Source organism: Oxyura jamaicensis, chromosome 9, assembly GCF_011077185.1.
Source record: "Oxyura jamaicensis isolate SHBP4307 breed ruddy duck chromosome 9, BPBGC_Ojam_1.0, whole genome shotgun sequence".
In the NCBI taxonomy this organism is placed as follows: Eukaryota; Metazoa; Chordata; class Aves; order Anseriformes; family Anatidae; genus Oxyura; species Oxyura jamaicensis.
Window position 1 is genome coordinate 16,358,613 of NC_048901.1, and position 245,474 is coordinate 16,604,086.

The 245,474-nt window shown below is 44.0% G+C and overlaps 13 protein-coding genes across 29 annotated transcripts in view; 5 read left to right on the forward strand and 8 right to left on the reverse strand.

Moving 5' to 3' along the window:
* The window catches only part of PRSS56 (serine protease 56), a 6,161-nt gene extending 2,164 nt beyond the window's left edge, over nucleotides 1-3,997 (forward strand). Inside the window, exons 5-18 of the mRNA XM_035334916.1 lie at nucleotides 154-343; nucleotides 445-553; nucleotides 641-800; nucleotides 981-1,123; nucleotides 1,248-1,407; nucleotides 1,522-1,710; nucleotides 1,821-1,982; nucleotides 2,097-2,160; nucleotides 2,381-2,543; nucleotides 2,648-2,795; nucleotides 2,887-2,988; nucleotides 3,151-3,257; nucleotides 3,357-3,533; nucleotides 3,580-3,997. Coding sequence (XP_035190807.1) covers nucleotides 154-343; nucleotides 445-553; nucleotides 641-800; nucleotides 981-1,123; nucleotides 1,248-1,407; nucleotides 1,522-1,710; nucleotides 1,821-1,982; nucleotides 2,097-2,160; nucleotides 2,381-2,543; nucleotides 2,648-2,795; nucleotides 2,887-2,988; nucleotides 3,151-3,257; nucleotides 3,357-3,530 — 1,871 coding nt within the window. The 3' untranslated portion in view covers nucleotides 3,531-3,533; nucleotides 3,580-3,997. The remainder of the gene's footprint in view (nucleotides 1-153; nucleotides 344-444; nucleotides 554-640; nucleotides 801-980; nucleotides 1,124-1,247; nucleotides 1,408-1,521; nucleotides 1,711-1,820; nucleotides 1,983-2,096; nucleotides 2,161-2,380; nucleotides 2,544-2,647; nucleotides 2,796-2,886; nucleotides 2,989-3,150; nucleotides 3,258-3,356; nucleotides 3,534-3,579) is intronic.
* Nucleotides 3,998-4,213: 216 nt separating this feature from the next.
* On the forward strand, nucleotides 4,214-8,012 carry CHRND (cholinergic receptor nicotinic delta subunit). Its single transcript, XM_035334917.1, is given in 13 exon segments — nucleotides 4,214-4,398; nucleotides 5,016-5,161; nucleotides 5,289-5,333; nucleotides 5,530-5,639; nucleotides 5,761-5,916; nucleotides 6,069-6,184; nucleotides 6,302-6,360; nucleotides 6,362-6,503; nucleotides 6,793-6,904; nucleotides 7,021-7,135; nucleotides 7,251-7,452; nucleotides 7,563-7,675; nucleotides 7,761-8,012. Coding segments are annotated over 13 exon segments (1,551 nt in total). The 5' UTR covers nucleotides 4,214-4,346; the 3' UTR covers nucleotides 7,944-8,012.
* Nucleotides 8,013-8,353: 341 nt separating this feature from the next.
* On the forward strand, nucleotides 8,354-13,132 carry CHRNG (cholinergic receptor nicotinic gamma subunit). The gene is made up of 12 exons (XM_035334716.1): nucleotides 8,354-8,868; nucleotides 9,164-9,303; nucleotides 9,472-9,516; nucleotides 9,696-9,805; nucleotides 9,910-10,065; nucleotides 10,327-10,424; nucleotides 11,155-11,358; nucleotides 11,574-11,688; nucleotides 11,983-12,097; nucleotides 12,385-12,589; nucleotides 12,678-12,811; nucleotides 12,895-13,132. Exons 1-12 carry the CDS (start codon nucleotides 8,733-8,735, stop codon nucleotides 13,060-13,062), a joined length of 1,626 nt encoding a protein of 541 aa, XP_035190607.1. The 5' UTR covers nucleotides 8,354-8,732; the 3' UTR covers nucleotides 13,063-13,132.
* A 3,366-nt stretch (nucleotides 13,133-16,498) lies between these two features.
* On the reverse strand, nucleotides 16,499-35,124 carry EIF4E2 (eukaryotic translation initiation factor 4E family member 2). Of its 2 annotated transcripts, XM_035334717.1 has the most exons (8): nucleotides 34,974-35,124; nucleotides 34,387-34,501; nucleotides 32,971-33,105; nucleotides 30,512-30,616; nucleotides 27,914-28,066; nucleotides 27,689-27,825; nucleotides 19,557-19,635; nucleotides 16,499-16,984 (listed from the first exon to the last, which is right to left on the reverse strand). In XM_035334717.1, the coding sequence occupies exons 1-7, from the start codon at nucleotides 34,991-34,993 to the stop codon at nucleotides 19,590-19,592; spliced, it is 711 nt and encodes a 236-aa protein (XP_035190608.1). In that variant the 5' UTR covers nucleotides 34,994-35,124; the 3' UTR covers nucleotides 16,499-16,984; nucleotides 19,557-19,589. The 2 variants fall into 2 exon arrangements, with proteins under 2 accessions (XP_035190608.1, XP_035190609.1); XM_035334718.1 differs by lacking the exon at nucleotides 19,557-19,635.
* A 15,907-nt stretch (nucleotides 35,125-51,031) lies between these two features.
* LOC118171730 (cytochrome P450 2J6-like) lies at nucleotides 51,032-70,617 on the reverse strand. 7 transcript variants are annotated; one of them, XM_035335093.1, is made up of 11 exons: nucleotides 70,602-70,617; nucleotides 66,962-67,146; nucleotides 65,073-65,199; nucleotides 58,873-59,035; nucleotides 57,953-58,102; nucleotides 57,167-57,327; nucleotides 55,762-55,938; nucleotides 55,190-55,331; nucleotides 54,073-54,260; nucleotides 52,951-53,092; nucleotides 51,032-51,821 (listed from the first exon to the last, which is right to left on the reverse strand). In XM_035335093.1, exons 3-11 carry the CDS (start codon nucleotides 65,103-65,105, stop codon nucleotides 51,643-51,645), a joined length of 1,335 nt encoding a protein of 444 aa, XP_035190984.1. In that variant the 5' UTR covers nucleotides 65,106-65,199; nucleotides 66,962-67,146; nucleotides 70,602-70,617; the 3' UTR covers nucleotides 51,032-51,642. The 7 variants fall into 7 exon arrangements, with proteins under 7 accessions (XP_035190984.1, XP_035190983.1, XP_035190982.1 ...); XM_035335092.1 differs by lacking the exon at nucleotides 70,602-70,617 and adding an exon at nucleotides 67,699-67,960; XM_035335091.1 differs by lacking the exons at nucleotides 66,962-67,146; nucleotides 70,602-70,617 and adding exons at nucleotides 60,051-60,145; nucleotides 63,647-63,805 and having other exon boundaries at nucleotides 65,073-65,190.
* Nucleotides 70,618-73,626: 3,009 nt separating this feature from the next.
* Nucleotides 73,627-89,771, reverse strand: LOC118171732 (cytochrome P450 2J6-like). The gene is made up of 9 exons (XM_035335098.1): nucleotides 87,143-89,771; nucleotides 85,772-85,934; nucleotides 84,617-84,766; nucleotides 82,597-82,757; nucleotides 80,864-81,040; nucleotides 78,265-78,406; nucleotides 75,739-75,926; nucleotides 74,916-75,057; nucleotides 73,627-74,275 (listed from the first exon to the last, which is right to left on the reverse strand). Exons 1-9 carry the CDS (start codon nucleotides 87,311-87,313, stop codon nucleotides 74,097-74,099), a joined length of 1,473 nt encoding a protein of 490 aa, XP_035190989.1. The 5' UTR covers nucleotides 87,314-89,771; the 3' UTR covers nucleotides 73,627-74,096.
* A 513-nt stretch (nucleotides 89,772-90,284) lies between these two features.
* Nucleotides 90,285-102,664, reverse strand: LOC118171777 (cytochrome P450 2C25-like). Its single transcript, XM_035335179.1, has 9 exons — nucleotides 102,190-102,664; nucleotides 100,097-100,259; nucleotides 99,589-99,738; nucleotides 98,518-98,678; nucleotides 96,885-97,061; nucleotides 96,165-96,306; nucleotides 94,766-94,953; nucleotides 93,384-93,525; nucleotides 90,285-92,788 (listed from the first exon to the last, which is right to left on the reverse strand). Exons 1-9 carry the CDS (start codon nucleotides 102,358-102,360, stop codon nucleotides 92,610-92,612), a joined length of 1,473 nt encoding a protein of 490 aa, XP_035191070.1. The 5' UTR covers nucleotides 102,361-102,664; the 3' UTR covers nucleotides 90,285-92,609.
* Nucleotides 102,665-106,271: 3,607 nt separating this feature from the next.
* LOC118171778 (cytochrome P450 2J2-like) lies at nucleotides 106,272-115,877 on the reverse strand. The gene is made up of 9 exons (XM_035335180.1): nucleotides 115,701-115,877; nucleotides 114,488-114,650; nucleotides 112,867-113,016; nucleotides 112,222-112,382; nucleotides 111,344-111,520; nucleotides 110,409-110,550; nucleotides 109,047-109,234; nucleotides 107,716-107,857; nucleotides 106,272-106,682 (listed from the first exon to the last, which is right to left on the reverse strand). The coding sequence occupies exons 1-9, from the start codon at nucleotides 115,860-115,862 to the stop codon at nucleotides 106,504-106,506; spliced, it is 1,464 nt and encodes a 487-aa protein (XP_035191071.1). The 5' UTR covers nucleotides 115,863-115,877; the 3' UTR covers nucleotides 106,272-106,503.
* A 10,104-nt stretch (nucleotides 115,878-125,981) lies between these two features.
* Nucleotides 125,982-133,891, forward strand: LOC118171545 (cytochrome P450 2J2-like). The gene is made up of 9 exons (XM_035334751.1): nucleotides 125,982-126,212; nucleotides 127,236-127,398; nucleotides 127,911-128,060; nucleotides 129,606-129,766; nucleotides 130,023-130,196; nucleotides 130,424-130,565; nucleotides 131,213-131,400; nucleotides 132,248-132,389; nucleotides 133,703-133,891. Exons 1-9 carry the CDS (start codon nucleotides 126,042-126,044, stop codon nucleotides 133,879-133,881), a joined length of 1,470 nt encoding a protein of 489 aa, XP_035190642.1. The 5' UTR covers nucleotides 125,982-126,041; the 3' UTR covers nucleotides 133,882-133,891.
* Nucleotides 133,892-133,990: 99 nt separating this feature from the next.
* On the reverse strand, nucleotides 133,991-147,667 carry CAPN10 (calpain 10). 2 transcript variants are annotated; one of them, XM_035334750.1, is made up of 14 exons: nucleotides 147,515-147,667; nucleotides 147,229-147,433; nucleotides 145,776-145,907; nucleotides 145,347-145,543; nucleotides 143,904-144,121; nucleotides 143,235-143,376; nucleotides 141,359-141,525; nucleotides 140,515-140,798; nucleotides 139,826-140,028; nucleotides 137,780-137,832; nucleotides 137,577-137,662; nucleotides 137,037-137,236; nucleotides 136,694-136,739; nucleotides 133,991-135,874 (listed from the first exon to the last, which is right to left on the reverse strand). In XM_035334750.1, exons 2-14 carry the CDS (start codon nucleotides 147,370-147,372, stop codon nucleotides 135,845-135,847), a joined length of 1,902 nt encoding a protein of 633 aa, XP_035190641.1. In that variant the 5' UTR covers nucleotides 147,373-147,433; nucleotides 147,515-147,667; the 3' UTR covers nucleotides 133,991-135,844. The 2 variants fall into 2 exon arrangements, with proteins under 2 accessions (XP_035190641.1, XP_035190640.1); XM_035334749.1 differs by having other exon boundaries at nucleotides 137,577-137,832.
* Nucleotides 147,668-150,946: 3,279 nt separating this feature from the next.
* On the reverse strand, nucleotides 150,947-168,997 carry RNPEPL1 (arginyl aminopeptidase like 1). 2 transcript variants are annotated; one of them, XM_035334850.1, is made up of 11 exons: nucleotides 168,072-168,994; nucleotides 163,554-163,694; nucleotides 162,738-162,889; nucleotides 162,192-162,308; nucleotides 161,118-161,353; nucleotides 158,790-158,903; nucleotides 157,655-157,767; nucleotides 156,553-156,661; nucleotides 154,909-155,136; nucleotides 154,604-154,746; nucleotides 150,947-153,919 (listed from the first exon to the last, which is right to left on the reverse strand). In XM_035334850.1, exons 1-11 carry the CDS (start codon nucleotides 168,789-168,791, stop codon nucleotides 153,647-153,649), a joined length of 2,346 nt encoding a protein of 781 aa, XP_035190741.1. In that variant the 5' UTR covers nucleotides 168,792-168,994; the 3' UTR covers nucleotides 150,947-153,646. The 2 variants fall into 2 exon arrangements, 1 of the variants encoding a protein (XP_035190741.1); XR_004753279.1 differs by having other exon boundaries at nucleotides 153,784-153,919; nucleotides 154,492-154,746; nucleotides 168,072-168,997.
* Nucleotides 168,998-169,621: 624 nt separating this feature from the next.
* Nucleotides 169,622-214,714, reverse strand: ABCC5 (ATP binding cassette subfamily C member 5). Of its 8 annotated transcripts, none has more exons than XM_035334843.1 (31): nucleotides 214,604-214,714; nucleotides 213,711-213,885; nucleotides 201,437-201,594; nucleotides 201,041-201,196; nucleotides 200,155-200,302; nucleotides 195,297-195,530; nucleotides 195,011-195,184; nucleotides 193,707-193,854; nucleotides 193,063-193,211; nucleotides 192,323-192,430; nucleotides 190,220-190,570; nucleotides 188,522-188,593; nucleotides 188,282-188,406; nucleotides 187,630-187,702; nucleotides 186,923-187,126; nucleotides 186,123-186,266; nucleotides 184,374-184,476; nucleotides 183,485-183,669; nucleotides 182,272-182,418; nucleotides 181,785-181,914; nucleotides 181,086-181,239; nucleotides 180,812-180,940; nucleotides 179,297-179,483; nucleotides 178,591-178,680; nucleotides 178,163-178,352; nucleotides 177,391-177,550; nucleotides 176,845-176,923; nucleotides 175,834-175,947; nucleotides 174,851-175,015; nucleotides 174,033-174,116; nucleotides 169,622-171,502 (listed from the first exon to the last, which is right to left on the reverse strand). In XM_035334843.1, the coding sequence occupies exons 2-31, from the start codon at nucleotides 213,837-213,839 to the stop codon at nucleotides 171,443-171,445; spliced, it is 4,350 nt and encodes a 1,449-aa protein (XP_035190734.1). In that variant the 5' UTR covers nucleotides 213,840-213,885; nucleotides 214,604-214,714; the 3' UTR covers nucleotides 169,622-171,442. The 8 variants fall into 8 exon arrangements, with proteins under 8 accessions (XP_035190734.1, XP_035190732.1, XP_035190737.1 ...); XM_035334841.1 differs by having other exon boundaries at nucleotides 201,437-201,597; XM_035334845.1 differs by lacking the exon at nucleotides 169,622-171,502 and having other exon boundaries at nucleotides 172,544-174,116.
* Nucleotides 214,715-223,906: 9,192 nt separating this feature from the next.
* On the forward strand, nucleotides 223,907-242,561 carry EIF2B5 (eukaryotic translation initiation factor 2B subunit epsilon). The gene is made up of 16 exons (XM_035334666.1): nucleotides 223,907-224,114; nucleotides 225,340-225,464; nucleotides 226,135-226,320; nucleotides 226,412-226,589; nucleotides 227,626-227,706; nucleotides 228,420-228,497; nucleotides 228,577-228,889; nucleotides 229,534-229,679; nucleotides 229,990-230,128; nucleotides 230,598-230,699; nucleotides 231,362-231,469; nucleotides 232,023-232,113; nucleotides 232,844-232,967; nucleotides 238,212-238,337; nucleotides 239,855-239,965; nucleotides 240,792-242,561. The coding sequence occupies exons 1-16, from the start codon at nucleotides 223,962-223,964 to the stop codon at nucleotides 240,855-240,857; spliced, it is 2,127 nt and encodes a 708-aa protein (XP_035190557.1). The 5' UTR covers nucleotides 223,907-223,961; the 3' UTR covers nucleotides 240,858-242,561.
* Nucleotides 242,562-245,474: the final 2,913 nt, after the last annotated feature.

The window sequence follows — 245,474 nt, forward strand, 5'->3', positions numbered from 1 at the left end:
TCCGTGAGCACGATGAGGCTTGACAGCACGCCTGCTACGGCCTGACCCCCCCCGGGGGCCGCCCGCCGCCCCCTCCTCGGCCACTTCGGTGACCGTGGTGGGAAGGGGGACGTCGGCAGGACCCCCATCACTCACCCCAGCTTTGTCCGCCAGGGAGCTGCGGGCACCGTGCAGGACTCCCCATCAACGCCACGGCCCCCCGAGGACGGATCATGGGGGGCAGCGTGGCCCCCCCGGGGGCCTGGCCCTGGCTGGTGTCAGTGCGGCTGCATGGGGAGCTGATGTGCGGAGGGGTGCTGGTGGGGCACGCGTGGGTCCTCACTGCTGCCCACTGCTTCGCCGGGTACACGGGGGCACGGGGACGTGGTGTCCCTGCAGAAGGGGGCATGGGGTGGCACTGATGTCCCCCCGCTAAATCTCTCTCCCTTTCCCCTCCCTGGCCAGGACCCAGAATGAGCTGGCATGGACGGTGGTGGTTGGTGACCACGAGCTGGGCAAGCAGGACCCGGGTGAGCGTGCAGTGCCCATCAGGCGCATCGTGCCTCACCCCAAGGTCAGTGGAGGTGGAGGTGGGCACCCCCAGACCAGCCCTGCACACCCCAGGACTCCCACCCACGCTCCCAGCTTTTCTTCCTTCCAGTTCAACCCCAAGACCTTCCACGGGGACCTGGCACTGCTGGAGCTGGCGGTGCCGCTGGCCCCATCAGCCACCGTCAGCCCCGTGTGCCTGCCCAGCGGCCCCGCGGAGCCCAGCCCCGGCACCCCCTGCTACATCGCGGGCTGGGGGTCCCTCTATGAAGGTGGGTGCCACCCGGCACCCATGGGGTCAGCGGGGTGTCCCCCTTGGTGGAGAGGTGCCACCCCCTCCCCTGTGCCCGGTGCCGAGCCACCAAGCCAAGGGTGCTAAAGAGGGGAGCGTGTGGGCACCCCAAGAGGGGGCCGTGCAGAGGGGACCCCATAACGGGTGCCTTGCCCGGCAGAGGGGCCTTCAGCCGAGGTGGTGATGGAGGCACAGGTGCCCCTGCTCAGCCAGGAGACGTGCCGGGGTGCCCTGGGCAGGGAGCTGCTCACCAGCACCATGTTCTGTGCCGGGTACCTGTCCGGGGGCATCGACTCCTGCCAGGTAATTTCCCCCCCCCGAGCACGGCACCTCCCTGGGCACGGGGTGAGCACACGGCGCTGGCACGGCACGGCCAGGCTCCCAGCATGGTCAGCGCTCCCCTCTGATGCACGGGCATCCCCCGCAGGGCGACTCGGGGGGCCCGCTGGTGTGCCAGGACCCCTCCTCGCGCCACTTTGTCCTCTACGGCATCACCTCGTGGGGTGACGGGTGCGGAGAGAGGGGCAAACCCGGCGTCTACACCCGCGTCGCTGCCTTCGCGGACTGGCTCAGCCTCCAGATGGACCGTGAGTGCCCAAGGGGCACGGGATGGCCGTGGGAAGGGGTGCCACAGGGGTCCCCCCCAGGTGATTGGGGGGGGGGGGGCTCAGCAGCTTATGGCAACCCCGGTGTCCTCACAGCCGCCCCTGGCAGCCGGGAACCGAGCTGCTTCGAGCTGCTGGCCCTGTCGCAGCTGCCCCCCGAGCGGCAGCCCCCCGAGCGCACCCGCCTCTGCTCCTTCTACGCGGGGTCCTGCCGGGCACCCCTGGGCCAGGCCGCCTGCGCCCGCCTTGCTGAGGAGACCTGCCGTGCCCGGGCGAGGCGATGCGGTGAGACAACGCCAGGGCACGGGGGCTGCGCCTGGCTGGGGACGGGCGGGGGGGGGGGCATGCCGTGCCAGCACGGTACCAGGGACGTGGTTCTCTCGCTGCACCCCCAGAGCTGCACTCCTACGCCCAGACACTGGTGGGGCTCCTGCGCCGGGCCGGGGACTTCATCCGGAACCAGGTGGACTTCTCCTTCCTCACCCGCGCCCTGCCCCAGCTCCTGGGCAAGATCTACGGGCACCTCTTCCCCGCCCGCGTCCGCAGGGACGCCCCAGGTACCCACCTGGGCTGTGCCCACCCCAGGGCCCTGTGGGGACACGCCACCCTTGTGCCGGTGGCTCGGGCACCCCTACGCCTTGTCCCTCCTGTCCCCTTCTTGTTCCCCACAGACGTGGCTGTGGCAGGGGACCAGCCTAGCCCCACAGCAGAGGGACCCCAGAGACCCCCCACCAGGTCAGGGGGGGCCTCAGGGGCATGGCGGGCCTTGGGGGCTGTAGGTTTTGGGGAGGTGGGAATGATGCCCGTGGGCACTGGTACAGATTTCTGGGGACAGCTCAAGGCCGTGGGGTCCTGCTCGTCCCATAACCAGGTGCCACCAGGGGGGCACAGGGGGTGGCAGTGCCCAAGGGACGGGTGCCACCGGGTGCCTGAGCTGTCCCCGCTGTGCTTGCAGGTGGGGGGCCGGGCAGCCGCTCCCCTTTGCGGGGCTCTTTGGGGCCGTGGGGCCCCGGCTGCAGGACTGGGTGCAGGCGCTGAGGGCCATGGACGGGGGCAGCCCCCTGGCACCCACCCCAGATGGGCAGCAGCTCCCTGGGGAGACGTGGCTCTTCTTGCAGGTATTTGGAGAGGGATGGGATGGGGGACACCCCCACCCCTCTGGTGACAGGGCCAACAGGGACCGACCCCATCACCTGCCCTGTTCCCCTTCCCTTCCCCGCAGCAGGGCGAGGAGGAGGTGGAGGAGCTGGTGGGACAGGGCAGAGCCTTCCTCGCCCAACTCCGGGCAGAGCTGGACCTCGGCACCCCCCTGGAAGCCACACAGCAGAGGCAGGCACCTGGAGATCCACCGGGGACCCCCACATCAAACCGTGAGCCCTGGAGGGGCTGGGGCTGATTTCCACCCAGCTTTGTGCCCAGGCAGCGGCCACCAACGGCGTCCCCAACGGGGTTTTCACCCAGGGTTGGTGCCGAGAGAGAAACGTGAGCTGGTGCCCACACAGCCCGGGCTGGAGGAGGAGGAGGAAGAAGAGGAAGAGGAGGAGGAGGCAGTTGTGGGCAGAGGTAAGCACCCCACAACCGCCAGGTGCTGCGGGATGCCACAGGGATGCCGGCGATGGCCAACCCAGCCTCGGCTTCACACCCTGGGGCTGGGGGCAGCGCGGTGACCCCCCACGCTCCCTGACCCCATCTCCATCTCTCTCCTGTCCCCCCCGGGGCCCGCAGCCTGCCCTGGCCTCAACACCTCGGCGCTGCGGGTGGGCGCAGTGCAGGAGCTGTACGCGTGGGTGCTGCGGGTGCCGGAGCCGGACCTGGCCATGACCTTCCAGGAGGTGCGTGGGGCAGCCGCCCCCGGCACCTCAGTGTCCCCCGCTTGCCGGCAGCGTGTCCCCTCGCCCTGGGGCTGACGGTGTTTTCCTCTCCCCTGGCAGATCCTGGTGGACCTGGGCTCCAAAAACGCCAAGGGGCTGTACCGGGCGCAGGTGCGGGCCACGGTGGGCGGCCGCCCCACGGCTTTCGCCGGCCTCGTGGGGCTGGAGAGCGACTCGCTGGCCCGCAGCATGCCCGGCCTCGTCGCTTTGGCGCTCGAGGCTTTGAAAACCTAGGGGTGCTGGCAGGGGATGGGGTCTCTCACGTCTTTCAACTCCCCTCCCCAGGTCAGGCTCTCCCACTCCTTTGTCCCCCATTGTGCCTCAGTTTCCCTCCTCCCACCAACCTCCTGGGGCGATGGGGGGCACCTGGAGCATCCCAGCTGGGGTCCTCAGCCCTCCTCTCCCTGATACCCCCACCTTAGCAAGCCCCCCCCTCCCCCCGCACCATATTCCCCGCAGGCACCCGGACTGTTATTTATTTGTACAGAGAAAGGTTTATTTTTCAATAAAGAAGGGCTCTATTTTCTGGTAGAATTTTTTTTTCTATTTTTTCACCCTCCCCACCACCTCACTCCCCAAGCGATGCCCCCATCCTCAGGTCCTGCCCCCATTATCAGGCGGGGAGGACCCCAGCAGGGTCAGGCAGCCCCTGCCCGCCTCAGCACCCTTTTCCCCAGAGCGCAGCACCGGTGCCCACCCCAGCTGCCACCCAAGCCCCGTCCTGGTGGGTGCCAACACCTCCAGCTCATGGGACACCATCCCCGCTGCCCTCGAGCAGCATCCCTGGGGCAGTGGGGAAGGGTCTGCTCCTCCCAGCGCCGGGGCAACGAGGTGGCACCGTGGGGTGGCGAGGCCAGCTGTGCCTGCCCGTCTCCCTTCTCCAAACGAGGGGGTGCCGGAAACAAGGGGGCCGCGTTGGGTATCCGGTGCCGGCACCCTTCCCCCTCGGCACCTGGCACCGTCCATCCCGCTGGCCGGACATCCGCTGGGCCAGGCCAGGCGGGGAGGTGGCGAGAAGCTGGCACGGCGCGAAGGCACCGCGGGCACCGCATGGGGGACCTGCCGCTGTGGCTGGCCCTGCTCGGGGCGCTGGTGGTGCGGGGTGAGTGGGGCACCGGGGGCTGGGGCACGGGGGTGCTGGGGGTTCCCCCAGGGCTGCGTTTTGGGAACTGACTGGCAGGGACCTGTCACTGAGCATCCCCTGTGCGTCCTGCCCAGAGCTGTGTCCTCGCCACGTGTGTCTATCTGTCCATGTGCACCGTGTCACCGTGTCTGCGTGTGTGCAGGTGTCTGCGTGTGTGTGCACGCCGTTGCTGCCTCCGTGCGTGTCCCCGTGTGTGCACAGCAGCTCTGCATCCCTGACCACGTCCCTACGCATCCTGCTCCGTGTCCGTGTGTCCATGCCTGCATCCATCTCCGTGTGCCCAGTGCTGCTGTGGCTGCACCGGTGCCTTGTGCACGTGCTGGGTCTGTGTCTGGGTGTCTGTATGTCCCTGTGTCCGTGTGTCCCCACGTGTCCCCACGTGGGTACCATCCCTGCACGTCCTCTGCCCACGCACCACACCTGGGTGCCCCTCTGCACCCCCGCATGTCACCAACAAGCAGCGTCCTGGCCGTCTCCTGTCCCCTCCATCCTTGCCCTGCCCTTGCTGGGCATCCTTGCAGGGGGGCCCAGTACCCCCAGCCCCCTACGGCTCTGCCTGACCCCGTGCCCCCCAGGCGGGCTCTGCGTTAACCAGGAGGAGCGGCTCATCCACCACCTCTTCGAGGAGAGGGGCTACAACAAGGATCTGCGCCCCGTCGTCTCCACCGACCAGGTCGTGGACGTCTACCTGGCCCTCACCCTCTCCAACCTCATCTCACTGGTGAGCCCCAGCGGGCAGCACCCGCCGCCGTGCCGGGGGCCTGGCTGCACCCCAAAAAGGCTGGTTTGGGTTGGGGGGGTCCTGGGGAGAGGTGTGGCATCTCCTGGCCCCCCCACTGTCGTTGCAGAAAGAGGTGGACGAGACGCTCACCACCAACGTGTGGCTCGAACAGGTGAGTAGGGACAGGAGGGGAAGGGGGACGGGGACCCAGCACTGCCAACCACCTCTGTCATCCCAGCAGTGTCCCCACGCAGCGCTATGGCCACTGTCCCCGTGCTGTCACCCTGGGTGTCACGGCATCAGCTGTGTCCTGGGCCGTGGGGTGGCCTGGTGTGGTGAGGGGGTGACCCGGGGTTGTCCCCCGCCAGGGCTGGACCGATTACCGCCTACAATGGAACAAATCCGAGTTCGGGGACATCGAGGTGCTCCGCCTGCGGCCAGAAATGCTGTGGCTGCCTGAGATAGTCCTGGAGAACAAGTGAGCCGTGCCTCAGTTTCCCCTCCCCAACCTCCCCGGGCGAGCAGCCTCGGCCAGAGCCGTCCCCGGTGCCCGGGGCTCTCCCTTTCCCTTGCCTCCACCTCGCCTTTCCCCCACGCAGCAACGACGGGCTCTTCGAGGTCGCCTACTACTGCAACGTGCTGGTCTACAACACCGGCTACGTCTACTGGCTGCCGCCCGCCATCTTCCGCAGCGCCTGCCCCATCAACGTCGACTTCTTCCCCTTCGACTGGCAGAACTGCACCCTCAAGTTCAGGTGCCGGGGGCAGGAGGGTGGGCGAGGAGCCGGGTCCCCAGCCCCGTGGTGCCCACTGCTGTAAGGGCGCAGCATGGGGGGGGGAACTCAGGACCCCCTGGATGGAGGATGGAGCAGGTGGGTGCAGCCCCTCACCGCCTGTCCCCCCCCAGCTCGCTGGCGTACAACGCGCAGGAGATCAGCATGCACCTGAAGGAGGAGAGCGACCCGGAGACGGACAAGTATTACCGGGTGGAGTGGATCATCATCGACCCCGAAGGCTTCACAGGTAGCGCCGGTGCTCTCCGCCGTGTCCCGTGGCGGCTGGGGACACCCCGGACGGGGCTCGGGGGACCCTGGTAGCCGGGTGCCGCTGGGGGTGGTGATGGCCCACGTGTCCCAACAGAGAACGGCGAGTGGGAAATCATCCACCGCCCGGCCCGCAAGAACATCCACCCCAGCTACCCCCCCCGAGAGCAGCGAGCACCAGGACGTCACCTTCTACCTCATCATCAAGCGCAAGCCGCTCTTCTACGTCATCAACATCGTCACGCCCTGCGTCCTCATCGCCTTCATGGCCATCCTCGTCTTCTACCTGCCTGCTGACAGTGAGTGGCCCCGTGGCACCTGCACCGGGGGCGGGGGGACACCCCACGTCCCACTCCTGCCCTGGGACATGGGGACACCCCAGTGCCCAAGATGGGGACATCCTGGCACCAGGACACCCCGGTGCAGGACCCTGTCATCCCAACCAGGCACCCCTGAGCAGGGTGTAGGATAACCCAAGTGGGACCTTGTGATACTCCTGCAACAGAAAACCCCATATGGGGCTCTTTATGGTGGGACGCTGGGAGGGGGACCTGTGATAGGGTCACCCCGAGCTCTCCTGCTCTCCAGGTGGTGAGAAGATGACCCTGGTGATCTCGGTGCTCCTGGCCCAGTCCGTCTTCCTCCTGCTCGTCTCCCAGCGCCTGCCCGAGACCTCCCACGCCATCCCCCTCATCGGCAAGTGAGTCCTGGGCCCCGCTGGGCACAGCGAGGGCATCTCGGGGTCCCCAGGGTGACCCTGCACGTCCCCATCCCCTGTGGCAACGCCAGCCCCAGGCCTGTGCCCCCCAACCCCAGGTACCTGCTTTTCATCATGCTGCTGGTGACGGCCGTGGTGGTGATCTGCGTCGTGGTCCTCAACTTCCACTTCCGCACCCCCAGCACCCACATCATGTCCGACTGGGTCAGAGAGGTGAGGGGCGCGGGGGGCGCGGGGGTGGCTCCGTGCATCACGGCCCCGGGGTGCCCCATCTGGGCCACGTGCGCCCGGCTTGGGCACGGAAACTGGGGACACGTCCCGTGCCCAGGTGTTCCTGGAGAGCCTGCCCCGCTTGCTGCGCATGTCGCAGCCGTCGGGGAGCGCGGCGGGCGCCCCGTGCATCCGGCGCTGCAGCTCGGCCGGCTACATCGCCAAGGCGGAGGAGTACTACAGCGTCAAGTCCCGCAGCGAGCTCATGTTCGAGAAGCAGTCGGAGCGGCACGGGCTCGCCAGCCGCGTCACCCCTGCCCGTGAGCCTCAGCCCCTCTCCTTGGGGATGGGGTGGGACACGGGAGGGGGGGGGGCCGTTCCCTCTGGGGTAGCCCACCAGAGCCCGGCTCAGGGTTCTCATGGCCCCCAGGCTTGGCGCCGGCGGGCACGAACGAGGAGCAGCTCTACGAGCACCTGAAACCCGCCGTTGACGGTGCCAACTTCATCGTCAAGCACATGCGGGAGAAAAACAGCTACAACGAGGTGGGGGCCGCGGGCACGGCGGGGTGGAGGGGGGCTCCCCATGCCCACCGTGCCCCCGCTGCCCTGCTCCCGGCTCCTTCCCCAGGAGAAGGACAACTGGAACCGCGTGGCCCGGACCCTGGACCGCCTGTGCCTGTTCCTCATCACCCCGACGCTGGTGGTGGGCACGCTCTGGATCTTCCTCATGGGCATCTACAACCACCCACCGCCGCTGCCCTTCTCCGGAGACCCCTACGACTACCGGGAGGAGAACAAGCGCTACATCTAGGGTGGCCGGGAGGAGGGGGTCCTCTCTGTTCGGCCCGCTGTGGCTCGGGGAAATAAAGCTGGGTGCCTGCTCTCGGTGTCCCACCCTAAGCACCGAGCACTGGTGTGTGCCGGGGGGGGTGATGCCCACCCAGGGAATGGGTGCTGCTGGCTGTTCTGGTGCTGGGCTGTGGCTACAGGGGGCCAAGACCCTGAGCCAGACCCACAAAGTTCTCCCCATCCCGCAGCGCATGGCTGCGGCCCAGGGGGTGCCTCCTTCCCCGGCTCAGCAGCGGCAGGCCAGGGCTCCAGTTTCAGGGGGCACAGCTGACGTCCCCCCCGCTGCTGGTGGCTCGGGACAGCTGCCACATCCTCTCCGACGAGCCAGGAATGTGAGAGCATTCCCTGCCGACACGGGGCCGGGCAGGATTCAGACCCTTGGGGCGGGCTCTGCTCCCCAGGCTGAGCTGAGGGGACCTGCGTGCCCTGGGGGCCACGGTCACCGCTGGGGGGGACACAGGGCACCGCTGGAGGTGTTTGCAGGGGGACGCCCCCTTTCCATAACCCATGGCTGTGTAGGTTTCCACTATGGGGCAATACCTCCTTTTCTGGGGGACTTGGGGGAACTGAGCCCGGAGCTCACTTTGCCCCAACCCCGCTTCCACACCCCGCCAAGGGCACAAAACGCCACGGGAGCTGCCCAGCACCCCGCCATCACTCTGCTGGGGGTGGAGGGGGGTGGGCAGGATGGGACGCGGGCTGCCTCCCACCCCTCCCTGTCCCGCATTGCTGCTGGGAGCAGCTGACGGGGATGGGGACAGCTGTCCCTTTCCACCGGGCGCCAGGCCCAGAAGGTCGACGTGCAGGCGGCCGAGCGGAGCCCCAGCCCCTGCGCCCCCACGGCTCCGCCATGCGCGGCCTCCTCCTCGCCCTCTGCGCCCTGGCAGGTAAGGGGTGCCCACCCCGGGGCGGTGGGGGGCATGCTGGGGGGGGGGAACCGGTCCCCCCTTCCATTGTCTTTGTCCTTGGGGGCTTGTCACCCATGGGTGCACGGTGCTGTGCACTGTCCCCCTGGGTGTCCCCACGCCCTGTTTGCGCACCGCCGGGCACCCTCAGCGGTGTGTGCGTCCCCTCCCCATGCACGACGCCCCCAGCCATGCCAGCAGCCCCCGGGGGCAGCATCAGCCCCCCCATCCCCACCCCGGGGTGCCCCCACGGCGCTGCGTGCCCCCCCCCCCCCAGGTGTGAGCTGCAGGAACCAGGAGGAGAAGCTGCTCCAGGACCTGATGACCAACTACAACCGGCACCTGCGCCCGGCCCTGCGCGGGGACCAAGTCATCGATGTCACCCTCAAGCTCACCCTCACCAACCTCATCTCCCTGGTGAGACCCCCCCCCCCCCCCTCCCAGCCCCCAGCACCAGGTGGGAGCATGGACCTGGGGTGCTGGGGTGATGCTGCAGGGACTCAGGAGGCCCTGGTGGGATGGGATCTGTCCCCATGCAGGGGACAGATGGCTAGTGCCACCTCCGCCCCCTTCCTTGCTTGCCAGAATGAGCGGGAGGAGACCCTCACCACCAATGTCTGGATCGAGATGGTGAGAGCTCAGACAGGACCCCCCCGGTTCCCTGGGCACCTCGTGGTGGGCTGGCACCGTAACCCACACCCCCTTTATGTGGGTGCCCCCTGCTGTGCCCATTTTGGGGACAACACAGGACAGGGAGCCCTGGGGAGCACCGTGCCCCCCCCCCCCCCCCCCTTGCTCCCCTTGCCCAGCAATGGTCCGATTACCGCCTGCGGTGGGACCCTGAAGAATACGACAACATCCAGCTGCTGCGGGTGCCCTCCACCATGGTCTGGCTGCCCGACATCGTCCTGGAGAACAAGTGAGGCCGCTCCGGGGTGCACCAGTGCCACCTCCCCCCACACACAGGGTGACACCCACGGGGGCACCGCGTGGGGCTGAGCCCACCCTTTTCTCCCCCCTCAGCATTGACGGGACGTTCGAGATCACGCTCTACACCAACGTGCTGGTGTCCCCCGACGGCAGCATCTACTGGCTGCCCCCCGCCATCTACCGCAGCTCCTGCTCCATCCACGTCACCTACTTCCCCTTCGACTGGCAGAACTGCACCATGGTCTTCCAGTGAGCACCCTGCGGGGGGGTTGGGGGGGGCCCCAGGGGGACAGGTCCCCCGTTGTCCCCAAGGCAGGTGTCTTGCGATGAGCCCCAGGGCGGGCGAGTGCCACCAAGCTGTCCCCTGCCACCCTGTGACCACCAGGAGGTGAGGGGCTCCTGAGCCAAGCCAAGTGGCCGAAAAAGCAGGAGGTGGCCGGCGTTGCCTGGGGGCACTTTGTCACCCCCTTCCCCGGCTGGCCCTGCTGCACGCCACCTGTCCCTCCCCAGGTCCCAGACCTACAGCGCCAACGAAATCAACCTGCTGCTGACGGTGGAGGAAGGCCAGACCGTGGAGTGGATCTCCATCGACCCCGAGGCCTTCACAGGTAGCCCCACGGCCCCCCCAAAACACCAGCAGCCCGCTGCAACGCCGCTGGCTGCCAAAATCAGGGCGGTGGGGAGCCGGGGGGGGGGAGGCTATTAGCAGCCCTTGCCATTACACGGGTACTTAAGTTATTAGTGGAAGCGGGAGCGGGGGAGAGATTTGTTTTTCCAACCCCCCCGGCTCGCCGCTCTCGCCGCCTGGCAGTCCCTCCCGGAGAGCGCTGCTCCCGGCAGCTTGATTGATGTTGGGAACGTAGCTGTCACGGCCAAACGATGACGTTTTCCATCACATTTTAATTGCATAGTGAAGGAACAAAATGCTTTTCGGGCGGAGAGATTTATTTTTTCATTACCGGCCCGAGCTGCGATCTTGATTGGGAAAAATCTATCGCTCCCGCAGACGGCGGGGGAAAACAACGCGCCTCCATAAAGCGTCACGCCCGGCTTCCCCCACGGCTCCCCGGTGGCAGGGCGCTGGGGGGGGGACTCCCGGCCCTACACGTAACTCATCCTGGGAGCCCCCGTCCCCAAGGGACCCCCGGTGCCCCGTCGGTTCCCCCTCCTGTAGCTTGCAGGGGTGATGTGCTCATCGCCCTCCTCTGCCCCACATCGTGGCCCCAGCACCTCTCCCCACGCCGTGCCCAGCCCTCCTCTTCCTCCCACCCACGCTGGGTGCTGGCAGTGTCCCCAGCGGGACACGAGGACTCACGTGGTGGCATCCCTGCGTGGCAGAGAACGGCGAGTGGGCCATCAAGCACCGCCCCGCGCGGAAAATCATCAATTCGGGGCACTTCACCCCGGACGACACCCAGTACCAGCAGGTGGTCTTCTACCTCATCATCCAGCGCAAGCCCCTCTTCTACATCATCAACATCATCGTGCCCTGCGTCCTCATCTCCTCCATGGCCGTGCTCGTCTACTTTCTGCCCGCCAAAGGTAGGCTGGTGCTGTGCCCCTGGTGGGCACCGGGATTTTCATCCCCAGCTGCTCCACTTCTGAGATATTTGGGGCTTGGGATGAATTTTTGGGTACTCCCGGGTTAAGCTGCCAGGCAGGACTTGGTTGGTTATTGGGGCAGGCCCTTTGCTGAAGCAGTGCTGTGCCCATACCCCTGCCTCCTGCCAAGCCTCCCCTTTGCCCCTCCTCGGCAGCGGGCGGTCAGAAATGCACCGTCTCCATCAACGTGCTCCTGGCCCAGACCGTCTTCCTCTTCCTCATCGCCCAGAAGGTGCCTGAGACCTCCCAGGCGGTGCCGCTCATTGGGAAGTAAGTGACACAAGGGGATGGGGTCACACTGGGTCAGCAGGGGGTCTCCGGGTGCCCGTGGACAGGACCCAGGCATGGAAAATGTTCCCTGTCTGCTCATATCCCGGGCAAATTGCCACAGCAGGAAGGGGAGAGGGAGCCAAGGCTCCCAGGCAGGACATTCCAACCCTCCACGTGCAGGGTGACACGGGGCTAACACGTGTCCACATCCCGCTGCTGGTCCCCAGTTTCCACCCCAATCCCCACTGCCGTAGCTTGTGGCATGGTGGCTGAGGGCCTGTGCCCCCTTCGCAGGTACCTGACCTTCCTCATGGTGGTGACGGTGGTGATCGTGGTGAACGCCGTCATCGTCCTCAACGTCTCGCTGAGAACGCCCAACACTCACTCCATGTCCCAGAGGGTGCGCCAGGTACCCGCCTCCGGCCCCCTGCCCCTTACAGGGGGGGATTAGGGTGGGTGTCCGTGGTCTGCCCTACTCTGTAGGCATGCCTTAACCCAAGGCAGGGACCCCCAGATGTCCCCAAGGCACCACGCTGTGCCACCGACCCCTCTAAGCTGCTACTGAGCTCTGGGGAGCAGGGGGTGCCCGGTGGCACAAGGGTGCTCCAGGGATGATGCACTGGGACCCAACTGCACCCACTGGGTGCCCTGGGTGGTGTCAGGGGACCAGGACCCCGTGGGTGACGCTGTGCCCAGGTGTGCCTGCACCTCCTGCCCCGCTACCTGGGCATGCACATGCCGGAGGAGGCGCCGGGGCCGCCGCGAGCCTCCCGGCGACGCAGCTCCCTGGGGCTGATGGTGAAAGCCGACGAGTACATGCTCTGGAAAGCCCGGACCGAGCTGCTCTTCGAGAAGCAGAAGGAGAGGGACGGGCTGATGAAAACCGTGCTGGAGAAGATCGGTGAGTGCCCCAGGCGGGCTGGCGTTTCCCCTGGGTGATGAGCCAGGCTGCCGCGCGCTCACCGGTGCCTCGGGCCGTGTGCCCGCAGGCCGCGGGCTGGATAGCGGCTACGCTCAGGACTTCTGCCAGAGCCTGGAGGAGGCAGGCCCCGAGATCCGTGCTTGTGTCGATGCCTGCAACCACATCGCCAACACCACGCGGGAGCAGAACAACTTCAGCAGCGTGAGTCGGGGCCGGGGCAGCACGGGGAGGGACCGGGGGCGGCGAGGACAAGCCCTCAGCGCCCCATCGATGCTCGCCAACAGGAGAACGAGGAGTGGATCCTGGTGGGGCGGGTGATCGACCGCGTCTGCTTCTTCATCATGGCCTCCCTCTTCGTGTGCGGCACCGTCGGCATCTTCCTCATGGCTCACTTCAACCAGGCGCCCGCCCTGCCCTTCCCCGGGGACCCCAAGCCGTACCTGCCCCAGTGACACCCGGCAGTCCCCTGCCACTGGCTCCGAGGCCGATGCCAGGGGCTGGATGTGCCGCAGATCTACGTGCCTGGCTGCGGGCGCAGCAGCTCCTGGTGCCAAGCACAGCGCTGGAGGGGGACTGGGGTGGCAGGGCTCTGTCACCCCCCTGCTGCGGGGGTGATGGGGAGCACAGGGTGGCTGTGGTTGTGATGAACATGGAAGTAAACCTCATGGCAGTCTTGTGGGCTCCTGTGGCTTCTTCGTGCCCACCGCTGGGGTTACCCCTGTGGGACAACCTCCCTAAGGGCTGGCACCCAGCTGGGGACAGACACGGCACCGCCTGCCACCTGTGCACGCTGGCCACAGACCTCTAAGCCACGCAGCCCTGTGCCAGCGCCCCGTGAAGGTGCTGAGAGGTGGGACAAGGTGGAACCAGAGCCAAGGTGGCCGAGCAGTCGTGGTGGTGCAGAGGGGGACGTGGCGGGTGAGGGAACCCTGTGGAAGAGCGCCTGAGGGCTGGTGGGGATCCCAGCTCTGTGCCCCCCTTGCTGCTTACCTCATGGTGGGGGCCAGCTGCCTGCTTCTGCTCCTCTGTGCTCCAGCTCGTGCTGCCCACAGCCAGCTCCAGGACGTGCTGTGCCTCCACCAGCCCGGCACCAGCTGCCTCTGCTGCTGCTGGAGATGAGCTGGATACTGCCAGCAATCGGCTGCTGACACTGCCAGAGGTGAGGGCACGGACAGAGGGGAGAAGCAAACGCCCAGCAGCTGAGACGTGCTTCTTGGATGCTCACAGCCTGGTCACGGCCAGGAGCCATCCGTCCGGCTGTGCCAGCCTGCCCTGGGCTCTCTGCAAGGTGACTTTCCCTGCCCGGTCCCCAGAAGTGCGTGATGCCCATGGCACAGAGACCAGGGGGACCCAGAGCTCCAGGCTGGCACCTCAGAGCAGCAGGGATGGCGCCCACTGACCTGGGCATGGACCCAGCCCCCTGGCCACGATCTGGGTGAGGTGACCAGGTCCTGGGGCATGAAACTCCTCCAGGACACGGCCGTCTCGCTGGTGAGTGGCAGCACCACGCTCCTGTCCCCCCACAGCCACACGCAGTGATGTCCTGTCCCCAGTCCCACGGTGGCTGAAGGGACAGGGTGCCCTGACCTGGCGTCCCCAGCCCTGACAACTTCCCCACCATCATTCCCTGAACCAGTCAACCCCAGCCCAGCCGTCAGCTCCTGCTTGACCAGCTGTAGGCAGGGTTCACAAGCCTGCCACAGCCCAGCACCGCTGGGGAAAGCAAAGCCCAGGGGATGGGCTCCATGGCTTGGAGGGGTTCAAAGTGCTGCTGGTTTCCTCAAAGGAGGCTACAAAGGGATCTGGGCAAGTTTAAGGGTGGACACAGCCTTCGGAATGAAGAGAGCAGGGAAGGTCAAGACTCACCACAGATTCAAGGCTCCTGCTCAGGCTTGCTATCAGAAGAGGATCTGAAACCTCCTTCTAGAGCGTGACAGAGGCTGCTTCCCCTCCCAGACAACCCCGTGGCTATCTTTTCACCACTCTTACTAGCAGGAGACAGCAGATCACAACCCAAAAGCACTGCTCAGAAACCAGTCTGGCTCCTTCCCTCTCTAAGCCAGCGGAAGCACCAAATCCAGTGCTTCACATTGACCAAAGAACACCAGTTTTCTTCTGCCCTCAAGGATCCTCGCAGCATTTCAGAGGGCAAACTCCAGGTCCCAGCCAGCTCGCTCCCTGAGCAAGAGGAACTGGTGCCGAGTTCCTCCAAATCTCAACCACAGCGGCAGCGTGAGGCACAGCCCCAGGGGAAGGGCTCTTCTGCATCTCTCGCAATGAGTATTTAAGGGCGAGCACAGCAGGACTGCAGCATTTTCAGATTTAATAGCAAGCCTGCGCTCATCAGCACCAGCTTAGACGCAGGGCATGAGAAGCAAGAAGTGGGCGAGTACACGAAATAGCAGAGGTGGACGCGACGCGCAGCTGGGCACAACAACAGGACTAAAGCCCTAAGTGATGTCATCTGCAAGAAGCTAAATGCGCTGTGGATAAAAGGAGCCTGCAGCTAGTATTTCTGCCTTGCCTTGCTAGGCTATTTTTGCTTAGATTGCCAAAATGTAATTACAACTAAATCCCCCTAACAAATACCGGAGAGCAGCAGGGGAGAGTTGTATTTAAAAGGAATTTTAAGTAGCAGCCATAGTAGTACCTGATCACAGCAGGGAAAACAAACTGCGCCTGGGAAAGAGCATTTGGTTGAAAGCTGGTGGCAAACCAGTAGCAGGAACAGGAATGGGACCGTGGGGTCTCGAGAAACACTAAGAGTGATGCTACAGCCAGGGAAACCGCCTTGCCCTCCTGCCCAGCCAGATGCCAGCAGGCACAAGCGGTGTGGCCACGGGGAGCAGGCAGTCATCAGTCACGGTGCTACTGCCTCAGACCGGAACCCTCAGTGTGGAAAACAAAACCCCTCAGAATACTTTAGGCTGTTGTCTCTGCCAGTCTTGGCTGTGTTCAGTCTAGACTTCAACAGAAGGAATTTGCAGTTGGAGTCATAAGGCTGAAGGTCTCCTGGTCCCCAGGGCTGGTATTTCTCCCCCAGGGGCTACTGGTTCTGTAGTCGTTACCAAACTGGCCCCGGCAGCCCCTTCTCCCTGGGGCTGGGGAGCGCCCAGGACAGGAGCTGTGCCCCAGCGCTGCCCAGAGCCTCCCCCTCAGGCCCGACGCAAAGGCTCTATTCAAAGTGAAAGGCAATTGTGCTATTCCCCAAGGAAGAGGGGAAAGGCTAAAGCTGTTAATGAGTACAATTAGTGTTGTACTCAAGCAGAATCAGAGGAAATAATTAGCTCCTATTGTTTCTGTGGCATCTGAACTGCAGCCTTGCTGCCTTTCCAAGCAACAACCTATCAGTCCAGCCTCACCCCAGAGGACAGAAGACAAGAGGTCACCCTCAGTCCCTCTTCTGGTCACAGCTTCCACGCAGCTCTGAGCAGCAGCCCAAGCCATCATCCTCTTTTGCTACAGCCACTGGGGTCCGATTTCCCAGATGGCTGGAGAGTTGCAGACCTCAGCCACCCACAGAAGCACACAGAGCCCTGCACTCAGCTTTTCCTGATGGTTCTCCACTGAAACAGTTGGAATAAAGCAATTAAGTGACACCAGACACCTCTTTGTCCTAGTTTAAGGGCAGCTTGCAGCCCTCTCCCCAGCAAGGAAGGCTGGGTGAAAGGCACTGGTGACCAGGGAGTATGAAGAAGAGGCAAAGACAAAGTAACCTAATTTTTTTTAACAGTTATATCTGTAGCTTCAGGTCATGAAGGTGGGTAGCTCAGGGGAAGTTGCCTTACGGAACCCGCAGAAGCAGGCCTACAGTCTTACCCCAGACGAGGGAAATACCACCCCACCACTTTTAGACCAAAAAAAAAAAAAAAAAAAAAAAGAAAAGACTGAAAGAAACAAAGAGACCCAATAATTTATTGGCAGAGCTGAAAGTGGGCATCTGAAAACCATGGGGCTGACTCTCAACTGGGAAGCTCCTCCCAGCTGCAGAGAGATTTTTAATACTGGTATCCCTCAGCAAAAGGCTCCGACGTCAAGGCAGAATCCCAGAGATCCTGTATGCCGTATACAGAAAGAGAGGAAAGTGCTGCAAGATGTGGCCCCGAGGGCACGCTGCTAATTGAAAGGTTGGCCTCCCGCCCCACTGCTAAAAAAGTTTGTGTATGACAAAATCAGCCTCTATTATCATCGCTGCTGGAGGGCTTCAGATGGATCCTTCCTCCAAGGAGGAGTGCGAGAGTGGCCCATGAGTCCCTTCAGAGGTCGGAGGGCACTGGTGGAGACCTCTCAGTGCTTTCGACACGGAGAGAGGAGCTTAGTGCCAACTCTTGTTCTCACAATGTGATTTTTGTGTTTCGAAAGCTTGAATTATCCCTGGAAAACAGAGGGAAAAAAGAGGTTAAAGATACGCATTGTTCAGATCACAGCACCCCATGGTTCCACCCACCGTGGCTATCAGTGTTGCCATCCCAGCATGTCACCCAAAACAATGCTCGTTAAACCTCCTCAGCAGAACTTTCTCACTACAGACTTCCTGCTAAGCCAACCTGCTGCTCCAGAACACCTGGACACAAGATCTTGGTTCATCCCCATTCAGCGGGAAGAAAAAAAGTGCTATCTCCTGTGACCGAAGCACGACAGGCACTGCAAACTTCCCTGACAGATTCTGGGATTTAAACAATTTGCAAGATCCCTTCCTTCCCAAATGTTTGTCCTCAGGGATTCTGCTTGGAGCACACATACACTGGCAGTGAAGCTTTCTCCTGCCTCAGTACCTCATAACTAGTTCCTTTTGTGCCATTATCAACAAGTTTAGGCCTCTGGTCTCTCCTGGCTTTAAAGAATATTTAATCCAAAGAGGACATTTTCCCAATTTAAATAGCAGAGCTTCTTCAGCAGCTTTTACTCAGACAAGTACAGCCATGGGACTACTGACAAAGAAAGGGTTGCTGGTCCACAGCCTTCGTTTGTGTAGTCTTGCAGCACGTGGCAGCAACTGAGCATGGGGCACATTACAGAAACCTGTGTTAATGCTTACTGCTGGCCTGTGAGCAGCAGCAACAGGCAAACCACATTTACTCATTAATAAAAAGGTTGAGAGGGTTTTTTTATTATTTCTTATCTAAAGTCAATTAAACAAGATAATTACTTTGAGAGGACAGGTTTGGCGCCCCTTCCCCTAACAGGGCAGGACAGTAAGATGCCCAAACCAAACACCTAGAGATAACCCACCATACATCACAACAAATTGGCAGAGCCGTGCTGAAGAGTGAAGGCAGCTCACAGCTTCAGAAGCAAGGTGCTTTGCAGGACTGTAAAACCCTGTTTCAACCCTTGAGCTAGCTTTGTGTGCTGCTAAAAGCCACGTGGTAGCTGTAACATCACAGTACAGTGCATGCTGGAACAGCTCCAGGAGGCAAGCTGGAGAGCTGGAGGAGCAGAAGGAAGTCAAAAACACTCTTTAGGAGAGTTAAACAAGTTACTCTGCTATGACATGACAGCAAAAACCATGCTGGAGGCCATCTGTAGAAGACTGGGGTTCACCTTTGTACTTGCAAGCAAAGCAGGCTGTGCTGCCATCTGGGAACGTGATTCAGGATTCATTAACTGGATTCCAGTTAATTTGCAACAGCAATTAGACTTTCCGTCCCATTCAGTACTTTCACCCGTGTCATCTACCTCAGGAGGATGGCACAGCGGTTAGTTCTTTCTTGGGCAGGCTCCTACATCTCCTCTCCTCTCACCCCCATCGTGGTGCCCCGGCCCTCTGCTCACCACTGCTCTCCCTGGTAGGTAACTCACTACAGTCGAGAGCTAAATCAACTCTGTCACTGTTTTCCTACCCACTTGGCACATGTACTGCCTTCTGAGACTGGTGTTTCGTGAAGTGAGCTTGTTTTCTCTTCTGGAAGGTCACTTGAATGTCCTCTCAACAATAAAAACACTCCTATGTGCCTGTGTAATGTTTTGTAAACATCGATCCTCACAAAAAGCCGAATCAGTGAGGAAAGGTTGTTTCAGCCGTGACTTCAGAGCTAGCCGTGAGAGCACTGCTTGCCCAACGCTGCGGAAGGAGGGTTTGGGAGCAGTGGGATTCCCAGCGGGCCCTCAATGCTCACCTGCATTGGAGCAGCTACACAGCACCAGAGGGCAGGAATTAGGCTGGGGAACGTTCCTTCCAGCAGATTGCTCTACTCTGGCACTCGGCAGTGCAGCGATCCCACTTGGCTACAGCCAAACACAACCCTCCTCACCTGGCCTCGTGCTAGTCCTTTTTAAGGAAAGGGCCTGCTGTTGGGGAAGCAGGCGTTAGAGGGGAAAACCAGTCTGAGCTGCAAGGCTCACAACGGCACCGAGCTCACCTTGGCTGTTTTCTCTGCGCATGGTCGGTTGCCATTACCAGAAGTAGCAGGTGGTTTCATCTCATTAGCCACAGCATTATTATTTCTAAATACAGTAGCTACTGCGTGTCCTTCCTGAACAAGCTTTTATTGACAGACTAATTTATTCTGCCCCAGCCCACTGTCAGGAGCAGAGGCGTGTATGCCAAGCTCCGGGCGCCTCTCGCGGTGTCCATCACACGGATGTGCTCAGCGTTCGTTTACCACTCCGCATCTGCTAACGGTCAGCCACAGGCAGCAGACCCAAGCTGAAGACGTACCTCTCAGCCTCCTGGGACTAGGTCTGGGATACAACCGGCTCGCACAGAGGAAGGACACATTAGCAAAACAGCACGCAGCATTGTATCAGAGAATGCTGAGTGAATGCAGACCACTGTGAATGTTGGTGCCTTTGGTTGGGGGAAAAAAATATGTTTTGACCTTTAGGAGAGAGCCAGTAGTGGAACGAGCCCACGAGGCAAGAGGAAAACATGCCAGCCCACGGGAAGGGTTGGAAGCTGAGAGGTATGCCATGAAGTCACATAGGAAGAAAGATGAGGCCCTACCCTGCGTGTGACAGAGGGAGGGGGAGCGTTCGATCAGCGGCCACTGCTGTTCACCAGGCCATGAAACTCCTCCCAGGCCCTGGCAAGCCAGAGGGAAAAAAAAAAAATGAAACAAAAAAACAAAAAAACAGCACTTCAGATCAAAGGCTTCTTAACTTTTAACAAGAGCAGAAACATTCAATGGTGTTTGAAAGGCACTTGTCTTCAGAGAGCAAGGCAATATTCTCTGATAGCCCTAGTGGAAAGAAGCATCCTTAAAACCCAGCCAAACATCTGACAGCGCAAGGCAGCTTTTACGTTCTGCACAGCCATGAAGCATTCCCACTGGCTGCTGGCGATACAGCCACATTAATACCCAGAGACAGGTATGACCTTCCCAGTCGCAAATGGAATATCCATTTCCTATCACTGATAAAATAGCCGATGTTACGTGTTTCTGGAGGATTGTCTCACTTCTTGGCTGGTTAAACCCAGCCCGTTACTGGCCTCATGCTTCACCACATATCTGAGTATGCAGTAATCCCTCCAACAGGGTGTTCTTTTAAAGCCACATGGCTTAGTTATCAGGCCATTCTTCAATCAGGTGGCAGAATCCCATCGTTTTTAGAAAGTCTCACTTCCTATTCTAAACCTGCATTGTTAACGACAACCCAATAAAAACACCAGAGCTCTTTGAAACGAAAACGTTTTCAGACAAGGTAGAGGGACAGGCCTAACGCTGCATCCCCTGGTGGAGAATGCTACTGACGGACAAAGCTAGCAGACTGAAAAACTGCTGTCTGTTTTACGAAGGCAGAATACTGAAAGCCCTCCCAGGGAAAAGATGCTGAGGTTAACGTGAGCATGACTTATCTTCTGGGATCAGAGATATCAAAGAACCTCATCGTTCCCCAGACCCAGCAAACCAGTGCTGATGCCTACAGCACATGCCAAGCCATTTACCAACCCCGCAGTCCCAGGGACCTTAAAGATAACCCAGGTCAGTCATAAACCCGAGCTGTCCCGCAGACCTTGTTGCTGGTGCTTTGTTGCAGCCATCTCATACCTTGTTTTCTGCATTACCTCATCAAGTCATCAACATTACAGGGGAGTACAGAAACGGAAATTCTCTATTAGTCAGCATCCGTGCCTTAAACAGACCCACAGGCTCCTACCTGAACCTCACACAGTCAAGCTCCAAATCAGCATCTGAGCATCTGCAAAAGCAGCCCAGTTGTCACATGCTCTTTCCCAGCAAAGTCACAGCCCAAATTAACAGAGTATACCAGCAAGTGTGTGCCATGGGTACTCTCAAAGACTGCACACCACACACAGGCAATCCTGCTGGGAACACACAAGCAAGAAGCTTGTCACTGTGATGCCCAACTCGGATGTATGACACTACCTTCCCATAACACAGGACAACAAATCCTTCTTTTGAGGGGATCAAAACCATCTTCTGAGCACCCATGGGAGCACAAAATCTTTCTGATCTTGAGTAGGAAGGACAAGCAACAGTCATCCACGGAAGTCCCAAAGCTACTTGGAATCTCTCAGCTGATCCTCAGACACCAATCCTTGAGGCCAAAGAAATGTGAGGGAGAAAGCTGATAGCACAGGCTGCTGTAGATGCTGCAAGAGCACACCAGACATAGCTGTGGGGCACCAGTACACCAGCCCTCTCTCAATGATCTGCTGGGAAATAGCAGGGCACAATCAGGGGTGAGTGCAGAAAAAGGACTCACTGAGGCATCTCACAGATGCTCACTGAGGTCAGATCTGCAATGCAGCTTGAATGCTGCTTGGAGGACAGAGACAAAGCCACAGGTGGTTCATTCTAAGCAACACAGCACCAGAGTCACCTAAATGGGAGCATTCCCCCCAAGGCTTTCCCAGACACAGCCCAACCAACCACAGCATCCTACAAGGCCACAAGTTCAAGGAAAACTGCCAGCGTCACCCAGCACGGTACCAGACGCTGGGGGTACAACTGCCTCCCCCCTTGTTAGGCGAAAGACAAACTTTTGACCTGAATTCCTCCTCACTGCTGAATGCAGGTTGGAAAGCTAACTACATCTCTAGCCTCATCTCCACCTTCATGTCTTGCCTTTGGCCTCCCATGCCTGACGTTTCTACCACATTTCCACCACCCATCATCACATCTTCTCTCGCAGGTCTACCCAAACTCGTAACTTCTTTTCTCTACAAAAGGGACGCAAGGTTATTTGTCAACATAATTGATGATGTACTACCCCTTTCAAACCAAGGAGTCCCCTGTTCCAACATGACATAACATCACGCACACAGTCCTTCAGCTGCCAAGTCCTTCTCGCAGACAGAGAAAAAGATCTCCTAGCCAAGATTTTTTAAGTTTAGGCCCTCATACATATTATAGCACTAATTATTCCAACTATCTGCTGACTTGACTGAAAAAATCCACTAAGATGTGTCTGCCCTAATGTACCTAAACTATGCTAGCGGAGCAAACTGCTCTCCATTTCATACCGAACAAGGCTGCCAGTTAATTTCATCTGGCAGAATCTTTATGGCCTGTGATGTGCCAAAGGCACAGTGCCAGAGTCTAAGAGGTTATTTTTATGTATAGACATTTTTAGTACCTCAGTGCTACGCTGTCTGTGCAGCGATCAGCTACTCAGTGAATTGATCCCCAACACTTAGGTTATTCCCATTGAACAGATGGGAAATGGAAACATTAGCTGGCTAAATAAAGCCAGCCAGAGCTGGTCCTCCACACTCATTCCTGACCCACGACTGGTGAAACTTCCCACTTTCTCCCCCAGAACTCAGTCAGGATGCAAGCAGGGCTCCCTTTACCCTCAGCAAGTTGGAGGGAAAAAAAAATGCAAAAAGAAGCCACCATCAGAGCAAAAAGAGGAAGAGCAGCCACAGCAGCTTCAAGGGACTTTCCAAATCGCAATTGTGCAAGAAGCACCGGCAGTTCTCTCCACACCACCCTCACAGTCCTAGCAGTTCCCCTTGGTATTTTTCTGTGCAGCCCTGCCTCCCTTCCATCTGCTTCCGTAGCTAAAAACGGAGGTGGAGAGCTTATAGCACACACTACCTTCACAACACTCACCAGAGACCGTCCCTCTCCCTGTGTTCTTCAGAGTGCTTAAAGGGTTTGCCCAAGGCCACCAGAAACCTTGTGAGAAGCCTACAAACCAACAGCTTTTAAAAAAAATCTGATATTCTTGTAGCCTGAAATAATCCTTTCCTACATCTGGCCATATCAGCAGCAAAGGCCAAGAGGGAAGCCATCACGGCCTTGAAATGAACACATCTGAACTGACCTCCTTGAAAAGAAACGTGAAATAAATTATAGTGGCTTCTTTGGCAAGAGACAGGCCACCAAGGTATGGGAACCTCTTACAAAGTCAGAGACCTTTCTGAATAAAATATACAAAGGTGACAAAGAACAAGTCAGCGAACCCATCATTTCAAAGCCCAAGTCTAAGGAAGTGCTCTCAGGCTTACAGCACCTGGAAGCGTTACTGGAATTGGAGAAAGGAGCAATAAACAAATTAAGCCAGTATTGCAGAGCCTCGGAACATCACCACCCTCCTCTAGCTTTTATTCCTGTTTCCAGACTGGGTGGAATGAGGGTGAAGCAACACAGCTCTCTAGTGCCAGCAAGACCCAGGACAACCTGCCCTCCGACTGACAGGCATCAGTGTTCCAGGCCCCATGCAGAAGCCGTGTGACTTTAAACAAGGTTAACCCTGCACACACCAGCTGAACAGCCAAAGGCAAAGACGGCACAAACAGGACGGCAGCACTGAAGAGTATCAACTCCTCATGTCCTTGGAAATCAGCAAGCAAACGAAAACCAGCGCTACAAAAACATAACAGTTAACATAATAATTAGAGCACTGGCTGAACTCTGGTGCAACAGAGGAGACTTCTCCCCAGCCCGCCACCTCCAGCTTACCCTCTCAGGAGCACTGACCTTGCCAAACACTCACCACTTCCAGGAGGATTTCTCTTGTCGTATTTCCCTTGGATTCAATACCTCAGTCCCTGCCTCCCCTTTTTATTTTTGTCCCGAGAACATTGCCCCTGCCCTCTTCTTGCAGTGCATACCCTTTCTCCCTCCTTAGGATATCTGCTTGTCTCCTAGCCAAAATATAGTCCAAGGCCATTTCCTCCAACTGCCTGCAGTGAAACGAACCCAGTGCCAGCCCCATTAAGATCAACTATTCTTCTCATTTACTCGAGCCGTCCCATTAGTTATCAGTGGTGACTTTGAAAGGAAGGGAGAGTTTTATACGCTGCTCAGCTCTCACTGCAGCAGGCACTTACAAATAACTGAAGCTTTGTTTTCAGAAAAAGCAGCCTTGCTTTAGAGCTGACAGGACGATCCATAAAGTCACACAGCGACCAAAATACTTCCGACCCAGCCAGCTCGGTGGAAGCTAGCAGCACGGCCACACAGTGAAGCTCTGGTCTCTCCTGTCACACAAAGCAGCGCTGCCGAACTTGCCTGGGCCTCCTGGATGGTTCTGCAGGTGGGAGCTCTCAGCACAGGAGACCACCGACCCCACAGTTAGCAGCACAAAAAGAAAGGCTGATAACCCCAGGCAGAGCAAGGGTGTATGCAGGACAGCCAAGCCCTTTACGCTACACCCCTGGAAAAAAAAAATGGAATCAAACCTTACAGCGATCACGTCCCCACCACCACAGTCCCAACTGCAGTTCACTCACTACAGATACCTGAATAATTTCACTGAGACATGAGTAGGCTGTGGTCAGCAACACTGCTTTCAAAAAAACCAACAGTACAGCTTCTATGACAGCAAAACAGACTTCTTTCTTTTTTTTTTTTTCCTTAATTTCAAACCACAGAGAGTACTGCTGTCTGTAACATGCTGGACACCGCCAAGGTTAACAACACTGATGAGGAGAACCTATTAAGTGGCTCACTTCAGGTGAGTGCACCTCTTCACCCACCTCTGAGGGAACAAAGAGAAGTGTTTTCTCTCCAGCTACTGAAACAAGGTAGCCCAAAAAATGTCACATAGGTTCTTTTCAGGTGCTCAGCACTGGAACGCCTAAGGTACTATAAATCCCCTGGAATTAAGCACAGTCCAACAGATTGCTCTAGCTCTTCTAGCAAGATTGGAAATTAATACAGACTAGGCTGATCCTTCCACTTGCTGGGATTTAGGCAGTTTGTCAATATTGCAAGCAAGAGAAAGGACGAACATGGGAAAATTGCAATGAAAGATCTGCTTATCTAGCTAAATGCGCGAGCCCCACCGCTGAGAGCTGAAGGGACGGAATGCAGAACAGGTCCTTGGAATAGCTGTGAAGCAACAGATACTTTTCAAAAGCAGCTTGGCAGCACTACCGCCTTCTGGAACAAAGGGGGCCGCAGCCTCACTGACAACTCATGAAAAATGGTGTCTAAAAATGAGTTAATATGAAATGCAACATCACAAAAGGAATATATAAAACCTGAAACACAGTGCTCAGGTTCCACAGTGAGGGGCATGCTACCAATTTCCACAGAAGCATTCATTTACAGTGTGTCAAAAGCTAATCCAGGTCAATTCACTACCTAGAAGTCAAGGTTTTGAGAAACGCCTGTTCTTTTCTTGCTAAGCATGCTCCCTTCCCTGAAGCACAATCAATGCCAATCAAAGCCTGCACATGAGCAGAGCTCTAGTGGAGAGATGCAGCCCATACAAATGAAAAATGCCACGAGCCCCCCTAGAAAGGCAGCCCTGACAAAGCCTACAGCACAGCTCTTCCATTAGAGCCTTTCATAAAACACAGCCAGAGTGTGAATATAGAGTGCTGGCTAGAAAGCCCTCCTGAGTCATAAATCACATGGTACATGCACAGCATAAGTGGAGTTTATTCATGACGGACAGTATTTCAACAGGGCTTGATAGATGGGCGAGGAAAAGGAGCCAGACTTTATGGAGGATAGAACTAGTTACACAAGAGATTCTTCATTAGTGAGAAAACCTTAATGATGCGAGGCACAGCCAAGCAGAGGCAGGCTGAAAGCTGGGGCTGTCCTGCTCTTCTCTGGCAACAAAGCAGGCACCATCACCTCCCCGCTGCCACTGCAGCTGCCTGCCTGCAGCTCCTCCCTCCGTGCTAGAGCCGGTACCAGGCGAGAAAAGCACAGTAAGTCGGTCCATGCACCACTAAACAAACTCCACTGACAAGCAGCTCTGCTCTGAATTACACCAGTGCCATTAGGAGATGGGGGACAGCACTGAAATCACACTGCTGCAGCTCCAGCGAGGCCATGGAAAGAAGAGCTCTCGTGATACCCGACATGATGGGAGGTTAATTGCTCAGACCTGCTTTGCTAGGACACCACCAAACCAAACTTCTCCCTATCACTCCTGCCCACAGAAGAGTAAGTGGGAGACAAGGCAGCCTGCTATTTAACAACTGTTCCCGACTGTAATCTGAACTACTGAGCCTGGCTCCTCCGACACCTGTTGTTCTTGGACAAGCCTCTCTTGCACCATATATCGGAAGAGTAAAATGAAACTTTGGTGCTATGCAGCAAGAGAGGGCAGTAAATACGGTCTGTTACACTACTGCGGGAAATAAGACCATGAGGCTGGATGCACCACTCAAGGACTGGCACCTGCCAGAGCAAAACCAGTTACAAACATGGTGCAAGCAGCGTTCTGTGGCTTCATAGGACGTGCTGGTGGGGAGAGCTTATTAAGGAAAGGCCACACCACTTCCATTCTAAACTTGCTACACGAGCAAACATCACAGCTGGAACACAGCTTTCCTCACAGAGTCAGGGAGAACAGAAACATCTCCCCCCTTACCCCACAAAGCCACATTACCACAGGCTGCAGCTTGCTGCTGCTGAACAGAAGTAAAATATCCTGGAATGTGTCCACATGAGCACTTTGCTATCTCCTAACACAGACAGACAGCTGCTAGTGCCCTCTCCTGGCAATAAGCACATGAGAAATGTCACCAGCAAAATCACGAGTAGATTTCAACAGAAGTGGGAACTTTCAGAAACCAAAAAGCTGCCTGGGAAAGACTCAGTTAATAATAGTAATTTCCCCTTCCCTTCTCTTTCCCACGCGCACAGGCAGGAGGGCCGTGTGGAGCACTAGATGCCTAAAAGGCAGTTTAAACAGACCTGCGTGGTATTGCTAGTGACCCACACTCAAAACTGGATGCAACCAGACGCTAGCTTTCTGCTAAAACCAGGACTGAGCTCACCAAACTCTCCTCAGCGTGCTATCTAGAAAGGTGTTTATGTGGAAAGGACAAGCTAACATAATGAAAATGGGTCATGAAAGGTACTTGGACCTTGATTAAGGGCTGGATTAGAAAGCTTGCTGCTCTATCAACGTCTTATTGTTTCACTTCATTTTCTTGGTGCACTTTTTAAGTGTTAATTTAACCAATATGACCTAATTGGTGTATTGGTTCGTAATATACTTAGAAAAAAATACATTATTCACCTATAACTAATACCTATATATGCAATTCTTCGTCACATTGTGGGAATAAAAGTCATCCTGAATGGCCTGGCATGGTAAGCTGTAATAGGTTTATTTAAAAATACAGCTGTCCTCTCTGTGTACCACAATCTTCTAGTCTTGTTAAAGAGCCTCTGTCACCAGGGCCTGGAAGACTTAATATACGACGTTTATTATGATTAGAAATCATTTGTACAGCACTGTAAATTCACACAGCACTTTCCCAAGAACATTTATAAGTCTAATGGCACTATAAATCCCTTTAGCTTCCGCACTTCATTCCCCTGAATCTCTATTTATTCAAATGATCTCGTCCCCCCCACACTGCACTCGTCTCTGAACGCATCAAGCCACAGCCCCACACTGGGCTGCCCATCTCCCAAGTGACAGGCTGGGTGGATTGCTAACAAAACCCAGTACTACACACTTGAACAGATTAAGGTCCTACTATTAGAACCAACCGTCCCTCGAAACAACACAATAACAATACAGGTATTTGGCTTTCAAAGCGCACTGGCGACAACTGCTGCTGTTTGTCTTGCTGTCTGCAGCGAACGCAACGCACGTGAGCACTCCCCTCCATTCTTGCGCCCTGCATTAAACCGCTCAAGCACGCATGCAACCACCAGCAGGCCCTCCCCCTGCCACCACACGTACTTGATGCTGTCGGTGTGTGTTTTATATTCCATGATGGTGTTGGGAGGTAGGTTGAGCACTCTTCGTAACGTGTCACGTATCCGGGCTGTCGTGGCCTGGTCGCTGGCTGTCTTGTTCCATATCGAGATAATATCCTCCTACAGAACAGTACGTAAGGGGTAAACAGATGGTGCTTTTTGCAGCCCTGCCAAATGGAAGTATAGGCCGGTTCTCAGAGCAGCTTACCTGGAATCGGATAGAGACGACTGCCCCACAGATTTCTTCCCCCACCATAAACTGTTCTCCCAACATCGCCAGAATGAGATTCTCCCAGCATCGCGATGCTAAGCCCTTTCGCAGACGGATAATCCATTTACCACCATTTTTGTTGGCATCGTCCTAGGAAGAGGGGCAAGAAATCGATTTGTTTCCCTCCAGCAATTTTTCTCCTTCCCACAAGACAGCAGAGCCACTGACATATTGATTGGGTGGGGCACCAGGGGCTGGTATTTGGAGGTAGTTTCAAGCAAAGGCATTTCACTTCTCTCCCATACCAGCAGAGAAAGAGGCATGCCACTTACTTTGAATAAAAAGCATTTGAAACAATGACACTCAGCATTCCCGAGGAAGCTCTATACTCTGAAGACTTGAGCTCTAGTGTTTCAATCCCACTAGCAAAGGCTACACCAGCCTGTCAATCTGCACACAGAACCAGAAGCAAGAACCCTAAAACTATTCCTAAACCCTAGCCTAATTCCCACGTCGTCTAATCCTCTGTATATGTAGTTGTGCTTGTAAAAGACGAAACATCTTTCATCACAGAATACAGGAGGTAGGAAAACAGTTTGCAAAGTCACATTTAATAGCAAGTGAGAAGTTGAAAAGCACTTTCCTTCAGCATTTCCAGGAATGGGCTCATGGTTTGTGTTAACACCAAGACCAGTCCTTTCTCTAGGAGCCACTGATATTACCACACGTACAGCTGCAGTGATGATCCAGTCTGTGTTGACCCAAGGAAATACTCAAAAATCAGAGGAGAGAAGAAAGGAAATACTTATGCTAAGCACCCAGTCTGTCACCTCAATATTGAGATTCCATATGTTGAACTGAAAACTGCTACAGACTCCCCTGCTTCAGAGAACACACGCCTACATCCAACTGCAGTTCATCCTCTGCGCAGAATGCTCACTGTGGCATTCCCTTCCATGACGCCGTAGCTGGGAAATCTTGCAGGGTGAGAGAGGAACAAATTCCATCCAAAGCCAAAGAGAGAAGTAGGAACAAGTCTAAGAGGTGGTGGTTAGGAAGGGAAAGAGAAGAGGGGAATCCTAGGAATGTGGCATATTCCTGTGAAACACAAAATGCTTTTTGACTAAGCATCCTTGTTTTCCGTGTTGTAAACATTCCACTCAAAGAATTAAGTTGTCTACACCTCAGCCTTTATAAGCAGAGAGCTGAGTTTAGCTCCTCAGATGTTCCACACTGCTTAATGGGGATCAGAAAATAAAGTGGTATTGCTCAAAATACTTCAAATGTGGTTTAAGCAGGTTCAAGGCTAGAAAGAGAACAGTGATTGGGAGGCAGATGCTGTATTGTGTGTTTTATGGTTATCATTAGTTTTCTTTCAGGTTAAACAAGCTTCGGTTCAGTCAAGCATTTGATTTCCCTTTACCAGAATAATAATGATCTGCAGCCCAGAAAATCACAAGGGAACATTATGCTTACTGCTTCTGACTTTACCCAGAAAAGGCACAGATGGATCCTGAAAGAGATCGGAGCTACACACACATATATGTGCTTACGAAAATTGCAGCATGTAAGGATTAATTTGAAAGAGAAAGGAACACAAACAAAGCCCTGCAAAGCAAGCAGCAAAGAGAAGGGCAGCAGCAAGGATTCTCTTCTACAAATACAAGAAGGCATCATGGCCAGAAGTAAAAAAACAACCTCTCCACCCCCTACTTAAAATGGCTACAGCGAAATGCTTTATAGAAATTCTGTTAACTCGTGGTCTCTCTGGCTGACACATTATGAGAGCAGCTAGCTCGCTAGGAGTCCAAAGAGGGTTAAGCGTTTTATATAAATTGTATTTGCAGTAACTGGCCATAAAACACCTTGCTTAAAATAATTGCCAACTAGGGTCACATATAAATTTCTCAGGACCAAGCAGCATAATTAGGTACTGCAAAGCAACACATAAAATTCTCATACTGCGAACAGTATTGGTCAGTGCTGGAAGCCGGCTAGGAACTGGAAAAATGATTTGCTGGGCAAAAATGTATTTTTTCTTCTTTTTTTAAGAGATTCGGACAGGAATGAACACAAGCAAACCGAGTACCTTGGAAAGAAAAAAAGCAAATGAAGGGCTAAGTCTTCCCACCTCCAGCTTTGTACAGCTGCAGGCTTTTAACCACACGTGCTTCTTTCTTCCTTGTCTGACAAAGGAGGTTTGGTTTCCAGCTTTGTTGACTCTTCTTACAGAGGCTGAGCCCTTTTAGGGAAAAGCCCCACAGTGCTGTTGTTGGACAAAGCTGTAATAAAGGGCGAACGCCAACATGTAGGAGGCACAGGGCTTTGTTGGTGCCCCCTTCACTGGGCTCCAGGCAACGCTGTCCAGAGGTGCTCCAGACCCACAGCTAGCAACTCTGCATCTGCTCCCTCCTCTGCCAGAGGATCACGGGACTACCAGGTTACAAGGGAGAGGGTTCTGAGAACAACTTCACAGGAAACACAGAAGGAAGGGCTGCACCCAAGAGAAGCCCGGAGTGCCCTTTAGTGACAAGAGTCCACAGTAGACACTCTCTCTGGAAAAACACTGAGGCAGAAATGAGAGTTCCAACTCACCTCCCACATGGGTTTGATCCCCTCTTTGAAAAGATGGAAGTCACTGTGGCCTGTCAGGTCCCCAGGACGTACCATGTGACTGTAAAACCGCCAGAACTGCTCCACCTGCAATGACACAAACCACACAATGAGGCTGCCCAAACAGTTCAGAGCCAAGATTCCTACAGGAACAGGCTTCCCTTTCTGTACCAGCTAGCCAGAGCCACCTTCCCTCTTCTCTTCTACCTTCTTGGCACAAGGGTGGTGGTTAGGATACCCATACGGCAGCGGTAGGATCAGAGCTTGGTTGCCTGTCTCTGAGTGGCTCTAGCAGCAGATGACCACTTGAAATATTCAACAAGTACCTGCAAAAAATACTTGGTGTTTGTCCGAAGAAATCTAGGCTAAGATAACATCTGCTCTAGACAACAGTTGCCAGGCACCTCTTGCAAATCCTAACGCCCAAACTTTTAATTAGTGGATGTGTGTCAAGTACATCAAATAAAGCCAAGCCTCCCTACATAAGACCACATTATCCCTGCATCAACCACTGCTCGCAGCACAAGCCTCCAAACGAGACATATTTTGTATTTGATTTTACTGTGTTCAGGTTTTAAGGCAACAGAGGCATTCTGTAGCTGTTTTAAAATCTTAAAGGTACCACCCAGAGCTTTTATTTAAAATTTTATTTTCCTTTACAACCTGCTGTGGTACACTTTGACCACCTGAAAAATACCAGTTTCCATCATGGCAGCCCGTGTCTACTTCAGCCAGTCTGGATATAATATTTATCCTTTGAGATTCCCTGAAAGGATTTTAGAGAGGCTGGACCTTTAAAACAAAACAAGGCACTAGAAGAGGTTATACTCATTTCCACATTTGAGGAGAACTCTACTCAGTAAGGCGATACCTATTAAGCAGATCAGTAGCAAAGCAGGGGTTAGACACCATCCCAAGTACTTTATCAGACTGACCCTGACTTGGTCAGCACTTGGAATTCTGCTCCAACCTCCAATGTCTACCACCCAAGCAGGAATTTGCTTTTATAGCCAATATAATTATGAAACAAATCTAAGGTGGGGTCAGAAGCAATTTTGTTAGATACATCCAAATGCAGCGTGGAAATCAAATTCTTACACTACGTGCATATGCCCTCTAGTGGTTAGCATTTAAAAGCTTTTAGAGCTTTCTACTGAAAAGCAAAGAATAAACCCAAACCTAGATTTTGGCTCAGACAATTCTTCCTGCAGCTTGTGCTCTCTAACAGAATTTGGAAACAAACACATTGGCAGATCTTCTGGCCAACGCCCTTTCATCCTAGCTGAACTCTAGCATTTCCAGCCTACAACAGCAACCAGCAATTCTTTGCAAAAAAGAGTAGACAACGGAACGCGTGAAGTTCTTCCTCGAAGGAGCCATTAAGTCCACACTGATTTAATAGACTGCAAAGTTATTGCCAGATCACCACGCAGTAGCCAAAAGCACTTGATCACAGAGGGGAACAGGAACAGTAGCTCCCCGTGACCCACCATGCTCAGAGCAATTCCTCCCACCTTTACCCGGCGTGGCTGCAGTAACGCAACCATGCTGCCTAGACAGGCATATTTCTGCAGCCTCCAGAAGAGATGAAAGGGTATTTTTGTATTCTTTTATTTTACAAATTCCCACATCGCAGCAGATAGTTTTACTAGTGGGAAGAGCTCACATTTGCATGGGCCTTTGAAAAATCTGGGGAAACGACTAGATTAAAAACAAACAAACAAAGCAACCAGCATCCAGAATACTTCCCGGCCGTGAGAATGATTTTGTTTGTGGTGTCTAACACCGAGAACCTATTTTACTTGTGTACCTTGGCACCTTAATGATGCTTTTGCACTGCCAGTACCATGAAACAACCCAACGCTGCCCGCCCTTCCAGCACTTCCTTCATTCTAGGAATAAACAACCATAAACAGCGAAAGGGAAAAGGGAGAGCAGCTTATTTTTTTTTTAACTACTTCACTGCAGCATCAAACTGTGCCTCACTCATCACTTCCAGAAGGGCAACAGACACCAGGCCAACAGCTGCTTGCACATACAGCACACACGATGCCTGTTCGTCATTCTTTGTGATGGAAACACTTGGCACAGCATCGGGGGGACTGCATATGCTTCAGGGCTACATAGCATCCAGAAGAGCTGTTCCTTTCTTCTCTTGCTTACCCGTCAAGTTCAGCCGCAGCTAGCAGACTGAAGCTACGTGTGACTTCTTTTTGTTTCTATCATTATTATTCCAGCTGTCTAGCACAGGGCAGAGAACTGCTTAGTACACGCCCCCTGCTGTATGTGGTTCAAGAACTCACCTGTAAGTCACAGCACATCACACTCTCAGCTCTGTTTCTGACAGCAGGAACTCAGCGTCCATGTGCACACACTCAGCAAGCCAGCGACGATGGCCACATCACGCTCACGAGACACAAGCACAACAGGGATATACTCACTGAGGCAAAGGTGCCAATCTGTTTGATGTTCTGTTCGTAACTCTGCGAGCTGGTAGGCCTCCCAGGTGTTCGTCTGGAGTACCAGAATGTGTAATTATACTGCAAGGGGTGCTCAGCTGGCCCTGGGACAACTGCCTGCAGAACAGAAAACCTTGCTTATTCCTTATAAACTCCTCAAAAGCAGGAATGGAAATAATTATATTCACAGCATCAGAAGTCCACATGTTCCTGCCCTCACGGATTATAAAACAAACATCTGATCCTTATTTTCACAGAAAAAAATACCATCTCTGTTAGTTGTCTGACATGGACCATTAGGCTAGCAGCAGCCGACTATTCCAAAGAATATCAGAAATTTGCAGTGCAGGGATGGCTAAGGAAATAATAACACGCTCAGGGAAGTGTCACAAAACAGCAACCCTTATGAGAACTAAAAGGAAAATTTAGTGATGCTGTTTCTAATAGTAACTGTGATTGTCGCAAAAAAAAAAAAAAAGACCGACTAAAAATGGCAATACAAGAGTTTAACTCTTCTGAATTAAGAAGTCATTCATCTCCGGGAAGAGTAAAACTCATCTATGCTAAACCATGATTCAAAAGCAATTACAACTCTCTGGCGACAACAACTCCCTTAAGCAACCAACACCCCGCCACGCCGGGAGGATCAGTCTGTCTCAGAACTTGTTATGTCAGCTTCGGCAGAACCCATCGCTAGCAGTCAGCAGAGAGGTCTTTTCAATGTCCAAAACATCCATTTCCCATTTAAAAAGTCTTCTAATACACGTAACAGAGGTTAACAAGAACTCATTAGCTAAGAGTCAAAACTGACGGAAAAAAAGCCTCAAAGCCCTCATCTTGCGTCACAAGATATTGCTGCAGGAGTAACTAGGGCTTAAGTCTCTATTCCCTTCTGGACTACGGTAAGTTTATAATGATTGTATTACTTCAGACATGACTGTATTAAGTACAAGATTAAAAAACCAACGTGTATATCCACCTTCTTAACAAAGCTCCACAACACTCACAGAGATTCCATCTTGAATTATTTCAACAGTGGCACAAACACAGCTTGGTAAACCAACTGCAAGACTCTGTCAATCTGTCCTTCCCACATCCTTTTCCAAAAAAAAAAAAAAAAAAAAAAAAAGTTTTCTGGGAGGAAAACAAAGCTTTAAACTCATTTCTATTCAAAAGCTTGGCTGTGCCTAGCTGCAATCGTGAATGGAGCATTCACCCCTCAGATTGCATACCTTCAAAAACTGCATCGAATTATGCAAATGGTAGCACAGCCCCTCTCCTGTCATTAGCACAGTAACAGCACGTGGCCACAGATCTTTAAGACGTCTCCCTTATCCCAGAGGGCTCTCCAGCACTCCCACCTCACGCCCTGAGGCAACGCAGGTGCCAGCACCTTACCTTCCTCTTGGTAGTACTCTGTGGTTTCTCTCGGTCGTTCTTTTCCTTCTCACTGTCTTTCTGTGTGTTATTCTCCTCGTTCTGGTCATGGTCTCCGCTATCATCATCTTTCAATCTGAGCAGGAACACAGAAATCAGGCGTCACACCTCGCAGCCGAGAACTCCCATTCCAAACCCAGCAGCCTGCCCTCCCGAGCTGCCGCACGCTCCCAGGTGACAGACCTCCACCTGACAGCCCACGCGGCGAGCACCACACGCGGCATTCCCCATGCCCAGCGCCTGTGGCAGCCACCTCAGGCATCTGTGAGGGCCAGAAGCCAGCTCCCTGCCCCCCAGCACCTCACGGGCGCGGCCCCTTCCCCGCTGAGGGCCGCAGCAGCGGGGAGGGCCGCCCCGCCACAACCGGGGGCTGCAGCGGCCGGGCCCGGGGCCGCTCCCCGGGGCCAGGCGGGAGCCTCCGAGCCGGGCCGGGGTTTTGCTGGCCCGGTGACTCGTGGCCAGGCCCGGAGCGGCCCCGGGGGGCGGAGGGGGGCCGCGGGCAGGGTCCGGTCCCGTCAGGCCCGGGGCAGGCCGCGCCGCCGACTCACGCGTCGAATTTGTTGTTCATCGTCGCTCGCTGCCGCCACCTCCGTCCGCTCCGCCACTTCCGCCCCGCCGGGTCCGCCGCCCAAAGCCTTCCGCCGCTTCCGGCCGCGAGCCCCGAGCCGCCGCCGCCGCCGCTTCGCTGCCTTCCCCCCCCCCCCTTTCCTCGGCCCGGCACCGTGAGCGCGGCGAGAGTCGGAAGCGGAAAGGCGACGCACCCGGCCGCCATCTTGTGTGTGGCGGAGGGTGGCGGGGCCGCCGCCATGTTGGGTGTGGCTGCCAGGGCCAGCCCTGGGGGGCTCTGCCACGAGTGCTCAGGAAGGAGTTTTACGTGTAGGCTTTATGTAGAAACCCGAAATGCCCCAAACACATTACACTGCAGGATTAGGACAGCTGGCTCAGCGGCATTTTGCCTAGTACTGTGGCACAAGCAGGGGCAGTGACGTGTATACGTGCAGTCCATGCATTTCTCACCTCGTACTTGAGGTGCACCATGCACAGAGAGGCCAGCACAAAGTGTTAGTGGTGATGTCTGAGCCTGCAAAAAGAGATCTGTCATCACTTGTGTCATGGTGATCTCAGAATACAGAGCGTGGGTCATCCTTTGCCTGTAGATGTAAGGCAGACGACGGGCTTTAAGAATCTTTTAATAGCATTGCAAACTTCCAGCAAGAGGGCTTTTTGCATCACCAAACCCATACTAAGCTGATGAAGCTGGTAAGACAGCGGCCTTGTAGCTCTATTAAAAAATAATCTTACTGACTGAGGAAGACAGTGTACAATAAGGCTTGTTTCAGTCCAGGGTGGAACAACATTACTGCCTCTGTGGTGACTGCCAAGGAACGTCCTCAAGTACCTAGACAAAGTATTTTGCTTTTGAGGTTGAATTAAAAGAAACAAACAGGTCAACAGTCTCTCAGAAGTAAAAGGAGGAGGAGGTAGGAGGGCAGCTGGAAATATCTGAGCTACAAGCATTTTAAATATGTTGCAGCTGTACAGGGGACAAATACTTGTTGCCCTTAATTTTCTGAGCTAAGTATGCATCAGTGAGGTCCCATGGCTCTCCAGGCACCCAGCTCTTCTGGTGGTTCCTGATCTCATCCTTAATAGGTGTTTTTAGATCCTGCAAGTGTGTTAATGCCACCACTGGTCTCATTAACACAGGGTTTAAGTGCTTCAACAGTGATGGCAAAGTTTCTTAGAGCTGCACGTGGAAACACAAGCACAAGGAACACCCTGACAGTTTGGCTTTGTAGGACATTTAAAGTCTGAATGTGCACAGCTGAACCATGTCTAACCATGGCTATGATCCAGGTGTATTTCTGCACTGGCTGTAGGAAATAAATGACCACTTAATTTCTTTAAAGTTTATTTTGGAGACAAGATGTGTGAATGATGACCATTAGTATACTGTTACATTTCAGACTGACTGCTCTCCCCTACTAACTTTCAGATTTGTAGAATTTAAATACCCTTGAATACAGTTTTTCTTATGTTTTCTAAGTGAAGCCTTGCCCCAAATGACCTGTTTCCTCCTACACCTTAGGTCAACACTTGGCTGTAGTTCTCAAAGCCATGACCATGTTAGCTTGTCCTTTTTTTTTCTGGATGGTCATTGTAGACTTCTTTATTACACCTTTTACTGTAAAGGCTTCTCGAGATACGTTGGTAACATGCTCAGCAACTAAGAATTGTGCAGGCTAGGCTACTACATGAATGGGAAACTCATTAAGTTTGTGTGTTGAGTGTATATTTGGGACCCAGCATTTGAGAAGGACATGGAGCAGTGGTTCTACAGCATTCACCTTGCTGCCAAGAGCAGCTAATCTTGAAAAGAGGCATTAAAAGTAGATGCAGGCATTGTACCAAACTCTGTTCTCTGAACAGCTCAGTCTGCTAAAAATATTTCAGTATACACAACAGAAAGTCCCACAGGGACCTCCCTTGACATCCCTAAAAAAAAAGTACATGCCCAGTCAAGGCATTCTTCAGTGACTGGAATCCATTTAGCACAGTCACCAGAGCCTTTCCTGTCCGTGGTGTATATACGTTTCTGTAGAGCCCAGCCCCCTAGGACAATGAGACACATAAAGATACAAGACATTTACAAAGATGCTGTGCCTGCCTTCTGCATCTGAGCAGTACTCTTAGACCAGAGCTCAAAGACCATTTTTATTATGTAGGGCTGTTTTGTGGTCCTTGCCATTGCACGAGAAAGGAATGGGAGACATTTCATCCTGCTCTAAGGTAATAAAAGAGATTGGGATCGTGTTTCACTATTAAAATGTTAGAGGGCTTTCACTGTTATTAATACATAGCATTACTATTTATGACTGCTATTTTTCATGTATCTGCAGTTTATGTAGCCAACAAAGCAACTGTGTCATGTTACCCAGAAACATTTCAATGTTTTTTTTTTTTTTTTTTTTTTTTTTTTTTTTCCCATTTACTTTGCCCCACCAGAGGTGATTGATGGATACAGCAAAATCATAAACATTGCTTTTATTACCTTTCCATGTTCATTTGTTTTCCAGTCAGACAGTGTTTTCCGAGTACCAGTACTTAGACAAGGAACAGCCTTCATTGTTAAAACAGAAATTATAGTTGTAATTAACACCAGCAGCCATTAGATGGTAATGTTTGCTCACCGTTGCACTGAGCAGCGTGCTTGCCAGGTCTCACACAGGGAAGCAGCTGAGCCAAACTTTTCCAAGACTGCCACTGTTGTGGGTATCTCATTCAAGATGTGGTGGGAATCGTGAGTGGCCTGCGAATAACGAGTGGCCAGCCATCCAATCCTGCTGGTGGCTGCTGGAGCTTGGGGTCTCACTTGTTCCTCATATCAAGGCTCTGGCACCCATAAATCAGAGACCGGGTTTGAACTCTTCAACCCTGGGTAGTTGAGAAAGACTTAATTGCACAGAGGGAGAGAAGAAGAGGTGGTGTTATCTTGCTCAAAGCATTAGGAGTTCAGGTAACAACAACGTCAGCTAGAGCTTGTGACTGTATGGGATGGGAGGTAAGGATTTCCGAACATTTGTTTCAGGGATTTTAAAGTATGAAGCAGGGAGATGAATAAAGATCATGCCTGCACATGATTTTTGTTTTACATATACATGTATATGTAATACCAAACCATATGTAACTACATATACATGCACACATATGTAACTATATATATAAAATGTGTGACCCTTTTTTCTGAGCACTTGTAGCACTTCATATGACGGACACATGAAAGATGAAAAGGCATATCTCTGCCCTTCAGGGGTGAGGGAACTGGTGAAGACAGGCTGTTCATAAAGCTGTTAAGAGTTTTACTACGCACAGTTTCCACGTGTCCTGGCTTCTGCAAAGTGCTCTTAGGAATCCACTGGCAATGTTGTGTTGCTGATCTCAAATATGTTGCTCAGGAACATCTGTAGGCAGGACTGCGTCTCTCTGGAGGTGGGTGCAGGCCTCCTCCTTTGTGGGAAACAAAGATGTTGCCAGGGATTCTGAAATATGCTGACCATAGTGAAAACACATGCAGATATGATGAGGTGCCTAGCTGCTGCCACTTATTGTGAGCAAAGGCTGTTTTCTGTAGGGGAGAGTAATTTGCAGAATGGTTCTCACAGCAGTGGGAAGTTCAGTCTTTTAATTAATAGCTCAAGTAAGGTGGAGAGGAAAGAAAAAACAAGTGCTTGAATTCCTGAACTGGATTCCATCTAGTACCCAAAGGAACTGCAGAATCTGTGTTTTCTTTTGTGCACACAGGAAAGTAGGGAGCCTCAATGATGCATCATCCTGCACAGCTCCCAGATTTAATGATTCTCCTTGTTCCAAGACTGCTGCAGAGAGGAGAGCCAGAGATGGAGACATGGCATGAATCCTGAACATGAATCCTTCCTGGCTGTTCCTCCAGCAGCACAGGGAGAAAGGAAAGCGTTCTGTGGGTCTCGTTTGGCAGATGTAGTGTGTAGACCACATTAAGGTAATGTTACTAATGTATTCCTTCCAAGCCTGTGCACTGTCCAAGAAAATAAATAAATAAATAATAAATAAATAAATAAATAAATAAATAAATAAAAGAGGGCCAGAAAGCAATGTGTTGATATACTGCTATATCAGCTAGTACATAGAATGTAACCCACTTGCAGTTCTGTGCAGCTGCTTGCTCGCACAGTCAAACTCAAACATACTGAGATTCTAATCTATCCGCTTGGTTGTGTTGCAGTGCCTGTCAGCTCTGATAACAACTGACACTCACAACACTCTCCCAAAACAAGCTGAACTCTGTGCAGGAAAAACTATTGTCTCAGCCCGACCTTCAAAATCTTAAAATCACAGGTAACAAAGTTTTTCTTTGTCCTTTCCCCTAAAAGTAAGATTAATTCATTTCCATCCCCAACAGCAAGGACTGGCCTGGAGGAGCTGCATCTCCAGCACGCTACAGTCTCTCCCACTTTGCGGCTCCTGCAATGGCCAGGCCAGGCCCCTAAGGAAGCCTTCCAGGGCCTCGCTGTGCCAAGAAATAACCAGCCAATGGCAATATTACCAAAATAAGGGCTACAGAATTCAGTTGCTAAGCAAATAAGCTTTGCTGCCTCTTTTTAGTAAGTTTTGCTTATTCTTTGTGTTTCCTTTCCTCCTACCCGGTAGCTTGTGCTATACTAACAGTCCTCCCCAGGTACTATTTTTGACAGGGTGCCTCTTCAGTGATTTGCAGCATTTCCAACTGTTGCTACAGTCCCTTTCCATTTATTGCTAATCCTCTCTAAATTCCCACAGGGAGATGCGTGGCTTGTAGTTCTACTTAGAAAGCAGAGCTCAGACTGAAGCTGCGAAGGAGCAGAAAGATGCTTTTACCTTCTAGCCAAGGATACATGAGAAGTCTGCACCTGAACTATTCACAAAACTATAAAAAAAAAAACTTCAGTAACTTCAAGAGCATTTTATGGTGAGTTTGGAAGTTCAGTGTCCACAGATTGCCAATGAAGGGGAGAGTAGATCCTGGAGGAAGCTTCCCTTTGGCCCTCTAGATGTTCAGGAACATCAGAGAAATCTAGACAAAAAGAAAGAGAACACCCACAAAAATTCAACTTCCAGAAAACATTGCTCTCCTCATCATCTCTCTCTTCAACCAGCTAATGCCAGAGCCCTGTGCCCCCAAGTCCTCTCCCCTGCAGGCATCAGTCTTATTAGAGAACTTCGACAGCACAGGCAAATTCACCATGTCTAGTCCCAAACGAATGTAGCTGGGCTGCAGTGGAGTGTGTCCCTTGAACCATAAACAGATTGAGCAGGAAAAATGGAAGAGGTGAACCGAGGTGAGCCACTTTTCAGCTGTCACAGCAAGGACAGGACTAGTAGCCTGGTCTGGACATGAGCTTAGTCTTCAGAGACCTGGTTCCATTCCCTGCTGTGCTGTAGATCTCCTGTGTGACTCTGGGCAAGCTGCTTTGTGTAGTTTCATGTTATAACCTGTCTGTAATCTACCTAGAAGCAAGATGCCTTGAAAATGAATAGTCCCACATTTCCCTTTCACCAGTGACCACAGAGCCATAAAATGAGTAATCTGGCCGATCTAATGGAAAGCCTTTCATTTTTAGGTGCAGTGCTAGTTTCCTGCTAGCTCAGCAGTCTGAACACACTCAACTCCTGGCTGCTGTCTCACTGATGCAGCAGAAGCAGCAAGAACATGGCCAAGGACACAGGGGACAGGACCACCCCTTTTGGCAGACTCTCACTGAGGTTTTAGCTGCAGCATGAATCTTTATCTGAATTCCTTCTGCCTCACAGTCCCTCCTGCATGAACTCGTAGTGCTGTTGCTGTCCCAAATACATTCCCAGTCAACCACTCCGGTGACAGGAGACAGAGAACTACCCTTTATAGAAATTATATTAAGCTTTCTGGTGATTTCTTTTTTCTAATCCACTAAAACATTCTCAGCTAATCACCTAATAAGATTTTATAGGCAGTGAATGTATGGGATGGCTCAGTAATGGGGAGACATAATAACAGGAGGAATTTATGGAAGGCTGAAAACAAGTCTAAAAAATGTGTCCTTCTTCATAAACATTGTGAAAAACCATGAAGCATTATACAACACTTCAAGAAACCATGCAAAAGAGCCTAGCAATTGCCAGCACTGTTTCCCTCCCACAGACAAACCCTTCCCTGAGAGGTTCCGTTACTTTTGTCCGTCTTCAGCATCAGCACTTTGAATTCCCCTTCATAGATCTTCACAGCAATTAGAGGGGAAGGAAAATGACTCCCCTTATAGTCTTACCCCATTCTAAGTACTAACGTATGAAAGTCATTATTTTCTCCTTGTTTTCAACATGCCTGGCAAAGCTCAAATAATTGGTAACCCAGCTAATTAGTGGAGATAGCTTGTTATAAAGCCTTGCTCTCAGTTAACTGCTTTATTTAACCACTGACAAGTAACACCTCCTCATGATCAACAAGAAGTTTCCTCCTATGGGCTCTCCCTACACTGGCCCCCATATGGTGCATCTTAGCCACAGAAGGGAAAAAATCACTCTTCTTGTACAAGTGATGCATCTTTCTTCAATCATATTCAATAAAACAGACCACTGCCCGCCAGCAAATGAGCTAGAGACAGCTGTCAGAAACAGCATTAATGTCACGTTACCTGTGACTGTTTCTGAATGGAGGGTGGTTTTTTGTTTGTTTGTTTGTTTTATTGCCAGCTGGTATTTGAATGCAATTTTTTTGCTAATTCATACTGTAAAACTCAGGACACATCAATACAGGTGTCAAATGAGTGAGAAAATAGCACAAGACCAAACTGACTTATTCTATTCAGTATAAATTATAATATATAAATTAAAATATGTAAAAATAATTTAGAATTGAAAGTAGTTAACATACTGTGACTGATTACTGATGAAATGACCGTGGAGGATTTTAGAAACATGAAATTTCTGCCATTTTTAACAAACATGGGACTTTCAGGATGTCTTCTACTGCTCAGGGAGGCAGAAGAAGCTGCGCTGGGAGAGCACAGTGGTGGTCTTCACAGGAAAAATAGTTTTGATCCCATGTTGCTGCCAGATGTTAAGGATGGGAGTTTTGCCTCTCTTATTAAATGCCTATCTGGCAGCACTGCTGTCACTTCAGGACCACCCTAGGAGAGGCCAGGGCAGCTGGCTGTGCTCAGTAGCACTGTTACGGGGACATTGCTTTCAGAACGAAAGCTCCTTGCTTTCATTCTGACTCTCAAGGAATGGAAAAAAAAGAGTGCCAGGGCACAAGGGCAGCAAGGTGAAGCTAATGGGCCTAGATGCATCTGTGATTCTTAATAAATCAAAGATATGTTTGTCAGCTTACCAAGAGCGTCAAATGCCATTTGGATGCAGTCTTACAAGTTTTTACTTTTGCACTTCCATCCTAATGATATGTTTGTGCTGACCTCGGTGTGTTCTTTGGGAAAGCACAGTCCAAATGGTTTTACATGTGACTTCATTAGTCTCCCCTCTTGTCGTGGCTGAGTCTAAACATGGAGCAGTGCCCAGAGCAAAGTGCTTGCTGTAGTGTCTGTTCCCCACAAGAAGAGGTTGCGGAGAACCCAGACCAGGTTGTCTTAATCAAATCACAGAGCTGGGATTGCCTTTAATCTTCCGGCAGGAGAGGGGTGAGATTAGAGCACAGCAGATCTTCCAGCATTAACGTAACTCCAGGTGACTTCAGCAAACCAGGCTTTGCAGAATCTGTGATTTCCCAAAGCAAACAACCGTGAAAAGCAGTAACAAAGAGTAAAAGATCTCAAGTCTGTTTCTTCATGTTTGAACGAAGTATCCTGTCTTGTAGTCAGATTTAAGAAGTGCTTTGAATGATAGCAAAAGATCATTATTGGAAGTTTTTTCAATGGCAGATGTTTCTTTCAGAGATCTGATGCATTCAGAACGCTCCATGGGATTTCCTTATTTCAAGGTAAATTTTAGAACAAGTTTGTAGAGTCCCACTTCTCCACCAGTGTCCTCCTGTGCGCAGCATCCATGTACCGTATTCGCTGTGTATCAGTCAGGTACAAGGCAGTAAAACCCTGTGTTTCTCCTGCTTCCTTAGTCTCTCCGTAGGTCTTGATTTCCTGCTTTACCAAAGAATGTGCAAAACGTGAAATCTCTTGTCAAGCAAATACCTTATTGTGAAGATCTAGGAGATGGTTTGGGAGCCAGGGCAAAATATCATGAATCAGTAGGAAACAGAGCAGATTTGCCTTTATTCTTTCTACTTAAATTCCTAATAGTTCTCTCACCATATTAAAATAGCCAAGACAAATTTTGGCAGCAAGATCTCCTATTTAATTATACCAAGACATGTATTTTGGTACTGCGAGGGTGGTTCAGTTTCAGGACTCTAAGTAGGAATATCTAAGACATATGGTTAGAGCACTGATAGGAAACATCTGAAAGATCTAACCTGAATGACTACAGAGAAGGTAAAATCTTGAGAAATAGTTTCTTGCCATCTGACAGGCTCTCTGGGTACTTTCACCACAGTGTCATACTGTCAGCTGGGATCTGACTGCTGCTCTAGCTGGCTTGCAGCCTTTTTTGCTTTCCATGTTCTGTGCTGTGGCTCATACCCAGTTTCTTTGCATTGTTTAATTGCTTTGTATTGATCATATTCCGCTTGTGGTGTTCATATTATTTTTCTTCTTCTTGCAGGATTCCTCTATCTCAGCCTTTCTCCATCTGCAGGATATGCTCTTCAAGCAGTTTTTTAAATGGTTCTCCTGGAAACAGCTACATACAACCAAAGATACTTACAGGAGGCTGGGAGATGTTATCCAAATTAAAAACATTATTCACTGTTCTTCTGAATCCTGTTCACTACATGGTACTCATAGAGAAATAACTGCTGTGAGCCCAACAAGAAGTCTGAGTAATCAGTATTTTTCAGGCTATGCTATGCAAGGTTGTACCAATGTCTCTTCTGAGGTTACTAACAGGAAAAAAGCAACCCAAATCCAGTGAAGGTGTACAATAGAAGTGATAGTACTGATGGTAAGAAGATAGGTAATCCTCTGTAATACCATGTCCTGTCCAAGACACTAATCACAAAGAAATAGAATTGAAGCTTAATAAAGCAGAGAAGAAACTGTGTCCTTTAACCCCCTTCTTTATAATCTTGCCATATTATTGCAATCAATTTTGTCAAGAAATCTTACTTCCTTATTCTTATATCTTGTATAGTGATGTGATTGGCTCTGCATGCTCTGCTACACAGCAACATATCAGAAGAGATAACACACAACAAACATCTTCAGGAATTTTGAGTGCTGATATATGACAGTATGGGTTGTTCCCAGGTTCACAAACACTCACCTGTTCACACTGAACAGTACAGGAACTGAATCATCTTCTCAAGTCTTGCTGGCACTTAATGATAAAACCCTTGAAAACTCTTTGTAATGTAGTGCAGCGTAATGGATCCCCAGGCTTGGCCTACTGGCATCTCACAGTGCTTATATTTAATGTGGCAACCCCCAAACTTGGCCTGAGAAAATACTGCCTGTGTAACACATCTGATTAATTCTTAGTCAAGATGCTGGATTTTGTCCTTGAAGACAAAACACATACATTTTTGAATGGCAATTGCAAGTCGCTCTCCCTTCCTCTAGCAATGTGAGGACCCAGGTCAGCCCTTGACAACTTTAAGTCATCCGTCTCCTTTTGCCTGACTTTGGACAGAATTTTTTACTTGGAATTTCTTGTTTGTGAGGTCACATTGGAGAGCAATAAGTCTTAAGGGATAATGGGCTGGGGAAGAGTGAGTCCTTAACTGAAATACACAAGTGACCGTATTGGTTACCATTGAATATGGCAAAAAAATAAATAAATAAAATAAAAAAGGTAGGTAGGCTGGTGTGATTTAGGCTAGTATCTCTTAATAAATCCATACATACAGATTTCTTTGGAAGTTCAGTACCACTAATACCATATCACATTACCTCTGTAACTTTGTGTGAAAATGGAAATCTCTCCTTTAGGCTGCCTGTGTTTGCAACAATAAACTAAAGGTTTTCAAATTGACTTAATTGTTTCCCTGAGGGTGAAAATACTGCTTTATTCACTGGCTTTGGCTGAATCACAGGCACTCCATTTTCATTTCCTCTAAGGCTCAGAAGTCTCCCCTAAATCCATGTTTTTTCCATGGACTCTGGTAGTAACATCAGTTTTTGCAGGAGCAAACTACAGATACAACATTGCTCAATGTATAACACACCTTACTTACATGGCATCTTTTGATCATATTTATATATTTAAAATCAGCTAGCAAGTAACGTACAAGTTGTGTAACTCCTCCAGGAGAGGGCTGTGTCACCTACACACCACGTGTTTCGAGTGGTGGGTGTTTTGCTCTTTGGCCACCCCTAGGCCTTCTGCAGCCGTCACTTCAGCACTGCCCAGACTCTGCTTAGGCAGTCCTTTGTGCACACCAAGAACACAATGCATTGCAGAGCCCACTCAGAGCCACAGAGCGATGCACTTGTCTGTTTCAGCCACTGCTCACAATGACTGGTGCTCACAAACTTCTGCTCAGGTTGTGGTTGTCCTTTTTGAAAAACACCTACTCACATCTCCCTTCTCTGGGCAAACACAGCAGCCCTAACAAGTAAGCAATGTTAATATTGTCCAGTTAAATTTGAGCTGTTTTAACCCTGCAGGGCCGTGGAAGTGGATTAATGGATTGGATCAGAAAGTTAAGGCTTCCTTATTGAATGGATAAAAGAAAGATAAAAAATTGACAGTTTGTTAATAATTACTCTGATACCTGAGTTACACAAACCTTACCTCTTAGAAAGTTCACTCATCTGCTTCTGCTGGTGGCTATGGAAAGCAATTGAATCCTGGCATGCTGTCTTGTAATCAGTCCACAGTCACGCAGAGGCATTGTATAGCATGCAGTGAAGAGCATGAATGATGCTTTTGGGTACTGGCACTCCTGAATGAATCTGTACTTCGAATCCTGGCTAGCATCTATTGCCCTGAACAAGCTTTTGCAGCTGGCTAGTTGTGTACTGGCTCTGTGCTCCCAGAACAACTACAGAATCATAAAATCATCCCTTGCTATTCCTTTGTAAATCATGGCTGTGGACTGGATTGAACTCAAGCTGGAAAAAAGGCATGCAAAAAGTGTTGCCTTTGTAAGATTTGATCTCAGAGAGGGCACCTTGGTATAGCTGATTAGATGCATTTCACAGTGTGAGGTACACTGACCTCCTGTGCCGAGCTACCATTAAAAGGCAAAAAGGCACCGTTGTGCAATTTGCCTCAACAAATGAGAACAATTCCTAACAGTGTGATTTAAATCTAGAGAGACATCTCAAAGGGCTAGGGCGTAAGGATGGATGAAACTTACCTGTGCATGCGGGAAAAAGGTTAAAGAGCTGACATTTCTTTTCTTGGGTACAATTTTTATCTACAAATCTAATCTAACAAAATGACTCGCTGATTCAAATCATAGTACCTGTACCTCCAGCCATTTGATCTGCACACAAAGCTGCATTGGCCATAATGCTTCAAGATAGCAAAGCTGTTCTTCAGGCCCCACATTTGCCATCTCTTGTCCTCCATCACTGTATCATATGGCTTGTCTGATCTGCCTGGCCTATAGCATATGCTGTAACAGGCACACAGGAGTAAATCCAATATTCCTTACACAAGCATACTCACAAACAGATGCCTTTGTTTTATTCTGCCGTGCTTTTTCTGCATATGCAGCCATAGACATCCCTCCCTCTCTCTTCCACTGAATATATCAGCTCAGGGGGATTTTTGCAGGTATGTTAACTGTATTTTTCCATGTTGAAACTCAACTATTTTAATGTTTCATCCATCTCCATCTCCCCATAAATTAGTTCCTTCATGACACCGAAGCTTGTTGTTCCTTCCAATTTAAGTCAGCTGCAAATGTTATTAATGCGATATTTCACAATGGTAAAAAATACTGGGCATAACGAGGACAAAAAGGAGAGGTCGTAAGATAATGACATTTATAGCATCAGATTTTATGGGGAGGGATTTCCTCATCCCGGGTTACTCACAATTCCCAGTTCAGGCTGCTCTGACAGTGCGGGCTCGAATGCAGATCTCACGTCTGATGATATGTGGCTCCTTTACAATGCATTAAAGGAAATGTGTGCAACCCCCATTCAATTAGCATATTATCTCTTGTTTTGACCAGAAATTTCATTCTAGTACTGAATAAAATCTGATTTACTGTTCACAATGCATTTTTATCACCTGAAGACATCTAGAAAATGAATAAATTAAGCTCTGAAAAGAGCCAGCAGCCAGACTTTTAATCAAAGGAAAATGAATAACACTAAGTGCATTTTGGCTGATGCTCCAGGATTACAAGTTGCTTGGATGAACATCTCTTTCTAGTCTCAGTTGTCTCAGCAGGCACCTGGTCAGGGTCTAGTCTGGAAGTAAGAGCAAATTGTTCAAATGGAAAATATAAGATTACGACAATAAACGCTCAGAATGAAGCATGATATATCAAACCATTTTAATTCTGAGTAAATGGCATAACAGCCATGTTCTGTCAGATGAAAGTTCAGCTAATCTAATGTTCTTTGTTTCTGACAGCACATGGTAGCAGAGGCCTTATGAAAGGTTATAAGAACAGGACAAATGAGAGGCACTGTGTTGGTATTAAGCAACCCAAAAGGAATTTTCTTGCTGAAAATTTATCCAGCTGCTTTTTGAACAGAAGGAAATGTTTAATACAACATCCAGCAGCAAGGAGTTGCATGGCTTACCAACAAGGCATGTGCAGTACCTGCAGCACCATCTCTTCTGGTTCTTTTGAGCAGTCTCTGGTTTTGCTGCATTTGACACCTGCCAGCCCTTCCATTGGAGAGACAGTGAGTGTTTTCTGTTGGCTCCTGGCTGTTCAGGATTTTCCAGGTCTCCTCAAAACTATAGAAATAGTTTCCCCAGATGTGCTATGCTAGTGCAACAGACTATTTTAAAAATCTAGTACCATCAAGTTGGTTTCCCCACTACAAGTAGTTGATTCACTGTTTCACACACTGGAACATCAACAGGGACGATTAAGCTCGAGCCTTTGACACACACCAGTTTCCTAAACTTGTTTGAATAGAAGAGCAAACATTTGTTTTTAATCTTTAGATGGATGCAATATCTAACAAACATTCACACAAGGCTTTCTCTTTCTCTACTTCCTGCTTTCTCCTTCTGACAGGATAAATAGTTTCCCTGAAGTTTGGCACACAGCTTGCCATGTGGTTGTTGTGCTAGTATTGATGTCTAGGAGAACCCTACCATGAAACAGAAAAAAACATGAGAGAAGAAAAAAAAAATGAGTAGAGGATCTTGGTATCAGACAACCTGGCAATGTTTCCCTTAACTGTAACCTTAGCAGAGCTGGGCCCCGTATAATGTTAGGCAGCTTTTTCCTCTCATGTCCAGCAACATTAAGTGCTGTAAGCTTTCTGCATTCAGACTCCTGCCATCCTGCAGACAGTAAGCAGAGCAGCCAGCTCTGTGGTTCTGGCATGAACCGAGTTTTCCCCGAAGGAATTGCAATGCTTTAAAAAGTAATACATCCAGTTGGGGATCTTTCCCTCGAATGAACGCCTGCAAACGTTATTTAAACCCTTGTAAGCCATATTATTAAGGATGACAAGTCTACCAGAACTCAGAGACCTGAGGCTGTGGTTGACACTGTTTATAAAAAAATAAAATAGATGGAGTGGAGGGTTAGGCCCTTCACTTAAATGAAACGTTACGTCACACCAGTCATTAGCACCAGGGTGTGCACCTTTTCATCTGGCAGCTCTGGTGGTGTAACGCAGAGGTGCCTAGGGGCTGTAACCAGCAGGCAGCTCAGTGATGACAAGGTGAGGAGGACAGCAGCACTGAGAATGGAAAGGGCTGTGGGCAGGGGATGAGGGAAGCCAACCAGGTTTCCTTAGATTGGCTTTGGGCTCTTTTTGATAACGAGGTCAGCAAGGCACTAAGCATAGCAATTCTTTCCACAATCCCGCTACTCTCTGCTGTCCTCCCTCACCAGCATCTGGCCTGGGATTACTTCTGCTGTCCCCTCATAACCTGCAAATCTCCCAGCTGCCAGAGGGCAGCCAGTCTGGGAGCTGGGTGTCTGTAACCCCGTACAAGTGCTGGAAGAATGATCCCTGGAAGGGAAGCAGGGCTGTTCTCCATCCCAGTTGCACTTCCAGCAGGCACAGGACAATTTACCAGCTTCTTGATCAGATTTCCTGAGTTTCTGTTTGCCTTCTATATCATTCTTCTCAAGCCTGGCAAGACTGTTGTGCAAGCCTATCTGGAAACTGTCAGCTTCCTCCCTCCAGAAGGGACAGCTGGGGGGCTCCTGCCCCTCAGCCAAGCTTTTAGGAGATTATCCAAAAGTGAAATGTGCTTCTTTGTAGTGCCTGGTAGGGACCCGGTGGACCCAGTCCCTGAGGGGCTGAAACGAGCAGTAAATTAGCAAATCTCTCCATGCTGTGCCACTCCTAAAGCATGCCTAATCCCAGAGAAGCTGATCTATCAGCAGACTCCGAGGACAGCTGCAGTCTCAATGGACATAATGTTCCAGACCTCCAGCACAACCAGCTCGTAACATGTCTTCTCACTAAGCCTCTTCAGCGAGTGGCAAGATGACAAAAGGAGTGGGCAAAGGCCGCAAGAGATGCCATCTCCAGCAGGGTTCATGCAGAGGAGGAGGTGTGGGAGGATGGGGTGGGGGAGAAGCACAGATAAGGCTGAGCAGAAGTGTGTAGGCCCTGGAACAGTATTTGATATAGTCTGTGTAGTCAACAGGAGAGGTTATTCATGGCAATTATAGCTATTGTGAGCCCCCCCCCCCCCCCTCCCCCCCGTTCAGCTTTCCCTTCCAGCCCAGCAAGCCTGCAGATGCTGGGTTGTGGTAGAACAGACACTGTCAAGGCTACACTTTCTGAAAGTCAGCATGACTTTCAGTAGTTATCACTTCTTTTTAGTAATATGTGCCTCCATTTTAAATTAGGAAGTTCAGATGCACCACAATGATTTAATTACAAACAGATTATATGCCAGTGTAAAAACATTTTTGGTGCTCATACAAATTCAGTCCTAAGGTTGCAGCACTGCTCACAGCTTTACTGAACTCCAACATCTGAATCTTTTCCAAAAGTGTTTTGGACTCAAGAATACTAAAGCACTTTGCTTTATCGTAGTTACAGATGAACTTGGCTATCATCTCCAGCTGCGTGCTTAAACCATCTCTGTCTTGAGTTGAATCAGTGCCAGTAAGCAACTACATTAAGTAACAGATATTTTAGGATTCCTGCATCACGTCTTTATTTAACTTTTCTTACACTGAGCTACCTCCAGTGCATCCTCTGTAGTTAATGTGCTCTTTTTATGGTCTAGAACCTCGAAGGAGAAATAAATGAAATCTTCCAAGCTCCCTTCTGAAAACTCACTGATCAGTGTTTTCAGCTCAACATTTGTTGAATCCTCTGCTGAGTCAGAGAAGACAGAATCTTGCTATGATGAAAGGATGTAAGTGGTGGGAAACCAAAAGGGAAGGTGAATCCTGAAACAGAGTCTATATGGATAAGGAGTGGATGGGAGTAGGAACTGAGAAAGGGGAAGGAGAGATTGAATGGAGGGCAGGAAGTATGGTATGAGTTATGATGAGGTATGGTATGAGTTATAATGAAGAAAAGGGCTCAGAGAAGACAGGGAATATCTGAGCATTCAGAAAGTCTATAGATGCTGCATTCCAAAGTCTCTACATGCCTGTGCCTCAAGCAGGTAGCACTGAAATCCACTGGCAAAGTGAATATCTCACCCCACATTTATGTTTCCTCCAGGCAGAGTTGGTAATGGGTTCCTACTGCTACCAGTTACTATGTTCATCCGACAAACAGAAGGTCTGGTTACAGATCTAAAGGTCCCAGCCTCTTAGTGACCAATGCCAGCATGATTCTACATCACAGAAAATAAATTTTAATAATAATAATAAAACTGTCAATACATGATAACGATCACACTGCCAAGCAACATATTCACGTTGTTAGTAAATATGAAATTTAAGTTTATTCAACTTCAAATTGACTCTTCATCTTCCACATGGGAGATGCTTACCTCAAACTCAGACATTAACACACCCATATTCTGGTGTGTTTCCCTTTTCTTTTATTTATACCTGACAACAAATTAAAGTGCCTAAGTTCAGGACAGTAAAACCAAAGTAGGACTTTAAAGGTGCATTTTCCAGAGTCAAATGACTCGAGGCCACCAAACCACTCACAGAAATGACACCTACTTAGCTCTTACTGAGGTCCTCTGTTGAATTTTTACTGCGGTTTGCTCAGCAGCGATCACCATGATGTTCCTGCTTGGCCAGGACAGGGAGGCACAGCAGGATGTCTTCACAACTGGGAACCACAGCATCTTGCTCAGGTGCTCTCCAAGAGGGGAAAAAACAAAGTTAAGATCCTTGCAAGAATTTCTGTGACCAAATCAAAAGTTGCCTGGATCTTGGCTTGTGTTCACTTTCTGAATAGTCCTGGGATAGACTAATACCAATATACTGGCTGGCAGAAGAAGGTTTATACATTTGAGAGGAAGTTCACTGAGGTAAAGGTGGCTGCTTAATGCTGGTCTGTGGTGTGCTGCAGCCTAGCGTGGAATGGCACAAACCTTGTACGGGTGGGGCTGCAGCGTGCCCCCCAAAATGGGCTCTGTGTTGATCTTTGTCACCCCCTCGGGAAGCCGGAAGGTGAACGCCCGCAGCAGGTTGGCAAAGAAAATGAAGAGCTCGGTCCTTGCTAGGTGCTCCCCCAAACACACTCGGTGCCCTGCAGAAGGAAGAGGGAAAGGGCAGTGAGAATATAGGAGTTTTTTCGTTTTGTAATCACTTTGCTCGTTCTTGCCATAAGCAGAGGGGACTCTTGTTCAGAGCCAGGATCCTGAAAACCACAGAAATAACACTTCCTGAGTTCTTTCTGAGAAAGATCCCATCCCTCCAATGTCATAGGTTAGGAGACACCAAATGAAAAGCCCAGCACAAACCCCTGAGGTACTACCATCTTTCTTTCTTGACCTGGCAGAAAATGACTTTCCTTTTATAGGAGATCTTGAGCTTCAGGGTCAGACATGAAGAATCTGCCAGCTGTTTGCACATGCTTTCTTAGTGAGTTCAAGTCAGCAGATCAAAATTAGTCAGCAATGGCCTTTGCAACTGAGCAAAGACTTGGTCACTTTACAGGCAAACAAGAAGCCTACTGTTAATTTCCAAGTGCTCCTCACTGGAACCAATGGCATGAACAGCACAGAAACAACAAAAACTAAAGAAATGGGTTAATAATACATTCACATTTCCAGCTTAGCAGACAAATTAAGGGAAAGCAAAAGCCAGCTATTCCATTTATGCTAAGAAACCACTCCTGGATGGGCATCTAAGTGACTACCCTGCTACATCAGCAGGGATACTAAAACGGAGTGAAACTTTATTGCTGAATGTGGTCTCAGACTCTGTTTTGTTATCTTAATTCCCTTCTTTTGCATCTGGCTTTTCAGTTCTGTACCCAAGAACTTTGTATATCAGGATGCATTTCTTCTTTTCTTTCAACTCGTTCCTATAAGAGGGATTGCAAGCAACTCCAGCATACAAAAGGTACATTGCTCCTCAGGGGAAAAAAATACATATGAAGAATATTACAGGGAAAGAAAAATGTGGATGACTGCAATATTTAACAAGCCTAGGAGGTTCAGGAATTCAAGTGGGATTCCCACCACATTGTACTAAGAGCAGCTTGGGGCCAGAGAGCACAGAAGTGTCTCTCTCGGCAGATACAAGCCAGTACTATTATTTAAAAGAAGCAAACAATGGCAATATAAGGTGTTTTCTGAAGAAATATCACAGTCTCAAACTTCTGTATTCTTCATGTAATCTGTTGGGACCGTTCAAACTGCTGGTGCACTTACCTGCTGAGAATGGTAAGAAGGCTTCTCGATTTTTAAAGTTTCCTTCTTTATCCAGGAAATGGCCAGGGTTGAACTCCCGAGGTGTCTCCCAGTGCTCAGGATCATACAGAACAGATGCTATATTTGGCAAAACAATGGTGCCCTGCAAGGAAGAAACCAGTGATACAGTTCTATTGACTAGCCTCTCCCCTCTCAGTTTCTGCCTGTTGGATAAGACTTCTGTTTGTTGCCATTCCTTTCTAACGTGCAGATATCAAGTGGTCAGAGGAGTATCTTGCTAGAAAACAGGAGTTGTTGGTCATTTTCTTAGCTGGAAATTATCAGTTCCCAGCCTTGTGACCATGCCAGTGGGTGTTATTAGCACTAGTGATGCTGGTACAACTACATTGCGGTGACCACTTCTACTGATAGTTTTAATGACACTTGCAGTAGGTCTCTTTTGTTGATATTCAGCTCCCGGTCTTGGAAACCTTCTTTCAGGTTTGAGAGAAAGAGAAATGCATCCAGAAATCCCTGCAATACTCATCACTTCATTGACAGCAGGCTCTGAGCCCTTTTAGGGGTAGTTGTTCAAGCTTTGTCTTTACTGGTAAAGAGCACGTTGTTCCCAGCAGACCAGCTCGTGTGCCTTAGGATACCTGACTGTCAGATCCAGCCAGAACAGAGACCAAAGCCTTCACTACAAAGTGAGCTAGGTGGGGCCAAACACGGAAGCCAGTAATGGTACTGGCCTCTCCCATTTCTCTTGCAATAAAAGCAATCGATTCCTGTTTCTTGCTAGGGTTTTACAGTGAGAACTGGCACTCAGCATAGCTTATGTCACTTTACAAAATTATTTAGTGGCTGTGAACAACTGTCTCAGGCTTTATTTGGGAGCAAGTCCCTTGCTGTCAGCTATAGCTGACAGTCTCTCAGCTGTACAGATTCAGGCAGGTCACTGCACTTGTCTCAGCTCACAGAGCTATCACCATCCCCTTACAAGTCTTCCTCCATCCCAGCAGTGCTGGCAGTGCCAAGTTGGACAAGAATGTCTTAACCGGTGCTTTGACAACCATTTCTCCTCTCAGTCTATATCCCCAGCCAAGCACAGCTGGTCTCTGCTGTTGTGTCATTTATCTGTACCTTTTTGACGGGGAAACCTAGCAGTTCTGTATTCCTCACACACACTCTGGGCATGCCAACAAAGACGATATTGCTGAAGCGCTGGATTTCATGAACCACGGCATTTGTGTAGGGCAGTTTTCTCCGATCCTCGTAGCAGATTAACTGGGAAGGACCCAGAACAGCATCCAGCTCCTTCTGCACTTTCTCTGTGGACAAATATTCACCACTTCAGATTGGAAAAATGCATCAAATATTTCAACTGGTCTCTTTTCCTTAGAGCAATACGAAAAAGTAGCGTTTCAGCATAGTACATAAAATCTTTAATCTATGATTTAACGTCTGAATTTAACATATGAAACTAAAAGTCAAGAGCAAAACAAGCAAACAAACAAAAAAGCAGTGTGGTCCAGAATCATAAACAAGAACTAAACTGTACTTATTTCAGCTTTGACATTTATCTCACAGTATGCTTGGTGGGTGTAGGGTGAGTCACTCAGCTCCACATTTTGAAGGTATTTAGGGATTGCTTAGTTTACTTTATCTCAAAATCTAAATCTCATTTTCAAAATTGACGCAAATGCCTTGGATATTAACTCCCAGTGCAAAGGAGGAGTTGGTCCAAGTATGGCAACGCTGAACAAACAACACCAGAATCATCTTGACACTTTGAGTGTAAATATGCACACAATGACCCAGCCTTCTCGGCTTCCTGCTCAGATTGTGGGAATACAGTTATCTTCCTAGCTTTCAGTGCTTGAGCACAGCAGATGGAAGAAACTCTGACTCCAAAGCTATCCAAACCTTTCTTAAACCTTGGCCATATCCTTTCTCTTCCTGGTGTAGCTGTAAGACGGGGGAGATTCAGTCTGGATCTACAGAGGCATTCACGGCATTGACTTGTCAGTGCAAAGAACTAACTTTTCTCTCACCATGGCTTCCTTCAGCCATCTGGTGTGGTCAGGTGAGAGGACGGACCTTTGTTTTTTTTCCACTGCTGTAATTTTATCATGCTGTTAGTGTTTCCAGAGAGTGGGAGCCAGGCTCACCTAGTGGCTTTTGTGTCTGCCACTCATTGCATCCAACCCTCATTAACATCTGTAGTACCCATAGTATTTCACAGCAAGGATCCTCTCACCTTGGATGTCTGGATTCACCACCATGTAGAGCAGTCCCCAGCACAAGGTTGTGCTTGAAGTCTCTGAGCCACCAAGGAAAAGGTCATTTATAACATATACCAAATTGTCTTCGTCATACTTGGGCTTGTCCTCGTCTTTAGACTGTAGATGATGATAAAAAGTTGAAGTTAAATATTGAAGTTAGTTTATCCTGTATGCCTCCCAAGAGTCATTATTTCCACATGTGGAAATAATTTCCACATGTGGAAATAATGGCATGTGCACAAAGAATATTCCAATATACAGTTTTTGATGAGTACTAAGAGATCAACGAGATCAACAGTTTCCCAAAGGTACATGGTAAGGCTGTGTTGCTCTTTTTCATGAGGTGGATTATTCTTTCATTGAAGAACAACAACAAATAGGCAGTTTCATGCCTGATGACTTAATTCTGAAAAATTTCAAACGAACTGCAACTTTTACAGTTAGCCCAGCTTGTACTTCTAAACACGTGTCCCACAGTGTGTCACTCATTTGGCCTTGGTCTCTCAAGTAAGCTATCAAACTATGATCAGGCAGAATGAAAACTTACTTTCTCTATCTCAGCCAGGTAAAAGTCAATGAAATCCTGCGGTTCATCTGGCATCCCTCTCTCCACGTGTCTTCTGATCTCCTTCCTTGCAAAAGAACTGAGGATATCATAGCAAGACAATGCCTTCTTATGAGGACCAGGGAGACGGCACATCAGCCAGGGGAAGATTTCATACAGCTGCAGGAGTGACATACAAGAGGCAGCGTGAATTAGCTGTCAGTAACAAAGCTACTCTAGGAACACCAAAGGGCTGAATTGTCCTGTCTGGAAATGCTGATAGTGGAATAAACAGATTGTCATTGCTTTTAGTAGTTGTTGGTTTGTTTGTTTTTCATCATGTTGGGAAACATTAATATTAATTTTGACACACTCCTGAATCTCAGGGTCTAGTCAGTACTGACAACACTCTGATTGTGCCACTAACTCAGGCAACTGGTGGAGCTCACAGAAGGAAAGTGTAAACTGGGTAGCACTCTAAGAGAATTTCATTTCCCTTTTCAGAGTCTTTGTAACTGCTAGAGGAACCAGTAATGGTTAAAAATGTTAAATCTTTAGTCTGCTCAGAGTGTATCTATACACATACTTGTTAGCTCAAAGTACCGTCCTCTGTTTTAGATAGCTCTCTCTTTGCAGCATCTGCCATCCCACCCTGCCAAGCAAACAGCATTTCTGTCTCCTCATTGCCTTTGTTCCTTCAAACCAACCAAGCAACATTCTCAAATTTTGTTATGTGATCATTTGTTGGTCATCCCACTAATCCTTCTTTTACATTTGTTTCACTCCAAACTCACAACATAAAGTGCTAAGACCCTGGAAAAGGTCCCACAGATCATTACACACCAGAACCTACTTTAACACTTCTCTGGATCTAAAGGGCAAACAGTACTGGAAACATTCTAGGATCCTGTTTGCCTTTTTCATCCTGTTTTCTGCTAGTTTCCACCAGTCCCTTTCCTCTTAACCTTTGGACTGGACTGTTCTATGCTTGTAGCAGATAATTGTCTCATTAATTCCTGATAATTTAATTTTGTACTATTAGAATTTGTTCCATTCTTATAACTCCAATCCACATTATTTATGAGCTCTTTCAGCAGGATATCCTGAACCTCCACTGTATTGTTATGGTCTCCTTGCTTTGATCATCAGCAAATATCCCCTATTTTTTTAGCCAAGTTCTTCAGCAAAAATAATGAGTAACTACAGTCAGAGAGTCACTGAACTACTGCCAGAATAACTCCACCAATGATGTCTTTCACTTATTTATCTCTTTATTTGTCTCTTAGAAATTTTTACCCTCTTTATAAACCTTAAACCAGTTGCTCTGCATTTAGTGAGGACCCATTTTTGTATCCACACTTTCATTTTCTACCTATTTCAGAAAAAAAATAGCATGTGATTTACGCACCTGATAAATGAAGCTGCCTGCAAATCTGAATAAGTTCTCTATGGCACTGATCAGTTCATGGAAGGTTTTGTCCTCATCAGAGAAGTGATATCCAAAAACCAGAGCACAAATTACATTGGAAATAGAATGGAAGAGAGGGAAAGAAGGATCCACAGGTCTTCCTGCAAACACAGTAACTACCGTTCACTCTCAATGTTTTCTTCAGTTGTTCCTTATACAGATGAGATATTATTAGAAGTTACATAAAATAATATCTTTATCCATCTGGGGCATGAATGGGGACAGATGTGACATCAATATGTATTCATGAAAATAAAACAGTCTTAGAGCAAAGGATAGCGTTAAACTGTTTCCTCATTGCTCTAAAACAGTCTCATAGCCCTTCCTGTGAAATAGTACCACACAACCAAGATTAATTAGAAGATATAATATTAAGCCTGATGTCCTCTGTTGTATGGAAGAAGAAAACTTAGACAATGTGCAAGGCAAGAAATGTCACGGGAGATGAACTGAGAGAAAAGAGCAACAAACATGTTCAAAAATATAAAAAGCTACTTAAGATAAAAGACTGAAGAAGCTTGGGAAAGCTTAAGAGTAGGTTTAGAAACAACTTTTTAAGAAATAAATTCCCACTTGTAATACTAGGCTCTATCTGTTCCTCAGGCTTTGGTGATTTTGGATATATGACTGTACCCACGCCAATCCTAGAAAGAGGTAGGTAAGCCTGCATACTGAAGATATGGATCCAGAAACTGAAAAGCATCTAATTTTTTAGCAGAGAGATACCTTTCAGGCTCACAAAGAACTCCACCAGGTGAGAGGCCTCCTCTTGCACTCGATACTCCAGGCCTTTTTTCCCCATCCCCAGACTGCGTAGAGTCATTATACCAAAGCGTCTCTGCTGCTTCCATGAGCGGCCGCTTGCCAGTAAAATACCTGAGAGTATTCCCTAGCATATTAATATTTGTCATGGACATGAATAATTCATTTAAAAATAATTATTAAATACATGAGTAAATCAAGGAATATACTGTGGTACAAGTAACTTTAGGAGGTAAAATTATCATATCCAAATGTACCCAAACTGTAACTAAACCACATGTTCTTAATATTGATTGTAATTAATTTTTGAAAAGAGCAATCTAAGGATCTGCTGACTGCTCCATTTCTTGCTAAAAACTGCTAAAATACATTAAGGAGAAATGGATTTTAATGTGACAGAGTCACTCTCACAAAGGGTATTCAGGAAATGTTTAAGAGTGACTGCTAACACAGGTATGAGACTTCTGGAGGGAGGTGTTATAGGTCTCACTCAGGATGGAAGGTGTTTGGCAACCATACATAGTCTATATAGTTGCCAAACCTATAATGATGCTTTGCATTCATGTAACATACAGCAAAATTGTGTGCAGAAGAATGAATTATCCTATGAGGAAAGTAAGATTGCTGAGTTCTGAGCTAGGACTGCACACATCTTGAACACAGCAAAAAAGGTCACCTAGAAACAACCTGATTTGGAACGTTTCCCAGGCTTGGGAAAGCTCAGCACAAAAGGCATCATGACAAATAGCAAGCTATTCTCCTGAGCTAATAGGGTATTTGGACAGAGCATCCTGAATGGGAGGGCAGAGGGTTTAACAAGGCTGAGCAGGAGAAGTTTGCCAAGTGGACATTACCGTGAATTATTTATGGCAGGAAAATCTCACCTTTTCCTTTGGCCACTGCTCTGAAGAAAGGAGATACCATCCTTCCAGAAACATCATCAGGGTGTGTAGTCATGCCATCCTTCACTGCCTGAAATCCATTCAGTATGATCACTGGTGCCCACCCGAACCACAAGGTGTACATGTTGCCGTAAGTTTTTGCCAGCTGTGCATGGGAAGAGCGCCAGAAAAGAACAGATAAAACTCCGTACATCTTGAACAGATATTGCACTTGCTGTTCACTGGCCAAATAGTCAGGTTTGTGCTGAGAATATGACCCCCTATTAATGTAATTACAGTTAGAAGCAGAAAAAGACTTGTTTTTCTGAGAATAAACTTTTCTGCAGCTGACTTTAGTTACCCCAGTGAAGTGATTTACTTTTCAAAGCACAGGCTGCAGCAGCATTGCAGCAAAAGAAAGAAAACTTTGTATTATACGTTGCATCGTATCCAGTCCCAATATTTGTACTTAATTAATAGAACAGCCACACTGTGCACCTCTTTGGAGCCCAGTGGTCACTCCAGTCACTTGCTTCTGCTTATAATTCTTCAGATTTTGGATTTCCTTTTCCTGTTAGAGCATCATTGCCTGACTCAGTCTGCATTGCCCTCATCGATTTGTGTGTATTGTCTCCAGCGTAGATCTGAATTAGAGGTCATCTGTAAACCATTAGAAATACTGACAGATTACAGGGAAGGACTGAGATGGACTGGGGAGGAACAGCTGTCTGTAAAACAAGTGACAAACAAATAGCTTGAAGGAGGAGTAGGAAGATCATGAGTTTATGCCCTTTCAGTATTACAAGCATATGTACACGTGCAAGATATTACCCACTTTGTCATCAAATTAGACGATGCCAGTGCATCAGACTTTTTAAAATAAATAACACACTTGGTGTTATCAGCAATGTAAAGGTATATTTTTAATTTAGTATTCTCCTACTTCAGTAACAAGTCAAGAACCCTATCCCCAAGTTTATTTGATTCTTAAGGACAGAGAGTTGCTTGCGAAGCTGACATATTCCACATAACCTGAATACAGGAACCAAGTTGACGTTTATATGTCCGTACCTTGTCTGCAACTTTCCTAGGACTTAAAAACTTCATTTGGTTACTAATATATCAGCTTCGTTTAAACTCTGAGTAAAATTAACCGATTAGGACAATCTGAAAATAAATACCTCCATCAGAAGATCCCGATGTAACTGAAAGTTCATTTGCACCAAGTTTCCAAGCAATGGGAGAGGAGTTGGTCCAGGAGGGAATTGCTGGCATGCTTTTCGCAGTTTGAGAAATTGAATAATTAACAAAAAAATGACCAGAACTACAAAAGCTTGACTTATTGTCAGCATTTTGAAGCTGATTTTTCAGCTTCTCTCTATCAAAAATAATGTAGTGGAGCTTGGGAAAGGTGATCTTCCTTCTTGTTCCACCAGTTCTCTTTGCACACTGACTCCTGTAAAGTCTCAATTCCTTTCCCTCCTTCTGTCCCTCCCTCTTTATCACTGCCTACCCTTTTCCTGCACCCCAGTATTCTCCTTACTAAGATACATCAAACCTGACCCTGGGCGTACCTAGCTGTCTATAGGTAGCCACAGACTGGAAATGTGGAATCACATGTGCTGAAGGTATTTGCCTTGAGAACCTTAAAAATATGCATAGTTGTTCATCTCAGAATCACTGAATTGAGAGTACTGTTTACATCCTGGAATGTAACTCTCATAGGTTAGATTTAACAGGAGTTTTAGTCACAAATATTAAGTTATCTTTATATGTGATTGCAGATTAAGATTTGCCTCCCAGTACACAAATCCTTAGTTCACACAGACAAAAACATCAGAAACTAAGCATGCAATTAGAAGATGAAATCATTACACGTAATTTCTGAAAATATGGCCTTGAGCGTTCAAACTTGTTTTTTTTCCAGTAAGCGGGTAACAATAACATTTTCAACAAGTGCATATTAATGACATTAAGATAATAACTAAAAACTTACATTACAACTAAATAATGAGAAAAACAATGAACATATAAAAATATACCCTATTTAAAATGTAATTAAACTACAGTTGTCATTATTATTTATATTTTTGAGTATGTAACTTATATTAAGTACTTTATTTTCCTTGGTTTCTTTTCTACATTTGTAACCACAGTTTCAAAATCCTGGGTATTATGTCTATGACCAGTTGTCAATAGGTTTACAGAACACATCAAAAATCTGTCCTCTGATAATGAAGGGATTCACACCTAGTATGCAACACAGAAAGGGGAAAGCACTGGGTGTCAATCGTCATGGGATCCTATCTTGGCATTGCAAAGAGAATGTGTCTTTGCTAAAAAATGAAGTACAAGTCTGAACAAGAAATTGCCCTGCCTTCTGACACATACATGAATGCAGTATTTTGCAAACCTGGCAACATTAGGGAAGTATTATGACTCAGTGATGTCAATCTGTCTCCTCCATTTGGCCAAAATTCGCAGTTATCATAGGTACCTACATGCCTGCATTATACAATGAAGGCAGAATGGAAAAGTGTTTTTTTTGTTTGTTTGTTTGTTTTTTTATGACCTTATCTATGCAAAGTAACAAGTGGACATTATAGGCAGTATATGTGGGAAGAGGGCTGAGGTATTACAAGTTAGTTACAACTGCCAACTGTGAAGCAGGAAATACCTGTGATAGGACTCAGCAAAAATGCAACATCCCCACAAAAAAAAGCCAAAATAACAAATTTAAAATATTGAAAAAAAAAAAAGAACAAAATTGTTTTTGTGCAGCCAACAAAAATCAGGAGAAATGCTGACTTACATAAATTTCATTAGAAGACTAAATAAAATCATATTAATCTCTTTATCTGTTTGGTCAATATCACTTTTAGAAAGAAAACTTGGAGACAAAGAAAGGCAGAGAAGGTTGCTATGACAGTGAACAGATAAAATAATGAATAAAGACTGTAAGACTAAAAGATTGCAACACTAACGTAACCCGTGTACCACCTTTGTCTTTAAACAGTTCAAAGATGGACATCCAGGAGTTTACAATGTGTATACTCAAGATATAAGCACTGACCTATAACTTCAATTTACTTCATGCAACACTAACAATAAGGAATGATTACATTTCTCTAGTTCCCAATCCATTAAGTATCTCAGGGTGCTTTGCCATTATTAACCACATTTTTGATCTGTCAAGGCAAAAATGTCTATTCCTACATGCTAGTAAGAAATTACACAGCACTACAAGATTATTTAAATTTAACGAGTAACGGAGCAGACTTGCTAATCGGACAAGTATTAATGCTCCAATATTTACATAGTAGGAATGTAAATGATAGTCAGCTGCAAAACATGAAAGACAGAATCAGCCCAACTCAGTAATGTATTGTAATTACTGCACTCAACTTGTAGCGATGCATTATCCCAGATTAGTGTAAGTGGAGCTGTACCAGCTCCCATTACCTATCTCCACCTTACACTTTTTGTTGTAAATCCTTTGCAGTCAGATGTTTACAACTCCTCAAAGTCTTTAATCAGCTTGTGGCAAGCAGAAGTAAAGGAACAGGAGGTACAAACCACAGGCAGACTGAGATGGAAGTGAACATATGGGCATTATGGAGGGTCACAGGTTGCCTGGTAACTGTGAGAAGATAAAAACATCCTCTGACCTGTGAGCAGATAAAACATCCTCTGACCAAACCTGACATTGTGATGGTTCCCAGTCTTCAATTACACTGTCATTCCTGTTTCTCTCCTTGCAAATTTTGTCTCAAGCAGAGCTATTTTCCATGAAATTCCAGGTTTAACAGCCTGAATCAGGAATATAAATAAGCCTCCCAAATATCTGGAGAAAGATTTAGGTAAAATTTCTGTATTAAATTTGTCTATCTTAAGGGAAAAAAAAAAAATCATCGGGATAGCACAGAAGCTCAATAACCCTCCATCACATACACACCCCTAGATCTCCAGCATGGTGGCAGAGCCAGTGACCTTTTGAGGTATAGCACTAACTGCATTAAGCTGCTAACAGAAGAAATCTGCTTTGCTAAAGTAGCAACATGGCAATAAGCCATGTGCAAAGTGCTGTGGGCAGAAGGCTGACTCGTGCCTTTCTTCCCCGTTTGGGAAGTTTTCTTCCTTGCTACCAAGGACAGCTGGATGACGGGGACTAGCACCGTGAGGTGTTAATATGAAGAGAACAAGAGGGTTGCGGGTTACACACCATGTGTGGCAAGAAATTCCCTTCACAATTGATTTTACAGCCTGAACTGTGCCCCAACAAGCCCTGTTAATCTGCTCGCTCTCTCAGCATCTGCCTCCATGCTGGTTCTTTGTTGCTCTTCTGCCAGTCCCCTGGGGGAGGCAGAGACACATCTCATCAATGACTGCATTTATCCAAACCTCCCCTGGAAGAAAGCCCTCAGACGATGTCACTTGTGGCTTTGCCATTCAGCTGTCTGCCTTCAGGAAATAATTCCCAGCACCTATAGCAACTCCACTAGTGTGACTTTCAAGAAAGATGGTAAGCACACTCAGCAGCTTTCAGCATTTGCCAATTACTTACGGATCAGAGGTGAAGTTGGGTGGCAGCCACTGATGCTATATAGTAAATTAATATGCAAGAGATTAGTAGTCGATACTGGCAGAGAAATGCAGTCCTTTAGATGTAAGTTTCTCAATTGATTGCACATGAGTCAACTGCAGTACATGGACACATCCCCTCACTTCAGCAAACCAAATATATTTTTATATATTTGACCTAATTTTTATTTATTACCCCAATTATTATGTTATTGCTTGTGTATTCCAGTAACAATGTCCAGGATGGACCTTTTTCCAAAAAATATTTCACAGGTGTTGAGTAGAAGGATTGAAAAACTCTACTTGAGATCAAAACTGTTGCTTCTCCTATAGATATTAAGCTGCACTAGTACTGCTGAGAGAGGCATCAGAGTTTCTCTGATATATACATACTAGCAAGGCCATCTTCTACCACAAGAAAGAAGAGGAAGCCCATCACTTTTACATATAATGGGACAGCTGGAACAGCAGAGTGGGGACATCCAACATGCACTGGAGAGCACAAGGCTGAGGTCTGGACCCGGAGACACAGGAGGAGAAAAGAAATGCCCTCAAAGGCTGAAGAACTACTGTACAAATGGAGAAAAATAGGAGCAGAAGAAGCAACTCCTTCCAGGTTTATATGCTTCATGAAAGATTTTATTCACAATGTTTCATAAACTATTTCACCAACTGAAAAATCCACTCAGCTTGTAGAGATTCTCAGGACATGTACCAAAAAAATCAACTGCACCTCCTCAGCACATCACCTTTGAACCTACTGAGTGTTTCCCAGGTCTTCAAACACTTTTCCCTTAGATCTTGTCTTTTTCCTCAGGAATTTGCCCTCGCTTCCACTTTTCTTGCTTTTCACACCCCTCCTTCCTGCCAGAAGAGCCACCTGCACAAAGGGGCTCTCAGCTGCCCTAACAGGCCTAACACTCACGCAGCAGTGCTGGAAGCAGGAACCACCACATAAGAAGACATCGGAGTATTTCCAGGCAGTTTCCACAGCAAGGTGATCTCACCATTTGCTGTGGCTTCCCAGAAATAGGCAGAGCTCACAGAGGACTGGTAGCCAGGTGCCTCCCCTCTGCCAGTTGCTGAGACCTCTCCAAAGCGAAGCCATTTCACAGATTTATGGCCAGGTTTAGCTGGATCAGCACCCAGAAAACACAGGTTAGAAAAGGAATCCATGAATAAGTAGGAAGGACCAGGTTTTTTCACTGACTGATGAGCCTCACAGGTGTTGTTACTAGCAGATACATCCTTATCTCTCCTCTTAAGTATTTATAAAAACAGTACGATAATTTCTTCTGCCATTACACTTGGTATTTCCTGTCCACCTTCAGGAGGAGATCACAATGACTGCTTTGTTCCTTCAGAAGCCAGGAGGAAAAACAGAGTTTGTATGTGTATATTTGCGTATTATGACTCCAGAAACCATATAGTTTGCAGACACAAAAAGAGGCCAGAGAATGGTGTTTTGTCAGCATTTCATAGTTGGTTTTCTCCACTTTGTGGAAAAAAAAAAAAAAAAAAAAAAAAAAAAAGCCTGCAACAACATGAAGGCCAGAATTCCTTTTTTCCACTAGTCTTTCCTGCAGAGATTTAGCCCTGTTAAATTTGTGCACTGCACATACCTGCCTTTTACCACTCATCTTCTCCTCACCCATTTTGATAACATGTTCCAAGCTGAAGAGAAGATCATTAATTCTGTCACAAGCAAATTCTCCCAGCAGACATTAGTTCTCATACGTGCCATCTGACCTGTTTGAAGCCAAAATCTTCTAAACAATGTGGTCACAATTGTATAACAAATAACTGCTTTTAATGAGCACGTTTTACCCCCAGAGATCCTTGTGAAGCTCAGTTTATGGATGCAAAAGAGAATGGCATCACCAAATGAGAAACAGAACCATGAATGGATAATACAAACACTGGATTTTGGGGAGGAAAAAAAAAAAAAAAAAAAAAAAAAAAAAAAGGAAAATTTCACCTACAGTTGGAAATAATAACAAAACTACTGTTATAAACAGAATTAACTTCTAACTTTTCAAAACACTGGTATACAGAATTTTAAAAGAACCAAAATGTTTTTTTTTACCCTGGTTTATATACATATGTATATTTATATAAATATATATTTTAATCTCATGCTTTCAAAATCTCTGTACTTCAACCTAGGGTTAAGCAAGAACATAGAAATGGTAGATCACAAAGGTGAAACAGTAAGAATTAACACTTGCCAGCTGAGCACTGTAACAAAGCTTTACGTCCCCCTCACCATAGGTCCCAACATAACTGTACTAAAGCAGACTGCACACATAGGCAGGTAGCATCCTTGCACATTTAATTTCAAGCTAACTGAACTATCCCACGTTGTTCCTTTTTTTTTCCCCATCCAGGGGAAGGTAGATAGCAATATCCAAGAACAAAGATTGTTTTTCCCCTGCCAGAGCTCAGTTCAGATCCCAGTGTGCACAAAGCCTTTAATTATGTGACACATGCTATCCCCACCACTGTCAGTGCTCTGGCAGCCCCTGCTCTATGAACAAATTCAGATCACAGAAAGCTTTGTCTATTGTCTCAGGCCTCCATCCCTCCAATGCAGAATTCTGATGCTGTCATGAAGAGACCAGGAAGCGCAAGAAAATCTGGCCAAGCCCACAGAAAACCACTTTTGAGAGCTGGCTTCTCATCCTGAATGCCTGTGTAATTCTTGGCAAGTTGTAGTCCCCCCTTCAGATGTGGCCAATTGCTAATTATATGTTCACTTAATGGATGTCTGTCTTCAGACAACAAAGCTCAGGGCTGGAGAAGCACAATTTACCCACAACTTGTAGTAACTGCAGTAGTGATGTGAATACAAATATTTAATTTTATATTATTTTTGTATGTTCATACACAAATGCTGATAATGTGTGAACGCTGGTAAAAGACTCAGTCCCCAAGCTGACCCAATGAAGTACACAGGCTTTTGGACAGTGGTGGCACTGGGGATACAAGGCCTGTTTCCCCATTAGGAACGTCAGGGTGATGGAACCTGAAGCTGTTAATATTTACTTCTTATCTTTTACACAGCATTCAGACAATACAATGAGGATGCCACGGGAAATCTTATGGATGCATGCAATATTTGCCTTAGTACAAATTTTGAGGATGCAATAAGTAGGCTGATTACACCCACTGGATGATAAGGGCGTTGAAAAATTGAGGGTAACCTGTGCCATTAACCATGTCCATCCTGTCCCATGTGAATAACACAGCAAGTGATCAAATAGCAATGAAATTTTAGCATGCCTCATAATTCAAGTCTCCACAGAGACTAACTTAAGACGACAAGAGATACAGAATTTCCCAAAGTCTGAAAATTCCCCTGTGCACACATACCAAAGCAGGCATTCATCAATGTGCAATCAGAGAGCTGTCAATGGGCAGCAATGCAGGTTGCTACATCCAGGCACTCCTTGCGACTCGTCAATAACGTGGCAATCATCTTTTCAACATCTACGCTTACAGTGTAACCCACCTTTTAGAAAGGGAAGGCAGGTGGGAAAATAAGTCCTTTATCTTGGTTCTTTATGCTTGGGTTGAGCTGTGGAGACATTTTCTGTTGGGATTTATGGAGTGCAGGGCTTTCCTTTATCAAATGATGGCACTGTTCAAGGAGAATCATTTCGGCCAGCTCTGTGTTAATCTTCCAATCAAACACACCTGAAAGATCAGAGGAAAGTAACTTTCAGTCCTGATTCTCCTCTTTCAGAAACCCAGCTGAAAAACTGGATAAAAACCATCAATGAGCTAAAATTGATGAACAATAGCTAAAATTATTCTATTCAGCATTTTCTAGTTTATTTGTTTTGAATATAGCAGAGTTTTTTTCTCTTGGCAGTACTTAACAGCAAGGAAAGGAGAGAGGCTGGGTAAATGGAACCACCTTCTGCTTCTAAGCCTCATCGCTGCAATTCCCACATCTCAAATTGTGTAATTCTTGTTCCAACACCTGGGCTCACTATAGTGCCCTTATCACACCTAGAGAAAATTAAAGTTAATATGAGACATACCATAATTTATTTGGGAGCTTCCCCAGTGCATAGCATTCCCCTGTGTGGAAGAGACTATAGACACAGGGAAAATATGGACCTCTTATCTGGATCAAAGGAACGTGGTCACAGTGAATAATCCCCACGTACATAGTAAGCAAGTACCAATGTACTGCTAGAAAGCAAGAAAATTCAGTGTGTTTTACCAAAGTCTCCAAGAAACCTGGTGAAGGCATAGTACTGTAGCATTTGAGCCTGGCTGTTGGTGAGCAGCATCCCAGCCTCAGTCGGTCTCGTACTGATGGCAAATGAAGCTGCAATGAGCCACAGCGTGGCCTGGTGAAACTGGTTGCTTTAAAGCTAGCTCCTGCTGAGCTGGTTACAGCACTGCAGGCACAGCCCTGTCAGAGACCTTTGCTGCCCTCTGCCTGGCTCCTCGGAGGTTGCACTGCTGAAATATTAAAACTGGATATTTTTTTTTATTTTTATTTTTGCACACTTGATCTGTACCAAACTAACCCCCACTCTCTCTAGCTGCTGCTAATGTTCTTCCTGAGCAGGCCAAAGGCTGATCAGAGGCAGCTTCCATTACCTACATCATCAGATTGAGCACATGCATTTAGACATCTAGATTTAAGCAGTGATTTAAACTCCTGCAAAGATGTGTCCTTTTCTGCCATGACTCAGGCCTCAGTGATTCCTGACAGTGGTGAGCCTGAAATGCTGTGCATCTCTGTCTGCAGGCCCCATAACTCAGTAGAAGTCTTAAAACTTGTAACGTCATTTAAAAGTGGTCTGCATTTCTACGGGATATTGTTTTCTGTCCGTGAGTGCCAAAGCTACTGATACCCTCAGTAATTACGGAGGGTTGTGACTGTGATATTTGTCCCTGCTGAAAACTGCTCAAAAGCAGGTTAAAGGAAGCCACCTTCATTATAGGACATGCTACAGTCATCTATAGCTCGCAGGTGGCAATCCAAGATGAATTTACAAGGCAGGGGCTATACATATGCAATTGCATCATTGGATGAAACATCTTTAAAATCTCTTTGGAATACTATCAAAAACTCATAGAATACAAAATAGTCAACATTTTAGTTCAAAATATTTGCAGGCTATAGGAAATATTCACTTTTAATTGTATGACCTTCTCTTATAGCTTCTGGAATAACATCATTCATCAAGTCATTTTCTCTGCAATGCTCCTTAAAGTGCATTCCTTGTAGAATATCATCACATCACCAGCTGACCCCAGAACATCCTTGTATTTTTATCTCATCCCCTGCCTCACCTGCTGCATCTCAGAAACTATTGAGGGGAAGAGCTACAATTGTATTATTGTTATTTCTTTAATATTAGGATCTCAGTGTGCTGGGTAGCAAATAAATAGCTCCTGGGGTATTGGCTAAAAATAACATCGGCTGAGATTTGTTCACAGATATTGTTACAAGTTCATAAGCTTTTCAAATAAGAAAAAAAAAAAAAAAAAAAAAAAGTTCATCAGGAGCTGTTAGGTTGATGATCTGAATAGAAAAATTCTGAATGGAAAAATACAGTTACAAATAACACCTCAGAACACTTTTTTTTAAACAAACATGTTCTATTTTCCCCACTAAATCTTTTATTCAAGACAACTGAAAGAAGATATTTTAGCTCTGGACATCAAACTTGAATTGGAATATTCTGGCTTACAGAGGCATTATGAGTCACTGCAAAATTAAAATACTTTTTCCTGCTGTGATTTGCTGCTTTGTGAGAACCGTAATGCTCAATAAAAATTCCCAGAGCAACTCTCTGGGGAAAATTGGCCCTACTGGTAGAAAGGAAGGAGGGACGGACAAGAAGTTCTGGAATAGGGTCATCTCACCTCTCCAAATATCTGACCTTAGAACCAATAAGGAGAAATATCACTGTTATCACAGCCTTCATACATTCATAAACATAAAAGTGATAAATCCAAATAAAATGGTGTTTTAAAGTTAAGGCCCTAAAGTTTCTGTGACCAACAACAAGCTTGGGAATACATTTCTCACCTCACTCCAGGCAGCAATTTGGGATCTGATAGCTTCAAGAAATTAGGCCTAACCAGGCTTGGTGTTTAGGCTGATTATCAAGGCCCTTCATTAAATACTGAATAGAAATATATGTAGAACATAGTCCCATTCAGTGCCTCTTTCCAGTTCGACAGGGTAGCATCCATAAGCACTCCCAAAGTTTTCCATTAAGTTCTGCAAAGCTTCCCAAACCCCACGTTTCCCTAGTTTCTTTCTGAGATTGTGCCAAAGCCACAATAAGGAGCAGTAAATTACATTCATGGCATCTCTCCTAAAAAGAAAACTAAGTTAGTTTGACGTTGTTTGGTGACTACAGACTTTTTCTATTTGCCTCCCAATGCCTACAACTTGATTATTTTTGCCAGGATATTCTCAGAAGTGCAATCAGGCTGACTGATTTATAACTCTGCAACTTCTCCTACCTTTTGAAGATAAATAAACATTTGACCTTTTCCCATCCTCCACAGGTTCTCATAGATAATTGCTAATTGCTCTGAGGTTAATACCGGTCCCTAAGTGCCCTGGGACGAATCAGCCTAGCCAATTTGAAAACATCCCATTTATCCAGTTATTTTCTAACCTCTTTTACCTAATCTAGACACAAATCTTCCAAGAATGTCACTGATGTTAAATGTATTTTCCTCTGGATCACCATTACCGTTTCCACTGAAGCCAAGAAGGGCATTAAATTGTCCATCTGCCGGAGAGCCTTCTTGATGTACCATGGTTTTAAGAAACTAGCACTTTCCGTAGTTCTCATTTTACTACCAAAATACAGAATTATTATTCTTTATAACTTGTATTTACTTTGCATACAAAATTTAAAGAGGCATGGAGCAAATCTACCAGGGAACACATCCAGAAGTTCCAGATGTTGACATTTTCATTTCACTTTGATATTGACTGGTGAACTCTTAAAGGAATGAGAGAGTGCAGAAGCATTCATTTTGGTCCATGCTTCTGACACTCTGCAGATGCTCGAATATGTTTGTTAAGACTCAGGAAAACAAGGGCAAGAATTGTGTCCTTACTAATGTGGGAGTCTGTGTTAAATAACTCCACCCTACCTTACCTTTTGCTCTTGCCCTTCTCATTCTTTCACAGGAGCCACGTTTCTCTCCCTGATGAAGGGGAATACTTCGAAAGGTGGCAAAGGCCCACTTTTTCTTTTTTTCTTTTTTTTTCCTTTTTTTTTTCCTGCAGATGCATCACAGCACAGAGTAGAAACATCTAAGCTGGCTTTGCAAGAGTTAGCTTCAATGTCAGGAAGCAGCTTGCTGCAGAAAGGAAAATTCCTGTCTGGACTAATTGCTCCACTGCAAACCAGGGCAGGCAGTGGGCGAGCTCTGCAGGGCTGAGCTGGCTGGCTTCTGCTCCCCGAGCAAGGTCATTCACAGCCAGCTCAAGCACCTTGGCACTGAATGTATATCCTCATTTTCTAACACAGCTACACAGACAGCCTGCTCCTCAGACAGATATATGATATAAGTGCTTGAATATTTGTTCTGCAGTGACCTCTCTCCTCCCAAAGCATTTTATGTGCTCCTATTCTGTGGTCTCTTCCCAGAGATCATGGCGTTTGTTGTCACGTTTTGTAGCTGATATAGAAGGAAGCAAACACTGATCTGTTTTAAGTTTAGAAAGCAGACAACTAGAAAATAAATAATTGGAGCTACTAAAGATTTACTCCGTCCTCTCATCTCCTTGCTGCTTTATCTCTCTCCCAGCTGATATGGGAAAAAAAAACTTACTAACTCTAAGGCTCTCTTCCTAGACAGGCTTTGTTTTTCTTACCTTTCTCCTTTCCTTAGAATTCTTGGATTTTATTCTTACCAGATAAAAAAAAGACTGCTAGACAAGGTGTGTTTAAAAAGATCTCTGTACTTCTGTACTGTAATCCATTTTTCCTAACCTCTTACCTCTAAGAAAATATTTTCTCCTCTATTGAATACAGATCTGTGAATGTGAAAATATTTTACATGTTAATTTTGAGGTAATTCTATTTTAACAAAGTTAAAACTCTCATGGAAACCTTTAATTTCCACCTAATTTTGAAGAAAAAAAAAAAAAAAAAAAGTTGACCTAGATGTTTTGTTTCAACTGTAATTTATAAAATTATTATAGGTTTGTCTCCCCAATTGCCCCTACAGCAAAGGCTTTTTTTTTTTTTCTTATTTTTTTAATAGTTGGCATAAATTTGGTGTGCAAGGAGAAGAACAGAAGAACAAATCTCACACTTGCTGACATGAGCCACTCCAGAGACAAGAGCTGTGAGGCCACCCCCACCAAATGACTCCTCTGGCTTTACAGAATTCAGTGCAGAGAGAGGAGCACTGCAGTACTGTAAGGCTCTGTGCCTCTCCAAGAGCAAGCTGAGCCCAGCAACTTCAGCTTTGCCTCTCTGCCTTTTCTCCATTTTCCTTTATAGCACATCTTCTGTGTCTGGACTCCCTTTGCTCTCAGCTTTGTCGGCCTTCTGTGGCAACACCAGCTGGGCTTTCAATACCCTTTGTGCTCAGAAAGACCAGGGTATTTCAGAATATGTGTTCCAGTGAATCCCTTTAAAAACAGGTCAGGCAAGAACAGAGAAGACAAGGCTCTGAAAGACATCCCTCCTCTTCCTCACCCGCTGTGCCCTGGCAGATCCCAGCTTAGATCCCCATGTCCCCGCTGTGAGCCTCCTGCTGATGTTCTGCTGCCACACCCGATGGGCTGGGGTCTCCTCTCCAGGCAGCTGAGCACAAGGAATTAAAAATCCCCAGCAAGCATGGCCTGTCTCAGATAAATATGTGTAAACAACCTACCCATGTACGATCTATAATTTTCACATGAAGTGCCCTGAGCGTCTCCTCTTGAGCACTCAGACAAGTAGTAGTTATGTCCATTGTTTTGGGTTGTGTCATTCCCAGGGGTGCAGGCAGCTTGACCTGCTTTGGCTTCATGCATGCTTTCCCAGACAACTTTCCATCTCAAGCATATTTATGAGCTTCCCTTTTGAAAGTGTATCTGGGGAAGCATCTGGCCATCGGGAGTGACAGCATCACATAGCAATGGTGTTAACGCTTGTAACACTACCACTGTTTCCTGCTTCATTTTTAAGAAGAAATGACAGCCCCAACACCCCCAAATCACAGCATTTTCTATCCACATACATGCAGATCCACAGAGACTTTGACATCAGTTTTTAACAGGGCACTCAGTTTTCAGTCAAATAAAATGTCAGAATGTGATCTTCCATATTTTACTAGTGCTATTCTGCCATTTAATTTAATAACAGCTAAATATCAAGTGCCTTACTATTTTGATGCCATGTTCCATCAACTATTGAATTAGAAATAATGAGACAGATCTTAATTTGTAATGCATTGTAGTCTGCCTAAACTCATTTCAATGACACAGTGGCTGACATATAGTGATGACTGATTTAACAGATCATCATCTGTTTAGCTGTCCTATCCTCTCAAAATGAAATAGGAATATTAACGAAGGACAAGTTCACTTACATTTTACAAGTCTTTTTCAGACATCATAAATAAATTCATATTCACCACAGGAATCTTTTTTTTTCCTCCTTTTCTACTATCATAGGCTCTTTAATTGGATTTTACTAGTATTTTGTGTATGCAGGAAGCCTTTGTAGCTTCAGGTATATCATTGAACTTCTGAGGTGATTACAAAGCATCTCTGGTGTCTTCCATATATATTTTTCAATTTACCATCAGCTCTAATACCAGCAGGCTCTGTAATTCAAGTAGGTCCTTTGAGGAGCTCCTTGCATTTGCTCTAGCAACTACCCAGTGCTGATCCTGACAGGAATCAACCACAAAACAGGAGCAAATAATTGCTCTGCTACAAAGGACTTTCCAAAAATTAACATGGCAGCATTTAAAAACATTAAAACTATCTGCCCTAAAAGAAATCTCTCTGAATCTTCACTCTGTGACAGAGTTTAGCCTGCACCTTTTCTCTGCTGTACTCCCACCAAATAATCTCTGGCAGATTTAAAGACACCATTTATATATATATATATATATGTTGGCTCAAATCTCGAAATTCACAGTGAACTGTAAATAATTCATAAATAAAAACAGCTGCTATTTTTTTCCTTCTTATTCTTTATTAGTGACCATCAACAAAAAGTTGACCAACATGTTATGAATGATGATAGTAATATGAAGAGACAGCATTTTCCACATATGGTTTTCCAGACTACATTGGTTTTAACAACAGGATAACTCAGTGCTAACAATTTAATTTTCGAAGTCTGCAGTCAGTTTTATCATTTGCTCACCAGTGTACGTCTGTAAATCTGCCTATATGGACAGCAACACTTCATGATGTCTTCAAGGCTGAGAACAATGGTGTGCTCCAGAGCAAAAGAATAATTTCAATTAAAAAAGAGATCATCTTCAAGAACACGTAACAGGTCTGAAAAAAATCATCTGCTGTAGACAAAGGGGGCACTTCTGGAGCCAGAAAAAATTACATGTTATATGAGACCATGGTCTCATGTAACATATTCACAAAAGTAAGATTGCTTAGCAGGTTGTCTGTGGTGTGCTGCAGCCTAGCGTGGAATGGCACAGACCTTGTATGGGTGGGGCTGCAGCGTGCCCCCCAGAATGGGCTCTGTGTTGATCTTTGTCACCCCCTCGGGAAGCCGGAAGGTGAACGCCCGCAGCAGGTTGGCAAAGAAAATGAAGAGCTCGGTCCTTGCTAGGTGCTCCCCCAAACACACTCGGTGCCCTGCAGAAGGAAGAGGGAAAGGACATTCTCACACAAAGCAAACATATTTTTGCTGAGTCTGGAATTACTTTAGAACTTATTGCAATCAATGACACAAAATTTTCTTTCAGAGAATCCTATCTACAGCTGTAGATATCTGAGCACCCGTTCTGCTGTGAGGTTTGCTTCAATTACCTCAAAAACCTTACCTTTATCTGACTGACAGCCTAAAAGAAATTCATTTGGTCATGTAAATGAAGAATAAAGAAATGTTCTTCTGGGAGATATGCTCCAGTTTTTTATGCATAAAGCAGCAGCACAGCTGCTTACAAGTGCTTTTCAAATATATGCCTGGAGTTGAAATGTATGCTTCAGATGAATAACCATAATTACTAGCAGAGAGTTTCCTTCCAAAAACAGGGCAGGTTAGATGTATACATTTCTCATTATGTCTCTGGTTTTCCATATAATTAGTTGCTCAGTAGAATTTTTAGTAGATGTTTACAGTTGGATTGGGAAATGTTACTGAAAATAATCATCTTGATTTTATCACTGTTTTCACAAAGACACTTGTAAGAGATGACCGAAAGGTTTTTACTAGACATCTTAATTATACAGTCCCAACTCAAACCATTCAAATTCATGCTGTTGGTAAATTTACCTATTGAGAATGGTAAAAAGGCTTCTTGGCTCTCAAAGTTTCCATCCTTATCCAAGAAATGGCCAGGGTTGAACTGTCGAGGTGTTTCCCAGTGCTCAGGGTCATACAAAGAAGAAGCAATATTTGGAAGAACTATGCTGCCCTGAAAGTGGAAAAACACTAATTCATTTCTGGCTGTCAATCTTCCCCCAGCAGCCAGAAACTGACAGGTGGGACAATCATTAGTCATTGTTTATTTTCAGTGTTCAGTGTTGTAGGCTAGTAAGTTCATTTCCCCAGCAGGAAGCGAAGAACTGTGAGCAATGGAAAGAAGTTTACATTCAAAATATCAGTCCAAGCCTAAGAGTGGAAGTGGCCATGTCAATAGAATAACATTTTTACCATTTTCACTTCTAATATTAGAGGTTTCTGTGATTTAGTCTCTTTGATGAAAGCTAGTTGCAAACCTTTTTCCTTGATCCTCTATGGGCTTCTCACAGACAAAAATTCAGTCAAATCTTACCAATGCCTTATCAGCATAAAATCAATCACAGTATCCTTCAGGATCAATCTCTAAGGTTTCATCAGTTTGTAGAAACATTTCCTAAAAACCCCTCTTCCACCCATTGGCATCTTTCACACCAATAACCCTCTCCCAAGAGCAGTGTCACTCATCACAGCCTGGTAGGTAGGTGGTTTCTTGTCCTTCTCCCTGTTCAGAATCTCACCCAGAGGTTCCTAACCCCATTCCTGTTGAGGGAAACACCTTGGTACAAATAGATGTGAATCTGCACCTCGCTCTGCTTACACAGGGAAAGTCTGTAGCAACTGTGAGAAACTATACCTTTTTGAGGGGAAAACCCAGCAATGTTGTGTTCCTCACACAGACTCTGGGCATGCCAACCGAAATGATATTGCTGAAGCGCTGGATCTCATGAACCACGGCATTTGTGTAGGGCAGTTTTCTCCGATCCTCGTAGCAGATTAACTGGGAAGGACCCAGAACAGCATCCAGCTCCTTCTGCACTTTCTCTGTGGAGAAATAGTCACCATTTCAGGTGGAAAAATGTAAGAAGTATTTTCACTACTGCCATTTTCAATACATTTTCCATTTGGAACTACTGAGAGAGCAACAAAAATAATGTAAAAACATAAATAAAGCAAATAAGGTTAGTGAGGTGTTCCAACACCTGAAACATGAGAAGCTCTGCTTCTGGGTCTGATGTTATTTGATGGTATGTTAAGAAAAGACATTTGTTGCTCAGAATTTTAAAACTAAGTGTTGCCTCACTAATGCTTAAATGCAGTAGATAACTGATTTATCTTTGTGTTTTCCTTTGGCTAGGTGCCTCAGGCACTTACAGCCAGTAAGATCAGAGCTGTCTGGAATTCAAGTGAGGTGAACCTGGGCCTTAAGAGACTAATTCCTGTTAAAACAAAATGGGTCTTATGCAGGACGTGTTAAGTGAAGCAATGCCAACTAGAACAATGTCCAAATCCCTTCAAAAATATGAGATCTGCTTCTTGGCACATGTCAGTTTGTCAAGAATAATACAATTTAAATTACTTCTGTCACAGAAGTGTTGGGAGAATTAACAGAATTATAAATTTTGTTCTCTAAACTTCAAGAAAAGCAGCACACACATAAGAAAATGCCTTAGATTTATAAATCATCCAGTCTTTTTCCAGGGCCTTTAAAGCAGCACTAAAATGCACAGTAGCCCATTCTGCATTGCTCCTTTTGTGCTCATTCACATGAAGCCTGCTCAGTAACTGCCAGCAGCCTGTCACAAAACCAGGTTAGGCAGATCCTGACAACAGATAGGAACTTTGGGGAATTTAAAATACATACTCAGAAAGATTTTTAAAACAAAGTTAATTTTTTTCTACGAACAGCCATCTTACAAAATCAAGCACATGGCTACTTCAGGATTCAGAAGAGTTTGAAGAGATCAGTAACTGCAAACCTATAAGCATGCTTCTCTGTTCCTGTAGTTTAGAGAACAAGGAGAGCCCACTTCAATAATTAGGCAAAAAGACAAACATTTCTGTCTGGTACATCATGGATCTGTATTACATTGTCACCGGGTGTCAATGTAGGCAAAAGTATGAATGGGTTCAAAAAGAAGACAGCAATTAATGGAGAACAGATGTACTGGTGTCTGTTCATTACAAGAGTCTAGATGACATGTATGACTCAAGAAACCAGGGATGGATCATTCTGCACACACCCTGCTTTCCCAAGGATGTGCAGGGTGTTATATTTAGATAAGTGAAATTATTTAGGTAAGTCAGCACTTTCATAACCTTAATTACAGCAGGTGATAATAAACATGCAATAACATGAGATTAAGTAAACCTTCTTGTCTGACAGCTAGATGTTAAGCAATTTTTCTTATCTTCATCTCTTTTCTCCATTTAAAATCCTATTCTTCTCTGGGTATTTGTACATATTCTGCTATCTAACGATGGGTTTTCTGTTATCCAGCATAAGAAATGATTCTCTCTTTGGTTTTCATTTAGTGCTCTATGAAAGTGAGTGATATTTAAAAGACAAACTTAAAAATGAACTAAGATATACATAGATGTAACAGATAAGCCATCAAATTCCCCTCCCACCTGGAATCATTCTGTTGCAAGAAACTCAAATACATTACAGAGTTAATTTAATCGCCGATTAAATTGACACCCTGATACCTTGGGCTCAGAAATGGACTGATAAACAAAATAAAAAGCTGCCAGTTGAGCTTTAGCTGATTGTCTTTACTTCTTCTCTTGCCTACAGAGTACACAGAAGGGCAGGACTCACTGTAGCCCCCAGTTCTGCTACTTGGCCAACACAAAGCAGTACCAAAGTTCCCAAAGACACGTCAGTTTCTGGTTTGTTGTTTTCAGCCATCAGTCGTGTTTACTGCTGTATGAGACAGGACCCAACTCAGTTTCCTGAAATACCATCAGCAGCTCACCAGTGGGTGCAGCAGTGGCCACTGTTCCTTCCAGGAATGCGTGCAAGCCCTCTGGCTTCCCAAAGAGCAACTCCAGCCCTCCTCCTGCATTGAAAATCTTACCACAATCTTCATTCCTCCAAAGACCTCAACCCCTACATCTCAATTAGCCACAACCTCCTATACATATCCCTACTTCCTAAACTGTTAACTCTTTCTGGCAACTGCCTTATGGCTGCAGCTGCTGTAAGAGCTTGCATACAGAAACTCTGGATCTACCAATGCTGTCTAGCACAGATCTACCAGTATAAAAAGGTCCACATGCCACTATATATCAGTGCCTAGGAATAATCTCTGATCCTTTAAAACATTATAAATGCGCTGTTCTATTGCATCATGTGATATGCTTATCCACTTGCTCTTACCTTGGATGTCTGGATTTGCCACCATATAGATCAGACCCCAGTTCAAAGTAGTGCTTGTTGTCTCCGATCCACCCAAGAAAAGGTCATTTATAGAATAAACCATGTTTTCGTCATTGTAGGTAGACCTGGGTTCATCTTTGGACTGCAGACAATAAGAAAAAGTAGAGATTTACTCATAAAAGTTATGAAAATCAGAATAGGATTCAATGTGATGTTATCACCAGTTCCAAGCTGCATTGTGCTTTGCCTCTAGTACAACGGAGAGACTGATAAAAACATCAGACACCAAAGACGATTGTTACTACAAAAAGCTAACATTTCACAACTGGGCAAGGTGTGTTTACCCCACTCATGATCATGAAGCTAGATTATGTTTATTTACAGAAAAAAATATTGTTGGATTACTTGTGCAAATAGTAGTTCATTTGGAATGCTTCATAAATAGGTGTTCCTCTGAAGACGTGTACCAATATGTCATCAGGCTTCCTGTCATATTCCATCCCTTACCTTTTCTAACAAGAAATACCGTGACCAGGTAAAGAGCTCCAGGTTGTCAAAAGTAATGGTTCTTAACCTGTAGTCTTCAGGCTTCAGCCCCACTGGAGGGCCACAATGACTTGTGTACAGCTGCTCTGGGCTTTTACAGTTTGCAGTTAGAAGTGCAAGGACATGCATATGTATGATGAAATCAGGAAAGAACATTGTTATAATTTTCAAGAATTCATTGTCTACATTTAGAGAGGTTATGCTCAGGGATCTTGAACCTTTCTTTTTCCAGTGGAGCAAAACAGAAAGAGGGAAGGACATTTTTTCTGTTTTAATATCATCTAGTCTTTCTGTATTGCTCCTACATATCTACTACAGACAGCTCTTTATTTTTTATTTTTTTAATAAATAAACTTGGATGATTTTCACCCAGCAGAGTCCCAAAAGAGTTCACTAAAACAATTTCTGGTCCACTGAGGTTCAGGTTTCATAAATCTTGCAACATCATTGAAAGACTTTAGAAGCAGTTAAACGCCTCAGAAGACCAGATGTGTTAAAATTGTGCCAGTATTGAAAAAATGAAAGCAAGAGGATCCAAAGAACTAAAAGCCAGTTAGGCTGACGTCCACTCTAGAAAATATATATATATATATATATACCAGCTGATGTACGAATCAGTTAATAAAGAAATACCAGACAGAAATACAAATTAATACTATTTATCACTGTACAGAAAACCAGTCTTGGCAAGGGGATCTGATTTGTTTCTTTGATGGAATTACCAGCTTGGACAACAGTGACAATTCCACAGTAGCAATATACTTGGAGTTCCACACAATAGTTGCTTTTGTTCTCCACAATAAGAAATCAGGCATCATGAAGTATTCAGAAGACACATGTTAGAAGACCAAAGAGCTGGCCAAGAGAACCAGCTAACAAAGATTCTTCCCTGGATGCACATCTCTGCAGTGTGATGAGCACAGCAGCAGAGACATCTCAAGGGACTATACAAGGCAGGCAACAGCCCAGGGCAGCAGACCAGTTTCTGGTGTGCCAGGAGGAGATGATGGATGGGTGGGTGCTTACAGCCTGATAAGCCTGCATTGCCTTTACTGCTGCAACCAGCACACAATTGTGGTGCAAGGGGCACCAGCCATCCCTGCAGGGAAGTACTGCCACCCAGGAGCAGCCACTACTCCCACATGCAGGGGATGCAAGAATAGATACTCCCACCCTGGAGATCTCATTTGGATCTCTAGGCCATGCTTGCCGTGTCAGCCCCCCTGTCACACCTGTCTCATCTTGCCAACTCCTGTTTCTCCTTTTTCTTCATATCACTAAGCAGAACAGGAGGAAGAATATGGCCTGTTGTAGGGGGGATAAGGAGAACAAAAAAGTAAAGGCAGAAGGAGCTGCAGCTGGGAAGGGTAGCTGCTAGTCCAGGGATTAAGAAGGGGATCTGGTTCCCAAGAAAATCAAAGAAAAAAGTCACCATGGGAAAGTCAAGAAGAAGGAGAGATACCATTCACAGCTTATACAAGCCTTCTACAGCCTTTCAAAACCCTACTGATGCCCACATCCCTCCACTATGCCTACATACCCAAAATGCAATAACTTATCCTGGTTCTCTTTGCATGCTTGAAATTTCACTGACCTCTTGCACTCTCCCCTTCTCCAGGCTGATCTGAAACACTGCTGACTCCTAGATTCCCTACACAATGATCTCAAAATCCAATTGACCCCTTGTAGTAACCTGTCTTGGTAAACCCTTACCAGCCAAATATCCTACCCAGAACATCCCAACCCTTTCCCAGCTCTCCTGTGGTCTGCTTCCAAATTCAGTATTCTTCCATGTAGGCCACAAATAATTCTGTAAACTTGTGCCACTGAGAAAAAAATGTGGTATGTTAACCCACCCTTTAGTGAAAGAATTGTAAGGTGATGCAGCAAATCAATAACCAGAAAGGATTTAGCAAGTGTCAGGTTACTGGATTCACAATAGGATGTCCACGGCAGGTGATAGATTGTGATAAAAGGGCTCAGATGGGATGATTTAATGATCTACCTCAATTTATACCCTATGAATGTACAATCAAGCAGAACAAACACTTACTTTTTCAATGTGAGCTAGGTAAAAGTCAATGAAATCCTGCGGTTCATCTGGTATCTCACTCTCCTTGTGGTTTCTGATCTCTCTCCTTGTAAAAGTGCTCAGGACATCGTAGCAAGACAATGCCTTCTTATGAGGACCGGGGAGACGGCACATCAGCCAGGGGAAGATTTCATACAGCTGCAGGAGTGACATACAAGAGGTACCACAAAGACCCTGTCACTAGAAAATGCATTTTAGACCTACTAAAAAGAGAAGTTAATATTCATGTTAGCATGTGCTTTTGGCATCGTTAGTAAAATATTCTGAGAAAGAGTATACTTATGTTTTCAAGTTGGGAAACAGCATACTATATAATTTCTGGCTGTGTTAATAGTAAGATTCAGAGTTACAAAGGCTTTCAAGCTCAGCCAACAGCCAAATTAGAATGATTATAATTAGAACGAACTGTATCCATTTATTCAATTATTCAACTCGTGTATTAAATTGGAATAAACTACGTTCAGGCATTTTAAAAGTGAGGTCCTGCCCTCCAGTGGAGAATACCAGGAAATGAAGAAGCAAAGCCATTGCAAACTGCCCTTTCATCTCACCAGGACGTGCAAGGGCATCCCCAAAAGTGCTGGCTATACAAACTCGTTATTTCCCCAAAGCAGTCTCTACCAAAAGAGATCTTAAAGAGTCCTCAATAAAACTTGAAACATCTACTACCCATCTGAAACCTAGAAAAGTTGAGAAATAGATACATGAAATTTTGAGTGCTCTCTAAAGAAGACAGGGTTAACTGACACAACCAGATGAATTTTATCCTTCTTTTACTGTTTAGGAAAATCTGGCCTAACAATAGTTGTTTTCCAGCTACTCTTAAAGCTAGAAAGATCATTCTGATTTTCAGCATATGTTTATGCCTGGGTTATTTGTATACATAGTTCTTGCATCTTCAGTGTATTTTCTCTTGGTAATTATTTTCCTGCTCAGAATATCCTCCCCTAATTTGTTTATCAGCAGAAGTTTTTTCTCAGTCTTCATTTTGCTGAGCTTATCTTGTTTGTACTTTCCTAGATAGCACTTTTCTCCCAGAAAGGACTTTATTAGGTATTCACTGGAGGCTGGCTGAGTTAGAGAAACTATACTTTGTGTTTTTGAATAAGCAATTCTTACTGTCAGGCATTTATCAGTTAATCATTGCCTTATCACAGAAAGGTAGTAGAGTCTAGCCCTTAAATTTTCATTAAAAAAATCCTCTTTAGTCCCATCACTGTGGTGTTAGTTTTTGTTTGTTTGTTTGTTTGTTTGTTTTGTTTTGTTTTGTTTTCTTTGAAAGTCTGTTCAGAAACCTTACGTACAACTGTGGTCTGACTAGTCATATATGGCTGCCCAGATTGCATTCAGTATTTAAGAATCATGATGCCCAAGGCAGGCCTCTGTTGTGCACGAGGGTTGAGCAACTGAGCAACAAATATTACCCAGGAGTAGTACATCAGATTCTACCTTGCTGCAAAGATGTAGGAGCAAACTACCTTACCACAGTACTCAGACATGGGACAATGAACACAAATGACCAAGGCTGGTATGTAGTACATTACCATCACATCTGGAGACAGTGCAGGGCCCAGTAAAGCTGCATGGGACATCACTCACCCATTCTAAAACTGTTATGTCTAACAGCCACCTCCTGAATCTGCATTTCTTGCTTTCTACCATATTCAGACAAAGACAACAGATCATTTGCTTACATGATGAATAAAGCTGCCTCCAAATTTGAATAGATGCTCTGTGGCTCTAATCAGCTCACGGAAGGTTTCATCCTCTCTGGAGAAGCGATGTCCAAAAACGACAGCACAAATCACATTTGAGACGGAATGAACGAGAGGGAAAGAAGGATCCAGGGGATTTTCTGCAACCATAACAACAAATGTCACTTGAATGTCTCATATTCTGCTTTAGTGAAATGAGAGAACATTATAGGTTACCTAAAGAACTTTCAAGCAAGCATTGCATTTCACCTAGAAGCAGCAACCTTGTTACAAAACTGTAGTATCCTACTGATTTTTCACAGCTATGGCGCAATCCCAATATCCCAGGAATGTGTTCTGCACCCTAAAGAAATGCCAGACTGCTAAAATATTTTGCAATACAATTGAGCAAAACTAGAGGTGGGAAAAAATATCTATGCAGATTTTCTGTCTGGAAATTCAAAATAGGTCTCAAGCATGTGAGTGACTGAAAACACCGTGAGATCAAAGGGAATCTGAGAACTGTGAGAAAACAGAAAAACTTAGTCAGCAAAAACACAAATACATGCAAGGCTACTATATTTTGTCTGACCTTGCTAGAGATGTACAACCTTCAGTAAGATAAAATGACAGAAATTCTTTTCAACTGTGTCAATAACATAACAACTAATTTTAAAGAGATTACTTGAAGAACTAATCCTAATAAAATTTTATTACTTCAGAATAAATGACTGTAAACAGCTGTAGTTATGTCTGTACTGATGCAACTGTCCAACACCTAAGGCACAATTCTGATTAGCAACTTATTGTTCTGGACTTCAGGAGATTTATTTTTCCTGCACATGTGGTCATATCTCCATCTCTCCTAGTTCTTAAGCCGAGGGATTTAGTTGGATTTAATTTATTTTAATTGACACAATGCTAGCTACAGCACGTCCTGATTTACTTTGCATTTTGCATAATGATCAGTATTGGGAAATCTAACTCAAATACTCCTAACTGGGTTGATCAGGATAAAATGTCGTAATGCAGACAAGATTGTACTCACTGCTTTACAGAATGTATGTAAATGGTGTTACAAGACTTAACTCATCAGCATTGATAGTATTTCCATATCTTTATGAACCAGCACCATATAACAGCAAGCAGTGTGTCCTTGAGGCAAAGGCGGCCAACATCAAGCTGGGCTGCATTAGGAAAGGCCTTGCATGCAGGCTGAGGGAGGTGATCCATTCCCTCTGATCAGCGCTGGTGAGACCCATCGGGATGCTGGGTCCAGTTTTCAGCTCCCCAGTACAAGAAAGACATCAACATAGAGAAACAAGTCTAGTGAAGGGCTGCAACACCGATTAAGGGACTGGAGCATCTGATGGAAGAGAGACTGAGAGAGGTGGGTCTATTTAGAATTTATTGGCTTAGGGAAGTATCTTAAATGTGTATAAATACCTGATAGATGGAAATAAAGAACACAGATCCAGACTTCTCTCAGTGGCATCAGGTAAAGGACAAGAGGCAATCGGCAGAAATTGAAATATATGAAATTCTGCTTAAACATAAGATTTTTTTTTACTCTAAGGCTGACTGATCACTGAAACCATTGCCCAGACAGGTTGTGAAGTCTCCATCCTTGAAGATACTTTAATACCCAGCTTGACTCAGCCCACAACAACCTGCTGTGATTGACCCCTCTTTGAGAAGGGGTTGGACTAGACAATCTTCATAGATAACTTTACACCTTAACCATTCTATGATTCTATGAAATAAATAATAAATAAGTACTAGTTTTGCTTCCCTGTTTCTGTAGTTTTATAAATAAGTTTGAGCAAAAATAGTCTCCCACTGTGTTTGAAAAAAATGTAGGCCTGGGCTTTTCAGTTCATTCCACATAGACATTGAAAGACCTGGAACACACTCTTATGGAACAGAAGCTGCCCTTGATTTCAGAGCACGACAGAGTAGTTCATACACTAAAGACATCAGACAAATGACAGAAAAGAATCACTATATGTCACAATGATACCTTTCATACTTGCAAAGAATTCTACCAGGTAGCGGGCCTCTTCTTGAACTCGATGTTCCAGACCTCTTTTCCCCAGACCCAGGTTGCGTAGAGTCTTCAGTGCAAACCTTCTCTGCTGCTTCCAGGTGTGACCAGTTGCCAACATAATCCCTAAATCCATTCAAGGAAGAGCTCTTTATCATGCTAATATTTATTACAGACAAAGACTATGTTAAAAGATTTACTACACAACAGAATATAATTAAACTATCTTATTGCCTATAAACACAAAGGCACAAAGGAACATCTGTGGCAAATGCTGAAAGCAAATGGGCAGAGCCAAAATGGACAAAGTCAGCTGGACATTAAGAAGAATTGCAAGATTAAGCTTGATCCTAAGACAAACACATTTCAAAGCTCGAGAGCTGCTTCTCTAGGTGCTCTATGAAGTGCTTGCCTCCCTTCTACACTTGGAATTCACCTCATCCAGGTAATGACTTTCATGAAGAGAAAAGGTGAAAGAGTTCTGACTGTCCACAGCCAGGGAAAAAAATCCTGTCCATTGGGTAGAAAAGTACAGTGCTTGGGCTTTGTGACAAGTATCTTCAGAAGGAAAAATATTGTGCACTCACAGGATCTTTAATGTAGACATTCTGTACTAACAGAATCTTTAATGTAGCATAATGCATGAATGAATGACAGAAACAAAATTGAATTAGAAATATTTAAGGAATTAGATTTAAAAAAAAAAAAAAAAAAGCTGATATCCCAACTACAGTAACTACAATAAAGGTTGTTTCATAATGTTTCACCTTCATATGTTCTCATCTTACACTTCATAATTTTTTACCATCTCAATTTATTAAAAATATTCTCTTAATGTAGGTGTTTAATGTATTTTTCCCAGTTAAAAAGTAAACTATTTTATACTCAAGTGTAAAGCATCAATGGGTTGGGGTTTGATGGAGGCAGATTTCAGCACTACCAGCTATTACCTTAGGTCATGGTCCAGATGCATTGCACTGGCAGACAGAGTTATATAGACACAGACAAACCCCGCCACTATGGTACTGTTGGAAAGGGTTACCAGCTACAGAAGAGCTGCTCTGTGTCATGACAATGTTTCTGTACAGTATTTATGGTGGGGGGAAAAAAAAAAAAAAAAAAAAGTCACACCTTTTCCTTTGGCCATTGCTCTGAAGAAAGGAGATACTAGCCTCCCGGAAACATCTTCAGGGTGGGTGGTCATACCATCCTTAACTGCTTGAAATCCATTCAGTACGATCACTGGGGCCCATCCAAACCATAAGGTGAATACATTGCCGTGAATTTTTGCCATCTGTAGATGGGAGAGAAGCCAGCAAAGCACCAGTGAAATCCCCCACACTACAAACAAACAGAGGATGAACCTGTTTTTATGCTAATTACGGGACCAGCCCTAACCTGGAATCGTGTTCTCCATCTTTCCCATAAGACTACGACTATCTATGAGAAAGTATGAATGTATTTTCCAGCATTCACTTTCGGAAATAGACAAGTATGCCAGCTTTTCAGAGCCACAAATGTATGCCAACAAACTTCAGGTATCTTTCATTACAACACACAAGCCAAGGCTCGGTCACAACAGTCATCATCTTCTGCTTCCAGAACCCTCTCCAAGAGGATAATTTCTATGCATAACTTCTGTTCTGGAATTTATTTTAAGAGTTTTTCTATCATTTGTACAGTAACACAAAGGGGAGACAGAAACATCAGAAGAGTAACTAGCTTGTAGAGACTACCAACCCTCACTTTGCATATCTAGGTCCTGGAACTTGATTAAGATCATTCTGTCTCACAACGTTCTTACTTTCTGTCTGAACCTGCAGCTTGGTCACAACAACTGGCAGGCTTCATCCACATGGCAGCAACAGAAGAGAATACAGTTGTCTACTGAGAATTATGAAAGCACTGAGAGAGCCAACAATGAAATAGAGATGAGGAGTACTCCGCAAAAAAATAATAATAATAATAATAATGGAAGGTTTGTTTGTTTGTTTTTTAGATCCATCAGTACAACAAGCATATACACACACAGCGTATCTTAAGTATCTATTTCCTGATTAAGCTAGAGACTGCCAATGCACAAAAAGCTAAAAATCTATGCTGTGAAAGTCATTCCTTAAAACTCTATTTTTTCCCTACCTTAATTTCTGATATATTATCCCTAAAGATATTAAACCTTAAAGGATGTTAAGTTTCACATGAATTTGTCAAACTCAGGGTTAAAAGGTGATAGGTTTAAGCATCAGAATGATTTTCACCTATTCAGTACCTCCAATGCCAGTGTTCTTAGCCTGGCAAATTACTTCATGCTGCAATAATTTTTTCTTATTTTGTCAACCAAGTCAGCAGTTGCCAAATAAGCACAGTATTGCAGTGACCAGTAAACTACTGAAGTATGTTAACAGTGCTGTTTTGAGAGAAGATGTTTTCACAGAGCAAACACCTTAAGAAATTAAAAATTACAAAGACTTTTAAACAATTAGAGTAACCGAAAATAAATACCTTCATGAGGAGATCACAATTAAACTGAAAGTTCAGCTGTATCAAGGTCCCAAGAATTGGGAGAGGGATTGGTCCAGGAGGAAGTTGTCTCCGTACTCGTTGCAACTTAACAAATTGCATAATTAGAAGAAATAGAACCAAGGCTATAAAAACTTGACTTATTGTCAACATTTTAACTGCTGCTTTTACCAGCTTGTCTTTATTGAAAATAGTCTATGGAAGCTATTAAGGCTGGTTGCTCAACCAGTTTTTTTCGTAAGAGTCTAAATTTCATATAATAATTATTTTTTCCACGCCCTCTAACCCTCCCTCTTGGTTATCAACCACTCTTTTTCTGTCCCACCCATTACATTTTGAAGCTCAAGCATATTTAGTAGGTGTATATCCTCTCCTTCTTATTATTCAGATTACAGTTATCAAATATGGATCATAGGATTTGTAGGAATGGTATCTTAAACTATGGCCAAGATTTTCCATGCAATGTAAATACACATATCCACACACAAATTCTCCATCTAATTCTCTGAAACAATTGTGGATGTGTGTGCGCCTACAAATTCTTCATGAATGCTTTTAGAAAAGCAATAACCATACATACAAATCAAGCATGCAAATGTAAGTGGATATTAAATCTCAGACTTTTTGAAATGTTTTGTATATGTTCTATTTATACCTATATCCAGGAGAGCCACTGATAAAGGGTAATGGTAAGGCTGATAAATTTTTAATGCCCACATTTATTGTAAAATAGATATACTAGTATCTAATGGTCAATACACAAAGCAAATTTTGTTAAGCTTTCAAATTTAGTTTAAAACCTAACTATTTTAATGTATAACCTCACATTTTTTTCTAACCTATTTGCAATAGATAACATCACTAAGGATTTTTCTTGCCTCTGAATTTCCTTTTTCCATCTTGAAATAAGGGTGGATACTTCTACAGAGTATTTTGAGCAATTGTCAGAAAGCTTGCTAGAGAAATAAAGCATATATATATAGAAAGTACCTCTACTGTGAAACAAAAAGAAAAAAAATGGGGGAAAAACCTACTAGGAATTTTGAGCTACAACCAGAACTAAAGGTCTCTCTTTAAGAGTGAGAACCAGTCAGAACATGCATGTACCACAGTTGGCAAGTTGAGAATAAATGCAGAATGAAGCAAAGCTCTTTGCCAGGCCTTAGCACACGCAGGAAGTATAAATCTGTTATCAGGGGAGTTTTACATGCCTACAATCAGACCATGAAAAACCACATGAGAGGGGTTGTGGACAATACAGCAGTCATGGTTAGAGTCCTGTCTTATGGATCTTGATTGAAATGCTGTGGGTAAATACTTCTCTGTGAAAAAAGCACATTCCCTGAAAGCAAAACACTAATAAAAGAAATACATTTTCACTAATCTTCTGAAAACCTGCCAAGAAGGCTTGTGCTTCATCTTGCTTCTTTCAGCTGCTCTTTCTTTGGGGCAAAAATTGCTTCACAGGATTTGTGGCTCTGGGACACACAACACACTTATCCAGAAAGAATAGCCTGGAGTCTGCCAGCCCACAATTTCCAGACCTCCAAGTCTATTAGCTTCCAACCACCACACTTCATTACCATTAAAGTATAATTGAGGAATGCATATTAACCAAGAAATGGCTGTTTCTATGCTTCTACAAAAGCTTTATTTGTTTACAATAAGAAGCTTATTCTTCAAAGCACTTGTTTCTAATTTAAATCTCTCTTTCAACAGCAGGGTTTTTTTCCACTTTAAAAATTAATTCTGATGGGTTCGTTTACCTGCTCTTTACCCAGTGTGCTTTTGCAAAATCTACTTAAAATTCACTACTTTTTCAATTTTTTTCAAGTTGATACCAACGTAGATCCCTAGATTTTTAGATAGTCAAAGATTTTGCATCTAGATGTTTTGTTGTTTTGTTTGTTTGTTTTTTCTCAAGCCTGGGGTCCTGCTCTCAATCAAGTCTTTAGAGATCAAGGGTCTCATCTCCCAGCACAGCCAAGGTAACAGGAGAACAGACTGGCCCAGGACACTGCCCAAGCCAGGTGGCCGTAGCTCTGCACAGGACCTCCGCAGCCTCCAGGGCAGCAGCCTCACAGTAAAAACCTCTTTATTTCCTTCTGTAGCCTTGTGGCTTGGAGTTTTCACATTACCACTAATCCAGGTATCCAGCAAATACCACTGCTCCCTTCAACACCTTGACAGATTTACCAAGGCCCTGCCAGTGATCAGTCACATCCTCCATCCACATCTAAAACCAGGGCATGATGCAGGAGCAGGAGCAGCCAGGAGAAATAAAAGGGCAGGAAGCGGAGCTGAACAAAACCACGGATCAGCACTTGCAGTCACAGCCATGCTGGAGAAGTGAGAGTGTGTAACGAGGCACCCCAGACCCCAGCCCTTCTCGACCTCACACAGGGTGGCCGCTGTGGGCGAGCAGTCCCACAGATGAGTGACTCTCCCCTGTCAAGCCAGCAGCCCACCTTCTCCCACGTTGTCATCCATGCACTAAATTCAAGTGATTTTTCCCCAGATCTTTCTGCCACGTTTGCCCATGATGGCTCAGCCACCCTCTGCAGAGCTCAGTCAAGATGACAGCCGCAGCCTTCCCTCTGGGCTGGCCAGCTCCTAAAACGGCTTCCACCCACCCCTCCAGCCTCCTCCATGCTGGTCCCAGAGGATCAGCAGAGGATCTGAGGATTTCTCTCTGGACTCATCTGGACAGGCTCCTCACTGTCTTATCTTCTGTTTACTCGGCACTTCCCCACACACACACACTCTTTTTGAAGAACCACACTAAAATCCCATCTTTCCACACTCACACCAGCTTAGAATCCAGAATTTAAATAGAATCTTTGGTTTTATATTAAATTTCTACAGCAGGCAATAAAACATTCAGTTTAAATTCCGATATCCATCTCCAGTTTCTCCAGGACTACTTTTGTTTCCACATTTTCACATTTGCTATTATGAAACTCTGAAACTTTAGAAAACATTTGTCTCTAGGATGATCCAGCTCCTTAAGCCACATGTATCAAGCACAATAAAAATATCAGTGGGCATGAGTAAAGTGGTGCCCAATCAAACTTTTCCAAGCCTTTTGGAGGAATCCAGGCATTGAAGCCAAAACCCTCCCAACACAACTGGTCTCCTAAATCATGAAGCAATGGTTGTACAAATTCGTTCTAACACCAGGGACATGGAAGATCCTTGGAGTATGGATTCACATTCAGAAAACAAGAAACAAGGGTTGAGTAATTTGTGCTTTATGTGTAGGAATGGTGATACTCTGGTGCTGATTACATTCCCAGAACTAAATGTATTTTCACAATAAATAATATGGCTATGTTTGAAAGTAAACCATATGGATCTCAACAGGAGCCCTGCAGCTATTGCCTGTTTCCTGCCGGGCTTCTAGGAGGGGAGAACAAGCATAGGGAGAGAGAAAGGAAAACCTGGCATTTACTCATGCTGATATCTATATTATCAATCCATTATTTGTTTGTTTTCCTTAGGCTTTCTGACAACCACTCCTTTTTCAATATTATATCTTTTTGCTGCTCTAAGTAACAATAAAGCCTCAAGTTGCTTTCTCTGATGATGAAGTGAAGAGGCTGCAATTCATACTGTCATCTGCTTTTTATCTTAATGCATACAACGCAGTGCTGTTAGGGAAAGTAACTACAGCTACTCTGCAAGTAATTTAAGAAACAGTAAAGGATAAGGTAAGACAAACAACTGCATAACATAGAAGGGCAGTAAAAACAGAAAGACAAATGAGGCCAACAGGGAACAAAAATTGGAAGCAGGAAGGCAGACCAAGCAAGAGAACACCTGAAGTGAATTTTGAAGATAAGATAGAGGCAGAAAAATGAGAGTAGAGTGATACGTGGGAAATAGGATGGCCAGTACATTCTTATGTCTGCTCCACATCCATCATGCACCTTCCAAATTTTGCTTGGAAGGAACCCCAGACCTTCCCAGTCTAGGTAGGACAGGAGAGCTAGAAAGCTCTCGCAGTACTCACTGGCAAAGCTGAGCGTGTGGAGTAACCTTGAGATGTTAGGCACATAATTTAATCTGGCACATAATTTAATCTGGCACATTTTTTCCCTACAGAGTATGAGTAGGCACTTAGCATGGATTACTGCAGTATGAGAGTATCCAGATGTGTTTTTATGTCCTATTAGATGGCATTGGCATCACAGGTTACTGATTTCATAGATCTCTGCCTGTTAAACTTTGGTGCTTTAAACTACTAGATAGGCTGAGGTAACTAAAACAAACACAGCTGACAATGACTTTAGTCCTACAGCAGTTACGACCAGCTAATTGGTGTATAAAAATAACCCCTCATATGCTAGAATACAGTATCCATTTTGTACGTCATATAGGAAAAAGCACACTCAATCCTATCAAAAAAATCCTTTGTTAAATGTCAGTAACTGAGCTAGCAAAATATTGAATGTCCACATTTGCTTAGTACTTAAGCACAATGCTCATAAAGGGCTTCAAAAAGTCATCAGTAGTGCCAAATACTCTGTTGGTGGTGATATGCTAATTTATGGTGATAGATGTCATCAGCTATCTGTAATAAAGAATCCATTAAAGAACTGAGAAGTACAAATGAAGCTGAATAAATTATTGAAGGATCTGCACTAAACAATGCCAGATGACTACCTATCATGAAAAATATGTGTTCTTATGCTGCTGTCAACCACTGGGTTCATAAAAGGCAGAAGGAACTATTTATCAACACTTTGTGTTAGCTTGCTGCTGTCATTTGTCTTCCAGTCCTTGGTCCTTGCCTGGATTATGAAAAGTTCTCCACACCTACTTAATGAAGCCATTCCTCTACTTTCATCTCAAGGGCAGAATTACTACTTGTTTTAGTGGGCGAAACCCTCAACTTCTTGCCACGTGTCAACGACAGAGTTGCACAACAACAAACCTGTTCAGTCTCAGGAAAAGTACTTATCTCAGATCATATTAGCTCACTCTTTAGAAGGTTTCTCCCAAGAGCTTAACTCCTCCATCCACTGATATCCTGGGACAGATCAAATGACCTCTACACCTATCACCACAAACCGTGGTTTATGAGAAAGAATGTACAGATATTTTATCATGACACTTTTAATTTATAGACCTTGCTTCAAGTTCTTTCTCTCTTGATGCTGCTTCCAGTTAGCAATAAGTAAGTCCAAGCTCTAATTCTTCTCATTATATCTTTATTTAATAGTATGCACCAGGACAAATATACCAAGTGTTTGCAAACTGAAAACAAGAATAAAAGATTAACTCTTTGTAGGTAAAATTCTCAAGATGCAACTGTATGAAAAGCACCTTCCAGTATAGTGATTGGCCAAATGAAGAGGAAATCAAAAAATCTTAAGACATGTTAAGATGCATTAATTTGCAGAAACAATCATGCAAAGTCTTCCCTGTATCTGTACAGCAATATTTCCTACCGAGGAATAGCACAGAGCTGGTACGGGGGAGGCCTCATTGTACTTCCAAAAACAAACTTTGTGTTGACTTCTTTCACTCCATCAGGCAGGGTGAACCTGAATGCCCTCAACAGGGTGGAAAAGACAATAAAGAGCTCCAGCCTTGCCAAGAGCTCCCCCATACATACACGGCTCCCTGTGAAAAGACAGAAAAGGCTATCAGCCAAAGGATTTCTATCAAAATACCTTTCTAATTTGCTTGCAGTTTTAAGGAAAAAATGAAACAAACAAACAAACAACAACAACACAGCACCTATTCCCAAATAGGTACGGGTTTTTTTGTTTGCTTGCGTGTTTTCTGTGGACTTAGTCCTTTTCTCCTATGATTAGCCGATTGTCATTTAGTGGTTCAAAACTGAAAGTCTGCTTTGTATTTCCACTCTGAAAGCTTCCATCTGTATTCACAGCAGGCAGACAGAACATTATAGAAATGATCACCAGGGCTGCATAGCTTATAGTTACATGCTTAATAGCATTATGAATTTTACTGATACTACTTTGATAGCTGGATCTCTTCTCCAAGAGAAAACGGATCTCTTCCAAGAAAAAGGTTTCTGTTTGTCATTCCTTCTCTTCCAATCTTTTCCACATACAATTGCACTTTTCTCTTCCTGGAGATCTTTACAACAGTAGAATAGATTTATATACCTATTCCCAAGTCATGTTGAGGGATGAATGGATCCTAAGTTGTTGTCACATGGAATAAATAAATTGTTGTTCAGTGCAATTACCTATCGAGAATGGTAAGAATGCTTCTCTGTGTACAAAGTTTCCATCTTTATCCAGAAAGTGGCCTGGGTTGAACTGATCAGGTGTTTCCCATTTTTCAGGATCAGACAGAACGGAATCAATATTTACTAGAACTATAGTGTTCTGGAAAAAAAAAAAAAAAAAAAAAAAAAAAAAAAAAGCACATTTGTAAAAATGTGTTGGTTTTCTTTTTGCTATTGCCACTGCATTTTTAATACTTAGCTTTTCAGTAGTAGAATGAGTACCAATTTAATTTTTACCTTTGTTACTCTATGATTTCTGCCATGCTAGAGTTGCTTTGAGCAAATCCATTAAAAAAAAGAATGAAAATGAAACTAAAGAAAAGCAATGATAGGAGAATATATAGAAAAAACCCTAATGTTCCTTTCAGTTATAAAACTTTTACATATTTTAATTATAACATTTGTAAAATACTCCATTTAAAAGTTTGTAAGATGAAAATAATTTCAATTTTCCAAGGTTTTCAGTGGAACTATTTTTTTTTCTGGTTTTGGATGGCCTTTTTTCATCAGCTAATAGGCCCCTTTGACAAGAGACTTACTTGAGTCTGCTGGAAATTATTAAGGTTATTTCCAGTCTCCGTTCACATGGTTTCTATCATCAGAAGTCATGCTCTGAAAAGCTACTAGTAGGACAAAGTAGTTAGGACAATATACACAACTCTTTGCAACAGGCTTGCTTTAGAGATGGTCATATCTTAGGGACAGCGCCAGAACTGGCAGCACCCAAGCATAGAATCATAGAATCATAGAATATCCTGAGTTGGAAGGGACCCTTAAGGATCATCAAGTCCAACTCTTGACACCGCACAGGTCTACCCAAAAGTTCAGACCATGTGACTAAGTGCACAGTCCAATCTCTTCTTAAATTCAGACAGGCTCGGTGCAGTGACAACTTCCCTGGGGAGCCTGTTCCAGTGTGCAACCACCCTCTCTGTGAAGAACCCCCTCCTGATGTCAAGCCTAAATTTCCCCTGCCTCAGCTTAACCCCGTTCCCGTGGGTCCTGTCACTGGTGTTAATGGAGAAAAGGTCTCCTGTCTCTCGACACCCCCTTACGAGGAAGTTGTAGATTTGTTTGGGGACATACATGTCCCCAAACAGAAAAACCCTCAAAATCATTTCTAAATTAAACTCATATACCACTTTTCTGCTGATATTGGCAGTTCTCAATCACAGATGGTTTTCAACTAAATGAGCAATTAAAACAAAAGGACCTAAAACAAGATAGTGTTTTGGACAGCTGAAGTGGATGCAGTAATTTAAAAATTACACTAAAACTGTTTTAAAAACAACTACAATTGCACGGGACCTCAAACATTCAAACATGCAGCATGCCTGTACCTTTGGAATAGGATATCCCAGCAGTTCTGTGTCCTTCATAGTCTGTCTGGGAAGTGCAATTAAGACAATATTACTGTATCGCTGGATCTCATGAATTACAGCATTTGTATAGGGCAGCCTTTTCCTGTCCATGTAGCAAGGTAAATTGGAAGAACCCAGAACAGCATCCAGCTCCTTCTGGACTTTCTCTGTAGAGGAATATTGAGCTTTAAATATACAACAATCTATAAGCTCTATCATCATATTTTTCCTAATGCTTTGTACAGTTATAATACCACCCAGCAAGATGAAAAATATATTTTAAAAAATAAAAAAAAAAAAACCTTTAAATTCCCGTTTGGATGACCTAAATTAAATATTAATCATGTATTAAGAGATTGGTTTAGTAATTGAACAAGGACTGGTCTTCACTCAGAACTACAAGGATTTTGATTGCCATCTGTAAATGGCAAAATTACTATTCTGTAATTAGCTGTCTTGGGAAGCACTTACACAAAAGAATTTTTCCCTCAACGACACTTTTTCATTATTATTATTTACAACCTGAAGTGAAAGTAATTTTTGATTAATTTCTGCTCTGAAATGGTCTGATCATTGCAAGTAGATTGATCCTATGCATCAGGAAACTTAAGTTAACTTTAATATATCCTGAGAGGTTGAAAGACCATGCTGTGAAAATTCAGTATATGCTGTGCAGTCTCAAACTTTAGGTCTTTTGAAGAGCCATTAGGTAACAACAATGGGAAATCCCTTCTCCTTACCACTTCAGTCATTTTCCTGTTGCCAGCCTCCTTCTGCACCTGATACCCAGCTTAGACTGGAGGCTTTCAGAGCAATTAATAATACATTTTAATCCTTATTATTCTGCGCACTCTGATTATTTATTTCCATTGACAACCTGTATTTTTCTTCTGTGAAAACCATTATTAAAAGCATACAATTTCAAGCTACTCAGCCCAATCTTTATTTAATATCTGTTTATATGCAGATATCTATGTTCAAGATTCTAAGTATCATATCATAACCACACTAATTAACAGCCTACCACTGCATTGAATTGATTTCTGCTGCAAAGTACTTGGGAGCATACCAAGGAGCGGAAGCCATAGGTCAAAGAGGGTGATCCAAAGACTCTATATTGTGCTCACTGGAAGTCTACTCAATTGTAGGTGGAGGGGCAGGAGTGTGATATATCTCATCCCAGAGCAGACCCTTCCATCTGATCAGATGAATCACACCCTGCATTCTGAATCGTCTAGAAATGAAGCCTGAAATCACTAGCCTGTATGCTAGCAAGGACACAGGAAGAAACAGACACATGCAGTTCACCTGATTCATATGCCAATATTTGAACACCTATAATTTATAAAAAGGTGCAAAACTGTTTGTGTGTGCTTACCTTGAACATCAGGATAAACCACCATATAGAGCAATGCCCAACGTAAAGTGGTAGCTGTAGTTTCTGTACCAGCCAGAAAGAGGTCAAAAACAGCCTGGATCAAGTTTTCTTTGTCGTATGTAGCATCAGCATCTCCTTCAGTCTGCAAATATGAATTGCAAAGATCAAGTTAAGGCACACAAAAGAGAAGCAAAGCACTCTGCACCACAGGACTATTTACTGATACTATTCAAAATGAAAAATAAATAAATAAATAAATAAATAAAGGGCTAGAAAAGAAAACTTCTTTAATAATACGAAGTCATTTTCTAATATTCTCCAGTGCATTTGTAAATTTATCCTATCCACATGCACATTTGGTTCTTCAGCCATGACAAATTTATGTAATCACATATGCTTTCTAATCTTGATACAAATCCTATCGTAATTGTTATTCCTAGCTGTAACTTAATCATACGATGACCTGCTATTATTGTGGCTATAGATAATCTACCCACAAATCTACTCACATTATTACTTCATCCTCCTCCTGCCATCTCAGTTTCTGTTGTTGGTTGTTTTTGTTTGTTTGTTTGTTTGTTTTATAATTCATCCACCTATAAGCTTTTCTAGGGGGGATTTATATATTTCCCTAATTGATGCTAGACACCATTATAATGAAAGGAGCGCTTAAAAGCCCTAGTTGTTAGCGGAGCCTAAAAGGAGAACAGAGATACTCACTTTAGCTATCTGATCCAAATAATAACCAATAAAATTTTGATTTTCATCTGCTTTTCTTTTTTCTTTGTAGCGTTCAATTTCCTCTGCTAACAAAGTTCTCATAAAATGTACACCGGAAAAAGTCTTCTTACAAGGTGTTAAAAAACGGTCTGCAAACCAGGGAATCTGATCATGTACCTGTGAAAGAGAGATCTTAGATATGTAGTATTCAGCAAATTAAATTTGAATACGAATATAGGCTTGTGGGTAGTGGAAGCGAATGAAAGACTGATGACTGTATCTTCACCATTACACTGAAAATCTAATTCCTGTCCAGTGATCCATTAAAGACTTTCTTAGTACCATTTTTCTCTGGAGTAGAATTTCCCTTAGTTTTATGCTATAGATTTTCAATTGTGTTGTACGAAGAATAGATGAAGTTCCTTTGAACTTCAGTAGCAAAGACCTCATATAAAAAAGATCAAAAAAAAAAAAAAAAAAAAAAAAAAGCTATTTTCCTTGACACATCTGATAAACTGAAAATAGAAATATCCAAACCCAGTTGTTTAGTTGTTTTGGTATCTTACTGTAGGATACTGAATGCATGGAGATTTTACTCAGATACATTTTTTCCCAGAAAAGAAGTGCAGTTAGTCAAACACATCACATGTGTGATACTCAAAACAACTTTACGGAGCAGAAACCTACAGAGCTGCATGGATTCCCTGCTGTTCATTCACATTCTTTCACTTAAACCCTTATAAAACAACATCTCAGCAGAAGAGAGGCAAAACAACTTTTATATTAATTCCACTCTTCTACTTCATTTTCCTTTATTTTTTTCTCCTTTTACAGACTGCATCATGTCATTCCAGTTTACACAGCAGAATTACCCTTCTTAAGTTACGTGTTAAGTCATAAGTCTTGGGCTCACCTTTTTTAATGGCAGCTGCATTACAAACCTATGCCTTCCCACAAGCCTGCTCATATTCCTTGCTTTCATTTCTTCCTCAACCTACTGCACAATTTTGCTTAACACTACCTGTCTGCTTACTAGGAAAATCGATTAGTACAGGTGATTATTAAAGGATTGTACACCACTATGAAAGCACTGTGGAGAGCAGGACAGAATGCAATACTGGGCTAGAATGTTTTGGTTAGCTGTGGACACTTTTAAGAGCTTTAAGAACAGCTTATACAAATATCTCCTGAAAGCGGTTTGGGAATAGCTGATCCTGTATTTACCCTTCTTAGAAGATATCTTAGGAGTCACTTTGAAAGAAAGCCACTTTGTCAGAATTTAAGATAAGCTTATTTCAGAGCTTTTCAGGTATTTTTGCTTATATTTTGCTACTGTGTTTCAAACAGTGGAGCTGTACAGGTAGCACTTTTTTGAGAAAGACCTTCATACATCTCTCAGTCACGTAAAGAGCCTATGTGTTTCCATCCCAGTCCACCAGAACCGGGAAATTTTGATGCTATGATAAGGCATAAGCAACTGAAATCAGATTTAAACGTCATCTGGAAGTACTGTTCTGATGCATACTCCAGCGACTCCAGGTGCATTAGTATTCATTTTTGTTATAAGAGTAACCAGCAAGTTGCCTTTCATTGTCTAGCTGTATAAAATAACAACAAAAAAAAAAATCCTCACATAAAACCAGCGGCTGTTCATAAATGCTGATATATCATCAACAGCTTCAATCAAGCGGTGAAAATTTTCATCTTCTATAGAGAAGCGATGTCCCAAAATCAGAGCACAAATCACGTTTGAAACAGCATGAATAATGGGCATAGTGGGGTCCAGAGGTTTTCCTGTCAACACAGTGAACAGTATTCACCAATAACACTTATTGTTCCAGCTTTTTGCACTGAACAGAGAGATGATGAAATAACATTTTATCAAACTCTTCTGATGTTAGTTAGATTAGTGGATGAAAAATTGCAATTTATCAGCAAAAGACGTGAGTAAAAAGTAACTTCAGACACCCAAAGTTTTTTTGTTGATTATCAAAAAAAAGGCAAGACTGCTGGTGGGAACTGGATTTGTAGTGGTAATAATAAAAACACCCAGGTTTCAGAGGACCTTGGCATCAGCAGATATCACGTTTGTCAATAATTGGTACAAAAAAGGTCAGCCAAGACAGCATATGAATAAGCAGCTGAATCAAAAGGAGAACCATCCTTTATTCTCTGCTCACACCCTTTGTATGTGAATAACGGAATAATTGAACAAACCTACAGATGCTCCCCATTTTTCAGCAGCACAAATTAAACAAAATTCCTGTTACTGAGGAAGTTACCCCAAGCCATGTGAGGTGAGCTTGTTCCAATGCACTTGCCAGAGCTGAGCCATGGGGTTCTGCAGCCTTGGCCAAAGCTTTGAATACTTTATGCCTTGTTTTCTTTTCTGTAGAGGGATATAGGGTGCAGTGAAATCTGTTTTGTTACTGTTTGCTGTTACCCTGAGAAATACCAACACTTACAGACAGGAACCATGGAGTCTCAGTTCTAAATTCATCCTGTGGGGTGGTTTCACAGGTAGCACTTCAAGGAAATGCTTCCCACAGATCATAAGATTCAGACCTTTGAGACTCAGCTCCGCATGTAAAATTCTAATCCATATTTGTAACCAAATAAATAATTTCAAAAGCTACCAATGATCCATTCTTCAGCAAAATCACTACCGCACATACTGACCCGAATGCTGAGCACAGGCACGTACCATTTGTTCCCCGCAAGTATTCCACCAGGCGACAGGCTTCCTCTTGTATTTGACACTCCTGGTCTTTTTTCCCTACTCCCATTTTCCTCATTGTTACAAGTCCAAAACGCCTCTGTTGCTTCCAAAGATGACCGTTAGAGAACATAACACCTGGAATCATAATGAATTAATGTTGTTAATGCTGTATGAATTAATAAATGCATACAGTTAATGTTTCAAAGAAGTTTCTCTGTCAAGTTAATTTTTATCAGCAGTCCTGGAGTATGACTTTCTTTTCTCTTTTCCTCTTTTCTTCTAGTCTACAATCTACTACCTATACAGAAAATCTTATTATAGCTGTATTCTGCCATTATTGTTCCAACAGAACCCAAAAAGCAATGTTTCTTAAAACTTCAAGAAAATATTGACCTTTTTTTTTCCACCATAAATTAAGTGCTCTGAGACTCTGAATCAGTTTCCAAAACCAGGGTTAGAATACCTTATAAGAATCTGTGAAAATCATAGTTACCCTTTCCATGAGTCAACATGTTGAAGGCTAAGTTTTGTGGCCTTCCAGCAACCTCTTCAGCATGGGCAGTCATACCCTCCTTCACTGCCTGGTACCCTTGCAGGACAATCACAGGCGTGTTTGCAAGCCATAAGGTGAAGATATTACCATGAAGTTTTCTCATCTATAGAACAAAGCAGTATCAGAACAACATGGATGAGAACCATCACATTTAAATCAAACAAGGTGAAACAGTTCTTCACCCTTCACAGATTCCCCAAGGGCACTGGACCTTGAGAAGACAGCATCAAATTAATTCTTACATCTAATATAGCTTGCAGCCCGGTTTCTATGTAAACTTTCATTTACTAATAATCACAACATTCCTAAAATATCAGACAATATTGCAATAAATAACATCAGACATTGGCATGTCTTACAATTCAAACTCATTGCAGATGAATTCCTTCATGATTGTAAGATGACAACATTAGATAATGAGTTTTAGGAGAACCATCAAATGTTCCCCCTTGTGTATTAAGTGCAGCAAGAGCAGCTGAGGAGGTAGGGAAAGCAGGAATCCCCTCCTTTCTAGCTCAGCTGCAATAGCCCTGTGTCTCCAGCACAGTGCACACAGCCATCACTAACAGAGGTAGGCAGGAGAGCCCTTTCCCTGGCTGAAGAACTGGGGGCTGGAATAGTAAGAGAACACAAGGCTGCGGGAAAGGCAACAGCGATTAGGTCAAAGTAGGAAGTCTGTGGGGTAGAATAGGCTGGAAGGAGTGAGGAGCTGTCAAAATATTACAAGAAGTCTACTGCAGGACTAGAGGAGGGCAAAATTTTGCTGCCTGTGTGCAAACAAGAGGGAACAGCTATGCACATTGTGCAAAGATTTATATGCATGTGCTTGCAGATTTGGTATTTATCTAAGGTTGAATTTCATTGTTGGAGGAACACATCTTCAGCTTTTGAAACCTTGGTATAAGCAATACTACTCTTCTGGTTTGGGAGTTCAGAAATAGAAGAAAATACAACAGACATGTAGTGTCTATAATTTCACATTGAGGAGTCACACTACTTTGCCCTGAGATATGCAACTTAGGAGAACTAGCAAGAGAAATAGAGAAAAGGAAGCTTGAAAACAAACAATGAAATTGAGGTGCTATTACTCATATGTAAGTGTTAAATATAAGCATTAAATATTTAATATATATACTAGGAATATAAAACAGTAGGATAAAATTTCTTGAAGTGCTCTGCATTACAACTGGGCTTAGAAAAGAGCTCATTCTCAGTGTAGGCACATAATGAATTAGTTCAGCTATTTAAAAGCTCAATCACGTTCAGCAGACTGAAGTTTCTTCTGAAAATCTGACCAAATTTTATATAAGCAAAAATTTAAATCTCAGATCTTATGAAAAAAAAAATAAAAAATAAAAAATAAAAAAAAAAGTTGAATGAGCACTTAAAAAATCCTTTCTACACTGAAAACACATAGACACAATAGTTCATACACTCAATTTCACAGAATCACAGAATCACAGAATAGTCTAGGTTGGAAGAGACCTCCAAGATCAACGAGTCCAACCTCCGACCTAATGCTAAAAAATCTTCCACTAAACCATATCCCTAAGCTCCACATCTAAACGTCTTTTAAAGACCTCCAGGGATGGTGACTCAACCACTTCCCTGGGCAGCCTATTCCAGTGACTAACAACCCGTTCAGTAAAGAAGTTCTTCCTAAGATCCAACCTGATATCCCATTGGGATATCATGGGATATTTAGAAATTGCCAATGCAATAAGAGCCAAAACACAGCCATATGAAAGCCTCCACAAAATGTAAGTCTGTTCTTTACAATGCTTTTCCTATTTTTAAGGCAGGAATATTAATATTTTGTTCATGTACACTTAAGGTTTTAATGACATGGTTCATAGTAAGCCAAAAATTTCAGAAGAACAACCATATTTAACTCATCCCCATAGATTTTCATGTCTACGCACTACAGAATAAATCCCTCCACAGCACTCAAAAGAGAACTATGTTAACAAAAACATACATTCATTCTTCAGTCAGCCTATGAATCTATTACTTAGTTGCCCCAGAATACATACTTTTTTAAGGATGTCATGATGAATTCGGAACTTCATTTGCAGCAGATTTCCAAAGAGGGGGAATGGAGTTGGTCCAGGAGGGAGTTGTCTTCGCTTCCATTGCAGTTTCAGAAACTCTACAAACAGCAGAGATGCTGCAAAAAATACAAGCCCTACACTTAACGTTAACATTCCACTTCTGATTTCCAAGGCTACCTTATCTCTGGAAACCTGCTATACAGCGAGAGATCAATTTTTATCTTGTTTTTCTGGTACCTCTCTATGAAGAAAATGATGTTTAGGCTTATGTATCTCTCAGTCCTTCCCTCTTTATCACTTTCCTTTACTTTCTGATCCCAGAGAATGAAGTGTTCTTATTTTTAAACATATAAGACATTGCTCCACTACATTACAGCTACAAATCTGGCAAAGGTTAGTCCTTCAAGGAAAACCAAATGCAGGTTAATTATATGCTTCCTTGTGCCAAGACAGTTGCTGTGACAAAAATCCCTGCCCACAGTACTGGTTTCATAAGGGGCCTCTTGCAAGAACAGGGAAAACCACCAGAATTTTCTGAGGACTAGCTACACACCGAGGGAGAGGTTGATGAGATGCCTCTGAGCCTTCTCTTCTCTAGGCTATGGAGTCCCAGCTCCTAGCCTTTCAGAGAGGTGAAATTCTCCAGCCTGTCAAGGTCCCTCTGGACAGCAGCACAACCTTCTTACGTCTCCACCACTTTCCCCAGTTTTGTGTTGTTGGCAAGCTTGCTGAGGTACACTGGCCCATCATCCAGATCGTCAATGAAGATCATTAAACAGGCCCAGAACCAGTGCTGACCCCCAGGGCACTCCGCTAGTCACGACCTCCAACTAGACTTCGCACCACTGACCACTATCCTCTGGGCCCAGCCAGTTTTCAGTCCACCCCATTGTCTGCCCACCCAACGCCTATTTCAACAGCTTGTCTATGAAAACCTTATGTGGGACAGTGTCAAAGGCCTTACTGAGGTTCACAAAGACGATATCCACTGCTCCCTCCGCATCCATCAGGCCGATCATGTCGCTGCAGAGGCTCCTCACGTTGGTCAAACATGACTTCCCCTTGGAAGCATTTGGCTTCATAAACAAACAAGATCAAGACATTCAAATTGGCATATTAATAAATATCATAGTAATATAGTAAAAATATAAGTGAACTTCAAATCCCAAGCTAATCTTTATTAAAGATCATGGTATTATTGAAAATACAAGGGTAGGTCAGTAGACTGTACATGAAGAATTAAATCCCTTTGTTGACCAGCTTAAAGTTAACTATAAACCTTTTTGAAATACTCGGATAAGATGTTTATGAAAGCTATTCACTACTTATCACATTGTACTTTATTAAAGATAAGATTGCTTATATGTAGCAACTCCTAGCACAACGAAGTGTTTGGCCACTGATTCGCACAGGTCAAACACATGCTTAAATTTTGCTGACTTAGCGTTATTGGCTTGAAGTGTGAAAAATATTTGCCTCCATGCTGATATTTCTGCACTGCTGAAATCCCTTCTGTGGAAAGGATCACACTGACAGAGATTTGTTAGTTTCTGCTTTTTGGAGATGCAGTACCATCATGCTGGCAGAAAGGCTCTAATAGAACAGGTTTAGGAGTTCCCCAAGTTGGACATGAGAGGAGTAGCAGAGGTTTGGCTGAAGCATTGATCTGCTTCTGAAATAAGAACAACAGATGTTATAACCATGGGTGCGTATGCACACATACACTATGACTCCTCAAACCCATAATTAATAAGGAATTTTAAACCTTACCAGACATAGCTGGACTGGGCTTGGAAAAACACTCATGTGATGTTCACTGCATTGCTAACTCTTGGGGAAGGCAGAACCAGGATCATTGCAACATCCTTCACCGCCAGGTGACTCCAGTTAAACTTCATCCTCTCCCCTTTCTACTGATTTCTTATTTTTCTTGCACTGATTTCTCTTCACATTCTTATATGTTGTTAAATTTCAGGAACTTCTTCTCTTCTTCTTAACCATTTTTCTCAGCATTACAATCATTTGAAAGACCAGGCTGCTTTGCAATTAGGAGTAGTACTAATTACATGGACATCAGTGTGTGAATCACATCTGAATATTTATGTAGAAAAATACTGGGTATGGTAACAATGAAAGCCTAGTGGTGCTTGAGATAGAAATTAGGAACGAGATTGCCTGATACAACATGCTGTGGCTGTCAAAGACACAAGCACAAAATGTTCCTTACTGAATCTTGTCCTACTATGACTACAGAGCAGAAGTTTCCAAGGGTTCAAGATTTGTAGGTCTATTTAAAAAGACAAAGTCAAATGGACCATATTACTTCTGAGTGAAAACTTCTCCAGCACTAGCTAATTTCTTCCTTTATTTAGCACATTCCCTTTTGCCTACCAGAGTTCTTCCTTTCTCATTTTGGAAATGAAATTCCAGTATATAGCTACCAGCAGCAGAAATAACACAATCCAGGCCAGGAGCTTTTGTGTGTGTTCTCCTGACCACACTAGGTCCATAGACAACTTCTAAGGTGTGGTGAAAGATGACTAAGAAATGCAGATTCATAAATGCTATTCAGAAATGTATATAGAGATATACATGATATAGATATAACATCTGTAAAAATGACTTCTATCTCCACTAGGGAATGTTTGCAGGTTCTTTTAAGAATCTGCAAGTGAAAATGTTTAAAGCAATATGGATCCTGTGTTCCTGTTCCTGAACTTCACCTCTTATTCAGTCTCCAGTACGTGCACATACTATATTCACAGATATATTCACAGAGATGACTGAGACTCTGATAGCAACCAGATGCATCATTATACCCACCACTGCAACACCATCTTTATATGGGTAGGAAAACTGAATCCTAGTTCCTCATTAGTGCACAACCCACCCTCCAATCCCCCAAAAATCTACATCCACACAGCACACGTGGCATCAGACAGATGTATCAGAGCTAGAGATTAATCAGAGAGCAGGAGAACCACACAAGCTCACGCATCTCTTCTCCTAAGTCCTGACTAGTGGCAGCAAGAGCAAGCTTCAGATCCATGGCAGTCCCAAGAGCATCCATCTGAGCCCCTAGCCAGAAGCCTGAGAAAAGAGTCGTAAGCCTCCCAATACTGAGCTCCTTCACAGATGTGAGTAGAACTGTTTAACCAACCAATGTTACATTAAAGAAAGAAAATAATCATGCTGGATAAACAAAGCATCCATGAAGTATAATTGCAATAACAATTCTAAAATCTCCTCAGGGAAGGAAACTGGCAAGAGCTTTGCTCAGCAGCTCTGCTAGCAGTCTCTGTTAGCTCAGCTACTGGAAGTCTGTATGCCACGCTGCACGCTACACAAAGCCTCTGTACTCACAGAAAGCCCTCAGACAGCTCTCAAGAAAATCAATGTAATTTATTCTTGTCCTGCCCTTCCCTTTGTAGGTGCCAAGCTTTGCTTCTCAGTACTCCAAGCTGTAACTGTCTTTTCAGGCATCAATAAAGAAATGTGGCCAACCTAGACTTGTTTTCACCATCACCATTACAAACTGCCTCCACTGGGTGAGAGCACTCCCTCTTTAAGATTGCCTCTCAAATGCACCACAATAATAAATGCAAAACAAACATCTTCAGGCCAGCCCACTGGTCATTTACCATTTATGCTGCCTTTGTTTCACCAGGACTGGGGCTCCCCTCTGTAATTCTTCAGGAGGGAATATGGGGGGGTGCCTTCACTGGCACAGCCTTCGTCCCCAGCCTCACAGTGAAATGAAGGGTTTCACTGATGCAGCTCTACTACTTCTAGATTCAAGCTACCACCTCAATGTGGCTATGTGCTAAATAGACAAACCAGCTGGTGCACAGGTAGTTCAGAGGTCCCAGCACAACTCTTTTCCCCCATGCAGCCACCACAGAGCCACCACCTCTGGGAAGTGCATCTCCATACCCCACTCTAGAATAGAGAATGCATGGGGTCGATAGGAAGCATCCCCAAGTCCTGGCTGTAATGCTCTTTCTCCCTCTAATAGGATTCCCACTGAGCCTCTGTAAGACCAGACATTGTAATCATTTTCTCTGTGTTTATTTCATTTCTAATACACAAGAAAAACATACATGGATTTTCCAGACACAGGGAAAAAAAGAAGAACAGAATGTTTTTCAGGACCAGCTTCTTAGACACATGACACAACAGGAACAGACTGACAATTAATCTGGGCTAGAAATGAAGAATGTAAAAGGTGCACAAAAGATCAGCACACTAGCAAGCCTGTGTCAGTGCTTCTTCCTCAAATCTGTCATACACTGCAACCTAGCGAAGATTGGCACAGAGCTTATATGGATGGGGCTTCATTGTGCTCCCAAAGATAATGTCCATGTTGACTTCCTTAACTCCTTCTGGCAGAGTGAACTTGAATGTCTGCAACAGGCTGCAGAGGATGATGAAGATCTCCATCTTTGCCAGCACCTCTCCCAGGCATACACGGTGTCCTGCAGAGGGAGAAAGGAAAGCGCAGTCAGTCCCCAGACAAATCTGTAGCCTGCATTTTCTTCCCAGATTTTCAAAAAAGCATCACTCATTCTCACCAGGAAAAAAAAAGGATTTGCTGAATTTGACATTTTTCTCTCAAACTGACTGAACAATTGAGGAGTCTGCAGTTGACCATAAGCAGGATCTACCCAGACTACCGAAAACGGTACCAGAGATGCTTCTCCCTAATTTCACACTTTACTAACTAATCACTAACTCCCTGCTGCTATGAACTCAGTTTCAGTCTCTTGATTCCAAATTAATCATGTGAATCAAAAACTTTTCCCAATTTATCAATTAACTTCGTGTTAAGTTTGAGTAAGAGAGTTGGTGACAGGCTCTAAGGTGCAGTGGTTAGGCCTGGGATGTTCAAATTCCTCTTCTGCCCAGTGTAGGCCAGGAACCATGAGGCTGACACTTTCACAGCCCAGGTGAGGGCTCTGGCAACCAGACTATTCATAATCCTGGCATGATCCTCAATAGCTGTTGTTTTATTTGTTGTTTAAACAATTGTTTGTTTATAAATACACGCACTTAGTGAAAGAGTGTCTCCAGAAGCTCCCTGGGAAAGGAATAGCCATCTGGGATGCATTTGATACAGGTTCAATTTCCTGTATCAACAAATACTGAATTATTTATACACAGTAAATCAGCTCCAGCAGAGCATGCTGCCATGGAACCACCACTATAATAGCATAATCTGCAGATGCAGAGGATGGCAAAGAACAGCGTAAGGACTTTAATTCCCAAATTATTGGCAATTCTAGGTCTTTACTCCTTTTACTTTCTCTGCATTTTCACAAGAATCTAAGGTCAACAGTTTATAAAATTACCAAACAAGTTATTTTCCAGTCAAACATTTTTTGGCCTGAGAAAACCGTGTACTCCTGCTATGGGATTCCACTTGCTTTGGCCTTTTCCACAAGAAGATTAATACAGCTTCACATTCTCAGTCTAACCCACACAAAAAGGTTCAGTTTTCAGCATGCCTACCTGCTGAGAAGGCTAAGAAGGCCTCTCGGATCACAAAATTTCCATCCTTGTCCAAGAAATGACCAGGGTTGAACTGGTAAGGGGTCTCCCAGTATTCAGGGTCAAAAAGAGTTGAATCTATATTTGCCATAACCACAGTACCCTGCAAAGAAGATGCTGTTGGCTCAGTTCTGCCTCTCAATTGCTCAGACATCAAGAAGAAAAGGACAAACCGATTCCAGCTATAATTCAGGGCACTGCTCTGCTAGTCACATGAAGAGGTAGCAGAATTGAAAGGTTATTTTATTGGGAACAAAAATGTTTAATCTCAAACTGTTTTCTTTTCATTGTCTGTGTTTGTGTGAGTGGTTTTGTTGTTTTTGTTTCTTTTTCTCTTCAAAAAAATAGATAAGAAACCTCAGTAGTTCAGTTTTAGGTATTTCCCTACTTTACTCCCTTCACATCTCCTTTTTTCCATTCCATTAGCAAATGCAACATAGTGAGGGGTGTCAGGTTCTTTAGCTTCTTATCCTAAATCTAGTAAAATGATTTTCTGACTTTTGACAAGCTTTAGCAGGTTTACAAATGGAAAACAAAGCACCCTGCAAATGAAATAGTATATTTCAAATTAACATTCTCAAGGTGGAGGAAAGGAAGGTGTGCATGGCACACACCGTGGAGCAGTGCTGCATAGGAAGGTGTCTCCATGGTACCTCCCCTTTGGGGAGGATTGGCATTGAGGTTAGGTTTGGAAAAGCTGGATGAGTCAAGGAAACTAGCAGTAGATTGCTTGAGTTCAGATGGCAGTTTAGGAGCTGCAGGGAAACATCTTCATTATATTTCAAATATGATGCCAGAGATGTAATAATATGGAAGAGATGTCCTAAGTGAATGAAGTTTAGTTCGTGCTTGGTATTGTCTCAGGCTTTAAAAGTGGAAAAAAAAAAAAAAAAAATCAATCTCCCATTTGTCCACATAGCAGACAATATCCTGTCATTATCAATATACTGACAAACTGTACATTTCTGATAAGCCTTCTCTAAGATCTTCTGAAAGGATAAGAACTCAAAAGCTTATAACGTATGTCAAAAGCACAAACTCTTGGAAAGTAAGACTCTGCAGCACTCTCACAGGTTTAATTGCTGTCAAACTATGCATTTGGTAAGGATTTTCACTCACTGTCTGTGAGAAAAAGGCACAGGCCAGAGGGCATGGGAGGGGAAAAGCACTGTCTGTCAGCACTGTCACCAACAACCACCTGTACTGAACTGGAAGGAAAAGTAGATGAGAGAAAACATGACAACAAGGAATTCAATTCATGGCCAAAGATCATATTGGAATAGAGAGGGTACCTTTGGAAGGTGATACCCCAACACAGTCGTATCTTTCACTACTTCTCTAGGAATTGTGATTAAAATAATGCTACTAAAGCGAATGATCTCATGAACCACAGCATTTGTATAAGGCAGTTTCTTCCGATCCTCGTAGCAGATTTGATGAGAAGAACCCAGAACAACATCCAGCTCTTTCTGGACTTTTTCTACAGAAAAAAAAAAAAAAAAAAAAAAAAAAAAAAAAAAAAAAGTCCTTTATACATAGAACACCACAACAAGCAGTGATAGAAAAATAAATATGTAAATAAATTATACTCACCATATCCTAAAATGTAAATACATTTATACAGCTGTACATACATTTATACAATTTTACTATTTGACTAAAATTTGGTATTTCCTAGTTTATAGGCTCGATGTTCAGGTCGTCTTTCCACAAGCCCAAAAGATTTATTCAGCTTCATAGTTAAAAGAAAGAGAGTAAACTGTAAATAAAACAAGAACTTCTTACTAATAGATTAAAGTGATACACAGATGTAATGCTGAGCATTGGGACAGGGTAATATCACCTAACCATCACCAATTGTTAATCTCTTTTGGCTGTTACCTATGCTTCAATAAGTACCATACCTTACACAGTCTGAGAAAGTTCAGGATCAAATTTCAGGCTTAAAAACTAGGCAAGTAGTCCAACAGGGATTTTATTTATTTATTTTTTAATTAGAATTTGAAAGGTACATATGTGTGCAGGGCTCTGTTCTTTCAGCCTTCTAGAACCCAAAGTAGTATGACTTATCTAGCTCTAAATCCAAGCATTGAGAACATGTATTTGTCTTAGCAATTCACCACCACTGAAATCCCTGTATCAAATCATTTACAAATTTTTGAAATGAGTGTGCAGCTTTGCCCTTGTCTAGAATTTCTCAGGCATCTTTCTATCTTCTCTATTCTTCTCTATTTAACATTCCATAAATTACAAAGAATATATTTATTATGTAGAAATCTACTGATGTCTCAGTTAACAAGCACAAATAATGTATGTGTTTGACATTTCAGATACAAGGAAAGAATCACTTTAACCTAAACTCAAGTTCTGATCTCCCTTTGAGTCTTTTCAACCAGACTGTATTTTCTATTACATTCTTACAATACTAAAACAGTCCGTCAAAAATCATGACAAAATACACAGAAGACAGAATACATCAGAATCTGAACATTCCTGAAATTGTTTTTAAACCTCTGTCTGGAAATGTTCTACTTAACTGGCTTCTTAAAAACAAAGCTTGGAAATATGATGTCAAAAAAAAAAAAATAAAGAAAAGGGAGGTGGAACAGAATTGTTCTACTTGAAACATTTCCATGTTTATGTCTATAACTCACCTTGGATGTCAGGATAAGCCACCATATAGAGCAGAGCCCAACGCAGAGTGGTAGCAGTGGTCTCAGAGCCACCCAGGAAGAGGTCAAAAACAGACTGCACCATGTTTTCTTCATCATACGTAGAATCTGGGACATTTTTAGCCTACAGGTGTCAATGAGAAATGAAATAAGAGTGCAGAAGATAAATCTGCCTAACATTGTATCTGCCCACTGAGACATGCAGTGATCATTATAAGTAAATAAAGTATTTCTAGAAGATGGAGAATATACAGGTACCAGAAAAATAAAAAGATTTACACAGATATTTTCTCAAGTAAATTCATCGATACTCTTCATTGCAGGTGCTATAGAAAGTGTCAGGATTCCAAGGCCCTATTACATTTAGAGCTCATTGTTGCCTTACTGCTAACATCCACATCAGAAAAATAACATTTCAGAAGTAGTTTTATCCCACCCTTGCCTCTCCCTGCACATTTGCTGATTTCAGTCATCTATTATGCATTATAATTTAAGTGATTTATGCTATTTTTCAAAGCGGAGACTGCCATCATTTTTCTTTTAGATTGTTTCAATAATCATACAGTCCTACTAAGCACACAAAAGTTTAGCACAGAGAATAAAGTCAAACATTGAAAACACACAAAGAATCAGAATTCAAGAGCCATCTAAATATTTACATCTTTAAAACCAGCCATTGTCTACTCTTGTCTAAGGACTCCAGAGTATAACAGAGAAAAAAAGATGTAATTATTTTATCCTTCTAAAACAAGCAGTTAAGTTGACTATTTAAAATTCATATTTGAATTTGACAGCATGGTTTTTAAACAGAATTTCTAGTGCTCTGTAACGATGTTGCTATGTACAGACAGCTATGTGAAACGTGCAGGAAATCTGCTACGATACCGTTTTTGTCAAGTACAGCGCAAATTACTCACTTTCTCTATCTGATCCAGGTAAAAGTCAATGAAATCTTCTGGTTCATCTATGGTGCCTTTTTCCCTGTGTTTTTTGATTTCCTGTCTTACAAAAGAACGTACAAAATCACAGCAAGATTCTACTTTTTGTAGAGGTCCCGGAAGGCACGCTAAAAGCCATTGGAAAATTTCATATATCTGTGGAGCAAGCATTCAACACAGATACTGTAAGTTACATGACATGACTAAAGCCATTATAGAGATACAATGCAGACATTTTTAATACTGAATTACTGAATTAATTTCCCTAGGAAAAGCACTGCAGCAAAGAGAAACATCATGTTGAGAACATGAACAGGCATTAAAACCACAAATTAAAGCTGATGCAATTTCTACCCTGTATTCTTTCTTATCCTTACTGCATAACCTCACTAGTATTTGCCCTGTTAATTAACAACAGAGAATTCCAGTTTCACAGGTAAGTCTATTCTGTATGTGTTAACAGTAATAAGTTTAATACTAATTAATATTACATATATTATTACATAAATTGACAAGGGGATAGAGACAATGCAAAAATGCAATCTTTTACTCCAGTAAAGAAAGTATCACTTTTCACCTCAATAATACTTGTCTTTCCATTACGAAAGAATTGAGCGTTCCAAGCACACTGCCTTTCCTAGGAAATTCTAACAGTAATTATTTGTATTAGTTTAATAATGTCAAACCCAAAGCACTCCAGGCCCAGTTCACATTCATAATCAGTATTTTTAAATCAGCATTTATTGTAATCAAATAGTATACTACGATAATATATAGTGCTGTAATTAACATTGCATGGTAATGCAATAATGTTCAATAATTTAATAATTTGCTTATTAAACGTGTCATTTTCTCACATAGTAAGTGTAGCTGTTCCCAAAAGCCACTAGACAATTGTGTGCTTCAATCAGCTGGTGGAAAGTTTCATCCTGCAGGGAGAAACGATGCCCAAAGACCACAGCACAGATCACATTAGAGACAGCATGAACAATGGGGAATGAAGGGTCAACAGCTTCTCCTGCAAAGAGAGATAGTGTTTTGGTGACAAATGCTCATCTTCTTTCCCACTTTGAAAGCAAGATCACAATGAGATTTTATAATAAATATTGCCTATGCTATTTAGACTGTTACACTGAATAGACTGTTACACTGAAACCCTCAAAATTCCCTGGCAAAGGTAACAACAGATAAGCCTCATTCAAAAATGAGGACAGGAAGACTTCAGGTCTTTAATTCCCACCCTTATCTGTTTTGTTTGCTTTTCTTTCTTTTTTTTTCTTTAATCTTGGTGCTGATACCAAAATACACACTGTTGAGCTCTGATGGTACAAAAAGTTTTAATTGCACTTAAATTATATTACACTCTAAATAATCTTGGCTGTACTCTAACCCCAGTCTTTTCTGGAACTAAAATAGTTTGTTTTTACCCTCAGTAGGTAGCCTGCATGACCCTACATCAAAATCAGGAACGCAGTTCCCAGGGCACCTTGTCAATGGCATACCAACTTTGTCCTTGAGGAACTTGACCAAGTGATAGGCCTCGGTTTGTATCCCACGTTCCATTCCTTTATTCCCCATTCCAAGTTTCCGGAGAGTTGCAATTCCAAAACGTCTCTGATGTTTCCAGATGAGACCATTTGAGACCAGGATACCTTCAGTCATTAAGAATCAATTTTATGTTAATAAGTCATATAGCAGTTAGGGACATACACTCTAAGAATTGCCTTCTCATCATGCTGCCACTCCTGAAGAAGAGACATGCATTAGGCCACTGTTCTAGCAATAGTATTTTGTCAGAGACAGAAAAACCGCCTAGGTTAATTTAATCCCCACCCCTGCAGAAAGCCCACTGCAGTCTCAGAACTCACACACCTGCCCGAACATCCAAGAGCAGTGGTCACACATCAAAGTCCATGCAGCAGGCTGCTACATGCTGCAAAGAGCGTGGGCTGACGTTGCTTTCTCTTTGCCCGTTCCTTGAGCAGAAATGAATCTAAATCTGTATTTACATGGAAATGCTTAGAGCCCAGCTCATGCAGTCTCTTACAAGATCTCATTTACCTTCTACAATCTTCTAATACAATTAATACTCTTAAGCTATGTTTGCCACCATCCCCATATGGGCATTGTGTTCCCACAGATGTTGTCACATGTCACCTCTGCAGGAGTGGCAGAGAGCTTTCCTCAATAAACACTATGTTCAGGTTTCTACCACCTGAAAATAGACTGTGTCTACCAAGCTACCTGGAGCCAACAGACCTTTCTAAGGAGCTCAATGGAGAGGCCCAGGGGGTTCCTATTCTTGTGCTTCGTAATCTTATACAAACACTCCTGAGATCATTAAATCTCCTTACTGGCAATATTTTAAAAATGCCACACTTCCTTAAAGGCTAGAGTTGATAACTGGTTCTGAGCACGTTGTCTGTGCTGCACGTAGTCTCTGGCTTTTGGGGGATGGATCCTGATTTTAACAGGCTGCTTGCAGCACACATTCAGCTCTCATCTTGACCCATTTCCTTCCTGGAAAATGAATCCAGGGCAAGAACCATTGAGCATTTCTGTTTCAAATGCAGAACTCTATATATTCTCCATCCACCAAAATTCAGCAGTGGCTGGTGTAAATGATAGCACAGTAAGAAGCTTTGAACAAGGACTGTTGCACCTATAGTCTCACTAATATGTTTAAAGCTCCAGTGTCCTTCCTGTGCCTTGGGACATACCAAAAGGCTACATCTTGTTCAACAGCTCTGTACATGCTTTCCCTACAGTGTCCTTTGCTGTAAACAAACAACCAGGAGCATAAAGAATTACTTTAGCCTCATCTTACAGGGGAGGCTTCAAGCTCCAAATAAAGTGAGTCTCACATGGATTATTTCAAATGAGGGCACAAGCTTAGGCAACACTAATAATGGATAAATAAAAGACCTAGCTAGTACAAATGCAGCTGCTCCAGTAAGATTCTGGAATACGTGACAGCAGCACTTTGGAGACCATTTTGGAGACCATTTTCAGGGATACCACAGACTTGCCTTGTATCTACCCCCTGGAGCAGACCAAATGGGTGAACTGGGAACTAGGGACTTGTCAGCAGACAAAGTTCTTCCACAGATACAAACATCTTACCTCTTCCACGTGAAAATTTGTTGAACATAAAGGTCTGGAGTCGCCCAGAAACATCCTCCGAGTTGACGGTGAGACCATCCTTCACAGCTTTGAATCCATAAAGCACCACCATAGGTTTGTGACCCAGCCACAGGGTGCAGATGTTGCCATAGATTTTAGCTAGCTGTAGGTTTGACCAATGACAAAAAATACTCATTGGAGAAACATCAACCAAAGCACACATACTATGGGCTCCTCTCTTCCAACATGGGAGTAAACCATGGGAACCATACTTGGGAGTAAAGTTCTGTGCTCTCTCTGGGACCCCACTACTCATAGTAATGTGAATGATAAAAAGAACAGGCACTCTTGCCCTTTTTAAAGCTTAACTTGGGTTGTCTTTGCAAATTTAACATTTAGGAAAATGCCACAACTGAGTGCTTACAGATCATATTAGGTTTCACAAGAAAAGTTCACCTGCCCATTCACAGTTACATTTTTCAACTCCATGTTTCATTTCCTCAGCCAAAAACTAGAACCTCTTAAAATTACACTTCCAGTTGTTACTTCTCCTAGTATTACAGATTTCAAGATTCAATAGATCATCTCCCGTCTCATACAAAAGTACTGTCAAGCTGAGGAATGTAAACAGAGATCCCACCTCTGCTTGACCAGTGATAGGAACTGGTCTCAGGCAACTCTGAGGATATTCAACAAGGACAAAGTCCCTACCTCCACACAAAGAAACAGTATAGCTTTGTCCTCCCATAGCAATGGACTTGCACCCATTAGAAATGTTTAGCATCAATGTCTCTTAAGTTCCCTTTTCCTAAAGTCCATATTCTCCCCTTGCAGCCAGGTACCACCTCACGTGTCAGTTTCGTTTAGCACCTAAAGAAACGTTGGGTCTTGAAAAAAATTTATCAACACATTGGATTATTTTGTGAAGTCTTCTCTCAGTGGAGGAGGCTGAACGCTGAAAGACTCTTGATTAACATGTTCAGCACGGACCTAATTCTTCCCATGATTTCATTCCTCTCACCATCATTTACACCGTCAGTTTATTTGCCGGGAATCTGTAGATTTTACTTAACTTGTTTAGGCATTTAATTTAACTTCCATGACCCACCTTCCCTCACAAAGAAGTTCTCTCTACTACCATATTAGCCTACCAACAACTATCCCTAGTTTTTACACTTTTTGCTCCTTTGTTCACATCCACAAAAATACATACCTTTTCCAGGCTCCTATGATCAGCTCTAAAATTTATCCGCCAGACACCTCCAATGATGGGAAGTGGGATTGGTCCAGGAGGAAATCCACGACTCTTCCATTGCAATTTCAGGAACTGCACACCCAGAACCAAAATCAGGTATAGTAGTATTACACTTATCATTTCACACTTTAAACAAGACTATCACTGAGAAAGCTGTCGAATCTATTGAACTGGTTCTATATTATTCCACTTAACTCTTCCCAAAGACAACCTCTTCACATTTAAGCTTTCTGAATTTTTCTTCTCCCTTCTTCCCTACCACATGTCCCTATTCCAGAAAATGAGGAGTGTTCCCATCCTTGCTTATATTTAATACATCACTATGCTGCAATATGCTAATAGTTGTCATTGCTTCAAGATCCAATAAAGGCTAGAAGGCAGGCACTTCATTCAGACTTGCATCTTACATTCAGAAACATCCCTTTGAGCAATCAGTTTGATGGAATAGTTTGATGGAATACCCAGATCAGTTTGATCTGGATAGGCTGGACCGATGGGCCGAGGCCAACGGTATGAAATTCAACAAGGCCAAGTGCCAGGTCCTGCACCTGGGGCCCAACAACCCCAAACAGTGCTACAGGCTGGGAGATGTGTGGTTAGAAAGCTGCCTGTCAGAGAAGGACCTGGGAGTGATGGTTGACAGTCGGCTGAATATGAGCCAGCAGTGTGCTCAGGCGGCCAAGAAGGCCAGCAGCATCCTGGCTTGCATAAGAAACAGCGTGGCCAGCAGGTCCAGGGAAGTGATCGTCCCCCTGTACTCGGCTCTGGTGAGGCCGCACCTCGAGTACTGTGTTCAGTTTTGGGCCCCTCACTACAAGAAGGACATGGAGGTGCTCGAGCGAGTCCAGAGAAGGGCTACGAAGCTGGTGAGGGGCCTGGAGAACAAGGCTTACGAGGAGCAGCTGAGGGAGCTGGGCTTGTTCAGCCTGGAGAAAAGGAGGCTCAGGGGTGACCTTATTGCACTCTACAGGTACCTGAAAGGAGGCTGTAGCGAGGTGGGGGTTGGTCTGTTCTCCCCCGTGCCTGGTGACAGGACGAGGGGGAATGGGCTAAAGTTGCGCCAGGGGAGGTTTAGGTTGGATCTTAGGAAGAACTTCTTTACTGAACGGGTTGTTAGTCACTGGAATAGGCTGCCCAGGGAAGTGGTTGAGTCACCATCCCTGGAGGTCTTTAAAAGACGTTTAGATGTGGAGCTTAGGGATATGGTTTAGTGGAAGATTTTTTAGCATTAGGTCAGAGGTTGGACTCGTTGATCTTGGAGGTCTCTTCCAACCTAGACTATTCTGTGATTCTGTGAATATGTCACTTGAAGGTCAGCTACATGAAGGACACAGACAGGAGCACTGACCAGGTAGCATTCTCCAGGGCATTTACCAAAGTCTAGGCACACACATCTCTTCAGCACAAAAAAAAAAAAAAAAAAAAAAAAGTGGAGGGAGGCAGGAGAGAGGGACAATCCACTGCTCAAAAGGACATTATACTCATGCAGACTGAATATTAGGGGATGACACAGGAGTTATTAAGATCAGTGGACCAAGCTTTAGGAAAAATGGAGCAAAATCCTCGAGTACTTCAGTGGAATGCTTGTTTTCAGGTGTTTCCACAACTGCTCAACTCCATCCCATTCCTGCTGTTACACAAAGGTTTTTCTCCAATATATCCCTAACAGGTCGTTCCAGCTGTGGCACTCAGGTGCCAGCAGCTTATTCCCACATCCAAGGAGGTTTTCCTGTTAGGAAAAAAAATTTTGTAGGCAAAACAAAAACCACACATGTACTAGGTCTGCAAGAACTCCAAAACTATGCAAAACCACAGTGATCAGGTTTGGGATTCTGAAATTATGGTAATAATACTGGCTATCTCCACAACAGCAACTGTAGGCAAAGTACATTTTTCTCTTTAACAGACTCTGTGAAATAAACAGAAATGCATCAGCAGCATTCTGTAACGTTGCCAGTGCACACACAATTAACTTACCAGAAGCATGTTATCTCCAACTTCATTACATCTCCCTCAGGCTATAAGAGAAAGAGAAACAGAAAATATCTCAGTAAATAGTTCAATTCATACAAATGTTCTAAAGCTAATCCGAACAGGACAAAGTACTCTCACAGGCTTTCCACAGTTTCCACAGTCTCCAGGATCTTACCTTGCTGTTTTCAGCTACAGTTCACTTTCTCCATTAGTTCTGCAGTGCCAATCATTGGATTGCAAGTGTTGCATTCTTGACCAAAAACATCATTATAAGCAGACTTGACCTTAGGTAGGTTTTATACATACTTGCAGATAAAGAACAGAATTCAGAAAATTAACATGAAATCTTAACACAAGAATGCACAATACAAGATGTAAAAAAATGTAACTAATGAGATAAAGATCAGAAAATACATCTTCAACACCGATTCGTTTTAACAAAAGCATGCTGTAGCCAACACACATTTATGGAACATGTAACTTATGAAATTGCTACTTTTATAAATTAAGTCCTCTGTTCTTCCCCATACATGTCTAGAGGAGAATTTCCAGCATGCTTGCTGGGTGAGGACCTTGCTTAGGTCCTTCTACACACAGCAAGCTCTGTCATGAGCAGTCTTCAAATAAACCTCACCAATTGAAGCTACCTGACTCTTCACAGGCATTGTACATCTGCTCCATAGATGTACAGTATAGTAGGGCATCTGAAAACATATTGCTTCTTGGAATTACTCATATCACGACAAAGTACATTTTTAAAAAGAATTACCATCATCTGCGTCATTTCATCCTGATCCACACCACATTTCTCATACATCCTAAAATTCTAATGTTTACACTGGTGTTACTCATTCACAGATGAATTGTCTGGGAACATGAGCACATACCTTGTTCAGACTCTCTTGATCAGCTCTGAAGTTTATATGCCAGATGCTTCTGGTTATGCAAGATGGGTCTGGTCCCAGATGCAGAATTAGAAAAGAAACATGAACAGAGCCTCACTTGTCATCAGAATTCCACTAGTACTTTACAAGGCCACTCTGACTCTGAAAAAAAATAAATAAAAAAAAAAAAAAAAAGAGGAACTCAGTTTCCGATGATTTATTACATCTGTCTTAAACATTTTGTGATATATTTTCATCTCGCTCCCTTTCTGAGTGAATGCATCGTTGAGGGCATGTAGTATATCACTAACTTGCAAGTACAAATCACTATTGCCTGACACAAACCTTATTTAAATAAGGGCGTTCACATTTCATTATGATGGACTGAAAGGCCATAAAACCATTTTACTTACAGGACGAAGGTTATATTCTGGTATGAATATACCTTCTCCTCTTTGATTACTAAATAAGGTTGATAATCCCTTCCTGGTTTGCAAGCAGCACTGCAACTAAGAAATACGCTGCCTTTTTGCTTTCATCTTGAACTGCTGCTCATCAGGCATCACAGGCAACCTTAATGCAAGACTTACAATGCAAAGGGATATACAATCAACAGCTTTGTTAAAAAAATGTTCAGATGTGTATTACATACAGTCCTCGTGCATATCTGGTGGGTATTTGACAATGGTTCATTGCTACATCTGGAATAATTTTAAAATACACATTTGTCTGAAATCACTCACAGCTTTTTATCTAATAACTTCTCAGTTCTGATCAGGTTTCCATTTCTGTAAACACAGCTATGACTTCGCATACTCTGGCCCTGTATTTCAGTCCAAGATAGTTTTATTGCATAACAGCTGGGCATTTCATACACTCACACTTTCAGATGGAGGGTATTGTTTTCCTCTTCCCGTGTTTCTGTCTAGGTATGAAAGCTGATTCTTTTATTTATTTATTTTTAAACTGAAGGATTCATGGACACATTTAGCACTGCCAGCTTCTTCCTAAAATCCTAAACAGAGAGAAACTGGAAAAGCGAATTACTTCTTCATGATACATTTGCATAGTCAGTCTTCTGTTCAATCAAGAAGTGAGATAAGCAGGCAGTATCATGACAGTTTTTCTTCTCAGGTTTTCCAAAAACATTTTAAAAGCACAACATTATCCTTTCCAAAAAAAAAAAAAAAAAAATCTGACAATACTAATTTCCACATTAAGGCCATTACTAACCTCAGCTGCTACTTGAATTCCAGTGGATTGCCCTCATCCACAGTATGGGAAAGAATACTCCTGCATTTGCCACTTGCCACACTTAGTTATTGTAGATTCAGCAACAATAAATTAAGTATTATCTTTTTACTAAGTAATTAGGTAAACTAAATTAAAATGATAGACAGTGGTGCGTGTTTTCCTGCTTCAGACTCCCCAAGCAAGAAGGTGACCAATGCACTTAAGTAATACTACTACTTGCAGTAGCAAGTTACGAGTGAATTCAGATGAAACATCACACAAAAATTGATTCTCAGGTCTACAGCACTCAGCATAAAGCTTCTCTTAGCCAGTTGTGACAGTTTATCATAAAGGTAATAATTCCACAAAAACTTCATTATATGGGTAATGTCAAAAGCTGCAGTAACCCTCACCTGCCTGAGTTTTTCAAGGATAGGACTTAAAGTCAGCTCCAAGAGAAAGCATCTATGTACCCACGGCAGTTTCATGCGAAACGTGACCAGGAACATGAAGCCCGACTGACTGACAGTATTTCATGTCTGTTTTATAAGAGAGGTCTGACTAAGAAATTAAGAGCTGTGAACGTACCATCTGAAGCTACCTTATTCTGCTCCGAAGAGTTCTTCTCAAACTTCTGACATCCAGTTCTTGTGACATCCAAAAATCAATAGATAACTCATCACCTTCTCTTTCAATCTTTTTCCCTTCCAGACCACTAGGAATTTATTCTCTGCATATTCAACAAGTTTTTGTCTTCCAACATGCTATGACAATAAGAATCATGGTTTCAATTAAAGAACAAATATTTATCCTTCAGATAACTCAGGAGAGAGATTTGTTGTTTAAATGTCATGCTTTCTTTTACTCCCAGAGCTCTTTTCACTATGTGTTCTCTGCATTTATTTTTTTTTTAAGTTATTATGTCTGCAGTAAAACCTAATTTTAAACAAACGCCTGCGGAGACCTGCCTGACCCATATGAGAAGCCAGAACATACTGTTCTTGTTAAAGGCACAGCTGAAGGTGGCCATTCACACACAAAGCTGAGCTGGTCAATTGTCCCCACAAACACCCAATTTACATATGTAAAACTGCAGTTCCCTCAGCAGCCAAGTGCACAGCTCAGATTCTGTGAGCTTAAACACTGCAAACTTCCTCATGCTCTCTGTCTCCCTGCTACTAAAGCCTGGCGGTAATAAATTCTCTCCCCTGTGAAAGATAGAGGATGAATCTCTGCCTAACTGAAAGCGAGGAACAAAAGCACCTACTGTGAAGTGCAAACATGCTATTCACACAAAGTAAATAATAAAAAAATCACAAGGCACTTTTATCAGTACACTTTCTCCAAGTTCAACTTGGAAATCCTTTAATTTATTATACCAGAAATTTCATCATCCCTTTATTCATTATACATTCAGAGAAACCAAGGAAAAATACAACTTCTGTTTTTTTTAATTTCTACTTTTTCTAACTGGGAGTGATGGACTAAAGGTCTGCAAAGCAAATAACAACAGACATGGACTGTAATTGTTGAGATTGCAATCGCTAGCAGCTGAAGGGTTGATGAGAAAAAGTATTGACATAAAAAGAGTAAAACCTAAAAAACAGAGAACTGGAAGATAGCAAGTAAGCAACACTGAAAATCAGCTAGATCCAAGGAGTGTCGGGGGCTGACATTTCCCCATCTGGTGGCTGACTGGTGAGCAGAGTCTCATGCAGTGTCTCAAGAGCAGCAGTAAGCACTAGTGCTTAGCCAAGTAGCATGGTAACCAAAGCTAGCTGCTATATTGGGCAACAGATAATTGCTTTATACTTTCTAAACTGTGTATATTCTTCTGGCAGCCTTTGTGTATGGCAAAAGATACCTGCACAAAGGTGATCCACTAAGTATAGGCTGCAACACGAGTGGTCATAAAAGAAAAAAAAATCACTAAGATTTTGAATTTGCTTGATTTTCATGATGTTTCAAACAGGATATTTGCAAGATAGTTGTTTCAAACAATTGCAAATTTTCATTATTTTTTGTCCCACATTGGGGCTTTTCATTTAGTAGGTTTCTACTCTACATCTTTTTCAGAACTTCTGCAGCTTACCACATATTACATCTAGTAACAGACTAAAGAAAGGTGGTAGAAAAACAACATGAAACACGAAGCACGTCCAGAAAACAAAACAAAAACAAAACAAAAAAAAAAAAGAAACAGCATTCATCTTTTCCTTTCAGTCACTCCTTGATGAGCTTCCCTGTATCAAAAAGAATACATACAATTAATAGCTTCTCTGAATTCTGTCCTGCCACAATAGACCTGTGTCAGCTGCTGTTCAGCTGTGGGACACCGCCATGCTGTAGAACATGAATTATACCTTTCTCAATCCTGGGCAATCCAAAACTTCAGTATTTCAGCCTGCATTACTCCCTAAATGAGAATGGCATAAGCATTATTACTTTCTACTCTCAGAAGTGAAACAGCTGAACATTTCTCAGCTGTCATTGTAGAACTCAATGTTACCATTTCCTTTCCAGGAAGAAACAGACTTTTAATACCCATTTCAGCTCGTCCTATCTGAATTTTTCTGTTCTGTCCATGACTTTTGGCATTCCAAGTGGAACATCTAGGCTAGTAGATACTGCTCTGAAAAACTGTCAAACAATGTTGAGGCTACAAATATTCAAACATTAGGAAATTCCAAAAATAAGACTATCTGCAGAACAGTAATTACTTCTTCCTGATGCTTTAGTGAGAACAGGGTAACTGACCTGATGCACAACCAGTTTTCCTTATTCCAATGTCTCCATTATATGTGAGCAGCACCTCTCCATGCACGAAGCCCTGCTCATTCTTACCTGGCAAATACTATTGCAAAGCTCAACATCTCTGCCATCTTTACAGGTAAGTCTGATCAAAAATCTGCTTTTGTAATTAAGGTTTCAGGCCACAGGAGCAGGCAGCAATTGCAATAACTGCACATGGCAGGGAAAGCACAGTAACGACAAAAACAGACCTAACTGCCATCTACATCTTACCTTTCATTAGTTTAATCTTAAAGCTCTTTTAAAAAAGGAACGTCAAGTTTGACTAGGCCTAGAGAGATGAAGCAAGTTCCTCAGTCATAGACAAGCTATGAACAGATCTAGGAACAGCATTTCAATCTCCCAAGTCCCATCCCAGTACATTGCCTACACAACCTCAAAGCTCATCAGTTTTCAGGCCCCAGTAAGATAGATTTTTGCCTCCTGCTGTAGTCTGTTTATAATGTTGTAAGCAAAGTTCTTTCTTCCTGAGTGGAACGGAAAAACAGAACAGCAATTTTCTTTGCTTGCTTTTTCCAGTCCTGTTTTCATACTATGTCTACGCTCTAAGCAACTCTCCCTTGGTGCTTGCTTGAACATACCACGTCTGTAATTCTTTTCCCACAGAGAAATTCTGAATTCTGAATCCACCAAACAATTAACAGCTTCTGTTATGAAGCTCTTAAAGACAGAGAGCTGCAGGGGAGAAGGAACAGCTGAGTTGAGAAATCCAAATTATCTCCACTGGGAAAAAAAAAAAAAAAAAAAAAAAAAAAAAAAAAAAAAAAAAAAAACCTGCAAGGGAGCTTAGTAATTGTCTGTTCTGTTTAGCTTGACACCAAGCCAGGCAGCAAGTATATGCTGCCATGCCAAGCAACACATGCACAGCACAGAACCACACAGTGTTTTCTAATACACATACTGAATCTGTCTTTGTAACCTGCAACAAAAAGCCCAAACCCTGGTATTTACAGCACAGCAGGCAGCACACCCTGGGCACAGCCCTTTCCACCTCCAGCACACCACACTCGACGTTTATTCACCTCTCACCTTTCTGATGATTCTGGTGATGCTGTTTCTTTCCCTGTCCCCTGCAGGCATTGCATTTGCTTCCCACACCTATGGTTTGCAGCCTTCATTACAAAAGCAGATTTCCTCACCTATTCAAAATAAACAGACTGAACATCTGTCATCTTAACTGGGGAGCTCTTGCAATAGTACAAACGATGAGAAACAGAATAGAGCTTCCTTCCCTTTAACCATACAGGTCCAGCTGGATGAAAGTGGGATAAAAGTATACAATGAAGTAAATTTCTGACACACACAAACAGTAAGTCAAGTTATTTAGCCAATTTCATCGGGTAACTCATTTAAAACTCTCAGATAGCATCATAACCTGAATAATTGTGTGGATATAAGAGTGCTCAGCAGCACAACTCAGTAATACTGCAATTTATGCAAAAGTAAGAAGTGGTTGATAAAGCCATAAGAGGTATTTGATTTTAAATTGTTCCTCATAGCTCTTTGTTTAACTATTCAAATATACACAAAACCATGCTGCTGAAAATGATGCTTCTTAACCACTGCCATTTCTACTTCTCTGTCCAAAGAACTGAACAAACACACAAAAAAAGGCATGCAGGCACTCTTTCTGATAGCTCTTCCACCTCCAGTTTCTGTAAGGCCTCTGCACGTGCAGCCCACTGAAGCAAAAGGGCTGCATGTTAGTGCACAGGAACAAGTGGTAGCTGCTCAGAAAAGTAAAACAAGCGAATGCTGCAGTGTTGTTGCTGCAGCCCCCTGAAAGTGCCCTATATTTCGTGTTTGAATTGGAAGTCCACTAAAGAAAAAAAAAAAATCCTTGTCCACATATTTTTAAAGACTGAACAATGCAAGTTTACAATTGATAGACTTGCTTTTATCAACCCACCAGAAATCCACCTCGTCAGAAAACTAACTGAAATGAGTAACCAACCATACCTGTACCATGCAGACAGTTGATTGCAGCTAAGGGAATTCAGAGGAGTTCTTAAGAAGCCCATGAAAGGCATTAAATCTTTGTGTTTCATGATCGTAACATACTTCAAGTCTAATCGGTAACTTGGATTTTGATGGAAAGTTTTGGGCTGGAAACTGCAGATAGCAAAATTCATCAAGACATAGAAATCACAATAAAATTTTAAAGCAAGCAATATTTATGGATTATTTTAATCTCCTGTACTTACTTGAAGGTATGTAATAATAGTTGGGTTCTTACTCAAGTCTTGAAAAATCCAATGTAATGTATCAGCTAATAAAAAATAATAAAAAAGAATGATACAAGGTAAAATTTCATACACAGGCCCATGAAACAAGATGGCAGATGAGGTCTGAAATTCCGTTCTAAATGAGTCAAAGAAAAAAATCACCAGAAAGGAGACCTCATTCCACCATCTAGTCCAAAAATACCAAAATTAGGCCATTTGTTTGCTTTGCAGTTGTGGAGATTCCAAAAACTCTCAGAGCAACCTTCTGTCCATGGATTACTTCAAAGAAAGTCAGTGAATAATAAATGTAAGACTCTTTTCAAGTTAAAATTTGCTACACACAAACCTCTCCTGAAAAGCTTACAGGATCAACAAATTAATAGCAGTTAAGCCTCTTTCTTCAGCTTATTTGTTCTTTTTCACATCTATAACAGGACCTCTGCATTTTTCACATCCAAAATTTCCATCAGGAAATTTGCATCCTTGGCATAAAAAACTGTTTAGAAAACACCATAATATCCACTTGACAGCACAACACTGTCTCCATTATGTTCAGCATAATGTCATAACTTAATCTTGAATATGATAAAAGGGGAAACTAGATAGTCTTAAGTGCAATGTGTCTATTAGGACACTTTGCTTAGGCTTATACTGCCTGAATTCAATTCTTGCTCTCCTCAGAGACTGTGTCCTAACAAACATGTACTATATACACATTTCTGCTTCTGTAAAAGAAAACACATAACTGCAGTGTTTCAGAAAGGTAATAAGTAATGCATCCTTTGTATTTCAGTGTTTAGCTACAGGAGGTGTTACCACGATGCAAGACACCTGATATCCTTCAATAACCGACAAGTACCATTTAGAAGCAATATCGACAATAGGAAGGAAACAAAATTCTAAGAAAGAGACAGGTCACAATTACAGATCATAAAACAGAGGGGGTGTGGCTTGGCTAACTGCAAGGGATCACATATTTCAAAGTTTTCTAAGGATTTCAGCTTGGGAAAACCACAGGTTGAGAGAGAGGGAGGGAGAATGAGAGAGACAGAGAGATGGCATATTTTCTCTAGAAAGAGATAGACTTCAGTAGAGGCAAACTCATTCATTTACACAACTTCGTATTTTCAGAGTCATACACAAAAACAGCGAGAAGCAAAAATTTTCATAAGATGTTGGGGATTGTTGAGATTTTTATAGCTCTGGTAGCATCTCTCCTGATTTTGCAGTTCCTAAAGCTGCAATGGATGCGTAGCCAGCTTCCTCCAGGACCAGTTCCTCTCCCTGTCATTGGAAACTTGTGGCTGCTGGACTTCAAACTTCGCAGAGAAACTCTCACCAAGGTATTTATTCATATCTGTGGTTGAAAATCCATCTGAGTCTATTTTAACTTAGACTGTACATTGCATAGGAACAGGCTAAACTTCAGGCTTTTTTTATCTTCAATTTTAATTATCAACTAATATCAAATAATCTAAAGACCCTGCATTAATAAAAATATTCCTTAGTAAAATATATCATAATGCTTTATCACATTTTCTCTCTCTTTTGGATACAGTAAAATCCATGTATAGCATCATCTCAAAGACTAAATGCAATACCATGATATTTCATTGTCATTTTTATTTTCTATTGTCATATTGATATCTCTCACCTTGTAAACCATCTCGAGTTGAATTTCCTTTGCCTGACACTGATATCACTGGAACATGTCCAGGCCATGAGCGGCCATTAGAAGACCAAACAGATACTGTAAATTGACCCCCCATTTGTCCACCAAAAGTCAGCAATGCACAGATGCAACGGGAAAAAAATGATTGCTGTTATGCTTGTAACATGAGTCCTTTATAAGCCAAATAAAACTAGTACTAATTTGCTTCAAACTGGTTTAAGGAAAAATACGAGTACCATCTGAGGAGGGACAATAGAGGTGAATGTGAATAATCATGGGAAAGCTACAGGAAAGAATTCAAAAATATTGCTTTGCTTTCTCCAGAAGCTAGAAGCAAGAAAAAATCTGACAATTTAGGTCATTAAGGAAAATTAACAGAAAATTTGGGGGATTTTGCAGGTATCCCTTTGTTCTTTGATTCTGAGCTAACAGAAACCTGTTTTTTTTTGTTGTTGTTTGTTTCTTTTTGTGACATTTTCAGAGGTGTTCTTTTGAGAGATGCCCTTAGTATCTATTCTGTAAAATATGATTATTGCCTGTTCCCAAAGCACATTACAATGGAAGGCTAAATTTTTCTGATACCCTTGACCTAATCTGATGGCAAATGAATTTAGCTATAGCAACACGAAATGAATAATTAAGTGTATGTATTCCCTATTTCACGTGGACTAATTTACTGTTATTAATTCTTCAGTTAACCAACATCTATGGGAATATCTACACAGTGTGGATGGGACAGACACCTGTTGTTGTACTGAACGGGTACAAAGCCGTAAGAGAGGGCATAATTACCCATTCAGAGGAGACTTCTGGAAGACCTCTCACCCCATTCTACAGGGACATGATGGGTGAGAAAGGTAGGAGATGTTACCACACTGAAATATGAACAAGACAAAGAAGAAAGATGCTTTCCTATAAAACACAACTTATACAAACACGTAACTGGGTTTATGTAGCAAAAAGGTTCCGTGCAGAGCAAGTATAATAAAGAGGACAAAAAAAAAAAAATCTCTTATAGAGCATGCTACTGCCTTTTTCCCATAGATTAAAGGAAATACTTGCTGAGAGGAATTGCCCTTCAAGTGTACCAGTTCTAAAACAGAAGAATGTTCACAGAGAAGACACTGGTAGGGAAAGTTCTGTTCTGCCTTTACCAAAACCCATTACCATTCAGTTTCCATGACCACAGCTATAAGCAGCTATGTAGCTGGGGGTCATAAGTTCCTAAGGAAGAAACCAAAAGTCAGAATCTGAAATCATGGTATCTCTTTTGTTAGTGAAATATAACCTAATCTAAATCCAGTTTTACCACCTGCAGTGAAAGGATTTCCCTTCCCAGCAATGAAATAAAGGTTTCCGTGTTCTTCAGGTATTTTTCTGACAAGCGGGCACACCTGGAAGCAACAGAGACGCTTTGGCATGACAGTTATAAGAAGCCTTGGACTTGGTAAGAACAATTTGGAGCATCAAATTCAAACAGAGGCCCATCACCTTCTGGACATCTTTGCAAATACAAAAGGTAAATTCACTAGAAAAAAAATAAGACTTGGAGCATTTTCTAAAATATATTGGGTTAGGGGAATAAAAGTGTCACACACTTAAAAAAAAAAAAAAAAAAAAAAAAAAAAAAAAAAAAAAGTAACATAGGTATTATTTTTCCTAGCAGTGGGACTTTACCAGCTTCTTAACTGCATTCTTAGCAAAAAAAAAATGCTTTGTCTGCATAGCTGGCAATATGAAATTGTTTTTTAAAATAAGGCTAGTAAAACATGGTTATTATCAACATAGTCTTGAGGACAGCTGGTAACAATTTTTACTTTCAAAAAAGCCCTATCAAAACCCCATAGAAAAACCCTGTTTTCTTCCATAAAGTATACAAATTGTGACCTGATGCAAGCCGTTCTAGGGCAGCAAGCCTTTAGGACTTGGCAGAGAAAGAAACCCATCACAAGGAATGTATCGTTCAGTTGTCCAACAAAACTCCTTTTTAGGGTTTGGATGAAATAGAAACCAGTAGAATTTAACAAGATGCCAAAATAAAGCAACTAAATATAAATATTCTGATAAGCCAAATCCTTCACCCACACCATATTCCATACTGATGTGAAACCATAGAAGTTTCCTAAGGTCCCTTACCAGCTCACTTTGCCCTAGATACAGCAAAATGGCCCATCTATCTTCCAAGAGCAACATTTTAAAGATCCGTGGATATGTAAGAAATGAGTAAACCATCTAGTCTGAGTCCCTGGTACAGCCCAAATCTTTACCTTCCATGCAACTCTTCCCCATACTGAACCCAATATTTGTATTTACTTTTTCCAAGAAGTACTACAAATGTTGGACTGAAGTCAGAGACACATAATCCACTGTTTTCCTTAGTATAATTCAAAGGTTGTCCTGACCATTTAAACGTGCATTTAATTTGATTTTTTTTCCAGGTTTAGCCTCTGTTTATTTTACTCTTTTTAATGGGAGCTGTGTTCCATCCTGTAAAATAAGCATTATGCAACTTTTGCCTTTTCAATCTGTGGGAATAATTTTTTAAAAAAAGTCATACATATATATATATATAACTGAATGTTATGCAGCACTTGAAAACAAAACAGACAAGTCATTTTAACATGAAAAATAAGTCATAAGTCAAAAATATGTCATTTTAACATAAGAAATTCAGAGTTTACTTTTTTTCCTGGTTTTTGTTGCTTTCTTTTTTTCCAAACTTACTTATCTGCCTCCAGATTTGCTCGTGCTGTCAGACAGCCCGGATCACAAGTCAGAGGCAGGAGAAAGGAGAAAGGAGACCTATCGTTTGTCTTCTCAAAGCCAATAATTATTGTTTCTATAAAAACTAAAAGCAGATTGGAAATTAAGACTCCCTGCAAATACAATCCATCCAGTTAACTTGTATTAATCTAGAGTTCAATTGTATGAAATTTATCTATCTGATGATCAACAACTTGAACTGTTATTATTTTTACTATTTTTAAAAAAGATGCCTTCTTCCTGTATTATTTCTCACTACAGCCTGTTCAGAAATATTCACAAATACCTCCTATATTCACAGGCAAGCCTTTTGACCCCCGCACATCCATTGTCCCGGCTATTGCAAATATAATTTGTGCTGTTGTTTTTGGACATCGTTTCTCCAGTGAGGATGAATCTTTCAGCAAGCTTATCAAAGCTATTTATTTTGTGATCTACTTTCAAGCTACCATGTGGGGCAGGGTAAGAATCTAATTTTCTTGCTCTTGTGCCTTAAAGTGCATTTGTACTTCACAATTTAAAAAAAAAAAAAAAAAATCAAGTTGGTGATGATTACTTTCAAACATTTCCATTCCTTTATTTCCCATGTTCCAACTTGTGTATTGCCTCTCCTAACTGAAATGAGCGTTGCAGTGACTTTACACAGTAATCAGTAAATTGGACTTGGGTTCTGAGTTTAAAAGAGCTCACGTTTTTTCCTTTTTGTTTGAAATCACAGATGTACGATGCTTTCCCATGGCTTATGCACCATTTCCCAGGACCGCATCAGGAAGTGTTTGCGTTCAATGACTTCATGCACAATTTAGTTATGAATGAGGTCCAGGCTCACGAGAGAGAGAAAGCAGGAGACCCACAGGATCTCATTGATTTCTACCTAGCTCAAATTAAAAAAGTAAGTATCTGTTTATCACACAAGCCTCCCCTTGGCCTTGGTGCCTGCTACAAATACTTGCTCTTAAGTAACTACTACAGAATTCTTGCATACTTCGGTTTGTAAACCCAAGAGTTTTGCTTTGATGGGCTGTTCACCTTTTTCATCCATTAAATCCAATTGCTACATGACCAAAGGCAAGTCTGCAAATCTCCACTTCACAGTCTTCTTGTGAATATATTCTACAGACCAAAGACGACCCCACCTCTACGTTTAATAAAGACAACATGGTTCAGACCGTGGTTGATCTTTTGCTGGGAGGGACAGAAACAACAAGCACCACCCTTCTCTGGGCACTGCTCTACATGGTGAAATACCCAGAAATACAAGGTGAGTAAAAGCCTTATCAGAGAACTGCGCTCAACATTACATCATAGTGAATGTCCTTACAACCTAAGTATGAGCTCAATCCCTTGCAACACAGCAAATACATGTTAGCAATGAATTGAGATGGTAGTATGTCAACAATTGAGGTCTAGGAAGTTTAACAAATGAAACAGAAGTCTGTTTTCCCCAGCAACTCACTAAGCAAGACTAGAAGAAATTAATAGAAACCACTCCCACCCCATTCTAATGAGATAAAACAAAGACAGAATAGCTAGCTAAAGACATGATTTTTTATACAACCAAGATTTTTCCAAGCCTTCAATGCAGTTAAAACTTTTCAAAGCTACCTGATCTGATAAGTATTCATAAACATACTAGAAATAGAACTCATCACTTCTTCTTTTTTTTTTTTTTTTTTTAAATACAGAATGATATTACCCTCATAAGCAAGTGCAATAGGTCTTAAATCAGAGACCATCCTGTGTTTTAGGAATATGTATTTCTATGATCAACTGAAACCAACAAAGCACTTGAACTGTGTCAAGGCATTTCAGAACAACACAATTTCTTTTTCCCCAGTCCTGGACCACACTTATACAAAACTGAAAACAAAGGGGAAACTAAATTTAAATATTTCCATTTCTTTGCAGAAAGTGTTCAAAGAGAGATAGAGGCTGCTCTGGAACCCTCCCATCTCATCAGTTATGAAGACCGTAAAAAACTGCCATATACAAATGCTGTGATTCATGAGACTTTGCGGTACAGCAACATTACCTCTGTTGGAGTCCCTCGACAATGTGTGAGGAATACAACTCTGATGGCCTTTCACATTAAAAAGGTACAGAATACATTTTTTTTAAGCTCTGAATTATGAATGTTTAGTATTTCTATCACCTAGCTCCAACAAGTCCTAACTTGGCATAGAGAGCATATTGTAGCGTGTCACAGGCATGAAACAAAGCTGAGTGCTCAGAGCTAAGTTTTCATCAGCAGATACAAAAGAAACAGCCTGGGAAAAAGGCTAACAGCACAGGTGGTAAACATACATCAGGAAAATTCAAATCCTTCTTCCTGATAGCCAAATACAGATGATGTCTGGGCATCAAAGCAGAGCAAGTGTTTTAAGGAATGATTTTTAAATGGTGTTCAATGAATTGCATGCCAGCTAACTTTCACGATTAAGGGGGCAGCTTGGAGCCATAATTATCCCTGCCAATTAAAAAACAAATAAACAGCACATCCCAAAAACCATACACTGAAGATGATGATGGTTCATTACAGCAACAGATCTGACAGTCACACTGACACACCAGGAATGTCCCAAACACATTGAGCATGAATTTGATGTGATGGAACTGAAAGATCCAGTAAAGAGTACAAAACAAGAAAGCCACTGTGATTATTCTGTCAGGCATCTAAAAGAATTCAAGCTGCAACCTAGCTCAGACAGGAAGACACTTCAGTAGCCCTAGGATGAGATAACACGTAGACAGAGCCAAACACATAATACTTCACAACACAGAGAAGATACAAGGGTTTGTTAAGCCTGGATGTACACAGGAGACCAAGCTGAACCCAGACACTGTGCTGCAGACACAGGATGGCGCTATTATCTACTAGACAAAAGGAAAGAGCCAGAAAAGCATCGGTCACATAGAAAATACAATCTCTGCTTCTCCTTGCAGGGCACACTTCTGTTGCCAAATCTGCACTCTGTTGTGTATGACGCTGAGCACTGGGAAACCCCTTGGAAGTTCAACCCAAATCATTTCCTTGATACGGATGGCAACTTTGTGCACAAAGAGGCGTTCTTACCTTTCTCAGCAGGTAATGCCCTGACACTTCAGCATTCCTGTTCATCGTCTTGCAGCACAACTAAAAACCACTATTTTTAAATTCTAACATTTTAAAAACATTTTGATAAAAACATATTTGGTATGAATATTTAAAGTCAGGTGTTTTACTGTAAAAGCCAGAAATATTGTATTGAATTTTATATTTTTATGCATTAAAACAGAGGGTAAGTATGGCTAGGAGTAATAACGCCATCTTCATATGTATGGTCCCTACTATCAGGGTATCTCAGCTTCTTAGTCCCTAACATAATTAATCTTCTTAACATCCTCATTGTTGTTATTATATATGAGGTTTTATTCTCACCTTACGAATGGGAACCCAAAGACAAAAGTAATATGATTTGACAAAGAGAAAAAACTGTGATAAATCAGAAAACCAAATCTCGGTCTCCCAAATCCTGCAATAATAATCTAGTTACAGGTTCTCTTGCATCTCAGGAAAATCAGCAAAACCAAGCATTTAACAGAACATCATCATATAGTCAATCAAAAAAAAAAATGCCACCAGTTTTCATGAATGAAGATAACTAATTTATGTTACCATTTCAACCTAGGCATAGGAATTATTTTTTTTTAACTTGCTTTGGTAGTCTTCAGTGTATATAATCTGAGTATTTAAACATATATTCTAAAAAGTGTGGATATATAGATATAATATGTACATATGAAATGTACTTTGGATAAAAATCTGAAATATACTATGAAAACAGTACGTCAAAATGAATCACTGAGCCTATAAATCATCCTGCATATGCCTATGTTTCACTCCCATCCCTTACATATCTGCTCCTGGACAGCATTAGAGAAAAGGTTCTAGGCTCTTAAGGACCCAATATAGCCTTTTTAATTTATTTTGGAGAAAGACCATTTACATCCTTCTTATCTTCAGAATTGCATGCTACAATGTTCCAGCGCTCCCTACTAAACATCTAAAGACTCTGAAGTAATGAAGCTTTACAAAACCTGGCTCCTTAGCCAAGAAGTTCTTTGTGGTTGTCACAGCACACAACACACAGAGCACGAAGCAAAAATAAAAAGGCAAAATCTCATTCGTGTTCCAGGAAAAAAAAAATATTTCACATAATTAGAAAAACAGTTTCTCAGGTACATAAATGTCCCGTCACCTTAAAGGCATGTTCTGTCCTTACAGAAAGACAAAAGGAAACAGGAAATGTCTTCAGAAAATGTCTTCAGCTTACATGGTTTATGGATCTCAATAGAATACTGTTTTAAGTTCTTTTTCACAACTTAGCTTGACACAGCTAACTTCTTTTTTCCCTGCAGGGCACCGTGTATGTTTGGGGGAACAGATGGCACGAGTTGAACTGTTCATCTTCTTTACCAACCTGCTTCGGGCGTTCACATTCCAGCTCCCTGAGGGAGTAAAGGAAATCAACATGGAGTATATTTTGGGTGCAATACTGCAGCCACATCCGTATCAACTGCGAGCTATTCCACGTTAGTCTGCAACATCCTACAAAGCTGAGGGACTTTGACCAGTCAGTAACTGCAGTTACTTTCAGAACAAGTATCTCATTTGTATTCACGTTTAGGTAATGCAGTATAGCAAAATAATATAGAAGTATTTTTATTTAGGAGGTCTGACTTCATACAGTTGAGCTTTTTGAAATTAAAATAAGTTTACTTAGCAAAGCTCATATAATGAAGTCTTAGGTATATATAAATACTTGAAAACATTACCAAAAAACATACTTACACACTCACTTTAGCAGTGGAATCAGATGTAGCATTTTAGAGAAGCAACCTGTACCAAGCTTTCCCTGCATGTGTGCTCAGTCACATATCACACTTAAAATGACACAAATGTTCTGACGCAGCAAGGATGCCTGAAAAAAGCTTTGCTTCAGTATGCTGTTACTCCTCTGCATTCGCAGAAGGCCTTCTCTTGCAACCTTCTGTGAAAGATACCAGGTTATACAGACTAAGTTTTGGCTCTTTTCCTTTCACACTCCCTGGAAGCACTGCATCTTGTAGTATATAAGCTTCACAAATGCATAAATTTATGCAGAATAGGATCTCTTATAATCATACTCAATTTAGAAATACTTGCACCTTTTTTACATTACTACTTCAGTACCTGTTCACTATTTTGTCACGTCATGGATCTAGGTGTCCTCATGAACTTCCCTTCTTCTACTTAGAAACACCATTATATCATCCAGTAATTTGCTATTTCAAGGGAAAGTAACAGCATTTCAACGATCAAAGAAAATAATGAAGATGACAGTATTTGTTAAAGCAAGCACAGTAGAGAATTATTACCAACAGGGGCTTTTCTTTCATTGTCCCATACTTCCACAACAGGTTGTGGAAAGTTTTGATGACTTAAAATGCAGCCGTGAGCATCCTAGGTGCTCTCCGTTTTCAAGGTGCAGTAGGGATGAGTATAAATTATGCTAGAATGTAGTTAAAAGCAAAAGCTGAAAGTTACTTATTTCTCAGACATACAAATAAAGGAAAGCCTTATTCTCCCAGTATTTCCATTTATCACCTTCCATTTAGTGAAAATTGTAGAACAAAAAGACATGACATCATTGACAAGTTTTCAACTTTTTAATAAAAGAATTTTTAAAACTTTTTAACATTACTCCATTTTTATTGAGGAAAATATAACATCTAAAAAATCTTCCTTGAATAAGAAATACTTTCTAACAGAAATTAAGAAAAGTCTCTTAAATTTCGTATTTCTTACAGTGAGGGCAGATCTTGCATAAAATACATTCTGACAGATTTACAAAAGCAGTCTGACACGGTAGTCCATAAACAAAAGTTTTCAAGTCGTATCTCTTTTGTCGGTGGTATTCATTAAAGAAAAACTCACCAAAAAAAATTCTTTTCACCCTACGATTTGCATGGTGCAGCAAAGGGCCCACAATAAAGTGCTCGGCAGCATGACTGGCAGTGTAGGAACGTTCTGTACTCCAGTGTATTTTGATGGTTCTTGAGGTATGTCCTACCTGAATAAAGACTCCAGTTTCTTTCCTTCATGTTTACCCTTTGGTCTCCTTAAGTTTGGTCTCCTTCTGTAAGCTTGTTTTTTTTTTTTTTCCCACCAAATATTACTCCATTATGCACCTACAATTTCTGGTTTTCTTCTAAAACTGCAGCTTGGGTTAAAACATGCACATATTCTCCACCCGTATCTGTGAAGAACTGAGGTACATTATGAAGATTCACTGTACAATGCTGGTTCTAAAACACATGGGAAGAACATGTTCAGAGTGTACATGATTAAGGAGGTATTTTTACAAGGATGCCGTTGTAGGCCTGACAGTTGGTACCATTGGAAAATCAACAGGGCAATGAGTATCTTCTTTTTATCCCATTCAAAACCAAAACCAGCAAGAAGTGAAGCATTCCTCAGCTTTCCAAGGTTTCTCAAAATGACACCATGAGAATTCCAGATTACCTTTTCATCACAGTTGTAAATGAAACCTACAAGAAAGTGAACAAGGCAGAAAATAACTACTTCATCAGTTAACTTTGTCAACAAAGAGAAGAAACTTTAAGGAATTGAAATAAAATAGAGAAGAGAAAGATTTAGAAACCAAGGGTAAAAGCTAGTTTAGCCTGTGAAATGTCTTAAAGAAACTAAAAAGCTTGTCAATTCCTTAACTTCAGTAATCAGAAATTGCACAAACTTCTAGAATTATACACTGACATCCAGCTCTACTCTGATCCACCTTAGAAATCGACAGCCCAACTTCTCAGTAAGGCAGACTGCCTAGATCCTTCAGAGGTTAAAATTCGGAAAGCACTGAGCACTATGCTCTTGAACATTAGATTCAGACATTAATTTCTGTCACTGATAAGCAAACTACAACTGCCATTTCCAAATTCACCAAATTTTGAAGTCCTGGAGAATCTAACCTGTTTGTTCCCTTGATGTCAGGCAGTACCCTTTACTCAAGTCCAAACAGTTTCACAGAATATATAAGAAATACACCTTTAAATATATCCCTTCAGTCTTGCAACCTTGTTTTTCCAAAACAACGGTAATAAAGAGCTTCACTACATACTTCATTTCCTAGATATTAAAATAACGAGCACCATGAGGAAAGTACATATAGCGCTTTGGCAGATGAACAAGAAAAAGATTAACTGCTTCACTGATCATCAATTTGCAGCAAGTAAATAAGAGCATTCAAAGTCCAGTCCGCTAATGCATAACTCTCAAATATTAGCTAATACATAAGCCTTGATGATGCCTCTGTGTCATCTTTAGGACAACTGACATTAAAGTGTATCGCTTACCTCTTGTAATACTTGTCCAAGTGTCTCTCGGCTGTGAATGCGTTTCCTGTTAAAAGTGAAAACCACACTTACTTCTGTGCAAAGCACTGGGGGATCTCTCAAATCACTTTACCACACTTTGGAAAGAGAAGATTGTTATGCTAGGCGTCGTTCCACATTCTTACCTATATGGAATATTAACACAATCTTACAGAATCTACAGACTCTGATTCAGATGCGCTATTACTCACATCAGGAGCAACTACGTGGAATAAGGTTTACAACTCACTGCAGCTTGTCAAAAAACATCCCTGTTTGTTAAAAAGCTTTAAAAATTAAAATGCACAAAGCAACATATTTTTACCTGTCTATTTTGATTGCTATGACCACTGTAAAATTGCCTTCTGTATTGGGCAAGTATGTGGATGGTATAATTACGTAACTTCCTGCAGGAAGCCTGCAAAGTTGGCTTACTTCCTGTGAATAGCAGTGAGGTACACAGCTAACCAGTGGCTCCAAGTGTAGAAAAGAGGAAGTACTTGGTTTCCAACTGCTGTTAGGCACCTGCAAAAAGAAAGAAAACATGCTGATCTTCTCAAATATTTCAGTCTTCTGTAAATGCCAGGTATAGCACAGTAAGGTATGTCCGATGTATCTATTACACTTCAAATGCTCGTTCTTATGTACAGAGCTATAGAAGAGAAGGATGGGAAGGCCTCCAGAAAATCCAGATGGCAGTATTAAGTACAGATAAATCAATCCTAGAAAATTCAGTCCTTTACACAGGATCATCCTGAACTTCTAAAAGCAGTATGCCCCTTGCCCAGGGCAAGGAGCACTGAAATAACTGATGGGCTTACCTTCACACCTGGCAAATGAGCAAGCTGATCAGAAGAAGTCTTACCTGGAAAATATGGAAACCTATCGGACGACACTTGCTATCTTGGCAGTGCTGACGGAGAGTAACTTTCACACTGCTTTTTCCTGGTCCTGCAGGAATGGAGAGGGGAAAGCAGGGATTGATATGGAAGGAGGGGAAGTTCCTGCTACCTCCAGCACTTTGCCCATTTTTCCAGCATCCCTGCAGCTGCACTGTTTCCCATTCACCTGCTGGGAGTTCTTCAGAGAGGGCAGCATCTGGTGGTGGTGGTTTTACCTCACTATCAAACACAAGAGAGAACAAAACTGAATGCACAAAGATCTGTATGATTTCACAGATTTAGAAAACCAGCCCACAAAAACAGACTAGAATTACATAAACTTACAGGAACACAGTGACATTCAGAAGAATATAGCACATGCAAACTATGCATCAAAACCAGATAGATTTTTATATATTCGTGATGTATCACAGTTTACACATTTTTCTCAATACTGTTTTGTAAGGTATCGTTGAAAGCAATACAGCTGATAGTGTTGCCTTGAGTATACACAAGCACCTCCCAGTAAGTTCAAAACATACGCTGTGGGTTTTTTTCCTAGGTCCACTATGCCTTTATTCAGATAATTCCATTCTATGTGCAGACTTGATTGCTATAACATTAAGACATTTCGATCATAGCCCAGCACCACTTCTCACAGCCACATGAACAGACTAGTATCAACATCAGTTCCACAGCATTTGAAATCATACTGCAATGTAACTTCAGACATACCATCTGTCCTTACTTCCACTTTTCCATCCACTTAATGTAACAGCTGTTCTGATATTCTCTGACTGTCCATTCTAGACACGTATCCAGGCTGACACCTCTATTTCAGAGGCAGAAGTGTTATACTTAACGGCAATAGATCATGGGATAAAATATCCAGCCAAGTGTTCCCCAGATGCTATGTCCAGAAACCAAATATACTGCCAATAAAAGTCCACATTTTGCACCCATACAGCAAAATTAGCCTCATCATTTTGCAGACCTTTATTCAGTCTAAAACTTGATGCCATCTTGCCTACAAATTCTGCAGAGTAAATGACTTTATACTGCAATTTGCCAGCTTCTGTCCAAGGACATATGAGCTGTTAGCGTACTATCAGAATACCAAAAAGAAATGAACAGCACAGTATATAGCTTACCAGGCACAAGCTGTTAGGCAACCTCTTATTTTTTATTTTTTTTTTAGGTTTCTTGGAAGAAGATACAACTTTGTTGACTCCACACAACTACTCACCATCATGTCTTCTTAAGCATTTATTTCAGGCCTATGGTCACTAACCCAGAATTGCTCATAAATAACTGACTAAGAAGTGTTGAGATATCTCTGTAGTCTGCTACAGTTAAAAAATTTAAAGTGTCAGAAGCTATTGGACTGATACTGCTGATATCCTGCGTTCAATCAGCAAACACTGTTATACTGGGGGAAAAAGACTGCTCCGAGTACATTATAAAAGTCTATTTTTCCATCACAAGTTATGAAGATCAAATATGACACAATACACAGTGATCCTTCTAAGCACTTGATCAGAATGTTGGTAATGTTTTGAGGCATTCACAATTAAAATACTCTGCCATATAGTCAGTGTTGAATGCTTTAATTCAAAATCCAATCCTGCATTCAACTAAAGAATGTCAGTGCTACTTTTCACACCTGTTCTCCAAAGACGAGCTACAAGTACTGCGTCATCTGAGTCCGCCGCTGACACTCTATTTGCATTTGAAACTGTACTGCTCACTATCAACAAAGTTGTATGTCTGGCAATCTGTTAGAACATGTGCCAACACTTTCTTCAGTACATGATAATATACGGCTCTTCTTTCCCATCGCTGACTGTAGTAACAGCTGCTTTTAATTTCCTTGGTACACCTTCATTTTTCCCAATGCTAAGAAACAACTTCCACATAGGAGAGATCTGTTCTGCAGAAACCTGCTCAGCTCTTTTATAAAATATGCACTCTCTCAGAACACTGGGATACAATTTAAGGTCAGGATGCTACTCAGCTGACTCTATGATACTTTAAATAAGAGGTAACAGCTGCTTCATCCAAAAAACAAGGAGACAGAATACTACTTACGTTAATTAAAGAGAAAACAACACTATTATTTGATGCTCTGCACAGCTCTTCAGAAACATTTGAACACTGGCACATAACCCTATACTTCATGTGTTTGTGCACGCCCACAACTTTTAAGAACATTGCTGTTTCTTTTTAAACCTACCTGAGAGAGATTCTTCCTGTTGAAAATACACGAAGCAAGAAATGCCCTACTGCATCTTTTAGAAAAGTACTGGGAACAACAAGATAGTACCCAGGTGAAAGGTCACAGCATACATGCACTTCTCTATCATACGAATGGCAGATGGTACCTACAACTGGAGGAGCAGAGAGGGTCTTTGGAAGGTTAAATCGTTTCTTCTCCACCTGGAACAGATGCATAACAATGCATGGCATTTAAGAGAAATGAGCAGTTTTTAATAAAAAGTGAACAAATTTTCTTTAAACCATTTTTAAACATGCATACTTTTACAAAATTAAACAAGGAAGATAATGTCAGCAGACAAGCTGAACATCAAAGGGGAATAGAAGGTGTTAATATTCAGGAGGAATAAATTTAGGAGTTGTTACCAAATAATCAGCTTGAAATATCATGCACTAGTTTGGAATAGTCTCAAAAGTTCTGGATCTTGGCACTCAAAGATGAGAATCAAGTACTAGTCCACTCCTAGGCTGTACAGAGAGCATCTGCTTTGTGACATAAATTGGGATCATTCTAACATAAATGCGAGGTGTAAAATACATGAACTGTTGAATCCTATCACTGCCGCAAGAAATGAATGGTTTTACTCAGATGTTTCAGTAATGTTTTGAAACTTTTTTGCAAAAAGAAAAATGTCACTTCCAAATTACCTTCCAGACATGCAATCCCACAGCCTGATAATTCTTCACCTGCATGCCTTCAGTCAAGGACAGATTTTTCTCTACTAAGTGAGTTAGATTTTGAATTCTTCCAGCCCAGTCAGCACTGTATTTCCTGTGTTTCTGCAGCAGAGCAATGCACACCTCACTCTTCTCACAGACTCTCAGCCAGAACTTAGGGTTGGTAGGGAAGCTGCTGTTGTTACGGCAGCCACCTGCAGACTGGCCTTTCACCCAGGATCCAAAAAGATTCTGAGAGTGATAGAGCACTTTCTCTAACAAAATAAGAAGAACATGGTGCAGACACCAGAGGTTATTTCATTTTATACAACAAATACACGGCAAAGCAGAGATTCCCTAGCCCAAGAGAACATGCTGTGGTAGCCCTGATACTTCTTCCCAGTAGACATTTATGAACAAGATTTTGAGAGGCATAAAAATGAATGTCATGTCTGGTAATGGCAGACTGATGACATAAGCTTTAGAAGTAACGAGGAATTGGTTTTAGAAATCTGAAGTTTATATCTCACTAAAAAATCTGAAGACTCTCCAGAATAGGAGCTGTCTAAGCTTCAGACAAGATTGCTAATCTCTTAACAAGCCAGCAAGTAACTAGGTTTCTGAGGAATATCAAAGACCCTTCTAAGGATCTTCAGTTTCCTTTTATCCCTCTATTCTCCCCAGCAGTAGAGACAGAAAGGGTCTACAGGTGTAGAAGTAGGAAAGGCTTAGAAAAAGAAATTATGGTCTAGTTGCAGCTATTTGCAGTTCAAATGAAACTTTCCCATTGATGTATCATTATTTGTACAAGAAAGTTGTGCTTTTCATATCACACCTGTATAAAGGCTCTGAAGTTGTCCTTCCTCGTTGACTGGAAAGCCCATGGTAATCTCATCAAATTCTCTGAAAAATTCCTCTTCGTCAACCCAGAATTCTCCCTCTTGGATCTGGGAGAGCAGTTCTGAGGCAACTACCGGATCTAGTTGGCTCCACCCTTGACCACTGTAAGACAAAAGCTAAGATTCAGTTCTTCACCCGAGTTCCATAACAATCTTTGATCCCATGCAGCAAACTGGTGTAGGACAAGAAGTTTCATTTTATTTTCAGATTCTTGCATAGAATGTTGCCTGTATACACTTTGCTAGTCAGTGAGATGGATAATGGAAAGTATGAATCACAACATTCAAAGAAAACTTTGAAGAAACAAACTACCACCAGATGAGGTTCAGTAGCACACTTACAGCTGAAATAGCTACTTTGCTTTCAATAGACACAGCATAGTGTCCAAACTGCGAGAGCCAAAATAACAGTTGCTAAAATCAGTGAGGAAAGTAAGCCAAGCTGCACAGTGACGGCTCTAAAAGAATTTCAGTGCTGTACAGCAAACATCAAAAACCACTGTTTGTATAAAGCACCAAGTTGTCTCTACAGAATCTGCTGGCTAAGCCCTACATTTTATTTAGGGCCCATTAAAAGCCAATATTTGCAACATTTTTGTTTTGTTAGAATACATATGGATCCAACTGAGGAAAAAAAAAAAAAACACAGAGGGCTCTAAGGCCATTCAAAGAAATGCTATCTTCTCAGCTATATGGCAAGTCACTGTTTGACAAAGAAACTACCACCAAGAGACTAAGAATGTATCCAAAACTCTACCCAAAGTAAAAACCATTACAGGATAATCACACTGGAACCACAGAATGGTTTGGGTTGGAAGGGACCTTAAAGATCATCCAGTTCCAAAACCCTGCTTTAAAATTTTGGTGGGAGGGACACCTCCCACCAGCCCGAGTTGCCCAAAGCCCCATCTAGCCTGGCCTTGAACACTTCCAGGGATGGGGCAATCAAAACTTCTCTGAGCAGCCTGTGCCAGGACCTTACCACCCTCTGAGTAAAGAATTTTGGCCTTATAAGAGCAGCACCAGGGATGGAGTCTTCATTGAGATATATTTTTAACTTGGAACACAAACAACCTCCACACTACCTCTTCAAACTACATATTAACACAATCACATCTTACTATCATCTATTGCTGAAAGCTCCTTGGGTCAAGAATTGTGTGTTCTTTTCTACAGACTAAATATCCTAACACTTTTCAAAATAAGCTAAGAGGGCCTGCCCTTTCATTCTTGTTATGTGCAAGCTATCTGCCATTTGAACTGCTGAACAAAATTCTCTATTTCTTTTAAAAACAGATCTTTATATCTGCTCTGCATCAATTCCAGTTTCTTCTCCTCATATTAACCTGCAGAAACAGAAAAAGAGTATACAAGCAACAAGCATATGCATCCTGCTGCTGTATTTTGCTTTAAACAAGCTTTTTTTGTCTCCTGCAACTGAGACAATACCAACAGGAACAGATGAGTAAAGCTGAGTGACGACTTATAAGAAGCCACAAACCTCTTCTAAGCAAAGGTCCTTTGACCAACTGCAGAGAAAACAAAGGCACCACAAAAAAATTGGAGACAGAAAACAAACAGCTTCAGTATATTTCTAGGAAAAGATATAATGCTTTGTTAAACAAAAAATCGATATTAAAAGCTTTAGATTATCAGAACTATTAGATCAATGTGACTTAGAACCAGTGAACTCTCAAAACAACTGCATACAAACTAAAGCCTCTCTCCTCCACTTTAATCTATTAACAACATTCAACCTTGAGCTTCAGAACTTTCACAAATGATTTTCCAGATGAAAATAAACCTACTTACCCCTCACACCAGGGACCTCTCCAGCACCGCCTCCCCCAGGGATTTCGTATTCGCAGCAGGACAATTTCCTTGCCTGACACTTCAGAAAGATTCAACATGTCTATCACAATAAAGGCATGAAATTCTCCTAGTTCACTTGCACCTGAAGAGAAAAAATAATAATAATGGAGGATAAGAAAATATACAAAAGAACTCACCCCATATTTTACAAAGACAGACATTAAACCATCCTGTGAAAGAAAGCTATTTTGAGCTAAAAGGAAATTGTTTATTGGATTAGTATAAAAACAGCATTAAAAACAGTGTTATTTGTAACTATATAGAAATAAATGAAAAATTTAAAGCATTTTAACCTAGTAGTTGATCTTAAACATCTACACATTCTTGGTGCTGAAATTCATCAAGGTTTTTAGGGTTGGGATTTGGGTGATTTTTTTTGTTTTGAGAGTGAATCATAATACCTTCCCATGCACCTAATATAAAAAGCACCTCCCCAAAAACACCCCATCCTGAACTTAACAAAATCCTTAAATCTTTACTCATCCAAGGTTACATAAAATTGCACAACAAAACATGCATGGTACTAGAATCAGCATTGCTGGCTGCCTTGTGCCCTGAACAGCATTCAATTGAAAAGTATCCTTTAAACATCTAGAGCTTTACTGTTACCTTGTCTGGAATTGAGGACTGAGCAGCTTATTACGCATTGTTCCTTCAGATTCATTAATCTCCTAAACAATTCTTTCTTCAAAACCATACCGGTCTTCTCTTTCTCTACATTTCTTCCAGGGTCTTTCAGGGTCCATCTTTCAGCAATGCCTCCAGTCAGATCAACCAAAGCATCTGCCACCTGTCCTGCCCACAGCTGTTCATATGATCCATGCACTCTGCAGAAAAACACAAGAAGAAGTTTCTATAAGCAGTGAAACTCAAGAAAAAAGGTTCTTTTGTCCTTTCAGTCTTCCCCTACATCACAATCATGACTGCACCCTGCCTAATCCCCAAGCAAGCAAGAGAATGCACAAACTGCATTATTTTCAGAATACTTCACCTAAGGAATAGGTAAGCCATCAGATATTTCATTGTTTGATGGGAATTTTATTAACTCATTCTTTCCTATAGAGAAACTGTTCTAGCCTAGTAATTTTTACCTTATTTGCACATCATCTTTCACAATGTAATTGCATTCCACTCTCTTCCATACTCTCTTCTTCCTTCTACGAGTTTTGTTCACTCTGCACAGTGTTTCCTTCAACAGTTTAAATAAATCAAGAGACTATCCTACCTGATGCGAAACAAATTAGAAAAAAACTACCTAGATTCACAAGATTCTACAGAAAACAGAGCATTACCTTTCAGACCTTACAGAGAAGTTTTAGCATGTCCTAGCTAGTTCACACCTTCTACTCAACATACCCAAAGAAACTACTTCACACTTAAAGTCTTTTTCTGCCCTCTGCTGGCAGGCACACAATCTTTCTTCCAGGTTCTTTTGTACATTTGGTGTCTGTCTCATCAGTGCACTTTGTCTCCAAATTCTGGTTTGGATAGATTTGATATCATTTTGATAGATGTTTTATAAACCAGCCACATTTTCAACCGTGTTAACAATCTAGTTGCTTCTACTCAGTAATAAACTGTCAAATAAAGCAAAAGCTGCAGTGAAATACACAGTCATGACCTCAACTAGCTTAAACTGATGTAACATTGCTGCTTTCCACGAAGATATTTACAGCCTGTCTGCTTTTCATTGAGCCCTCAAACTGCTGCACTAGTAAAATAGTTCCCTTTAATAAATTAGGGGACCAGTGGACAGTGACTTAACATCATTTGAATCCAAAAGCTCATATTCTTTTCAGCTCTTACTCTTCACCCTAATTCTCTCCGAAAGACTATCGTATACCACATGTAATCAAGAACACACCTTACAGGTTTAGGATTTAAGAAGAGACTTCTGTGCAGCCTAGTACAGGAAAGCTGGCAACCACACTACTTTATATTGAATAATATGCAGATCTATGCCCCAAACAGTCAGATGTCTAAGTAAACAGAAGGTAAGATATACAAGTATTCTACCTCCTTTTACTTCCCTCAATAACAGTGTTCACATACTTTGCATAAGCCTTTTCCAGCAGTGGAAGCCAAAACAAATCTTCTGTCTGACACTGGGAAAAGCAGAGTTTACCACCAAGGCAAGGCAAACGATCATCAATGGTTACTTCTACCCAGTGTCCAAACTGCCAGACTCGACAAGTGAAACAGCCTCGATATGACTCATCTGTCCAGCTGGGCTGACCTGGAGGGATTACCTACAGGCAAAAAGCCAAAATCGAGACAAGTAATTATAGTTTTTTAATGAAACAAATTTAAACTATGCTGAATACCAGCCATTTAATAAAGAAAAAAAAAAAAAGTCACAACAAAAACAGTACAACTAAGCATAACAAAATCGATATTCATATGGATCAGGATTCGAAAACAATATATAAATGTAAATCAGGTAAAGAAAATTCTGAAACGTGAAACAAGAAACTTCTCTACCTTATTCAGCAGGTATTTACTCTTCTGCAAAGCTACACAGGCACACAGGAACCAACAATCTCCCAGGATTCCTTGTTTCACTTGCACATCCTGCAGATTGTTTGAAAATAACCGAGGAGTAGAACAAATGTCCTGAAAGTAAAAGAAGGTGAGTTAAAGTTGAAGGTTGCCTAACAGTCTCAGGAAGTCTGTAACGCAGGGACCAGGAGGGCTCCAAGACATCTCACAAAATAAGGGAACTTTTACCTCTTAAAACATTTTGCCTTCAGACTCAGCCGAAGCAAGCAACAACTAAATTACTGCCTTGTGGCTTTTCACAGGAACTTTATATGAGGCAAATCTAGTTTCCGCATAGATTTTAGTGCACAAATGCCACCATCAAGTGCAACCTCAGCAGAGCGGTCAATAACTGAAAGACAACTTAATTCATCAGCTCCTTGCAAGACATATCATCAACTGCGAGAGAAGCGATGCCATTCGCATTGCACTGCACATCCCAACTTGCAAGAATCTCTGAACTCATATAATAGAAAAAACCTTTCTAGGGCAGATAAAAATAGTCGGTAGTGAAAGAGATTACTTCAAATGCAAGGTCTTGAACAATTTAACCTGATCTGAAAGTGAGCATCTGCGAGCGCTGCAAGAAACGGAAGTTAACTCATCAGTCCTCAGTAGTCATCAAGGCGTAAGGTACAAAACCCAGCTGCACACTGGACTCTGTGAAGTCTTTCATGTGTTAATTCCATCTGATAACCAATAGCTCCACTACTGTTCCACAATCACCCCCAGGTGTAGGGCAGAAAAGTAATACAACTAAAGGCAATGTACTTTTTCACTCCGTTACGTTTTTATAGCCTTATTTCTCCCCCCACATATAGAAAGCAACATCATAAATATTTCACTTCCATTGAACGTACTGCAGAAACGCATTCTAATTTTTTAGTTCTCATATGTCTGGCTCTAAAAGCTAGATGGAAGTTTTAAAGCAGTAATACAAACTATAGCTGTTAAAAAAAGAAAGTCTTTCTTGTTATCAAAGCACAATTTTTCCCCAACGATAGCAAAGGAATCAACATCATTTTGAAACACTCTAAAATGCTGTTATTTTTCAAAAGTTATACAATTTATTATAAAAAAGGGAACGATGTAGTGTTGCTTTTAATTTGATATGGCATTGTTTGTATGATGAAACATAATTATAATGAAATATCTGAATTTCTATGAGCATCACGGAATTCTGAAGTTCTATACCACGATTTAAATCAAAACAACAAGACATGAACCCTAACTTAAAAACAGTAAGACACAGATCGTTAATACATACTTTATTTTTGCCCATTCTGTATTTCTAACCAATAAAGACACCCAGAAGCAGTTGTTTGATGCTAGCTAACATTTCCTACCTTGAAGTCCAGTTGTACAAAACCGCAGGCTTTCACACCTTCAGACTCACCTGAGGTCTCAACCAAGATATCTCGCCTCTGAATTGGGCAAGCGGGGTGCGGTAATTAAAAAATATAGAGGCGTCGCTGGCTGGAAACGTGGGGTCTGTGTAAAGATCTCTTTTCACCGTTAACTGCTTTTTCTCTCCCAGCATTTTCAACACGATCCAAAGCAGCTCGGCCGGCTATTTCCAAGACTTTATATTCCCAAACGCCCTGGAAGGCAAACGAGCGTTGCTTAGGAGATTTAACAGAGAAAGGAGGAGGAAAGCCGTGTGGGGACAGAAAGCCTCTCACAATTGCCACGGAGCACCCCGAGCCACGCCATCGCCGGCTCCTCTCAGACGCCACCCTCGAAGCTCCCGGCTCCGCTGAAGAAGAGGAGAAAGATGAGGATGACGAGGAGGGTCCCGGAAGGTGACCTCCCCCGAAAATGGCCCCTCCACACGCACCCCCCGTCTCCACAGAGCCCCTCCGCACCGCCCGTCCCCTCAGGCTCTCCTCACCGCGGGGCCCGCCCCGCCGCCATGGCCGCCCCGGGCCGTTCCCGGGGCAACGCCTGTCACCCTCCGCCTCTCCCGGCCCCGAGGTAACGGCTTGGCCGGCCGGCCACTGAGAGAGCGGCGAGCGGGCGCGTGGTGCCGCCACCGCCAATCCGCCGCCGCCCGCGTGAGGCGCCGCCGCCGCAGCCTGAGGAGCGGGGAAACTACAAGGCCCAGCGGGCCCCGGGGGCGGCGGGCCCGGCCGGCTCCGAGGGGAGGCTCGGTGCCCGCAACGCCTGGCAGAAAGAGGGGGCACGGCTGGGGCAGGAGGGAAGCGAAAGGCGCTCTCGGACATCTCTCAGGCGCTGAGGAGAATAAAGCGAAAGGCTCTTCGCGTGGGGACGGCGGCTGGAGATGGTGTTGATCTTCCCAGAGTGGCTTCCCGATCACATTTTCAGATAGCTTATCACAAAGTGATGGCCCACTAGCTGACAAAGGAAAGACAGTGATTCTCACACGTTGATGAGGGAGAATCACTCACTACTGCCTAATAAAAGAGGGTTGGGAAAAATACATTTAAATATATATGTATATATACACATATATATATATATACACTTTCTATAGAAAGTGTATCTATAGTATATCTATATTTATATATAAATATATGAATCCATACATTCTATACGAAGTCCCACGGCAAGGAAACAGAAATAGGAGGTCCCTTGCAGGCCATCCATCACTAAACCACCACCAGTTCTCAGGTCAGACATACTGAAGCAAGCCACTCCGAGCCTTTAGTTACATTCTTATACCTTCGTGTTACCCAAAAAGATAGTGTGAAGTAAGCAGGCTGCTGGGTCAGGGCGAGGACAAGATGTTTTCCCAGGAAACTCTTTACCACACCCTCCTGTCATGGGTGTCAGGCGAGTGGTTACAGCAGCCGATTCCTGGGCACAGAGGTTGTTTGAGAGTGAACCACAGAGGACACTGGTCAGATATGTTTCTATCTGAAATGAACACTGAAATTCCTCACAAACCTCAGTCTTAAGGGAACAGAAAAAGTCCCAGGGCACTAGCAGATGATCCAAGTGCTGTCTGGTGACTGGCTGACCCAGAAATTCTCTGCTGCTTGCAGTGCTGCTGCACTGTACAGACACAAGGCTTCCCCACTGCAAATTTAATCAACAAACAAGACTTTCCACATTTGAGTTTTGACTGTTTGGGGAGCAAAGGGAACGCTGTCGTCAGTAAGAATAAGGGCCCCTCTTGTGTGGCTCATGCAAGAGAGCTGCAGCTGCACGGTCTGCAGCTAAGCTGACAGCGGAGAGGTCTCTGCTGGTGGAGGGAAAGGGAAGAAAAGGCCTCTCTGTCTGAGAACAGTGAGGCTCTCATCCGTGTGGTTTCACCCTTGCTGCTTTCTTTTTAGGCAACAGCGATCACAGATCAGAACTGCATACATTTCATTAAAGGACAGATTAGAGCTCAAAGTTCATAATGCTTCCTAAAACAGTGTAAATACAGTAGGTCTTACCTGGAACAGTGAGCTAGTTAAACATGCATCTGTATGTACGATGCAATCAGAAGAAAGATGAAAGCTATCTTGGTCTCTAAATATCTGACACACTTTCTTTGCCTTGACTGCAAAGTTGGCAACAGGAAAATTCGTCCATTATGCAGCTGGCAATGTTTTCTTTTATTGACCCTAAGCCCTTTGGAAGAAAAGCAGCAATTTTCTTTGTTGCCTCTTGGCAGTCCTGCTGGATTATACTATTCCTGAAGACAGAAACACGGGTCTATTTAGATAGCGAGAGCTAGAATATATTAAGACAAAATGACACTTGCCTTCTTGTCAACCTGTTTCTCAGGGCACTTTACGCAGGTGCTTCATATTTCCTGGAGGAAAGCAGACACCAATAGGCCAAGTTCCGTTGCCATGGAAATTGAGAGTTAAAAGGGATTTGCATCCAGTAACATAGCCAGCTCATTTCCATGTGAATAAAGACTGTCCTTTGACAGGGTACTATTTGATGGTATTTCCATAATCTCTTCCCTGAGTTTTGAGTTTTAATCAACCCCTTGTTTACCTCTGTCATTTGTCTTCAATTGGTGGCGGTTCAGAGCCTGGGAGACCACTAAACGGGATCTGAGGGCTCAGCATGTGTGTGCTTTTGCAAATGATGATGCGCAGAAGTCCTTTAAATTACACAGAACTCTTCCAATTCTTTGGATCCTGATAGCACGTAAATTTAGGAAGACGCAGGTTTAATCCCTGCAGTGCTACTAGGCTGACAGTGGTTGTTGCTGCGTCAAGAGAAGCAGCACACAATGTCATACTGCTGCTTAAGGGAGATATGGAGAAGGGTTTTATACTTCCATACCACAGAAGAATGGTATCACAGTGCTCTCTTTAGCTACTGGGAAGACAGACTCAGCCTTTAAATTGTCGTTTAAATTCTATCTTCCCAACAGAAAAACAATTCTCGGAGGTTAGTGGTTTGATAAATCTCACACGGTGATTTCTACTGTGGTTTTATACAAAAAGACAGCCTGATATTTTGGTCATAACAACTTTAAGCTTAACAAAAAAAGTGAAAAAAATGTCATGTGATTTATAACCGTTGACTACATTGCATTATCTTTAGACAAACACAAGGAGGAAAAACAGACTGAAGAAGTGCACTTGACCTAAGGTGAATTGTGCAGTAAGCGTGCTTCGTAGAAGCGTACGGAAGGTCCTCTGTTATCCAAAAAAGACAATGGCCAAGGTCACTGTAGTATGAGACCACGAGATATTTTTTTAAAAAAAAAATAAGAATGTTTGGGATGGAGTGCACAGTCAGGATGCCGTAATGTATCATGGCAGCAAAATCACAGATACGAGCTTAACAGAGTAATATGTGTAGCTAACAGGAATGTATTAACCCATGTGGCTATGAGATGCTAAAAAATTAAGTTAGCAATATTCCATTTTATTAAAGTGTATGGCTCTTCAGAGCTTTTTCACAACTGATATTGCTAGACCCTACACCACCCTGCTCATGACTGCAGGGAAATAAAGTAACAGCTTTCATTTTAAGAATAACCCTCTCTCGGCATCTGTTTAAACAAAACTCTTCTGCTGTACTAAACTTACTTTAACAGATCACAAATTAACCTAGCAAAGATAAGGACAATAATAGTTTCTATTTAATCTCAGTCTAATTTGCGATTCAATGTCAAGTCTACTACAAATCAAGATAGAAAGTTGCCTGAAGCATTCATTTATTTTAGTTCAACAAAAGGAAGGCTTATCTCCAAAAACCTGCTTCCAATTCTTTCTCTCTTCAAAATAAAAGTACACTCCCTACTCACAAGAGGAGCAAAAGTACCTGAAGTAAGATGCAGAGAATACTTTTACACTTAATACTCAATAAATCTTGTGCTGTTTCTGTATTTCAGAGAATAAGTCGGATCTAAATATCCAACTGATGGGATCTCACAGGGATGAGAGCTGAAACACCTACTTAAGTTTTGTATCCTTTAATCAGGAAACAGTCTGTTGGGACCAGACAGCCCTTCTCTGCTCTGATGCATGCATATACAAACACATAGCTGGTCTGATGTACTTCATTCAGTTGCAGTAACCATAGATATTTACTTTTTATTATTTTCTTTTGCCAATTCTCCAACTTCTTGCTGTGCAGCTTTTAAATAGCTTCCAAACCCCATCATGCTCTACTCCAGAAAAGGACAAAATAAAGACAACATACCAAATCAGCTCTTCCAGGTATCTGTCACAGGGACACTGAAAAACAGCTCAAAAAGCTCAACTTGTCACAAAGCTTAGTTTAATTTGACAATCATCGTAAGGCATCCATGTAAATTAAAAATTCCAACCAGGGTCACATACATTCTCCCACAAAATAAAACGTGTTAAAACAGAGGCCTGGGATTCCGAGAGATGCTAGTGGTTACTGGTCTTGGCCAGGCTGCCGCTGCTGGCAGAGGGGTCCAGGAGACGCAGCACCAACAGCGGCAACGCAGGAAGCAGAAGGTCAGCTTGTACAAATCTCTTTCAATAGAACGACAAACGAAAAGGAAAGAGATTTGTACAGAAAACATCATTCTCCGTCCCTTCCGGGAAAACAAAACGGAACAAAAAAGGTAATCCCATTCACGGAGCAAAGAGCAGAACCTGGAGTTCTGAAGCCCAGCAATGCTGAGGGCCCGTTTTTGAAAACAAATGAAGCACAAAGGAGGCCTGAGTTCATTATTGCTTTATCCCAGTTCAGCCCAGGCTAAGGCTATGGTGAAGTCCAAATTAATTTAAAGCCAGAAAATGCAGAACCAGTAACAGCACCTAAGTCCCCATCCACACATGGGTGTAAACAGATTCTTTTGGTGAAATCTCCCAAATTTCCCCTCTCCCTGTGCTATGCAGATCCCCATAGCAGTGCTAAAATTTGCACCAAAGTTTATAACAGATTCTCTCTCACGTCTCCGTTAGCTGAGCCTCTTCCAAATGTTGCACCTTTTATTCAAACTAGTCCCCTATCCTGCTGATATATCAGCTCAGAGGTGCTTACTGGGAGCTCACCAAGAGGCACAGTTATCCGTGCTTAAAAGAAAGGGGCACGGAGTCGAAGAACCATCACCTGTACTGTGTAATAGCCAGCAATGCTTCACCCTCAGCGCTGTGGAGACCAAACGGCACAGATGAGAGTGTCTCTCCATCCTGCAGGCCTGGCCAGGGATCAAGAGAAACAGCACGTTGTGTGAATGAAATGGCATCTTGCCACCACCACGAGTCAGAAAACAGACTCGAGTAAAGCGGGGCTTAAAATTTTCACATCAAATAAAGAGTGCTTTCCTCAGACTATCATATGACAGGGCAACTGTTATTCAGGCAAATGTTATGCAAGGCAGTAAAATTTGAGCATGGATATCTCCAGGGTTGACTTACAGCCCCAACATATGCTAGGGATCTTTTAAAAAATTAAATTAAAGGTCCTGTTAATTTTTTCCAAAAGGACAGAATAGAAAACACACAGCGTATCTGATGAATGCATGTGCTACACATGCTAAGACACTAACAAAGGTTGCAGCTAGACTTGTCAAAACAGTTAAAAAAGATTTAGGCATCCAGCTAGTACCAGAATTGATGGCATTTGGGCACCTCATTTAACTTTTTTTTGAAAATTCAAGCCTACACATTTCTTTATTGCTTGTCCCATTGAGTGCAAAGGGAAAACTGTGGGGTTAACTATGGAAGGATTTCAAATCCATCATAAGGTTCCCCTGGTCTTTTATATATATAAAGCATTATTATTATTTAGCCACTTGGAGTAGGGAAATGGGGGAAACGAGGAGCTATTTAAAATTAGTTTCTTAATTATTTGAGCATTAGTCCCCCTACCTCCAAAATCACAATACCTCTGTCACAGTAAGGAGCATAACATGAAAACATATCTGCTGCCACTGAGAATTCCTGAGTGTCTTCTTTGCAAAACTTCAGTCCAAATGTCAGGATAATGGCAGCTTGACACACACACACTCCCCAGCAACATACACACAGCAAGTAGGACATGCCTCAGTGGCTTCAGACAAAACAGAAAAGAAAGAAGGGAAAAAAAAAAAGACAAAAAAAAAAAAAAAAAAAACAACCTCGGAGAAAACATCCAGAAGAGCCTCAGGAAAGAGAACTATCCACCTTCCCTGAAGAAGCAACTGCCCAGGAGTCCCTGCCTAATCAAAACATCCAACCCACAGCTGAAGGAGATCTCTGAAGCCTGGCAGTGTCACATGCTGGATACTTGAAGGCACATTTCCTTTGTGTTCTGTGAGAGAAATCCAGTTACAGCAACGCACTGTAGCTGCAGGGCTGAGGAAAAGGAGGCGACACTTGGTATCTTTCCTCTGTTCCTGTCCCCATTTTCAAGCTTCATGGCTGACACGAGCTGGTGATCTAAGCAGACACATTAACATCCCTGAGTGAAATGGCACCGTTTGTGGCCTCTGAGACTTTGTCCTCAAGCACCACTGCTGGTGTTTCTGTAGTGCCTGCTGTAGTGTCTATGGCAGGAAGTGGATTTAAGCCCTGTGATAAGATCTGTTGGATGGTTTTCCGTAAATTGGGGTGCAGCTGGTTTTGGGTCTGGTAAAAAACTTCTAAGGCAAATGACTTGAGTGTGCCAGTGCAAAGGTCCTCATAAAGTGGAATTGTGTACATCCGAGACATCTGCAAAAAAGGAACACTGGATAATACCACTCTAATAAAAGTCAAGAGGTTCAGCTCTGCTACAGCTATACTCCAACAGCCCTAAATCTAAATCCATTCAGGTTGAAGACAAGCAACACATTTCTTCAAAAGATAGCTGAGCCTATTCTAGGTAAGTTTAATGCAAAGTTTTAAGCGAATGATAATCAAAAACCACTTGCTCTCTACAACTGAGCTATTTCCACACAAATAACAGAGCTATTTAAAAGGCCAAGGCGAGGAGGCCACAGCGAACACATGCATTAACCTTTTGCTCCTGCACGATAAAAAACACTGAAAGGAATTTGATGAGCCCTAGCCTTGCTTGAAGTATAAATACTCAAACAATCACATGATTTAGTATCGTGAAAATTTCTGCTCTGGAAAAGCCAGGGCTGCTGTAAAGCAATGCAAAAATGCACTGGGCAGAGCTGGGACAAGGGTATGAGTTAGGCTAGAAAAGCACAGACTGTCTGTAGGCATTTCAGATTACATCTGCCCGCTCCTCCCCACCCGCTAGCAGGTGAGCCATGCTCGGCCCCTTCGCTACACACCTGGTCTACACTTGGCCAGGAAGCAGAAGTTCCAAGGTCTTTCACGTCGCATGTCTCATGCACATGTCTCATGCACTGAGAGGTGCAGTGATTTTAATCCAGCACTTAGTACCTGGTTTTCCAAGAAGCGCCGAACTTTGTAAAGGTCTGGGTAGTAGTCATTTCGGACTACAATCTGCAACCAGCGGATGCGGATTTCTGCGTTCATGGAGTCCAGCTGAGAGGAGTAACACTCCGAAAGCTTTTTTATCACCTCTGAAGAGAGCACATACACAGAGGAAAAAACTATGACCTGTTTTGTCACGTTTGAGGGTCATCGGAGAATAATGAATGACAAGATCAAGGTGGGGTGGGGCTCTTTAGAATTCAATTTGTCATCCCAGGAATGCTCTTCTACTTCCCTTACAGAGTACTCACCATGTGGCAGCGGTGACCCGTCCAGCAACCTGTCCAAGAAAAGCACGGTTTGGAACGTTCTCCATTTAGTGAGGTCAACACTGCTGGCGGCAGCAGCAGAGTCCAGAGGCTCAGTGGTCCAGAGTTTGAAGAGCGTCTCCACTGGTCTGGTCAGGCTGGATCCCTGAGATAAGTCCGGCTCAGCTAACGGAGGTCCTGTAGCGTTGAGCCAACGTTCAAACTCCAGTCCTGGAATGAGGAGCACCAAAAATGTCGAGCAGGAGTCTCTGCAGATGGCTTGGCTGTCTCAAGGTTCAGGACTGCTTCTAGCACAGTTAAGAGAGGTTCTAACAATAGCAAATCAGACCAACCCATAGTTACAGTGACATAACAGTCCTAGCAGCCTCATCAGGCTAGCCTACACGACATCTGGAAGAGGGCCAGCAACACCTCTGCCAAATTTAACCACAAGTCTTCTAGAGCTCAGCGTTGCAGTAAGTAAATAAAAGAAACACACATGCTCTTAAGGCTAACAAGTATCTATGATCAAATTATGCTCTAATATAAGATTTTCTGTGCATTTCTCATTCCCAGACCTTTGAGGAATACTGAAGAATATGGGGAAATCTGCTTCATAAAAAAAAAAAGGAGGTGTGAGGGCTGACTGAACCCTTCTCCTACCCATCAGCAAGAAAAAACAATTTTAATTTTGTTGATATAATCAAGTTTAAACCGAGTTTCTCCACAAGTGGCAAAGCCAACAGAGCTTGGTTTCCCAAAGAGCTCTTCCCCATGACCCTCTACCACCTCAGCACTTTCCTAACCCTTGACAATACTTCTAGTTCCACACCATCTACCCTAAAACTACCCTCTCCCACAGCCCCTGAGTACTAGTCAGGCAAAAGTTGCCAGATGTTGTGGTTAACTCACTAGCCAACCATTTGGCCAAATAAAACTTAAAACCGCTGAGCTCGTGCTGCAGCTTTTCCCACAGTAGGATCACTCAAGTTCACCTCTCAGCTGCCAGTTTTCACAAAGCCCATCGGACCTCAACATTCTTAAGAGCTGTACTCTACTGCCAGTTTGGTTTAAATTTACCACTGGGTTCAATAATTACTTACAAGGGATACAAAGCAGAATAATGTAAGTCTCGTTTCTTTAAGCAAGCAGTCTAACAAGCACCTAGACTACAGAGCTTTATAAATCCACCAACTGGTGTAAGGAGATTGTAAGGGAGGATGAAATCTTATCAAAAGAGATTTTATATTCGTAAATGACCTTGCAAAAAGTTCTAGTCCGCAAAGCACCTTCTCTGTAATTAAATTGAATTTCAAAGTATGGTCACCTTTTCCTTGCATTTAAGCATGGGTTAATCTCATTCACTGATCGCTCTGCAACGTCAAAAGATGAGCTGAGAAACCACTGAGGACCACTCAGATAATTAATGCCAAAATTGTCAGCCATTTAAGACATTCTCATTCCCCAGCACACAGGGGGTGACAGTAAGTCATCACAACCATTTGTACGCCGAACATCTGGCTGTTGCCAGTGTTTTGTTTGCCTCAACCTTAGCGGTTGCTTGTGTGTCCTCCGAGCCAAGCACAAAGTTTATTATCCAGACTTTTTACAGTTTTTTTACAGCTAACTAAATAAACTCCATCCTACCTGCTTTGCTCTCAACACATTGCTCTTTCAGCTCTGGAAAAAAATTCAGGAAGGAATCCAGAAGATCTTGAGCCACAACACTGGTAAATTTGTACTTCTCAATGTAGGCCTGAAACAGTAAAAAGGATAAATTATGGTTAGGAGAAACATAGCTTCTTTTTGATAAATAACCACTACATACAATTGAAAAAAAAAAAAGATAAGGAAAAGTGAGGACAAGTACTTGGAAGGGTGAATGACAGCTCTAAGAAGTACATGCAATAATAATCTCAAAAAATACTTTCCATCTCCCTCCCAAATAAGGAAAGCACCACAACAAGAAAAAAAAAAACGGGTAGCTGCAAAGACATTGACAGCTGAGTTTTGGGTTTGTGGTTTTGTTTTGTTTTTTTTTTCTGATATAATCATAGGTACATTACCATATCAAAGGCAGGAAGGTTTCCTCATGCTCACACTAGTGAAAAGTTGGTGAATCATACGGTAGCCAGCTGTTCTAACAGATTATGGACTAAAATCGTACTTGTATAACTATACATGAAAAAGAGATCGAATGGGGCATGGTTGGGAAGGAATTGAAAAAAACACGTATGCATCAAAGAGAAAAGCAATGAGCTGTGTCACTTTTCAAAAACAAATAGGTATAGGCTCACATAGCTATTGCAAATGTGTTCCAAGACAACAAACTTGCCCCAGTATAGGAAACAATGCCCTTTGCAATTCTGACTGAAAAAAAAAAGAAGCTGATACCTTTTAGTAGTGAATGAAGTCACATCTTTCCAGTCATTGATAATCTGTGCTGAACAGCTTTCTAATTATTTGAAGCACAGGAAACAGGGAGCAAAAATAAACAACTACTTTGTATTTGGCACTTCCTGAGCTCACAGTCTGAGATGAAGGAAGAACATGAGCACATTCACTTATGAGAAATCTCAAGAAGAAGCTGTGTACAGAGAATCATCTAGGATGGCAGAAGGGGCCACCCCATTCTTCCATCTCAGACACCCTTGTATCACCCCTATTAATTAGCCACAGTAACAAAACCTGAAAAAAAAAAATAAGCAGCTATAAATCTCAAGAGAAAAATATGTGTATGCACACTAACTCTTAGGAAGGAGTCAAAGTGTCTTGGGTCACCGCAGAGCTGGGACAGGTAGTAAACAAAGCAGTAGCCTTTCTCATAGGTGAAGAGGTTCATTAAATTACTAGGATTTACACCTGAAAGGAGAAACAACAACGGTATAAGACACTATGCAACGAGGACACTAATTCCAACTGGTCTAAATGTCTCTACTCCTCTCAGAGTAGATGTGCAGTGACTTAAAAACAGAACAAGCCTGTTCTCAGTACATTTAATTTACTGCAGTAAATTAACAGAAGCAGTCCAAGTGTACAGGCTGAAAAAAAAGCAATTATTGTAAGCTAGGTATTAATTCCACATGAAACAAGTCACTTCAAATTAGAGGACTGAAAACACACCTGAAATTTGAAGACAAACTTTTTCTTTTCCCAGTGTCAAGCTCAGGTTTTATCACTGTACTACACATTTTCAAATATATCATTGTAAAGTAAGCACTATTTGTTCCATTTCTGGGACTTCCAGTGCAGTTTTCCATCCCATTCAGTTCCGATAATACCTCCACTTGCATTTTAGGCTGGCCTGCATATCGTCTAGACTAAAGACTGCTTCACATCTCCAGTGATCAGGACAAAACTGAAGAACTATCAGCCCTGAGCTCCATCACCATTTATCTAGCTCAGGTGATAAACAGCCTCTAACAATGAATAACTCACTCAATAGGAGGCCAAGTATATATGTTTATCGGTATGCTTATGCATACACAAGCAGTTTTTACACAAACACACAAAAAACGGAAGATTCAATCGCACAGGATTAGATGTTTCCAAGTATTTTCCATTGCAAACTATTTAATTTTACAACTTCAAAAGCTCAAAGCCATGAAGCTTTCAAGGCAGAAGTTTTTCATACTTGGTTTCTGCCTAGTGAATCTGTTCTGTTTAAGAACAGAACAGTCTTTATAAAGTAATATGAGTTAACCAATTTTGAAGAAAAAGAAACTTAAATTGAGGTTATTTACATTTAGATTGGTTTTCAAACCAGTCTTTTTTTTTTTTTCTTTTAGAAAGGGCATGTAAAAACTAGTCTTTTTTGGCCTGTATTCCAGCATCCAGCAAAATATCCAGACATTGTGTATGGCAGCTTCAGCCATGAGCAATACCTGGCTCCAGTTTAACCTGAAGCTTGCTGACCGGGTTGTCTTCTCCGAGGAGCTTCATCTGTCTGTGGAGAGCATCGAGGCGGAACGCAGTCTCCAGGCATGTGAAGGCAGCTCCTGCCCCAGACAGAAACATATTAGCTGTGGGACAGTGACTGCAGAACTAGCACACGCACAAAGTAAAGGTGACTGAAGGTGTAAGAGACAACGGCAGTACAGGATCACAGTAATCTAACCTCATAGGAACTTGAGTGAAAAATTCCTTGCAATTTGTAATGAAAGTCAAAACGTAAACCAGCACATTTACTCATTCTGATTATGCAGCAGGCTGAACTGAAAAATAAAGCAACATGCTTTAAAATGATGCTGAAGTTTAAAGCCCTGACATCACCTTATCAGCCCTTGCAAGATAAGCAGAACAGCATTGGAACAACTATTGTATAGGTAACTTTCAAGGAGCGATCAAGTGCTACAAAAAAGAAACGTCATGGGTAGAACAGTAAATATATCATTCCATACTCAGTGCCAAGGATATTACTGAGTGAATAATATTACTGAGTGAATGTCACCTCCTGGGTGAAAACAGAAAAGGATTAGATTTAGCTAGCATATTAAAGAGCCTGTGGGTCTTTTTGAAGCTTTATTTAGCACCCTAGCCATATTGTATCATACAGTTTTCACCTTCCACTCAGCAGGACTTCTTTTAGAGCTGCAGCAGGGTAGGCTACCCTTCTATCTAACTGCAACGTAGAGCATTCCATGCTTTCATGCCAAACTAGCTGCATTACGCTGGCAAGTCAAGAAATCTTTCCTATGCCTTTGCAGATGTGTAACGCTGTGGAAAATAGATTCCCACATTCAGCAGATACTTAACATCGAGGGCCATTAACACTTTAGCTTTCTTTGCTAAGTCTTCAACAACAGAGCTTGTTACATAGATTCAATCTCAAAGTCTCAGTGTACGCATAGGAATCTGATATAAACACAACGAGAATTAAGAACCAGGACAAACCTGGAAGAGAGATAAGTCTATACTAGCAGAGAAAGGGGGTGGATGTGCTTCACAGGAGAAAACAAGAATCCCGCAGGACAGCTAGTGTTTAAGGCAATTACTTCAAGCTGCAAACAGGGAGGAGGATTAAGCAAGATCCAAGAGGTGTGGTGGTCATTGGACTCCAATTCCTGTAAACAATGTCATTACGAAAACGCCTTTTTATTAACAGCAGAAGATATGCCAGAAATGATGTCAGAAATGGCAAGATTTAGATCAGAGGTTTGTCCTTAAAACAAAACAGAATGCAAAAAGAGCTTTTTAAGGAGCGGCGCAAGGAAAGGCATTTCTTAGTTTCCTGAACAACTGCTTCTTGAAGCAACCAATCCTAAATTTCAAGCGACTACAAACAAGGACCTTGTCTTAGGTCAGAGAGATGGACTAAGTTGGGACAGAGAACAGGTCAGAATCTTCTGACCAATTCGTATCATTGCCACGTGTTATACAATGTGACATGTTAGAACAGTCCTAACCACTGAGAGCTATTCAGCATAAAACAGCTTCCAAAGACAGATCCTGCACATAGCAACATCTCCATAGATGCTAACAGCCCTTCTTTCCCTATACTTCATAATCATCATCTCATCTCCAAAAACAGTGTACATGAATTAAATTTAAAAACAAGTGTCCTAAATACTCTTGCTGCCAAGATTTCCAGAAAAAATGAAAAGCAATAGGAAGGTTTTACTGCTTACATATTCTAAGGACAGTACCATACAATTGACCTGTGAAACTCGCTGATAAAAGCGGCCAAAGGTGAGGCTCTACAATTCTACACAAAGCCTCAAATAGACAGCTCTGTAGGTGTGTATATTTTATTTGATAAGAACTATTACCTCACTCTTTCCAGCAGTAGCTAACTACTAACTGATCACAATTAGACATACTTGTTTAGAAGACAGTTCTTTCACAATGTAACCGTAATAAAATATTTTACTTCTCTGATGTCGCCGCTGCTCACCTTGGTCTGACAGGTGAACCCCTGCCTGGTACACAACGGCAGTTCCAAAGTTCCTACAGATCTCCTTCGAACCTCGTGCTAACACACACCTCATCCAAAGTTCCTGTTACCACATCAAGTATTTATTCATCCCAAAGCCAAGAAAACCTCAGACTGTAAGCATCCAAGACATTCAAAGCAAAGTTTGGGCCACTTATGTTCCACAACAACAACAAAATACAGTTCCCAGCAGCCTTTCGAGCTCCCAAGGCAAATATTCCATTCAGCCAGCTCTCAATTATTAGACACATCACAAAGAAAAACATCTCTGCAGCTATACCATAGGTCTCGGTGGTGATCCGTCGCTGCGCGTATGTGGCCAGCCCCTCGCTCAGCCACATCTCCTCCCACGTAGCGTTGGTGACTGCGTTTCCAAACCAGCTGTGGGCAACTTCGTGAATGACATCAATGATTAAAAACTCATCGCTCTCCAGAATGGAAGAAATGATGAAAGTCAGGCATGGGTTTTCCATGGCAACAATGGGGAAGGATGGAGGAAGAAAAACAATGTCATATCTAAAATTACAGAGAGAGGGGAGAGAAAAGAGAAAGAAAAAAAGAGGTAAATTGCAGCTATTTCAAAAAAGACATACACAGAAACATTTTTCCACCTTACAGAAAGCTCTAGTTTTTGTGATTCCAGGAACCAGCCTTTTAAACCAGAGATGCTAATTCTTCCTGTGATCAGGGAATCACAGACTTCTATTTTGTTGACCAAAGAGCTGCTCAGGTTTGGACATCAGGCTAGACAGGCTTTTCACGTGCAGCAGATCCTGCACTTCCCAGAAGCATTGTGCTCCCTTCACACATGCAAACTCATCACAAGTTGTATATCTGATAGCCAGAACCACTAAGTTTACATACACTACCCACATATACAAATAAATCTTTACCCCAGAGGCTCCCAGAAAGAGAGAGCTTGGGAAGCTGTTGAGTGAATGAGCTGATTTCGCGTGCCTGCGGTGTCAGCAAAGTGACACTAGTCCCTCTGCTTCAGAACATAACAATACTATTTGTTTTGTTTCCTGATTTTCTTCACCAATGAACAGCACTGGCACACGACACTGGGTCTTGTTCTCAGATCATTTCAAACAACATTTGGTGGCTTAACAACAACACTTTCTTCCTGATTACCTTTAGTGAATAAATATAGGAAGCCTTTGTAAACATCTTCTCCAATTCAAAGGAAAATATTCTCTCAAAAACACTCTCTTTTAATGCACAGCCAAGCTTAACTTCATAAACTATTAATGTTGTTTTTTGGGGCTAAGACTCTCAATACATCTGTAATGAGTGAGGTTTTCAGCATCCTCAGGATTACATTACACTTTCCTGGGAGACTTACTGAACTCACCTCCCCCAAATATATGGCCCGTACAGACTCTCTGCAGCAGTCAACCAGCGCTCCACCATGCCAGAAAGCTTGCTGATGGCTGTTGGCAGCAGGCAAGGCTCTGCCCACACTCTGCTCCTGTCAGAAAACAGAAAACATCAGGTGATACTTCAACAAACTGAATTATCTCTTAGAAAGAATAACCTGCCTCCTCACCAGGTTTCCATTTATGGTCATAGTGCTAAAAGGTCTCACATCAAACTGAGGCCTTCTTAGGTCAACTGTCTCTGGATACACGGTAAAAGATGATCAGAGATCCCTTAAACCACCTTAAGGCAATGAAGCAAGTAGCTGCAATGATTACTGGGGACAATGAGAAACATTTACAGAAAATATCTTTCCAAGCATAATGCCAACTCTTTACACCCAGATAAAGCTCAAACTCTGAATGCTCACAGCTTATGGTCCCCACAGTTCCCTTACTGATGACTCAAGGAATTTACTGAGCGTAACCTGAAGCACTGCACAGAGACACAAAAGGAAAAATCAGCTTGCTGCAAATCTTACCTTGGACCTATGTCTGCATGTATAAGGTCTCCTGCCACCAGGGCCACTAGGTAGGCAGGAACTGGGTATTCCATGTAAAACTGATAGACACCTTCGTCTTCTGAGTAGGTACTTTGAGTGGCACTCATCAACACCTGTATGCCTGCTGGAGCCTGAAAGACCAACATCACACACACCAACTGACTAGATGGCCAAGGCTGAAGACCTACACCACAGATCTCCCTGTTTTTAATGTACATCTTTTTTGTTATAGATCAGAAAATCAATCCTTTAGAAAACATGGAAAACACAAGATTTCTGTGGGACTTTTTTTGTACCACAGTCTATACATGCCCTGAAAACATACCAACCAAAAATATTACTGCTCTTATATTTCACGGGTACTTAGGCCTGCCCGAAAAGTGCCCACGTATCAAAATATACAATCTACAAAAAATGCAACGTTATTTGATGCTGCTTTTGTAAAACTGTTTTTTTCCTTTTCAGAATCAAATAAATACAGTTGGGTATTATCATCAGTAACCACTCTTGGAACTGACAAACCAAATTCTCTCATTACCCTTGTCATGGTTACTCTTTCAGTGTAGAGCACTGGGAACACAAGACTCATGACAGGCAGAGTTGTTTTTGTGGCCATACCCTGACTCTGTTTCAAGAACCAGAACATGGGATCTAAAAAAAATCCCATATTTTCTATAGTACTATATGTCATACTATATATTTTATATCATATATACAGGCACAATGTAATAATGCTTTCACAAGCTAAGGGCAGCTAAGTGCTCCACTAACTATTTTTACCAATTTGTCACTTACCTTGACGGTAGCCGAATAGGTGCATTTCACTGCCGGCGTGTCAAAGCAGGGGAAGAAAGAGCGGTTACACACCGAGTGGCCCTGCGTGAAGACAAATGGCTTGGCATTGCCGTACGTCAGTTCGGGATCCAGCCACCAGATCTGTTGGAACATTACGTGAAGAAGAGGTGAGGGAAGAGGACAAAAAACACACGGATGAACTGTCAGGAAACAAAATCTGAAATCAAGAGGCTTGTGGTGGAGGAGAAACCCCCCAGCTGTTTGGCAAAAAAATATAAAATAAATAAATAAATAAAACCTGAGGCTGAACAGTGTACACAACATTATCTCTGACCCTGACACTGCCCTGCTGGCTGAAGCATCAAACATTTTGACACTATGCGAAAGAGTCAGTATATATAAGAAACATCTGGTCAATGACACTGGAGGCCTCTTTCTACAGAGCGGATAAGGAGATTCTGGGTGGTCACACACACACAAAAAAAAACACCACTGAGCATGTCAATTTTCAGTATCAAACAGCAAATAAATCATGAGTCAGACCCCAGCGAATCATTAGAACGTATTAAGAACGATATGAAAAAGCGCAGTTATTTGCCTTTTGGGTTTTTCCATTTCAATTGTAATGTTTATGCTTTCACATGCTCCCTGCCTCCAACTTTGATGTGTAAGAACGATTTTAAATACGGATTTTCTTGTAATCCTAGAACTGTGGAGCTGAACTTTTACGGAAAATATCAAATATTGTGAAACTTGCAATAAAGTTGGAACCACTTGAAGTCTTGGGAACAGTCAAGCGCAAGGAATAAAGCTTCTGAGTCTGCTGAATCCTCAGATCAAAGCAACCAATAAATCTGAATTCAGGGAACAGCAGTTAGTGCAGACACTGGTTCATTTCTGGTCATCAAGGGAACGAAATGAAGTACTTACAGAAGAGAAGTCCATGTATTGTGTCTGCTCTGATTTTGATAGCATATTACAATTCTGTCTCCTAGTTAACCTGTTTTCTGGAAGGCAAAGTTTTCTCCCTCCCCCTTTGTCCTATAAGATTATTCTTTGTTATCTTGTACCTTGCCTTTCGAATCTTCTACACTGATGCGAGCATGCCGCTCTCCCAAATTATCCTCTTCAGCAGAACCCTGGGGGATCAGTGAAAGGCAAGGCAAGGCAACATGCTGTCAGCAGCATTCATTTATTCATATAGAGCTTCACGCTTCCACTGCTAAATGTGGAAGCGTGTATTTTGGGGCAGGAGGCATTACAAAATGTAAAACTTTATCTAAAAGTAAAATTAATCTCGGAGCAGCAGTCTCATCTTGGGATTTAAGATCACCCCTTCTGTTTCAAGCCTGTTGGGCCAGAGAGGTGGCTGCGTACAGCCTGGCTGCCCCTGTTATCAAGGGCTGTGCGACTCTTCACACCCGTGTGAGGGGGAAATCCAGGAAGGAGCCTCAGAAAGTAAGTTTTTAAAGAGCTGCCCTGAAGTCAACTTCTACAAACACTCCTCCAATTGGCTATTTTTGTGCTTGTATCACAAAAAGCCTGACTCACACTCTGAGTTGTTGGCCTTGCTGAAGAGCCTCACCTTCAAAAGGTTTTGCTTCCTTTGCTTTTTGAGAGACTGTAAAGGCTAACAGAGAAAATACAGAGATAAGACACTGCTAGAACTAAGCTATAACACTAGAGTAGGGTGGAAAAAAGGTTGACAGGCAACATCCTTAGGGCAGAGAGAGATAAGGGGAAGTTCCCCTGACCAGCGCAGGAAGAAAACATAAGCAGGAAGCAAAGGGGAACTGAGAAGTTAATTCTTGTTTACAAGAAACTCCATAAATTAATGACAATTTCTTTTCAACTAGTCTCCCTTCATCTGACATTTGGTAGAAGTTAAATGAAGCACCAGCCCCACAGGCCAAAAGGAAAAAACGTTTGCAGAGGATGAAGTATTTTTTTCCCCTGTTTCCTAATGTCTGCAGCTACACGGCAATCCTCCGTCTCGCTTTCCAGATGCACTTGGAACAATGATGAAAGTTATCCCGAAACAATATAAATAGATCTGTAATATAAATAGACCAGGCCGTGCTGCAGGACAGAGGCAGGACTGGGGAAAATGAGCAGAAGCAGCTCCCAGAAAGGAGCGCAGGCAGCAGGGCGCTGCTGGGGGCAGGGAGCTGGAGCGGTGCACGGGGCAGAGCACTATATGCAGCCCCAAGAAGTAAGGCTGGGGGAAAAGGAGTGAAGGAAGAGCTGAACTGCTTTCCCTGATGCACCTGAGCAGCATGCCTTCAGCCTACCCCACGAGATACACGGTGTTCATGATGGTCTTGCTTCTGAAACGAAAAGGTGATGTCCAGAGCATACGGCTTCCTAACAGCACAGGGAGCTGGAACGCTCTGCGAAAGGCAGATTTAATCTCTCAGCTGTCTCCCAGTGTCCATCAAAAAACCAGAGCTCTTGGCTCCTTCCTCCACATGAGGAATAATGGGACAGTCAACTAACATATCCAGATGGCTCAAAGCGAGCATATCAAGGCAACAGGTTTCCAATTTTAAACAGGCTACTGTCTGTCCTGGCAACCTTACTGCCAACACGCCCCGTGCTGCACTGAAACATGAATTTACTGCTTTATAGGTCCCAGGAGCACACTAAAGTCCTGCAGAAAATAAACTCTGACACAAAAAGATTATATTCAGAGAAAGGCCACGGAAAATAGAAATAGAGGTCTAATGCTGTGAAGCTGCAAGGAGAAAAGGGACCACAAGGGAACACCCTGGGGACAAGAATAAGTGGGCTCACCCTTACACACAGGGGTTACTCACAGCCATCTCTTAAAGCCCAACGCTAGGCTGAAAAACAGCAATGCCAGACAGCGCTGCCACCGCGGCACTAAAAAGATAGCTCCAAAGAAACATGAGGGGCTGGAACAGGTGCTGCTTGAGGACAAATATTTCGCCAGCCAAAACGTACAATAGGGAGCAAGTTGGGATACGGGGTACAATTTGTGTCAGAAGCACAGGCTAGCCTAAAATAAAAGCATCTGTTCAAGAGGAGGAAAGTGCGTTACTGTGTACTACGTGAGGTATGGCTCAGCCAGACCGAGGATGATCACAGAGCACACAGCAACATCAAATTAGTTTTAGAGCCTCCCTACCGTAAATAAAGCATAGAGCAGACAAAACACATCTTGAAAAATGAAATTAAGGAGCAGGATTTTCTGAATGTGCCATGGGCCCTGAAAGACATCTCCCATGTACCTCTTCAGAGCACATGCACAGTGCTGTACAAGGAAGCACCAAGACACGGCGCTCCAGAGGTGAAAAGGAATGATATCCTCACGTACAAGTGGGTTAGAATTGAAAGTCTACCAGATTTTCATCTCATCTTTCCATGTTAGGTAAGGACCAGCATGCTAAAAGGTCAACACCTCGCAAAAGGAAGCTTCTGTCAATAGAAGCCTTCATGTGCAACTCACTGTCCAGACTGAGGCAACACAGTAAGCCTACCCAGACAATTAAGGATTAAGTCACTCTCTCAAGTTTCAGTCTAGCACTAAAATCAGATCCGAAGAAGATCCATCAAACTTGTTCTCTCCAGCAACATGCTCCTTTTGTACATTTGTGGCCTAGTACGTCCTTGCTACTGGATTATTTTGCACGCAGGCAACACGGTCGGTTCTTGCTAAACAAATTGCAATAGTCAGATCTGTGCGTGGACTCGTTCTGACCAATGCAACAGCAACACCAAAGCAGCAGGCCGACAGCCCGTCCTGCTAGGTAAGTCGGAGGCATCCAAGCTGCAAGACCCGCACGAAACCATTCCTTTTGGAAACAGGTTTTGATCATGTGGACCACGAATCTTTCTCACTTGATTTCAAACCAGTACAGACTACAGAGCAGCAAAAAAGACTGTTGTTCCAGTGGTAACTTGTCTATTTTCGCTGTCATAACTTCCCAAAAACACAAGATGCACCAGACAGCACCTAAAAGGCCAGGAGCAAAGCGCTCCTCAACACCAGGGGACTAAAACAAGGGAGATGATTCACAAAACCTCTTGATTCTGAAGAAGACAGAAACCCAGAGGCAGGCAAGCACCTCGCATGGCCCCATCGGACCACTCCCTATCCCTTGTCCAGGGGTGACCCGGAGGAACGAGCAGCATCTCCCTCCGCACCTCCAGCCTCACCATGGCCGGTGAGAACACAAACCGGGGTGCGCGAGGCCTGACTGTAAGCATCTAGCAAAAATAATACAAAAACCACCACAGGAAGACTTATTTGCAGATTATATGGGACACGGCTTAGTGGGTGACATTGGCAGCAGGGTGATGGTTGGACCAGATTATCTCGGAGCTCTTTTCCAGCTTTAATGACACAAGGTGTCCTGACGAACTCCAACAGGGGCTTTGAAGGTGTTCGGTGAGGGGGAGAAGAGCGTTATAAAAGCATTGAAGCCCCTGCTACGGGGCGCAGGGCTTTTCCCCGGCCTCCCCGCCGCCCTCCTCCCCCGGGACCCCGTTACTCACGGCAGGGCCGTCGGCCGTGGTGTAGCGGACGATGACCTGGAAGGGCTGGTGGGGCTGGAGGGCGGCGGGCAGCGAGAGCGTGAGGGCCGAGCCGTAGTCGGTGAAGGGATCCACCCTGAAGCCCAGCGGGCAGGCGGCGGCCGGCGGCCGGGCGAAAACGGGCAGCGGCGGCGGGGGCTCGGCGGCGGGCGGGAGGCTGCCGGGGGGGTCCCCGAGGGGGTCCCCGGGGGGAGCGGCGATGCAGGGAGCCGAGAGGAAGGTGGCGGTGGCCGGCGGGTTGGCGGAGCACGGAGGCGGCGGCGGAGGGCAGGGAGGCGGCGGAGGCGGCGGAGGAGGCGGCGGAGGAGGAGGCGGAGGGGCCGGGGAGGCCTCGGCGGGGGAGAAGGCGAAGGAGCAGGGCGCTTCCCCCGCCGGGGCCCGGCGGTAGGCGGCCGAGAGGACGCGCAGGGCCGGGTGGACGTCCAGCACCAGGGCGCTGGGCTGGGGGCGCAGGGCGCAGAGCTCCAGCACCAGGCAGCCCGCCAGCGCCCGCGCCTCGGGCCGCAGCTCCAGCCCCAGGTGCAGGTGGCGGAGGCCGAAGAGCTGCGAGCTGGAGGCCGCCCCCACGTCCGGAGGAGGCTCGGGAGGAGGCTCGGGAGGAGCCGGCGGGGCCTCCGGGCCGGTGGCGGAACCCTTGCGGCAGCAGCAAAGGCCGGGCGGCCGCGGAGCCGGAGCCGCCATGGAGCGGCGGAGGAGGAAGAGGAGGAAGAGGAGGAGGAGGCCGGTGCTATGTGAAATCCATGGGCGGGCGGGGGGGGGGGGGGAGAGGCACAGTGGCCGGAGCGACCGGGGCGGGGAAGGGAGGGGAAGGGGAGCGCGCAGGCCCCGCACGGCAGCGGCCGAGGGGAGCGCGCAGGGCCCGGGCCCGGAGCTGGCGGAGCGGGGCTCGGCCGCCGGGCGGCAGGGAGCCGGCGGGGGGCGCCCGAGGCCGGCCCCGCCCCGGACACCGGCTGCGTGCGCACCGGGAGGGTCCCCGCGGCCCCCCCTGGCTGCCTCCTGCGGACCGAGCCCTGCCGGCTCGGCTCCCCCTGCCCTCCTCCGTTGTCGGTGCTGCCTCTTGGCCGCCCCCCGGCCCCGAGACCCCTGCTTGGCTTCCCCCGTCCCGGACCCACGCCCCGTGCCTAGCTCTGGAGCCTCCCCCCCGCAGCACCCCATACGTCTCCCTCCCTTTTTTTTGCCCTCCTTTTGCCCCCAGGTCCCAGCTCAGACAAGCCACGCTCCCCTCTTGCCCAAGCCTCCACCTCAAGGCAGGCAATCACACACCACCCTCTGCTGCCTTCCTAAATTGGAGAGGCCAGGCTGCATTTTTTTTATACAACCACCTGGTTTTGTGTGTGTAGGAGACACTAAGCTGGAAGGAAGGGTGCTGCTGGCACCGACTGGAGCACCACTCAGCCCAAAAGTGGTATACAGGAACTCCGCCTGGCCCCGCATGTTGTTCCGTACTTTATTTTCACCCTTACACTCTGCCTACCTCAGCTGCCTGATGAGTCTCCAAGGCATGTCTTTGAATGACACAGGAACATTTATTACATGGTTGCGGGTTTAATGGACCCGTAGTGGTACATTCTAAAAGCCTCCCAAGCCTTACACTAGCGACAGCAGCATTACATCATGTTCCAGTTGAGTGTCCATTGCATCGTCATACACGGGGGGTAACTGGCACCAGCACAACCTGGCTGCCGCCTCCAGCTGAAGCAAGGGTAAAACAAATCACGGTATTATCCCAGACCAGTCTGAAGCTGGAACTATAAAGAAAACCTTTGTGATTGATCATAGTAAAACACACTATGGTTGCAGTAAAAAAATAACAAGGCAACATTCAGAAAAGTTCTTTGGCTGATAAGGACACTACAGCTACCCTGAACCGTCTCATTATATTATTTCGAAGCATCTTCAAGAAGCAATTTTGTCCTCATCCAATCCCTTTTTAAAAGGAACTTTTTGTCCTGACATCTATACTCTCCACATCCTCCTCTTGTAAACCAAATTTTCAGCACTTATCCCTTCCTCTTGCTACATTTCTCCTCGTCTCGTTCATACAATTCACCTTTTAAAATAATTGAGCTTTCTCCTTTTTTGTTGCCAGCAATGTTCTAAGACTGCCTGATCTCCCTCTGGGTTCCATCTAGGGACAGTGTTTGGTCCACAACTGGAGCCCCTCTGGATCTGACCGTATACGACCTTCACCGTAGGGAACGGTGAAGTTCCCTAGGCATTCAGACTGGCACGTCTCCAGGGCCTGATTTTGGACTTAATTATACCGAGCGAGTTGCACATTAATGCCACTGGGCAATTTTAGAAAACTCCTACCTCCATGCTGATTGACATCCCAAACAAGCACAGTGTTCCCACTCAGACGAGATCAGACAAGCAGGAACACATCCTAAGAGTTTCTAAACTTAGGATAATGAATCAGGATCTGTTGCACTCGCTTGCGTCTGAACAAAATGGATGCAACTGAATTCCCAAGGCCCATACAGCAAACACAAAAATTATTTGAAGTAAATCTCTCTCAAGTCACCCATCTGTTGGTCCTGGGCCATGTCCTTTGCTATATAGGAAAGATGTGTTATCTTCGTGCTATTTTGGGTAAGATCCCTTTAAGGAAATTCCCCGTCCCAGTCCTACGGTCTCATTCTGCAGCTTGCAGGGTGAAATCACCAGGATATCACACTAGACATTTTAATGCAGGACCCAAGTTCTGAAAATTCCCATCATCAACAACCCCTCGTAGAACACTTCAAAAGAGATGTTTCGGTCTCATCATAAATACTGATGTTTCTTCTTTCCATGTCAGTGACAGGGCCCCAGGACAGGTTTCAGCTTGCTCCTATGGTTCAGGACGAAAGCCAGTAAAATTTACTGCTACCCAAATGAGAAGCAATACTTCCGTACTATCTGTGAGACAAGTGCCAAATGAAGCAGTTAAGAGATTACAGCAGAAAGAATGTTTCTTCTGGCAGTTTATCTCCTTATATCTAAAATAACAATGCTGGGACTAAGGTTTAATGAAACAGTTGAGCTAATCCCTGCTGTCCACATGTCACCATTTGCCTGCTCCATTGCAGACACTTGTTTAATATCTTGAGCTATTTCAGCTCACTGAAGCAGCAAAAGTATTCACCATTTTAGGAGAGCATGACTGGCAAGCAGCAGTTTGGTGCAATGAATCCTGAGCATGGTTTCCTCTCATAGCTAAGCTAGTGTGACAGTTAGCACCTACTAAAAAGAGCAGCCTCCCTTCCAGGTGTGCCTTGCTGTCTCCTCCTTTGTACAGCATTCCTGCTTTTGGAAGGTGAACTTCCTGCAAGTTAGCTTTCTGAACTGGGTCACGGCTGGACCAGGCAAGAGCCAGTGCTGGCATCGAGAAAGTTGAAGGAACTCCCAGCCTGGAAGAAGAAGGAGGACAAGATCAGGATGGCTCCTTTTGCCCAGACTGCCAATAACTCAGCCTTAGCTGCAAAACGAAGTCACACTTTGACCCCAGTGGCACTTGAACAGTTGGTACATTAGCCTTTTTTTTTTTTTTTTTTTTTACTCAAGGCAAATACCAAAGTTCATGGGGGTAGAGTCAGTTCTGCAGGGCCCAAGACAACCACGTCAACACAGCTGCAAATGACAAATGTCTGAAGTTCTAACCAGTCTTAGCCAGACACATTCCACGTTCTCTCTCCCCTTAACATATTCAGCTTTCATCTTCATACTGTACCCAGATCTACTTTTAGGGAAGAGGCAGGGCATTACCTCTGTGGCCCAGCACCCCTGCTCCCTCATGTCTCCCTCCAGCTTGTTTCTGTCCTTAACTTCCTAGTCAGAAAAGAGCAGCCCCCTCCACTTAGCTAGGTGCTCTTTGGAGAGAGACCTAATACTTGTCCCTTAGAATTGAGTAACACCGAGTAAAACAGTGGCCAGCACCTGCCACAGGGTAAGCGTGGTCCCAGGCCTGTAAGCAGAGTAAGATCTGTGCTACTTAACTCTTGCTCAGGACAAGACTTAAGAAGTACAACAAATAATGCTTTACGTGCTGCTACCTTCAAGCTACAGTCTAAGCTCTGTTCATGGAATGGTTTTGCCAGCAGACAGAAATTGTTGTTGCTGTGACTTTGCAGTCATGTCACGTTATTTACAGTAACACACACAGGTAAAAAATGTGGAAAAAACTTGGCCTAAGAAGGATCTTCTGTATTCTATCTGACCTCCCTCTTGCTACTTTCCCTGAATACTTGTCCTATAAACTATTACTCCCTGTCCTACTCAACACAAACGTACATAGCAAGCCACCCCCATGCTGGAAGGCACAAAAATTAGGGAAAAGAAATCAGGCCAAAGTGCATTGCCAAAAAAAAAAAAAAAGCCTGCAAAAGTTTGCCCCAGGGCTTAAAAACGTGAGAAGTGATTTATGTGCTCAAAACAAACCACTTAAGCCAATAAAATTTACAAAACCCAAAATAGTTTTATTTACTTTTCAGATTTTTGCCTCGACGAGACATTCTGCAAACATGCTAAGGCTACAAAATGTCCAAGTTGACAAAGACATGCAACGCTGACCATTCCATAAGTCACGGCTATTATAGGAGCGACCATGCCCACCTGGGCCACAGGTCCCATAGAACAGGGATGGTGTACAGTGATCATGGCAACGTACTACACAGGACCTAGTAACCTGAGGTAGGTCTCTTCACAGTAAGAAAACAACATCCTACACCAGTGTTACATCCTGATCAGCAGGAACCTGTTTAAAGCTCCAGAAGATGTGGGGTGGGGGACTGTTTCCTTAACAAGTGTGCAATAAAGAAACAGGAAATACTGATGTTGTTTAACCTTAGTGTAAGTTAGCAGAACAAAGAGTTAGTGTTACCCATGCCAAGAAAGCCAACCTAAACCTCTGAGGAGTGTTAGCAGCTTCAAGATAAAGGAGTCAGTCAGCTGGAACAACTTTGAAAAGGCTTTCCTGCTAGCAGGCAGGGTATGATTTGAACCTTACAATTAATTTGTTATAGATCATTCCACAAAAAGTTCGATTTTGGTTGTGTTAGATCAGCGAAGCAGGAAGAGCTTGGCTTTGCTTGCATTAAAATAAACTCTGCTGATACAGTAAGAAATACTGTATCAGGACACTGAGAAAATATGAGGCCTTAACGTGACCCAAAAGTGGCTGTCCACTCAGGAGATCACTAAAAACCCTGCTTTGGGAAAGCATTATGGGAAGCAGCAGCCGCTGCCGTGGTGAACATTAGCGATGCTCCAAATAGCTTTGATAAATTACAATGCAATAGAGTTACACCACAGTGCTCTTCTCCCCTGTGCTAGACAACAATAATGTGACAATAAAGGACACTATTGCAAAGCTTCACTTTCACTCAGACACGCAGAAAATCTGGCACTAGGAAAAGACCAACTGTAAGAGACAAAATGGTGTCTGATACAGTCTGATAACAAAGCCAGATCTCTGGTACCATAAACTGTACAAAAATGATAGAAAAGAATATGCACTGTTATTAATACAGTGCTTATTTTAATATAAAATAAACAGCTTACATTTCCACTGTAAATATAGGCTATATACAGAATTATGTATAGATATAGCTACATGTATAAAGCTTCATTATAGGCCTCTGATACATTTATAACTATGGCTCCCTGAGCCATTTGTAGAGTGCATTTAATAACAAAAAATTAGTAATATGATTATGGAATAAATACAATAATAAAAACATGAAGAATTCTTCTGACATGGTTTTAAAAACTCTCTGGCTTGACACATTGTGCTAAAAATTAAAAGATGAAAAGGCAATAATCTGCTTGAAGGAGGACGAGGAGGAGGAGGAGGAGGAGGAAGAGCTGGTCTGCCACAGGCAGGGAGTGCAGCTCTCCAAAATTAAAGTGACTTTGCCCTGAATTTTAGCCCTTGACAGCGACCTTGTTCTCTGCAGCAGCAAACATAGCATAGAAGCGTGAGTTCTCATTGGCCAGAAGGGCAGACGGCGTATCAAATTCCACTACCTAAAAAACAAACAAGGCAGGTAAAGTATGTTAGTAAAATACAGCAGAAAATGGATTCCCACCCCCTTGGATTTGTAACTTGGTAGCAAAGAAGCCAAAATATGACAGTCTTTAGATGAGACAACAGATGGCGAAAGCATGTGCATTTATGCACACATACTGTAACCTTGGATGCTTCAAGCTAAATTAGACAAATGGTGGGACTACCCAGCAGGAAGCAACCTCTGGTGGCTCTGGCAAACAGACTAAGGCAGATGCTATGATTTTTTTTATTTTTTTTTCCTTTCTCTACCTCCAAGAGCCTTACCAAATGTTCCTACCTTTGATTTAAGTGTTTATGGCTCCCACATGGAAGCCTGAGAAATGGGTAAAGTATCTCTCAATGTCTGTTTTGATACCACAATGCTTTACAAACACAATGGAAGAGTGCCACTGAGCTCCCTTAGAGATGCTCACATTATTACACATACCAGAATTAAACCTACAAAGGATATTTTAAAACCCTTTAAAAGAGACTGTTGCCCTGCGGTACTTTCTTGGAGTGTAAAAGGAATTTTCTCCTCTTTGATCTTGCCATGGTGAGGCAATAATTGATGCTGTTTGGAAGTTATTACTAAGGATATGAATGAATACACAGGATTTTCTACCCTGTAATACCAGCTGTTCCTTCGGTTTAGCCTATACATATACAAAACAGACTGCAACAGGAACTGAAGCCACAGAAGTCTGCTTACCTGTCCTTGTGTTAGCACCATGATCCGATCAGAACCCAGTACAGTATGCAGGCGATGAGCAATCGTTAACATAGTGCAATCTGCAAATGCCTCTCTGATAGTCTCCTGAATCAGTAAGTCTGTCTCTGTGTCCATAGCAGCTGTTGCTTCATCCAGTATCAAAATCTGAAAGTAGCGCATAATCCTGGCTGTTAATTCACAGTAACTCTTTCCCTCCCTGATCATCAATATATGCACAGTTGATGAGAATTACCATGACCAGAAATTGCCACAACTGGCAATCTTTACAGAGCTGCGGACACAAATGTAGCTTTGATAAGCACCCTTTCAGTTTGCCTTAGGAAATCACCTTCGCTGAAATTATCCTACAGATCACAATTATGCTCACATCCTAGAACCACAAGACTCTTGCATTCTGACCTGGCCACAAGTTTCCACTACTTTCAGTTTTACATTTAGCAGCTAAATCTCAAATACATTTTTTTGAGAGGTAAACTAATTGACTTGTCTTTTGTAGTGATGGTTCCTTCTAGAGTCTATCAGGACCAACTTGGCTTACTAGCTTTCTTGGGCTAGGAAGAACTACCAAAAAAAAAAAAAACTTTTTAACTTTGCATGGTCCCAAATTTCACTTGTAGACTACATTTTAGTAGAACACCATGCAGAAGGAAAATGCTTGGCTGAAGTTTACCAAGAGGTGAAAGGAGGAAAGAATCTGATGCTCACCAGTAACAGGACAGTCTCTCTGGATAAATGACTAGGCCGGTCTGGTACACTGTTATAACACCAAAAACCAATACTTTCTGACGACAAGACTTCACAGCAGCTACAGATGCCTTTCCTAGTTGTTCTAACAGTCTCTGAATTGCAGTAACTGTTGGTATGACTGCTCGGACAGACAAAATGAATCCAACAAAAGAAGCCCCTTTCCTCAAAGCTGGTGGTACCAAACTGGTAGCAGCTTTTCTCATCGATACGCTCACCTTGCAACGACGCAGTAGAGCTCTAGCTATGCACAGTAACTGTCTCTCTCCAACTGAGAAGTTTTCTCCGTTTTCCATTACTTCTGAATCAAGTTTCATAGGCAGCTGGGCAACCTGTGTGGGAAAGAAGAGGCAGAAAACTTTGATAGCTGCACAGACTTTTTGTATCTCTATGGCATGAGACAAACAGCTGCTCCTGCAGATCTAATTTTGCCCATGTTCCAAAGTATCCATCACACTTGGCTGTCTATCTCATACTCTCTCTGTTGAGAAAATTAGTAACAAGCAACTAATACTAGAACAACAATACAACATCAGACCTGCTTGGTTCAGTTAAAATGCCTTTGACTTGGTGATGGCTGATGAAAACACAACTAACCTTGAAGACATATACCCGCTCAATAGGCAACCTTGGAATTACTTCAGTACAAAATATTTGATTTCTAGAAAAAGCATGCCAGGTATAAAATCATATCAGCATTAATACAGATCTGGCCACTCTTGTTGAGAAAGACTAAGAGTGGACGTCCAGGAATCAGGACGTCTCTGCAGGAATTACAGCCCAGGTACTACAGTCAGAGCTACACATGTAGCCTTGTGCCACCTGACTAATAACAAGGGCTTGAAATGTCACAACAGTAAGATTTGCTGCAGAAGGCCTCACAAAGGGCAGATTTTACATTCAATATGCATGTGTGACATTTACACTCACAAATGTAAATGCAGAATGCACAACTTCCTAAGGCACACAAGAAAATATCACTTCTGAAATACTCTAAAACCAGAAGAGTCCCTGTGATGAAGCAACACTTTACTATGCTAATGTGCCAAGAAGTACACATCTGAAATATGGCGCGTTCTCCAAAAATTCTGTCTCATTATTAGAAACAAAACAGCAAATTATGGAAAAAAAACATGGAGACAGAACATCTCCTAATTAGCCAGTAGAAGAATATGCAGCTTTGAAAGACAAAATACAAACAAGTATCTCACAGACATGGTAATACTTACACACTCCTTCATGTGAGTCCTTTCCAAAGCAACCCAGATTTGCTCCTCACTGTACTGATTGAAAGGATCCAAGTTTGATCTGGAGGAGGAAGCAGAAAACATAACCAGATTTTTTTTCAGCAATAAATAGCAAAACAGCAGTGTGCTAATTCATCCAGATGGACAATTCCCATCTAGTACTCCACTGTACTCTAGTACTTCTAGTACTGTACTCTAGTACTTCCCATCTAGTACTCCACTGACAGAATTTCCTTGCCAGGTGCTCCCAGCACACTAAGGAAGCCAAACAACAAAAGATTGAAGATGCAAAACAAAGATGCAAAATTTCAAGTAAATTTAAAGGAAAAGAGGTCTATAGAGGATCACATCCAGTTCTGTATTGAACCAGTTAAAACCGTTTACCCATGCTTTTTCTTTTTGTTTCAACAACAAAGTACAGAAACCAGAATGCCTCTGTTGCACTCAAAAACTAACATTTCATATGAGTTCATTATGAGCTGGTAGCCTTCTTTGTCCTTCTTGCTTTCTTTTTATGGTCCCACTAACCTTACAGTGCCACTGAATAGCACAGGTTCCTGAGGAATTATTGACAGTTTGCTGCGAAGATCTGCCAAACCAATGTCATTTATTTTCACTCCATCAATTTTAATGCAGCCTCCAGACAGTTCAACCAAACGAAAGAGTGCCATTCCAAGGGAAGACTTCCCTAAAAATGAGACAAAAATATACTAGTGCTTCTAAAGAATCGTAATAGCCATTTGAGATGAGACATCATTTTAAAAGCTGTCCCTGTGCAAGATTAGTGTCTTAAATTACCCTAAAGTGTCAGCAAACAATGCTGCTAGGGTTCAGCATTTAAGCTTCTAAGCAAAATTAATTGCATTTTGGAGGTGGTGTAAACCCTTCTACAATCAAATGTTTTGATTCTTTGCATTACAAACTTTTGAGATAGATTAGAACCAAACCTGCCTGCAGCATCAGTACAAAAAACCTTTCAAGGCAGTCAAACAAGCTGCAACGAGCATGCTGTAGGTAGCATTCTGTGCTGGTAAGTAGCTCAGGGTATTAAACGTTATGAGCATACTGACTCAGGCATAGTAGGATATGCCTCTATTTTAAAAGGAAACTTGTTTTTATTGCATAAGGGGATCCTTCCTATGTATGTACGCAAACAGAATCCACCACTGACATGCAGCTGGACCATTCTTGAGCAATTAATTTATTCAAACACAGAGAAGGTAGAGAAGAACCAAAATGTCCTGCTCTGTTCCCATTCTGTAAATGCAGTATTTTAACTCTGCTTAGTGTTTTTCCTTACCTGAGCCTGTCCTTCCCACAATGCCAATCTTTTCCTTTGGTTTGATGGTAAAGGACACTTTTTTAAGTACTAGAGGGAGATTTTCTCGGTACCGCATCTCTGCGTTTTCAAAAACAACTTCACCTTCCTGTGGCCAGTCCAGAGGGGGAGTTTTATTCTTAATTCGAGCAGGAGCTTCCAATGAAAGAGTCTTTAAAAGAAAAACAAAAGTTCTGTTTCCAGTAAACAAAGCACCAAAGGGGAAAAATGATCAGATGCAACTTTCAGCAGTTCTCTGCAGACTCAGCCCGTATCAGTTTAAGGCAGTTAAGATGAACAAAGTGACTGGATACAGGCCCAATGATTCAGAAGCAATTTCTCAGACTCTTACACCAGCAACAAAGAACAAGAAACCTTAAAACAAGCAGCTGAATGTATTGTTGTCGTACCTTGATATAGTGATCAATCCTCTCCACTGAGGTGAAGCGAGCTTCTGTTTCTGAAGCAAGTCTGACTGTAAACTGGAATAACCCTGTTAACTGTAGTGATGAGAAGAAATTAAGAAAAAATTAAGAGAGTTGACTGATTTTTTTCAAATTTAATTAAAAGACTAACCTAGTGGATACTTGATACTCTTGTCTTGTGCACCTTATGGTTAATTTTAAAATAACCTTAATTTATGAATCACTATGGAAAGCCAGCAGCTTCAAAGGTTTTCTCACAAGCAACAACAGCTGGAAACCTTAGCCATCTAAGTTTTGTAATTTTACTCTATTACCACCAGGAGGCAGAAAAGGCCAAGCAACAGATCTAATAACAAGCATTCTGAGACACCAAGCAAATTAACCCACGCAGTTAGGAACTGGATACTGTGCACGGTGAAAACGTATGGCAAGCAATACACCAGAATGCATTAAGATGTCAGCTTCACATTTAAAATGAAGCAGCTTTCCAAAACAGTATCCTAAAGCACTTAGCTCCTCATTGTTCTTCATGCTAGCAAAAGGTCCTGACCCTGAATTGCCTTCCCCCACTGCTACCAAAGGATCATCTTTTCCCATTTTGGTGCATTAAGGAAAGTTTTCAATCTGTTTCATTTAAGGTACTTAACACGAACAAGTAAAAGTGAAACTAAACCATGCAGACAATGCTCACCTGCACAGCATATGAAATAGCCAGCCCAGCGTAGGCAGGAGGAATCTGGCCATGCATGAGAACAATCATAAGGCCAGTGGTTGTGATGAGAGCGATGCTGATAATGTCCAGCCGTACAGCTAGCCAGCGCATTGCACAGCTGAACAGGTAAAACGGTGCCTGATTATCATCTAGAAGCTCCTGATACCTGAAACAGATACAGAAAATGTTAGTAGACCTCAGTGAGCCTGAAGTTGTACAAATAGCAGAGTTGCTTTCATCCCTGCAACAATATCAGAATTCAGGGTGGGAAGACTAGTCCGTCACTACAAAAAGCATCACACTAGGCCATAGAGAAGGGGTTTACAAACTTCCCAAAATAATGTCAGACATCTTCTTAGCTCAAACTCTCAGAAGTTGCATTAGCAGGTTTATGTGAACAGCAGTGAATTATGTAGGGGTGAATCAGAATCCCAAGAGATAGCACGCTTTCACCCCACCTTCACCAATGCAAGAGGTGCCAGAGGATGCTTGATATCTACAAGCTATTCCACATGTAACAGCAGCAGTGCTTCAGAATATGAACAGAATGTGCTATTTTATAATCAGTGTAAAAGTAAAGTTACAGTAAGCTTTAATAGGATTGATGACACTAATAAAAACACAACAATAACTATTTAATTTACAATCCTGAGCCTGCGAACCTGAGGAATTTAATGGGAGACACTTGAGAGATTCACAAAACTTAGTTACTAGGTTTTCTGATCTTGCAACTCAGTTTCACGCCAATCACTGTTGCACTGTGGGGAGTGCCTTCCTGACCTATTTCACTTAAGCCACTGTGGCAATGCCTTCCCAGAACCTCTGTAACAATTTTCAGTGTGCTCCCACACTGTTGGTCTCATGACCTTGCACCTGCAAAACCCTGATATTGTTACTGCAGGTTCTCATGGGAAGCAAATACCACTCATGTGAGAGATGTCTCACTTTCCCTCACTACCATTTGTTTTGCAGATTTTAGTTTATAGTAGAGAAAACCAAACATAGTCCACAACAAGGCAGGATAATAGTTGATAAAATGCTATCCAACAGTCTCTGTGCACAGAGACTAACAGCTCATCAATATGCAAACAGAGCTTGATTACCACACTAATGCTAACATCATCACCAGCAGAACCAAGAAATAGGAAGCAGGACGAAGACCTGATGAAAAGTATACAGTACTAAAGAAAAAGCATGTCCAAAAAATTGTCCTCATCATTAGCATTGATACCTGCCACACTGTGGAGAACCCCATAGGAGGGGGTTCATCTCATCTGGAACTCCATCACTGTTCTTCCCAGTTGGTCACTAGACAGCTTTTCCCTTTACATTCTCCTCCTTATTCTCCCTCATTTTTCCCTCCAGAAAATAACTTTCACTGTTAGACCCAATGTATGCAATCAGATAAAGACCTCGCTAACAAATCTTACAGACTGTAAAGCTGTCACACCCTACTTTATGCTCCACCACTCCCAGCTGGATATCTAGACTGACCTGTGCAGGAATTCTTGTCCTTTGTTGTAGGCATGGATTGTCGACAGACCCTGTATGCTAGATGTAATGTGAGACAGGAATGGAGACTGTGTGATGTTGTCCAGACGCTTGAGCTCTCGAATAAAGACTCTGGAGGGAAAGAAGCACTTTTAAGTGACAAGTACACCCACCACATACAACCACAGTACTGACGCATATATACTTGAGGAACCCCACGTCCCTACTAACAGGTCAAAGCATCTCCACTTTTAGTCAAAGCAGCTGATGCACTTACCTAGACACAACATGCAGAACTGTGAACAGGACAATGAGGGGCCCCACTGCCACCAGGAACCAGGGGAAAACTCCAGAAATCACCCCCACACAGAAGAACACAAGGATGACATTCTGGATGAACATTTCTGCTTGAAATGGCAAACGAACATCAACTGGAAAAGATGGAGGGAAAGAGAGGAAGATCCTGAGTACAGAATCAGCCTATATAAAGCAATTCAGTCCTGCAGTACATCATTGTTGACAGTGATTTCTCATGACTTTTCACATGTAGAAGGGTACATCATCATTAGGGGTGCTTTTCTGTTCTGAAATGCTAGTAATTTTTCCAATTATTCCCATTTACAGAAATAGCACTGCTGCAGCTCTGACCTAATTACCACCTTTGCTGCACATCAACTTCACCCTGATACTCCAGGTTCCCCCGCATTAACTGCTAAGAGTCCGTGTGCAGGCTGCAGGTTCAAAAGCAGCTGCACCTTTTCATCTTTGCAAGTGAACAGACGGACTTGATACATCAGCTGTCTCCTGCAAGTATAACCCTGCAAGTATATCCCAATTCCTGCTGTGGCTATTACAAAGCACACACTTGGCAACAGATACAGGATACTCTCACCCCAACAGAAAAAGACTAGAGAGCATTAGGTAGTTAACCGGGAGGACTGAATGTGGGATCAACAGCGTATGCAGCAAGAGATACCTTCATCCATGTCTTTGGAAAACCTGTTGAGAATCCGCCCAGTGGGTGTAGTGTCAAAGAACTTCATGGGACTACGCAGAATCCGTCGGAACAGCTCATCATGGAGCCTTGACGATGCTCTAAGAGTTCCCTGACAAAGCAACAAACATTAAAGTGTTATGACAGGATTTGTGCCTGTCACTGCCCCCTCCCTGCACATGAAAAAATGCTGCCAGCTTTCCCTCTCCAACTGTAAGTATAGCTTCTTTCTTGCACTCCATGCTTCCTACCAGTGGAAGGAAGCTATTAATTGAGGCTAACGTGTAATGGAAATCATGGTACAACCCCAAGAGATGGCTTGGTCAAAACCTCACAACCCATGATCTAACTTCCTCTGGTTGATAAGTGTAGATAGGGAGGTGACCAAAAGAACCACAGAGACAACAATAAGCAGAAGCAGGAGGGGAGAGAGGGGGAATGAGAAGCGTCAGGTAGCACTGGAACATACCTTTACAAAGACAACACCACGAACAGCTTTCAGAATCAACATCACTGCCATAGACAGCGCATAGATGCCAGCATAGTAATGCATGTGAGGGTTATCTTTCATACTGTTACTTATGACGGTGTCATTTCCCAAAGTCACGGTCGTGTTCTGCAGGAAATACAAGGTTTCAGTGAATCGTTAAGAATTAAAAATATACTTATTACATGTGGTAGAATTGAACTGATCCCCGCTACCCAGTATTTTTGGTACTTTAAAGAAAAGACTTCAATAACCTTTGAATACTTAAGAAAGCTTTCACCAACAGTGATATGTGCTATTTCTGTGGCATCAAAAACTCCCTAAAAGGTCACTTCATTTGATTCCTAATCTCCCATTTCACACCTATTGTTTCTTGTGGTCTACTGAACAGTGACACATACTTGCATACCACCAGTTCTATTACATAGGAACATTCAACTTGGGTGTTACACATTGTCTTCTTATCAAATGTCATTATTTTTCTGCCAGTACTCAGTCATTTCTTTATTGGCACACTGTCACACGCTCTCATGTTCTGTGATTTTGATTGTTTTGTGGTTGTTGGTTTTTTAAAAAAATCTTTATATTTAAGATTTCATTGTTTATTTAATATTGTTGGCCATCTGCACTTTATTACCTCTTCTGAGGTGAGGGTGTTTTTTGGTGTTCGATTTGATCATTGTTTGTTCTCAAAAAAAAAAAAAAAGTTATATTTGAATCTTTAAATGCAGCAAGACTCACAAACAAAGTCCCTAGAGTAGGAAAAATCCCAAACAACCCTCAGTCATTACATTCTTCAAAGCAACTCCCCAAAGTCATTTGACGTAAAGCCATAAAGTATAACAAGATTATCCTGCTGGACGTAAGGTCACATTCGAACAAAAGCCAGCACTAAAATCAGCAATTCCTCCTGCAGCTTGTTGGCCTCTTTCACATTTTCACTTCCTTTTCTTAGGCAAACCAAGACAAGGAACAAGAGGGCAGTATAAAACCACATGAGCTATTATATCTTTCTCATTAGTGGAGTTCTCATTCTTGGAGATGAACTCTCTAGTGTGATCACCTCTTGGGGAGCCTTACAATTTGCTTAAATTAGGAAGCACCATTTGGTCTCATAGGACTGCTCGGGATTAGTCTAGGAGAACAATTCCCCTGCCCTTTAAATACAAGAGAGTAGAAATGCTATTCATCTTACTCCACTGCCTTGTTTGATCCAGAAACTGAGCCACCAGTTGCTAAAAGCTGTACTGCCCACATTCAGCACAAACAGAGCCATTATCACGAGGAATGCAAAGGGGCCTCCAGCTGCCTGAATGTAGATGCCATACACAGACCAGGGGACAGAGCCTTTGCCTTTCTCTTCCAACTGAACCAGCTGGCCTGTGAAACAAAAGAGGAGGGAGAGAGAGCGAAGAAAGCAAAGTTGCTCCACAAAAACTTTTATAAGTCTGCGAATATGCACAAAACTAAAAGTAATTCTTACACCAAACAGAATACTATCAGAAATAGCCATTACTTAACACGTAGAACTCAATGGTTCAAACCGTTTTTCAAGAAGTTACAATTCCTCTGCAGAATCATTCATGTCATGCTATGTCTGAAAAAGCTTAATCAGCATAGACTCAAATACTTTGACCCTCATCAATGCTTTTTAAACCTTGCCAAATTTCAAAGTTAACATTAAATGGAGAGAACCCCAAAATAGAGGTTTCTCTTCTTCAGATTCTTCATATATAAATGCCGTGTCCTGCCTAGCACTCTGCAAGTGCCAAGCTACACACGCTGCCCTCCAGATAGGAGGGAGGGCTGGTGTCGGAGACAGGGTACTACAATCTTCTTTGCAACATTGGCACCTGACCTATGATGGACTGATTAAACTTATAATCATTATGCTGGCACGCACATTATGTGAATTAACAAATGCTCTTTGCCTACTGCCTTTGTCCTATCAACCATACAGAGTGACCAGGACTTGAGACAAGTTTCAAAACCTGCCAGGCATATTCATTACAGCTGGGAAGCAAATATTTTGAGCTTATCGGTGTATGAAACAATTACAGCCAGAAATCTGATTACATAGTTACCCTCTTCCTTCTTCACAACTTTCTCCTTCTTCACAGACCCTGCTTTGGTACTTTTATCCTGGGGTCTTTTCAGTGAACTGTTTGTGTTCTTCTTTATATTAATCTGTAGGAAAATGGTGACACTAAACACACTGGAGTAATTTTTTACATTTTCATAGCTGAACACAAATGTTTTTTTCATAAGACTCCTACATACAAAGGCTTTCAATAGCTCAGCATTGATTTCAAGGAAGATATTAATTTTGCCGTTAATTACAGATGACTACCAACTATGGTGAATTACATTTTCCTGCTCTATTGAGCTCTACACATCTGTACTTGTGGTGTGCAAGGTTAATTTTCAGAATCATTTGAAACTATGTGCATACATGGTAAAAGAATTATACCCCTACTACAGAGAGAGAGATACAATCCACAGTCTCTTGTAAAAATAACTCACTATTTTATTAAGAGGCTTTTTTTCCCCCCCTCAAACACCCTAATCTCTCTCTCAGGAAAGCTCTCAAGAAATGTCTCTAAGGACAACGGTAACTCAGACTTTCAGAAATCAGATGGCCAAACACTAAACTGCACACGCAATTACTGTTCTAAACTTAGCTCTCTTTCCACAAAATGGAAATGACTGCCTGTTCAGAGAGCATAGATTAACTGAAACCCTCTACATAACTTCACGGACACCTTACATGAAATGACACATCTCACATGCAACTTTACTATCCCTTTCTTCTTATCCCATAGCGAATGCAAATCAACACTCCTTCCATGAGCTAGTGTTTATAGAGTGAAGGTCAGCCAAGTATGCAGGCTGGAGAATCTCATGCTAACTGTCATCACATTAACCTTAACATGGCAGAACTGTAACCTTCACATCTCAGAAAGGATATGCCCAGTAACGTATGACATTCCTTTGCTTCTTTCACTAACATCTCCCAGGAGAAAATTCTACCAAGCACCTTCTTTTGTATATTTATCACAATGCTACCTTTTCAGATGTTTTTTTTTAATGCTTGCAACTTATGAGTAAGGAGCCTTTCACCACTTAAAAATAAACCACTGATATATTTTTGTTTCTTACTCCACAGAATAACTTCAGCTGGGACAAAGCTGGAAAAAATTAAATAACTGAAAATTTAAAGGCATGTCCCACTAAATGGTTCTCGCTATTTTCCAGGTTTACATTCTTCACCAACTGATGTACTAGCAGACAAACCCAAGTTTGCATGTACAGCCATTGTTTCATAACAAAAACAGTATCGATCAGTAAGATTTTTTTTCTTGCCACTCCCCCAAAAAGCATTTTCAGTTACATTTCCAATATACTGTTGTGTTTCACTTTTGACATGTTGCACCACTTTTATCGTGCCTCAGTCACACCTTAGGTGAAGAAGTATCAAACCAGTAGCAGTTTTTTCAAAGGTTGGTCCAGGTCTGTGCTAATTTGGAAGTAAATTAAGAAGTGAGGTATACAAGAAAAAGAGATGAGAAGCTTCCTGCTCTGAGCATCACCAAAGTAAACAATACATTTCTTACGTGTTCATCTCATGAGATCACTGGCAGAGTCACCTCTATTATGCATTCCCCAGATAAGAACTGTGACTGCAAATACAAAGTGCTAATGAAGCACAGATTATCTTACCGGAAGCATACTGGTCAGATCAACATGTGAAGCCATTTTCAAGTCTTCCATTTATGCCATTTGGTTTATCTCAATAGAAAAGTCAAAGTGCTTTAAAATGGAAAAACAAGTACCTCAATATGTGGTGTCTCTCCCAGCTGTAGGTTATTAAAAATGGTTGCATAGTCCCCATTTAAATTCATTAATTCCTCATGACTTCCTCGCTCGGTAATGCAGCCTTCTTTCATGAAGACCACTTCATCACAGTCAACAAGATACTGGAAAGAACAACACAAAGAACAAACCTGCCCAAACATACCCATATGATCCTTTTCAGTATTTTATAAACATTTGCATATGGCAGGAGGGAAAAAAGAAAAAAAAAACACGGATTCCCAGCTAATAGAAAACTCTGACTTTTAAAAGTCCTGTATTTACCAGATCACCACGATTACTCTCACTCTACATAAAGTTCTCATGTTCTATCAAAACCAAGCCATTACAGAATATGCAATCCAGGATACTTAAACTCTGCAGATACTAATACACTAATTAATATTTCTATACATACAGTATGTCAAAAAACTCAGAATATAACAATTCTGATAGCAAAACTAAATGTTTTCTGATGTGATAAACTAGTTTTACGGCAAATTAGCAAGTGTTTCTGAACAAGATACTCATTTCTCTAGCAAATTTTCTTTAGCCAAGCATTACCAGTCCCTATCATACACCAAACAGTACTAGTATCAAGTAAAGAGTTAGACTTAGCTCTGTGCACGCTTGCAGCAAATTTGTAAATCTAAACCACACATCCACTAGAGGGACAAGGTTGTGCTCTAACAAGACAGGACACAGGAATCTCCAGCATGAAGGCAAGTGACTAAACAGCATTTCAAGAAAGTCCAAGAAAGCAAACACAAACGTGTAGTACCTGAAGCTGATGAGTGATGAAAAGGACAGTCTTTGACTTCAGGTGCTTCCTTATTGCACTGTTAAAAATGTGATTTCCAACATGAGCGTCTAAGGCACTAAGGGGATCATCGAGGATGTAAATGCTCCTGTCGCTGTACAGGGCTCGAGCCAGACTGATTCTCTGACGCTGTCCTCCACTCAGGTTAGCTCCTCGTTCACCAATCTATACAGACACACACAGGTTATTTTATTTCTACAGCACCGTGCAACACGTGGACAAGAGATGACTGGAATGAAAGAGATCATAACATTTTATATGCCTCTGTGTATATCCACATAGATGCACACACACCATACTATATGTACGTTCTATAGTTCAGGTATCCACTTCTTTGTGAAGCATGTTACACAGTCAAACTCAAGGTTAACATGCTTGAAGTGTTACAGTACTTTTTTTGCCTACCTAATTTAAATTAAGTTCAAATAGGTCCTGTTAAGGCAGCTAAATTTACAGCACAATGAAAAACTCAGGAACTGGCAACATTTGTGCCAAAAACATGGCACCACTCTCAATAGCCTAGGGCATTCCTAAGCTTGAGGTGTATTCAGCAGCTTGACTTATATGCATACCAGTTTGATGTTTCCCCTTACTCCAGTCTAGCCTGGCAAACTAAAACTTTACTCTTCTCCATCTACTAAACAGTTCACTATAAGCAAAGTTTATACCTCAGTCAGGTCCCCATTTGGCAGGATGGCTAGGTCAGGCCTTAGACAGCAACCATTCAACACAGTGTTGTATCTAAAGAAGATGGATCAAGTTAAGTAGTAAGAACACATTTTCTCCCCCAAAGTGTCTAGCTAGTACAGCATTATTTCACTTTCTACACCAATAGCAGATATTCCAGCAGCCTTAAACAATGATCCACCTTGGATTCCCAAGATGAAACCAAGGATAATAAGTTACTTACTTCTGATGCACTGGAAAGATAAAGAAGCAAATCCTTTTCGAGGATTGCTAGCATAGGGCCTAGGGATGCCCCCCACAAGGAAAGGGACACACAAGGTGTCAGCTCATTGAAAACAGGAGTTGTTGCACTTACAGAGGGCAAGGTGAGGACAGCAAGTACAAATATAACTTCAGTGCTGCAAACAGAGGTCAGACAGCCCTCACTGCAAATGACCAGTGACAGTAGCACCGACAGCCATCAGCCACAGTGACCACACACAAGAGAGGCAGGCTTTTAATTGAGCCTTATAGAAGTCTTAAAGACAGACTCCAAAAGTAGAGGTAGGCTTTGACTGCAACATACTCTGCATCCCTCACTTGGGCCAAGAATTACTAAGCTTTCATGAAAATCAGCAAACATTTCTGACAAACCTTTCTTCATCGTATTCCTTTCCAAAAAGAATGTTGTCCCGAAGTGTAGCATTGAGAATCCAGGCCTGCTGGGCCACATATGCAAATGTTCCACTTACAGCAATGCTACCCTCCAACAAGGTCATCTGGAATTCAAAATCGTGATGTTATGCCAGGTCATGTCTAAAACAGACCTTCTACAGAGCATAAACAATTGGAATTCAAGAAGAGAAAAGCAGAAGTCAAAACAGAACTTCTCACCTGTCCTAAAATTGCCGAAATAAGTGAAGTTTTTCCACTCCCCACACTGCCACAAATTCCAACAAGTTTTCCCTAGACAGAAAAAAGTAAATACATGATACTCATTACTTACTTCTATAACCCTTTCAGAATTTGGACTACCTTTAGTATCTCAGAGTTTACAGTCAGACATTAATGACAGCTGAAAAAGGACAAACAAATGCAAGTCAGTCAATATTCTAACTCTCAAAAACCAAACAGTGAATAGTATCCCACTGTGGACCAAAACCAAATTAACTCTGCAGGTGAAAATGAACGTATTATAAGATACGTATCTCTCTGACTGGGCCTGATACAAGCCCAGAGAATACTGCACTCAGCCAAAAGCACCAACGCCTGCCCAAACAGAATACTCCAAGGTGGTGGCTTCCAAAGGCCTTCCACTGCCTTCAGTGGGTGACAACTCAGACTAAGAAAAAAGAAAATCTTTGTAACTTGACCAGGAGATAAGGAAATGACTGCAGCAAACAAAAGAACAAATTCACTGATAGAAGTTCCATACAATCAAATTGACAACTGGTTGGTGTGATAAGGGGAAAAAAGAGGGAAGGACTAAACAAAAAAAAAACAGAACAAAGGATATGTGTCCGTTAAAACTCCCTGCCTATGAGATGCAATTTGCTAAGGACCACCTACCAAGAAAAAGCTGGAATCCAATCACTTTGAAGCACTTATCTGCAATAAAATGGGTGGGCTGATACCTACATTAACCAAATAATGAATTCAGCAGAACTGTTTTTCTTCCTTCTGTAAAAAAAAGTTAAAGTGGCCAACAAGGGTATAGAGGCATTTGGGGAACAAGTTGTTACACTCCCATTCACAAGTTTTCCTCTTCTGAGGGTAGATTAACCTGTATATTTTCAAGTAAGCCTATAATCCTTTTCCAAGTCTATTTATTATTTTAAAATAAAAGCAACTGTCTTGAGTTTAAACTATCCCTCTGCTCATACTACAAGACAGTTTAACCAATAATATTCTGATAAACGCATGGATCCCATTACTACAGCATCCAAGTACCAGACTGCAATTTTTTTTTTTCATTTGTAAGATATCATGTATTAAGTAAGTTCATTTTCTTTGACATTTCACATGCTTATACCTTACTCGCAATGAGGACTTCAACTGCTTCTAACTTCTTGAAAATCTTTCTTTGCCCTTCCTATTGTGCAAAAATTCTCAGTGAAAAATTAGTTGCATATTCTTCTATGAAACACCACTGTTATGCTCCATTAGAACACTTGATCGCATAAGATGTTCACTGAGAACGTAGCCAAAACCCTACAAAATTGTCAAATGGCTGCAGGAATAAAAACCACCCACCAATACCTCACCGACACCTCTGTTGCCCTGCTTACTCTTTAAGTTCAATGCCTCAGACTTTTCTGAGAGCTACAAACAGAAAAATCACATTAGATGTGAAAACTAAATATCCTGCAGTGATTCATAGGTTGTTTGCAAAGATCCCATTTGCTAGAATGGCACAGCTGTTTACATCAAGATCAGACACTGCATCCTGGATATCACAGTTGCCATGGATATTACAGGAGTGCACAAAAGCAATGTGCTCCATTTCATGCAGAAATACATAGCTCTCTATGCCAAAGGACAGCTAAAAATTAGGTGTTTTAAGAGCTCAGACTTTCTCCTTTCTTCTCTTACCTTTTCTATCTCCAAGTCAATGTTGTAGAGAGTCCTCTGAAGCCGAAGGTTAACCAGGTGGATGATTCTGTTCTCCTCTTCGGGGCTAGGATGGTCATCATTGTCCACTAGAAGATGGCCCTTCTGCTCCGCCAGCACAGCTTGCTGTCCCTCATTCTGCAGCTTCATTTTCTCTTTCTTGCCCTTGGTTACTTTCTTGTCTTTTTTCACTTTGGGGGTCAACTTTGGTGAGCTCTGGACGCTGGCGTGGGAGAAGTCCCAAGCCAAGGTAGCATTTTTCACCTCTATCGCGGTGTGAGGATTGGCTGGTTTTTTCTTTATCATATGAACCTCTTCCATTAGAAATAAACTCTGATAGGAGTTGTGAGAGAGGTGTAAAGATGAGACACCTGATCAAGACTGGGAGACAAGCCTATGGCACACTCACGCAGCAAAACACATCAGGCTATATAGTGGGAGAAAGCTGAAGAGCAAAAGGTAGCTCATTAGTGTAAACTAACTCCGGGCCTGCTGAGTGGCCGGGCCATTCCTGGATGTGGTGGAAACACTTGGATACACTAAGACTTTTAAAGAACTGCAGTGCTCTGGGTGCTACGAGAGGAGCTCGTTCTGTTAACACTGTTTGCAACTACCACTCTGTAATCGCCGTATACAAAACATGGGAGTAGAATACATGGTTGGAGCAGAGATGTCACCATGAGCAAAAGTGACAGACTTGCCCTGAGCACCAGCTCATTACAGAAGATGGAATGACTTCAGCCTTTACCTTTCACCTCTTTGGTTGGGAAAATGCCATCTCACACAAATTTAACTATGTTGGTCTGCTTTAGAATAAGTAAGCCACTAAGTCCATTGTATCATGTTTTCCACCACATCCATCAGTACTTACAATCAACACAGATAAAGAAGAGATTTTTCACATAATTTAGATACAAGATAAAATGGTTTCCACTTACATAACTTATGTGTTGAACTAAGCAGCCTGTGATTACAGACTTCTCAACTGTCAGCCTTAATTACTTCTGAGATTGCTATGCCCAAAATCATACATTCATAAGAAAGCTCAGTTGCATTTGCAGAGTCAAAACATTAGTTACATTTTTATTGCGATGTTAGAGTAACCCCACCCTGTGTTAAACTCCTGTCTGTTTGCAAATTTGAACTGGGAAGTACAATTTCCACTCTTCTCCTCTTCCCCTAAAAATTCCTTTCCGTATAACTGAATTTAGGAAAGCTTGCCTGAGGTTGATGCAAGCAGAAGATTAAACAAAAATGCACAAAAACCAATGGGATCTCCCAACCATTCTGTAGATTCCATTCTTCTAATACCCAAATTTGTTTCATGAATGCATTACACAGAATCCATGTAACTTAATATTTATGGAATCCTATTTGGAAATTTCTGCCATGTGCAATAGTGGGATGTACTACCGTCTACAAGAGAGAAGGCAAAATAAAGGCCTGTCCTCTGAATTCATACTAAAGTACACAGCGTATTCACAGGGATTGAAGGATGAAATGAGATTGTTTGTTATCTGGGTTTTAATTTTCTGCCATAGATTTTGTTTAGTCAGGTCCCAGCTGTATTTTATTCGTACAATGGAACCAGTATTTCAGTCACAATCTGCTCTGGAAATACTAAACCTGTTTTTCACAACTATGAATAAAAATCTACTAGTTTGTGCAAAGTCTGCCTACATAGAACATGATGCTTTCAAAAATAATTTTCAGTGACAAAATGTGAAATTTCACTGTAGACAAGTTGCACTGCCTTTCCATGCAGACAGTCTTAAGAGAGTGCAAGAATTATTACACTGCAAACCATCTAATTCCTGATTCCCATCTCTGACAGTGGCCAACATCAAAATCCTGAAATAATTGAATATTTTGCTTCCCACATCAGTACTAACTTAAAGCTCTAATATTCCTTGACTGTGTTTTTATCCTTTCTGCAGAATACAATAACATGGAGTGCTAAGTGTACAGAAAAAACTCCTCATGCAATAAAGGAGCATCATCTTCAAGTTATTCCGTTAGCATCTATTATACACACACAACACTCCACACTAACAGCTAAAACTGCAAAACTAAAGGACTGCTTACCTTGAATCTGTCAACGGACACAGATGCCTCAGATAGAGATTTCACTGAGAAAGGTGTTACTTTTAGAGCAAAAGTCATTGAATTAAAGACAGTGACCACTGTGAATGCCTAAAAAAAAAAGAGAATCACATTTGGATGCAATACACTTAACTAGTAATTCCAACCTTCTAAAGGTTGAATTGGCATAGCAGCAAGTCAAAGAGGTAGAAAAGGCCCACAGTCAAAGAACCATTAAAAGATTCAAAATACCCTGGAATAGCAGAAAACAGTGCATTCACCCAGCACTTTGTAACAGACCAAATCTTCAGTGTCTGTAGGTCCAATGAAAATAGCAGACAGCAAATCCTGCATTAGCCTATTACTTGTGAAGATCCATGTTCATATCCTATTTTAAGTCACAAGGGAAAACAAATCTGTACTGTCTCCATCCAAGCACACTGAAAAAAAAAATCCAGTATTCCCAATGTCCTAACTGAATAGCAAAAAAGAGTGCTGGTTCACATTCACCTCAAAACCTGTTCTGAGGAAGGTGAGGGCTGGAACAGCACAGAGAGTTTTTTGTACAAAATACATGACTACGTAAGCTGCTGTCACACCAGGTCACCATTTCTGTGAGCCTTAACCCAGCCTGGCCAAAGAGGCACAAAAAGAACATGTTGGAGAGAAATGACTTGACAGAAAAGCTACTGTAGCAATACAGTAAAGAATATTTTCACCATTGCAATAAGCTAACCGCTTACCTGAGCTGCTGTAAGATCGTAGCCAAGGATCATATGGACAGAAAAAGTCACCACACTGGCAATGACTACAACTATGGGAGCCACGCCCACAGTGATGCTCTGGAAGTAGCCTGCACGCTCTAAGATTTTACGTTCTTCCTCACGAATCTCTAGAAATATGAATAGGGGCACCAGATATGAAGTATGATTCAGAGGAATATGTATACAACAGACACTACCACAACTCCATAAACAGTAAGCAAGAGACCTAACACTTTACATGTTAGCAGTTATCACATACATGTCTTTATAAAAAGAGAAGAGAGAGCAGTAAAGTATAATGGTCTGCAAATCTTTGTAAGACAGAAGTCGCCTCATTTTATTTTAAAAATGGAGCAGTCAGCACGTTTATTATCAAAAACTGGAACAAATTTTAAAAAACAGGATTAGAGCAAGATCAAACATTATGCTAGAAAGCAAAACTTTAGAAAGCAGCAAGACTGTTTGTCTAACCCATCATGCATGACAAAGAGCGTGATGGATGAAAGAGTTGCTACACTACATGTAAATTAACATCTATGTTTCTAACCTAGAAGCATGCACCAGTGCACTAAGCAACGCAGCTTCAGCACAAAAGGAAACATCGACAAGTTTTGTGAACTCACTTTGAACATTCTGAGAAAATGGTTTGACCCAGGCATACATTTTAATGAACTTAATGTAATTAAGAACTTCATTCATCTTTTGCACACGTTCATCTGTTGTTGATACACATTTTCTTCTGAAATAAGCAGTGAGGCGTGATACAAACATCTGAAACAAAAAGTAACACCATGCAACATTAATGGAAACTCAGAGCAAGTACATTCAGTCCGTCCTAATTACCATACAAAGCAAATTTTCAATCTGAAAAAAGGGTTTCAGAGACAGGGCAAGAATGCTTTCATTTTGACATAAAAGGAAAACTAGAAACATTATTCACATCCTCCTACCCCATCTGCACTGAGCAGTAGACTGAGGACAGCAAGTCTAAACAGAAACAAAATTTGTGAGAATAAAGCTGTGGACTTTTACAGTACTGAATAGCACTAGATGCACTACAGTTTCTGAAGCACAAAGACTACATTAACTTTAAGGTAAACTAATTTTCTCTCACAGCAAATGAACACTAGAACACATTCTAGCCAGTCTTTTAACCTGGTCCCGTAAGGTGAAAGAAAAAGCTGGACTTCGTACAGCCAGATCAATGTCTACTATAAGCCTGTGCTAGGAAAATAAAACAGTATCAACATTTTTATTAAACCAACTTAAAGTTTTAGAGAACTGGTAAAGATAATCAAATTCCACTCTTCATTCCCCTTTTTAAAATATAATTCCCATTATTTTAGTCCTTCCTATTGCACACAAATTACATCAAAGTGGACCTGATGGTATTCTGCATCCATGCTTTTTAAAATGTTTATTATGAATATAGAGATAAAAAGATTTTTGGCTTGGACTAGCCTATTTCACAGCTGAGCAGAAGTAGAGGCAGAAATATCTAGACATGAGCACGCTCCCTGCCAGATGTAGCACTTTTCAACACCTATTATTGAATTCAGGAATTAATCTTGACTAAAACATGCAACACTCGGTCCCTGTAGACAAGATGGAGGCCTTTTGTCTTTCCAACCTCAACCACAAGCATCTGAACACTCTGCAGTTTAATTTAGCTATAAATATTTATCTCAAAGTCAGATCTGCTAGCTTTCCTATTTCCATTTTCTTTTTATTTTTTTTGTACCATTTTGAGTTCCCCGTTTCCAAGTTTCTGCTCCTCACATCATCTTTAGGAATAATTTCAATAACATGCAGTACCCCAAACAGGCTTAACGTAGCACTTTTCAACACCTTTATTGAGAACTATGCATACATCTAGCCCAAGAAAAATAAAGTAAGACTACTTTAGACTTAGTTCTTTATAACTTACCATTGCGGGGTAGAAAAGGATGAAGACAGCAGAGCCCAAGAAGCCTGTTGGGCCCAGAATAATTACATTATAAACCATTCCTAAGATGGCCACAATAGGGCCCCCAGCCAACAAACTGCCAACTGCTGCAGCTTCAAACATCCTTTGACCATCATTGGAACATACATTTATGAGCTGAAAAACACACAGAGCAGATTATTTAGATTTAAGGCACAGTTAATTCTCAAAGGAATATATTTACATATATCTTCTCAGCCAGCAATTTCCAAAATGATGCTCAGCTTACCTCGCCAAGAGACTTCTCCTTGATATTCTTCAGCTTGAGAATTTTCTTAAATGCCATTGTCAAGATAGCTCCACGCAGTCTAACCCCCGTGCGGTAATTCAAGGCCCAGGTTAGCGCAAGGGACCAAGATCGCACTATTTCCGTCATAAAGATGCCAAAAACTAAAAACAAGCTGTACTGCAGGTTGGACTCACTCTGTTGGGTATACTCCAAAAGATGTTTCACAACGAACGCCTACAGGAAGAAATGCAAACTCGCATGAACACCCCATCATCCCAGAGGACCATGCAACAACTTTATGTTAAGTTAGAAACAAGTAGGCTACTTTGCTTTTAAGAGAGCCATTTGAAATAGAAAGCGTCTTCCTTCTAGAAGTAAAAGTTGTCAGTACAAGGGATACTGTAAAACAAAGCCCTGCTGAGAGCCAAGCACTGAGCCGAATTTAGTAAGTAAAGAAAGTTTAATTTGGAGCCATATTCCTCGTGGCATACTTATAATCCTCTGTGTCTTCTAACTTAACATAAATCTGTCAGTTAGCTGAAAGCAATGCATTGTCATATAGAAGAGTTTTTAAATATAGTCACTACTTATACATCTGAGCACATTAAGAAACATTCCTTTACGTGACATTAAGACCTTTTTATTTTATCTTTGGTTTGCTTCAAACGTGCTTATTTGATAAAAAGGAACAATGTACCTACAGTTGTAGAGGGGAAGAGTGAGAAGGACATTTGCAAAACATTCCTGGAAATAAACATCAGCAGTTTAATAGTAAAGAAAAAAACAAGCAGAAAGCACAAGGTACGCAATACCACAAATCATGGGGGACAGGGGAAATGAAAAAGAAAAAAAAATTAACCATACAATCCCTCCCCATGCCCTCTCCCCCAGAAACGTAACACTTTACCTCAGGAATCACTTTTCAAATATCACCTGCAGAAAGAAGGCAGCCCCCAGAACCACTGATTCCCACCTCCAGCTCTTTGTGGTCCAACGGCACATTACAACATCATACAACTCACAATCACCATCAATATTAAATACTATCAACTGAGAAACAACAGGCTTTTATTTGAAATAAAGTGCCATCTTAAATGGTAACATCTCACAAACACAGTACAACAGGTGAAGCATTGTATAAATGTACAATCTGCATATACAGGGTAATTATAAAGGGTTAATATCTAACAGTCTTAGCCTCTAACAAACTATAACTGAAACTACACACAATTATAAAAATACAAAAACACAACAGTATTTTTCCATGAAGTCCAAAAGAAGTCAAACTTGCAGGTGCCACCAGGAGAGGCTTCTGAGGCTGCACAAATTCTGAAAACTGGTTTTAAAAGTATGCTATAGTAAGGCTTCACAGATAGCAAAAGGAGACTTCCTAGACAGCTTCTCAGCAAATGATGCTTTAAGATACTGGTGCTTTTGATATGCTAATACAGAGCAGAGAATTACCTTTGCCCACAACAAAAAGCAACCAAAAAAAAAAAGAGACCAAAGAAAATATTTGAGAAGCCTTTCACATCACAGTTCGTTGAAGTCCTCTTGGCTAAACCAGGTTTTGCAAGTAAGAGTTCTGTATAGTTTGAAGAAAGAGGGAAAAAACAAAACCCCACTATTTCAGCAAAGGCATTGAAAGCTACAGCCCAGCACCAAGTAACAGGAAAAAAATGGAGATCAAACTCATCTGTTCTGAGGAAAATAATTCTGTGTGTCAGAACCAAGGAAACATGCTGTAAATAATTTTGCTCTTTCATTTTCACAGGTGTGAATTAAAGCCAGATGTCCATCAGGTTCTAGAATGGCCACTGAGAAAATTTACATATCGATCCCTGAACAAATGTGAGGAGCTCACATTCACAGATCTATTGCATTCCAACTTTCTCCTTACTTGGATTTAGTTTTACATCCACTGTTTGGACCACAACTGCATACAGTTGGTTTGCAGTTACTAAGAAGATTACTGACTTCATTTTCCAGTATTCAATCCCACATATGCAACCGAGTCACTGAGCATTGGGGTGAAAATGCCCCCTTTTTCCTCACGAGCTGTAACTCAGCATGGTCGCAGACAGCAAGCATTTTCTCGCACACCACAGCATTGCTGAAAGTCTCCAAGAGAGGGTGTATAAAGAAAGCAGATGTTTCCTGGGGTCTCATTCCTCCCAAAACTTTTTAGTGCATTTTTTCAGCACTACTTTATAGAATCACCATCTCCCGTGATGAAATAGAGACCAGCTTACATTATACCCCATTTTTTTTCCAGATGAAAGAAAGAGGAAACAGCAGATTAAAGAATTTTGAAAAGGGAACGGAAAAAAGTCACAATTAACATTTAAATCTAAGCACATACTACTTCAATTCAAACTAGTTTAATGAAAAGTATCCAGCATCATAAAGTTATTTACAGAACAGGAAAAGTTGTAGTACAAAAACTAAAACTGAATCTAACGGTAAAAAGGAAGTCCTGTGACTATTACCGTAGCAGATGGTACTAGCTGCTTGGCTGTCTTAAGCATTCCCATTGAATAAACTTTACCTTACCTTTGCTCTTGGCGTTGGCTCTGCCCAGCAGGACTGTCTCATTCTGACGCAGAAAACAGCCATCCTGAAAATTCTAAAGAACAGCTTCTGTCACTGGTCCCACTGCAGCGCGGGCATCCCCACTGCAGCCAGCGTGCAAAAACACGGGACAGGCTGCAACTGGAGCCAATTGGGAAATCGGGAAACTTACCTCCAACAGCTTACCACTCCCCCCTCCAGTAACTGACCAAACTGTCAAGCTGTACTCCACTAAGATAGCAAGTTTCCCCATCTCCCAAACAGGAAGAGTAATAGCTCTGAACAGTTGCAAACAGGTACATTGTTCAGACCTGGAGTTAAACCGAGTATGTTCGGTAACCAAAAAATTTATTTGTTCCTCAAACTGAACGTGAAAGTTTTGGTAGCTGATTAAACAGCAGCATATATTCACTGGAGATAAATGGCATCTCACCTCTATTAGTACATTCTGATGGTTATTACAAGGCAGTCTGACACATGCAGCTGTCTCACCAGGTTATGGGTTTGGATACTGTGCCAGATGCAGAATTTATCGAAATAATTAAGATAAAAGGAAGACCCTTGAAGGATCTGATATAAAAAAAAAAGAAGTCTGCAACAACTCCCATCCAGTTATAACCATCACAATGCTCATTAGCACAGCCACAGCTGTTGGCTGGTATTTCAAGGTCATGGACACTCATATTAAATTTCAAAATTTTTAATTAATGTTTAACTCCATTTTGCTAGTTTTCACCAACACAAGAGGTCAAGTCAAGTGCTTTTCCTGTTCTCCCTTTTCACCTTCAGGTGACTGAAGGGGTGTAACAATACAAGAAAGCACTAACACTTCAGAGGAGACAGCATAGGCATATACATGAGGCATGCCATTTTAAAAAACAGGGAGGAGGGATGGTAAAGACTCATTTTTTCATGCCCAATGTTATAACTATGAGGGAATTGTTCCTTATTCGGAGAAAAGAATAAGGTTGCCTGCAAACAGGCACAGTCTATAGATAATTTTAAATTATCCAAATAGAGCATCAATTGCAACCATAGTTTCCAACCTAATCAAGTTGTTGTTTTTTTTTTTTTTTTTCCTCCCCACTCTCATCCAGCAGCTTGGCTGAGACAGATCAAATAACTTACACTACAGAAATTAGGGATACCCTGCTGCAAGTTCTTTGCTAAAGATAAAAGCAGCTACTAAAGCCCTGTAGTGAAACAATGACAGAAGCTCTTCTTGGGGAAAGCTAGTGCTGTTAAAACCTTAAACATGATACATTACTACCAAAGTATGTTCGGACATTTTATAATTAATACAAGCCAAATTATTACCATGAAAACAATACCACAGAAACATTTGTTATTCATATTACATAAAGCAAGGCAAACTTTAAAGACGTATAAAAAGCAGAAGAACATTTTGATAAGACATTTAAAAACTGGAAAACATTTTTAAAGACATTTCACCTAACAGTGCACCCAAGTGTACTTACCCAAGAAATGAACCTTCAGCTTACCAGCACACTGAAACGTGTACTACTAGCAGTAATACTGCTCCTACTCCTCAAGGGAAATGTGTAGAGAATAAATTTAGTCAAAATTTCAACTGTAAATCTGCACAGCACGTGCAACAAACAGGTGACAAAAAATGGTGTGAATGTCAAGTCCCATATGTTGTTATCTTCATTACGACCCATAGCAACAAACTGCAGCAGTTCCTAAAGGCAATAACATACTCTAACAAACTCTACATAAAACCTGTCTGACCGTCCTCTGAAGCATCAGGAAAGACTATACTCACAGATTTCTGGAAACTTGCTACTTAAAAAAGTAGCTCTCTAATAAAATTGTTTGGTTCCACCTCTTGAAGACTGTGCTATTAACGCCTATAGTCTAAGATTAGTGTTTTATCAGACTGATTTTTATTACAAGATAAACTTACAGAATTTCAAAACAGAAATAAAATACCTACACATAAGAATTTTATGCAAAAAGACCACATACCAGTTAAGGAAGATCTTTAAACTATACTCAAAACCAAAGAGAAGAAACAGGTGTGCATTTCCTCCAAGATATCTAAAGTCCCCCTCCCTTCTCCAAGAACTTGGCCTTGGTATTCAGCAACTGGTCCTCCAGCTGTAGGAAGCCTATCTTGGAATATCATATCACTCTGGAATTCTGCCCCAAAATTTCTAGCTAGTCAAAACATTTAAGTAATCCTGCAATGAAACCTTAGTATTTTACAGTTGGCCATGAGATGAAGCCCTCTGGGGTTGTCAAAAAAAGGATGGATATTACTTACTGGTCCACTAAAACCCGCGAGCTGCGTGATCATCAGACACACTATGGAAATGATGAGTCTGGTGCGGCAGAAAATCCACACAACTCTCCGGAGAGAAGCATCATCAGGCCCACATTCTTTCAGTTCTTCCTGCCACAATCTCTCCAGCCTAAGAAAAACAGAAGCTTCACGTTAGGAAACTTTCACTGCAAGAAAAGGTAAAATCCCATAGGTACTTCTCTGTGAAAATTTCAAGCATTTCCCATCTCAGAGCAACAAAAAATATTAAATTTCAAGAGGAATAAGTACATGGTTTATTTTATGAGGTAAAGAGAAATCTCTACATCTTGAGATATCTATGTTGTGTTATTTGTACTGAAGAGAGGGACAAAATCGCAATGTCTTTTTTTTTTTTCCCAGTCTCTTTGGCTATCTTAAGCTACAGATTTATCCCCACCTTTCTTTGCTGGTCTGATAGAAGAGTTATGGAGTCAAAACCTGACAAGAATTCTCATTAGCCATAAAAGGTTAATTTAATTGCAAGATTCGACCCTTATTCAAATCATCCTCGTTCTATAAGTATTTTTTTCTTCCATCATTTCACCACAAGTTTTTGTTGTTTTTTTTAAGCATAGCCTTGATATAACATTGTTTCTAAATAAAATTTAAAGACGTGAGAAAAATCAGAAAAGTAATTGCTAAACACCCTTGAAGACAGATCCAAGTTCTCTGAAATCGGCAAGAGTACAGAAACTGCAGCAGGAGGAATTGGTATAAAGGAGGATAAAACAAAATTCCATTATTCTGAGAAATACAGAACAAAATATCTGTGCTGCATATCTAGGACAATATTATATAATTACCTGTGAACTTATAAAAAATGAAACAAGGAGCAAAATGTTTCTACCTTCTACAATTGACATCTGAAGACTCGTGCCTTGACAATGACCATACATCATCCATAAACAACTCCCCTTTCTTGTAGGCTCTGTGGGCCAAAGGAGTGAGCCAGGAGAAGGTCATGCAGGAGAAAAGCCCAGCATTATCAACAGGGTGCTGGTGTCTAAAAGAAAAAAAAAAAAAAGGAAACAAGTGAAAAGGAAACAGAATTGTAAATCCCTGAGAAAAACAAATACTCTCATTAAAAATACTCAAGAGTTCCAAATGGCCCATGCAAGTTGTACTTGCCGAACAAATTCTAGCATTTCCAGTACCAGTCAGCAGAACTACTGATGCAAATCTACTTTTTAACTGGTTTGAAAAGCAAATACTGTATCAGTTCTCCTGCAGCCTCAAGGCTTACTTGGAAGTAGTCCGTATGGGTTTCAGCACATTCAGGCCATGGTGGTATTTGCCCTTGTGATGCTCTTCATCCAGCATTCTCAGCTGGGAATGCACGGAGGTATCCAGTGGGAGGCCCTCTGCGCGAGCAGCTGCTTCCAAGGCATCCTGGCATTCAATCTGCTTTTACAAGAAAGAACAGAGTCAGAGTTCAAAGCTGTGTTTAAGGTCCACAACTCCTGCAACTTTACACCTCTTACTTCTGTAAGTCAGTGCAACATTTGATGTCTTGGAGGACAGGTTTCAGCCTGACAGCAAAAACATGGAAGACACACACATCATGGATCCACATAATGTACATTAACACCAGTACTGTCTGTGTACTTAAAGAATAAACAGACCAATCCTGTGTATTGCCATGGGACCAAATGCTTCAGGGAAATGAAATATGATGGAAGAAAATCAAAAAATCAACATTAGTTCTTAGTAGATTTGAGGAATCAATGACTGACTTATATAGTACAGTTAAGATGTATATTCTTGATGACCTTGCACCCTCTTAGTATAATCTAGATATTCTTATCCACAGGAAAGTTCAGAATCCTAGTAAACTTTTTCAAAAATACCTTGGGTTATACCAAAAGAAAACTATGTATTGTGCAGAATGGTATGTACTTTATCGTATTTCCTGATTTTTCTTTCTCCCTAAAGGCAACAAAGATGGCAATTCTTTCTGCTCCCAACCATACTTCTCTTTGGCTCAGCAACTTTATCATCAACCATTTAAAAGGCAAGCCTTATCTCAGGAGAGTTTTCCCACAGCCCTAGTAAAAGGCAGACTTTACATTCTAATCTAACAGGAGAAAGTAAATAGCAATGATATAGAGAAGCCAAAATTTTGCAGAGTTCAAACAAATCTTTTGATCAGAAGCTTGATGTGGCAAAAGTATCTGAGGAGATAAGCTTGCTATCTAACACTTCAGAGGGCTCACTACTGGTCCTGCTAACTTAATGGGCCATCTATTGCAGAGTCGTGTTATCTGTTTGTTTTCTGGTTCTTTGAAATTGAGTTACTTTGTGAACAATGAGGTAAAAATCTCCCTGGCCATTCTGCAAACAGAGATACCAGAGAATCTGTAAAGATCATCTTGTCCCACCTCCCTGCCAAGGTACCATGCTTATCCTTATCAGCAGCCTTCCCAGGGCAAAGTTATTTCATTTAAACAACTGTAACTGCCTCGCAACCTCCTAAAAACACAACACCCAAAGCCTTAAATGGCCATCAATAGCCAGCAATTGATTCCTAACCTTGCACTGCATAGTTTTTGTCAGAGACTTGGCCTGTCCTATGTTAATATCTAAGCATATAGCACATTAAGACAATTAGCTTCCATTCATGCGAAGGGCGAGAGCAGGAAATCGATAATGACAGTATAAATCTGCCTTTTGTTTATTTAACCAAGTGCTTAAATAGTGCCTAAGCATTATTTAACGACTTTGTCAACAACCCACTGTCCGGGTCCCAAAAAACATGATCTAAATCTAAAGCACGATTACAAAACAAGCCGGGATAATTAGAAAACAAAAGAACACTACAGGATTCTGACACATGGAGTGACTCAAAATATGTAACAAAATCGGATTTAAAAGATTTCTCAATTTCTGTTAAATTACTGACTCACTAAGGGCCACACCTCCTTATCAAATATCCTCTAATCAGCATTAATATGGGAGCTGCCAAAGATATCTCAAAGGACTCAGCAGGGGGGAAGCTGTGCACAACCACTTTCATGGATACAGCAGAGGAATTCATAGCTAGTTGGCTCAGCTCTGCCACTTGCAAGAGCCCCAGGCACATCTGCCCAAACACCCTGCTCTGTTGACAATATGCTGTGCCACAGGCTATTTGCAGATTCATTGGTTTTCAGAGCACACAAAAAGGGCCTTCGAGTCCAAAAGGAGTCTCCCAAATTCAACAGCATCAGGATAAATGTAAAATTTTTCACCACTTACAAGTGAGAATATTTTTAATAAGAAAGCACAATTGCAAGATCCTGTGTTATTAAGCAGTCCAAAGATAATGTTCTTAAACACTCACTGTGAAAAGCAATTAAACTCTCTAGAGGTGCTCAACAGAATTGTCTTAGCAAATGTGAAAAATAAACTGATAAAGGACTAGGGCACTGCCTCCTAAAGGCCTTTGTAATCTCTTGATACACAGGAAAGTATAAGCACAAACCCCTAGCTGAGAAGATTCTGCAACTCAATCTTGGCAAAGTTGCCAATATTCCGTACATATGATTATCAAGAAACAAATACACCATGCTACTATACAAGAAATATTACAGTTTTGTGTCATATAAAATCTCCAAAGCCTACAGTTTAGCAGGGAGAAGAGAGACTTCTAAGCAGGTCTCCCGTGCATTTCTAGAATAAAAGCTGAAGTAGAAAAATGGGTCACAAGCCCAACACTGCTAACTTTAAGTTTATGAACCCCTATCCTTTTTTCAAGTGTTCAACTGGTGATATCCTGAGCGCCTGCATGTATACGCAGTTTTCTCGGAAATTAAAATCCTGAAGAAGTCTTTAGCAAGGTGATGTAACAAGCACCAGCACTGCTCCTGAAACACGTGCCTCATAAATCACGGCTGTGCTATCAAGAGCTTCTTGTAATTCAGCAACTTCTCAGCATACCAATAAAAGCCGCGTAACTGGTGGTAAAACCCTATATTAGTAACTCCAAAGAAATGTTAACAAAAACAAGTCTAAATTAGAGATTACCACTAACCAGGAGAAAACAAACAAAAACATTTAGTCATTTCTTATAAAACAACAGCTGGCTCCTCAGCATCATCAAAAAGGCAAAAAGACAATGAAGAAAGCACAAACAATACCATGCCGCTTCCAAAAGGGTTTGCCCCCTTTTTGAACACCAGTCAGGACTCCAACACTTAGTTCAGAAAGGGTGCTATACTTAAAGGACTTTCTACAAAGGACAATGAGAACAGTTAGGATGGGAACAGCTTCCACAGAGGCAGAAATTTAAGACTTTTCAGCTAGGAAAGGAGAGGAATAAAGATAAGGTACTTGAGATGCCCATAAAGTCGTTTGTGAAGAAGAGAAGTAGGGAATGATCACCGACCATCTTACAACAAAAGAATCCGAACACTCGGTGAAATTAATGCTATTCACACAAGGCATGCTTAAATTCTGAATTCTCTATCAAAGGATACTGTAAAGATCAAGCATGTAAATGGACTAAAGATGGGAGAATTGAACTCACACAGGAGAAATACATCGTGGCTCACTTAAACATGTGACAGAGAGCAACAGAGATCGTTTACCCAGCATTTTATTCACAGCTAGTGGCCTGCAAATAAAGTTTCTGTAACTACAGGCAGCTTCTAACAGAGGACAAGGGTCCTGTACTCAACATCGGGTAAAGCTGTGGCACACACAGGTGCAGGCTGATAGGATTCAACAGCCAAGGGACCCTAGGTGAGGAATACAGTTCAGCTTTTAATCCAAACAGCAATCCCTGACTGCATTCTGTTGAGTACTCTGGGGAAATATTGCTGTATACATGATCTTGTCCTTTTCTTCTACCTCCACGGCCAGCACTAAGGCAGAGAAAGATAAGCAGAGCTGGTGCTGCTCCCACAGCACACTTGCCTCCTGACTTCCTGCAAATTGGGAGCAACAAAAGCCTCCAGCACCCGTTACCAGGACTCCCTGGTACAAGGCCAAACTGGTCATAGGGATGGCAAGCACGTGGTGATGGGAGGCACAGCCAGAAAGGGGCCAGTCAGCTCAAGATACATCATGGCAGAAAGGCTGAAACAGGGGTACCAAATTCATAATCTTTCCAGCAAGGTCATGTAAGGTCATGAAAATTTGTAAAACCTAGGAGCCAAGCTGCCAAACACAGAAGTCTGACACAAAGCAGATGTTCTTCCTGATCCCCTGTTTTCTATAGATTATGCAGAAAGGCAACTGAAAGGGAAACAGCAGCTTTTTATGTTTCCTTCTAAGCAAAGAACATGAGCATTTGTTTCTGTGAAGATGGTGAAGCAGGTGAAGAGAACAGAAGCAGCTGTGCTATTGATGTGAAGGAGTGAGATCCTAGCCTTTCACACAGGCAGTCTTGTATTTAGCAGAGATGGTAGCAATTTATTGGTTTGACAATTGTAGCATCAGATGAGAACAGAAAAACCAGACAAGCTTGGAGGCCAAACAAAACAGATTTTCCATCCCTTACTCCTCTTGCAGAGAAAGAATTTGGTTTGCATGCAGTCAACATACAAACCAAATCCCAACAGCCAAACAATTACTATTTCTTCTGTAAAGCAGATGATCTTCCAGGGCTCATACCACTGCAGGGAAGAAGCTGCATCTCCTCTGCTACCTGACAAGAAACTAGAGCAGACAGTAAGTCTTTATTAGTCCTCACAGCTGATATAGAATACAAAAGTTATTGTGGTTGATTTAACATTATAGAGAGTTAAAATTGTTTTATTCAAGTAATAAAGAACCAAGCTAGCAATGCTGTAGAATAGAAACTCCAACTTCTTGCATTTACAAGGCAGAGCTTGGAAGGCCTCCAAACTCCTACCTTCTCAGTTTCTTCTCAGTAAGAGGTAAATGGGAAGCTAGGTCCAGTGTAATACAGCTCAGGGCTAGTCAGGCACACAGGGAAAAGAATTAGGTGAAAAAAAAAACATTCTCTGAATTAGAACTCTGTAGTTCTTTTCAAGGTAGAAATATCAGAAGTTGAATTAGCGTTTGAGTCATGATTTCAAAGCTAGCCTGAGTTTATGCATGCTCACGTTAGAGCAGAAGTCTCCCAGTAACACTTAGTACCAATGTTTGGATACTTTGGATACACAGCCTTGATAAGATCACTGTAGGTGTATTTGTGATGAGCCTGAATATTAACAACATCTTGATGCACACGGAGTCCTTGCTGAGGTCAGGTACATTCATTTTTCTGCTAGGAACATTGCTTATTTGACCTTGTCCTTGAATTCTGGCAAATATTAGCACTGAGGTGAGATGTTCTAAACTCTTCCCTGGCAAACCCACTTATTCCTATAATCCAAGAAATGAGGTTTGGCATGTCACATTTATTTTAGGATTTTTTTTTTAAAACAGCAGTTGTACCCCTACTCAGGCTTCTGGTGCGCATGAATCCATGTCTTCTATTTCACATACAAACCAGTATGGGATTCACTCAAAGCTGAGGTTGTACACTCATCATGCAGCACTGAAGCTGGACGGTTGATGCATGCTGTCATACAGTAACAGTTGACCCCCTGCAGAAGGAGAAATAGTGATCAGCCTTAACTGTAAGTTTTCCCTCAGAACTAGCAACCTACACATGCTCTGACCACAAAACCAGGAAATGCCTCAATAAGCAGATTGTACTGGCACAGTACAGGCTGAGGATTTGGTTCCTGACTCACTCAGGTAAGCTCTATTACCCTGAACCACATGCAAACTGCTGCTTCTGTTCTTCCCCTAGTTCTTTACTCAGGTCATGCCTGAGCTAGGCCACAAGAGAAGAGATCAGATCCATTTAGGACAACACCAGTAAGATCCAGGGATTCTTTAAATCAAACTGCTGTGGCATGAAGCCACCAAAGAATGAAAGCACAAGCCCTGACACCATAACATTTATCAAGCCTGATACAGCCTTTCACTCAGTTCTCCTTCCTATACCAACACAAGCAAGGGACACCCCACCCAATTGGCAAATGAACCAGTAATATAAAAAAATACCTCAGAGCTCCAAGCATAAGTTGACTGACATACTTTTAACCTTAGTCCTCAAATAGGATCAAAATATAGATTGTTTATGGAACACGCTGGTCACAGCAGGATCCACTGGCTACTCCTTAGCACCAGGATATCAGCGTTCAAAGACTAACAACCACCTCGGTGCCTCAGAGCATCAGAACTCCCTGCATGAACAAGTTTTGTCTCATTTCTGGTTAAGTTCTCCAGTTCCATTAAATCCTTCTGGCGCTATTTAAGTCTATGCTATTGAGTTCCTATGACAGCCATAGGGCAGTGGCTCAAGCACTAATACAGAACACTACAATGAAGGAAAGCTTGCAGTATCACTTCAAAGGAAGTTATATTCCCTGCCCACTTTCAGTCATGAGCAGACTGTTTTACAAATCTGCTCTTGACAAAGGAACAGCAATAGACAGCAGTAAAAGACAATGGCAGCAAGTAGCCAGATTCAAGGCTTTAATTATGTGGCTAAGATTTTAATTACGTGGCTAAGATTTAGAAAAAGGATCAAAGACAGCTGACTATGTAGAAGCCATGAATTCACCAGAATACTGTTGTTTCACTAGGACACGTCTCTGCCCAGCAAGGGATTTTGCATTTTTATTCCTCTTATTACAAAGTGTAAGACTTTTCAGACATAGGTAGATTCCCTCCTCTAAATTCCAGGTAAGCTTCCAATAACCTGTTGTGCTCTTTTCTCAGCTATATGTACATAAATTGAGGCAGTGATGTAACCTCTGTACTATCCCCCAAGGGGTTAGAGGTTCATCTTAAAATATTCACCAGGCACCGACTCAGGGATCTCTCCTGTTAAATTAGAGAGTACCTGAGCAGCAGCATGAGAGAACATGACTAATCAAGATAGTTTGCTTCAATCTTCAAGCATAACATGGAATCCATGAATCTGTAGAAAGTAGCATGAATTTTTGCCTTTGCACAGTCTAATTGTGTTTAAGCTTAAGGATAACAAATATTGGCAAGGTAGAGTTTAAAGATTTGTTTCCCTTTGACACTTAAATAGAAATTACCATTTAGAGAAAAGTACATGTCTGGTATATAGGCACTTATCTAGAATTTGCCTTATCAAACTCATTATGTGAGCTTATCACATACTTATTGCATCAGTGCCCTTACACCGCAGCAGCTTGTTCACAGCAGGAGAACATATTAAAGCAGGATCCACAGAGGATCATACCTCACCTACTGTAACCTTTCACATACATAAGGCTTCCAAACATCACAGGGCAGTTTTCTTTTTACTTAGTAGAACGACAATACAGAAATTGGAAGCTTAAAAGCTTAATTGTTATCAAAATAGCTCCAGGAAATAAGTATCTCTTGCAGTCAGACTGTGCTTTACACTAAAAAGCCGAATTTCAAGTTCTACATTTAAGTCATTAATTATGAGAACTCAGATCTCATTATACATCTGTACCTGTGTCAGGTTTTTAACATTACTGAGGTAATGTTGCCATAAAACTAGTTCCTCACCTTCTATGCAGCTATGATCTGAAAAAGTAAGGCATCTAATACCGTGCTTGTGTGCAGCCTATCACTAACAGACAGGAGATTCTCAAGCAGCAGACAGTGTAACAGCAGCTGTTACAAGTTTCAGAAACATTCAGATCTGTTCTTCCCTTGCGCATCTGTCCCAGCACAGCCAGTGATATGGCTTAGCCAGGTGACAGTTAAAATGATTCTAACATTTGGTTCAACTGCAGTTTTACCTTGTCATGCAGTGAACATGGGCATGAGCTCATACTACCAGAGCTTCTAACCATAACCTCGAGCAAGCCATATAGCAATGTCTTTGTGTAGGGACCGCAAGAGTCTAGAGTCCCCAGTAGCCCACTCAGGCTGTGATTCTTAGAGTTTTGTGCTCATTAGGTCATGAAAATATGAAGGCTTTCTATAAAGGCATTCTAGAAAATGCAGACATCCAGCAGCTTTGGCTACAACTACAAGCTTGTAATTAAGCTGTCTAGAAAGGCTGCTCCAAGCATGGAGTGCCAAGGCATTAGTATCCAGGCTACACTCACATCCCTATTTTCAGGGTGTTCAACCCAGTTGTTCAGACACTCCAGATGTTCAAGGTTGAGAGGCAGAGCTGATCTGACTACTGGACAGCCAGTGATAAATCACCTCAAGGCTACCAGTCCTTGAAGGATTTACATCAACTCCAGAAAGTCCTGATCACATTCTCTGTTGCCTGGCAAAAGCTGTCAGAGACACCTGAAAAATAAGAGATCAAGATGAAGACAGGAATATTAGTAGTGCTTCCCATACCTAAAGTTAGAAACATTTCTCCTGCCTGTTTGAAGCAACCTGAATAGCTCAGTGGTGCCCCGTGTAATGCAACAATATGATCCTGAGGCTTAGCACAGATGCTGTAGACAGTCACCATGCTTCAGCAGGAAGAATCTATTCCCAGACTCCATATTCCAGTGACAGCTTGGAGTACAGTTTGTACATTCATACCCCAGCACTAACATTGGGACTAGCATCTCAGTAACTGAGTTCTCATAAGCACTGAGTACCATGAGAATAAACTTTTTCCTCTTCTATTGTTCCAAATGGAATGGGATAGGAAAACAAAGTACTCGCCTGCTGTTCCATCAAAAACATGCATGAAGTCTACATTTGATACCAGTCTATTCCAAAAACACATTCAGAACAAGTTTCCCTTCCTCACCTGTCATTTTATATTATATTTTATGGACACAGTGGGGTCTGCCCTGCTTCTCATGGCATACCGTTTCCATTAGAAATGAATACAATTATTTCAGATAAAACTTGAACACAAAAGTGTTTGGGAACAAGAAGTCCTAGCGATACAAGTATAAATCACTATTTCAAAAGCATCCTTTAATTTTCATTCACTGGTAAATTTTCATTCTTACAGGTGAAGTCTACTGATTATAGTGCTCAGCAGCAAGTACGTCTAGAAGTTATCTTCATTCAGAAGATCAGTGCCTCCAGATACAATGACGCCAATTAGCATGGTATTATGCACTGGGAACGTGTAGTTAAGACTATTTTATAAGCTGTATCAAGGTCTCCAACAAAGACTTAAAAATCAATTGTTAAAAGCATACTGCAGATACTTATTCATGACTAAAAACTGTTTTTTTGAATTTCAGTCCCAGAGTGCCTATTTCAGAAGTCTAAATTTCTATAGCAACTTTCCCATTAAGCACCAGGAAACGTTAGATTAGACCTACTTATATGGCAATGATTTCAATTGTTATTCTAGGAAGCTTGCTTAGAAACGTCCTGTCTTTCAACAAAGAAATCTTCAAGGCTGTGACTGAACAGCATGTGAGCTTCTAAAGAAGAAATTGCAAGTTCTTTTCTGCTATGGTCATGAACACCCACTGTAAGTTTCTATCAGCAGGAAACCTGAACAAGTGTGGAGGTTTCAAGACAAAGCATAAAGCTGAACACAACCTTTACGTAAGACGGAGCAAGGTACATAAAAAGGTTTTGGGACCTTGGCTCAGTGGTAGAATAGGTTTCACCTACTAGTTGACCAGGCAATCAATTAGTTTTGTCTACTTCAAGACAAGGGAAAGGTATAAAAATACAGTAATAGACTCAAGAGGAAACTGTGAAGTCATGTCACTGATCAGTGACATGTCCCTGTGGCCCTGACAGAAGTTGTCACCCTCACTGGCCATTAACTGGTGCTCCTTGACCAAAGCAGTTTTCCTTTACCTTCTTCAGGGGGAAATATGCAGTTCTATCTCCCTCTGATGTATGATGTACCTATCTAACATACTCTTTGAAAACTTGAACCAGGTTTTCTACAGGAAATTTGAGTTCCACAAGCTCTCTCCATCGTGACTCAGTTGCCCAAGTGACAGTTCCACCACAGCTTAACCCCTTTATCTGCACCGCTGTGGTCCCACCCTCCCTCCTCACATCAACTTCCCACTGCATTCTGATACCAGCTGTAACATGTTACAACATGTGCCAATAAACCAGCTTAAGCATCTGACCCAATCCCAGGGCTCATAAAGGATAAAGTACTGAAGGACACTGACACTTTCCCCTTAAAGCACTGCTTTTTGTAACAGCTGAGCTACAGTTTCTATCCTTTATTGTTACAAGCAGAGAGGAAGTGTTTGACTAACAGGCAAAGGTCAACCTCACGAAAGTGAAGGCTTCACTTACCCTTGTGAAAGGTAGAAAACATCCAAAGTGATAAAAGTGATAAGGCCAATAAACCTGCTGAAACTAGAACTTATTTCAACTGTACACACAAGTATGAGCAGTTTCCACAAGGTCAAGACAGCTCTTCTCCCTAGCCTCAATATTTTGCAAGTAAGCAGGGTTTAATCTCACTGACATTCAGCAATAAATTCAGTGCTGTTTATGGATTACATACACCCAAGCTATAAAGCTGGCAAAAACAAGGAGTCCAAGTGTTTAAGATAAGTTAACTCAGCCCTGGCAATATCAAACACAACAACTGGCAAGTAAAACCACAACACAGTACCCATCTGTCAGAACTAGCCGGTTTCATTAATAAGATAATTAGGTTAATTCCTCTAAATAAAGTTCTAGGTAAGAACAGGGACCAACCTCTTTTTGCATCAGTAACCACAAATTTTACAGCATCCCTGCCTTGCAGTGTTATCTGGGTCTACCACCCTTAACTGTAGTCACTGGCACCAAATCAGGTTGAGCTACAAAGACAAAAGAAGACCACAGCAACAGAGTTCAGCTGATCTGAACGTGCCTCCAAGTCAGAGATTTTAATGTCACGCTGTACAAGTATGCAGGACTTTGCTTACTTCCAGCCTTCAGAAGGTTAAAAAATGCTGGTTTCATTTCATTCATTTGAAAGGTTTAGAGGTAAATCACATTATGAGGATTTACCTTACATTATGAGGCTACCTGAGGCAGCTTTCAGGATTTTGTCCTCTAAAGTTAGAGCAGGCAGCACAGTTAGATGATGCAGACCAATATAGATAGATACCATGCCATGATTACTGCTTAACCCCCCTCCCACTGGTTGGGAAACAGAGCTGCCCTCCAATGGCATCGCTGTTGTCACCAGTAATCTGACAACGCAGATTTGCTACTGGACAATGTACACTGGGTGACAAGCCAATGACATCAACATAATAAATGCTGTCGAAAAGCTGCACTGTGACTCCGAAGGGCTCCCGGCTCTGCATCACTGCCTGCTCTAATGCAATCACTCTACCTTCCTCTGTACATCAGCGATAGTCTGCTGAGTCATAGAGCCTGTAGGGACACCAGAAGCTGCAGAGCCTGCGAGTACAAACTGCACTCTGCCTGCTGCAGAGCAGATCACTCCTACCTCAAAAAGCAGCAGTGCAGCACCGAGCTCGTATTCAAAAATACCTGGCAAAACCCTTGAAGCCCCAGTGAAACACGGTGAGCTTGAGCTGAAGTAAATTCTGTCTCGGTGCCCAGTATAATGCAGCAAAACACAAGCCTTTTAAAAGGGTCTTCACAGTTCTTCCATATAAATATGACAAGTTCCCCCATTTCCAGTCCTCACAGACAAGGTAATCCATACGAAATCACAGGTAATCCATACGAAATGCTCAGGAAGGAATTTGCAAGCACCTCATCATCACAAAAAAGCCAGGCAGGCAGTACTGACCTTGGCTTCAGGCAGTTCTACCTTAGTATTTTAGTGGTTTTTGGAAAGGTTAGGAACAGGACATGCAAGAAAATATTTCAGTACGAGTATTCAGACCAGCTAATATTATTCATCTTCTTTAACCAGTACGGGTTCTTAGTTCCAGACCATACCTTTCACCATGTGTGTGGGTGTTTCCATTTATCTGAACATCTATTTGCCCTACAGCACTTAAGTTCTAGTGCATGCACTCTTTCAGTGGGAACAAGCTCTAAAAATTAGATGCTCAGAACAACACACAGGCTGTAAGCCAGTACTTATTTCAAGATCAAGCTCTTAAATTGCAGAAAGTAATTATGACTGTACCACACCACACTAAGCGTACAGATGCATAAAAAACAGTATTCAATACAGATTACTTCCACCCAGATGGAAAAAGTAACAATCTTGCATCTAGAGCAAGCTAGACATCTGTCTCAGAAATAATCCTTGAGAAAAACATGGCATGATTAAGAATTTTTCAGCTGCCAACACTGAATGGTGCGTGATTTGTGCTGAGCTCCTCACTGTTCTTACACGGTTGTAATGATTCTCTGAACTATAAAAGCTTACAGTACTTCTTGGATTCAAACTGAAATCTGAATACTAGGAAAGGTATATTTTGCTTATAGTCAGGTGACATTTAAGTTAAAAATGTTTAATAAGCGCTCAAATTTGTTACTAAGGTAGCTGGCTACGCTGCCCCTTGAAATGACCTCTCCCACGCCAAAGAGAATATTCATTATTGACCTTCAGGGGAGTAAATCTATGCTGGCACAGCAAAAAGGCTGCTGCATGTAATTTAATGAGCACGGACAGCAAAACAATGACAAAATAAACTGACCTTATGTTTAGCATGCTGAAATTTTGACCCTTCCTGTTCTTCATGCTGCACCGAGTCGGCTCTCTCCCTGACGCTCCTATACCCAGGGCTGGGTATGATGTACTCTTTTCCTATGTCGATGTCTTTCATCTTCCGTAAACGCCAGGGTTTACACGTGGATTTGCACCTCAACGATCTGAAAAGAACCAAATTCCACTTCATTACATGCCGTGCCCAGCACCCTAGTTACTTTTACTCAACTGCTTTTAAAGCTTAAATAAAGTCTGAAGGCAACTGTGAAGGAGCTTTGTTAAAAATAGAACTAATAATGTGACTTTGAGAGCCCACGCAAGACCAGCTTCTTCTGAACTAGTTTAAACATACCCTGAGGTGGGCAAAGAGTGCAGTGACTCTAATGCACTGGAGTATTAGCAGTGAGATATTCATTTAAGATGTCAAAACGGATAACTGTAACTGCAGCATTTAGCTAAAATATTGAAGGACTACTCTTGGAACACCAAGGTTTTCCTGAAAATCCCCCAAAATCCCTGAAATTCCCTTAAAAAGTCCCCAAACTGCACAGACCCGGGAGTTTAGCAGCGCAGAGCCCTGCCAAGCAGACCCCCACCACCTCAGGCGGTCACCCCGCGCTCTGTGGAGACAAACAGCCCCTGTGAGGAGGCTCCGAGGGCTCTGCACAGACACTCACAGGGAGCAGCCACCTCAGCGGCGCTGCGGGCACCCCTCAGCACTCCCAGCGGGCAGAAGCTGACAGGAAAACCGGCACGGAGACCACCCCCAGCCCCTCAGGGGTGTGAAGGGGACCCTGCCCAGCCGCCCCCTCACAGGACGGGCCCTACCGGCGGCCCCCGGCCCCACAGGGGGGTCCCCGTGCCGGCCCTTTCCCCCCTCACCTCCGCCCGCCGCCTGCCCCCGCCGCAGCTCTGCCCCTCCGCGCCCGCGGAGCCCAACCACATCCCTTATAGCGGTTCCGGCGCCTCCAGTGCGCATGAGCGGCGAGAAGGGAGGGGGGAGTGAAGAGACAGCTCCCGCGCGGAGCCCCACGGGATATGTAGTCCTCCCCGCCGCGCCCACCGCCCAGCGGGGTGGGGGGAGGAGAGGGCGGGGGACTACATTTCCCAGAGTGCTCCGCGGCGGGGAGGGGGGCTGCCTCCACTTCGGGAGCCCGGCCTCCCGCCGCTCCTGCCGCAGCGTGGGGGGTCTGGAACGTTCGCCGGCGGGCGGCGGGTGGGGCGCGCGCCAAGGGGCTGCAAGCCGTGCAGCGCGAGTGTGCAATGCAATGCAAGTGTGCAATGCAATGCAATCGTGCAATGCAATCGTGCAATGCAATCGTGCAATGCAATGCGAGTGTGCAGAGCAATGTTTGCTTGTGCGGTGTGTGCGCAATGCAATGCGCGCACTGCAATGCAATCTGCGTGTGTGCAATGCAATGTGTGTTTGTTCAGTGCAATGCAACGCAGCGCGCAGAGCAGCTCGGTGCAGCGCAGTGCGGTACCGTGCGTGGAGCAGGGGGACGGAGCTGCCCCGTGGCAGGGAAGGAGGTCCCCCCGCGGAGCCGTGGGACGCGGTGCGGTGCTGCGGGGAGGTGCCGGTGGCTCCAGTTCCCCCCACGCAGGTTTGCCCCGGTGTTGGTGTGCACCAGCTTCGTCACCTGCTGCTGCTGGTGGGGTTATTTACAGCCGTGCAGCGGGGGAAGCGGCCCCATCGCGCTCTCCCCTGCCGAAAGGCTGTAAATAACCTCGGCGGCAGCAGCTCAGGTTGTCTGCCTCAATGCCCTGTCCTCATCTGACATCCTCCTCCCAGCAGCCGGCTTTGGCCGATGCCTCCCTTAAGTGGTTTATGTAACAAGCGCCTGCTTGCGCCGCAGTCGCTGCTCGCCTGGCAGGGAGCTTTGCCAGGGCCGCTTCGGCGGAGCTCCTGCCCCGATTCTGGCAAAAATGGGAGTCAGCCCCGCTGCAGGAGTCCTGCTGCTTTGGGACGGGAGCAGAGGCACAGCAGCCGGGAGCACACGTGGCCGCCGCACCTTCCTGCGGCCGGGGCCCCAGCGCCCGCGTTCGTGCCACTTCACCTTGGTTTGGCTGGGATTTCACTCGGGGAAAAGCTGCGAGGTGCACTTCGAGCTCCGTAAATGCTACGTCCCAGCAAAGGGGTTTTAAGGCAGGAGGTTTAGGGTAAGGTAGGAGGAGATTTAGGGTAAGGCTCTGAACGGTCCTTAAGCATCAGCCGCACCGGCGCGTGGAGGTAAATCAGCATGCGGGTACCGAGCGGTGCTGTCAAACAGCACAAGCAGAAAAGACAAAGTGAGAACGGCAGAGAGAATAAAAACCGTGTTGAAGCTCCAAGGTGAATCACTTGTGCTGTGTTTCGGGGCTTTGGCCTGGAATTGTTCCCAGCAGAAGACCCAGCAGCCTGCAGCCCCGGGGCCGAGGAGGCCAGAGCTGCTTCTGGAGGTGGCTGGTTTTGAGCCGGACCCGAGGGCTCTGCATCCTGTGCCTATGTGGAAAGCAGAACGGGAACCTCCGTTGTGCCAAAACACTTGAAAATGGAAGAAAATGCTGGTGTGGGCATCCCCCCAGTGAGCGTGTCACGAGTTTCCCCCGGGGTTTGTTCCAGGGGAGATAAGTGTACCGGTGCCACCAGCCCGGGGAGGTACGGCTTGAGCTCCGGCAGCAGCCACTGATGCTTTTAGCGCTGCGAGTCCCAGATTGGCCCCAGTGGGATGTCAGCTCTTACACAAACAAGGCCGGCTCGAAACTTCCCCTGGCTCAGGACCTGGGATTTGCTGCGATCAGCCCCAAACAGCAGCAGGAAAAGCACAGCTGGAACCAAGAGCCGGCAGCGGTTTCGAAGCAGAGGCTGGCAAACCACCTGGGCTGGGAGGCGATGCTTGGCACTCACCTTTCCTGGAGGGGGAAAGAATCTGCTCCCCCCACCCCAAAATGAAAACAAGCAATGAATTTAACACAAGTCTTAAAACAAACTGACTTGAGCCACCAGATCTGAAGATGGGGCATCGCCAAGCTAACCAGGAAAACCAAGGCTCTGCTGGCAGGAGCAATGGCCTTCCTTACCGGCTCTCCTTCCCCACCAGGACACCCTGTCAGGGCTGCTGAGGCTTGCCTTTTGGGCAGGAATTTCCTGGGCTTGGCCCCTCCTGCTGAGCGTGCCAGGGCTTCTTCAGTCTTGCTCTGAGCCACGAAGCGCAGAACTCAGGAATGAACTGGATGGCTCAAGGAAAACTCCCATGACCTCAAATTTAGCCTGCAGCACTGCGGACAATAACAAGTCCAGAAATAGGAAGGTCTGGAGAGGCTGCCTCCGTCAGCTCGCTCCCGATTCCCTGTCCCCGTGCTGTGCCCGACGTGTTACTGCCCATCCTTTCCGCACCCCCTCCCACACAACCCACTCGTTCGGGACTTCAGGCTCACAGACCGAAAGCCTTCCCGCTGCACTGCAGCACGTCACTTTTCTGGAAAGCAGCAATTTTGCCTCCCTGGGCCACGTTTCTCTCTCCTAGGAGCCGCCAACCCGCGTGGGCAGCTCGGCAGAATGAGACCAGCCTCGGAGCTGAAATCAATACCTGCGTGCTGCCTGCAGCTGGAGAGGGGAGGGGACATCGCTGCTCGTTCTTTGTGCCTTCTGTCAGCCTCCACAGCTTACAGGCGAGATGTTGGTGGTGAAACCATTAACGAGATCACTGCGAATAACAATTCTTAGTCCGCCACCCTTAGGCTCCAGAGTTAACGCCCTGTTGAGGAGAGGGGCAGGAGCCAGGCTCAGCGCTGCTGATGTCCTGGGAGGCAGCGGACACAGTGGGTTTGGAGCAGAGCGAAGGTGAATAAGATGAATCCTCCCCTTTGCTTTGGACCTGTTTTAGGCAATTCGTGAATTTCCCAGCACATCTGTGCATTCAGCTTTCATGGAAATTATCCATCCTTCCTTCTTGTTAGCCATGTGGGCATTGCTGCGATGGTGTTTTGGAGGAGATGCCACCCTGAACACTCCCTCGTGTCCCCTTCCCTGCAGCCCAGGCAGGAGGTGAGCCTGACTTTTTTTGGGGGAAGCGTTGCACTCGCCTCAAAAACTCCTGCAAACAGCAACAGCACTATATTTTTTTAGGTTTGATCGCCCTGCCCTATTTCTTGTGCCGCACAGATCGCATTCTGGTTTGGTGTTCGTCATTTGGGTCAGGAGGGGACAGCATGGAAAAAGCACACCATCTTCTTTCATGTTACTTTGAGAGGGTGAGGTACAAATACCGCCCAGCAGCAACCAAACTAAACCTGATTTATTTATTTTTTCTTACAGGGAGAAGCCAGAAGCTCTCAAAGCTGTTGCAACGCTTAAAGCGCAATCCAGTGAGTAAGGCAGTTCAAGGCAGTTCGTCTCCGGACCGTTCGATCTTCCACAGCCCTGATTATTCAGAGGACAGGATCAATCCAAGGGCAAAGCATAGCTCAGAGAGCAGAAGCTGGGACAGACGTGTGCATGCTAACAAGTCGTGTGGTTCCTACAGCTTGCACCACACCGACGGTTAATGAGTAATCGATAGAAATCTGCAGCGTGGGCTGAGTCGGAGCCTGCCTGCTCCCACTGGCATGGCAGGGAAAAGCCAGGCTTCAGCCTCTGCTGCCTTGTGCAGCCGGGTACTTGACAAACTCAGTGGAAAGGCCAAAAACAGCACGATGATAAAAAAGCTGGAGCCGCGTCTCTACATCTCCTGCATCTGCTGCAGTGCCCGCATCCGTCGGTGGTCTCAGTGGTGCTGCGGAGCACTGATGTCCTGCAACCCCCCCGTGCTGCTCTCTGCTCCGTTGGGACAGGCCCATGGGTGCCCTCGGTGCTCTCACCGCCTGCTCTCGGCCTGTCCAGGGATGCTTGTTGGTGCTAGCTCAGGTGGGCATTGGGCCCGTTATTTCCCAACGGGGAAAAAGGGGAAGCTGCGAGCCCAGCTCTGTCCCTGCCGGGGCGGCCAAGTGGTGGGGCTGGCCCTGCTGCCCTCGGCGGTGGTGGGGCAGGGAAATGGTGTGCGGATGGAGTCCCCTGCCTGGGGACACAGGAGGACGGGAGCCTTCGCAGCAGCGGCTGCAGGGGGTGGGATGGTGCTGGAGGAGCAAGCAGCAGCTCCAGGGGCTCACACAAAGAACAGCCCCGAAATGCTCAGGTATCGAACCCAGCCCACTGCTGACAACCAGAGCCCAGCCCGGCCTCAGCCCCAGGACCGGGGGCACGGCGTAGGGGAGCTCAGGGGCGTAAAGCCAAAGAGCATCAGTGCCACCTCCTCTGGCATTACTGGACAGGAAGGTGCCCAGGCTGGCTGGCCCCCAGCTTGCTCTGTGACCCTAAAAAGTGAGCCTCTAACCCGGGGCTCAGTTCCTCATCCCAAAAAACAACATGTGACAGCGGAAACCTCTTGAGAGATGCAAAGGAGAATTGCTGCGTATAAAAAGCTGAGCAAGGTCTCGAGGCACTGCCGTGCAGAAAGATCCTCCCATCAGCGAGCAGCTTCCTCTTAAAGGCAGAAGATTGAGCTGGTGGGAAGCTGAAGTAATGGAAAATCCCCCGTTCAGAGCCGGCTCCTTGTCTGAGGGAGGTGCACGCAGCATCGGTCACCATCTGCTGCTGCTTTGAGAACACCGCAGCTCTCCCCGTGGGTGGGGAGAATGACCTCGAGCGCTGCCTTGGTGAATCCTGGCGCTGCCTCGTCTGCAAAAAAACAGGGCCCGCTCCGTGCAGTGCTGCTAACGAGGCTGCAGTCTGATATGAGTGAGGTCTGACTCTGCGTGCTTGTTACTTCTCTGTTTCCTCAGTTTACTTGCAGCTGTTTGTGCGGAGAGACGCGTGGAGATGGTTTGGAGCAGGTTCTGCTGCAGGCGTTGGGCAGATCGCCCAGGGCCGTCCCGTGACTGCCCACAGCCGTGTGATCCCGACCAAATTTCCAGCTCAACACCTGCATCACTCACAGATAAGACACATTCCCTTGGCTACCAGCTGCAGGGGGCTGAGCTCTGCCTGTGCGTGCAGAGATCCGTGCTCGGGGCTCTCCTTGCATCAGCCTTGAGTCACCCCGGTGGTGGTGCCTCTGGGCTCACCTTATTCCCCTGCACAGCACCGGCTGCAGCCAAACCTGCCCCATGGAGCTTGATGCCCTGCCTCAGCTCAGGTGGCTGCATCGAGCTGGAAGGCAGCCTGATAACTTCAAGGCACTGGGAATCACACCTCGGGGCTGGTGGTAGGACCAGTGCCTCACGCCCTAATAAATGCCCCAAGGATGGAAAGAAGCAGGAATAATTCATCTGCTTAGGGCATCGAAGGCAGCACACGGGGCGGTGCTGCCGTGGTGGGGATGAGGAGGCTGCTCCCAGTGTCTCTGCCCAGTCCTCCCAGTGGTGTGACTGGAGCAGTGGGAGCAATGGGATGAGCTCCTCAGCACACCTCGGGTACGGTCACCGCACAGCCCAGCACACCGCACCGTAGCAGTATGAATTGGAAAAAAAGCAGAAGAGGAGCCTCTGATCCAAGAGACTTCATTTCTTTCTGGTTTCCAGTATTTTCCCTCTTCTTTGGTACGGCTACAACCCGAGCCAGCACCTCTACGCTACCAGGAAATGGTCATTAATCAGCTGCTTCCTTCTACTTTTCTGCAATGTTACAGTTTGAAATATGTCCCTGACAAACTAAGAGAAGTGTTGGAGTGAGGCCATGGGAAACATAACTTCGGTAAGCAGCTCCGTGGCGTACAACATCTGTCAAGATAAGGTGGCTTCTCGCTGGCTTTGAAGTGATGGAGGGAGCTGCAGAGCTCTCCCTGAGAAAGTTCCCCTTCTCTGCCTTCATTACATCTTAAGGCAGCCCCAACACAAAGCTCTTTTGAAACAAACCTTGGGGTGCACGAGCAGCTGAGCGGATCCTTGCAATGGCACAACTACCGAAATACTGCTCGGTTCCCAGCCCTGCCTGGCGATGTGGAGCCCCTCGGACCGGGAGCGCCAATAAATTCGCCTTTCCCACAGAGCAGCGGGGGCGCAGGGAAGGAAGGGTTACAGGAAACGTGGGCTCTGCTCCGAGCAGCAGCGCTGGGAGCCCTGCCTTGATCAAAGGATTTTGGCAGAGGGACGCGGGGCTGCCTCCTTCCTGAAGCCACACAGCTGGTGCGGCCGCAGCAGGCAGAGGGACAGGCGGGTCCCCGGCATCTCCTCCAGGCGGGGCTGGGGCTGCTCTCGGAGGGGAGGCTGCAGGAGCCCTTTTCCTCCCCTGGAGAAGATGAGGGACAGCCCTGCCCTCTGCCCTCGCACACGAGAGGGGAGCAGGAACGGAGCAACATCTGCTGGTGGCATAGGGCCTCCCCTGGGTAGGGGGGAGTTGGAGGCATCCAAGGGGCTCTGGAAATGAAGTCATCTTCTCCTGGGTATTCTGGCTGTTTAAGCCAGGGAATTTCCTCTTTGTCCCCTGCAGCCCTGACCAGGCACCGCGGGCTCCCTTTTCGTGATGCAGATGACACCAGATCCTGTCCCTGTAACCCTCTGCAGCATGGCGTTTCCTTGGCTGTGGTTGTGAACCCCCAGTTCTTGCTCAGCCCTTTGGCTTTCCAAAAGAGACGTCTTTTTCTCTCTGGCTCAGCCATCACTTCATACCAGCCACTGCTTATTTCTGAAGGGTGAGCCTCTCTGTTCCCAGCTTCTTCTGCTGCAGGAATCCACGTGGGGCAGAGCTGGAGAAGGGTTAGCTGAGAAAACAGGAGGCAGCTCTGCTCCTGTGTGCCACCGAACCACAGAATTTCACATGTCTCAGTGCAGAGTGCAGATCCGGGGGAAACCCTCAACTTGTGCAGGTGTTGAAGGGCAGGGGGCCCAGGGATGGAGGTGGTACTGGTGTAGTGGTGGTGCGAGAAGTTGCACAGGGGCTAAATAAGAAGCAGGGGAAGGGCACGGGAAGTGGTTTTCCCCTGAAAGCGATCTGCTGGTGTTTGTGCAGAGGCAGACCTCCTTGTGACTGGGAGCACTGGTTCCTGTGACAGCTCCAGCACTGTCCCCTGATGGGAAACGTGTCTCGCTCTTCGGACTGAGCAGCCTCCGCGGTCACGAGGCTGGCTGCCTCCAGGAGCGTGTGCCAGGGCCGGATGGCCACTGACTCATTTCCCCTGGGCAGGCTGTCCTCGCTGAGCTGATGCGAGGAGCCTGCACTGCCCGAAGCCCCGTCAGTCTCTGAGTGTGGTGGCGAGGTGAATCAGCACAGGACGGGGCAGAGTGCGAGCAGCAGAACCCGCACAGCACCGTTACCTGCGTGGGACCGTGTCTGTGACCTGGGTGTGAGCACTGCCACCCCGGGGCTACTCGGGAAAGCAGCCGGTGAGGGATGGTGAGCAATATAATCTCATGGTTCCTCCATGCAGACCTCCTGTGATCTTCCTTGCTGCGAGTCCCACCACCCTCGGGAACCCCTGCCACAAGTCCCTGTGGGTGGATGTGGAGCCCCAAAGCTGTCTGAAATAGGCCCAAATTTGGAGCTGCCTGCCAAGGCTTAACAATACCTCATGGGGCATCTTCTACACAGAGGGAAAAGCCAGGGAGTGACCAAATGATCCGAGAGGACAACAAATAGAAAAGAGAGAAGGGTTACACATGTAGGGTCAGGGACTGGAAGGCGGATGCCCCAAGGAGCTGAGCATCCCCAGAGTGCTCACTGTTTCCAGAGCTGCTATATTTTGCTCATTGATGCTCGGAAGGATGAAGGAGATGGAAAAAACCTACAGTCCATGGGGCTTCCCATCCCCTTCCCAGCCACTGCGGGATATTGGGCTCAGTGGTCCTTCAGTGTAACCCAGTACAGCCTCATTTATTTATTTATTTGTTTGTTTGTTTGTTTATTCTGGTAATTTCAATTCTAAAAGCTCCCCTGGAATTATATCACTTTCAGAAGATATTTGATGTGGCCTGCAAGTCCCAACTGAAACCAAATGGAAATGTTTCTGCAAAGCCTGAGGAATATTTATCAGGCTGATTTTTAGTTCAGTTCATTAGCAATTACCTTGATTTGCTTTCCCCTGCTCCTGCCAATTTACCAGGGCAACGTCTTGGAAAGTCGCCTCATTTGGAGAGAACAGGATGCAATTAGCCAGATAATCTGCTGATTCTCCTGCCGAGCTCTGTGTGCCCTGTCCTGACATGGGCAGTGGCTGTGCACACTGGATCAGACCTGATTTCTGGCGCTGTTTATGCGCTTAATGCTACATAGGCAGGAAGGATGATGCTGTCCTGCCCTCAGGCAATGACAAATCCACCTCTTGGTTAATTCCCCAAGCTGTAACCCCTGGGCTGAAACCATCTGGGAGCTTTTTTTCCGGGGTTAGCTTCTTCACTGCGGCAACAGGATTCCCGAGGGGATGCGGATACCTATTTTTGAACATGATGGGAACAATTTATTTCTCCAGGGCAGCTCATTTTCATTTTCTCACTGTGTCCATCCTTGCCACTTTATTCCAAACAAGTATCTAAGGTCAAGCAACTCCGCCACAAGGTGCGGCACAGCAGGGGCTCAGTCACAAGTTGCTGGGGCAGATGGCACAATGCAAGCGATGCCTGAACAGAAATTCAGGGAACACCCAATGCTGCAGTGTCCTTCGGGAGATGAAGAGGTGTTTTCTGTTAAGTCAGTTGGGAATATGCAATTAAAGCAGTGGGAAGGGGTGCTGTGTCGTGCATACCACATACTTTTCCCCCTAGCAATCGAGCAAAACCCCTCAGACAGAGGGGTTGGGCTGAGGGGACAACGCTGGGACAATTGGAGGCCTGATGCCTGCGTTGTGCCTCCCTTCATTTTCCTCTTCGGGAGAGGCTGGTGAGGAGACAGAGCGGGAGGACGCGGTGCCAGCCCCGCTGCCACAGGGGAGCACCTCGGGGGGGCTCAGGGAAGCCCCTCAGGGACCGTGGGGCTGGGGCCAGCCTTGGTGCAGGGCGCAGGGCACGGCGGGACAGACCCGCCATCGTGGTGGTTACACAAACACAGAGACTAAATCAGAGAGAAAAAGGTTTATTTCCAGAGCAGGAGCTCCTGGGGGGGGGGGGGGGCTTCCCCAAGGGGGGGCTCACAGGAGACCCCCTCACAGCCCCCCCGCCCGCACTGCGCATGCGCGTCCCCCTTCCCGCGCAGCTCGCCTTCGCGCTGTTGTGTCCCCACCGGGCTCCTGTCGCTGCTTCCGGCGCGGGCCCGGAAGCGGAAGTGAGAGGGGAAGCGAGGAGGCAGCGTGAGGAGATGGCGGCCCGCGGCGCTGCCAGGCGCGGGGCCGGAGCGGGGCCCGGCCGCGGCTCCGACCCGCAGGAGGAGCCCCCGCCGCCGCTGCAGGCCGTGCTGGTGGCCGACAGCTTCAACCGGCGCTTCTTCCCCATCTCCAAGGACCGGCCGCGGGTGAGAGCCGGCCCCGGGGCTGGGCCGGGCCGTGAGGGGAGCGCAACCCCCGGGCTGCGGCAGGGCCCCGCCGCCTTCCCCGGCCGTGGGGCCGCGGCAGCCCCGGGGCTGTGCTGGGGGAGCCGCTCTCCGTGCGGCCAGGGGTCTGCTGCTCTGCTCGTGCGGCAGCGGCGGACGTGGGGGTGGGAGAAGGAAAGAATGGGGCTGAAAAGTGGGTGAAAAAGCATTTTAATTACCCAAATCGGAGCGCTTTACGTGAAAGGAAGGAGTGCTTCCAGGTCTGAGCAGCGATCCTACCTCATCTGCTAATTATATGTTTGCGGTGGTCATAATTGCACACACGACATCAGGCCCGAAACAAAACAGGACAAGAAATGAGTTAAAGAATGTTGAAAGATCGTTCAGTTGTACATCAGTAACCGGGCTTAAAGGTATGGCCTGAATCTCGAATGAGAATACTCAATTCACTTCAGATTGCATCTCCCCCCCTCCTCCTTTCCTCCTGGACACTCGTACTCCTGCGCTCCATCGTTCACGTCTGACAGGTTTTTCTTGTAGCAGCTGAAGCCTGAGTCAGGGAAGCGACGCGCTAGGATATGTGAGTTTTCTAGTCGAGCTTAGCTGAGTCCTCACGGAAGAGCTTTTGTTGTGGTTTGACCCAGCAGGCAGCTCAGCACCACGCAGCCATTCGCTCCTCCCTCCCTGTGCGGTGGGGAAGAGATTAAGAGATAAGGTAAAAGTCACGGGTTGATAAAGGGGACAGCTTTTCTGCCCCGTCCCCTCCCAGCTCCTCGTGCACCCCCAGCCTCCTCGCTGGCAGGGCAGCACGAGCTGCCAGGTCCTTGGCTTAGCGTAAGCACTGCTCAGAAGCAACTGAAACACTGGTGTGTTCTCAGCATTATTCTCACCCTAAACCCAAGCCACAGCACCGTACCAGCTACTGCAAAGAGAATGAACACTATCCCAGCCAAAACCAGGACAGATTTATATGATAACTTCATTTTACTTACGCCTTCCTCTGCGAGGTGAGGATCTTCCCCTATATAACACAGAAACTGCTTTGTACTGCTTAGACCCAATGTGAACATTTGCGATGAAGGGAGGTACTGCAGTTAGTTGTTGAGTTTCTGGCACTGCCAATGGTCTTGTGTCCTGACTTTGGGAGGGACTTGCTGACGCTGAGGTGCAGCGTTTGTTCAGTTCTCTGCGTGTCTGTTTTTCTTAGGCTCTTTTACCTATGGCAAACGTGGCCATGATTGACTACACCTTGGAGTTCCTAACAGCGACTGGAGTGGAAGAAACCTTTGTTTTCTGCTGTTGGAAGTCAGCTGAGATAAAAGAGCATTTACAGTAAGAATCTCTTCTCCTTTTTAGCTTTGTCATGGAAAAAATTCTTCTGTCCTCCAGCAAGCTTAAAGGTCTTACATTGCTCTGATCCTGCTGATGAAAGCTGCGTGCACTAGATTCAGTTTCAAGGGATGTCTCTTAACATCTCAGGAAAGACCATTCCTCCTCCTCAGGAGTGTGGTTGCACGGTGTTTTAAGAGGGTTGCCTGTTCGGGGGCTGCATTTAACTATTCTTGCTTAAGAGCAGGGATTGCCTGGGTAGCCGTGTAAATCACAGCACCCCCCTTGCGTTGTGCCCTGCCTCGCTGTGTCACGCAGCATGTGGAAACAGCCTGGGCCGGCAGCACCTCTGCCCCCGGGTGCTGAAAAGAAGCACGCAGTCTTTGCTGTTTTCTAAGAAAAAAAAGGGTTGTGTGTAGCTTTTTTGTTTCTGTTGTCAAGTCCTGGCTCACTGGGAAGTCTGGTTTCCTACGTTCCTGTGAGCTTTGCTCTCCGTCTGACCTCCTTCAGTTCCTCTGCTGATAAACAGACGTGCCTGAGCCAGTGGATGGTGTGCTTGTTGTGCTGGGATTCTCCCTGCATTCACTTCTGGATGTCCCATGCACTGTGTCCTCCTCAGTTCTCTGTAGGAATATTGTTTTTGTGCCTTTCTGACGTGTTTTTCTCCTCTCAGAAAATCCAAGTGGTGCCGGCACACCTCCCCCAACACGGTGCGCTTTGTGACTTCCGACCTGTACCGCTCCCTGGGGGACGTGCTGAGAGATGTTGATGCCAAGTCCCTCGTTCGCTCTGACTTCATTCTGGTCACTGGGGACGTGGTGTCCAACTTCAACATATCCACAGCCTTGGAAGAGCACAAGTAGGTGGTGAAAGAAACGCGTGCTTGCCTGATGTGCTTGTCTGGGCTCTATCTGGAGAGGGATCTTAAAATTCTGCCCTCGTTTTTTCAGGTTGCGTCGTAAGATGGAAAAGAACGTTTCTGTGATGACGATGATTTTCAAGGAGTCCTCGCCTGGTCACCACGCCAGGTGCAAGGAGGATGACATTGTTATTGCTATGGACAGCGCCACAAACCGCGTCCTTCACTATCAGAGAACCCAGGGGCTGAAACGCTTCCGCTTTCCTATGGTGCGTCTGGAACCTGATGGGTGGAAAAGGGCTGCAGTAGTGAAGTAGCCCACCGAGGAAATCCTCCTTGAGGGAGGGCTGGGGAACTGTGCTTGCTGCTTCTTTTGGAGGAGCAGGTGGTAGGAAGTAACGCTTGGTAAACTGGCTTCTTTTTTCTTTAACCTTTATGTAAGGCTCGGTGAAATCGTGCTGGGATTCATTGCAGAGTTTGAAGATGGGGCAGGCATTTCTCAAAATTCAGTTTGCATCCTTTTCTCCGTATGAGACAAGGGAGGTGGATGATTCATGGCTGTCACAGAGATTTGCAAATTGGGGTGCCTGTGCCACTGTCATACACAAACCGTTCTGAAGTGACGCTGAGCCTGACACAGGGTGGAACAACGGGAGGTGCAAGGTGTAGTACCTCTCATCGCTTCTGCCTGAACTGCTTCCCTGGAGAGGTTAGGGGCTCTGCTAATAATGTACTGAATGCTCAGCACACATCTGTGGAGGCACTTCAGTTAGATAAATGGACCCTTCTCTTTCTCCAATCAGAAGTAAGACTATGAATATACACGACATATTCATCTCTAAATCGGTTATTGGTAGACTATTCCCTCCCTTCAAATGAAAGCACAAATCATTGTCCAAGACAAAAAAGGAGGAGGAAAATAAAACCACCCCACAACTGTAACAATCCACAGGGGGTATGAAAGCCGTCAATATTGCATTTGGGTTTATTAGTGTTCTTTGTACATTTGTAGCTTTTTAACAACTAAAGGTAGGGATCTTCCTGAAAGAAAGCGATAGTTTGATGTACCAGCTGTTTCTTGGAGAACTGCACTTTGTACGGATGAAGCTGACTGATACACAGCTGTGTGTGTGCCTGGGCTGTGCCTGCTACGCTTGGCTCAATATAGATTGTGGATTTCTCTGATCTCCAGAACAGCAGCAAGTTTAAGAATTCAATCAACATGGTACCTCTGGCTTGGGGAAGACTTTAGGGGTTCAGTGCTGTGTGCGATGCTCAGATCACCTGCATTTTTTCCTCTTCCAGAGTCTGTTTCAGAACTCTATTGAGAACGTGGAGGTGCGCCATGACTTGCTGGATTGTCATATCAGCATCTGCTCTCCACAGGTGAGCTCTGCCCCTCCGAGGGTCTACAATTAAATCTGCATTGCTTCCCTGGTGCTCCTGACGTGCAGGGGGTGCATGTGCTCTTGGTTTGAAAACCTGAACTCCTTGCTGTGCTCGGTGACTGAGCTGGGATGGCGTGGCACAGCTCTGTGAGCCCAGCCTGTTCCTGCTCGAGGCCAGGCAGAACTAAGCAGTAGATGCACCAGCAGACTGAGTGGCTGATTGGGCACAGGATGAAACCATGCTGGAAAGTAAGCAGTAGTAAAGTCTGTGGAGCAGAGGTGATGCCTATAATGTGGAAAAGCGTCAGTATGTGCAAGCTGGTACCACGTTAGGGTAACGTTCAGGGTTGTTCCAGCCTAGGCGTAGTAATGGCTTGGTAACATCTCTCCCGCTTCTGAAAGAGCTGGTCTACAGCTTTCCTTTGGGAGTGAAACTACAAAGCGAGGCTGGGCGGACTGCTTGGAGGTGCTAAAGTTATATGTTTTGCCCCTTCTGAAAACCAGAATCTGTTCATAGTCTGCGGTAGGAGGAAGAGATGGGAAGGTCAACACTCCTACTGGCAGGAATCAAAGCTTTCTTCAAGGCAAGAGCATCACTTTCCTATGCTGTGTAACTCATCTCTGAGAACCGCCGAACAGCCATTCATTAACTGGCTTCCCTGACAACTTTTTCCATAATTATATTGTGTCTTTACATTTTATTCCTGGCAGGTGGCTGAGCTTTTTACAGACAATTTTGACTACCAGACGCGGGATGACTTTGTGCGTGGTCTGTTAGTGAATGAGGAGGTAAGGAGGGGGATGTTAGGAGGAAGATCCTGTCACCTGGCATTAGAGAATACTCTGACACGTCCCGTCCTGTTTCCAGGTCCTAGGGAACCAGATCCACATGCATGTAACGACGGAGGAGTATGGTGCCCATATATGCAACCTGCTAATGTATGAAGCTGTGTGCTCCGACATCATCAGACGCTGGGTTTATCCTTTGACTCCAGAGATGAACTTCACTGATGACGAGAATCAGAGTTACACCCATTCTAAACACAACATTTACCGGGGGGTGGATGTTAGCCTTGGTCACGGCAGCGTGCTGGAAGAGAACGTGCTCATCGGGCAGGGAACCGTCGTTGGCAGCAACTGCTCCATAACAAACAGTGTTATAGGGCAGAACTGTAAGATAGGTGAGTACGAGAAGGGGGGGGGGGGGCCAAGCAGGGTGTGCCAGATTAAGGGCACAATGTCTTGGGATTTTTTAAAAAAGGTCAGTACATTTGGCTCTCAAAAATGCTTATAGGTACTCACTGAATTCTAATGGGGAAAAAAGGAGAAAAGCTTAGTTTTGCAGGGGAGGAAATAGATAAAAATTGTCAGAGTACCTTAACGATGCTGAAAGGTGGGAGGCACTTCATGCAAATAAGTTGTTTCAACAGAAGAGAATGCATGGTGTTTAATGACCTAGGATTATCATCACCAACATCCTGCCAATGAGGGGCATCGTTTTTTGAGAGCTGCCTGGTACCCCTTCTTTCTAGTTCTGGCTTGCATCTTGCTTTTTTTTTTTGTGTGTGTGTGATTTGGCTGTGTTTGTGCAATACCAAGATGTCCCTTGTTATTGTCAACTTCTTCAATCTCTGTGGGAACAAACTCAACGGTTAAGTGTCTGTAGGCCTATAAGGCCATTTTTCTCCTTTCATCTAACACCTTTTGTGCATCGAGGGCATTGTTTAGTCCTAGGTTTAGTAAAATGCTTTCTAGTGCACTCAGCAGGGTGGGAGAGCAGCAGTCTGCCTTGATGATAATATTTGTACTTGATGGTGTGTAACAGGTGATAAAGTCGTTTTGGATGGAGCTTTTCTCTGGGACAACGTGCAGATAGCAGATAACGTAGAGATCTTCCATTCTGTTGTCTGTGATAATGCTGAAGTGAAGGAGAAAGTAAAGCTAAAGCCCCGCTGTGTCCTCTCCTCTCAGGTGAGTTGTGTTGGTGTCTGTATTGCTTTCTGCCTTTCTTGGCACTTCCTAGGCTTATACATTAAACCATACCTGAATACGGGGCTGCTCCAGGCCTTTTCTCAGAGGTGGGGGGCATGCTGCCACTTCTTCCTTTGGGCATTTTGGCTAGGGTAGCATGCTACGTGGCCTAGCAGCGCTGACAGCTGTAGTTACATTTGTTTGACTCTCTTGGAATAGCTTGTCTGGAGCTGTCATCGTCCCAGTTGGTGGTGGGACGAGGGAGCAGTCGGGGTAGTTCTTCACTAAGATATGTTGCACGTATTTGCAGGTAGTAGTAGGTCCTGGCATCACTCTTTCGGAGGGCACAGTGATCTCTCTGCACCCACCAGATGAGGAGGAAGAGGATGACGACCAGTTCAGTGATGATTCTGGCGTGAATAAGGAGGAGAATAAAGTCAAACTGAAAGGTATGAGAGTCTCTGGCTCCACATGCTCAGAATGTGCAGAGGACTTTGCCCTCCGTTTTCTGGGGTCTTTCCCTCCCTTTTTCCTGGAGTAGGAGCTTCTAAGAGACAATAAGCTGGTGCTGAAAGAAATGTTCAGTTCAAGGCAGGTTGCAAGATTTATGTCCTTGTACCTGGAATGTGTCCAAGGACTTTGTCCTTGTGAGATGCTGTTTCTACCAGCCTTGGTTTGCTGAGGCATCTAAACATGCTCAACTAAACGTTGCTGCTGTTGCGGGGGGTAAGTCGGTGGTTGCTTGCCAAGGCAAGTGGGAAGATAGAAGTGGAAAAATGTGTGCATCTTCAGGAATCCCGGTTCCCTCTGACTGAAGGATATTTAAGGGCAGTAGTATGCATGTTTTACCAGTCTATTTCAGGTTTACCCATGAGCAGGTCCAGTACATCTACCTCCTAATCGCTGTTTTTTTTTCAGGTTACAATAAAAAGGATGTAGGCTCAGAAGGCAAAGGCTATCTTTGGAAAGCAGATGACAAGAATGAAGAGGATGAAGAAGAGCAGAGACAGAGTCTATGGGGTAAGGAAGACTTTAGCGTAGTCACCTGGGGATGGGCAGACAGACTTTGTGTCAGGGAAACTTGCTGAGAAGAACACTGATAATTGTTCCCAGAATAAGGCCTGGGCTCTACGAAGCAGTTGGGCCTTCAGATAACATATTTGTGTTTGAAGGTGAGAGGTTACTTAGGCGATAGACCAGATTATCTCCTCCTGTGCTCTATGGAACATGGTTATTTTATCTTTGACTTACACAATGAACTGGATGAACACACACAGCTGTCTGTGCTGTGAATGGCACACCGTGGGCCACCAGGCCCTCCGTTCAACGGGATAGGCTTTGGCTCTTCTGGGTTCTTCTGTTTTTCTACCTGCTAGTGACAGAGCCTGTGCTGACGCTGCTCCGTAATGAGTCAGCAGTCTGCACAAATGCATTTGCTTCTGTTCCTGTCCTTTGCTGTCTGCCTGCAGACTTTAAAAAATAATAATAATAGTAACAATCCCAGTGCCAGCTGTAGTGTTCCCTCTGCAGCAATTCTAACCATCTGGACCTGCGAGTAAAGCCTTTCTTGCAAGGACAGATGGTTGCTGATTTGATTGTGAAGTCCCTGGGATACCTGGTTCCACATGCATCTGACAGCTGAAGCTTTTGAGCATTGAATGGTGTCTTCTCTTCTTCATCAGGCCCAGCTATGCATTCAGAAGAAGAGAGTGAGTCAGACAGTGACCTGAGCATGGGCTCTGAAGAGCCAGACAGCCGGGCAGCATCCCCTCAGCTAGATGACATCAAAGGTGAGAGATGGGGCCATTGAGAACAATGGTTAGTCTGCAGGTAATGCAGACAGGGAGACTTGTGCTGATATCTAGGTGTATTGGACGGATGTAATGTGTTTGCTTCCTGACCTCACTTTCTGCATTTGCTGCCCTGGTTTTTAATACTCACTATATTGCTGTTGTACGTTAACCCAAGGCAGCCAAGGGTGAGAAGCTAGGCAAAGATCCTTCATCATTTTCACTCATGATCACTGGGCCTTTGTGAAAATGACTTCCCTGAGTCATCTGTTCAAATGGCAGTGTTGTTGCCTAAACTCAGATTGTGTGAAGATCCAGCAAAGTTCCCTGTTCTGGAGAGCTTCCTGCTGTAATTGTATTGGAGAATTAAATTTCCTTATAGGAACTGTTTCTTTTGGCAGATATGCTTTGATTTTCTGTTCTTGGTTCACATGGATTTAAAAGGGGTTCAGACTAACCTGAGAAAAAATAAGGGCACAGTTTGTTTCATAATGAACGAGTTGAAGAATATGTGCTCTTCTTTGGCCTAACTACTTGTCCTTTCTTTCATTAGTTTTCCAGAATGAGGTTCTGGGTACGTTACAGAGGGGTGAAGAGGAAAACATTTCTTGTGACAACCTGGTCCTGGAAATCAACTCTCTCAAGTGAGTGTCCCCTTGAAAATGCTGTTCCTTATTCTGAACGGTTGTGTTTAACGGCAGATCTAGGAAGGGGAGAAACTATGTGAATACCCATGTTGATTGTTAAACAATAATTTTACCACTATTAGAGCATGAGAAATGCAGATTAGAGATTGTGACTGAATGATGGCAGGAGTTGATGCATCTGTAGCTTCCTCAGTCGTTAAGCTTTTCCAGCCCCAGTTCTGTAACGGGAGATTGAATTGCTATTAAGTAATTATGCACTGGAGAGAGAAAGCCAGTTCTTGGCACAGACTTCCTGTAAGCTCATGCAGGAACTGCTGCTCCTCGCATTGCAACATTCAACCAGCTGTCTGCAGCTGAGACTGTGCTGCGGTGTGACTTGTCCACTCTGTACAGCAGCAAGTCTGGAACATGTAATCAGGATGCCTTTTACCTAGTATTTCTCAAATACAAACCTGTTTCCCTTCTTTTGCGCAATTGTGTTCATGCAGCGCTCTGGTAAATGTGAGGGTGCTGTCCCTGCAGCAGCTCATTCCACAGTGATAGCAGATTTCCAGGACTGTTGGTTTTACGCAGGGCCTGATGCAATGCAAGGTGGCTTTGTTACCTGAAAGCTTTTTGGGGAGAGGAAACAAACAATTCTGGAAGATACAAGTCAAATCTGCTGCTGTATCTATGTGAGGAACCAGTCTGCTGAGAAACCTTTTTTTTCTGGTCTTTTTCCTTGCAGGTATGCATATAACATCGGCCTGAAGGAGATGATGCAGGTGCTCAGTAAAGTGATTCTGGAGTTCCCGCTGCAGCAGCTGGATGCAAACCTGGACTCCCAGAACTATTTCTCAGCATTACTTCCTGTGAGTGCTGCTCTCTTTGTCTCTTCTTGGGTCTTGTCTCTTAGTGTGTAGGAGTCTGAACTCATGAGGTTCTTCCTGGCTGAGAAGTCTTTTTGCTTAAGCCTGAAGTCACTTGAGCTCCTTGAGGTCATGAGCCTCTTTTTCTTCCCTGGAAGTGAACTGAAACTATTGTACCTGCTTGACAGAAATCACCTCAGGCCATAGGTGCAGGGAGCTCTACTTCAGTACCTCTGCTCATTTCTGTTTCCTGCGCGTGATAGTAGAAGAGTATAACTTGTAGAAGAGATCACAGAGATACTGTTAGAGGATGTCTTTATAGGCCTGCATTCCAGGAATCCAGTTCTAATCCATCATAAGCCCTGTCCTTGGGGCAGCAGGGAGTTCTCCTCTCCCAGTGGGATCTTTTCCAAGGCATTACTTGTCTGCGTACTGTAACTGGTGCCAATTTTTTCCAGCTAAATGCAGAGGCATAATCTTGTCTTTCTGTGAAGATACAGAGTTCTGTTGTGTCTCTGCAGAGTTGGTTTGTCTCTGGGGTTGTGTAATTGGGTGAGGGCAATTTCTGTTTCCTGGCTTTAGGATTGATTTAGGATCTGCTTTAAAAAGGAGGCAGTTTCATGTTAATGGTTTTGTTGACCCAAGCTGAAGCCATTGTAGTGACTTTCTCTTTGCTATAATGTATTGGCGTATTTGGAGTTCGCAACTCTACTTGCTACATAGGTGCTCTTTTAGAGTAATGTATCTGACACCTGCTTGTCTTCTACAGAATTTAAACTAGTCCTTCCCAGAGCTAAAGAGGAACGCTAGACATCTTCATCGTCCTTTCTTAGAGGAAGCGTCAGCTTTCCTGAAGCTGATGGAGAAGGGAAGCAAACTGATTATGTGGGTGTCATCACAGCACTTAATTCATCTCCTGGATCTGGGAAGATGCCTTCTGTAGGAAACACCCAGAGGAGCTGATCTGTTTATTAGATGGACCAGTGAGGTTCTGCTATTCACTCTGCTTGCTTTTGTTAATTTTTCCAGTCAGTTTTCCTCAGTAAGTTGTCCTGTCCTGGAAAAAGATAGTCCAAGGAGGACTGAAGAGAACATTACAGCAGGTGTTAGACTCTGTGGAAAGCAGTATGTCTAGGCGACAGGGTGGGTGAAGTTGGTAGCTATATAAGATGGTTTTGTGGTTGTTTGGGGACCACAGGTTGTTAGGACCCTTGACTGGGGTCCTAACAGAGCAAGAGTAGGAGAGGAGAAATTCAGTGCAACGTCCAGTCAGAAGAGGCTCTAGTCTGAGATAAAGGGTACTATATAAATGAATAATGTTTTGCATAATTGCCTCCCCACCCCCCAAACCCTTTGAAGCTAAAGCCAATGGAAGTAAGTACATGGAGAGCTTACCTCTGGCTAACTTTGTGATACGTATGTCACTGTAGGAAAGCTGGCGTGTTCATGCTTGCCAGCAGAGGCCACGATCAACAACCTTTAGCGAGATGCAATCATAATCAAAACGTATTCAGGGTGACTGTGCCCTGTGTCATGGACAGGTGGAATTTCTTCAGGCAGGGAATTGTGTGCTGTGCATTTATGAAACACAAATATCTTTGGAGTCAGGAAAGAGATTCAAGTGTCAAATCACGTCATGGCAAGGAATGGTTCCTAATGTTCCTGGTTAAAGAGCAGCCAGCAAGCTTCTTAAAGTATCCTTCTCTGGGAGAATTCTGTGCCTCAATGCAGAATTTCCTTGGTGCAGAGTTGTTGGTGCTGGCTTTCTGTGTTGATATCAGCAGGCAGCGTCCTGGTGAGGTGTACAGTTACCATTCCATTGCACACGTAATGTTACTCACTGTTATAACTGTTTGAGTTGAGATGTGCCTCTAATGCAAGTAGAGAATTGTCCTTTGAAGGTTTGTTAAGCAGATACCAGTGGTCTTCCTGCGCAGCAGCTTGTGCTTATTTACCAACAGAACTCTGAAAAGGGGAGACCAGTTCTTGAGGCAGAACATGTGTTTGTACAGTATCTGAAAAAGTGGAAAACTGTTTTTTCTTCTGCATTGAATAACTTTTGGCTGCCTAATTAGTAAAAAGTATAGTGTTTTAAGTTACTAATACTTAACTCACCCTGAGAATTTCAAGTACTAGCTTGGTATAGGTGAGTGCATAATGAAGATGTAGCTACAATGCATAGCTGTGCAGCTAAAATGGCCTCAGTCGATGGTTGTATGAGGCTGAGATCTGCTTATAATGGTTTACATATGGCAAAGTTATTTTGTATGAGATGAAAACACTTGAATTCTGAGACAGATGAATATCAGAAGCCTACTGAACTTTGTAGGACTGATTCTCACTCTCCTTGTAGCTCAGTTCTAGTGAAGAGATGCTAAAGGAAGATGGGTTGTTTGTGTTAGAGCAATGGTAGAGCAGTCCCAGACATCTCAGGAGGGGAAATTGTGGAAATGCCATTGTTATGATGTATGGTTTGACTTGAAACCACAGTATGTGCTCCGAAGTGTTGGCCCCTGAGCATGAAGCTCGTAAGTGTTGCAGCAATTTTAGGAAATAAGCATCCGGTAAAGGATATCCCCATGGGTATTTTTTTCAGATGAAATGTGGAGGCTTGAGAAATAGTTATTCAGTTTGATGTGTGTCAGGTATCTCGTTTGGTTCTTGTACGAGTTGTAAAGCAGAGATGGTACAGAAAACAGGACCTTTCCCAGACCGTAGATGCGATTTGAGAGAATGTGGCTGAAGTTGCTGGTAAACTGAAGGCTGTGCCTCTATCGCTGAAGCATCACCAGACAATAGGTGAGGATATTTAGAAGGAACCACGTGAGGCAATTTGGCAATTCAGCTTGTGAGCTGGCCTGTGTCTGCAGTGCTGCCCAGCAGCCAGCACGTATGGTGCACCTCTGTGGGTTTCTGTTCGGGAGCCATCTTCTTCTGTAAGATGCAAGGGTACACAAAATGGGGTTGTATGTTCAGGGAGCAGGTGGGTCCTTGCTTTCACTGGAGAAATTTCTGGTGGTCAGCTCAGATGCTGTTAAGGCATAACAAGGTCAGAATTAGAGCTTTGTCCCATGTGATTTGCATGCATTTCATGATGGTGTTCTGTGCTGGAGGTGGGGGTAAAACAGGACTGGTCTTGAGACTGTTCTTCTGGGAGAAGAAAAGTGGATCACAAATCTTTTTGGATGCAGCATCACTGACCAGATCTGGTAAGAAGTGAACAAACTTGTCAGAGTAACTTGATTGCCTTCTCCAGGATGTAATTGTTTTTAGGAGTTACCCAGATAAAGTCGTAACGTCAAAGCCTAGAAAGTTAGGATACTGTTTGTAGGTCTCTACAGCCCTCTCAGCTCTCTCTTAATTTTGCAGTATCTTTTCAATCTAAAATAACTGCAAGCTTCTAATCTTCCAGTTCAGATTTTTATGAAACTCCCAACACAGCCTCTGTGGTCATGCAGTCTCAAAGGCATCTTTTTGCAAAGAGCTCTGCTGGGCTGAGCCCTCCGTTCCCCATTAGCACCATTACACTAACACTGCATGTTCTCAACCTGAGATGGTGTATTTTTTTTTCTCCCTTTCCCAGCAATAGGCACATTGAGTCCTGAGGTTGTGAGAGTTCATAGCTCTGCTTTCTTTATAAATTACTTCTAAAAATTTCATAACTTCTGGTTAGAATTGTACCAGCTTGTGATTTAAAGATGTTAACAGTAAGGTATTACAAAATATTTTAGTCTGGAAGGAACTTGCTAGTAGCTGTGCTGCATTTGAGGTGAAGAATTCCAAAGAAGAATAAAAATGCAGGAAATGGCTGATGAAGAAGGAATAGTGTTTAGGATTAAGCCTTTTGCTAAAGGTTAGAATAATTTTTGGAAATATATCATGCAGCTCTCAGCTTTTTGTTGTAATACCACGACAATTAGGATCATTCTGTGCTCTTACTGTTGTCCCTTGAACCAGTCAATATCCTATATGGATCAATCCATTTGTGTTAGTCTTCCTTTTTTTGTGTCTGCTTGAGGCATGCTAATTCATGCCTGGCTGCAGTAATTGAAGAGGTGACAGAATGTAGTGCTGTTGAGTTGATGACCAGTATTTCCTAGCACAGGCTGTGTCGACAGCCCGCGGTAGCTTGGGTTCCAGCTCCACTGTTTGTCATGGAGCTCTCCCTCTGGCATGGCTACTGCCTGAGAACAATTGTTCTGGACAGAACAGCTGATGAACCCTGAATGTAGGTGACTCAGAACTTCATCACACCCCAGGTCCCTAAGAAATACAAATACCTGTTTCCCTTCCAAACTGACCGGGTGAGTGTGTTCTGTAAGGAGGCGCAATATTGCAGGCACGGCAAGACTCTGTATCTGCATGAGCATGCCAGTGGAATAGTTACCGTATTTTCATGGGATGGCTTGGTCATGATGTGGCCAATGAGGAATTTCTGTATCTTATCATCCTTGCTCTGTTATCTTAAAACTTTTTTATGGACAAGGCTGCATCTTTATTACCTCCTATCCCGGGTTTAGGTCAGTGTGTGCTGCTCTGCAGAGCTTTCCCTGCTGCTCGCTTTTCTGATGTGTACGGGTGAAAGAGCTGTAGGGAACTTGGCCAGAAATACTGTTTGAAGCAGCAGCACCAAAATTATTAAACGAAAGGCTTCATCAAATGTAAACCTTGGAGTAGACAATTGGGATCCACTAATAGTGAAACAGTTTCTTGCCATTCACCCTTTCTACGCATTCCCTGCAGCAGGCTCTAGGTTCCAAGCAAGTCTGTAGATACACATAAAACATCTGACTTGCAAATAGGAATTTTTTTTTAAATCTTAGTTCCTATTTGCTCTTTTACTTTGTGGAAAAGTGCCACTGAAATGTCAGCTGCACTTTGGGGAAAAGTTTGAGAGTGTGTATATACCTCTCCTTATCGGTCTGCTGTGATGTGATTTTCTTTGAGTACCAGACTCCATCAGACATGTTCTTTGGGATTGTCTAGTATTCCATCCAGAGAAGCAAAACCAAGAAAGCTAACTGATGGTCTTAAAGCTACTTGGCAAATCCATGTCCTGTCTGCACACGAGGCATAATAGTATCTGTTCACTGGACAGAGAGAGACAAACACAGTAACTGGCTAGCTGAAGGGTTTCTTAAAACGCAGTCCTGGGTCAGCTTCTCAGCGCAGTGCAGCTGAGAAGCTGGGCTGAGTGCACACATCTGTCTCATAGCTCAGGAACTCTTCTGTGCTTTCTCCCTGCAGCTGCTGAAGAACTGGACCCCGTTGTTTAAGAACTACATAAAACGTGCGTCAGATCACTTGAATGCCTTATTTGCCATTGAGGAATTCTTCCTGGAACATGACAGTCTTTGCACATCAATAGCTAAAGTGAGTATCTGCTCCCAGCCCTGAGGACCTGTTTTTGCTGGATTTGCGGTGAAACGCATCCTGTTCATATCATCAGCTTGTCTGCTTTAGAGGAGAGAAATGTGATGTCTTGGTGCAGAGTGTGTACAGGAAATCCATCTGTAACAATTGCTTTAGAAAAAAAAAAAAAAGGTTCTGTGTCTCAGAGTGAGCACTGCAGAGGGTAAGTATTTGTTACCAGCATGAGGCCTGAAGGGAGCTATTCTTTTGCAACTTCAAACCTTGATAACCTTGTGTGGTGCTGGAAGAGATGTGAGGCCAGGGACTTGTTTTAGGAAGAGCTTCACTTGATTTGTCTCTGCATGGTCCCTGGGATCTAACGCCCAAATGGTTTATGCTACTTGAGAGTGCAAAACTGGGAATAAGGGCAAAAATTCTTATTCAGGCTGACCTAGTTGTGAAACTGGAAATAAAGGGCAGCTGACATGTGGCTTATTACCTATCCCCTCACTTCAGGAGTTTTCAATATCTGCCTACACAATCCTCCTTCACAAATATTTTGTCCCTGTGTTCTTTCTGTCATCAGACCAAGTGCATTTGATTTGAATTGCAAGTATTTTCCTTCAGCAGTCTCAAGAAGCCCCTTGTTTTTTGGAAGAGCTCTCCTAGGGCCCGCTTAACTCTTGGTTCCTCAGGACAGAGTCATCTTAACTTCTGCCACCAGTGCCTCTGGCTAATGGCAAAGCACTTAGCGTGGAGCTGAGCCAAAAGCCTTTGGTTTGGTGAGCCAAAATGTCATTGAATTACAGCAATTGTTTGGCATGTGTCCATTGTTCTAGGAGCTTGGGTTTCCCTGGAGGCTGAGAATTGAAATGACACTTTATATTTGGAGTTGGCAGACAGCTTTGTCAGTGCTCTGCCGCAAGGAGACCAACTGCAAAGTGCCTGCTCTGCCTGAGCACAAAGGCACTCTGAGAAAGCATGACTGTGTCTTACCCTCACTGCGCGGGGCAGGAGTTTGAGCTGGTGAATGACCAATTGCTTTGACACCTGCCATAAGGCACTTTTCAGAGAGAACTGACAGGAAGCGGGAGCCTGAGGCAGGGTGTATGGATTCACGCTCTCCTCTGTGTATGTCACGGTTGTGCGTATCAGGTCCTGCGTAAGAGTGGCTTATCTGATCTGCTTTGGGGATATATTTGGGGTGCTTTAAAAAGAGAAAGAATATCTCGAGCTGACGCCCTCTGTGGCCTCTTGTTGCCCACAGCTCTCAAGCATACTCTGCAGCCATAGAGCTGAAGGTGATGGGGCTTGCACTTTGACTCGGTATGTGTCGTAGCATCCAGCTGCCAGGAGCACAGGGCTTGACAGGGGAAGTACAGCTATTTTTAATAATAAAATCAAAATTAACCAGACTGATTGCCTTCCGTTGAAGATGGAGCTGGAAGAACAGATTACGTGCAAACTCTGTGCTTGGACATGAGCTAGTCCCAAAAGACTTTGTAAAGAGCCCTGTTGCTCTTTTCTAATCACTGCAGGTGTTGATGACATTTTACCAGCTGGAAATTTTGGAAGAAGATGTAATTCTCAACTGGTTCTCTCTGCGGGACACATCTGATAAGGGAAAGCAGCTTCGTAAAAACCAGAGGGTAAGTCTTTGTGCCTTTTTTTTTTTTAAAACACTGCTAAAAGAAACTTGGAGTTCAGTGCCACCGTCACCTTCTGTGGAGCAGCTGCTGGTAGGCCAGTAATGCACCAGTGTATTGAGTGCTAAACAACGCAACTTTGTTCTCCAGAGCGGATGTTTCTGTGCGTTCTGCCATAATCATCCTGTTTGAACACGGAATGGAGGCCGTAGGAGAGGGATGTTGTTTTAAGTGGGGTCTGTAGCATAAGGCCAGCACTTTCTGGAGGAGCAGCACGGTCTCTCTAAGCCAACACCCATTTGAAATGGGCTTTAGGCCAATGCCCTGTTTGCTGGCCCCATGCAATTCCTTTGAAGCTTTCATTCCTGGCTTACCAGCCCCTTCGCATATATTTTGAAGCATTTGCTGTACTGAGTGGTTTCATTTGGCTTGTGTTGCAAGGGAGCGTATAAACTTCCCCCTTCCATCAGACAGAACTTTGTGCTGCAGTTTGGCTGAGCCCTGTTCCAGTCCCCTGGATTTGGAAGAGTTGGAAGGGAAGAAGGCCACCTCTGAGGAACTGCGGCTTTGTTTAAACCTTTGCTTTGTTTATAAACCTTTGCAAAGTCAACTGGTAGTACAGGCCAGCAGTGCTTTCAATGGCATCCCAGTTGTTTTTCATCTAAACTTCTGTCTCTTCTTCTAATCTGCCTCTGTATTCGTGTTTCCTAGAAACACCCTTTCTCTTCGTTGTGTGTGATAGCAGTCCTCACTGACACAATATAGTTGTTGAGTGTTCCCAGCACCTGTTTGTCACTTGTTACCCACCTACATTTCATTCTCTCTGCAGCTCCAGAAGTTTATCCAGTGGCTGGAGGAGGCAGAAGAAGAGTCGTCTGACGGCGACCAAGACTGACGCGGTGGCTTGGCATGAGAAGAGGCACTCTCACTGCCTTTCCGGGCCAAGTGGGCAGGGCAAGATCAGTGCCAGTGCATGGTGTGTGGATGTGGGGCCTGACATCGAAGTGACTGACAATCCCATCATTAATTATGTTGTGCATTCCCAACTTGGCCACTTCCTTCCCTCCCTCACTTGTCTGGTGGCACATCATGTTGGCTGGTTGTAGCACAGTGTAAAAACCACAAGGGAAAAGCAGGAGGTGATGATATTTAGAATCCCTCCGGAGCCTGGATATGGTACACTATAAGCTATCTTTTGGAAGCTCCTCGTTATTAATATGAAAGGAGCAAACAGATGCAAATGCATCGCCCATATAAACCTAACCATTGGGGTTGTGGAAGAGTGGTCACACAGCTACATTATGTGGAGTCATCATTGCTTCTGGAGCTCAGAACTGCTGAAGAGACACTGGCAAGGTTGGTAAGTAGGAGCATGTGGATGAGGATCTGGAGTGCAGGACTGAGTTTCAAGAGTTCCTGTGCCTGGAGAAGATGCAGTTGTCTTAGGAGGCCCAAGGCACTTTGCAGCCCAGAAGGCACTTCTGTGATCTTGATGAAAGGGAGAATCTCTTGCCATCTGCTGTGCTAGGATCTAACACGAGGTTGCACAGTGGAGTTGGTAATACCGTGTGTTTCCTCTTTAGAACAGGATCATAGGTACTCAGCTTCCCCGACAGGGGTTGGCTAATAGTGGATGCACACTGGTCAATGAAATGCCACATGGTTTACCACATCTTAGATGTGATATATCTGCTGCTCATCCCCAGCTGTACATCTCCACCCCCGTTATTTTTTTTTTTGTAAAAAGGGAGCAGAGAGAGCAGAGATGCCTGGCTTCTGCTGCACAACTACACTCGTGTTTTGCTCTGAGGGCACTGATCGCACCAACTCCTTTAAGGAGAACGCAAGTTCCTAAGTTCTGCTCCAATGTGAAGAAGAGCGAATGGTATCTCCTTGAACTGCACGTGCTTTGTGTTTTCATGTGATTTTGGTTATGTAAGCTTTCTTACTCAAACTTAGGCCTTTTTATTTGAGAACTTCCCCTCCCTCAGACAACAGGGAAAGTGCTGCAAACCCATTCTAAAGGTCAGCAGCCGCAGAGCTGCTCGGCGTGCAGCAGGGATCGAGCGTGCCTCTGGCGCTTTGTTGCCAGCACGATGTGTGGCAGGCAGCAATAAGGCCTTTAAGAACAACTTGCTTGGAAATGTCCCTGTGCTGCGTTCTTCTCTGCTCTTGTAAAGAACAGAGCAAAAAAGGCCCGGTGGGAATCAGCTTGTGTTCGTAGGTGGGTTACATGTTGGACGTGCTGACCTTGCCTCTGTCCCTTCAGGAGGAGCATGGAATAAATCCTGTGAGAGGGGGGTTGGAATATGCACTGGAGCTGCCCACTCAGGATGTTTACTTGGCCGTTCCGTGGTGCCACAACTGTCAGTGAGGGGACAGTGTTGGATGCTGGAGGCCAGGGATGCTGCCTCTTCAAAACTGATGTTCAGCCAGGGCGATCCTGTGCACTCACACTATCCGTTGCCAGGACTGTGCTTGTTTTCTGACATTGCAAACTCAGTCTTGTAAATGTTGGGGAAATAGTTGGTATCTGAATTTTCTGTATCTGCCAATATTTAATTCAGGGAGCAAATAAAAACTATCCTGGTGATACCGACCTGTTTGGTTTGTTGGAATCGTATGTGTCCAGTTGTATGTGCTTAAGCAGAGCTTAGAGGTAAGCTAAGTAATGCATTTCTTCTTTTTCCCCAAGAGATTTCAGGCACGTATTAAGCGGGTAAGAAGTCAGCACACGACGGAATTGGTATAAATATCCAGTGATAGCTCATGACCTCCTTATTTAAAAGCAGAGAACAGTTTGTTAACGCTTTTGAACTTAGAATCCTGAAATCGGTGAGATTTGTATTCGTACAGGATTGTGTTGCAAAGATGAACCGTAAATCCGATGAAACCTGTTTTCCTAGCCATGGTGAGAGCTAGTGGGAATGTTGGCTGTTACGTACTGTGACATGTCCTCATGATGTTGGGGGGTAGGAACTGGTGGAGAGGTGGGAGGACAACTACAGAGCTCTTACTTAAAAGCATTTACAAACCAGCTGTGAGACTCGGGGATGCTAAAATCTCCCTGGACATCTGAAGGTTTTCTTCCCTTCTACAATGTGAAGATGGTTTAAAAAACAGGTTTAATATGTAGTTCCATAAATGCCTTGGTTTTGCTACAGGCTTTTGATTCTTCTTTGCCAAGTAACAATTCCACTTAGGTTTTTTCCACATTCCTCACTTCTTTGCTCCATAGTAGTCAAGTTGTTCTTGGTGTGAGCTGCTGTCTTACTCAGGGGCGAAGATCAAAGGGGGATCTCTGTGATCCAGTATCCCTATCCCGTAGGCCTTGGTGGTGTGTGTGGTGGGTTGTCTTAAGGTGCTGATAATAGAATTGCAGAAAGGAGATGGTCAAAGTAGAACTTGGTAGAACCACCCTTGCTATTCTCCAGGGTGGAGTTCTGGCAGAGTGCAGTATCCTTAGGGGCGGATGAGTGTATACATTTTAAAGGATCATTAATTTAATTGTTTAAGCATAGGGTCAGCTCGGTGGTTTCTGTTGCTTTCCATCAAATCTTTTGTGTGGTTGGAAGACTAGAAACACCTTTGAAAGCAACCTCGACTGCGCAGCCGTTGCTATTTGTCTTTAGCAGTGTAAGCAGTAAGTCATCTTTAAGGCTGTAGCACTCATCGTGTCTGACTTTCCATCTAATGTGGATGGACTGATGAGTTTCACCTGGTGTTCCTCATCTCAAGCCTGTAACTGCAGTTAATAGTGTGTGTTTTAGAAAAAGGAGGTAGGTTTGTGTTGCTTGGAGACATAAGTGATGGAACTCAAGTACACCTACATCTGCTTGGGGCTGTTCTGAGCAAGTCTCACAGATGCACTAAAATGCCCAGAGCCTGTTTACTCTGTAAGGAGAAGCCGTGCTATCACTGCTGTAATATTTAAGTATAGATGTAAACCAACAGCATGTTCAGAAACTCTTCCTTCTGGACCTAGACTTCTCAACACTATCCCTTACTGATGATTCCTTCGGCTCTGTGATCTTAGCCCCCATTCATTAGCAGTGAGTCGTACTTCACGAGACTCCTGGGAGCAGTTAAACCAATCAGTTGGGTGTATTCAATCACTTGGCCTGTTTTAAAAGGGAAGGCTGTAACAATGAGACTTGGTCTGCACCACCCCGTGGGCGTGTGGCACCTCTCCTCTTACCTTGTGCTTGCACGCGGTCCCTTGGGAGCTCACACTTCACAAAATGACACTTCTGGTAACAAAGGTGGCTAATGCGTATGATGCAGGTTCTGGGGTGAAGCCGCAACTGTGGTCAGGAGGTGGGAAAGAGGACAAGAGAGTGGCGCTGGCCCTGCTAGAGGAAGACTATAATTCGTGTGGAAACATGGGAGAGCCTTATGCTTCTTACAATTTTCCTGAGGTCTTCTCCTTGAGTATGTGTTTTTCAATGTAATGTGGGATTCTTAACCCAGTCTAGCAGTGCTGCCCAGATAACTGCTAGGAACACCTACACGACTCAGTAATGTATGAGGAGGTTATTCAGCTCATACCTGCCTGCCAGCCTTTGGAGCTTGGCGCTGTTCCCTGCAAGATCTCTGGCTCTTCCTACCGTGGGTGAGTCTGGCACGGAGGACTGGCAATCTGGTCTCATGCCCCATGCGATCCCATGGTGTGGTTCTTTGCGTCTGTTCCTTCTAATCCAGGACAGGGCAAGGCTGTTACTGCCTTTCCTGGTGGTGAGTGTTCCCCAAACTCTGCCTGCTCCAGCTTTGCTCTCAGTCACAGCTCCAGGCCACCACTGATGGAGACAGGTCCTCGGTGCCCCCTGGGTGCCAGCAGGGTGGCTGGAGCAGAGGACAGCCAGCTCCAGATGGCTGGGGTCACAGTGCTGGTGACTGTAGGTGAAATAGGGTCTGGGGGGAGAAAACGATGGAGCTGAGAGGCTTTTGGAGCTGATACATGCACAGTTATAGAGGCTGGGGTATGTGGGAAGGATGCGCACAAAGGGCAATGGTGGTGACGAGTGGTGATGTTACCATCTGAGGGAGTGAGGCTGGGGAACTCAAAGGACCTGAGCACCAGGGAAGGTTACGGGGTGGTGGTGAGGGGCTTGGAGAGGAACCGGGGAGAGCAGCACTGGGCTCCTGCTGCACACCAGAGCTCTGCGCTACGGGGCAGCGCATGGGGTGCTCAAAGGGGTCCGGGCAGGGGCGCACGGCGCAGAGCAGGATAAGGCCCCCTGCCCTGCTCGGAGGGCCACGTAGCGACACGAGGGGCTCGGGGAAGGGGCTGAGGAGCGTGACAAAGGCCGAGGGGCTGCGGCCGCGTCCCTTGAGCCCGCTCCCTCGGGCGCCTTGGGGGGGAGGCGGCCCGGCCCCTCTCGCCTCGGCCCCGCGGGGCGCCGGTTCCGGTTCCGGCGGTGCCGGGGCGGCGGGCGGGCGGCCGGGGGAGGAGCCGGCCGAGCCCGAGCCTGCGCCGTGCGGGCGGGCGGCGCTGGGACCCGCACAACGAGGG

Excerpts from the sequence above, each read along its gene's own strand:
- EIF4E2 (XM_035334717.1), bottom strand. The coding sequence starts at position 34,993 with ATGAACAACAAATTCGACGC. Across the intron at positions 33,106-34,386 it reads AGAGTACTACCAAGAGGAAG|GCAGTTGTCCCAGGGCCAGC; the intron begins GTAAGGTGCTGG and ends TCTGTTCTGCAG. Across the intron at positions 28,067-30,511 it reads GGATCAAACCCATGTGGGAG|GACGATGCCAACAAAAATGG; the intron begins GTGAGTTGGAAC and ends CCCTCTTCCTAG.
- LOC118171545 (XM_035334751.1), top strand. The coding sequence starts at position 126,042 with ATGTTGGGGATTGTTGAGATTTTTATAGCTCTGGTAGCATCTCTCCTG. Across the intron at positions 128,061-129,605 it reads CATCTTTGCAAATACAAAAG|GCAAGCCTTTTGACCCCCGC; the intron begins GTAAATTCACTA and ends CTATATTCACAG. Across the intron at positions 130,566-131,212 it reads GAAATACCCAGAAATACAAG|AAAGTGTTCAAAGAGAGATA; the intron begins GTGAGTAAAAGC and ends ATTTCTTTGCAG.
- LOC118171732 (XM_035335098.1), bottom strand. The coding sequence starts at position 87,313 with ATGTTGACAATAAGTCAAGTTTTTATAGCCTTGGTTCTATTTCTTCTA. Across the intron at positions 85,935-87,142 it reads ATTGTGATCTCCTCATGAAG|ATGGCAAAAATTCACGGCAA; the intron begins GTATTTATTTTC and ends TCCCATCTACAG. Across the intron at positions 82,758-84,616 it reads ATTCTTTGCAAGTATGAAAG|AAAATCCCCTGGATCCTTCT; the intron begins GTATCATTGTGA and ends TTATGGTTGCAG.
- EIF2B5 (XM_035334666.1), top strand. The coding sequence starts at position 223,962 with ATGGCGGCCCGCGGCGCTGCCAGGCGCGGGGCCGGAGCGGGGCCCGGC. Across the intron at positions 228,498-228,576 it reads GTCTGTTAGTGAATGAGGAG|GTCCTAGGGAACCAGATCCA; the intron begins GTAAGGAGGGGG and ends TCCTGTTTCCAG. Across the intron at positions 239,966-240,791 it reads AGCTTCGTAAAAACCAGAGG|CTCCAGAAGTTTATCCAGTG; the intron begins GTAAGTCTTTGT and ends TTCTCTCTGCAG.
- CHRNG (XM_035334716.1), top strand. The coding sequence starts at position 8,733 with ATGGGGACAGCTGTCCCTTTCCACCGGGCGCCAGGCCCAGAAGGTCGA. Across the intron at positions 12,098-12,384 it reads TGTCCCAGAGGGTGCGCCAG|GTGTGCCTGCACCTCCTGCC; the intron begins GTACCCGCCTCC and ends CGCTGTGCCCAG. Across the intron at positions 12,812-12,894 it reads AGCAGAACAACTTCAGCAGC|GAGAACGAGGAGTGGATCCT; the intron begins GTGAGTCGGGGC and ends GCTCGCCAACAG.
- ABCC5 (XM_035334841.1), bottom strand. The coding sequence starts at position 213,839 with ATGAAAGACATCGACATAGGAAAAGAGTACATCATACCCAGCCCTGGG. Across the intron at positions 200,303-201,040 it reads TCAGATGTCAATTGTAGAAG|GCTGGAGAGATTGTGGCAGG; the intron begins GTAGAAACATTT and ends TGTTTTTCTTAG. Across the intron at positions 174,117-174,850 it reads TGGTGCTAACACAAGGACAG|GTAGTGGAATTTGATACGCC; the intron begins GTAAGCAGACTT and ends TTTGTTTTTTAG.
- CAPN10 (XM_035334749.1), bottom strand. The coding sequence starts at position 147,372 with ATGCTGGGAGAGAAAAAGCAGTTAACGGTGAAAAGAGATCTTTACACA. Across the intron at positions 143,377-143,903 it reads AGTCCTCAATTCCAGACAAG|GTGCAAGTGAACTAGGAGAA; the intron begins GTAACAGTAAAG and ends TTTTCTCTTCAG. Across the intron at positions 140,799-141,358 it reads ACTTCAGAGCCTTTATACAG|AGAAAGTGCTCTATCACTCT; the intron begins GTGTGATATGAA and ends TTATTTTGTTAG.
- LOC118171778 (XM_035335180.1), bottom strand. The coding sequence starts at position 115,862 with ATGATAAGTGTAATACTACTATACCTGATTTTGGTTCTGGGTGTGCAG. Across the intron at positions 114,651-115,700 it reads ATCATAGGAGCCTGGAAAAG|CTAGCTAAAATCTATGGCAA; the intron begins GTATGTATTTTT and ends TCAAACCTACAG. Across the intron at positions 106,683-107,715 it reads CTTCTTAGCCTTCTCAGCAG|GACACCGTGTATGCCTGGGA; the intron begins GTAGGCATGCTG and ends CTCCCTCTGCAG.
- LOC118171730 (XM_035335090.1), bottom strand. The coding sequence starts at position 60,221 with ATGCTGACAATAAGTCAAGCTTTTGTAGTTCTGGTCATTTTTTTGTTA. Across the intron at positions 55,332-55,761 it reads ACCTGGCTGAGATAGAGAAA|TCTAAAGACGAGGACAAGCC; the intron begins GTAAGTTTTCAT and ends CATCATCTACAG. Across the intron at positions 54,261-55,189 it reads GGTGAATCCAGACATCCAAG|AGAAAGTGCAGAAGGAGCTG; the intron begins GTGAGAGGATCC and ends ATTTGTCCACAG.
- RNPEPL1 (XM_035334850.1), bottom strand. The coding sequence starts at position 168,791 with ATGGCGGCTCCGGCTCCGCGGCCGCCCGGCCTTTGCTGCTGCCGCAAG. Across the intron at positions 157,768-158,789 it reads TCAGGTTAAACTGGAGCCAG|GTGTAAATCCTAGTAATTTA; the intron begins GTATTGCTCATG and ends TTCTCCTTTCAG. Across the intron at positions 153,920-154,603 it reads GGCGCTTCTTGGAAAACCAG|ATGTCTCGGATGTACACAAT; the intron begins GTACTAAGTGCT and ends CCTTTTTTGCAG.
- LOC118171777 (XM_035335179.1), bottom strand. The coding sequence starts at position 102,360 with ATGTTAACGTTAAGTGTAGGGCTTGTATTTTTTGCAGCATCTCTGCTG. Across the intron at positions 98,679-99,588 it reads ATACTTGCGGGGAACAAATG|GAAAACCTCTGGACCCCACT; the intron begins GTACGTGCCTGT and ends CTGTGTTGACAG. Across the intron at positions 93,526-94,765 it reads TGGGATATCCTATTCCAAAG|AACACTATAGTTCTAGTAAA; the intron begins GTACAGGCATGC and ends TTTTTTTTCCAG.